At 39.8% G+C, this 288,358-nt stretch overlaps 1 protein-coding gene and 1 long non-coding RNA gene across 9 annotated transcripts; both read left to right on the top strand.

Annotated features, from left to right (window-relative positions):
* The first annotated feature begins 70,460 nt into the window (after window positions 1-70,460).
* On the top strand, window positions 70,461-119,598 carry ANKRD50 (ankyrin repeat domain 50). Of its 8 annotated transcripts, XM_073341083.2 has the most exons (7): window positions 72,907-72,992; window positions 73,751-73,802; window positions 74,392-74,518; window positions 76,211-76,405; window positions 94,925-95,154; window positions 110,812-114,359; window positions 117,187-119,598. In XM_073341083.2, the coding sequence occupies exons 5-6, from the start codon at window positions 94,950-94,952 to the stop codon at window positions 114,354-114,356; spliced, it is 3,750 nt and encodes a 1,249-aa protein (XP_073197184.1). In that variant the 5' UTR covers window positions 72,907-72,992; window positions 73,751-73,802; window positions 74,392-74,518; window positions 76,211-76,405; window positions 94,925-94,949; the 3' UTR covers window positions 114,357-114,359; window positions 117,187-119,598. The 8 variants fall into 8 exon arrangements, 7 of the variants coding, with proteins under 7 accessions (XP_073197178.1, XP_073197181.1, XP_073197180.1 ...); XR_012158551.2 differs by lacking the exons at window positions 73,751-73,802; window positions 74,392-74,518; window positions 76,211-76,405 and adding an exon at window positions 70,461-70,591 and having other exon boundaries at window positions 71,767-72,992; window positions 117,187-117,295; window positions 119,427-119,598; XM_073341082.2 differs by lacking the exon at window positions 73,751-73,802 and having other exon boundaries at window positions 72,912-72,992.
* An 807-nt stretch (window positions 119,599-120,405) lies between these two features.
* Window positions 120,406-251,742, top strand: LOC144930462 (uncharacterized). Its single transcript, XR_013635639.1, has 4 exons — window positions 120,406-120,552; window positions 121,187-121,279; window positions 151,003-151,106; window positions 251,657-251,742. It is a non-coding gene; the product is annotated as an uncharacterized LOC144930462 (long non-coding RNA).
* Window positions 251,743-288,358: the final 36,616 nt, after the last annotated feature.

The raw sequence follows: 288,358 nt of genomic DNA, 5'->3' as shown, positions 1-288,358 counted from the left end.
GGGATTTTCTGCCTGCTACTGTAATACAAATAATAGGAATAACGTGGATGGCAAACACTCTCTGAGGCTCTAGTGGTTAGCTGTGATTGTAAAGATGATTCATGGGGTACTTCTTTATTCCTTTATTGGATGAGTGTGCATTTCTGGTGCACCAAAAAAAAAATTATTGCAGGTTCAGGTTTGAAGTTCCATTTCTATGAATATTCAAGCATGCAACTTGGATATTTCCAAGAATATTGGTACTAGTAAAGCTCAATTGGTGAAATGTTTGAAGAAGGTAAAACCAATGAGCATTGTACCTGCTTGCATCAGGTTTGAACTTGACCCATCTTATTTTGGTGCTATAAGTACAGTAAGAGTCTTTTACTAGGGCGAAGAAATGGGGGAGGGAGGGAATTGCATTTAATGAATGTAAATTATTTCATGCACATACTGAGCTAGAACAATTGAGTTTACTTTATTTCAAACCGCAGAACATTCATTTTAATTCAGAACTATAGAAACTCTATATAAAATATTACACACCAAAAAAACTAACAAAACCAACTGGCCTCTAAAGATGGTTATGGAAAGGAAACTGAAAAAACAACACTTATTTAAGTCATTAATATTAAACAGAGTGTGATAGAGGGAAAAATTATTTTAAAATTCTGTATACTGTCCTCAACTCTAACAAAACATTATCTGACAAGATATGTCATATTAAGAATAGCATAGAAAGAAGACAAGAACAGACCTCTTAAAACAATCACAGCACTAATTATCCAAAAGATCACTGTGAGATTAGAAGATTAAATGCTGCCTTAGTAAAAACAGATGCTGCTCTTACTACATTTTAAAATGTTTTATTCTTAAAAAACTTTGACTCCTCTACATCATCAAAAATATAAATATTAGGGTAATATAGGAGATGTTCCTATATGAAAGCAGGATAAAAAACTGAGCACACCCTCCAGAACTGGGATCACCCAAGCACACTCCTCTCTTAATCTTATTGACAAAGGCACTAACAAACTGAAACCAGGTGATGAAATATGGAATGAGCCAGTGTTAGAATAGTACGAGGACAAGATTCACATAATCCCTTGCCAGAGATCTGGGAAAAAGATAATTAAAAACCAGAAAATTTTGATTTTATCTCTAGCACAAGTACAATTTTTTTGTGAATGGGGAGAAAATACACTGTCTGAGCCTAATGTTTCTAGGGATGATCCCTTCAGATACAGCTCCTCATCCAGCCAGGGAAAGTTTTATAGATAAATTAAGTTCCCTTACCTGTTTTGGTATGTTAAACAATGTAATGGTTGTTGGCTTTGGTATAATCTGTAAGCAGCAACTCTGTACCTAAGAAATGTATTCTAGTCAGGCGCCTGCAGCAGGCCATAAACTTTAGTGTTGATATGACCACTTTCTAAAAAGAATTTCACCTCAACTAACAAATGCATGCTTCTCTGAGATCTACAGGTGAGGATCCACCAAGGGACTTAAGCATGCCAATACTCGGAGTTCCACAATGCCTAACTTTTAGGTATGTAGAAAATTACAGGAAAACCGCTGTGCACAACAAAGCCTGAAAGGATGGAAATTCTTAGTAAATCCTAAATCATAAGAATCTTTTTAAATATTCTGAGGACCTTCTCTAGCAATTTTAGGGATCCTTAAAATTGTTTCAAAGAATATTCAAAACTATCATTTTTTTTCCTTCATGACTCAATATTGTCTGTTAGCACAAGCATACGCAACTAGCTGTTGCCTTTCCAGTTTATTCCAATGACTAGCAGCCACTTGTTTATACAAGCCCCTCAAAAGATTTCTGCAGGGCCCAAGCAACATTTCATTTTGTTAAATTAACTGAGAAAATCTACAAATTTCTTGAATAAACATGTCTTCAATCTTTAATTATATTACACTGGATTATTAGTGAGATGCCTCTATTGGTGACATGTTTCTGCTCTCATTTCTACTAATGAGACAATGCTGGAGACAATGATGGATTACAAGAATTGCCAGAAACTCCATCTGTTCCTACCGCCAGTACACTGGGAGGGACCTGGGAAATAGGCCAGGCAGTTGTGAGGTAATGATCCATAGGGTCCTCTGATGGCTGACCCTGTTTTAGTCTCTCTTCCTCTTATTTACCAAGATCCTTTTTGCCTTGCTGTTTTACTGTTAAGTTTGCCAAGCCCAGATAACATAATATGACTTCATGAGCTGATTTTCTGCCGTAATAATTTAAAGTGGCCCTTAGGGCCAAAAAGGCTAAGCAGAAAAAGGGCAGGGATTTAAGTGAGAAGCCTCTAAATCAGCCCCACAACTGGTCAGCACACAGTGCAGTGATAAGCAACAAATCAAATGTCTAATATCCTCTACCAACATGATCCTGTATTCCTGGCACACCTAAAAGTTTCCACAGCTTTACTGATGGGAGATTTGGATGCACAAAAGAGACAGTATTAGACTTCTAGAGTACATCTACACTGCCATTAAAAGTGGCACTGAGTCTGAGCCTGGGTCAGTTGGTTGGGCTGTGGGGCTATAAAATTGCAGGGTAGTCATTCAGGATTAGGTTGGAGCCTGGGCTTTGAGATCCTTACCCCTCAGGGCTCTCAGAGCCTGGGGTCTAGCCTGAGCCTGAATGTCTACACTGCAATTTTATAACCCCAAGAGCCTGAGCCAGCTGACCTAGGCCAGCCATGGCCATGCCACACGTCCTCTTACTGTAGTGTAGATATAATCCTAGAGGAAATGATAATCGTGTATGACTAGTCCTTGGAAGAATTAGATTTTTATTGGTAAACGACTTCACTGTATACACACAAGCTGATGAGAAATATTTCCATTGATGGTAACCAAAACATAGGCAAAATATTAAAAATGTTACTTGAACTTATCAGAGTTTGACTTTGTATATTTTAACACATGATGTTGCCAATTTGTGTTTAACAGCTTGAAGCCTTCACATCTTGAATCACAACACCTACCATTTTGATAACTATCACCTGACACCTCCATAATTTCCCACAACTGTAAAAATTTAAATAGACTGTCAATTATAAAAAATCAAATTCTATCAAGCCTATGTATGACAAATGATTAATTCATTTTGTTTGTTTGTTTGTTTTCTGTTTTTTGATGGAATGGATACATGTGTGTGGCAATGTAACATAGTTGAATTTTTAGTGAAACATTTGATATCCTATACCTCACAATGTTACAGAGGACTGGAAAAGACCTTCTGGGTTACAGAGTCTAGTACTCTATCACAGGCAACCCTGTCATAAAATCCCATTCATAAATATATCAAATTCAATCTTCAAATTAGTTATCTGCCCTCACTGCTCCTGTTGAAAGGCTGTTCCAGAACCTCACTCATCTGATGATCACAAACCTTCTAATTTCCAGCCTACATTTATCCATGGTCAGTTTATTTACTCATTTGTTCTTGTGCCAACATTGACCTTTAATTAAAATCGTTCTTCTCCCACCTGGATGTTTTACCCCTCTCCTCCCTCACTATCCTTGATCTATTTTATGGAGACCAATCCTCTTTCAGCCTTTGTGAAACAATAATCCAAACCACAGGGCTTTGTTGTGAAGGAGCATTTATGCACCATGAAAGCACTAATGTGCAAGGAAGACTTGTAGGTGATTAGTGCACAGTAAATTTGGCATGAGTTTGCTGTGTTGCAGGGCAGCTGAAAAGAGCAATGCAATTATCCTAGAGCTGGGAAGAAACAAAATCCTGCTGTAGACAGCTTTGTTGCAGTCTCACCTGTGACATCTTGTTAAACACTGATAAATTGGAGGAAGTTCAGAGAAGGGCAGCAAATGATCAGTGAGCTGGATTGACTTATGAAGAAAAATTAAAAGACCCAAGGCCAACATTTTCAACAGTGGCTTTCAACGTGGGTGCCTAGTTTGAGCACCTAAATTAGAGCTTTTCAGAAAATATCCTTGTTTCCCCTCCCCCCAATTTGGAACTTTTAGCTTTTAGTAAAGAAACCCCAATCAATTCTTTTGGGGGGAAGCACAAGACCCAACTGGAAAAAAAAATACTCAGCTGAAAATGGATGAAATCCAAAAATATTTGGCCAAAATTTGAAAACTTCAGTTTGAGATTTTGATTTTTTTCTAATGAAAAATTGACACTTTGCTTTTCCTTTTTTCCCCCTTAAATAATTTGTGTGACATTAACAGAGAGATGGATTGGATGATCTAGTAGGTCTCTTCCACCTCTGACTTCTATGATCATCCTATGATCATCCTTTCATCATAGCCAGTTAATTTCAAAACCTGGAGTACATCACAATTTACCATATAATTTTATCAAAACAAACACCACCCAAAGTCCCATGGAGCTAGCTTAATACATACTTAAACTTCAAGATGTTAGACTTGTACAGTAACAACAGGGAGAAGTTTTATTTCCAAAAATCTCTCTTAGCTTGAATTATAAATATATGAAATAGGCTCCTTGTTGTTTGAGTGCTACTGGTATGCTTTTACTGAAAAAACAAATATGAAGAATCCTTGCTTTCAGGAATTTTGTATAAATGAGTAGATATAAGGAATCACAAATGATGTTACCTTTTGAATATGTAAGTGATCTGTGCAGTCCCAGATCATCATACATGTAGTTCCACATATGCAAGATCTTGCCAAAAATGCAAGGACCTATTTGAGCTACAAGTCTAAAAAGTTAATGAATCATGTTGGAAAGCACTGGGAAGTCAATGAGGGAGCTTTATTTATCTACCATTACAGTACAGACCTCCAAGCCCAATATACCTCTACCCATTCTTCATGAACCTCCTGGAAAACCCACTCTACATACTCCATTAATACTCTAGGGAGAGGGCTGAGAATCCACAAGTTGTAGTCCAGAGATCAATGTTTACATGGACAATGTGGAGACTGGATAGAATAATCTAAACCTCTCAAGGCCTAACAGAGATGGGGAGTTTGCATATGTGTTGGCCTGCTTGTCCTGCATCTGACAACACACTGCTGATGGTTTTCATCTGTCCCGCTTCCTTTAGGTCAGTCCTCAAGTGAGGGGCACCCAGGTAATGGGAAGATGGAGGAATTCAGAGTTAGGGTTGATATGGACAAGTTAATTACAAGTTTCCTGAGTCTCTCTCATTCAGGTTTTATAAAATAAAACAAGATTATGATATTGATCTTGTTTTAAAGGGCAATGCATGCTCAGCCAGATGTGGATATTTTGGGTAGTTAGTGTGGTTCACTACAGTCTCTTTGCAGGACTCTGCTGGTAAAAAAGGACTATAAAACTATCTTGACCAGGATTTTGCTAGGGTGTGGGAGACTCTCAGTGAGTTAGAATTAGCTGTACCAACCCTGCACCCCTCTCTCTCCCCACATTATAGTACCCAGAATAGAAGGATAGCCAGACAAAATGGGACATGGTAAGAGTACCACCATGTCCTGGCAACTCCTGGTTGTCAGAACAGCCCCTTGAGGCAAGAGCAGACAGACATAACTTACAGCAGATGTGAGGCAACCCTTAGTTATTGCAGGGGCCAAGACAGTCCCAGGAGCAGGTTGAGTACAGCCACCTTTCCCCTCCTTTCCCCTGCAGGCCCTATATTGAGTGAATCTCAGCCAGAGCTGAGAATTGGGCTCCCAGAGCTGCCTTTCCTATGTAATTATGCTGTGTATTGATTAAATGATTATATAGACAGGAAAGATTAATGCAAAACTGAAAATAGAATTTAATATATTTTAATTAAAAAGTGCTTTCTAGCAAGGTCATAAATAAAGAACACAGAGACAATTTGTTACTTAGACAGAAATAAGTAGTGTAAAGAAGCTATTTCTTTAGAGAGAGAGCCAGAGATGGCTTGTCCTTTGACTTTTGTCAAAGCTAGGTTTAATAGAATTTAATTCTGGATATAAATAGTAATGAAGTCATAAATGATTTTGAAATGAACAAGAGGTTGAAGAAGGGTACTGATAAGGAGAGGCGTCAGTCTGATAAAGAAGTCAATAATTCCAAAATGCCAAAGATGAAGCAGACACTAATAAGCTCTTAAGAAGAAAAAAAAGAAAGGAAAAAGAAAGTCTACCACCTCAGAATCGGGTCATAAGCAGTATGTAGCTAGCAATTTCTGCCTCAGAAAATATCTGCTGAAAATAAAGCTTAGTACAATCTTTGCCAGCTCAAAACCATGCCAGAGACTAAAGAATAAAAATTGGAGACAGAAAAGAGCATATGCTTCATGCCCCAGGACAGCGAGAGAGAGAGAGAGTGCGTGTGCGCGCGTGCGAGAGAGAGAGTGACAGAGAGACTTTTAGTGCTTTATACAGTCCCATTTTAAATGACTCCTAAGCACTGGGGCTTCTATCACTTCCCTTAGATGTTAGTCCACAGTCAATTAGAGCTCACCCTTAAGACATGTTTATTGCTATTAAACCAAAAATTTTCTTTTGGTAAATTTAATCTGATTAGTCCTAATTATACTTCTGTGTAGTACCCTACATATTGCTGTCCTTCCATAGTGTTTACACTCTTTACATAATTATACACAGTTATTTTACCCTTCAATTGTCATTTGGCTCTCATATAGTTCATTTTCCTTTTCCTCGTTTGCCTCCAAGTCAAATCTTTTATGAGAATTTCCGATGAATATCATTTGTACCAGATTCCCTAGGAAAATTTTCAAAACACCTTTATGTGTGCTCTTACTCTTACTAAGGGCATGGCTACACTTGCGGATGTAGAGCGCCAGGAGTTAAACCAGCCCTTGGAGACTGCAGCAGGGAAAATGCTGCTGTGTGTTTATACTGTCAGCTGCAAGCACAGTGTCATCGCCACGTTAGCAGCTCTTGCAACGCCACAAAGAGCAGTGCATTGTGGTAGCTATCCCAGTGTGTAAGTGGCTGCAGAGTGCTTTTCAAATCGGGGAAGGGAGAGTGTGAAAGGGAGTGTGTGTGTGTATGTGGGGGGAGAAAGACTGTGTTTTGGGGGGCAGAGAGCGTATCAGCATGCGGTCTTGTAAGTTCAGACAGTGGCAGAGGTAATGGGGAAACTCCAACATCAGCCCCCACCCCACCTCTCTCTCACACACACACATGCACAAAAGCCTGCCTCTGCGGCAGGAGCATTCCACAGTTTGCTTTGTCCCAGAGCAGATAAGCATGCCGGCTGTCAGAAACGGAGCTTTGAAAGGGGATATCTGCATGCCTGCAGCCGAGTTCAAAACAATGACAAGAGTGGTCACTTGACTTCAAGGGATTATGGGATGTTTCCAGAGGCCAATCACAGTGCAGTAATGCAACATGTCATCCACATTGACACTCAGGGGTTTCAGCCGAGGCGCAGCAAGCTCAATGCTTCTCGTGGAGGTGGATTACCAGGAGCGCTCCAGCTGCAGAGTCCAGGTGCTCTATGTGCCTTGCCAGTCCGGACACCTCAGGAGTAAGGCACCCGGGGCTGATTTAATGAGCTCTAACTTGCAAGTGTAGTGAAGGCCTACACTTAGGTTGTAAATCTTTGATGATGCGCTGGAGAGGCTTTAGTTGGGGGCTGAAGGTGACAGCTAGTGGCGTTCTGTTATTTTCTTTGTTGGACCTGTCCTGTAGTAGGTGACTTCTGGGTACTCTTCTGTCTGTATCAATCTGTTTTTTCACTTCAGCAGGTGGGTAAGAACTGTAGCTGTAAGAACGCTTGATACAGATCTTGTAGGTGATTGTCTCTGTCTGAGGGATTGGAGCAAACGCGGTTGAATCTTGCTGTTAACATTGCATACACAGCACGTGTGCTTTCGTTCCAAGGTCGCATTTTGCCTCCCCCCACCACGTGGCTAGCCCCTCACCTCCCCCTCACCCCCACCCCCCGGCTAACAGCAGGGAACATTTCTGTTCAGCCACAGGCAAATAGCCCAGCAGGAATGGGCATCTCTGAATGTCCCTTAAAAAAAGCAACCAGGTGACCATGAATGATATCACTCTCCTGAGAATAACACAGAGAGATAAAGAATGGATGTTGTTTGAATGCCAGCAAACATACACTGCAGTGCTTTGTTCTACAATGATTCCCGAGTACGTGCTACTGGCCTGGTGTGATAAAGTGTCCTACCATGGTGGGTGGAATAAGGCTGCCCTCCCCAGAAACCTTTTGCAAAGGCTTTGGGAGTATATCCAGGAGAGCCGCAAATGCCAGGGCAAATTAATCATTAAACATGCTTGCTTTTAAACCATGTATAGTATTTTAAAAGGTACACTCACCAGAGGTCCCTTCTCTGCCTGGTGGGTCCAGTAGACAGCCTTGGGTGGGTCCGGAGGGGGCTGCCTCCAGGTCCAGGGTGAGAAACAGTTCCTGGCCATTGGGAAAACAGGTTTCTCCACTTGCTTGCTGTGAGCTATCTACAACTTCATCATCATCATCTTTCTCGTCCCCAAAACCTGCTTCCGTGTTGCCTCCATCTCCATTGAAGGAGTCAAACAACATGGCTGAGGTAGTGGTGGCAGAACCCCCTAAAATGGTATGCAGTTCATCATAGAAGTGGCATGTTTGGGGCTCTGACCCGGAGTGGCTGTTCGCCTCTCTGGTTTTCTGGTAGGCTTGCCTCAGCTCCTTAAGTTTCACGCGGCACTGCTTCGGGTCCCTGTTATGGCCTCTGTCCTTCATGCCCTGGGAGATTTGACAAATGTTTTGGCATTTCAAAAACTGGAACGGAGTTCTGATAGCGTGGATTCCTCTCCCCATACAGCGATCAGATCCTGTACCTCCCATTCGGTCCATGCTGGAGCTCTTTTGCGATTCTGGGACTCCATCATGGTCACCTCTGATGATAAGCTCTGCATGGTCACCTCTGCTGATGAGCTCTGCATGGTCACCTCTGCTGATGAACTCTGGCCAGCGTAGCAAACTGCAGGTGACCATGCAAACAGGAAATTGAAATTCAAAAGTTTGCGGGCCTTTTCCTGTCTACCTGGCCAGGGCATTTGAGTTGAGAGTGCTGTCCAGAGCGGTCACAATAGAGCACTCTGGGATAGCTCCTGGAGGCCAATACCATCTAATTGCATCCACAGTACCCCAAATTCGACCCAGCAAGGCCGATTTAAGCGCTAATCCACTTGTCAGAGGTGGATTAAGAAAATCGATTTTAAGAGCCCTTTAAGTCGAAAAAAGGGCTTCATCGTGTGGACGGGTGCAGGTTTACATCGATTTAACGCTGCTAAATTCGACCTAAACTCCTAGTGTAGACCAGAGCTTAGTCCTATCAATGTTAATGCGAACTTATTTAATGCTGCTAAGGTATCTGTCTGAGTTTTGCAAGTTTAAGTGATGCATTGTGTAAAGAAACATCTCCTTGTATCTTTTCTAAATTAACTGTTTTAATTAGTCTCTTCTCATTATATTAGAATTGGTGGAAAACAGGAGTGCATGACTGGCCTTCTCCCATACCATCCTTTATTTTATATATGTCTGTCTGTTATTTCCTCCCTCGCTTGTCGTCTTTCCAAACTTAATTAATATTAATGTTTTAAATTGCTCCTAATAGAAGACCCCCATGCCTTTAATCATGTTCATTACACATTTCTGGGTCTATTTAAAATTCTGCTCTTCCCTTTTTGACAGACGTGACTGAAATTTTAATGCAGTATTCAAAATGGGAATGTATCACTGATTTATCATATGTATTGACATTCCATTCTCTTCACTTTTTAAATATAGTTTAGTTACCTGTTTGACTATTGTTGCATATTGAGTGGATGTACTCATAGTTATCCACAATGGCTTAATCAAAAACATCATAGAAATTGGAACTGCAATTGAGGCTGGGCCTCTTCAGCAGAAAGAAACAGACACTAACCTGTTTTCTCACCCTGGAGGTGATCACTCAGCTCAAAGATGAGGCACAGTGGTGATACAACTTCCCAGGCTGTGCTTATTTTATGGATAAAGAAAGAATTTAATCTCTAGGGCTATCAGTGTAGCACCTTTCATAAAGATATTCATTCAAGGATTTTAAAGATATTATTCCAATACCCTTGAGGGAAAAAATGCTTTTTTGCACACTGGAGCCCCTAAGATCTGTGCCATTGTCTGCAGCTGAAATGAATGGTTGGTCTGTGTATTGTCATAAGAGATTTTTTGGCCACAAGAGAAAATTGTTGCTATAATTGATCATCGTGGAAGGAGGATGGCAATGTACTGAAAGATATGGACAAGAGATAGTCACAGAAGGAGCTGTACTCTTCAGAGCATATAAAAGTGATTTTAGAATTTCCTTAACTGCATTGGCTAAAGAATACATCTTGGGCTTCCGGTAAAATCTCAACTAAAAAAAAAAAAATTCAGCCCAGACAAATTTGGCAAAGCTTTGACCAGGGGAGGATTCCTTTTGGTTTATTTGGTAAGCACAGAATGAACGAATCAAGCCAACTCCTCTAATTTAGGATTCCTCTAATTTAAGGCCACTCTTGAGTTTGGTCACCAGATTAGAAAAATCAACCCACACCTGCCTATCTTCTAGTAAGACATCAAAGCAGTTAAAAAGCTAAACATGTAACATTGATTATGTTGTTGTTGTTCTCTTAGGCACTTTTCCTGCTATTTTTATGCACCATTTACAATTTAATTTGGGTGGCATTTAATTTTATTTATTGTGCCTATTGATTATTTCAACCTAGAAAATTACAGTCAGAAGTTCTATTTTTACTTTGTGTATTGGGTGTTTTTTTCCATGTGCATGTATTAGTGTTCTTATTTGATTCCTGGATTGTAAGCTCTTTAGGTTACAGGCTGCAATGTCTTCTGTGCAAAGACAGTACCGAGCACATTGTGGGGGCTACACTGCTAATGCATCTCTACCTGTCTCTTATATGCATTTTCTACCAGTAGTTGAACATCATAAGGACTTGGAAGGAGTCAGTCACATTGCAGAATTAGGTCCTTAGAAAGTAATTAGCAACAAAATTTGTTTCAAATCAGTCTTCTAAAAAATGAAAATCAGCTCAGAGATTCTAACATCACATTTGGAAATCTCTACTAACATGTAGGTTCCTGCAAACAAGTTTGGAAATCTGACCTAAAAAAATCTGTCTGTTAAGAAATACTTAATTACAGATTTTTGCCAGTTAGCTCCAGTTCAAGGAGGCATTCTGACCTAATTTTGCTAACGCTTTAACCCATGATGATGATTTACACATTTGTAAAAGCTCTGCCAATAGTGACCTCCTATTTCTGAGACCAATGGCACTCAGGTTCATTTAAATGCTATGTGACCTCATGGTGAGAATTACTGTAGTATAATAAATCACACAGATGCCTCAACATGCAGATTTTACATGTGTGACGTCAGACAATGGCTAGGTGACTTACCCAAGGTTATGCTGGCTCCCTGTGAAACAGCAAGAAATGGAATTTAGGTTTTCTGAATACTAAGCCTGTAGCTTAGCCACAAGCCATGCTACCTTCCAAAGATGTCTTGCTGCACCGAGCCCTACTCAGCATATTCTTACAGCTGCATGGGGTTTGCAACCTAAACAATGACTCCAGCAATAGAGTTTATTATGGCAGCTAGGGTGGTGGTGGGAGGGGGCTTTCCTTGAAAATGTACAGAGATTTTTGGCACTTGTCACTGGATATGACTGTTCTGGTATAAGGTTAAGTTGTTGAATGATTTATTGCTGGCAACTTCTCATAATTATGAGAAGCTGAACATTTTTCTCAGCCTCTCAAAGAATAAAAGCAGTGGAAGTAAGCTTGCATCACAGAAGTAGAGGAAATACAAACCCTGCAATGTCTGTCCAAGATCAAAGTCTAATATACAATCTCATGATCGTATAGGGAGGGGGGTCAAAATGCATGTAGGAGATGCCAGAAATTGATATTCAACTTCCAGATTCTGATTGGAAGCATTAGAAATAAAGTGTGATCCAATCACTAAAGGTTTCATGATTCCAGTCTTTGTTGCTAGGGCTGTATAAACAGGAAGTCCAGTCCATTCTATACAAGCTATCTTTATTCTCCAATTGCCAGCGCACTACAGAAGTTCCAAAAGTCACAGACTTCCTAAGATGAATAACATTCTACCCCCTTCATACTTCTTATGAAAGTGGTATGGTTGGAATGTACTCATAATTAATTAGTTTTCCCCTTTGGGATAAAAAAATAAATTATGCAGGCTTCACACCTCACTAGAGCCCCCAAACAAAACAAAACAAAAATCTGTTCTTGCTGTTCAGTTGAACATTGAGACTGTAATAAGTGTTCCTCAAGAGAAACTACTTTATTGTGTTGGAATAAACTAAATAAAATAATACATTTATTTGTTTTTGCTTTTTAAATAACATTCCATCATCAATTGCAGTATCATTGAATCAGTGACGAAAGTTAAAATCTTGACTTGGGCTTGAATAATTGAGCCCAATCACCTGATAACTGCACAATTTGTATTGGTTCAGGAGCATCTTTACTATTGACATATCTCACTCTAACGGGAGTAACAAAAAAGTTACTAATCTAGCTTTTTTTCCCCCGAATCCTGTTCCATTAACATTGCTGTACAAAAAAAAACCATAAGCTGTAGGAAATTAAGCCTGGTAAAGTCTATCCTTGTATCTTTTCCAAATCTGTTGTTTTCAGATCTACTTCAGAACATGGAAGATGCTAGTCTGGAGCATTTGGTTTCATGCCAGTTGTCACAGTTACTACACGTGGAGGTATCCAAATTGTCTTAAACTGAATTGGATGGAAAGTAGCAGGCGAGCCAACATTTTATGGTTTATATACTAAGGCTTGACTCAGCAAAGTGCTTAAGCAGATCTAGAACTTTAAGCATAAGTAGTCTTATTAACTTCAGTGGCATGACACCCTTAAAATTATACACTTTCTTCAGTACTTTGCTGAGTCAGGGCTAAAAAGCAGTGTGCACTTCAGTCTTCAGCCAAGGAATTGGATGCAGGCCATGTTTAGGACTATTTGATGATGGAGGGAGGTCATCAAAGGGGTTTATGATCATTTAATGACTGAGTCTAAGGTATATTTTAATCCAGCCATCGGTGACATTAGCACCTATTTTCTTCTCATTGGAATTTAAATGGATTTGCAAGTTTTTAGAGTCTTTTTAGAGCTAAAAATAAAAAACGATACTAAATATTTGGTATAGCTGGTGGTGTACAAGAACATGAATTGAATATTTAACTTGTCAAAAGAAGTGTATGCACCTATGTAGTACAGCTATCTTCATTGGGTACATTATACACTGCAATGATACATTTGTCTATGTAATTCTTTTAACTATGTGCTTAAACAATGACTATGATATGCACTCCATTTTACATTATCCTCCATTGTGTTTCATGTGCTATACCGATTCCAACTGGAATTCACAAGGCAGCCAGACAATTACCACAATTATTGGAAATTATTGTGATTTAAACGCAAATGTACTCCCCCTCTCTGCATACACATCCTTTGTATTAGAGAAATTAAAGGAATCTGCTGTTTCAGCACCCAGTAAGAAAAAAACGGGTTTTCTTTGGTTATTAACCATGCTGAGAGAATGGATTCTACTTATTACAATGCTGGTGGCAGAGCTACAGTAAATATTCATTTCGCACTTTATTCAGAATTGTGCTTTTCAAAATTGAACCCTTTGCCTGAGAGGTTTAAAGCAGTCCAATCTGATATACAAACATAGCATGCAGTTCTTTTTCCCCTGTTTTTAAACAAAAATATATTGTATGTCCAGCTATTGGTTTTCCAGTTTGGAGTAGTAGTTTTAGAATATCTTGCCCTCACCTTTTTTTTGTAAAGCAATATTTTTGTCTTCTGTGTTTTAAACGTTAAGGCCCAGATCTTTCAAACCCATGCTTAATTTCACCTTCATGAGTAGTCTCATTGGAACCAACGGGACTACTTCTTTGCATAAAGTTAAGCACGTATATGTTCATGGGAACAGGGCCTTGCTTTGCAGAGGCTTCCTTACATATGCAGCGCCATTGCTTTCTTTGTACTGGTTTAGGGGAAGGAATCATTCTGAAGTCTTTGAACAAGTGGATTAATGCATTTCATGGCATATATTAACTACAGAAACAATTTTCATCACATAAGCTTAACTACAAAGGAAAAATCTAAGGAAATGTCTGTACTATAGCATAACAAATTTGTATTCTGTGTGTTCCCATGAGTTTAAGTGAATTTGACATATTCTAACTTATTAAAATCACTTGTATTTACAATATCTTATGACCTAATAAATGAGTTATAATGGGTGTTTTGGGGATTCTATTGGGATTTTACATTTTAATATTTTAGCTTAGAAAAGCAGCCTTATGCAATATATGTATTGTGACAGGAAGGTATCCTAATCCAACTGTTGGAAAAACAAACCCATGAGAAAGCTAAATGGAAAAACGATGTTAAAATAACACTAAACTTCTCACATTAAACCACAAAAGAGGGAAATTCTGAGTTAGAACCTTACCTTGGCTGCACCTATGCACATATTTTTAAAGAGCCACCCAAAAAGTAAGAAAGAAAATGCTCTGATGTGGGATAACAGATTCAGCTATGTCCTGATATTCTAGAATTAAGGCCTTAAGTTAAATATGTGTCTCTCTTCTTTTGTGGTTTGTATTTGTGATTTTTTTTTTAAATTCAGCTTTAAACCTTCTAAAATGGGTAGGCAAGAAGAGAAATGCACCACATTCCGACTTCCAGCATCATTTGGAAGAGCCACGTATACTGGTGTTCTGCTTAATGTCCAGGAAGGCATTATCACTGCACCCAAACAGCCCATCCAGGAAATCTTGAGTAAGTAGCAACAAATGTGAGGGGGAGTTTAACAGTGAAAATGAGAGAAACAAACAAGTCATATATGTAATACATGCTGAATGCTACAATCTCTGCTAATTCCAGCTGATTATTGTTACAGTTTGCAGCACAAATTACACTAGTTTAATCATTATACTTACTCCCACACAATGTTTGTAGGGAAGGTATAGTTTTAGCATATACTTGACTATCTGTTATACACTGCTGTTGTGTGTAAGCATATAGTATGCTAAATACAATGCCAGTTGTTCCTTATTATAACAGTTAGAGGCTGCTTCAAGGTAACTTTTTATGATTACACTAAATATTCTCATTGTTTATAAATAGGGACAGACAAAGCTACTTCTAAAAATAAAAAAAGCTGGAACAAGCCTAAATTTACCTATCCTCCCTTCCCACTGAATTTAGCAAAGCATGTAAGCACTTCCATGTCTCTCATTGATTTCAGTATTAATACTGCCATGTCATGCTATAAAGGCTTTACATCAAGAATGTTTTTTATCTTCTAAAATGGTATGTGTTTAGGAACTTGCAATACATTTTTTAAGTATTTTGATTTCAGTGGGACTTTAAGAGCTAGAATCACAAAAATACTTAGGTGCCTAACCCCAGATCTAGGTACCTAAATCCCAATTTTAGGCTCAACAGTGATTCACAAAACTCCCACTGAACCCACAGGTACGTAACTCAGTCAGCATGTATGTTTTGGCTGTAAAAAGTACCTTGGCAAGCCTCTGGGCATGTGCACTGCAGGCTTAGTCTGGGCGTCCAGATGCATATCTCCTGCCTAAGCCCCAAAGCAATTCACAAACCAGGGAAAGACAAGCATTTGACTGCCTAAATCACATGCAGGGCCCAATCCAGTGGAACAGTTTAAACCGTCATTTGGGCAAGAAAGAGTACCTCAGATATGAAAATGACTTTCTAGCTTGATGACTAGAGCACTCACTGAGTGCTCACCCCTGCTCCAATGACTCCCTAATTATTTATACACAGTGGAACAGCTTCAGCAGGAAAGAATGAGGGAGCCCTACATAAAAATATCTGATGGCCTAGAGGTTAGGGCACTTGCCTGAATTGTCACAACTCTTTGTTCAAATCCCTTTTCTCTCTGAGGCTAACGGGGGGGGGGGGGGAGGGAGGGGCTTGAATTGGGGGTCTCCCACATCCCAGGTGAGTACCTTAGCCACTGGACTAAAAGCTACAATGGAGGTCCTTCTCTCTCTTTCGTGCCCCCCTCACCCCCCGGTTCCCTTTGCCTAACTGCAGAGAGGGTTCCTGGAAGTGAATCACTAGCAGAGATAGGTGGGGCTTAGAATATGCACTGTTCTGATTGGCATCGCCCACTGGCTAGCTTAGGTAGCTCCCTGCCTAAGGTGCTGGCTTTTGTCAATCCCATTGTGAGGCACCTATCTCTCCCCATTCATTGTATAGGGAAGCTAGGCACCTAACTCAGACTTTATGAATTGCAGTGTGTTCCTCTGATTTTTTTTTTTCCCTAGGCACCTACATGTTAGGTGCTGCGATACTCGACATCACAATACCTATCGCCTTTTGTGCATTCAGGCCTCCATGCTTTGCTGACTCAGGACCCTTTCAAGCCTTTTCAAAGCTGCACTGAATTTATTCTGTTGTATCAGCATGCAAGGCAATATTTGTGTGTTGCAGTCTCTGTCCTACTCAATCAAAAGTAGACAGAGCCAAATTCAGCTCTCAGTTACATGGATGAGATGCCTGTAACCAAGAGCAGAATTTGGCCTACAATTTACAATTTTGCTCTTACCAAACTAGGACATGCATTGCAGGTCTAATCCCAGATTTGATTCTCTATGTTGGCAGTTCAGTAATAAACTCCAGGCCACGTCTCTGGTCCAGATGAATGCTGCATTGTCTCTGTCGGTTCTGTAGTTATGCCAAGAGAACAGATGGATTCCATTTGTTCAGTTTGCAATTTTAGAAGAATATAAAGGCAATACTTCATTGCACCCCATTTATTACTCGTCTACAGCAGAATTAAAACATAGTCGCAAGGTGTTGACTATCAGTGTTCACTTTAACCATCTGAAGATCTGCCAATAGGAGCTGCTGAGTTAGAAATGAAGATCCTATGTGTGTAGGTATTAGCTGGCATAGTTAAGTATAAACAGTACTCCTTTTTTTTTCTCTTTAAGAGAATGTGCCTTTTATGTTAGGAAAAAATTGTGCTAAAATATTTATTTTTAGCAGAGTATTTTTCCTAAATTTAATTAAGAGTGAAATACTGTTGACAGGAAAAAAAAATTAATGTAAAAGCTCAGATGGCATATGCAAAATAAGGCAATGTGAGAAATTCTAAACAATATTAACTCACCAGCGTATGGCATCTATAATTCATAAGGGCCACTATATACAATGAGAAAATATTAGCATGTGTTAATATACGTATATAGAGTTTTAACTTGCTTTAGGCTAGTGCAGTAGCTGCAGAGTAGCTCCAATAGGTTAATGAAAAGAAAGCTAAAACATTTATAACCTAGCAGAAATGCTCTGATTCTACCTCCAAATGCACATGTAATGGATTCACTAACTTCTGGAAGTTGGCACACCACACACTACAAATGTAAAAAAATAGAAACATTGCCTATTATAACATAGCTGCAGCTCAGCTATGATCAAAGAAGATGACAGAAAAAGGGCAATTACAAAACCTACACTACTGTTCCCTTTCTTTAATAAACTCAACTGCCTTAATCCTACTATCAAAACCTTCTTTTATTATTCATTTGCCCTTGAACTGTGGTGGCATAGTAATTTTAAATAGCTCAAAAGTGTGAAATCTAATAATACAAAGACTTTATGGCATGCAAGGGATTCTGTTTTGGTTTCATGTGAATATTTTCACAATTTAGTGAAACTGCCTCATTACAAAGGTCATAAATATACCTCTTAACTGCATTTAATAGTACTCTAGAGCCCATTAGATGCTGGGGAACCATATTAAAGTACCTTCTAAAGAAAAAGGTTAAAAGTTCTGAATCATTCTTTATATGGAGCTAGACATTTTATATGGAAAACTAATCTCCAATTCACTTAACTACTTGAAGCACTATTAATTTGAAATGTAAAAGCAGGACTTTGTATCTAACCTCAGAGCACCACAGAATGGACAGGTTTCAGAGTAGCAGCCGTGTTAGTTTGTATTCGCAAAAAGAAAAGGAGTACTTGTGGCACCTTAGAGACTAACCAATTTATCTGAGCATAAGCTTATGCTCAGATAAATTGGTTAGTCTCTAAGGTGCCACAAGTACTCCTTTTCTTTTTATAGAATGGACAGAATCCACTTAAAATAATGTTGCTCAAGGGTTGCATTAGACACTTGCCAGAACAGAGGTGATGGGCTACTCCTAAGAATGCACAGAAATATTATTTAAAAGTAGTGCACACACTCAGATTTCCTTGCTCTTTAGTTGTCTACTGATTTAAATTAGGCTACTCACAGCATAAATTATTACTATTTGTGAATAAGAGAGGCGGAATCTAGCCCATACTTAAAATATAGAGCGGATTAGGAGTGCTAGTCTGTTGATGCTGGCCACAGACAATACAGAATAGACATCTGCAAATCATTAGATTTATTCCATACAAGTAAGAGGAATAGTAAGAGGGATATTCAGATAAGACACTTGTCTTTGTTAGTCAGCATATTTTATAAATTATTCTGACAATCTTCCCCCATTTTAGCATGCTTTCCACTCTGTCTCTGAACAGACAGATGCCATAAGAAGCACTTTAAATTGCACGGATCTGCTTTAACACTCTTCATTGAAATTAAAATCCAATAAGCTGAAATATGCGAAATTTAACAAATGAAGAAGGACTTGAGGAAAAATAAAATGTTATCTTAACTTTTTTACAGCTTCTGATTTGCAAAAACAAAGCAGCAAAACAGGGAATTAGGATTGACCTCTTTGAAGCACTGTCCTGTAGTTGTTCTTCTGCATAGGCAGTGAATGTGTCGGATAATAAGCCAGATGTAGAATAGTAAATTATTCTGAGTATTCTATTCACTGTGAACTCCACTATTCTAGACTAGCCTCATCTCATTAAACTCTTTTTATCTCTAAAAAGACAGTGCTACAGTCATACTCTCTCAGGGCTATAATCTGATCTCAGTGACACTGGTGTGAATGCAGAAAAAAATCCACTGAGGTCACTGGAGTTGCTATGGATTTTCACCGGTATCATTGACATCAGAATCTGGTGTAGTGTCTGGTAGTCAGCATGACAGAGTGTCTTGGGCATCAAGAAGAAATGCTTTACTCCTAGCCATACAGGTAATAAGTAGCTGGGGGTATGGTTAAAAGCTTCTGTCTAAGCTTTGGCTCCTCAAACTGATGACTATAACAATTGGTATTTCTCTGAAGTTCTCTTACATTTCCATCACAGGCCTCAAGGCCAGTTCAGAAATGGCTCACACAGGAAGTTTGCCCGGTGACCAGTTATGAAGTCATAAACAAGCTTCATTTTCATGAGGGAAAGGGTGTTGTTTTTTTCTTACGCCCTGAAAACAGCTTTCCACATTCAACAAAACCAAACCTATTTAAACTAGACTCAAAACAGCAGTGGCATAGGAGTAATCTGGAAGGCTGCATGCAGTGCTGGTCATCCCTTCTCAGTAAAGCTTTTGCAGAAATAGAGGGGGTTGTGTAAGGGTGATGAGAATGATCCAGGGGATGGAAAAAATTCTCAATTTGAAGAGAGATTAACAACACTGGGATGTTTTACCTTAGTAAGGCAATAAATAAGGTACACAATAAAAGTATATAAAGAATGGTGTAGAGAAAATTGAATAGGAATTTCAGTTCCCTCTGACTCATAACATAGGTACAAGTGGACATTCAATGAAAATGAAAAGTGGAAAATTCGAAACTGTTTAAAAAGGAAATACTTCATAGGGTGTAATTAGAGTGAGGAACTCTTTACCACAGGATGTTGCTGAGGCCAAAGACTTGACAAGATTCAAAGACAGACTGACATTTATATAGATAACAAAAAGTTATAATAGCTAATGCCAAAACATAAAAAATGGTTTGGGGGAGAATTATAAAATCATGCTTCTGGGTTCAAGCCAATCTCTAAATACTAGGGTGATATAGGATAAGACCTTAATTGGGGCAGATAACCTGACATCTCCCTACTGTGGTGTTTTATTGCACCTTCCTTTGAAGCACCAGGTGCTAACCACTGTCAGAGACAGGATGATACTGGACTAGATAGTCCTCAGTTCTGATCCAATATAGCATTCCTGTGATAGACAGTGTTTAAAAGGAAGACAAAAATGTCCTACTCTCATATGTTATGCATCAGCTTTAGCTCTGGTATTATAATAGAGTGATACCTGCTTAGCCCAGGACTATGGCCAACTGTCTCCATATACAGATTGCAAACTCACACTTTCACTCCCCAGCAGGCATAAAATAGTGTTTTTTTAACACATACGTTTACTTGTTTAGCTTTTGGCATTTTTTTTAATGTTATTTTTTTTACTCTAAGTGAGAACAAGATGAATAGTCAAGTCAGGCCTGACAGAGAAAGTAGCAATGTGAGGAGTTTGTGGGAGACACCCAACAATCTATAGATTGTTGATAGGGAGACCGGAAAGCAAAGTTGGTTTTATTAAGGTCAATACACTCTTTCTAGAATGGAATGGAAGATTTTATGCCATTGAATTGGCAATTGTTTTTCGTGTCACCAACACAAACCATGATCTATTGGCTAGGGCTTGGGGGAAGTGGGCAAAATAGAGTTCCTGTAGGATTTGGACAAGAAAAGGAATAATATGTTGAAAACAATGTATTCAGTATAGTCCTATTATATTACAAAGTCCATGACTAGCAATGTTTTTAAAAACCAGTTTTGCCTCTTGTTTGTTTGAAATATACCCAATTAACTGGGGCATTGACTATTTTAATAATGTTATCCATTCCCATAGAAGCCAGCAGCACACACAAGGAAAGAAAAGAAAAAGCTAAGCAAAGAAAAAATAATTTTTATATTTCATAGCAAAAATTCCCTTATAGAATTACATGTGTGAATCAATGTGAATGTGTGAATGTATTTTAAACTAACTAGTTTAACCCAGTTTTGGAAATAAGTAATAACAAGGAGAGCTAATGCACAGGTATTGATTTGGACGCACTTTGACAGATCCTCAGTTGCTGTAAATTGTCACGCTCCATTGACTTCAACAGAGATATGACAATTTACACCATCTGAGGAATTGTCCCTGTGTGTTTGAAACAGCACAGGTGTGCATATAAACAATTCTGTGTGCAGAAAAGGAAGTCCTGCCTTTAAACATGTAGAAAGGTGGGTGAGGCCTTATCTTTTTTTAGTGAACCTTGGTGAAAGAGACAAGCTTTCAAGCTCCACAGAGCTCACCTTCACCTTTTTGTTTTTGGTTAAAATTTCAACAGTTACGGTGACTAAGTCCTATTTACAAAAATGCTGTAGGCACTGTGAAGTCTAAGAGCAGGTTGACACTCAAAAGTTTTGCCAGCAGGGCTACATCAGTTGGGATGAGATTTTTTTTTTTTTTGCGCCAACATAACTATGATGGTAAAAGCTCTAGTTTAGATGGAGTTATCGGTCCAAAAATGCGTATGCTGATCTAGCACTATTTACTAGGGCTGTCGATTAAATGCAGTTAACTCACGCGATTAAATAAAAAAATTTAATCGCAAATAAAAAATTAATCATGATTAATCGCAGTTTTAATCACACTGTTAATAGAATACCAATTGAAATTTATTTAATATTTTGGATATTTTTCTACATTTTCATATATATTGTATTCTGTGTTGTAATTGAAATCAAAGTGTATATTTTTTCATTACAAATATTTGCACTGTAAAAATGATAAACAAAAGAAATAGAAGTTTTCAATTCACCTCATACAAGTACTACAGTGCAATCTCTTTGTCGTGAAACTTAAAAATGCAGATTTTTTGTTACATATCTGCACTCAAAAACAAAACAATGTAAAACTTCGGAGCCTACAAGTTCACTCAGTCCTACTTCTTGTTCATCCAACTGCTAAGACAAACAAATTTGTTTTGTTAAATGTTTACATTTACAGGAGATAATGCTGCCCTCTTCTTATTAACAATGTCACCAGAAAGTGAGACCAGGTATTTGCATGGCACTTTTGTATCTGGCATTACAATGTATTTACGAACCAGGTAAGCTAAACATTTGTATGCCTCTTCATGCTTTGGCCACCATTTCAGAGGACATGCTTCAGTGTTGATGACGCTTGTTAAAAAAATAATGTATTAATAAAATTTGTGACTGAACTCCTTGGGGGAGAATTGTATGTATCCTCTTCTGTTTTACCTGCATTCTGCCATATATTTCATGTTATAGCATTCTTGGATGATGGCACACCACATGTTGTTTATTTTAAGAACACTTTCATTGCAGATTTGACAAAAAGCAAAGAAGGTACCAATGTGAGATTTCTAAAGATAGCTACAGCACTCAACCCAAGGTTTAAGAATTTGAAGTGCTGTCCAAAATCTGAGATGGACGGGGTGTGGAGCATGCTTTCAGAAGTCTTAAAAGAGCTACACTCAGATGCGGAAGTTACAGAACCCGAACTACCAAAAAAGAAAATCGACCTTCTGCTGATGGCATCTGACTCAGAGGATATAAATGAATACGCGTCAGTCCGCACTGCTTTGGATTGTTATTGAGCAGAACCCGTCATCATCATGGACGTAGGTCCCCTGGAATGGTGGCTGAAGCATGAAGGGACATGTGAATCTTTAGTGCATCTGGCATGTAAAATTCTTGCGACACCAGCTACAACAGTGCCATGTGAATGCCTGTTCTCACTTTCAGGTGACATTATAAACAAGAAGCAGGCAGCAGTATCTCCTGCAAATTGTAACCAAACTTTTTTGTCTGAGTGATTGGCTGAACAAGAAGTAGGACTGAGTGGACTTGTAGGCTGTAAAGGTTTACATTGTTTTATTTTTGAATGCAGGGTCTTTTTGTACATAATTCTACATTTTTAAGTTCAACTTTCATGATAAAGAGATTGCACTACAGTACTTGTATTAGGTGAATTGAAAAATACTATTTCTTTTGTTTTTTTACAGTGCAAATACTTGTAATCCAAAATAAAGTGAGCACTGTACACTTTGTATTCTGTTTTGTAATTGAAATCAATATATTTGAAAATGTAGAAAACATCTAAAATATTTAAATAAATGGTATTCTATTATGTTTTTAATATTTTTAATCACTTGACAACCTATTATTTATACATTTATACCAATATACTGCATCTATAGCAGGAGGGTTAAACGAACAAACCCTCCTAGAGTACACTGGGCCTAACGCTCACTGAATGTCAGTGGGACTTGGGAGCCTAAGTGCTTAAGTCTCTTTTAAAAATGGGACTTGGGACTCTCACGTAAAGTGTCTGTGAAAATTTCATGTTGTGTTTGTAATTAAGACAGAATGGGTCAGGTCCTTGGGTATTGCTAAACTTCACACTGTGCATGCTGGGAGGGGGATGTGGGAAGTTGTGTATGGAGCCTTAAAGATTGATGTTCTACTCCCCTGTTCATGCTGCCAGTGTGACTTCCTACACTAAGTTTAGGATTCTAAAGGCTCCTTAACTTGCATCAGCTACTAACAACCTCAACGATCCAAAACTGCAGCCAGTATTGGTGTGGTGTAGGAGCATCTGGATCAAATAATTTTGTATCTGACCACCAACAGGGAAGAAGGTGATACAGGAGTCTTTATGCTACCATTATGCCACTAGCAGATCCTTCTGGGCTGAATGTACTGGCTCTATGACTAGGTTTGTTGGCAGTATGGCACAAAGGGGCTGAACCACACAGAAGAACCTGACACAAAACATTCTACAATGAGTAAACATTATTCTATCAAAATGCAGTGTTATATTTTAAGCATTCTTAAGGTAGGAAAATTATATGTGTAGACCTACCTGCTATAAGTAAATATGTATACGCGGATGGAAATCAAAACAGAGAAGGAAAAAATTAAAAGAAATAGACACTCTCTTATCCAAAATAAAGTTATTTATCTCTTGATCCAACATCAGACAATGTTTGTTTGAATTTTAGAAAGATTACAGTGATACATTGAGTCAGAATGGAAAATCTGTCCAAAGAATGGTAGAAATATTGTGATTAGCCTATAAAACAGGCGCAAGCTTTGCACTCATTGTATGGCTATGTGCTTTTGCTTTATAAAAAATGAAAGTTGATGTTGAATTTCTTGGGTAGAAAGGACTAATTTATATGGACCTAATTTATATGGACCAAAACTACGTATTGTCATCATTTGGCTTTTTTTCCTCTAACCACAGATGGGAGATTTTTTAAAAAAAATCAGTTCAGTAATTTCCATTTAGTTGTTGTATTCCAGTGGTTTATATTATACATTTAAATAAAGAGGATGAACAGGGCTTGATTTTTGTTTTTGTTTTCTATTTCATTTATTTTGGTTTCTATTTGATGTATTCTGCATTCTAAAACTTTCCACCTAAAGTGGTCTAAGAAATCACCAATAGTCATTTAAGCATTTTCATACCTTCTCAATAACCTTCTTTTATATTTGAAGAATTACATCAAGTAATGATTACATCTATACACTCAGAATATCTGGTCTACTAAAACTGTTTTGCACCATTTTGGGAGTTCAAATCTACCTTAAACTTGGCTTAATTTTCCTTACCTAGGGAATCTTAAGGTGGTGCTCTGACTTACTGAGTAGTTGAAGAAGAGTGAGGAAAAGGACTGGAACTACTGGAAAGGCTATATGATACTTGGGATCCTAGGAACATGGGAATTGCCATAATGGACCAAACTCATGGTCCATTTATTCCAGTATCCCAGTCTTCAACTGTGGCCAGCACAAGATGCTTCCAAAGAAGGTGCAAGAAACCCTACAGTAAGTGATGTGGAATAATCAGTCTCCTATGATAGTTTCATTCTAATCCTTGATAGTTTGGCTCTTAGACTAACTGAGATAGGCTAACATGTTTGTCCAATTTTGAAATCACTTGAATATTGTGAAAATCAGAGAAAGGATGAATTATCAACAATTAATCATTTCCCACAATAACTAGGCCATCAATTTGGCATACAAGATATTTTGAGGCATAGCAGATTCAAGATGTCATTTTTAACATACATTCCAAACAAATTCTTCCAGAGACTCTTGCCTACCAGAAAAACATACAAAAATTAAATGATCTGAAATGACCCCTACTAGAAGGAAAAAAACGTTAGTTTATAGCAGATCATCTGGTAATTTCCCATCAAATAATTCACTTTTAATATCTCTGGGAGAATCTTTGTTTTTTGGTGCCAGCCTATTCTGGCTATCTTTTTTTATTTATGTCACAGGAAACAAGAAACAAAGGAGATTTTTTGGTGACCTACGTACATAGTTCACTGCATATACAATGCTGGTGGATCAGAAATAATTTTGGATATACTATATAGCATTTCCCTATAAGACTTAACAATGCAGAATTTTTCCTTAAATTCTTTGGCCTCTAAATGACTATAAGGATTCAACAATTTGTCTTCCATAGAATATTTTCTGAGCACCCATGATGATACTACTAAAACATGTGAGTGCTGTCATTTCTGTGTAAATGTCTCTTTTCTCAAAGCATTATTACAAACCAATATCCAGACAGCCTCTCGTCTTGCACATTTCAACAGATCTAGACTAGATTCTCAATTTGTATAAGTTGGCATATCTCCACTGACCTATTGACTTCAATGGAGCTACGTTAATTGGCTAGCAGCGTTGTCTTTGGTGTAAGATCTAGAGTACCAATTGATCGGGGTTTAGTGACTGGTCTCTTGGGACTTGGAGCAACCTGATGTGGTGTGATTTTTGGTTTAAGTGACCATTAATCACATAGTCCAGTTTGTCTGATAAACTGGAGAGTCTAAGTAGACTGTCCGTGACTCCATGGTAAGACTGGTATAGTGATCCAGGAGTTCACATTTGCTATTAACTTGGTGAAATCTAATTATAGAACACACCACCAGCTTCCCTGTTTTCTGACAGTCTGCCCTGAGGTTTTCACTCAGATGAAAGATATAGTTCAAAATATAATTTTTGAAGATACCATTCAAAAACTCGTAATTTGCTGATCAATCATATCATGGCAAAATCCACGTAGCAGATTTATATGTGAAGTTATAAACATAAGCTGAGATCATGACTAAAAGTATGTTTTCCAGAGAAGTCTGGGGAGTGGCCAAACCAGTTCCTCAGAGACAAAGGGCAAGCTGACACCTCAGCCAGATGTAAACAAGGTTGATGGACCATTGCCTGCTAAGTGTCCGTTCTTTGGCAGGAAAGGGGGCAGGGGCAAAAATATACATCTTAGAAAAGAAATAGCATGGAGTACTCTTCCACACAGACTGCCTGTCACCTTGCTTCCAGCTGGAAATGCTTCTCAAAAGAGGGACAGGACTATCAAAAAGGGTGGGTAGACAACCCAAGTGACACCTCCCTCCCCACAATCGATTTACTGCACCATAAGGGACAACGGAAACAGCCATTGAGGTCCTGATCAAAGAAGTTTGGTCAGTTAGACCACTGAAAGAAAACATGTGGTAAGAAAACTTTGCTTTGAATTCAACATAATTTGTTAAGTTAAGCACCCGTTGCATCTTATCTTTTATTTGTAACCATTTCTGACTTTTATGCATCATTACTTACTCACTCAGAAATCTCTCTTTCTAGTTTAATAAACTTGTTTCATTGTTTTATCTAATCCAGTGTGTTTGAGTTGAAGTGTCTATGGAAACTCCAGTTGGGATGGCAAGCTATGTGCATATTACTTTCATTGAAGCAATAATGGACTTCATATCATTTGTATTATCCAAGAGAGGACTGCGCAGAACAGGACATACATTTTGGGGTGGGGGATATTTAGACTCCTTGACTCTTACCAGCCTTGGCGTGGCTGGAGGCTGTTTGTGAGCAGTCCTGACTGAAGGCTACAGCAACAAAACAGTGTAAAGGGCACCCCAGGTTAAAGGGCAGGGATGACTCAGCTACTTATGAGTCTGAATTGTACCCTGGGTATGTCACACACCCTTTCTTTCTTTTAGGTGATAACTTGTTTTTCTTTATCTTTTGCTTTGTAGGACACTCCCCAGACATTAAACAACAAAGATTACCTCAAAATTCATGAAGGCTGGCACTCATTTTCCTTTAGCTTCCTAGCTGCCCATTTTGCATCATCCAGCCTCCTCTGATTGAAGGAGCAAAATGAGTAGGAACCTCAAAGGCTACCAGTAGTCATGTTCCACCTGTTAATCCATAAAAAAGTGCATTAGAGTAGTACCTGACACCTTCTTCTCAGGAGAGAGGGTAGGTCTTGATGACTCTGTGCTTGTCCCGAGGAGGGCCCAAAACTTCAGCTGTGTTTGAACCACTAAGTCACTGGGCCAGCCCAGACAGTTCTGATGACAAAGCTTTGTGTTGATTCTAAGAACCAGTCACAGCAGTGGCTACACTGGTATGATTGTGTGTGGTTTTATTTCTCAGATTTGCTACATATAGACTAAGACTTCCACTGATGCTGAGGGGTAATTTTGAAGAACAAATAAAAATGCATTGAGAAGGATTTCCTTTTTTATATCATTTGAATGGTTTAAGGTGTTTGAGGCTTTTTTCATTTATCACATTGTTTTACACTACTTGTCTGGCAAGCTTTGAGACACTGCTTCAGTCATATTTCTCTGCCAAATGAAATGTGCAGCAATCCCCAACTGGTGACATTTCCCTACAGCTACCAGCTAAAATTGCCCATCTAAAATGGTATTTTAAGGATGTGGAGACAGAAGACAATTTTCCATCGCCAGTAGGATAATTAATTTTGAAATCAATCACACAGCATGCTGTTGGACAGTATCTTGAATCTAATTATTTTCCAGTTTAGAAGAAGGTGAGAAACAGGAGAAACATGCACTTACTTTTATAATGATATCTTCAGTTTACTATCGGGAATATAATTAGGCAAGGGGCCATTAGGTCATGGAGCTCAGTTAGTAATTGCTGGTTGCCTGGCTGACTGCCTCAAGTTAAAAATGGGGCTGATGTAGTCGAATTGTAGTTATTAGTGGGGAATATATGAAAATGATTGATGTTTGCTATTTCAGAAAATATTCCAACTCTTTGCTCATTGTGCTTAAAATAAGTCAGCTGTATTCTTCAAAAGGGGCCATAGGCTGGCAGCAGTGAATATGATTAAACAACTGCTTTATGGTAATAATTATTTCTGCTATGGCCTTCATAGTTTATTAATTTAAAAAAAACTTGCTTTTTAATAAGGAGGGAGGTTTATCACAATTTAGATTAACTGGTTGGCTTACTGGTCTCTTGAAACAGTTCCATGAATACACCACATGGATGAAATTCCAGCCACAGACTAGTTCGTTTTAGTTCATTCATCATGTGTACATATTTTGTGGTGGTTTGTTTAATTTTGGTTTGTTTTGTGTTATACAAGAAATGACTAAACAAACAAAATTCAGAGGGCCTGATTTTATAACCTTTACTGACTGAGTTGTGCTTACACAAGCAGTCGCACTTAATTCAGTGGGACTACTTGCAGCAATAAATTCTGTTCGTTAGGCCCAGATACTCTAATATATATAAAAAATAGCAGTACTTGTGGCACCTTAGAGACTAACAAATTTATTTGGACATAAGCCGATGAAGTGGGTTTTAGCCCACGAAAGCTTATGCCCAAATAAATTTGTTAGTTTCTAAGGTGCCACAAATACTCCTCGGGGTTTTTTTGCTAATACAGACTAACACGGCTACCACTCTGAAATCTAATATATATAATTGCTATACTCAAGATACAAATGTTAGAAATCACTTGGCCCTTACTTGCCTTTTTTCTTTGAACCAAAGTCAAAAGTGCATGCAACCACACATTTTGGCTGATGCTATACTTTCCAGATGGTGACTCACATTTCTTGAGTACAATTCAAAGCATTAGGTACCTTTGATCAATTTGTTGTACTATGTAGAACAGAGATTGTTGAACTCAAGTTAATTTAAGGTAATTTTAACCAACTTAATTTACACTTTCCTTTTTAATACCCTATTTATACCTACCTACCAGTGGACTATAACAGAGCAACTCTGATTCATTTTGTAGCATGGCAACAGCTATTTTAACCAGTGATAACTCTTAGCCAGAAATGGTATCTGAACACCCTAGATCTATGTGGAAGTTTGGATTCAGATCTGGATCCAGATTTCATGGCTACCCATATTCGGTATAATTAGCCAAACCCAAACCCTGGATCTGAACGCCAGCAAGGTTTTTGCAAGTTAATAAATGGTGCAATTGCAGAGAATGTTGATACTTCTGTTTAACTGATTGTATAGTTGCTAGGTCTTGGAGAAATACTTATTACCAGCTGTGATGCAATTCTTTCTAGAAACCAAATATATCATCAGCAAAAGGTTTACTGATTTAGTTTTTCTCTGTCTCATTTATTTTCCTAAATATAGCTGCTGCCTACGAATTATAACCACACAAGCAAATAAAAATATTACATGGTACCCGAAACATTACAATCCATAACATTTGAATATGGATCTTTTGTAAATGAGGCCCATTTTCAATTTTAACACTTTCAGCAGTAGATTCAGGTCTGCTTCCTCTGTAAGCCTTTGTAAAGAGTTTGTTTAGATCCTTATGAAGCAACAGGAAATTTTGACTCTAATCTAGTCTGCCCAAAAGTATATCCATATTTTGCAATCCTGCACTAGGCTTCATGTAGGGGATTTGGCCAATATTTGGGTTTAGCCTTTTAAAAAGCTGATTGAATTATCCATAATAAATAATTATCTGGCAAATTTAACCCTTTTTTCTGTATGTGAATTTTCCATAAACAGGTCATAAATTTAATTCATGTGTTCGTTATTCACAAATATTCAATTTTGAACAAATTTTAACTTGTTGAAGAACTTGACTGGTTGCTGTAAGTACTCAATCATTATTTGCATCGTATGACTGATTATTTTAGTCACAAAGTATTGTTTCTTTCTTTTTTCCTAATTGGTTGAACTAAACTGTGACGTGGAGTCCCTTTTTCCTTCTTGAAAATTATCCTATCTTTGTAATCATTTAAATCAATTGAGTAGATAATAAAGAGTTTTTCAAACTGGCCGTTATAACACTTCCAACATGAAAATCCATATAAATAAATCACAATTGTATTCACAATGGTTTTGTTTCCCACAAACATATTGGCAAATAAAATTTGATCACCTGAAGTTGCACAAATAAGGGAGTCAAAAGTACTAGCCAAGAAAATAGGTGGGTGGTATTCTAAAGAATTTTTTGTGAATACTTCTTTATAGAAGTTACCCGGCTCTAGTTTCAGGTCTAGCTGTCGTAAGTCCTGCTTTTTTACCATATAGTGAAACTGCAGAATTTATAACTGTTGCAATGAAAATGTAGAATGTTGATTCGCTACAGCTTCCACAAAGAGGTTATGTACATCAGCTACTAAAACTAATAGCTTGACAAATAGCTTTGACATGCATCTCAATAGAGGAAAATCTTACAAAAAGGGAGTGTGGAGAAATAGCCTGTGCTACGTTACTCTCTTGGGTGATTAATTTTAAGAATGATGTATCAGAAATAAAGCATAAATGGAAATTGGAATTTTCTTGCAAAATTCCCAATAACTACATATGTTTATGGGGATAGGGAGGAGTAAAGAGAAGACATGCATGCTTGGTGGGTGTGGGGGGAAAACATTTGTACTTAATATATTGGGGAAACAGTTCAAGAACAGGTCATCCATGTGAAGACATGACCCCGTAATGCTGTCAAGGTGAGGCAGACCTATGGTGATTTGCTTAGTAAGTGTACATTGCACCCTAATTAATCTATATGACTATTTTTCCAAGATTGCAAATACTTTTGAAGGTATTACAGTGCTGTCAACAGAAAAGCATTGGCCCTCCTTATGTGATGTGAATAATAATAGCAATAAGCCACACGGATTGTGAATTACTATGCTGTTGGTGCATGCTTCTGGTGCATTGTGAGATTCCTGCATGAATACAAAGTGCCCTCTGTGACTAGAGAAGAGCTGGCAAATATAGTGAAATAACTTTTCATCAAAATGTGCATGTTCTCACGTCTGTGAATCTGGAGCAATTTTATAATATATACAAAACTTTCAAACTGTCTTGAAAACCATATAAGACAATATAAAATAGGGCTGTTAGAAATGGGAGAGGAATTGTGTGGCACAGAGACCTTTATTTAGGTTCATCATTTGAGTATGGTGAGACTGGTTTATTCCCCTTTAAAATCATACAAAGCTGGCATAAGTTGGAACAGCCCGCTGCTCTAACTTATGCTTTGATTTGCTCCGGGGCTGGGGCCAGCACAGACTGATCCAAAGAATAAGGGATCCATAAGCAGATCCTCCATAGATCTTACCCACAACTGAGAGAACCTGGCCTATGCTGTGTAGCTCACAAGAGTGAGGCTTTAGTTGTAGAGTTGTATTTTTGGGGGTTGGACGAGAGCAAAATACGCTGGCTTACCTGATGACACGCCATAACAGCAGTAAATAAGAATGAATGTTATGGCTTCATCCTCTCTTGTTTTAGCTGGCAAAAATTTCCAATTCACACTATCTTGATTGACTCCCCTTTTGAGTCTGTCAGATCCCTATGTAGTAGAGCCTGAAGTATGGGGCCTAGTACAAAGCCTAAGATCTGAACTAAAGTGAGCATATGTCAGACCCTTCTGATATAAAGCAAAGCCAGCCAGAGTCAGACTATGAGCAAAAATCACTCTTAGGAACTAAGTATTCATGTAAACATGTTCCAAAAGGATAGTACCAGAACGTCATGATACAAACATTTGGGGTAAACACACTCTCTGACAATTATACAGGGGCACACTGACCTCTCCTGAAGATAAAGTCAGGATGACAGTATAATGAATAGAGATGTTTTGATTGGATCAACAGGTACAAGGCAAAGGATGGTAACTAACCACCTCAAAGGGGCAACATGTAACTTATTTGTAACCATGTAGACAGAGGAGCCACAAAGGGGGTGAGTCTATCTGGCAGAGAGGGGAGAAGAGTCCTGCAGCTCACTGAGATGAGTCCATTGTCACGGGAATACATGTATTAGTGGCCCCGTAGAGTCTGCTAGATGCTAGTACTGTGCTTTGTCTGCAATAGCCCTGTCCAAGTACATTCACTACTGAACCAAGTCTGTGGTCTTCTTGGTCAGTTCAACTGAGGTCTGCTGTGTCAGCTATCTATGCAGAGCTGGTCCACCACACAAAAAGAACACACGCAGCCAACAACTGACAAAACTGGGTGACCCCAACTGCTGATCTGGTAAGTAGGCGAGCTGTGCTCTGTAGGAATCATGATATAAACATGGCAGAAAACTACAAAGTAGGGAACCCCATTATCCCTTCCCTGAAAATCCCCAGAGAGTTTGATGAGGTATGGATGGTTCCCAAGAAAAGAGGTCCATATGAATTTTTAAAAAGATAGTGGGGAAGAAACATGGAACCCATAGGCCAAAGGGGGGAGGGAGGGAAGGGAAGAGGAACTCTCTATTGCAAGACCACAAGAAGTGTCACAGGAAGGGACCACTCATGAAAGTGCAGCAGAGTAAGTGCCAGTATATTCTACCTCTCTCCTTCGAACATTCAGGCCACATTAATTTCCAGCGGCAAGGTATCTGACTTCATCTGCTGCATAGCAGAAAGGGCCTATGACTTGTTAAGCAGCTAGACTTCTTAGTCTTTTTGTCTCTCTCTTCTTTCTAGTGCTTGGTTATGCTAAGCAATATGAAAGAGACAGTAGTCGTCTCTCATTTGGATGAGTTTCTACACAATGAAAATATTTGATGATTTTTGTTTTCCCTGTTAATTGCTGATGAGTGGTGTCTCAGTTTGGTCCTCCAAGGTGGCTAAAACAGGGTGGGGGAACTTCAGGAGCTCAGACTCCCGTACAGATCCCTATGCTACTTCTGAAAGTGGAACCAAAGCACATGTGTATACATCCCTGGCAACTTTCATCCTCTTCTGAACATCTTTATCTATGTTCTGTGGCTATCACAAGAAAAGTGGACAATTACCAATACACGATTTGTGATATTTCCCAAAGTAATTATCATGATGGAGTAATGGCATAATTTTAAAAGGTATTTAGCTTCTGAAACCCATATGCAGTCAGTGAGAGCCTCAGGTGTTCAACACATTTATATGTGACCACAAATGTCCACTTTTTAGTAACCTGGACACTTTTATAGTACAACTAAGTACTGTAACCAGGGAAGTGCCAGCTTCCCTATGAAGAACACACTTTAGTGTTCGTTTAAGCGGCAATTTCAAGTGGTTTGCCATTTCAGTGCAATTAAAGAGACAACCAGAACTTTAGATACACTAATTACTTTGGACACTGGTATGATATTCTGAGTTCAGTGTATTAAATAGAATAACACTCAAAAGACCTGGTAAAAATCTTGGGGGTCAGCCAAAGCAAAAGAGATTGGGATGAGAAGCAGTACTGGAAAGGGGAGGAAGCAGAGACTTCAGAGATTTAAGAACTGCCATCTTTTTAAACAAAATCTGAGCTGGTTAAACAAAATGTTATGGCATTTCAAGGTACTGATTGTTTGTTGTTGAAGTCCCAGGACTAGTTTAATGTAATTCTTTTGCAGGAGCATTTGCAAATGGTTTGGGTTTATAATAATTGTATGTTTTTATTGAATTGAATACTAAATGCCATTAATAAATTTGAATGGTTTATGGTAATAAGTAAAACAAAATGTGATATTTTGGCTAAAAGGAATAAAGCTTGCTTCCTAAATAAGTCAGTTATAACTGTTAAAACTTCATATGATTTGATCTGAAAGTACTTTTTAAAACATGGAAAGGGGACAATCAGCAGGTAGAATAAAAGAATCTGATAGAGCTACCTATCTTGGGCAGATGGTTGATGATAATTCATGCTTCACAAGTCTCTTGGTAATTAATGTTTTCATAACTTTGGAATAGTTATTAATTTTACCATTAAATTATGTGGGACTGTAATTGGCAATCAGTTCTATTGCCTGTTGGCCAGTGCCACAACCTTCAGTCCAATGAAACTTTCTGTAAAAGTAAGCATTTTCCTCAATGTCATTTGCCATTTTTTCCCTTCTTGCAGCTATGCAATGTACTATGTGCTGTGCTGTCTGTCTGCTTGGCTGCCAAGCTCCACTGGTAGCCACATTTCACCTTTGTGTATACAGTTAGTTCGTAAAAGAGTTTTGGGATCCTTTGGCATTGGAGACAGCATAATGTGAAATAACATTGCATGCCCAGTTAAGCACTTGTAAAATACCTACCAAAGTCATGTGGTGTTACATAATTACTTACCGGTAAATAAGAGGAACAATAGAAAGAAATAGAAAGGCAGAATAAAAACTACAGAGAATATATCAATTATTTTTCTTTATTTTTAACTTATGATTTTTAAGGGATGTAATTGCATAATTTCACCTCAAAGTGTGTGTTTGAGTGTTTAAAATTAGAAAAACTTTAAACTTTCTAATGATCTCAAGCAGGGTTTTTTGAACTTTGTGATCCTAATGCAGGGGTGGGCAAACTACCACAACCAGCCCTTCAGATGTTTTAATCCGGCCCTCAAGCTCCTGCCAGGGAGCAGGGTCTGGGGCTCGCCCTGCTCTGGCGCTCCAGCCAGGGAGTGGGGTTGGGGGCTTGCCCTGCTCTGCCTGTGGCGCCATGCGGCTCCCGGAAGCAGCATCATGTCCCCCCTCCGACTCTTTGTGTAGGGGCAGCCAGGGGGCGCCACACGCTGCCCCTGCCCCGAGCGCCGCCCCCACAGCTCCCATTGGCCTGGAACTGGGCGGCACGCAGAGCTGCATGGCTGCCCCTCTGCATAGGAGCTGGAGGAAAACATGCCTCTGATTCTGGGAGCTGTTTGAGGTAAGCACTGCCCAGAGCCTGTACCCCTGACACCCTCCTGCACCCCAACCCCCTGCACCAGCCCTGATCCCGCTCCCACCCTCCGAACGCCTCAGTCCCAGCCCAGAGCACCTTCCTGCACCCCCAACCCCTCATCCCCAGCCCCACCCCAGAGCCTGCACCCCCAGCCCTCACCCTCATACCCCAACCTCTTGCCCCAGCCTGGAGTCCCTTCCTGCAGCCTGAACTCTTCATTTTTGGCCCTACCCCAAAGCCCGCACCCCCAGCCGGAGCCATCACCCCTCTCGCACCCCAACCCCCAATTTTGTTAGCATTCATAGCCCACCATACAATTTCAATACAATTTCCAGATGTGGCCCTCAGGCCAAAATGTTTGCCCACCCCTGTCCTAATGTATTTCCAGTGCAGTTATAGCAGCATTGTACTAAGGTATGAAGAACAGAAAGTGCAACTGGCTAGTTCAAGCTAAGGAAAGTGCAAATTTAGGCTTTAATCCTGTAACTGGCTCCACATGGGCAGTTTAATGTCTAATAATATACATAGTGAACAGTACATTTGATTTCTAATTTTTTTTCTCATAATTGACTCAGAATGTATACGATTTTTATCAAAACAATGTGCTTTGAGTTACATTGTAGCTGTGATACACACTTCTTTTATGTTCTCAGCACAGTGGTAAGATTGTACAATATGCATTGCTCTTAAGGAACACAAAATATAGACAGAAACCACTGTGGTCCTGCAAAAGTTTACAATGAATGTAATGGGATATACTGAGTTAACATAGATGGTCAGTGAAGGTAATATACAATTCTGAAATATTTATTTTCATATTGCCATGTTGCCCAGAGTCCCCAGTCAATACTGGGGCTCAAGAAATGGTCCCTGTCCCCTAGAGAGCTCCCACTTCAATGGCCTGATTCAAAGCCCAGTGATATCAATGGAAAAACTCTCCAACTTCAGTGAGGTTTGGGCCAGGCTGTAAGAGAATCTGGATATACATATGTAAACTTACTGTTTTTAAAAAGGGGGAAATCAAGTAAGACAGCAGGAGACTAAAACTAAGATTTCCCCATTTAGTCTGCAATACTCATATGCTGCAACATAAGAATGAGCTCCTTGACCTTAACAAATATTTTCAGCCAATCAACATAAATTTAGTGGGTACATCCAGTGTTTATTAATGGGCCCCATCAAAAATAGAAGGATGATTTATTAGCTGGATTTTGAAGGGTTTTTTTCTGTTGAGGCAATAAAAACATTGTCACAAAATAGCTACACTGTTTTCCACTTCACAAAATTAAACAGATGCATGAACTCCAAGAACTTCACCATAATGAGGGCAGATGTATTTTTTCAAGCATTTGCCTGGCTAAATGTCTAGCATTTGTGGTCTGTATAAAACACATATGGGGGCGGGAGGGGAGGGGGGTGTTGGTGGAGCTAAGAGAACACTGCAAAATTATTCAAAAGCACTTGACCAAATACAAAGCACAAAATTGCTTTGGTGGTCATGACCATTTTTATTCATTTTCTACATACATTCATATGAATAATATTTCATCCAAAAGAGAGTTAATGGAAAGCAAAAATCTTGTTAAATATATACTCGCATTGGGAAAGTTCATATTGTTCTCTCAGAATCTCTTTATCACACTCAAGGAACAGATACAATACCATCTAACGTCATAATCATAGAGTTTAAAGCCAGAAGGGAACACCAGATCATCTAGTCCAGTGGTGGGCAACCGGCGGCCCACGGGCCATATGCAGCCCATCAGGGTAATCCGCTGGCGGGCCGTGAGACAGTTTGTTTACATTGACCATTTGCAGGCACAGCCGTCCGCAGCTCCCATTGGCTGCAGGTTCACCATTCCTGGCCAATGGGAACTGCGGGAAGCAAATTGCCCGCCACTGATCTTGTCTGACCTTCAGATCATCTAGTATGACCTCCGGTGTATCACAGGCCACCAACACCACTCTGCATCTGGACACTACACCTACCAACCAAAATTAGACCAAAGCAGTCCACAGGAAACTAACCAGAGGCAGAGAATAGAGGGGACTGGGTACACAAATGCCCAAGCCCCCTACAACAGCAGGGAATTGATTGTGAAACATATTCAGATAATCCCAGCCAGTGACCTGCACTCTATTCTATAGAGGAAGGTGAGAATCTCTCAAGGTCACTGCCAATCTGACCTGGAGGAAAATTCCTTCCCTACCCCACATATAGCAATCAGTTAAACCCTGGACCTGTAAGCAAGGAGGAGCCAGCTAAGTATCTGAGAGAGAATGCTTGTTGCTACCCCCGCCAGTGTCCCATCTCCAGTCATGGCTATCTCTGATGCTTCAGAGGAAGGAGGAAAAAACACTCTTCCAGAATACAATGGCAGAAGGGGAGGAATGTCCCTTCCTAACCCCTGCAAGTGACTGGCTGAACCCCTAAAGCATGAGCTTTAGGAAAATAAGACAAAGGCTTATTAAATAAGACCAGGGCTGCTGAGCCCCCTCTCCCAACACACACACCACCACCAACACAAGCAACCTGCTCCTACAATCCCCCTCATCAATGTGTCCAGCTCTCTCTCAAAACTAATTAAATTGTTTGCCCATACAGCTCCTAATGGGAGGCTGTTCCAGAACCTGATTCCTCTGATAGTTCGAAATCTCCTTCTAATTTCCAGCCTGAATATGTTTATGGCTGGTTTACACCCATTTGTTCTTCTGCCAACATTGTCCTTTAACTTAAGTAGCTCTTCACCCTCCCTGGTGTTTACTTTCCCCCAACCCCTGTCCCACAATGTATGTATAGAGAGCAATCGTATCCCCTCAGCCTTCTTTTTGCTAGACTAAACCCAGCCTAGCTCTTTTAGTCTCTTCTCATAAGATAGGCCCTCCATTCCCCTGATCATCCAAGTAGCTCTTCTCTGCACGTGTTCCAGTTTGAATTATTTTTTCTCTAACATGGGAGACCAGAATTGTACACAGTATTCCAAATGGGATTTGTGTCTTGTACAATGACATTAATGCATCTCTTCTGGAAATATCTCAACATATTTTAGGATCACATCTCTTTTTCATAGCTGTATCCCACTGGGGGCTTATAGTCTTCATGTGATTGACCCACACACACAGGTCTTTCGCCTCCTCTGTCACTTCCAACTGATGAGCCCCCACCCATCTCCTGCTTATAGCAGAAAATCTTATTATTAGTCCCAAAGTGTATGACTGTACATTTTGAATTATTGAATTTCCACCCCCTTTCTGTTGCTTGAGTACTCCAAGCTCATCCAGATCTTTCTGTATAATAGTTCGATCCTCCTGTGCATTGAAAATGCCATCCAACTTTGTATTGTCAGCAAATATCATGAACACATTCCTATTTTTTGTGCCAAAGCCGTTAATAAAAATGTTGAATAAGACCAGTCCTTGAGGAATTCCACTAGTAACCTCCCTCCAGTCCAATAATTCACCTTACAGCACAACCTATTGCTTCTCCCCTTTAGACAGTTCCTTAGCTTCCTTACAATGCTTGTAAATCCCCATCTTTTCGAATTTAAGTAATAATTTCCGACGTGGTACTGTATCATATGCTTTACTTAAGTTCAAGTATATTAGATCTAGTGCATTTCCTTTATCTATACAATCAGTTACTTTCTCAAAGAAGGAAATTATGTTAATTTGGCACAATCTACCTTCGGTAAGCCCATGTTGCATTATATCCCCTTCTCCATTTGCTGCCATTTTTAACATTTCACAAAGAAAGTTCTGGGAGATCAGTCAAATAGGTGGGTCATATTGTGTCTTAAAAAGGTGAAGGTACAGATCCTGATAAAATAGAGGCACACGCTTATACGGCCATGCCTGCAACATTATATAGACCTCAAAACCTTTCTATGATTTAGTGGCTACTACTGCAGATCTGTGAAGAATTATGCTATTAGTGTGAAGCCAATGAATGAATACCAGGGAATAACAGCCTAGTCTGTAATTGCCTGCATCATTTGTTTTCCATTTCTTAAATATAGGTATGACATTAGCTGTTCTCTAGTCATACATTACTACCCTCAAATAGGTAAATTTATAAAAAATCCTTGCTACTGGATTTATAATCTCATGTGCCAGTTCTTTCAGTATTCTCGGAAGGAAATTATCTTCCCCCATTTTGAGTGCATTAAACTGTTAGAGTTTTTCTTCCACCATAGATGTGGTAATTTCCATTTCTATACACCCATTTCCATCAGCTGTCCTGCCTTCATGCCCATGTTCACTATTATCCTTACTGAAAACTGAGGCAAAGTTTTTGTTTAGTTTTTGGGTCACTCCTAGATTACATTTAATCTCCTTCCCATCCACAATGCATAGTGGCCCAACCTCATCCTTCCTTATTCACTTTTTATTTATCTAAATAAAAAAATTCTTTTAATTTTCTTGGTAAATGTTAATTCAGATAGACTTTTAGCAATTCTCATTTTGTTCCAACATTTTCTAACCTTCATGAGGGTGCTTTTTTCATTTTTTTTCTTTTCATTGATAACCCCTTTTTCTAAAAAAAATTCCTATAGGCTTTTTGCTAATTTGTAATAACTGTTTCAACATGGTCATTCATCCAGCTGGATCTGGAGCCCGTCTCTACAAGTTTATTTCCCTTACTTGGAAAGCAAGATAGCTGTTGTATGGTGTATTTAGAGTTAAGGCCACATTTAAGTCCTTGAGCTCTTCAGTACAGTGAACTTCTTTAACTAATCCCTTAATTTCTCAGTTTTCCCTTTTGAAAGCAACCTGCTTTTGATAGTTTCCATTTAATTTAAACTGAATTAACTTGTGATCACTCAGTCCAAGCTTATTTCCAATAACCAGCTCTTCCGTGATGTTCTCACTGTTTACCAAAACCAAGTCTAAAATTGCATTGCCTCTTGTTGATTCAATAACGATTTGATGAAGAAATCTACTGTCTGTCACGTACAGGAATAACATTTTATTTCATTACAATTTACCGCTTCCTTGATATACAACATCACTCCACCATCTTTACCTTTCTCTTTCTTCTAAACAGCACATACCCTTTAATATCTGTATTCAAGTCATGAGTGCTATTCCACCATGTTTCTGTAATTCATACAATATCCAGTTTGACCTGTACCAGTAGTTCCAGTTCCTCCATTTCATTGCCCAGATTCCTTGCATTTCTGTGCAAGAATTTCAGTGCTTTCTCCCAGACCACACCTAGTTTTCTAGCTGGGTTAGGTGTACTCCTTTCACTAACTGTAACACCTACCTGTCCAATCAATATTTGTATTGTCTTTCTCCTTGCTGTCCACATTCTTACCTTCTAGTGTTCATTTACCCCTTTATATTTCTACATTTAGCTGATTTTCCTCCTCCTGTGTACTGAAGCCAGGCATGGAGATTTCACAAGTCTCTCCCAACCTTCTCCCCTCATCTTCTAGTTTAAAGCTCTTATCAGTCATGTCAACCTCGATCTCAAAGGTTAATACCTCAGGTACTCAAGTGGAATTCATCAGTCAAGAAGAGTCTTCTTTCTTTTTTCCTCATAGCACCAATCCTTGAGCCATCTAGTAGCTTAGGTGACAAATCACATACTAGTATAGGTGGATGTGAATAGTTCAAACAACCTGCAACCTGAAACATTTCCACAAATCGGTAAGCAATTTTGAATAAAGAATAAAGTTGTAAAAATAAAGAAGTGTTTTTAAAGTTAATTTGTGAGTGGTAACAAAGGCAAAACTCCATCAAATGAATTATCCTTTACAAATAGTCTAGATGTCTCTATTCTCTAACATCCATTTAAGACTATTACAAAAAGAATGATTCCAAGCTTTGAATGGGTACAATAAATTCATAGGCTGTGCATTTCAAAATGGACTGTCTTTAAATTATATTACTTTATAAATGTTTTCTTCAATCACAATATAATAATCCTGCACTTTTAAAGCTAAACTAAAAATCAAAGGAAGAGTTACATAGCTGCCTAGAAACATTGTCTTGGTTCTATGGCAGCAGCTTGCATTGTCATTTAGGAGGCCTCATTTTAGGACTATACTAGATTTTTATGCCCTGTGGTAGATAGTCCAGAAAGCAATGCATATGCAGTGAGTTCATTCTCATGGGAAGAAAGTTCAGAGCACATTACAAATGCAACATATTACACTACTAAAGGAGCTGAGCACCTTTCATTGAGTAGTGTTGAGGGTACAGAGCAATTTGCAGAATTGAGCACGTGTGCAGTCTATGCAGAAGCTGGTAATCTTGTGCTCTCACAACCAAAGATAAATTCAGTGGGTGTGTACCAGAATAGAGGTGGAAGAGATCAGAAACAGAAGAGGGGATTAGAGGAAGGACTATGTTGAAAAAAACTTTCCAGATATAGATATATGCTACAAAAATTATAATGCAGATCTATTTAAGATATAGATCACTACACATAAATTATTAGAGAATAGGTTAATAAACTGTGTCATACTCAGATCTTAGTCATTAATGAGGCATACTATGTGTAGACCTGAAGAAAATGTTATAAGTGTCTTGTTCATTCTGTTTAAATAAAAGACAGAAAAAAATGAAGCTGACAATTCTCCTCATTAAGTTGCAATTCTGCCCTTCAAGGTTAGGTGAGCTCCATTGTTATGGAGTTTAAAACCAGTTTTAAAGATCTATTTTTTTTTGCTACATTAGCTTCTTTTAAAAACCAAATACTAATAGATATGATGGAAAGCTCCTGAACTTACACCGTTCTAGCTCTACATATTTGACCTTAGTAGAACCCTAGCTGTGATGTTTTCATCAGGAGTAAAAAAACACTAAGAAGTGTATACAGTAAAGTTGTCTTCCAATGGCAACTTGGAATCCAAAACAAAAATATGTTAAGACTAATCAAAATCTGAAGAATGATCAAATCAGATAAAAGAAAAGTTATCAATTACTCACAACAACACCCCACTACCATCAAAAACCAACCAAACAAAAACAAACCCATAAAAACAATAAGCTTCCAGTTGAAAGAAGACTGGAAGTTCAGACTTAATGCTAAAACACTGTCCCTAATTCACTCCATTGTGTTTAGATTATGGGATTTATATTGTATGTTATCTTCCATTGTTTGGACATCCCCAACAGTAGGCACAATACAGCAATTGAAAGGCAGAATGAGAGCATTTCTACTGTTCAATTCAATGAGTTAATGTCAGTTTAAGGTAGGTTCTTAAAAATGTGAAAAAGGTTTTGGTGTGAATTTCCTTCTTTTTCTTTCTGAATTTGTTGTCCAAAGCTAACAATCTTCCTAGGAAATACCTGGGAATGTACAGAGAGCTTTTCCAGTAAAATAATATCTTGTACTTTAAAGTGCCGTTCACCTGAAGAGACTTCAAAGTGCTTTACTGCTAAAGGCCGGATGCCCCACTCTTGTTATACAGAAAATCAATGGAGCATAGAAAGGGACAGAAAGGTAGGGAACATTTCAGAAAGGACAGAGACAGCTTGTGTGCTAATTCTTTCCTCCTTTGAGTTTATGGTGCCCTCTCAGACCTTTAAGGACAGCTCTTTGGATGTGGGATTATGTCTGCCTGGGACTGAGATGGGAAGAAGCTGTTGTGCCACTTTTCTGTATCATGATCCCCTCAAACCTACAGATTTCTCAGCAAAAGTTCACCTGAAAGTTAATTCCCCCTCCATGGCTTCTCCCCAATTTGAAATTAGCAAGGTATATTGGGGCAGTCAGTGGAAGTGTAGCTTCTGGTTGAGCATGCTTCTATGAGGGGAATGGAAGAGGCAGAGAGTGCAGCAAGAATAGCTCTTTGTGTGGCTGCTCCAAGCGTTGTAAGGACGAAACTGGATTTCCTGGTTGAGCTCAGGGAATTTGTATAATTAGAAAACCACACAAGCTTATCCCATGGAGCCTTTGCCCTGAGGGGATAACTTGCTGGGATCCTTGTGTGGGTAACTGTGGCCTTTCCTCTTTCCACGATTCTTTTCTCTGGAAGAGAAACCTATATCCAGAGCTCTTCTATAACTGAAGTGCAACTACCTCTAGGATGGAATGCAGTAGCTATCTAACAGGGTACAGAAACAATATACAATGGTTTGGAACAGGAAATGAAGAAAAATATTAAAGCTAGTTGATATTGCAGTGGGTATTTTTAAAATGTATAGTATTTACTTTTGGAAAACTACAAGAGTTATTGACTAGACCAATCATGCCCCCATAAGTCTGCAAACAGAGGATTGTGTTGACATATGAATCTCTCTGGCTGCCTGGAGGTGGTGGGTGTTTCATCTCTTGGAGCTTTGTGGTCTAGTGATTGTTTGTAGGTACACATATGACATTCTGCTTCCCTTCCCCAATCCCTATAGGGAATCCTTTGGCTGCATTTATTTTTTCTGTGGACCCTTTTCCATTTTGGCTTCTTTGTGAATACGTTCCAGTGGCAGAAATTGATAGAGGAAGTCTTTGGCAGTGCACCTCCCTCCTCCCAGTTTAACCAGGAGGAGCAGGGAGACCTAATAGGTGTGCATAACTCTACAACAGGGTAAGACCCGAGATTTGCAACACTTCTGAAAGATGGCATGCCATCTAACACCATGCTCAGGTATTTTTTCAGTCACATGCTCAAAGGTAAGAATGCAACTTTCTAATAATACCCCCATGTTCTGCAGCCACACAGATTATTCCTGGAAGGTCTCCCATTCATGTTTGACTATGTACAACTATGCTTGACTTGTGAAACCTGACAAGATCAAAGCTGTAGGTGAGACAGTTGAAAATGCCAACAGAATTAAATTCTACTTAATTGAGGGTGCACTAGAACTGTTAAGGTCTAATGTGTAAATCAGTGTTATTCAGATTTTTTTAAATATGTTTTTATTTATGTGATACGCTGTACTTGTACCCTTCCAGCTATTGTAGTCTATTTTATAAAGGCTTGTGAAAAGCTACAGTTTGACCTGATAAATTGTAGTGGCTCCTTGAGAGACTTTTTGCATACTAAGTTTTTACTCAGAGCAAGGTATTTATGGATGAGTTATAATTTATAAACCCCTAACATTGGGTTTTACATGACAGATCCTTTAAAGACAGTGCTATGAATGGCCATTTGCCTTTTAGTTAAAATGATGTATTCACCAGTATGAAGAAAGGATTTCTGGAATTCATAAATTGTCCAAATTCCACAGTTTGTAAAAAAAGGGCTATCTGGAACTCATCTGAAAGTGGATGCTGAAGATAGAATCAGATGTACAGAAAAATGCTTCAAAATGAAAGATCAAATTATTATTGATATCATCACTTTTCTTACTCTAAAGTTTCAAAGGGAAAGTTATGTTTTTTATTATTTGATTTTTTTAAAACACCAGAGTGACTAATGAGAAAAATAATCCCAGAGACAAGTGGATGATGTAATATCTTTTATTGGACCAACTCCTGCTAGTGAGAGACACAAGCTTTCAAGCTCACACAGAGCTCTTCATCAGCTCTGGGAAATATACTCAGAATATATACAGCTAAATACAAGGTGGACAGACTGTTTAGCATAAGTAGTTAACACATATTTCAGATACTACTAACTATGGAAAGGAGAAAGTTAAGGGATATATACCTTAATGCACCTAAAACCGCCTTCTCCAAACAAGGACACTCCACCAGAGAAACGGGTCTTATCATGAAATGGGCCATCCAAATATCCTGAGAGAACCTACTTCAATACAGAAATAAAATCCCCTCTGACAATACACCCCTAGTTGTCACCTACAACCTCATACTGGAACCCATATGGGGTATGATCAAGTAAATACAACCCATATAACCCATCCTTAAAGAAATCTTCAGGACCCCCTCTTCTGGCCTTCAAACAACTCTCTCCCCACCACCCTCTCCAAACTCATCATAAGAAGCAAGCTCCCCACAGACCAGGATATCCCAACTCAAAGCTGCACCAGAGCCACCTGCCAGAACAACAGATGCAACTCCTGTAGACTCCATTGCTATTACGATCAACACCCCCCCACCACACAGCTTTCAAGATCCATGGATCCTACACATGCCTATCACAACATGAAGTATACTTCAACCAGTGCACTAAATGCCACAATAACTACTATGTGGGTGCGATGAGACAATCACTATGCTCTTGAATGAACTCACACAGAAAAATAAAAGATAAAAACACCATATCACCGATGGATGAACATTTTTCCCAAACTGATCACTCCAATCTGACCTCTCAGTCCTCACCCTCCAAGGAAACCTGTACAACACCTTCAGAGGATAAACCTGGGAGCTTAAATTCATAATCACACCATAAAAAAATCTTCATTTATCTTTACTCTACATGAAAGAAAGTATCTTTAGAGTTCCTTCCAAGGTCAGTCTCAAAGCTTCATTTAAAAAAATACTGACCCAAGTTGTGCAGGCTTGAACACTTTGAATTAAATCAAGATTCCACTGGAGATCTTCCAATCTTCTGTCTGGAAAATATGTAGGAAATAATAGTTTTGAGGTTTTTCTTGTTATATATTTTTGGCTACGCTGACTTTGTTCTCAAAACTGGAACAATATTACTGCAATGCCATAATGCTTAAAGAGCGGGGATGCACTGATGTCATGAATAGAATTGGAAAACTTGATTAAATGTAATGCAAAATTCTGCTTAAGTCAACTTCTGAACTAGATAACGTAGAGTAGAACTAAGGCTGATAGAGGACAAATGTTATCAACTTTGCTTAGTGAAGGCTATGCAGATACTATTACATGAATCCTGGGAACTGTGACAGGCTGGTGGGACATGATAAAAGAATTTGAGACACAAAACATTTAGATTGTGAACACAGATGGTTGATTGGTGCACCAAAGACATAACCATATGTACAAAGAACACTTCAAGCATAGTTCTCTGGCAATGAAACTTGTGATGATATTAACATCAGGCAGTAGCAATAGACCTTGATCAGGAATAACTTCTGAAAAAGAGTAATACAAATTTGCAAATTAAGCAAAATATTTTGATTGATTTATAAATGGGAGAATTAATAGTAAATATTAATAGTAAAATTTGATATTCTCTGGTTTTAAACCATGCCTGAATTCATTCATGCAACTACACTGAAATCTATGTGGTTTGTCCAGAATTATACACAACTAGAAGAATTTATAACAAAAATCCTAGGTCCTTTGAAAGGTACATTGTATGTGTCACATTTTATTTTTTTTAAATGTTATGCTCCCAAAATTTCAGCTTGAAGACCGACCAACCCAGCTTGAAATTTTAAGAGTAATGTGAACATTTGTCATAACATTTTGCCATCATCTCAATAGCGACATTTTAAATAAAAACTTTAATAATTATAAATAAAATGTCTCACAGTTTAGATTATTGTACATACTTGAAAAAAGGCAAAATATGACTCTCAGTAAACCTTGTTATCTATACTTCACCCTGCTCTACTCTGAACATAATGGGCAAAAATCATTCAAGTGAGCTAGGCACTTATATGGTTTAAGAGCTTACATAAATCTCTCTAGGCGCTTATCTGCATCTTTTGGCAACTAGTTACCACTGTAAATCTGACCCAATATCTTTTAGCATTGAAGCCTGGTATTTAAGAAAACAACATAAGAAATTACTTCTTTGTATTTGTGAGCTAGGTCACTATCAAGGCTTCATCATGTTTACATCAGTATACTGTACAGCAAGATAATGTAGTCAAATGCTTTAGCCCTCAAGAGATTATTTGAAGGAAGGAGCTTGAAAATGGAATGAGAAAGCAATTTTTCATGCAATTTCCCAGTAGGATGCTTGAATTCAGAGATGTTTTGATTCTTCCACAAATATTTAAGAACTCTTCTGAAGTTTCTATTCCCAAAAAAACCTAAAAAGAAATACACTTAAAACATCTACCCTGTTTTTACTGTTTACATTATAAGCCCGTACAAATTAACACAAAGTATTTAAAACAGCTCATGCTTCTTAGCTTTTTAATAGTGGCAAAATGCCAATATGTGAAGTGTTTCTTTTAAAAAAAAGTGTTAGAAATGTAAGCAGAATTTGGACTGACATGCTAAACAGCCAGAGACAAAGAGTATTAGACTAATAGGATGGTTGATGCTGCCCTCCTCACATGACCCATACCATATAACTACTAGCGTTTGAATCCATTCAGATGGGTATATTTCTTCCTGGTAATCCATTAAATAAATCTCTCTTTGAAATAAAGCTCTCATGGGAAAACAAATTAGTCAACATGTATTTTGTTGTTTTTCCTCCTTTAGGGCCATCCTTACTCATATTAAGAATATCCATATTCTCATTAAAAAGGATTTGAGCATAAGCTTTCGTGGGCTTAATTAATTAGCCTCTTACTCCACCTTTTCATATTCTGTGTTTGTGTGTATATATATATATATATATATATATATATATATATATATATATATATATCTTCTTACTATATGTTCCATTCTATGCATCCGATGAAGGGGACTGTAGCCTACGAAAGTTTATGCTCAAATAAATTTGTTAGTCTCTAAGGTGCCACAAGTACTCCTTTTTGCTGATACAGACTAACATGGCTGCTACTCAGAAACCAGTCATATTCTTATTGAAGTTAATAGGACTTTGGGTAAGAAAGCATTACCTGTACTGAGCAAAAGTGTTAGAATTTAGGTCTTCGAGTTTATAGAGTCTAAGGACTCACCTTGAGTAGCATTTTCATCCATGAATAGTTCTGTTCACTTCAATCGGACTACCTGGAGTAAGCTGCTACCCAGTGTGAGAGTATCAGGATCTGTCTCTTATGTATCACAGTAGCATGCAAGAATTGCCTCTGTTGGTAGCACAGAAAAAGGCACATTTTGGGATCTATTCTGACATTTGGAATTGTTTACAAACCTCCTTTTCTAGATTAATTTTCCAGCAGCTAATCAGTACACGTCTGCCATAATATTCACATTTCAAATACTGACCTTTCCATAGAAGAAGGTTTAATAATATGGTCCTAAATATGAAGTCTTTACTTCACTCAAGCACCTATAAATGACTGGCTTGAATGTAGCTACGTTGGCAAAGTCCAGTCTGATCCCATGTCAGATAATATGTTTAAACGATTTATCAACTTCATTTCATTACCACATTTGCCATAACATTGTTATAATCTATACTAATTTGAATTACATTTTGGACAGTACATTAAAAAGAGCTGGCATGTCTAATGATGATAAGTGTTTAGAATTGTCATAATTATAATAGACAATTCACATGCTATGTAATTGCAAATGGACTCAGTGCTTCAGGGAAAAAAGTAATTAAAAGATTACATTTGATCCTCAAATCTACCAAATCTAAAGATCCAAGAATATTTATTTTAAGAAGTCTTGACTTGCTAATTAAGTACATTAAAAACTGATTTTAAAGAAAATGTATTCTCTTACTATTTAATTTTACTGAAGTAGAAAAAACTGAAAGACTTCAATATTTTGAAATAGTATGTTCTTTTGAATGTTTCTGCTGTCTGATAAAAAATCTGACTATAGCTATATGTTAGAGAGCTTTGACAGGCTGACCTTTTGAAATTATATGATTACATATTTTTGTAATCAGAGCTTTAGGTATTTTATTTACATTGGAGTATATGCAGGCTACTATGTATATTATGTTCATCTTTTTCCTTGCCTTGAAAAGTGGAACTATAACATTTTAAATATGCCTAATCTCTTTTTTCATAAACAGTAATACATTCTGAGGGAAAATGAACCAAAAATAAGGCCCGCAAGCTTATGAAACAGATAGAGAAACAAAGGGACAAAAGGAAATGGAAAAAGTATATATCATCTTCTGGATACACAAATCAAAATACAATTTAGAGGCTGGGTCCTTGTAGTTCTTGTACACCCATATGTTGGGCACTAATGTATATAACAGAAAAAATAACTATTTTATCCTTTTCATTTTACACTTAAATTCACAGCACATTTTTGTTGAAGTAGATTTGTATATATGCAGTATTAAACAAAGAATACATGTGTAATGCACTTAATGTTGCACATTTCCCAGACACCGCCCTACTAATTTGCCTCAATTCTGACTAAGGGAGTGGCATCTCTATATGGCAGGGTTTCCCAAACTTGGGACGCCGCTTGTTCAGGGAAAGCCCCTGGTGGGCCGGGCTGGTTTGTTCAGCTGCCGTGTCCACAGGTTCGGCCAATCGCGGCTCCCACTGGCTGCGGTTCGAACCTGCGCACATGGCAGATAAACAAACCGGCCTGGCCTGCCAGGGGCTTTCCCTAAACAAGCGGCATCCCAAGTTTGGGAAATACTGCTATATGGGATTAGTAGTTCATTTCTAGACACATTAAAGTTCTAATGACAGGTTTCAGAGTAACAGCCGTGTTAGTCTGTATTCGCAAAAAGAAAAGGAGTATTTGTGGCACCTTAGAGACTAACCAATTTATTTGAGCATAAGCTTTCGTGAGCTACAGCCCACTTTGAAAGCTTATGCTCAAATAAATTGGTTAGTCTCTAAGGTGCACAACTAAAGTTCTAATGTAACTTTAGGCTCTGATCATGCAAGGAGAACCACATGAGCAGAATCCTATGTCTACATCATGCTTCATTCACTTCACTGGGGCTTCATACAGTCTGAGGGTTTCATCCACAGAGCTTTCTCTGCAGGATTGGCCCGTAAGTCTTTCCTGAAGACTGCCAAAAAGAATGTCAGTTGTCATAATGTTCTTGTGATGTGATCTTCTGCCCACTAGGAAGTTTAATAGTGATATAACAGATTCCTAAATCTTGCAAACTCTACTCAGGCTTCATGATTTCAGTGGAGTTTTATCTAAACAAGTTGGTAGGATTTGACTGAAAATTATCACAACTATTACTTTCGATATATTAGAAGAATTTAGACAGTAGAAGGGAGGTTTAAATAAATTGTACTACAATAGAAGTCTCATATTAAATGTAATCAGTTCTACAAATGCAATTAAAATCTTTACCATTTAATTTGAAACATACTGATTTTGTTTATATATACTATGCACAGTACATATGTGGTGCTAATAATCACGTGATAAACTCAATTTCTTCTTCAAGGAGGTCTACACTTATCCTTCCTTGGTAAGTACCGACACCACTGAGTTTCAGGGATCTTCTAGAAAGAGTCTTGAGATGCATACAAACACTAAGGACAGAATATCTTGTATAGGCTTAAGCGAGTAAGCCATTTTATTCAATTTTCTGGCTCAAATGATGCTAAAACCTTGGCATAGATGCATGTAGAATAGAGAACTTTGTCGAGAGCAAATGGAAAGACCCTGCATGACTGCTATGGGCTATCAATCAGCCCCTAACAGAACTGATTGATCTGGTACAATAGGAGTACTATTAATTTAACACCTTTTTTTGTTAGTGAATTGTTTATGAACCTATCTTGATTTTGTTCAAATGTATTCATTATTTGTAAAGATTTACTCAGAGCCTGAACAAATCATTTTCAGACAACTGCTTACTTTGAGCATTTGTTGTTTATGTTGAATGGAGAGTCATTATGGGTTATAAAAACCTTCTGCAGGAAAAAAATATTCCAATCAGCTCCAATGGGCATCTTATGGTAATTAAGATGGTATTGTTTTTATTCCTTATAACTGGAAGTCTTTAAACACTTTTAAACAGAAGAATACCAAATACCTCACTTCCAGTATGAAATGTCAGAAGAAAAATAATTTGCACTAATGGAAACTTTCAGAAATTTCAAAAAGGTGAATATTTTTTTAAACAAATATCCAGCATCTGATTGAAACCTGGCAAATAACAAATGGGACTTATGAATCCCAGTAAATTGAATTTGGCCCTCTTGTTTGTGAAAATAGTTTAAAATCAGTTTTTTAAAGTATTCAATCAGTTCTACTATTTAATCTCCTGCAAAAATCAAGATTGATATAATGAAATTATATTTTAGAAGTATCCTGGGAAGGCTCTGAGAAAGCATTTCATGAATTTATTTCGATCCTCTTTCAGTACCCATGTAAAAATGTAGCAAGGACATATTCCCCTGAATTCTAACTAAATAATTACTAAAATGCATAACAAAGATTCCAGCCTAAGGTCAGAGTTTATACAAGAAGATCTCATCATTCAATGTGATCAATTTTTCTGATTTAATTATAAGATGACATATTAGAAGAGGCGTCCAGTAATATAGTGGTTTTTTAAAATTAATTTTAAAAATTGGGTAAAAAAAACTTAACAGAATTTGTAAGGTCACTTAAAGAAATCACTTGGAGAAATAAATGAAAAATCAAGCCTAGTTTTTAAGGTTTTGCTACCACATGCTTTTTGTCATCTATCCATCCCACAAATGCAAAAATCTATAAATAGATTTTTTTTCCTCCCCTTCTTATTGATGACATGTCACAAAGCAGTCTAGGGCCCCCTTTCTCAGTTCTGTGAATTGGTAGGAAACTGGCCCATCAGAGAGCTTCAGCTTCATACATTTGCAACCAGCATCTTGTTTAAAGAATGCTTTTGTACTTTTGTTAATGCCTGTGATTTTTGGCCACTTTGGAATAATCTAATGCATAGTGGACTACTTCTGCGGTCTGTAAGCAGGATATCAGTTTAAATTCCCTCTCTTCCCCATATAGTGGTTTCCATTGTAAATGAGGACATTTGTCAAAAAGGGTAAGGGTATGGGTTTTCTGGAGGGATTAGTAACAGATAGCAGCTGTGTAGGGTTCAGGAAATCTAGAGCTACTAGAAATTAGAAGACATTACTCTAAACAAAGAACTGGAAAAAATGTAAATAATTAAGAAAGTTGTGTGACAATATAAAAAACTAGACAAATCATTTAAGTCATTAAGAGTATTAAGCATGTACATCAGAATTGAAATGAAGTGCAAACATAAATTAATAAACAACTGAAATTTACAGCAGTGAACCATTTGAAGGTACAAGCTACTGGGAGAAAAGGTAACAATAGCACTAATGGTACTTAGTTACCCTGGTGATAGGTGCAATATAAAATCTTAAGATTGATAGAGAGGTGATGATTTTGTTCTGAACACAATTATTTTCATGTATGAATGAGGCAAGAGTTATATCAGTTAGTTAGTGAGAAATAGAAGCCCCATCTCCACTAGGTATTTCTGGACTTTACAGAACTTGTCCAAGCTCAAAAATACTTCTTCATATCCATGCACAAAAGTGCTTGCGAATTTTTAAATACATTTACAGTATAACTACAATGTTACTAGCTTTGAATAGGTCATTATAGCTCATTCAGAGTGAACCATTTCACTTTCAACCATTTCAAAGCTAACTTAGAAGCATAAGAAAGTGCAGAAGGCTGTGCAGACTCACTGGTTCCACTTCTCCATTTAATGTAGGTCCACAATGCTGTGAATAAACATGGAAGTCATCTTTAGCGTCTAATTTTACAATGTGTATTGCTGTAAGCTGTTCTTTCAATTCAATGTTAAATTACTCCTTTTTAATTAATGTGTAATATCTCCTGTATTACTTATTCCTTTCTTGTTTTGAGCTTCTGTAGCCTCTATCCTTTTACTAGTATGTATAAAACTTTTAAAAATCTTCTTCTTTATCTTCACCTTGTCTCATTAGGCAGCTGTTATTCTTCATCTCCAGGTGTTCCCGCCGAATGCAACTTCAACTTTTCTTCATCATCTCAAAGCACATTTTTTCTGGTTCTTCCTCATACTCTTTGTCCCGTGACTACTAAATATTGCATTCTCTGGACAACATATCCTGTGTCTCATCGTCTCATATGATCCCACTCTTTCAGGGATACTGCTTCAGTTTTTCTGTAATGAGGCTACCTGCATCATGGCTTGTACTGTTTCATTGTTCAGCCTATCAGCATTCTCATTTCAGCAGTGCAAAGTAGTTGTTCTTCTCTTTTCCTCATTGGGCAGCATTCTGACCTTTATATCGTGGCTGGCCTAATCATGGTCTTATACATTTACAACTTTTTTTTCGTAAGGTAAAATATTTACGGTCATTGGAATGTTGAAGAGGCCAAATTTGACAAACATTCTAAAGCTGCAGTCCATACATTCTTTTGGCCTGTACTAAAGAATTGATGGAGAATACAACAGCCATATTCTACCTCAGCAAGCATAGGGGTGCTCACCCCCAGTAACTTTGTCAGGAACCAATGGCCTTCTGGCTTGGTGTCTAGTTCATGAGATACTCATATGGTTCATCATTGCTGGCAAGGAAAATGTATTGCCAGACAAGTTTAAGCTGCAATAATTAGCCTGAATAGTGTCTGGAGCAGTTAGTGGTAGACCTGCTATTCACAAGGTGACGCTTTCCTTTGATAGGTATCTTTGTCACAACTAGCAATATAAAGTGTGTTCATTTTTGCTCCAGAGCAGGGCCAGAGTGAAACATAATGACAGATGTGCTCTCTTTTATACACTCTTCCATCAATGTTGTTACTTCCGTTGATGCTCAGAACAGACAATGCTAAGGTCCTTTGGTTCCTCCAGCATGAAACATGCAACATCAGTACATGCATACCCTGGATCAATCACAAAAGCCTACCACTGTCACCAAAACTGCCAATACAAAAAAATGATCTCACTCTGCATCCCAATCCAGAATCATTTCACCTCATAGTTTGGATAACAGGTCATGGACTGCTTATGATCTAGCACATTCTGCAAAGGCCAGTGAATCTTGTTGCAGTTCATTAAACCTTTCATGCTAAAACATTACTCCTAGAAATGGAAAAAATATACTTATATGCTGCAGATAGCAAACTCTCTCTATGCTCTGCCCCCATTTCAGCTATTTTGGAATATTATTATTATTATCCCTGAAGTTTCTTAGCCTCTCCATATCATCAAAGAGCACCTCTCATGATTCTTAGTCACATAGCGCTTTTCCATCGTGTGCTCCATTTGGAGACTACACTGCCAAATCTGGGCCTTAAAGGATTACATAGCTGGGGCTACGCCTACATTTATAGGACCAGTACCCTGTTACAATGTCAAAAGGGAGTCCTAATGCATCCCAATAAAAAGACTTGAAACTAATTAATTTAGTTTCATTGTTCCATTTGAATAAAATGTTAAAAGTACCTAAACAGCACCTAAAAAGTACCTTTTTGATTTTTAAAAGTCTTTCAACTTCACTACTATAAGGTGCTATTAGTAATACAATAGTGACTTTTTAAACTATCGTATTTTTATCTTTGCACTGAAATCAATGGGATTATGCCCATCAATACACCCGTCAAGTTTTTGTCCACTGTTAAACTGTTATCATATTTATATAAGAGACACGGTGGGTCAGGTAATATCTTTTATCATACCAACTTCTGTTGGAGAAAGAGACTAGCTTTTGAGCTCCACAGGGCTCTTCTTCAGGTCGGGAAAAGTAATCAGAGTGTCACAGCTAAATACACGCTAAATAACATGTCCATTTTGTATTTAGCTGTGACCCTTGGATTACTTTTCCCGGACCTGAAGAAAATGTCTGCAGAGCTCAAAAGCTTCTCTCTTCACCCAAGAGAGATTGGTCCAATAAAAGATATTACCTCACCTATCTTGTCTCTCAGATCCTGGGACCAAGATGGCTACAACAACACTGCAAACCATCATTTTTATATTACAGAATGTTGATAAATTGAATCATGACATCACAGCACTATATTTAAAGACCAGTGCTCTTATATTTCGATTTATATGTCTGCTGTAGAAGAAAAAAATGGGTCATCATTGGCTATATGTCAGAATGTTTTATGACTATTTCTCAATGATAATGGCTAATATGATATTTTCTGCACAGATTAATTTGAAGGTAACAAACAACTATGAAGAATGTTATGGCCTGAGATTCCAGCTTCACAGGGATTTTGTTTCTGGAGCTACTGTAATTAATAATTATGTACTCATTAGTATGAAATGAAAATATCATGTTGGTGCTCATTTTAATCAGGTAGATTTTCATAAAGGTGACCATGTGCCCTACTTGCTGACTAGCATAATGACAGACATTATGTACTATGTACATGGTGTCTAGTATAGTCCAATTTTTCTTATGTTCCTTGGAGTAGCAGTATGCGTTCAATGCATTTTGATGTGTGCTTAGAACTCTGATATGAGTAACAGTAGATAATATACAAAAGGTTCCAAGCATTGCATGATTTTGCAGTCATGGAATCTGCTGCAGAATTCACCTTCTGTCACAGAAATGTGCAGGAGAATCTACGCTTTCTCCTTTTAAAACAATGGGGCTTCTAGCCTTTGACAGTAATGGGGGAAAAAACTTCCAAATGAGAACTGAATATAAATAGGTGAAGAGCTGTCCTATTTGATAGAAAGGATGGTCTTGTGACTTATATACTGGACTGAGCTTCAGGGTCTGTGTGGTCAGTTACTGGCTCTGCCACATGATGCTTGTATGACCTTGGCAAAACCACTTAATCTCTATGTAGCCTCTGCTGCCATCTCCGAAATGGGCATGATACTATTTCTTTGTCAGTCTTGGCTACTTATATTGTAATTTCTTTGGGGCAGGACTGTATCATACTATGTATTTGTACAATCTCTAACACAATGAGGCTCTGATCTCAACTAGTGCCTTTAGGTGCTACTGTAATATAAATAATAATCGGCAGTCTGCGAAAAGCCTTCCTGGAACCATAGCACTAAGCAATGTAAACTGTCCTATTCATCTCACAGTGGTTGTAAACTGGCCCTAAATATTTAAAATGTTTGACCATCTTTACTTGGGTCCATTTTGATTGATCTCCTCTTTGTCATACCAACTGCTGTACATAAAAGCAGGCATTAGCTGACTGTTCTTAGGAATCTGATTTCCTGGATTAATTCCTCAGTGAGCTACATTTTCCAATTAATGTAATAATAATTAATTTAATGCTTTACTGAAATGGGATTGTATATGCCAGTCAGTGCACAGAGCTGATGTATTTATTATCCCAAAAGTATCCACTTATTTTCTTTTATGTTCTTCCCAGTACATTGGTTGACTTAAATTTTATTTTATTTGCATAGTGTTTACAAGGCTATTTATCATTAAACGTAGATATCTAAATGCCTTTGCTTTCATTTGGCGACTGCTTTCAGAATTCTCCATTCATATATCACCATCAAAATTGGCTACCTCAGCTTCAGGCCACATGACTCCTAACAACCTTATTAACCTGTCTAATCTATGGTCTTCATAAAGTCCCTATCACCATGCTACGATTAAATTAAATTAAATTTAATTTAGTTAAAAAGGAATTACCTCCAGGAGTGAAGAGCAGATAATGAGAAAACTGTGTTTTAAATTGGGTCAGCACATAGTGAGTTTAGGTAACCCTCTCTGTTGTGGGTAGGGTTGCCAGGCATCTGGTTTTCGACTGGACCACCCAGTCGAAAAGGGACCGTGGCGGTTCTGGGTGGCACCACCGACCGGGCCATTAAAAGTCTGGTTGGCAGTGCAGCAGGGACCCAGGGCTAAGGCAAGCTCCCTGCCTGCCCTAGCTCTGCATGGCTCCTGGAAGCAGTTGCCAGGTCTCTGCAGCCCCTAGAAGTATGGGCAGCCAAGGAGGCTCCGCACACTGCCCCCACCCCAACTGGAGCTCCAGGGGCAACACCTGCAGGCATGAGGGCAGCGTGCGGAGCCTCCCTAGTTGCCCATGCATCTACGGGCTGCAGAGACCTGGTGGCTGCTTCCCGGGAGCCACGGTAAGCACAACTGGGACCCTGAACCTCCTCCCACATCTCAACCCCCTTCTCCAGCCTGGAATCCCCTCCCGCACCCAAACTCCCTCCTGGAACCCACCCCCCACAACACCCTGCCCCATCCCCCTCCTGCACTCCAAACCCGTCATCCCCAGCCCCATCCCAAAGCTCCCCCCTGCACCCTAACCCCCGACCCCAGCCCGGAGATCCCTCTTGCACCCCAAACCTCATCCCTGGCCCCACCCCAGAGCCCGCACCCCCAGCTGGAGCCCTCAACCCCATCCTGCACACCAACCCCTGCCCCAGCCCAGTGAAAGTCAGTGAGGTAGGGGAGAGCAAGCAATGGAGAGAGGGGCAAAGGAGCAGGCGGGGAGGGCAGGGCTCGGTGAAGGAACGGGACAGGGAGCGGGCCGGGGGGTGTTCGGTTTTGTGTTATTAGAAAGTTGGCAACCCTAGTTGTGGGCATATGGCTGAAGGCAGTAACCAATAAGTACAGATGAATAATAGTAGTTACAGTGAAGGGTTTAAAGCTTAGGCAGAAAAACTTCAGTGTACTATTAATTTAAAGATGTTTCATGCTAACTCAGTAATAACTAGACCCTATACTGATAAAAGGCCTAATCCTGCTTCCAGTGAAGGTAAAGCCAAAACTCCAATGGGTTTAAATGGCAGTAAGACTAGACCCATATTCCTTGGCCTTGCGGTTGAGAATTTATAGTGCTCAGAATATAGTTATTAATTCATAAAACCCCAAATACCTTTAAGTTATTATTTAATTAAACCTACAGTGGTAGAGCTTCATTTTCACCTTTCCTTCAGTATTATTTCTGGAGTTTGAGGCACTTGTTCAATGATAGAAAAATAAATCCCTACTTTACATAAAGGATGGCAACAATAGCTTTAAGGTAGAGGGATAATTCTTCATTTTAAATCAGAAAGACTTTGAGTCCCCTTTGCTTACTCTTTTCCTGTCAAAAAGCTGACAACACTTCCCATAAACATGCCTTTAAGCAGCCAAATGTTCATGTAAAGCTTAAGGGTGACAGTTTCTTGACTGGTAGGTCAACTGGGAAGAAAAGTAATGCTTCCTAAAAACTTTAGCACAAAACTTAGTGTATCCTAATGAAGTTACAGTCCACAAATAATTTCATAGAGTTTAAAATAATTTGAAAAGACATTGCAAAAGCATTTTAAAACCAGATGTATGGCAATTGATAAATTATTAGGATTTATTTTAAACAGGTCTGTAACCAGGGTGGGGTGAGTGAGGCAGCCACCCAGGGCACAAAGCCAGCTGGGCAGAAAAATGGGGCGACACATGGAGGGGCCATGTGGTGGTCAGATGCCTTGCTAGTTTGAAAACCTCTGTGCTAAATGGAAGGCAGAAATCTGGGGGGCACAAATATGCTTGTTCTCCCTGGGTGCTAAAATGCCTAGTTATGGCGCTGATTTTATATATATGTAAAATATAGCCTATAAATAAAATAACTGATTTACAGCAAAATTTGCTCCTTCTGCTCCCTAGATGGCCTTTTCAACCCTCTCCAATCCTCTATCCTCTCCATTGCTTCTATCCTCTCCATTGCAATGAAACTGCTCTCACCAATGTCACTAATGACCACTTGCTAGCTAAATCAGAGAAGCAGTCTGTCTTGATCTTTCTGCTGCTCTTCTCTCATTTTCCATATTTCTCTAGCTTACCTTTTACTGTCTCTTTCTAGATGCCACATATCTTGCTTCTCACTGTCCCAAACCTCAGAACCCTTGTAGAATCCTTCAGTATCTCTTGCCTTAATGATTGAAACAATATTCTCTTCAGCCTCCACACATCTCAGCTCTCCCCATTCTATTTTATCCAAAACACCATAGCTAAAATTATGTTCCTCCCCTGCTGTTCCAATCCCATCACCCACTAACCCCATTTGGACCCCTGCACTCCTTTTTTCTCTATTCCATCATATTAAAGCTACCAAGTCCTCACTGTCAGGGCCCTACATAATATCACCCCAATCTTTATCTAACCTATCCATCCTTCACTCATCACTGTGGTACTACACTATCTTCCAAACATTGAATAAAGCCAGCAAAGTCTAAAAACAACTTGTCTTTTGTTCTTTATCTCCCATCCCTGAGTGTGTAGTAAGAGGATTTTTTTCATCTCCTTTACTCTGATATTGTCTTGTCTTGGTTCAAGAACACAGGAACTGACCTAGTGGATCAAACCAACTGGGTCAGACCAGTAGTCCATCTAGATCAGTATCCTGTCTTTGACAGCGACAAGTGTGAGTTGCTTCAGAGGTACTGCTCTATCAAGTTAATATTTTTTCTTCTCCTACCCTCACCCCTTATTTTTATATATTTTATTTTCCTCTAATCTTTTCTCCTTGTCGTCATTCCTTGCTTGGGGAGACTGTTGTGAGGAAGCTAGAATGAAGAGGTGAGTTTTGCCTTCTATCCTGAAGATGGTCACATTGTTATCATTCTAATCTCTTGTAGCAGGGTGTTCAACAGCCGTGAGCCATCTGCCAGAAAATCTTCATCTCTTCTCTTGATTTTCAATCTCGTTGACATTTCCATTGGTCCTAATGATAGAATTTGTCAGGGTATTTCCTGATCAAGAGAGGGAATAATTACAGAGCTATTTTGGGTCCAAATCCTTTGGGCTTTAAAGATCAGGACCAGGATTTTGAATTTAATCTGGACTTCTATGTGGAACAAATGAAATGTGAGAAGCAATAGAATGATATATTGTTTAGCAGGTGTGGTGCCACACTTGAAACCCTCTAAAGCTTCTTCAAAGCCAGTACATTTGTTCCCATTGCACTGATCAAAACTGGGGTCATAAATGGCCAAGTACATCCCTCAATACAGGACAATAGCTTCTTGGCTCTCTGTAGGTAGAAGGAGGCATCTGTGGAAGCTGTTATTTTTTTATTATTTATTATTATTTATTTTAATTGTGATATTAACCAATATTGGGTTAACACTTTACAAACACAGAGGAAGATATTGTCACCGTCCTGCCTGAATTGCTTTTCAGAGCAGGGCACTGGTCTTTCTCTATCTTGAGCAGTGCTGTGTTCATTTGCAGTTTTATATAGAATCACAGAATTGTAGGACTGGAAGGGACCTCAAGAGATCATCTAGTCCAGTCCCCTGCACTCATGGCAGGACTAAGTATTATCTAGACCATCCCTGACAGGTGTTTGTCTAACCTGCCACCCCACCCTGGTTACAACCATGTGTAAAATAAATGCTAATAATTTATCAACTTTATTGCCATAAACCTGGTTTTAAAATGTTTTTTCAATGTATTTTCATATTTTTTAAACCCTATGAAATTATTTGTTCACTGTTACTCCATTAGGATACATGATAATTTTATGCTAACATTTTTAGGAAGCATTACTATCCTTCTAGTTATTATTACTGTTGCTTATTATTGTTATTATTTATACTTCTGCAGATATTTCCCTTTGTAAATCAATCTTTCCCTTGGACTTCCATTATAATACATATTTAACATCCTACCAATCTTCATATAATACATACTTATGAAATTCAAAACCAGTTTACTTTAAGCAGAGATCTTGTCAACAGCCAGCACTATCACTGGTTCAACTAAATCGTTTTAAAATCACATGTTCAGTTAAACCATTGAACTTTCATGGGTAGACAAGCACAGAGAAACTGCTGCTTCTATTATTACAGGTGGAATAGTTTTTAAATTGGCTGTCAGTTGAAAGGAGCTCTTGGAAATGTTAGTTGCTTAGTACAAGTTCCATCCTCAGACATGTGAATGAAGATCTGATTGATTTCACTGAGCGCTGCAAGCATGCACTGAAAGGCAGAATTTGGCCCTGTTCTTTTACACCTTTTAAAAATATATTTCTCTAATTATTCAAAATCAAATAGGATGCAGAATGGGGACTCTGAAAGACAGAGAATGAAGAAAGATGGCTATTGTTTAAAATCCGTTTTTTACTTTGGGATTTTGGAATTCTGCTATTCAGAGGAAGAACTGTGAAACATCTTTAAATAAGAAAAAGACCCATTCATAAAGTGTTTATGCACATAACTTAAGCATGTGACTAGTCTTACTGATTTTTATAGGTCTACTAACATACTTAACATTAGGCATAAGTTTATGTACCTTTTTGAATTGGGGCATAAATCCATGTGCTATTTGGGAATTAAACTTGAATTCTCCATATGGGAAGGGAGAAAGGATTTAGTTATTTTAAATAAACCAATTTGTAAATTCGGTTGGGACTCTACCACTGGTATAAATAGGTAACCATATTTTTGTAGACTGTACATTTTAAAATATACCCACTTTTTCTTCAATGCATTGTTAATTTATGTCTTTATTAATTTACTTGTACTGGCTAGTATAACACTTCTAAGTGGGTCACCGACTTCATGAATCTGTCTCTGCTGTCCATTACCAATCCAGAAGATTAGAAATTAATTTTAAAGCACATTAATTAACTGATGTCCAGATATCTCATCCTCTTCCTATATATTTTCTCTGTGTATGTAGACATGTATTAGAGAGGAGTGATGGAGATGATTAATGTTTTTTATGTTTTGCTATTAATAATTTCATCAAACTATGGTATATCTAAATTCTATCAAGGTTAAGTGAACTGTCAATTATCAATATTTTGATAATAGTAATTCAGTTTTTTAATAGTAGCACAATATTCAGTCTGGATTATATGAAATAACTGGCTAATATTGTAATTTCTTGGAATTGTCTCAGTTGTGTGTGGAGAAGGGGGGTTGTTTTGTTTTTGCCTCTACCATAAATATAACTGTACCAACAATGGGCTTGATTCTCAGGTGCAGCTCAACGTACATGATGGATACATAGGTAGTTGTATGCTGTCTTTTTGCATACCCAATCCTGGGGGAAGTCAAGGTCCAAAGTAACCTTATAATGGCCCCCTAAAGGATGTTACACAAGCAATAATCACAGGAGTATAGAGCACTCTGGCCATACTCCCTTCTGCTTCTGACATGCCATGTTTACCCAGTGGTTTGGGCTCAGGAATGGTTCGTGCAGAGCTGGCTATATTGTCTTTATGCCATGTGGGGATTTCCCTAAATAAGGAGGATAACCAGTTGCTAATTTAAGTTACCTTTAAGTCCCCTTTACAACACCAGAGTCGTGTAAAGGTGATTAGGTGTAGTACAGGATCTCACACAATATTATTAATGACCTTGGAAGATTAGATTAAAGATAAATTAAATTTTAATTTTATAGATCTAATATCTTGCACCTAGTAAAATTAATAATAAATGTCCTGTTAACGTCAAAAGGAGCAGATTGATCCCCATGTAAGTACATTCCGCATATAAAGCACAGTCCAAATTGAATATCAAATCTTGCAGTCATTTTGCATGACCTGTAGAACACCCACAATTCTCAAGAACTTCAGCGAAGAGTGGATGATCAGTATCTCTCGGGATTTGGTAGATTTGTCTGAGTAAGGATTGCAGGATTTGGATTTGGAATGTATGAATTCACAAATACCACAAAATGCACATGAGATAGAATGAATTACACTGATTCAGTATTGTATGTCAATGGGACTTCTCACATGAATGTACATGAGTATCTATAGAAGTAGAGCCACATTTGTAAGTTCAAATACTGTGTCTGGAGACCCTTATGTATTTTTGGCCCAACAGAATAAATGAAAAACTGACGGCCAGATTTACTGGTATACTCTGGCTTCTTTGCACTGTCTCCCGCCCTTCAGTGATACTCAGCAGCCATAAACCCTGTTTAACTATCCAGTTAGTCCAAATGTATGGCTGCTTTGTGCTACTGGAGTTGCGCAAAGCAGCTAGAGCATACTGATAAATCACTCTAGTTTTTAATTAACAAGTAAACAAACATGGTAGGCAGGAGGTGGGAAAAAAGAAAGAGAATTATCCCCATTTTACATATAGGTAAACTGAGGCACATAAAAGTTGCAGGACTTGCCCAAGGTCAAACAACAAGTCAGTGGCAGAATTGGGAATAGCACTCAGGTCTCTGAGTGTTGCTTTATAAACCCCAGAATACACACATTACAGTGAAACTAATGAGATTGTCAGCTGTTCATAGTACACATAGGCCAATTTAGGCACCAAAAAATATCTGGATGCACACAGTTTAAACAATCTTTTGTGTTAGATTTCCCTAAACTTACATAAGATTTTACATTAACAATTTCCTCTCTTATTGTAGTCATTTTCATCATTCACATAAGTATTATTCCTTATGCTTAAGCATCTGATTATCCTTGTCATATGCCATCTGTGAATTATATTGAATATATTTGTGGTCCAATTTACATGAAAGGTCACTTTCTTGATTTAGTTTTCTCTTATGGCTTACTGCTGACTGACCTTCTTTTCCACTCCATGTGTATTTTCATACCATCATTTAATGGCATTTAAATTCTTTGCAGTTCCTCGTACATTTCATTTAACAGAACTAGTTATCAACAGCAACACCTGGTTTCCAGAATATTACACTTTATTGTTAATTTTGATCTGCTTTGTGTATTGACAACTGTTATTAAATGAAACAAGTAATATTATAATTTATATCATACATATATTGAAGTGAGCTGTAGCTCACAAAAGCTTATGCTCAAATAAATTGATTAGTCTCTAAGGTGCCACAAGTACTCCTTTTCTTTTTGCGAATACAGACCAAGGGGGGACGGCTGCTACTCTGAAACCATATATTAGATATGTTACTCTGGGGCTGGAAGGGAAGATGAAATACACAAGCTTCTGGGTACACATCAATGTTTAAGGACATAGGCTGGATTGGACAGATAATGGATATCATGGGAGCTCTGTGTTAATATGAATTGCTGAAACTTTCATAGCTATGCTTTTTTTAATCTTTTGTTTCAGTGATATTTTATTTTATTCTTTTTGGTAGTGACAAATTACAAAATGATATACAGCTTAAAATAACAATTCATACAAAAATCAAATTACAGCCACACTGCTAAACCCACATGCAAAAAATAAAAAGTACCAGCTGGTCAATTATTAAAAATAAAATGTATCCCTTCCCAAAGACACTCAACACATATACCCTTCGCTCTTCACAAAGTCAGAGCAAGTAGATGGATTTTGCAGCAAATCCTCAAGGTCAATGGATTTTTCAATATTCAATTACACAATGGCAGGGGTCCTGGAACAATTTGTATAGTGGGGATGCTGAGAGCCATTGAACCAAACTGTAAACCATGTATATGTTGGAAACCCCTTGAAGCCAGGGGCTTGCAGCACCCCTAGTTCCAGCATTCCCATTATGGATAATGGGAATATTGTAAAAGCATGACATTTGAGTCAACACCTTGACTCAGTAAGGAATAGAACGTCATAATCTGACATGTCTAAAATAATTGTCAATGCAGGTGTGTATTTGCACAAGCAAATAAAATTGCGTACATACAGGTTTTTTGTTTGTCTGTTTTGGTTTTTTGCAGTTGTAAATCAGATGCCATATGCAATGCAGTGTAGAGAGCTTCTCCCTTGACTGGCAAGAAAGCAGCTAATCACCTTCCCATGTTTGTCTTTACTGCATAGATACTCAGGAGAGGGTGGAGACAACAGTGGAAAAGAAAAGGCCCTCCTCCTAGCACCCTACATAAGGGTTACATGGGGAAGGGGAAGTAAGTAAACTCTTAACAGAACTGAAAATAAGAAGCAGCCTTAAGGCACCTGTTTTTATTTTCTAGTGGAAAACTGGGCTATTTATTTCTGTAAGTCAACATCAGGCCTGCAACTGAGAAGTAGCATTATTAAGAATTATTTTCTTTTGGGGCTTGGCTAGGGTAAATCACATTTTGTCTGGAAGCATGGGCTGTGAAAAATTGAGAAAGCTTCCTCTTGTGTTCGGCCCTTAAAGAGACAGCACTCTTTAGACACCCTTTAGATTACCTGGCAATGAAACTACTTCTGTAAAACACTTATCTTGTCTCATTGTTATTTTTCCCTCCTCATGAACACCTTTACCTCACCAGTTGATGAAAACTTAGCTCAGAGTCTTACAGAATAATTCTGAAAAAAATAATTTTAAGCACATATATATATTGTATGACAGGAATTTTTTTCCTTACACAATTACCTGCCTAACTGAACATGCAATTGAGTGAAGAGTCTTTAAAAGCCTCTTGACAGCATGAACAAAACAATTTCTGACCGAGAAGAAATAATTCAGTTCAGGCAGTGCTTAATTTGTAATGAAAGAGGTGCTGGGATTCCAGCATTTTTTTTTTTTTTTTACTTTCATAATTGACGCAGCAAGCCTAGAGGTGCCAGAGTTATGAACTGCTAAGCCTAGAGGTGCTGAGGCTCAGCCGTGGCAAGCCCTGGCACAAATTAAGCACTTAGTTCAGGCCGCTGCTTCCCCCTTGTTCACTAATACCCCTGATTCAGTAAGGTTTTTAAGCATGTGCTTAAAATTAAGAACATGCATAGTCCCTTTGAAATTAGGGGAACTGTTCAGCCTTGCTGAACTGGGGCCTAGTATAAAGGAATCATGGAAAATAGATATTGAAAAGCACTACGAAGTCCATTCCTTTGCTGGGACATTGTTTGGTACAGTAAATATTTGAAATGATGTAGTTTCTATCACTTCCTTTGAGGAAACCATCACACAGTTTAAAAGATGTTTTTTGTTAATAGTCTCCTGATACTCAGATTACTTCGCTTTTCCCTGATTTCATCCTAATATTTTTAGTTATATATCCCCTTGTTTTTGCACCAGACCATTCATCTTCTTCCTCAAAAATCTGATCTGTCTGAGAAACAAGACAAAGCATGACAGCATTTTTTAACTAAGCTATAATTACCATGCAAAATCAATTATACTTGGAAAAGTAATAAAAAGGGCTAAATTGAAAATGTAACTATATACTTAAATAGATGACCCAGGCCCACTTTAGTATTTTTCATTAAGCATGTAATTTTGTATATTAATCACCACATACTGAAAGTTTTACAGTACATAGTAGAAACCTGTGAGACTCTTTATAAGAATATGAAGGGTTTGAATCTGCAGACTTTAATATGTAAAACCTGCATTGAATTAAATGGAATGTGTGCGCATAAAGGTTGCATAATCAAGCATCGGGAATACATATTTTAGAGTGTGAGTCATACAGTGTGCACAACACAATATGAAGGAAATAAAAAGGATAAACTACTACCATGTACTCCATTCTTTCCATAAAGAAAGTTTAAATATGTGAAAATGACTGAACTGGATTTTAGAGAGAAAAGGTGCGTGAGGTAATGGACCAACTTCTGTTGGTGAGGGAGAAAAGCTTTCAAGCTACACAGACCTCTTTTTCAGGTCTGGGAACGGAAATCAGCTAAAAACAAGATCATACATAGCTCTTATGTGGGTGAAACCAGACATTCACTACATCCTCTTGAATGAACTCATACAGGAAAATGATAAAAGACAAAACCACCACATCACCTGTGGGTGAACACTGTTCGTAAAGCAATCAGTATATATCTGACCTATCAGTCCTCACCCTCAGAAGAAAACATGTACAACACTTTCAAAATATGAGCATGGGAGCTTAAATTCATCACTTCGTTAGACATTAAAAAATCATGGTCTTAATAAAGACACTGGATTAATGGCTTACTACAACAATCTGTAACCCACTAATTTCCCTCCCTTTTTTCCTATGACTACAGGCGTGTTAATGGGCCACCTCTCGTTGAATGATCCCTTAGCATATGAGCTAACAACTTATGCTAAAGTATCTGTTCTATCTTGTATTTAGCTGTGACACTCTTAAGGCTAGTCTACACTGGCAATGGCTAAAGTGCTGTCAGAGCAGCACTTTAATGTGGCCGGTGTAGTCGCAGCAGAGTGCTGGGAGAGAGGTCTCCCAGCACTCTAAAAAAACCCACCTCCATGAGAGGGGTGGCTCCCAGCGCTGGTGCACTGTTTACACTAGCGCTTTACAGCGCTGAAACTTGCTGTGTGCAGGGGGGGGGGTTTTCACACCCCTGAGCGAGAAAGTTGCAGCGCTGTAAAGTGCCAGTGTAGACAAGCCCTTAGTACCTTTCCCAGACCTGAAGAAGAGCTCTGTGTAGCTCAAAAGCTTGTCTCTCTCACCAACAGAAGTTGGTCCAATAAAAAATACTACCTCAACCACCTTGTCTCTCTAGTGGGACCAACATGGCTACAACAACAATGCATAGACTGGATCTGACAACTTGTGATATTGATCCCATGGCATCTTTGGTAATGTTTTGCACTTATTGTATTATAGAAATCAACAACATTTGTTTGTCCACCACACTCGACCTACTTCTCTTAACTGCAGCTGACATTTTTACAATCAAGTAACTATCACTCACTGATAATTGAGAATTCTCAACTGCTATTGACAAATATTTGTTTTTTCTAAGCTCCTCAGTTATGGAATGCAAAACATCTTTTTGGACCAGATACACCAAGGGACTTCAGTACGTAAACCCCAATGCTAGGCACCTAAATCCCAGATTTAGGCCACCACATGTGGTCCACAAAATACCCTGCTCAGCTACAGCTGAACCCTAAATTCACTCAGCACTTAAATTTCTCCTGTAAAAGTTCCCTGGGTGCTTAAATGTCTGCCTTTGAACAAGCACACTGCTCTCTCCAGAGGCCTGTCTCATACCTAAATCCGAGCACAATCCACAAACTGGGGGTAGATAGGATTGCAACACCTGTCTTTCCCTACAGGGCCTGAGCCATTTGGTATGCTGTGCTCCATGCATGTCTAACTCCACACAAAATGGCCAGCGGTGGGCTGGAGGGCCTTCCTTATAATCTTTAGCCCAATGGTTAGGGTACTCACCCACAGAGACCCTAGTTCAATTCTCTGCTTGATGTAAAGAAGGGATTTGAGTGGGCGTGGCCCACTTTTTAGGTGAATGCTCTAATCACTGGACTACAGGATATTCTAATGTTAGTCTTTCTCTCTTGTTAAAGCCATCTGACTTTAATTTAATTAAATATTAATTGGGCCAGAATGAGTAAAAATCACTGTCCAGTGGTTAGGGCATTCACCGGCTAGGTGGAAACAAACCCCTGTTCAAATCTCTTCTCCATATTAAGAAGAGGGGATATTCAACTAGGGTCTCACATGCTGGGTGAGTACCCAAATCACTGGGCTAAAGTTTATAAGGGAGGTCCTCCTCCTCATTGCCATTTTGTGTGGTGTTAGGCAAGTGCCTAACTCATTCTTTCAAGAAACAGCTTAGGAGAAGGGTTCCAAACTGTGGATCACAAGCAGAAATAGGAGCCTCCCTATAGCCTAGACTTAGGCACCAAATTCCCTGAGGGGGTGGGCTTACAATGCTCCTTATCAGCATTTCTCAGAGGCTAGTTTAGACGGCTCCTCACTTGCTGTGCTGGCTTTTGTGAATCCCATTCTTAGGTGCCTCTCCCCATGCATTGAATAGGGAGCCCATCTGTCTAACTCAGGCTTTGTGGATACCAGTGTTATTCCAATGATTTTTCTAAGTGCCTACAAGTTAGATGGTGAGGTGCTGAGCATTGCAATGCCTAAGAGGATTTGGATGTCTGCATATACCACACTATCCTGACATGTGAAAAGTCACAGTTGCGTACTAGTACTATGTGGTGATTGTATAGGACTTGAGCCACAATCCACTGACATAGATGGAAAACCTCCCATAAACAATTCAACCAACTACAAGAGGTCAGAAAATCATGATGGAGCAAACATAACATGGCTTGTCTATTTTTGAACTTGGTGGTGAAATGCAGCCCCCTTCTCTCTCTATCCAAATTGTGTGTGCATCACGTTGAAAATTCAATCTGAAATCATACGCAAAAATGGGAGGCTGAGTTCCACACTCCCGTTCTTTCTGCTTTTGTGAGAGGCACTTCCTTTCTTTCCTGCATCCCACCTGTGCTCAACGGGGAGGAAAGAGCTCTTTCTCTCCTTCTCCCTTTTGTCACTCTACCACCTTCTTCTTTACTTCCTCTGCCCCCTGTAATCACTATCTCCTGTTCTCTCCATGGTTGATTTATTCCTTGTCACCCTATTCCCTCATTTTTCCTCTTTTTTGCCACTGTTCTGCTTGAAGCAGGGAAGCAATGTCCTTGCAAGTGTGTTGCACTGCCTTATCCTCACTCCCCAGAGTGACTCCAGATGGCAAGTCATCTTCTGCCCCATAGGAGACTGTCAGTAGTGCTTTTCCCTTGCTCTGACACTCCTTCCTGTGCTCTATGAATGGGACAGAGACTGTTCTAAGCTCTTTCACTCCCCATAAAGTGTGGGCTCTTTGGCTCTGCTGAACAACAGCATATCATCCCTCCTAGCAGCAGCAGACTGGGAAAAGCTATGATTTTAGCTTAAATGAATCATGAGCAGCAAGGGAAAACTGTCCAAAATCACATTACTGCAAGTAATTTGTGAGAGTTGGCTTGGCAAGGCTGCGCTGTCAGCGAAATGAAATTTGGTGTCTGAAATGGGACAACTCAGTGTAAAATGAGAAAAGGCAATGAAGTGCCAAGAGAGAGAGCTTATCAGGTTTGGGTTTAGTTAAACAAAAAAGAATTCAAGGGATATAGCAAATCTAAATGCATTATTTCTGCATCTGTACAGTCAGAATTGCTGTTTTGTGAGCTTTCTGTTTAATCTTAATCTTTTGTACTTTGCTGTGAACTATGTGTTTCTGGCAACTAACAGTTTTGGGTGGTGGTTTGTAGACCTATGTAAACAGACTGAGAACAGGCACGTGGAGCAGAGCCTCCAACCCTGGGCTGCTGCCACCTGCAGGGCTTCCCCAGCTGAACAAGAGAAGCTGCTCTAAGGAAAACTAGCGGTAGGAAGCTTTCTAGCCTGCCACACCTCCCCTGTGGGTAGGGATGCTGGAAAAATTTGTACAGCGGGGGTGCTGAGAGCCATTGAACCAAACTGTAAACCATGTATGTACTGGAAACCACTTCAAGCCAGGGGGTACAGCAACACCTCCAGCTCCTATGCCTGTGGGAGGCTGTGCAGGGGAGTAGGTGAGCTGGGGGTGGTGGTGGCTGGTGGAGCCTTTATTAAACGGTGTGCCACTACACAAAATCCTGGTGGTCGTGGTGCTGGCCGGGTCAGCAAGCCCAAATGTGGGGTGCACCTTGTGATTTAAAAATGCAGGACCCATTAAAGTGCTGCGGCTGCGGGCTTTCTCCATGCAGTGACCGCTTGTAACAATTCAGCATTAGCAGTGCCCGGGAGCCCACATTTGGGTATTTACTAAGGTTGTAAAATGAGGATGTGACCCTCCCCACAAACAATGGGCAGGCGGGACTCGGGAGGGGGCTCCCATGATCACCCCCCCCCAACTATTGCAGGAGCCCCCAGCGGCAGGTGCCAGCCACGCAATAGCTATGGGGCGGGAAGTACTGCTGAGGGGAAGGGGCTGCCCCCTGCGAACGGCTGCTGAGTGCGTGGAGAGATTGCTGCTACCCCTGCGACCGCGCTATAGGTGGCGGGGCTGAGATCCCCGGCTATTGCCGATAGTTGGGGGGGGGGGGGGGCAGGCGACGCACGCTGCAGGACAAAGCCCCAGGCGGGGGGGCAGGGTGGGTGATGAGGCGGTAGAAGGATACGAGCTACTCAACTCATCTCCCTCCGCCCCGAACTATTTCTTTCCCCAGATGTCACGCAGCATCTGTCCCACCACGCCCCCCCCCCCAACCGCCGTCGCACGCGCGAGGGGCAGGGGGCGGGGCCGCTGCCGAGAGGAGGGGGAAGAGGCAGGGCTGAGAGGGGAAGGGGCGCGGCCCGAGCGCAGGGGCTGGGGCGGGTCAGGGAGGAGCCGAGCGGACCAGACGGGCTGAGACAGTCACGGACGTCAGGGCTCGGCAGCGAGAACAAGGGAGGGGACGGGGCAGAGACGCGCCGTGCGGGAGCAGCGGCCGGCGGGGAGCGGAGGTGGCCGGGGAAGGTAACCGAGCAGCCGCGGAGGCCCCTTCCCGAGGAGCCGGGCTGGGGGAGCCGGGCGGCGGCGGCTCCTGGTGCAGTCGCCGCCGCTGCCGGAGCCGCCGCCGTTGCTTCCGTCCGACCCTGCGGCAGAGCGAGCGGGGGCTGAGCCTGTGTCTGTAGCTGCGGCTGCCGCTCGAGCCGGGGTAGGGCGAAACCCGGCGTGTGGCCGCGGGCGTGAGCCCGGGGCCGGGCGGGGAGCCGGGGAGGTTCAGAGGGCCCAGGGGCTTGGACAAGTCGAGCGCACCCGGGAAGGAGGAGGAGGAGGAGGAGGGGCGCGGGGCTGCTGCTGGCTGGGATCTTTGTGCCGGGCGCTGTGTGCTCACAGGCGGTTTCTGCTGCGTGGGGCCGGGGGGAGGGACAGGGCGTGTGTCTCTGGTGTGGTGTGTATGAGACGCAGACGGGGGGGGGGGGGGGGAGAGAGCTCACAGCTGCTCATTTCGACAGTCCTGGTGTAAAAATGTAGCTCGACCAGCCAGGACCTGGTGAAGTGACTCTTTAGCCCTGCCTGTGTATCAGCTGAAATGTAAAAACCTGCACTGGGGACCTAAAGCAAAGAACCAAAAAAGAAAGAATACTGAACCCAGCCAGAGGGAATAGTACCGATAACAGAAATGTGCTGCACAAGAATAAACCATAGGTTGTTAGCGGTGGATGTATTAAAATGGGACTCCAAGAGGCTGCTGTGTGCCCTAATGCATACAAATCATGAACAAAGAAGTGTGTAAAGAGAGCTGTGGACAGCACTGGTATGTAAAAATACACCTGGCAGTAGAGAAAGCAAGTAAAAGGATAATCAAATGAACAAATGTTGGTAGGGAAGGACGTTCAGGATAATAGGGTGCATGTGTCTCCTTAGGATCAGTGGGAGGCTTACTTTCCTTGGTGTGGTTTTGAGGTCACTTTAAAGCCAATCAAAGGATGTGAATGTGACTAATGGTAGCTGGTACCCACAGCAGAAGTAGGAGAACCTTGACTAAACTTATTTCTCCTCAGTAAGTTTGAGATTAACTTTAAGACTTTCAGAAATTGGTACAAATGGGGAATATGAGTTCTTGGTTTTAGCAGATGTATAGTAAAATCATGATGTGATTTCTTGCACCTGGAGTTAAAATCATTGTCTTGTTCTTTATTTCATAGGTCCAGAGAAGAACTTTTTGACATCTTGCAATTGAGATCTCTGAGAAAGAGTTGAGGAAGAATTCAAGATCTGGAAGGAAGCACTTGTCCTACATTAAGGAGGTGTTAACATTTTCAGCTCTGCTACATAAGAGACCATAATTTGAAGCACTTCCCTGGTACTTGCCCAGATGTATGAAGCCTGCAAGGTTTGGTATTTATATTGATCAATTCACAAGAAGTGGTACAGATCTACGTGTTTGCAATATAAATTTTACATTTTGAAGAAAAAAATCTTCTGTAGAGACTCCTCAGAAGCTGTATTTTACTGTGGACAGCTTTTTCTCAATGTGAATCCAGAAAGATTAATGTTTGGAATTGAGAGGCATCTAATACATACTGAAAAAAAGTCTTTCAGTTTCTTCAGATGCATTGTCTCCTGTACTCTGGGAACATGCACAACTGTATAAACTACAGGTGTAGTCATGGAATTGTTACCTTTTGAGCCATATGAGAAGTATTATTGAGCCTTTGGTACCAGGCATCGCTTCGCCACGTAAGCAGTTGAACAGCTACACTCTAATCATGATAAAGCATTTGAATGGAATGACTCTGATTGTCTTATAAAGAGGCTATTTTACAAGAAGGGTTAACTCATTGTCACCCTTTGGCTGGTTCCATGCAGAAGATGGATCCTTATATCCAGACTTTAAGATGTTGAAGATGTATTGCTGCTTATGACCAATCCCAGGGACAAAGGTCTACAAAATGGCTCAAACAAGCTTGCTACAAGGGAAGCAGTTTTACTGTAGGGAGTGGGTTTTCCACAAGCTTCAGCACTGCCTTCAGGAGAAAGCTAACTGCAGCAACACTGCTGCCAACAAACCATCTCTTGTAGCAAGTTCTGGGAATAATGCTAGTGTTGTCTCGGGGAAAGGAACTGCCTGGGGGGTGTTGTTGGTAGGAGGGCCTGGTAGTGGGAAGACAGCCCTCAGTACTGAATTATTGTGGCCAAGCTCACCTGCAAGCCTACAAAGAGGCTTGCATCGCCAAGCTCTAGCTTTCCACTTCTGCAGGGCCCAAGATTCTGATACACTGTGTGTAGGAGGGTTTATTAGAGGTTTAGTTACCCAAATCTGCCGCAGTGGACTCATCCAGGGATATGAAGACAAACTAAGAGATCCTGCAGTTCAAAGTCTCTTGCAACCTGGGGAATGTGAGAGGAATCCTGCTGAAGCATTTAAAAGGTAAAAATAAAACCATGTTGTGTTTATATAGTGCCTAGAGCCTAGAGCACTTAACAGACAGGAAAAATATGCTTGTTGATGTTTATGGATTGCTCTCCTAGCTTCCAAAATTGTCATGGGGGGAAAAAATCTAACTTCCTGTTCTCATAGCTCACATAAATCTTCTTTTCAAAATACAATTATGAATATAAAAAATATCCAGAGCTATAATATTTTTGGAGGGATAGGGCCTTAAAGAATAGCTACTGAAGCCCATGGGGGAGGGGGAAGGCAGATTATCCCACATCTCCATAGTTCAGAGGAATTGTAAGAATTCTGCAGTATTGGTACTTGCCACTGTCAGACAGGATAGTGGACAAGGTAGACCTTAAGAATTGCCATCCTGCATCAAACCCCGGCTTGTATCCCACAAGATCAGGTAGGAAAAAGATTAATTTTAATTTAACAATCTCACTTAAATATGCATAGATAGCACTAAATTCATATAACTACTTACAGAATTACCACTTTTTCACACTATAAGGTGGTACAGAATCATAACTATTCTTTCAGTTGATATTTAAAAAAAACTATGGAATCCATACTCTGTGTAGAAATAACTTTTAAGATGTGTGCATTAATTTTTTTAGCAAAATCATAGAAACTGAATAACTGAGTGCAATCACTAGCTCAACATTGCAGTATTCATTTTTGCCATCAGTGCTCCTTGCAATACAAAAATGTGTTCAGCATACTGTTTGAAAGCTTTTTATCCGCAGAAGGAACATTGATGATCATTGTTTGTAAAGCAACTTACAGAAAGATCTTCAGGTGTGTATAATTGATCACAGCACTAGACCCTCCTTTTTTTGGTATAGCTGCATAAGAGGTTAATTTAATGTAAACAATTAAAATGAAGGGAAAAAACAGTAAAGACAGTGACTCAATACAGTATTTGTAGTGGAATACTGGCATTTTTACCAGTAGGTCATTAGTATGAAACTTTCCCAAGTTAACAGTAGCTACGTCATGGCTTTCAAGTGGCCTGTGTGAACGTTTTAGTGGTCTCTGAAGTCTAAGTGGATTAATGTCCACATTACGAAAATCACTAAAAGAATTTTTCCTTTCAGTCTCAGCCGAAGGGTTAGCTAAATAGCCACTGAAACTGAAGAACAGTACCTGATCACACTGGCAAAGTGGAATGAGGGAAGCTTGCATTACAGTACCTGTTCTGTTTTTGCCCTGTGGATAAATAGGATTTTAAGTCTCCAGCGCTTTCAAACCAACATTTTTCACAAGCATTAAGTTGATCATACCTTCTTTTCCTTCCTCACCCCCCACAGCTCCCCCCAGTTAAAGTTTAAAATAGTTACTATTATAAGCTTGTTTAGATTTATAAACAAAATATTTTTCATTCTAGGCTATGAACTTGCAACAGGGTTTGCATGGGCAGAACCCTGCTTCTGCATGGGCAGAACCCTGCTTCTGCATGGAACCCACTGACTCTGCCCATCAGGGGCTAGTGCTGGTGCCTGATTTAAAGATAGGTATTGGTCACTTTCACTTCTGGTAGCTGTAAACAGAGAAATGGAATTATACTACTAGCACTGGGAGTACTAAACTGAAGTGTGGATGTGAGAATTTGAGATTGTAAAGGTACTGAAAAACAAAGTTAAAAAGGCGAGAGAGATTAGGAGCTGCAGATGCTTAAAACTATTTATGCATAGTGAACAATATAATTGTAACAGTATAATTGTGAAAAATGAGGCTTTTCAAATGTATTATTTTTTAATTCCTTTTCTTCAAAAAGGTAAAATCAAGTAAACTAATTCATTCAGTTTAATATATTAACCTTCTTTCTCCCACCCATTTATAATCTTTTGAAACTGTTCCTAAAACTGGATGCACAATTGAAAGAGAAATGAGATCAAGAGTGTGGGAAAACTTGAGCAGGCCTCCTGATAAATATCAGTCACTGGATGTAAAACTAAAAGAAGGAATTGCTGCTGGTAGTACTGCTTTTGGGCACTCCTCTTGATAAGCACATTTTTCTATCACAAAATAGTTCGGGAATGAACACATTTGCAGCTGAAGTTCTTTGCTTTAGATTATTGTTTGTCTTACCTTCACTCCTTGTTGCTGTTTCCTTTAGATGTTCTAGATTCAAAAGACTGCAAGGATCAAAGCTTTAAATTTAATTTAATTGCAGAAAATGTCAGATGAAGCTATGCTATCTGTACTTGTTAGAAGTCTAAAGTTAAAATAAGAGACTTCAACAGGGGCAAAGAGTTTTTTGGAATGAGTACCTGAAGTTAGGTTCATATGTTATTTTTAGACACTCCATTATGACTAAATTCTAGACGCTTGAAAATTGGACCACTTTATGTAACTTAGTTTGTCTACCTTGGATCACTCTGCTGGTTTAGTTAGTTGGCACTTATAAAGTGCTTCTAATATTGATGCAGCTATACTGGCAGACCTATGCTTTGTATTAGTATAGTAAACCTACCCCCAGGGGAGAGACATGCCGGCACAGCTGTGTCAGTCAGGGATGACACCTCTTCCCATCTCTGACTGAGCTAAATATGCCAGCAGAAGCTTATATTGTAGACCTGGCCTCAGTATGGATTTGAGCCTAACTTTAAGCATCCAGTGTTGAAAAACATGGGCAGTATTAATAAAAAATTACCCTTATGCTTCAAGCACTACATTACTGGTACAGTATTCATTTTCTTGAAAAATATATTGGTTATTTAAATGACTTGTAAAGTCCTAATTTGGAATAGCGGTTTTTCATATTAGGTTGATCCTGAGTATTTAAACTTTGAAACTATATAAACTTTCAAAACTATATAGACTGTTTGTGTTTTCAAAGTTTAAATGTGAAATGATTGAAAATAGTCCCTGTTGGCCAAGGGAATGAAGACTAAACATGGTCCTAAATCAGTGTTCCCTGCTGTTACACTTTCAGTTCTTGTATTGGATTCTCCCAGTCCTCTTTGTCTTTTTAATGTCTTCCTCCCAGGTCTGTGCTTTTTGCCTCCCTGTCCTCAGATCACACTTCTGTACATGGTGCTTCACTAGTGAGCTTGCTGTAGCACTAATAGTGAAGCAAATGCAGTTGCCCCTTTCTGCTGCTGAGGGCTCAGGATATAGACCCAGTAATGGAGGGAGGAAAGCAGGAAGGAAGAAGCAAGAGTCTGCCTCTCCTTTTTATCCTATTTCCTTATCCCTCACAGAACACCTCCAATCTCAGCAGAGTAACATGCCTATGCTCTTTCTGCACACACATCTTTTCCACTGGTGCCAGCAGGAGCATTATGACAGTGACAAGATTCTGCTCTGCTCTGCTGATACCACTAAGTGTTTTATACAAAGGAGCAACTCGGGTACAGATGTAATCTTCTGTGGGATTCCCTTGCTCCTGAAACAAGGTAAACCCCTTATTCTTTGTGGATTTAAAGGTGCAGAGCACAGTTTAAATGAAAAAAAAAATGGAGTAAAGGTTGAAGTAAAAGAGACCAGAAACTAATAAAATGAAAGGGAGGAGGGAAGGGGGGAACTAAAAATAAGATTGCATAATATAGGGAATTTAAAAAGGCCCGAGGGGTAAAAATTGAAGTCAGTGGGAACTTGAATCTGCTAGTATATCTTAATGAAATTTCCCCTCATGTTAAAATTCAAAGAGGTTTAGAATACTTTTACTACTTACTATACGGCGGCTGTTTGGATGGTCTGTGGCTGTGAGAGGGAAAGATTCAATGGTCTCAGTGCTCACATGTCCACATTATGCAGCCTTCTTCTTTAACTGGCATAAATTAGCTTATTTACTTGACCATCTCAGCCAGTGTTGGAAGAATAGTTGTTTCCCTAACCATTCAATATTGTCATTCTAGGTCAGGCAGTGAGGTACATTGTCAAGGTGGGGTAGTAGGCAAGTTTGTACTTCTCGTAATGCAGGTACAACAGTCACCAGTGTACGACCAGACTCCACTGCTGTTAATATAATACTTTTCTCAAGCACTACTGTGTAGGTATTTAAAATGCACCTATCACCATGCTATGTGGATAGTAAATAATACTTTCACTTCTAATTTCCATAAATTGAGTGGTTATTTATTGAATGTTACAGTGCAATGGTTAGCTGCAACATAAGTTAAAGTTGTGTTTAATGGGAGCTTATCTCTTTCAAAACAAAACATTGAAATGGCAAAAATCAAAACAAAATATAAACTTGGAGTGCTATTTGAATTGTGCGTGGTAGTTTGAAACTAATAGTTCATATATCACCACCTTTGGCAATTCTCCTGGCCCCTTACTTTCCTTTGTACCCCTTTTTAAAGAAATTTCAAATACTCTGGGATCTGTCCTTTGGCCATATTGCTCCTCATATGCTGATTTCTAGAATATCCATTATACAGAAGTAGTGTTTGCCTGTAGTATATTCTATAATATTTTTGCCAGAATGGAAAATAGCTGCATCAAAGCAAGCCTGCTGAATCTTCATTTAGGATGGAGTTGAAAGTGAGCTGGGGGAGAGAAATTCGTCGACTACACTTATAGCCCAGGAGAAATTTCCGGGAGCTGGGAAAGAGGACAAGAAGAATTCAAGTCTTCTAACTTTTTAAATTCCCAGGCAGTTAGCTACCTTTGTTATTGATTAAGGCCATGAATACCAAGATATGAGAAGATAAGGGAAGAGCTGCTCCAAGTCTGTGTTGCATGGAATTCTTCATGGAAGTTCCTGTAGCTGATAGGTTGTCATCTGTGCTAAACATAGAGGGTTCTTCTTCATACGCTTGCTTTTAAATAGGGATTAAACTTTCATGGAAGCATAACCTAGTGTGGCATGTCACAGCTCTTCAGGAGGGTTGTCACAGGAGCAATTTCAGCATCACAGGTTCTCCCTCTGATTCCTATGGAGGTTCAGCTCTTCTTGATTCTGGGGAGTTATCCACTGAGGTATAGCAAAAAAATGTGTTTTTTTTTTTAAGGCAAAACAAGGAAATTAATAAACAGAACTACATTTAGTGACAGTTAAGGTTGCAGCAAGATATACACCATCCACCCAAAAAATTCATAGGCATGAAAATGTTAAAGGGAGAGACATCCACATTCTTTGTCATCTTCCCATATTCTAGGGTTCCATAAGGCTTTCACTTCCATTTCCAATGGATATATAAAGACTATATATATTTCTGTTTTGTCAAACATGCATTCTAATGCAAAACCTTAACAGTGTCAGCAGTGTTAAAGCAGTAGAACTTCAAGTGCATGAAATGTGTGACCACGTATGCTGATCTGTTTTATACAAAAGCATAGGAGGTCACTGAACATTTTTTGTTAGGTGCAAGTTTGAAGTTGGGGTATATATTGCTTTTGGGTGTCGGAGTTGGAAACGAAAGCTTATGTAGTACTGGAGTACATCGCTTTGGGCAGCAGTAAATCATATGTCCAGAAGTTGCCATATAAAAGCTGTCATCCTGTACATTTACATGCACATAAGTAACTTCACCTACATTAGTAGCTGTGTTGTTCACTGGAATGACATGTGTTTGAAAAATGTGTAAAGGGCTAGAGCTTTTGTGTTTCATGGTCAGAAATTTGATTTAAAATCTTACTCAATCTGTGTATTCAGTCAGCTTTCTTTAGAGACAAAAGTTTACTGTATATTATTTTTCCTCCTGTTAGCAATATTGACTCTGCAGGGCTATCAGGGAATGAGCTGGATTTTTTTCTGGCTGCTGTATTGTCAACAAAGTTCCAATTTCAGGATGGCTTTTACCTCCCTTTTAAGTGATGAGAACATGCTTTGCTTTCAGATTGAGTTTTACAGGTCTTGCAGTTTGGGGAAAAAAAAATCTACTTATTTACTGAGCAAAAGTGGAGTGGAAGTCCACTGAGAGATCATAAATATACACTACCGCCACAGTCCCTTTTTTTACTGTTGCTTTTCTGAGCATAGTCCCATTTAAAAGCAAATGAGAAGAAATCTTTGGTTTTATTCTTTTATTTATTTATTTTATTGCTCAAGTGTATTAGTATTTTAGTATAACTAGTCAAATGAGAACTGTGAAGAAGCTGTTCTTTTTATAATAGTAATTTGAATGTTCAGGAATTACACAGACTTTATCAAGTAGTTAATTAGTATGTTTCATTGTTTGGACTGTAGTGTCTTAAATTTATTTATTTGAAGCACCTTGCTAGCATGGTGGAAATATATGAACTAGATTGTGCTTTAGATTGATGGTGCTTACTGTTCAATTTTTAAAATACTGATTGTGTAGATCTTCACCATTGAGGCAACAGCCAGTTCCCTTTTGAATGACTGCTGCCATTTCGGGTTCTTGCTGCTTGGACTTTGACGAGTGGGTGTCTGAAACTATGAAGCTCCACATCACTAGCTGCTGAGGCAAGAGTTTTGTCTAGAGATGATCCTGGCTGCTTTGAAGGGGAGTAGGATGGATCTTAGCTATTTTACCCCTCCCCAGTGTTTTGGGTCCATCTCCCTAATGCATAACTACAGTGCTGTCTACTTCATACTGTTTGCCTGCTCTGCTGTTCACAGCTGTCAGCAGTATGAAGTGGATGCTATCTTTGAGAGTTTCACTGATGCTCATAAGTTCAAAATCATAGCTGTGAGAAAGGTCTTACCTTTGAGAGTAAAAGGTGAGGGCATGGCACATTGGTGTTCCAGCTTTTCCTTTTTAATAGAGCTAAGTTTAGTGAAAGACCATACTACCATCAAGGCTGGAAAAAATGACTAGATGTGTATTAGCCAGAGGCCGATATGGAACCAGCTGGACTGTGGTAACCAGCTAGATCTAGTCTGTGGATAGTTGCAGTAGCCTAAAGTTAGGCTGCCGTGAAGTAGGAGGATGTTGATTTTTCTAACAGTGTGCTGTCTGCACTGTGCTCTGTCATCTTTTGTATTTTGCTCTGGAAAAGTCAGGTAACCTGACTCTTCATACCCTGTCCTCTCTTACTTGAGTCTCCTGACTGCTGCAGTGAGGGTCCACTACATCCTTCCCCCTCCTTCCAGGTCCTGGCTGCTGGAAGACACCACCACAATCCTCCCCGGCTTCTACGTGGGTGGTGCTTTTTTTTTGGGGGGGGGGGGGAGACCGTTATCCTCTTTCCCTGTGAATAGCTCCAGGCAGTGTCTGCTGTGATCATAGCTTTCCCAGGCAGCGGCAGAGTGAAATAGTCATGGTTCTTCTCAGCCTTGCTGAGTCCTTTGGGTTCTAAATAGCAGCAATGAAACTGACTTGACTAATTTCTTTCTGCTGCTGTTTGAGAAAGCTCTGAACACATAATAGGCAAATATAAAAGGCCACTCTTTAAAAAGAAAGTATAAAAGTCCACATATGCATGCATGTTTTGTATGTAACAATACTTAAAACAGATATTCTCTTTTCTATAACTCCAGTACCAAAGAGTCAACCATAAAAAAAGTGTTTTTTTTTTGAACTCTTGATCTCTGGTTCTGAAATGTTATGCCAAGAACGTCCACCTTCATCAAGTGGATATGATAGTTTATTTTTAAAATTCAAGTTTATCTACAATAAGACCTTCAGTCAAAAAAAATCTGCATTGTTTTGAAAAAGTGTAAACATAGCAAATATTTCATCTCTTCCTACATATTAAATAGTTTTTGAAGGCTCTGTCTACTGTTACAACACAGGACCTTCTTCTCTGTTTATGGTAAACTGTGCTATTACCTACAAGATCAAAAGATCTTTTGAGATCTAGCTAAAAACACAAAACTGACCAAGACTGTCTCGGTGAGAGAAATAAGGAACAAAGCAAAATAAAATAAGCCCATAAAACTAAACTGTAATTGTATCCACTGTGGATATATACTTTGAAGGCTACAGTATATAAATGCTAAATGTTGTTATAAATCACTAGCTGTCTTGTTAACTTATTACTCTCTGCAACAGTTCACATAGACTATCCTGAATACCGTTCTTCTCTGTGCTTAACCAACTGGACTAAATTAGAAATATGTAGTTACGTGATCTAGTAATTCACTTCCTGGGTTTTGCACTAAAGAACATAGCATTTGACCCCTAGCTTTAATTGTGCAGTAACTTTATTCTAAAGTAGATGTTATTGAAAGTCCAAAATAATGCAAGGACCAGGACACAGACTGAAGATAACTCCAACGCAGAGGTGAAGAAATAATTCTTTCATTGCAAGGAACCAGCACACAAGATTAAAGGGAAATTGACTACTCAAATGGTAGTTCTGACTGAGCCTTTTTTAACTTTCTGTTGTAAAATTGCATGTTTCATAAAGAAAATTCTTATTTTTTTAGTATACATCATTTCTCCACTTTAATGAAACCCTGCTTACTTTGCAATAGGTGGTATACTCCATTTTGAAAGGGTACAAACTAAAACGTGACTATTCTGGATTGCCTGTTACGTTTTTACTTATCACAATTAATAAAACAGTGTCTTGTGTGAAGAATACTGTACTTCCATGTTCTCACTCTCCAGCTTGATGCTCTAGAGTATTAGAAAGTTAAGTATTAAGTTTAAGTACTTGGTGACATTTCTCTAGAAGCTTTTCTGTTTTAGAACCTCTGGTGATGTAATAGTGTTTGTAAGAGTAAGTTGGATTCTTCTCTTTATGTATGGAATCATTGTGAACACATTGAACATAATACCATTTAACCTATTCAGTTTGAATTGCTCTAAGATAGTTTCCCTTAGGGAATTTTAATTATGACAAGTTAGAGACCTTTCTCATCTTGTATTTTAATAGACACTAATGTTTCGTCTTTCATCCACCTAGTGCAATCTTAAATCTTCCATCTTTTCCTGTGAAGTATTTCACAAGTCTAATAGCTCCTGCAGACTAGACTAGAACAGACTAGTATATATTTTAGTGTTTTGAAACCTCTTTCATGTAATCGTAAAAAACAAGACTAGTACTCTTATAATGAATTTCTGTCCACTTGCTTTAAGATGGTGCTACTTAACTAGTCCTGATTTATTTTTTCCCAACAGCCAGGACTTGTGCCAGTGTTTTGAGAGTTGTCAGACAGGTGACTCAGTGTTCAAATTCTTCTTTTAAAAAAAAAAAAAAAAACACACGAAAGATTTAGAACAGGCTTCTGTGAGCTAGCAGAAATTGAGTATGTCAACATAAGCTCCTAGAACTCTGGGAGAAACTAGCATTTAGAACAGGGGTTCTCAAACTGGGGTTTGTGATCCCTCGGGGTCATGAGGTTATTATGTGAGGGGTCACAAGCTGTCAGCCTCTCCCCCAACCCTGCTTCACCTCCAGCATTTATACTAGTGTTAAGTATTCTTAATTTATAAGGGGGGGTTGCACTTCGAGCTTTGCTATGTAAAAGGGGTCACCAATACAAGTTTGAGAACCACTGATTTATTGCTGAAAGCAGAAGTGGAGCAATACTCTGAAGGGGACCTAGCTCTTGTCCTGGAATGGATGTTAATGTGTGGAATGGCCATATATCAGGAAGACTGAGAAATCTGCCTGTGAGGTAGTAATAGCTATTAATTCATTTTAAATTAACGATGCTTCGTAATAGCCACATGTGTATTAGATATAAAGATATATTTCCTGCTTGAAGAATTTATTCTCTTTTCCATTTGTCTTTTAGATTAGGAGACCCAGAGGATGGTGATTATTTGTGTCTTTTTAAATAAAAAGTTGGAGTGGTGGTGGGGATGTTTGCATGGGAGGTGGCCTTTGAAGGTGGTGTAAAGGAAGTGGGTTTTCAAGAGAGTGGGATCCTGTCGCTACACTAAGATGATTCATGGTGTGGGTGGAACGGAAGAAAGCCATACGATACTATCCTTTGCTTTCAAGGTGTGGCAGGTAGGATGTGATCAAAAGATCAGAAAGACTTGCTGGCATGTAAGTGAGCCACACCTTGAAAGTAAGAACAGGAATCTGTTTGCTTTAATAGGTATTTGATGGGTCCAGTGGGGGCTACTAGGGATTTTCAGAAAGGGGGAGGGTAACTGTGGTCCATGTATGGGTCAAGCAAGAAGATTTTGACAGTTGCATTGTAGATGTACTAGAGGGAGAGCAAGAGAGGAAATAGTGGGACCACACAAGAAGAGTTACAGTCCAAAGATTGTTCTATTGATTTGTTCCTTATAAAACAATGAGGAAGGGATGTACATTTTTGGTATTTTATCAATGATGAGCATGGTATAAATACCTAGATACCACATCATTCTGCTGTGTAGCTTCACAAAGAAGTGTCCTAGGAGACAGCAGGAGAGGGTCTATTCATGGGTATATCAGATGTTGGATGCAGTTGGTGAAAGTTTGTATTCTCACCAAACTCAAGAATATACTAGCTATTCCTTTCACCTCCTCTGCTATATAATTTTTAATGATAAGAAACTTAACATGACTGGCATTTTAAACCCTGGTGAAGCAAGAAACTTTTTCCAGTGAATTGCCTTAAAATTTAGGGGACGTTATCTTGGGCATGAGGAGTGGCAGTGGTGGTACAGGTATATTTCATACTAGCTTTGTCCTTGGGATAGTTAGTATCAGGTAAACTATCCAAGCCATTTCATTAACCTATTGCATACCCAGCAGTATGCCGCAATTTCAAAATCAACTCCATTATAGTATCCTACTATGCTGCTGCTTCCTGTTTCAGCCTTCGATCTCACCCTTCATCCCACAAAAATGGAACTGTGATTATTTTCCAGAAAACACGAATTAAGGAATATTCTAACACCTGCATTAATTTGATTCCCAAATATTTTATGCTGACATTTTTCCTTATTTGTTTACTTCCTTTTCCTTTTTTTTGAAGGAAAAACATTCCTCTCTTTAGTGCCCTAAGGCACCCCGTTTATAACCTATTTGTTCCTGTATATGGTAAAGGGGGGAAAAAAGAAAGTGATAGTACAATAACAGCTATCAATTGCCCTGTTCTATTATAGATAATGCTAAAAATGGATCTTACTAAATAAACTATAGAATACATACCAAAGTTAAGTGTGCAGAGTGGACAGTAGATACTATACAAGGATGTATGGAAAGTTAATAAAACCTTTATGTAAGGAACTATCTGCTAGAAATAGAAGGGAGAGAAAGATAAACAAAATAACCACATAGAATGGAATATAAAGACTTCTCTGCCGCTAAGGGCTACTGAAATTAAAGATTGAAAGCAAGCATTTTGACTCAGTAAATGAGGGGAAAAGATATATGGTAAAGCAACAAAAAAGGGAATACTCTACCCCAAGTATACAACCAGGTATGAGATGAATTCCAGCAGAACTCTTTCATGTTAACCAGTATTTTTGGAATTGGACTTGTCAAAAGCTTCATTTTACTGTCCAGCCTGTACACTGAAAACCCCAGAAGATATGTAATTAGACATATGGTGGTCTAGACCCAGTCTGCTGTTCCAAGGTGGCTGAAGAATCCCATGTCACACAGAAATAGTCTCCATAGCTCCCTACCTCCTGAGATCAAATATATTGAAAAGACTAATCTAACATTAAACCCAGATTGTTAACCTGTTGTACCATTACTGAGTCACTTCGTGCATATGCCTTGTGGTAGTGCCTTTTATTACATGATTACAGAACAATCAGAAGTGTAATTACCTAGAATATAAACTCAAAATACATCTGTCAAGAGTCAGAGTGTAGAGTGTATTCTCCTCTAATAGTTCAGTGCCCCAGCTCCTCAGCCTTCCCTCTCCCCACCTTTTCTGTGGTTAATATTTGCTTTGAAAGTCAATATTTATGATATTCTATATAGAAGTCAGTCTCTGCTTATTGTCTGTCTGGGCAATATATAAATCCAGACTAGTCAGATTTGTCATTTGTTAGTTATGTTTCACAGTTTTGTAAAGTGACCAATCTAGAATGCATAAAGCTGTGGGAACTTGGATTCAGTTTAATGTTAGTATGTTCAACTAGATTCATAGATATTTAGGTCAGAAGGGACCATTATGATCATCTAGTCTGACCTCCTGCACAACACAGGCCACAGAATTTCACCCACTACTCCTACAAAAAAAACCTTGCACCTATATCTGTGCTATTGAAGTCCTCAAATCGTAGTTTAAAGACTCGAGAAGCAGAGAATCCTCCAGCAAGTGACCCGTGCCCCATGCTACAGAGGAAGGTGAAAAACCTCCAGGGCCTCTTCCAATCTGCCTGGAGGAAAATTCCTTCCCGACCCCAAATATGGCAATCAGCTAAACCCTGAGCATATGGGCAAGATTCATCAGCCAGATACTACAGAAAATTCTTTCCTGGGTAACTCGGATCTCACCCCATCTAATAGTCCATCCCAGGCCATTGGGCCTATTTACCATGAATATTTAATTACCAAAACCATGTTATCCCATCATATCATCTCCTCCATAAACTTATCGAGTTTAATCTTGAAGCCAGATAGATTTTTTTTTGCCCCCACTGCTTCCCTCGGAAGGCTATTCCAAAGCTTCACTCCTCTCATGGTTAAAAACCTTTGTCTAATTTCTAGTCTAAATTTCCTAGTGGCCAGTTTATATCCATTTGTTCTTGTGTCCACATTGGTACTGAGCTTAAATAATTCCTCTCCCTCTCCGGTATTTATCCCTCTGATATATTTATAGAGAGCAATCATATCTCCCCTCAACCTTCTTTTAGTTAGGCTAAACAAGCCAAGCTCCCTGAGTCTCCTTTCATAAGACAAGTTTTCCATTCCTTGGATCATCCTAATAGCCCTTCTCTGTACCTGTTCCAGTTTGATTTCATCCTTCTTAAACATGGGAGACCAGAACTGCACACAGTATTCCAGGTGAGGTCTCACCAGTGCCTTGTATAACGGTACTAAAACCTCCTTATCCCTACTGGAAATACCTCTCCTGATGCATCCCAAGACCGCATTAGCTTTTTTCACAGCCATATCATATTGGCGGTTCATAGTCATCCTATGATCAACCAATACTCCAAGGTCCTTTTCCTCCTCCGTTACTTCTAATTGATGCGTCCCTAGCTTATAACTAAAATTCTTGTTATTAATCCCTAAATGCATGACCTTACACTTTTCACTATTAAATTTCATCCTATGACTGTTACTCCAGTTTACAAGGTCATCCAGATCCTCCTGTAGGGTATCCCTATCCTTCTCTAAATTGACAATACTTCCCAGCTTTGTATCATCCGCAAACTTTATTAGCACACTCCCACTTTTTGTGCCAAGGTCAGTAATAAAAAGATTAAATAAGATTGGTCCCAAAACTGATCCTTGAAGAACTCCACTGGTAACCTCCCTCCAGCCTGACAGTTCACCTTTCAGTAGGACCCGCTGTAGTCTCCCCTTTAACCAATTCCTTATCCACCTTTCAATTTTCCTATTGGTCCCATCTTATCCAATTAACTAATAATTCCCCATGTGGCACGGTATCAAATGCCTTACTAAAATCTAGGTAAATTAGATCCACTGCGTTTCCTTTGTCTAAAAAAATCTGTTACTTTCTCAAAAAAGGTTAGGTTGGTTTGGCACAATCTACCTTTTGTAAAACCATGTCGTATTTTGTCCCATTTACCACTGACTTCAATGTCCTTAACTATCTTCTCCTTCAAAATTTTTTCCAAGACCTTGCATACTAGAGATGTCAAACTAACAGGCCTATAATTACCTGGATCACTTTTTTTCCCTTTCTTAAAAACAGGAACTATGTTAGCAATTCTCCAATCATACGGTACAACCCCTGAGTTTACAGATTCATTAAAAATTCTTGCTAATGGGCTTGCAATTTCCTGTGCCAATTCCTTTAATATTCTTGGATGAAGATTATCTGGGCCCCCCGATTTAGTCCCATTAAGCTGTTTGAGTTTCGCTTCTACCTCAAATATGGTAATATCTACCTCCATATCCTCATTCCCATTTGTCATGCTACCATTATTCCTAAGATCCTCTTTAGTCTTATTAAAGACTGAGGCAAAGTATTTGTTTAGATAACATTGGTTATTGAAGGAGCTCTATTGACTGGGAGTGAAGATTGATTCTGTATGGCTAAGGGAGCTGGCTGTTTACTGGAGGAGAATAAAAAGACCAAATTGCTTAATTTTGGAATGCATTTGGTTACAAAGTTGTTGTAAAACTAACTGCAGTTTTATACATTCTGTTGTATGTCAAAATGAGAGCACTGATTGGTCAACAACTTCTTTTTAATAGTTTCATTCTTTTTATAGTGCCTTTTATCAGTAATTTCAAAGTGTTTTCTAAAGGAGGTTGTTGTTTTTTTCAGTTTTACAGATTGGGAAACTGGGGGGAACACAGAGAACAGTGACTGTAACTAGTTTATGGGTTGGTTTCCAATCATATGATCTTCTAAAAATAAACTGATAGGGCATTTTTGTTCCATGGACTTAATCTATTATTTGTGTTTACTTCATTGCTTTTGAATAAACATTAAAATATTTTTTAACTGAGGTTTTTCAAAAATCTAGTTAATCCTAATTTCCCTGAGCCAACATGAGAGATTCAAGGGGATATTTAGAAGCTAGTTGAAAACAACCATGAAAGAAAAAGTAATGATAATTTAGTGTAAATTATTTTAGTCATCTGAGGTATAGATCTTAATTTGTGTGACAAAATCAGTGCCACTGTGGAAGATCCAGAAAAGAAGGAGCTGGAAATCAAAGTGACAGGTTATGTAAAGTGATCATATTACACATCCACCATAAAGCAAACATGTCCTGCTTGTAAATATAAGAAGATAAGCAACCTTCTCCAGCCCTCTAACGGGCATGAGGAAAGAATTTTCAGCTACGATGTGGTTACTATAGTCATATTTTAGTTGTCTTCTCTACATATTATAAGTAGGAAAAGGAAATCTGGTTACTTGCAAAATACTCCCAATGGCCCTACCACTACAAGAAAGCATATATTTCCCTAAGTTCTGCTTCCTGTGAGCTCCACTAAATTTTATGCTGTGCTTCTAGAAATCATCACTGGAAGTTCTCAGTCATTAATGGTGTTTAGGACAACTGAGAATGGGGCCTCATTTTGCGAGAAGCTAAATGAATTATTTGCATCAGTCTTCACTGCAGAGGATGTGGGGGAGAGATCTACACCTGAGCCATCCTTTTAGGTGACAGATCTGAGGAACTGTCCCAGATTGAGGTGTTGGTAAAGGAGGATTTGAAACAAATTGATAAACTAAACAGTAATAAGTCACCAGGACAAAATGGTATTCATCCAAGCGTTCTGAAGGAACTCGGATATGATGTTTCAGAATTACACACTCTGGTTTGTAAATTGGCCTCTGTGCTAGATCAGTGGAGGATACTAATTTAATGCCAATTTTTTAGAAAGGCTCCAGAGGCGATCTTGGCAATGACAGGCCCGTAAATCTGTCTTCAGTATCAGGCAGATTAGGTGAAACCATCAGGAAGAACAGAATTATCAGACAGATGGATGAACACAGCATGTTGTGGAAGAGTCAACACAGCTTTGAAAAGGGAAATCATGCTTCACCAATCTATTAGAATTCCTTGAGAGGGTTAACAAGCACATGGGAAGGATAATCCAATGGAAATAATGTACCTGGACTTTCAGAAAACCTTTAACCGTGTCTGACACCAAAGGCTTGTAAGCGGTCAGCTAAGACGGAAGGTCCTCATGGATCAGTAACTAGATAGGAAACAAATGGTAGAAATAAATGGTCAGTGGGGTTCTACAAGGATCTGTAATGGGACCAGTGCTCTTCAACATATTCATAAATGATCTGGAAAAGTGGGTAAACAGTGAGGTAGCAAAATTTGCAGATGATACAAAATTACTCGAGATAAGTCCAAAGATGACTGGGAAGAGTTACAGAGGAATCTCACAAATTGGGTGACTGGGCAGGTAAATGGCAGATGAAATTCAGTGTTGATACGTGAAAAGTAATGCATATTGGAAAATGTGCAAACTATACACACAAAATGGTGGATTCTAGATTCGCTGTTACCTCTCAAGAAAGAGATCTTGGAGTCATCATGGATAGTTCTCTGAAAACATCTGCTCGATGTGCAGCATCAGTCAAAAAAGCTAATAAAATGTTATGAACCATTAGGAAAGGGATAGATAATAAGACCAAAAATATCAATGCTGCTCTATGAATCCATGGCATGCCCATACCTTGAATACTATGTGCAGTACTGGTTGCCCCATCTCAAAAAAAGATATATTGGGAAATGGACAACAAAATTGATTAGGGGTATGGAACAACTTCCCTATGAAGAGAGATTAAAAGGATTAGGACAGTTCATCTTAGAAAAAGATGAGTAAAGGGGAGATAAAACTGAGGTCTATAAAATCATGAAGGGTGTGGAGAAAGTGAACTAGGAAGTGGTTTTTATCCCTTCACATAACACGACAAGGGGTCACCGAATGCAATAGGCAGCAGTTTAAAACAAACATGAGGAATTACTTCTTCAAACAACACACAGTGAAACTGTGGACCTAATTTCCAGGGGATGTTGTGAAGGCCAAAAGTATAACTGGGTTCAAAAAATAATTAGATAAATTCATGGAGGACAGGTCCATCAATGGCTATTAGGCAAGAAGGTCAGGGATGCAACATCATGCTTTGAGTGTCCCTAAACCTCTGATTGCCAGAAGCTGGGCTTGGATGACGGGATGGATCACTTAATAAATTGCCCTGTTCTGTTCATTCCCTCTGAAGCATCTGTCACTGTCCACTGTTGGAAGACAGGATACTGGGCTAGATGACCCATTGATTTGACCCAGTATGACCATTCTTGTGTTCTTATGTATTGTGCTTTCCTTTGGGCTAACTGGAAATTTGGCATATCGCTAAGTAAGTAAAATATTATCATTTAACTTAGTTGTAGTGTTTGCCTACAGCAGATGTAGCAAGGGGATTTTACCAGTGCAAAAACAAAATAATTGCTGAGAGAAACCTTAAAGCCACAACTATAACCATAGCCAAAATAAATGCACCCAGAGAGATTTCCTCCAAATGGCCTACAGTCCACAAGAAATTACAAACCTGGGTTTGTTTTATAGCTATATTGCATGCATTTGAGGGAATTGTATACCAGCGGCCAAACAGAAAAAGTTTTGCTCTGTAACTTTAGCTGGTATGTACTTAGTGATTTTGCAGGCTAGATCTACTGGGGGAATTTAGCTTAGCATTACAGTAGCCAAGTTTAGGCACCTTACTGCCTAGTGGAATCCTTAGTCCTAAATTAGCTTCTTCAGGTATGGAATGTTTTAGACACCTAAGAGTGGTATTCACAAAAGCCAGCAAGATGAGCAGGAAGCCATCTAAGTGAGCCAGTAGGAAATGGTGAGGAGAGCCAAAACTTGCTGAGTGCCTAACTCTTCTCAGGTTTCCCAGCTGTGAACCCTCTCCTGTGTTTATGCACCTAACCCAAATCCACTGTTCCATGTTGTATAAATAATTGGCTAGAGAGAGTGAGAATACCCTAACTGCTGGCTATAGAGTCATTCACCTAGAATGTGGGAGACCCAAGTTCGAGTCCCTGTTCCAGTGAATATTAATTTTTTGTACAAAGTGCAACAGTTTCAACAGGGGGGATTGAGAAAGACCCACCACCGAATACCCTATAACTAAATTTGTTGATTAGATTTTTATCTAAATGTTGATATCATTTTACACATACAAACTGATGGAAAAATATTTCCAGAGATGATCAAAATTTACAAATACCAAAGAAAGAAAAATGCTACTTGAGAACTTATTAAAGTTTGAATTAAGGCTACTTACTTTGTATATTTTGACATGGGATGTTGAAAATTTGTTTAAATGATTATACAGTTTTAACTTTTTGAATCTCAACATCTACTGTCATTAAATAATATTGTCTGACTCTCTGTAATTTTATGCCGCTAAGAAAATTTAAATAGTTAAATAAAAATTGGGGGGGTGGAACTTAAAAGCAGATATGATCAAATATTTTAAAAAATAAAAAATGAAACTTTGCCAAGCTTACCTATAACCCAGTTCTTTAGGGACTTTCCTGAGAGGTAGAAGACAGACAAAAATGGATTCGAACCTCTCATCCTCGGTGAGGTCTCTAACTGCTAGGTTAAAAGTTTTTTGGTGGTTCGAAACCTTGGGTCAAGTGCTGTAGCTATCTATAGATATCTCACATTGGTACCTTCTTTGCATTTTGTTAAATCTGCAGTGAAAGTGTTCTTAAAATAAACAACACATGCTGGGTCATCATCCGGGACTGTTATAACATGAAATATATGACAGAATGTGGGTAAAACAGAGCAGGGGACATACAGTTCTCCCCCAAGGAGTTCAGTCACAAATTTAATTAACACTTTTTTTTTAACGAGCATCATCCGCGTGGAAGCATGTCCTCTGGAATGGAGGCCGAAGCATGAAGGGGCACACGAATGTTTAGCATATTTGGCACTTGCAGTGCCAGCTACAAAAGGGCCGTGCAAATGCCTGTTCTCACTTTCAGGTGACATTGTAAATAAGAAAAGGGCAGCATTATCTCCTGTAAATGTAAACAAACTTCTTTGTCTTAGCAATTGGCTGAACAAGGAGTAGGACCGAGTGGACTTGTAGGCTTTGAAGTTTTACATTGTTTTGTTTTGAGTGCATTTACATAACAAAAAAATCTACATTTGTAAGTTGCACTTTCAGGATAAAGAGATTACACTACAGTACTTGTATGAGGTGAATTGAAAAATACTATTTTGTTTATCATTTTTACAATGCAGATGTTTGTAATAAAAAATAATATACATTTGGGTTTCAGTTACAACACAGAATACAATATATATGAAAATGTAGAAGAACATCCAAAATATTTAATAAATTACAATTGGTATTCTGTTGTTTAACAGTGCAATTAAAACTGTGATTAATTTTTTTTAGTTAATCACGTGAGTTAACTGCGATTAATTGACAGCCCTAGTAATTATATACATTTGCACACTAGGTTTTGAGAAGTTGTGTTAATTCTGCATTGAATTAATGAATTTTTAATATGCACTTGAAAAAAAATTAAGTGCATAAGTTATATAGAAGTAAAAATGAATAGTGTCTGAAATCTGAGTATTGCATTCATGAATGTTCTCTGAAAATTCAGCCACCATCTTACTGCATCTCTGTTTTGAAAGTGTGTGTAATGTCTAGGGATCATATTTTTCCCCTGCCAAAACTCTTCTTAGGTCACTTTAGTACAATTACATATTCTCTTTCTTCCAGACATATTACTGTGTCTGCATTGACCTGAAACAAGAAGGGATGAAGAATCACAGTTCATTCTTCTTGAAAAACAGAATAAATTGTTTTAAAAAAAAGCCTGTTTTTCAGGCATTATTTCACTCTGTGAACAGCTTTCTGATTGAAGAATCTGTTGCATAGGCCTGAGGTCATCACACTGGTAGAAGAGGAGGTTAGCAAGTGGTTTGTAAGCTCATTTTGAAAAGAGGGGGTAATAAATGGTTCCTTTACTACTTGCTCTTCTTCTGCTATGATCCTTTAACCTTGGAGGACTGGTTGCAACTCACACTGTAATTCATCACTTTTTTTTTTTTTCTGGTGGAATTTAAATTAGGTTAAGATTCAGAAATAAAATAATGTTTATCAAACAAAATAAGTGAAGACTTCTCCCCCCTCCCAAACATGAAACTTGATAATTCTATTTAGTTGTGTTCACAATAAGTGAATATTAAAAAGGAAACTATGAGAAACCCAGATACACTTGTACTGTGTCTTGAAAAGATCACTTGCATTTTTCTTTTTGTTTTTTTATGTTGCTTTGAATTAGAATGGGGTTTTTTATCATTTAAAAACTGGAGCCATTACTATCAATTAATTTCAGATATGACACATTACTTTGAAATGTAAAACTAACTTCACACAGAGAACTACATGAGAAGAAAAATTGTTTTGATAGAAAAAGATCCAGTGCAAAAATTTCATCCACCAATGAAACATACATAAATAACTGACAGGGAAGAGGCAGTATTTTGGGACAGAGGTAGTAGAATATGGGTATCTGTCTTCTTTCTCTGGGAGCTTGGCATCCCTTAAAGCAATAATTTTGATCCTCTAGCTACTTTAATTTCTTTTCTGTAAATTGGTAGCTGTTTTACGCTTCCAACGTATTTAAAAGTTACTTACTTTATTTGGAAGTAACATTTGGGCAACTAAATGCTTCTGAAAGGGCAGCTGAGTTTTTGGTGGATAGGAAGGGTTAGAGAAGTTGTTCCACGTAATCCCTGGGAACCTGATAAAAGGTAGGGGAGAATTAAAAGTTAATTTAATGTTAAATATACTGAAAGTATGAGAGAAAAAGGTGTATACTGTATAATCTTGTACTACTTGCTTTTCCGTAGGAGTATTTTTGGTAGTGTAGTGCACTAACACACATTGAAATCTGGTGGAACATGCTACCACGCTGTGCAGGAACTGATGCTTCTTTCACAGCCTCTCTTTTTACTCTTTTTCTCATCCATCTCCTCCCCCCGCCATACCTTCTCAAGAGGAAAACCACTTCAGTACTGCTAAGGGAGACTCTTCACATCTGAAAAGAGGGCAGTGTTTCCCCATTAGTGGGAAGGAGTTCGCTATATTTTAATTTGCATGGCAACTAATCATTAAATTTTAGTTAAAACGTTTACAAGTTAAATTCATTTAGTAAAACAAATGAAAGGATCTACCTTTTGAAACTGGACTTATAATAGTCATATGACTTATTTACCTAGGGGATGTACCAAAAGAGCAAACCTACAAAAGTATGTAAACATCTAATCGATCTCGGTACTTACATGATCCTAACCCATCACAGTGATATATCTCAGCATCCTGTTCAGAATTTTTTCACTGTAAAATTGAATTGTCAAAAGCAGTTTAGGCACTTAAGTGCTTCAGTTCCGTTGGTAATCTGTAGATCTTAAGCTCCTGCATCATTCAGGTGCTTGGAAATTTTTAACCTGTCTTTGTGATGTAGAATGGAAGTGCTGAATAAATAGTTACATTCTAGCAATTATGAAGTATAGTTTGTGTACTAGTGACTGTAAACAAATACACATAAATGCAAAGGTAGGCTGTATTTTAAAGTGGAGTATACATGGTTTTTTAATAATGCCATTCAGTATGAGAACAATGTTAAATACATTTAAATCTGGTTGCCTTAGATGTTTTTAGAGAATTTATTATTTACAATATATTTAGGCCTAAATCCTACAATTGGATCCACTAATGTGGACTCTTGCACGCTCAGGAATCATTGTTGCGAATTCAGTTCCACAGCCTTGGGATCTTTGCCACTTGAGTAGGAATGAAAAAACTACAATTTCATTATCCCAAGGAAATACACCACCAAAATGACTATAGCACACCTGGGTTAAATTATTTTTCGTCTTGACAGCATGAAATATAAATATAGGATCATGGTTCTTTATAAAACTAAACTTTTTGTAAAGTATATAACACTGACAACTTAGAAGGCTCAGGTATGCTTTTTTTCTTATTTGAGACTTTTCACCATCATCACTCACGCGTAGTTTGTGATAAAAAGTACTTAATATTAGTTGGTACACAATGTTAGTGAACTTTCTAAACTTTGAACAGAGAAACGTAGTTTGTAAGCTAAAATTCTTCTAAGGGCCCTTGAAAAATGTATATGCTTTTCATAAATTGTAATTTACTGATGTTGCCAGAACACTAGCATTGCTTAGTCAAGATGAACATCACTAATTGATCAGATTGCCTTTATTCAGAATACCTTTATTTAATAAAAACCTTAGTCTACGACAGTATATTCTCAATTAAAAGTAACCGTCTAAAATCCTTTCCTCAGATAGTTTTAAAAATGGTAGTGTACTTTTAAAAGGTTGTCACTTTGACATGAATGACTATTACAATAACTTGTGTGTTGCGCAATATATTTAGAATATTGATTTTTTTATTTTGTTTTGTTTAATAATTCTTACAGGTGCATTCTGCTTCCACTTTTGGGGATGAAGCCCCCCCAGCAGAGCCTCTTTCTGCTTGTAGATTCGATTGATGAGGGTTGTAATGTTGCAGAAGGTGAACAGACTTCTACGGGCATATCTGGAACTATTGCAGAGCTTTTAGCTGATCACTACGAGTTCTTCCCTCCTTGGTTGCTCCTCCTCTGCTCTGCTCGCAAGCAGAGTAAAACTGTGACAAAAATGTTTACAGGTGAGTACAAGCAATTATGAATTGTTAGCTACCTATGCACTGTAACAAACATAATTTTACAGGAACCTTACTGATGGTTGAAAGTGCAAAGTATACATTTTATTGCTCTAAATTTGTTGCCAAAGAGTTAAAAACCTTGACAATCCTAAACATATATTCCTGTGTTGGGGGTTTTCTCTAGTGCTGATCAGCAGGTAATATATAGTATCAAAGTACTTCATTGGTAAATTAGATCTGCCAGGTAAGGTTGGCACAAAGCTGTCTTTCTTCTTTTTCTGGTCTTAAAAAGCTATGTCATGATTTTGTAAGTGTAGCGGTGGTATGTATAGAGTATATGTTCCCCCCTCATATACCTTCCCCTATACACACAGACTGCAAGAGTCTCTGAGATTTTTTTCATCTAACATCAAGATGTCATCTTATTTGAGAAAGCAGGGGCTAAACTTTGCAAGCTAAGTGCATGGGTGTAACTGAGTGCAAAATTAGGTCTTGGGAGTATATTTCTTGGCAAAGGTTATACAGTAAAGAATCTCCTACAACTTGTTCATCCAGTCTTTGCTGTGTCATAAGATCATTTCATCAGTGTGATGCTATTGTTACTGGGAGTTTCTTGAAGTTTAATAAAGGGAAGCACCAAGACTGCATTCCAGGCCTGTGTATAAAGCCTGTGTGTTTTAAGGCAACAATTGGAACGAAAATGTGATTATGGAATATAGCCCCAAATCTTGGATAAGCTTATTAGTTTTCACAGTGGCCAAAGGATAATGTGATAACTGCATTTTGAAATCAGGTACTGTATTAATCAGTGGCAAGTATGAAAATAGTATTTGGGAGACTATGAGAACTAAAATTAAGAGAAGCTTTGGGTGGCTTCTTAGAGTTTCTTTGGGTGTATGTGTGGGAATAGTTTTTCAAACCTTGGCTGCTTAGAGATTTAGCCGTTGTCCAAAAAAGCAGAGAAAAACTACCTTCAGAGCAATTTTATTTCCATTCTTTTGAATCACACTGTGTTGCAGATTAGTCCTGAAAAATTGCTGTTCTGTTGTCTTCGAAGTATATTTCCAGATGGAGTTTCTAACAAGAAAAATCAGCAGAACTAATGTATAAGCTTTGAAATAAATGTCATTTGAATGAATTAGCTTCTCATTTCCTCAGAGGGTGGTTTGATGAATAACATAATAAGGAAGTTAGCTTGAAATGTTGCAACTCTGTGGAACCATTAAAATCTTTTCTTCTCTGGCATCTCTGGCTATTACATATAGCCAGAGAGAATGAAACCCAACATAATGACAAAACTTGAAATGAATGTGAGTATATTTGGAGAAGATTGTATCTCCACCAGAGAAGAATATTATAACTCTTAATAAATTGTCCAGTTTGTCACTAGCTAGAGTATTTATTATACTCGCTGTAGCGCTCAGTGTTCATGTAGGGTCTGGTGTGGGCAGAAGTCCTCAGCTTCTCTCATTCTCAGTAACGTCTTTACTTGCCTCTCCAATTCAAGAAACTTTTTTCTCCAGCACAACCACCAACTTGTACTTCATGAACAGGAAGTTCAAGATCTTACATGGGGAATAAATATTTTAATAGTGGGCTCTTCTTCAGGTGTTCAGAAGGGTACTCCGAGCATCACAGCAAAATGCCAGCTGGAACAGATTGTTTAGCTGAGAGTACCTTGTTTCCAGATCTGAAAAAGAGCTCTGTGTGGCTCAAAAGCTTGTCTCACTCACCAACTGAAGTTGGTCCAATAAAATGAGTAGTAAAACTAAGTAGTAAACACAAGTAGTAAAACTAAGATATCCTGCGACACGAGTAATACTTTCTGAGTAGTAAAACTAAGATATCCTGCGACATGATATGAAACATCAGCGATGGATGCATGCCTATCAACTCCAGAAGCATTGTCAGTCTTAGAGTGACGTCTTGTGTCTTGGCTTCAGGAAGGCAGCACACCTTCCTGTGGTCCACCTGTCCCTTTCGGAAAGTTCTTTCAATTCTTCTGAATATTGAATCCCTAACAAGTATAGTCTGTCTTTCTTGGATGTTGGAGATCTGTGTTCAAGCTTGATTTTCATACAGGTGTAGCCAAGCTGCCATCCACAGTTGTGTCCTGTACATCTCTCCATTCCCTTGAACCATCTGGCTCTTGAGAGGTTGTCTCTTCCACAGTTGTCATGTTGAGAACATGCTATTGATTGGAAACTTCTAGCTGTGTAAAATTCCTCCTGGTCCTCCTTTGGTGGCCACCGCCTTCCCTTTTTTGTCCATCTCCAGCCACATAGAATGCTGCCGTGACCTTTTGCCTCTGGTGATTACAAACTGCCAGGACTCCTCTGTGTGTGTGTCTGTCTCACCAGTTCCTTTTTTCCTTGAATCTGATATACTGATATTTCTCAACCCTGGCTGTTTAGGAAGTCCTCAGCTTCTCTCATTCTCAGTAACGTCTTTACTTGCCTCTCTAATCCAAGAAACTTTTTTCTCCAGCACAACCACCAACTTGTACTTCATGAACAGGAAGTTCAAGATCTTACATGGGGAATAAATATTTTAATAGTGGGCTCTTCTTCAGGTGTTCAGAAGGGTACTCCGAGCATCACAGCAAAATGCCAGCTGGAACAGATTGTTTAGCTGAGAGTACCTTGTTTCCAGATCTGAAAAAGAGCTCTGTGTGGCTCAAAAGCTTGTCTCACTCACCAACTGAAGTTGGTCCAATAAAATATATTACCACACCCACCTTGTTTCTCTGGCTCCTTAGATTATTTAAGCACACTCTCACCGAGTATCTAGGAAACTGAAATGTCACATGATATGTTTTCACTTTCTTACAGGCTTTCTGTCTTGGTAAACATTTTCTGAGGTGGTTTTTCTAATTGTTGTAGCACAGATTGAACCCTCTGCCTACCTTTGTAGCCCGAATTTATCTTTTGTCTCTAAAAGAAATAACCTAACCAGTGTTGTCACACTTGCTTGTATCTGTCTTTTGTCTGTTAAATTTTGTTTGGTAATTTGTTCAGTGCCCAGCTTAGTATGTTGTTTGAAATAAACAATTACCTAATGCTAATTCCTTCCCAATGGTATGATGATTTAGAACTTTGCGGAAGATACTGTTTATCTTTCTTAGTCTTGCTTAGTGTGCTTTAGCCTCTTGCAGCCTTCTCAACATTCAAGAGAAGTTGTCAAACTGTAGGTCATTTAGTTAATTAAAAAATCAGTTTTGAAGCTGAGTATTCTCTTGGACATTCTTCTACCACATGGTCTGTGTATTGGGAGTGTGTGTTTGTGCATATTCGGACAGAGAAAGGTGAAACAAAAAACAATGGAACCAACCCATTTTTAATTGTGTTGCAATGTGGTACAAGTACATTAGACTTATCCCTACATCACTTCGCTAAAAATTAAAGTGAATGTCCCCTGACACTTTTACACAATTGGCTATCCACAAAGTGCCTACATTGTGCATACAAACCCTTATGCTGAATATATGTCAGGGTTGTGTGCTCAAACCCCAACTTGTGCATGGTCATAACAGTATTTACATTTTAAATTGGGAATACAGAGTTTCTTGAGCAAGCACATTTGAAGTTTTTGCCCTTAGTCTCCAACTACTAGTATTTGTTCTTATTTTGTTTCACAATTCTCCCACCCATGTACATGTTCTGCTCTACTGTACCTCAGAGGTAGCCCCAAGTGATGGAGAGTTAGGCCTTAGGGCATTTTATCTACCTTCAGATCTACCAAGGTAGAGTGTTGGGTTTCAGTTTCCTCTTGAGTAATTGGAAGCAGCACCAGTGAGAATTGATGGAATTCAGAATTTTGAACAAAGGTATCTATCATGAACTTCACAGTAGTAATAGAAGATTAAGTGGTATTGCCAATGGGCTGGGGAGGCTGTGGGTGGGGACATCGTCAATAAGTGGACATGATGAATTCAAGGGTATTGGGGACACCAAAGTTTGGTGAGTAAAGGGGAGGCAGTAGATTGGTATACGGGGGATACTGGTGCAAAAAATTTCTGGAGAAGATATGTTTGGGTTGGGGACGTAGGAAGTGATCGTGGGCCTGGGGAAGTGAGGAGTGAGCAGATTTGTGGGCAAGAGGCTATAAGGATACATATGGTGGACATGACATGAGTGGAACTTTGAGGGGCATAAAGGTGTGGCAATAGCTATGCTGAGTCATATGGGGCAAGGGGAATTGAGGGAAAATGGACTGAAGTAGAGACTTGAGAAGTGAAAAAGACTGTGGGTCCTTGGAAGAGAGGGAACACCAGCAGTTCCTTATAACTGATCTGCCCTCACTTGGAGCAGTGACTCTCTTCCATGGGGAGCCAATGTCAGTTCACTGAGTGGAAAAGTCAGGGAAGAGGCAGTGTTCCCCTGCCTACTTTTCTTGTGCATGCCGCCAGTAGCTTTCCCCACATGGCTGCTCACCCTTCTCATGTACTCAACATTCCACTTGTCCCCATTCATTCTCCCTGCTCCCATAATGCTCATCACCTCTCAGGTGCACCTCCCCTATAGTCTAATTATGAATATATAACTACTGGGCAAGTGAATGGCAGTACTAAACATAGTCTTTTCACTATACTTACTGGGGTTGTTAGGAATTTTTAGCATTTCTTTTACAGATTCTGTAGTATGTTTTTAGGTCTTTCTAATGTGCTTGGTGCTGAAATTTGCATAGACCATAATAGGCTAAAAATGTTTTTGTGTATTTACTTTCCAAAGCAAAAAAAGGACTTCATCTGATAAGTGATAGAGGATTTTTTTTCCCTTTAAAATGAAGTTAACTGGTAAAAATATGGTGGCTGGCCTTCTAAAAATAAACTGCTTTGTTAAATGTGGCATTTGGCAGGTAATTAATCCATGATATCTATATAAGATTCCAGGACTGTCACTGTATGTCACTCTGAAATCTAAAATGTCTGAGTCAGTGTGAAGCAATGGAAACAGGCATACGCATGGTTGAAAGCTTTTTTTTGTTGAGAATATCACCAGCTTCAATCATCACTGGGATTTGTGGTCTGTTACCATCCAATTTTTAAGTTCTTAGCCATTTTTGGCTTTTTTTTACATGTGTGACTTTATTAATTACACCTATGCAATAGCATAGGTTTTCAGTTACTTAATAGACTTAATAACTATAGGTACTTTAAAACAAGGCAGTTTTATTTAAAGATACTTGGTATTGAGAAGCCAATACTTACTGTTACTTTTCAAAACCTTTTACTTTGCCATTTAATTATTTAATATTTCTGCTCACAGATAAGTTGCTAACTGTTGTTTCAAAGGGCCAGATTTCTAGGTATGTATTTACTTAATTTTTGTTTTTTAGACTTTAGGTAGAAAACAACTATCCCTACATTTAGATCACAATTGTGACAAAAGAACTAAGAGACGCAAGATAACTATAGCATAATTATTCAACAAGTTTTACTAAATGAAACATATTTTTTCCAGTATTGAGATCAACAGTTTTTTCAAATACAAATTGGCTTTTTGTTAACATTATTTGTTAGATAACAAACATGTATTATATTCAGAGTAGTGTAATGGTTTTCAGACCTTTCTGAGTTAGCAGCCAAAGAAAGAATAGCTTATTGTCACAGAGAGCAATTATATGAATTCAAAGCAATGTGGACCCTGTTTCTAGCTATATTTGAATAAAAAATGTTGAGATGGCTCAAATAATGACAGTCCTCCATTTCCACTCCTTCATCATGTCCAACCTCCATCCCCGTTTAGGTTCTGGGTTTTATAAATTAGAATACATAAAATCATTTAGAAATTATTAGAAAGCTTGGAATTTTAGAAAACTGACACAAGGAGAAATCTATGGGTAGCAGAGTTAAGAACAATAAGAAGGAGTATTTTAAATACATTAGGAACAAAAAATATCCTGTTTCAGAGTAACAGCCGTGTTAGTCTGTATTCGCAAAAAGAAAAGGAGTACTTGTGGCACCTTAGAGACTAACCAATTTATTTGAGCATGAGCTTTCGTGAGCTACAGCTCACTTCATCGGATGCATGCCGTGGAAACTGCAGCAGACTTTATTTATACACGGAGAATATGAAAAAATACCTCCTCCCACCCCACTGTCCTGCTGGTAATAGCTTATCTAAAGTGATCATCAGGTGGGCCATTTCCAGCACAAATCCAGGTTTTCTCACCCTCCACCCCCCCACACAAATTCACTCTCCTGCTGGTGATAGCCCATCCAAAGTGACAACTCTTTACACAATGTGCATGATAATCAAGTTGGGCCATTTCCTGCACAAATCCAGGTTCTCTCACCCCCTCACCCCCCTCCCAAAAACCACACACACAAACTCACTCTCCTGCTGGTAATAGCTCATCCAAAGTGACCATTCTCCCTACAAGGTGCATAATTAAGGTGGGCCATTTCCAGCACAAATCCAGGTTTTCTCACATCCCCCCCACCCCCATACACACACAAACTCACTCTCCTGCTGGTAATAGCTCATCCAAACTGACCACTCTCCAAGTTTAAATCCAAGTTAAACCAGAACATCTGGGGGGGGGGGGGTAGGAAAAAACAAGAGGAAATAGGCTACCTTGCATAATGACTTAGCCACTCCCAGTCTCTATTTAAGCCTAAATTAATAGTATCCAATTTGCAAATGAATTCCAATTCAGCAGTTTCTCGCTGGAGTCTGGATTTGAAGTTTTTTTGTTTTAAGATAGCGACCTTCATGTCTGTGATTGCGTGACCAGAGAGATTGAAGTGTTCTCCGACTGGTTTATGAATGTTATAATTCTTGACATCTGATTTGTGTCCATTTATTCTTTTACGTAGAGACTGTCCAGTTTGACCAATGTACATGGCAGAGGGGCATTGCTGGCACATATCCTAACCATGATATTGGCCCATAACTAGATGGAAATGGTAGAATTATTAATAATAATGCATAAGAGGCAGAAGTGTTTAATAAATGTGTCTGTTCTGTATTTGAGGGTGAAGGAACCGATTATGTATTCATATGATCTGACGATGATGAAACACTTTCCATCCCAGGATGTTAAACAGCAGCTACTAATGTTAGACATTTTTAAATCAGCTTGTTCGAATAACTTGAATTCAGAAGTTTCAAAAGAGTTAGCCAAGAAGCTCTCTAGACCATTAATGTTGCTTTTCAGTAACTTATGGAACAATGGGGAGGTTCCACAAGACTCGAAGAAAGCTAATGTTGTGCTAATATTTTAAAAGGTAAATGGGGTGACCCAGGTAGTGATAGGCCTGTTAGTCTGACATCGAGCCAGGGTGAGATAATGGAATGGCTGATATGAGACTCAATTAATAAAGAATTAAAGGAGTGTAATATAATTAATACCTATTAACATGGGCTTATGAAAAATAGATTGTGTCTAACTCGATATTTCTTTGATGAGATTACAAGTTTGGTTGATAATGATAATGGTGTTGATGTAATAGATTTCTGTATGGTATTTGACTTGGTACCACTTAATAGTTTGCTTAAAGAATGAAAATGAAACAACATTGACATGACACACAGTAAATTAATTAAACATTGGCTGACAGTTCTGAATATAATTCTAAATGGGGAATCGTCACTGAGCAGGTGTTTCTAGTTGGGTCCTGCTTAGATTGGTTCTTGGCCCTATACTGTTTAACATTTTTATTAATGACCTAAAAGAGAACATAAAATCATTACTGATAAAGTTTGCAGATGAGACAAAAATTGGTGGAGTGGTAAATAATGAGGATGTCTCACTGATACATAGTGATCTGGATCGCTTGGTAAGCTGAGCACAAGCAATCAATAATATATTCTAATATGGCTAAATATAAAGTTATACATCTAGAAAAAAATAATGTAAGACAGATTTACAGAATAGGGAGAGACTCTCTTGGGAAGCAGTGATCCTGAAAAAGATTTGGGGGTCATGGTGGTTAATTAGCTGAACATGAGCGCTTAGTGCAACACCGTGGCCAAAAAGGCCAGTGCAATCCTTGGATGCATAAACAGGGAAATCTCAAGCAGGAGTAGAGAGGGTTTTTTACATCTTTATGTGGCATTGATGTAACTGCTTCTGGAATAATGTGTCCAGTTCTGGTGTCCACAATTGAAGAAGGTTGCTGATAAATTGGAGAGGTTTCAGAGAAGAGATACAAGAAAGACTAGAAGATTGAAAAGCATGTTTTATAGCTAGGGCCCTTTGGGAATCATGATTTTTATTTTTTAGAAAATTCACACAAGTGTAAATGGCAAAGTATTAAATTTCATGGCGTTTGCATGGAATTAATTTTGCAAGTAATGTTAGTAACATGAAAGATCCAAGCAACAGAGGCTTCCCAAGATGACTCCTAGGGAAAAAAAGACCCTAAAAAGCTTGGTTTGTTTGGCAGGAAGATCTATTCCTCAGCTGGTCTCCAGATACATATTTACAATTACCAGGCAGTATTCTTAAACTACAGATATATGAACTGGGGCAAGGTGTTGCCATGCATTGAGAACCTTCCACAAGATCAGAGGGAGGAGCTAAGATCCCTGTTATTTAAGGCGCAGTTAGTGGCCAAAACATCTCTACAGGCTTCTCTTTCTAAAACATATCTGAATCCATCCCTTCCTCTGCACCGCTGTGGTTCATGCAAAGTTTCTGCCTCCCCTGGAATACTGCAAGATGGTTCGTTCTTCAATTTATCCAGCATTTTGGTTCAGATGTTTGGGTCATCATTAAAAAGTTCTGAAGTTTATCTGAACATCTTCTGGTCTAAAAATCTAGGGAGCATAAGCTTTGTAATACATTTTCTGCTACTTCCTGGTTCTGGTTGGGCAGGATGTTGAGAATACTGACTTCCAGTATTTTATTCCTTCCAGTTGTGATCCTGGCTAAAATTAGGAAGTGAAAAGGTGCTTAGCAATTGAGGAGAATTATGTAAAAATTATAATCAAGTTTTACTGAAGTTCAAAAGTTCAACTTGTTTGTCTGACTCTAACTACTTCGTCTATCCTACTCCTAAATTCCACTAATAAAATTGATTGTCCCTTGTGGAGCTGAGGTTTCCTCTTTCAGTCATCCAAAGAAAATTGATAAAAGCAGCAGAAAGCCCATGCTATTGCATGGATGTAACTCCTAAATCCCTGTGTTTTTAAAAAATGCTGAGAAGTAATAAATTAGATGGTAACAGGCCATGAATCTCAGTGGTGATTGAACCTGGTGCTATTCTGAACAGAAAGAGCTCTCAGACGTGCTTGTAGCTGTTTTCATTGCTTGCCACTGACTCAATGGCCGTTCTAGGCTTCTGAGTGATGTTTGGAGTTATTACGTGTGCTGATTGTGTTCTGTGGGTGGTTGTGTTGATTGGTGCTTGGGTTGTGTTGGGTGGGAGAGTTGTATGGATTTCTGCAGGTGAGCAAATGATGGGTAGATGCTGCAGTGAGGTGCTCTGTGTGTTTGAGTTATTGTGTATGCTGGTTGTGTTGTGTGCATTGTTTTGAAGAACTGTGGCAGTTGAGCCAAGTAATTCACCGTCTGTGCAGTCTTCCTCATACAACCAATAAAACTGTTGCATGCAAAGTTAGCTGTGGAATAAGTGTGGTAAATGGTTGAGTTATCTCTGACATCATGATGGTCTAGGACTTGTCATGGGCATAGATGCTTGCTATCTCCTTGCTGTCTCACTGGTGTAATTTATAAAGTCAAAATGGGTGAGAACTTAAAAATTGGATGGTAACAAATAGTGGATTTCACTGTGTGAAATTGTACAGTTTGATTATAAAACATCTTTTGTCTCATATATCTATGTAGATGTGAACTTTTTGTACTCTTATACTAAAATTTTTAAACTTTTACTTAAAGGCTTGGAAGCTAAAATTGGGGGAAGTGTTCGCCAGTGGGTAGGATTTTTAGTTCGCTATTTGATGTTTGCCTCCTCTTCTTGGACTTTTGCACAGGTTGATATAATGGAATATAATACATTAACTAACATGAAGTTCTGTATGCATTTGTAAAAACTCCCTAATATTGTTTTACGTATGCAATTAGTAATCAATAGTTCTTACAGGTTGGGAGGAGTAAGATGTTCTAAAGAGCCTGTGTTCTCTTTATAAAGTTTTAAGGAATAAATAAATATTTATGCAGTGACAGAGGGTGATAAAAGCAACAAAATTCAAAGTTGAGGCTTCTCTAACTCATTCTGTTATATTTGATATTGCAGGTGTGTCTGGTGAGTGTGATGGAATGTGGAATTTATAGTCTCCTGCACATGCTTTGGCAGAAACGTTAAATGCAGTGTTTGTTTTCAAGAGGATGATATTCTGTGAATCACACAGCTCCTTATGAGGAGGTTATGCATAAAAGTTCATATAAATACCTAATTGAATCCTTCTGAGATCAGCAGTGTAAATTATTCATAGCTAAAATATTGTATTTCTCTTCCATCATAAATATTTAAGATGCTTTGAGTTAAGTGAAGGAAGGATATGTGTATGTGTATGTAATATATATACACACAATATTTGGTTTAAATTTTTCTTTAATAAAATGCTTAAGTTAAATGTTTGAGAGGAAAAAATATGGTATTTAACACAATTTGTTTGTTCAGAATGTGTATTTGTTGTACTGAGCTTTGAAAGGGATCCTTTTACTCTTAAAGTATCTGTATAGCGAAGATACTCTTGTTTTGTTTTGAATGACCCAGGACCTCAGTGAGATGCCAAGAATTACATTTGTAACTGAACAAACATTTGTAACTGTTTATAGAGCTGCCAGGGAACTTAATAAATCAGGGAAATCCATATTGGACAGAAAATGATGTATTGTAAGAAAAATCTGAACAATGCAAAACTGGGGTCATGGGACTGTGAGTTGTGTCTGCTGCTCTCCTGTTTTGCTGAGCTCAAGAAGGTAATGGGAATGTATCTGAAACAAAAGTAACTTTTTCATAATGTTTTGATGCTTCTCATCCATGATAGCCTAATGGAAGTGGCTTATTTTGTCTGATGTGGTTGGAAAGCAAGTTTGCAGGATTTTTGTTTAGACACATAAAATGCCTTCCTTTTAGATAAATGTTTAGAAAATATCACAGCTTTGTCTAATTTAGTCCTTCAGTCTGAGCTAGCGATGGAAATTTTAGAACCTCAATTCTTGTAATTCTAACTTTTTGTGTATAAAGCTTATTACAAAGAGAAATGGAGAGCATGTAGTTTGAGACAAGACTAGAAGAGCTCAGCAAAAAGAAAGCTGAGAGTGGATATGACTGTGCTTTATAAAGACATTTGTCGGGGAATTGTAAACACCAGGGCAGGGAGGGTAAAGAGCTACATAAATTGAAGGATACTGTTGGCACAGAAACAAATGGATATAAATTGGCTGGGAGCAAATTCATGATGGAAATGACAAGAAATTGTCTGACCATCAGGAGGGGTCAGGTTCTGAAACAGCCTCCCAATAGAAGTTGTGGGGCAAGTAACATAATTAGTTTTGAAAGAGCTGAACAAATTTATGAATGGGATTGTACGATGGGGTGGCTCATGATGATGTGGGCAGGGCTCAGCAGCCCTGGTGGTCCCTTGTGATTTACATCTTATGTTCCAAAAAGCTCATACTTTAGGGCTTCAGTTGGTCGCCTGTAAGGATCAGGAAGGGATTTCCCTTGGCCCCTGATGTATTCTGGTGGGTGTTTTTCTTTTTCCTCTGAAGTATCAGAGATGCCCATGGCTGGACATGGGACACTGGATGGGGTGGGTCCGTGCTCTGAGGTGGGTCCAAGCTTGTTCTCTCAGCTGGATGGTTCTTGCTTACATACCGAGGTCTAACTGATTTCTATATGTAGAGTTGGGAAGGAATTGGTCAGATTGGCTGTGACCCTTAGGGTTTTTTCACCTTCCCCTGCATCATGGAGTGCTGGTCACTTGCTGAGATTATCTGGGCATATTTAATTTAATCATTTCGCTGCCATTGCAGGAGACTCTGGCACTGGTTGCACCCCTGTCCTTCCTGTTCTCTGCCTGTGACATATAATAGTCTAGTTTCCTGTTGGCTGTAATTCTTTGGTCTAATTTTGGTTGTTGGTTTTAGTGTGTGGGTGGTGTTGGTGTCCTGTGATGTTAGATGATCTGATGGTTCCTCCTGGCTTTAAACTCAAATGACTTTTTTCAGCCATTTTTCAGAATGGCATTTATATATGATAAAGAGGATGACATAGTCTGAGCTTCAATTTAAAATACCTAAATCTCTGTGGAAGTATGGGGTTAAGATCCTGACAGAGACAGCTCAGTCCATCATTCTTCCAAGGCCATTAATTTAAGTATTTTGCAGTCTGCTTCCTTATGACACTTCTAAAAAAAAAAATGGGGTGGAGTTGGGAGGATCCTTTCTGCTTTGTTTGGAGGTGAAAGATATTCCTGTTCCTTTATCGAGAATAAGGGTTTTAGTCTGATTATTTTGGCCAGAAATATCCCTCCCTCATTATAGGACTGTGATGATGCAGGCTGTGTGCTGGCTTGCTGCCACCCTCCACTCTAGAAATAGCTGCATTTCATGTCGGTGTGTGTAGTTACATCCAGTCCTAAGCTCCAAAAGGTATGAAACTGCATCCCTAAGCTATACTACATTCTTTCTTCAGCAATATTAACAGAATTGTTCACTAAACTCTAGTCAGTATTACTTACGCAACCCCAATGAAGGTAATTGGGGTTGCACAGGTACCACAGAGGGCCTAATATGGGATGCAGAACCTTTAGTGAGGGTGCTTGAAAAGTCTTAAGTCTTAGATTCCAGGTTGAATTTGCAGCTAGAACAAAATTTGTAAACGGAGTATTTAGATCTGGAAGTCATGTTAAACACAAACATAGATCCAAACAATGCCATTTTTCATAGTACCACTTCAAACTATTAGCTCTGTGGAATAATGGTCAAAACTGAATTGAACTGGTTACCACATGATTGCTTCTCCCTCAAGATAAATTGCAGTTTGATGACCACTTTTGGTTTCAAAAATAAAGTTTTTAAGGCAGATTAGCTGACTCTAAGAAAATGGTTGCAAGTTGTTACTGTGGATGGATGAGGTTACTGTCTCTCTCTGGAATGGTGAGGTACAATTGTGGCCTAGAATTATTATTTTTTTTTTTACTCAGCAACGTAAATTGCTGTTTTTATGACTTCTAGTGTTTCTTAGAGTTCTGTAGCTTCCAGAAAAATGGTATGGAAGCATTGTTATGTTTTATTGTTAAGAAAAAAAACTGGATCTGTGGCAAATACAAAACTTGGCACTCTCAAGGCTGATGTTTCAAATGACAGAGATCGGTTGTGTGCTACATGTAACTGATTTTTTTTATACACTACATTCTATGCATCTGCTACATTCTGGGAATAGGCAGGCTACTAAAACTTCCAAGAGTCCAATTTTGACATATTTCCAAGTGTAGTATTCTTGTATGTATAATAATTTCCCTTCTTCCTCTTAAGAACAGAGAGGAAGACAAAGGGACCACGTGACATTGAGGAAACCTGGTTCGTTGTACTGCTGAAGAAGTTGGAAATTGATCTACGTTACAACCTTCATTTGCAGAATCATATACTGTGCAATTTACAGGATTAAAAGGATATTTAAATAGCTCTCTGATAGTGTCTGCTTTCAATATTTTGAAGGCTGTTAAGGGAGATTAAGTTGATCACGCTATCAGCAGTAAATTGTATTTATTTTTAACTTGGAAATTCTCCATGATTATGCATTTGTTGTTAACCATAATTTCCTCTAATGTGAGTGAATTATCCTTTTCTACAGTATATAACTATAATATTGTTCCAAATCAAAATAGCTGCATTAATTTCAAACAAGAATTGAGTAAAATATTAAAATGGTATGGTTAATTCTTTCTGAAATGTAGAGTGTATTCAACTCTCGGCATTAGAGTATATTAAAATTTTAATTTTCAGAGGGCAATACTAGTAATTATAATTGTTCTTACCTGCCTGGATCATTTTTTTAAGATTCAGATTAGTCCATTTTAAAGAGGTTTTTAGTACTTGTGTTGAAATTTTATTTTTGCTAGATACAGAAATCAGTCAGCACTTTAAAGAACACAGTTATTTAGGTAATACAGAATAGTGGGGAAGTACTGAAATCCTCACCCCAGTGTTTAGTAACTTTTAAAAAGGCAAATAGCTTACTATGTTTTAATGAGGAAGATAAATAAGTAGTAATACTGTTATTCTGTTAGGTACTTTTTTAGATCCTACTTGTACTTTTACACTTACACAAGGTCATCATTCAGATATCCTGGGCCTGCAAAGATTTAAGCACAGGAATAGTCATAGGTTCATAGAGTTTTTAAGGCGTCATCTAGTCTGACATACTGTATATCATAGACTATTTAATTTCACCCAGTTACTCCTGTATGAGCTCAATAATTTGTTTTTCACTAAGCCATATCTTCCAAAAAGACACCATCTTGATCTGAAGATATCAAAAGGTGGGGAATCCCATAGTAGTTTGTTTCAATGGTTATCGCTGTCACTGTTTAAAAAAAAAAAAAAAAAAAAAGCCTGATTTCTAATTGAAATGTGTTTGGCTTCGGTTGATTGCCATTGATTCTTGTCATGCTTTCATCCACTAGATTTAAGAGCCTTTTAGAACTTGGTACTTTCTCCCTGGTATGTGTGGACTGTAATTGAGTCACCTCTCATTCTTTTTTTGATAAATTAAACAGATTTAAGTTTCTCAGGGCAAGTCTATACTACAATGCTACATCGGCACAGCTATAGTATGTGTGGTGAAGATGCATAATTACTCCACCTCTGAGAGAGGCGGAAGCTATGTCGGCAGGAGATGCTCTTCCACCAACATAGTGCTGGTGTGAACAGTGCTTAGGACAATGTAGCTTGTGTTGCTCAAGGGGTGTCTTTTTCACATGTATTTTCTTTGAATGTGCCCAAGTTACCAAGGGAGTCACATCACTCTGTATGACTGACATCATTATTTAATGCTCCACCAGTCTTTGTCATCTGCAAATTTTATCAACAGTGATGTTATGTTTACTTTCAGATCATTGATGAAAATGTTGAATAGGATTGGGCCTATTGAGTAGATGATTGTGAAGCCAAGATTAGATTTCAACTTTCAAATGAATTAAAGAGTATTCTTAAAAAGCGAGAAGTGGAGTCAAGATGAACCAAAGGCTGAGCTGTTGGGCTAGATGGTCCGTCAAACAAACAAACAAACAAAGACAACTTATGTTCCTAAGTTTCTCATATTCCTAATATAGAATGTGTTTTTATGTTAAGGGTGCAGATCAGTTTTTTTACTATTTCCGATTATTTATTTATTTATGTGCTGTCAGTGTGCTTGGCATTGTTAGACAGTGTCACAATCCCTGTCCCATGGTCCAGTTCAGTTTTGTTTACTAATGTACATTTCTCTTTTTGGTGGAATATGAAAAAATATGCTTCTTTATACATTATAGCACAGTTCTCAGCTACTGTTATTAGTTCAGATGTTTATCATTGAATTTCAGATATACTGTGTTAATACATACATCATTTCTCCTGTTTCCCAAACTTCCTGTCCAAAAGCCTTCTTTTTCTTTTGTAATATTGAACAACCAAAACCAGTAGAAAACTAAACCATAGAATTGTTCATTGACCTTTATCTTTCTTGTCTCTTTTTAATAGGTTTTCGAAAAATAAGTCTAGATGATCTCCGAAAGGCATATATTGTGAAAGATGTGCAGCAGTATATTCTCCATCGTTTAGATCAAGAAGAAGCACTGAGACAACATCTCACAAAAGAAACTGCAGAAATGCTGAACCAGCTTCACATCAAAAGCAGTGGTTGCTTTTTATATCTAGAACGTGTCCTAGATGGAGTTGTGGAAAATTTTATCATGCTAAGAGAGATCCGTGACATTCCTGGAACACTAAATGGCCTATATCTCTGGCTTTGTCAGAGGCTTTTTGTAAGAAAACAGTTTGCAAAGGTCCAGCCAATTCTGAATGTAATTCTTGCAGCTTGTAGGCCATTGACTACAATAGAATTGTATCATGCAGTGTGGACCAAAAACATGACATTGACTATGGAAGACTTTCAACGCAAACTAGATGTTCTGTCAAAAGTTCTTGTTGATGGGCTAGGAAATACTAAAATTTTGTTTCATTACAGTTTTGCAGAATGGCTGCTGGATGTAAAGCACTGTACACAGAAATATTTATGTAATGCAGCAGAGGGACACAGAATGTTAGCAATGAGTTACACCTGTCGAGCAAAGGATTTGACACCATTAGAGGCCCAAGAATTTGCATTGCATCTAATTAATTCAAATTTGCAGTTAGAGACTTCTGAGTTGGCTTTGTGGATGATATGGAATGGCACACCAGTCAAAGACTCTTTGTCCACTTTAATCCCGAAAGAACAGGAAGTACTACAGCTGCTAGTAAAAGCTGGTGCTCATGTCAACAGTGAAGATGACCGTACATCTTGCATTGTACGACAAGCTCTGGAAAGAGAAGATTCCATTCGTACCCTGTTAGATAATGGGGCATCAGTAAATCAGTGTGATTCAAATGGGAGAACATTGTTAGCTAATGCTGCATATAGTGGTAATCTTGATGTTGTTAACTTACTTGTTTCTAGAGGAGCAGATTTAGAAATAGAAGATACTCATGGGCAGACAGCACTTACTTTAGCTGCTCGACAAGGACATACCAAGGTTGTCAATTGTTTGATTGGATGTGGGGCTAATGTAAATCACACTGATCATGATGGCTGGACAGCACTACGATCTGCAGCTTGGGGTGGACACACCGAGGTGGTTTCTGCACTCCTTTACGCTGGAGTCAAAGTGGATTGTGCAGATGCTGACAGTAGAACAGCCTTGAGAGCAGCGGCATGGGGAGGACATGAAGATATAGTGCTGAATCTGCTACAACATGGAGCTGAAGTCAACAAAGCTGATAATGAAGGTAGAACGGCTTTGATTGCAGCAGCATACATGGGACATAAAGAGATTGTGGAGCACCTCCTTGACCATGGTGCAGAGGTAAATCATGAGGATGTGGATGGAAGGACTGCTCTGTCTGTTGCTGCACTTTGTGTACCTGCTAGTAAGGGGCATGCTTCAGTGGTTAGCCTTTTAATTGACCGTGGTGCTGAAGTAGATCATTGTGACAAAGATGGTATGACTCCACTGCTGGTAGCTGCCTACGAAGGACATGTAGATGTTGTTGACTTACTTCTAGAAGGAGGAGCTGATGTGGATCACACTGACAATAATGGTCGTACACCCCTTCTGGCAGCAGCCTCTATGGGCCATGCTTCAGTTGTAAATACTCTTTTATTTTGGGGTGCTGCTGTGGATAGCATTGATAGTGAAGGGCGAACAGTTCTTAGTATAGCCTCTGCCCAAGGTAATGTTGAAGTAGTACGGACTCTGCTGGACAGAGGACTAGATGAAAATCATAGAGATGATGCAGGATGGACACCTTTGCACATGGCAGCTTTTGAAGGTCACAGGTTGATATGTGAAGCACTTATAGAACAAGGTGCTAGAACAAATGAAATTGATAATGATGGACGTATACCTTTCATACTGGCTGCACAAGAAGGTCACTATGATTGTGTACAGATATTACTGGAAAATAAATCTAACATTGATCAGAGAGGCTACGATGGGAGAAATTCTCTCCGAGTTGCTGCTTTAGAAGGTCATAGAGATATAGTTGAACTACTTTTCAGCCATGGAGCAGATGTAAACTACAAAGATGCTGATGGCCGGCCAACACTTTACATCTTGGCATTAGAAAACCAGCTTACAATGGCTGAGTATTTTTTAGAAAATGGTGCAAATGTAGAAGCAAGCGATGCAGAAGGAAGGACAGCACTCCATGTTTCCTGCTGGCAGGGCCATTTGGAGATGGTGCAGATACTGATAACATACCATGCTGATGTGAATGCTGCAGACAATGAGAAGCGGTCTGCTTTGCAATCTGCTGCTTGGCAAGGCCATGTGAAAGTAGTTCGGCTTTTGATTGAGCATGGAGCCTTAGTTGACCACACCTGTAATCAAGGTGCTACTGCACTCTGCATTGCAGCACAAGAAGGACACATTGATGTTGTGCAGATATTACTGGAGCATGGTGCTGATCCGAATCATGCAGATCAATTTGGACGTACTGCTATGCGTGTTGCAGCAAAAAATGGACATTCTCAGATTATTAAATTACTGGAAAAATATGGTGCATCTAGTCTAAATGGCTGCACTCCATCACCAGTCCACACAATGGAGCAAAAACCCTTGCAGTCAGTCTCTTCAAAAATGCAGTCATTAACAATAAAATCAAATAGTTCAGGAAGCACTGGTGGAGGAGATATGCAGCCTACTATGCGTGGTTTGTCTAATGGGCCTGCTCATGCTTTCAGTTCTCCTTCAGAATCTCCAGATTCTACAGTGGACCGCCAGAAGTCGTCTTTATCAAATAATTCCCTGAAAAGTTCCAAAAACTCTTCTCTGCGTACTACATCATCTACAGCAACTGCTCAGACAGTGCCTATTGATAGTTTCCATAGTATGTCATTTACAGAACAAATACAGCAGCATTCACTGCCTCGTAGCAGAAGCAGGCAGTCAATTGTTTCTCCTTCTTCCACAACTCATTCCTTAAGTCAGAATCATAATTCACCAAGTAGTGAATTTGAATGGAGCCAAGTAAAACCCAGTTTGAAATCAACTAAAGCAAACAAAGGGGGGAAAACAGAAAACTCCAGCAAATCTGGATCTGCTGGGAAAAAAATCAAGCAGAGCAGCTCCTCCCAGCCAAAAGTTTTAGAATATGAAATGACTCAGTTTGATAAACGAATACCTGTTGCTAAATCTGGGACCAGTGTGCCACTTAAATCAATGCCAGCCGAGTCACAGTGCAAAATTTTGGTCCCTCCATCTCAGCAAGAAGTTTGTCGACCTCAGCAACAGTTCCTAATTCACCAACAGAGTGGGGAACAGAAGAAGCGAAATGGAATAATGACAAACCCAAATTATCACCTTCAAAGCAATCAGGTTTTTCTTGGTAGGGTTTCCGTCCCACGAACAGGACAGGAGAGAGGACTTCAAGAAGTTTTGGAAGGCTATCCTTCAGAGACCGAACTAAGCCTTAAGCAAGCCTTAAAACTTCAGCTTGAGGGAACTGACCCAAGCTTCAACTACAAGAAAGAAACACCACTGTAATAGGTAAACCACTTATCACATAGGACTTGTCTGCATGGTGCATTAGTGTGCACCAGCTGGGATGTAAGTGCTAGTGGACGCCATTGTATTGCACAGTCCATGTAGACCCTGCTGGCGTACACTAAAAATTCCTTAGTGCATGTTGACATAGTCCCAAATAGTATTAGGTCACTGCACACTGGGGAGCTTTTAATGCACGCCAGCAGGGTCCACATGCATAGCTTGCGACACACTGGTATTCACTAGAACTTGCATCTTAGCCGGTACACAATAATATACCATGTAGACAACCCATAGACAAAATATGTGCATTTTAAATAAATAAAATATAACTAGTGTAAATTTTTTTAAAGAATCACAAATTTTTAATAAAAATTGTGAAGTGTCAGATTTTTTTCACATGTGCTCATTGGATTTCTACATTATCAAATGTTTTTCAAAACATCAGCATAAAACAATTGGATGATCAGTACACTTTCTTGTAAATTGATATAAAGCTAAAGGCAAGGTGTTGCTTCAGTACTTTTGATAAGTAGCTGAATTAGTAGCATGCTTCATACAGACTTGATTCACGGCATTATTTTCAACTAAAAGGATAACATTAAAATACCTTGCTATATTTTCAGTGCTATGCTGAAATTCATTTGTTTACATATACACTCTTCAAGAAACTGTAAAATATTCTTTCAAGTTACTAGAATAAGTTATCTACAGCTTTAAATTGAAATATTTAATGTGGCTATATCCTGCAGTGAGAGAAATACAAAACAATGCCTCTTTAAAGGAGATGGGATTCTAAATGGCCTTCATGCATCTCATTCTAGATTATTGGGCTAGTTTTCTGAGTGTGGGAATTGTGTATTCATACAAAAGTTCTTAAGTATAATCTAAGACTCCAAATTAAATTAATTTTGGTTTCTCACTCTCTACGTAATACATTTTCAACCAGAAATTCTGCAGCTTTCAATAGCTTTTTTTCCCTACAGAAATTATCCAGGAGTTAGTTAAATAGTTAATTCACTCTCCTCCAACCCTCATACCTGCTACATCCTGATGAAGTTTGAGGTTTTTTTAAGGTATTTTGACTTTATTAATAATGATCCCAATAAACATTTGAGTTTCAGAGGAGCAGCATCTTTTTGAAATGGAAAAGCTTCATATACATTGCTTATTTCCCATAATATTTCTTTTGTTCATTTACATTAACATTAGAATGCTGACAGACCAGATTTGTTCCTTCTTAAAACAAAAATATTCTTGTTAGCTGGCTTAATCTTGCAGCAAGTCAACAAGGATTTTTTTTGTGAACAGTTGCTTATTAGTTTTGTGTCAGTTACCTGATGGTGAGACATTCATACATCTTGCTCTAGCAAAAGAAAGAAGAGGGTTTTTATCCCAGGCTGCCTTGGAATGTAGAAGTCATTTTCACCCACATGTCTGTCCCTTCCTACTATTCCTAGGCTACAAGTTTAGTTCCTGAGGTTTATTGTAAAGGGAAGAAAGCCAAAGTATTATACAAAATCCTAAGATGCTTCCCGAAATGTTTGATGCAACTCTAATGCTAACCAGTTAAAACAACTTGATGGCTCAGACAAAGGCCATTCAGAGTTTGCCTCTATATAAAACTTTAGTATTACTATCTATCTTCAATTATATAGCAACTATAGCTGCAACCTTGTTTCTAGTAGATGTCTTGGGGTAAAATTTTCAAAAGCACCTACGTTACTTAGGTTCCTAAATCTCATTAGAAGTCAACAGGACTTAGACTCCAAAGTATGCTAGTCATTTTTGAAAATGGGACTTAGGTTCCTAAGGCACTTTTGTGTGTTTGAAAATTTTACCCCTGATGCATATAATATTTTATAAGGTTAACATGCTGCATAATCAGTTCCTTTATTTCATAACTCTTCTATAATGTGAGCACCCCAAACACTGTCTTTAAATAATAACTAAGTGAAATGAAATTCAAACAACATGATGGAACTGTGGAAGCTGTGTCAAGGACTCCACCAAACTGAACCCACCAGAACAAAACTCTGCAGGAGTGTAGATACAATCATTCAATTTGCTAACTCTTTAGAATTGTGTGACTTAAATAGATTTAAAATATAAAAAAAGTTTGTGAAATAACCCCATATATAATATTATAACTGTATGTTGACTGTTCATTTAGCTCTTTTTCCATTTAACACCTGCCCACCTGCATAGTGTTAAAGTGAAATATGACTAAAGAGCAGCTTTTGCATTTTTAATCCTTTTTTACAACTATGTTTTTTAAATGTAAATTTGCATATCAGTTGTGGAGACAGCTGCATGGTGCAGCCTCAAAACTATCTTTTACTTCGAAGTCTTCTCTATTTCTTTGCCACATCCAAATTAAAAAAAAAAATCCACTAACCAGCAAAACAGAGATTGAATACTTCTTGAAATTCAGCTCAGTGCCTGCCCCAAAAAATATTTCACAGATTAATCTTGATAATTTTGAGTGAATTACCTATGGAACATCATGTTAGAAAATATTACTTCATCATGTAGAATCTCATTGCCAATCTAATATCCAAGGATTTCCAGGAATGGAACTCCAGCTGTCACCACTTGTTGCCTTTTTTTGGCAATATTTTCAAAAGTTTCCATAGGTATTCGAGCCATATGTGTGCCAGGATGGATGGTGAATGCAATTGTGTATTTTTGTTTTTAAAGAAAATCTTTGTTTCAAGACTCATATTTCTAAATATCTTTAGTTAGAAACTATGTGTGTAGTTGTTTTTCTGTATATACTGTATGTATATGTAGTATTCCCAAATTTAACTTTTTAATTTTGCACTTTTAGGCCAATTCCATGATGCTATGAACAGAAGAGTTTCTGCCTGGAATGGTTTAATCAGCTGCCTGGGATGAAAGCATATAATGCTTGGTAGTCCACCTAGAAAACTAAGAATGTGATTACCACAGTACAATTACCTTAATTACTGTAATGTGCCTAAATTTTAAGGCTGCCTTCTCAGTGTAACTCTCTGTGCTTCAGAAGTTTATTTTGTGTACTTTGTACGTAATACACAGAATAAGCACTTTTTTTTCTTAATTGCAGAATAATATATGCTGTGTTTCCCTGACAACACCTGAGAAATTGTAAGAGCAAGGATTTTTGATATCCTATTCCAGAAGGCTTGATAAATGTGCATGTGCCACAATGAACTATATATGGGAGGACAGTGCTTTTTGTATTTATTTTATTTTCCTGTGGCAAAAGAAACTAAACATACAGTTTATACCATATTTGTATTGCTATAATGTATGGTCATTTTCCTGTGTATTTCAAAAGTTCTCTCAAGAAAAACAAATCTGGTAACAGTATTTGATGAACTTACAGTACTTGTATGTTCTGTCTGTAAAATTACTTTGTTCAATGGTAGAGTTGCAAGATTATAACCATACACCACACCTCTGGGATTTTTTGTAATAAAATCTAATTTCTACAATTACAGCTTGATATCTGGATGTACAGACTGGCTACCACTGAAAACGATAGAGCTATGCATGTGTATCCAAGGGCAAAACTTAGTCCATACTAAATAGTCTAGTATGTTAAAAAAAAAAAACTGGATTAATTTCAATATTAGGTGCTTAAGTGTAATGTGCTAAAATTTAAGGCCTGATTCTGCTTTCACTTACACCTCCATAAGAACTCAGGAATAACTGCATTAAAGTAAGTGAATTTACACCTGTGTAATATTTGTGCAAGCAAGCAAAAACAGGTCCATTGTATGTAACAGTATACACTATGAAATTTTCTCCATTTACAAGGGATGAACATGCACAACTCTAACTCCATCGCTCATGAGTCATAAAAATGATTAACACCTGAAAATATAAAGTATATTGCACCATTCACTATTACATAGTCTGACTCTAGATAATAAAGGTTAACATTTTCTACATAAGTATTTCCTTTAAAGACTTGAATTCAACTTTTCTCATATTGTGATTCTGTGCATTCCCTGAATTGTGTGATCCAAAGTCATGATGATAATCTATTTATAAATTTAGATAAATGGCCCTTGGATGCATATACATTGTATATTCCGGGACACTGAAGATCTTGATAGGTTACTACTGTGGTGAACAGTCATCAGAACATAATTAAATTTGATTTTTTTAATTAATGAACCACCTTCTTATTCACTCATATTATCAAATGTAAAAAGAAAATCTTTCATAGGCATATGATGTGTAGTAAAATGTAATGTTAGAAGTTGACACCATAGCAATATTGATAATTCTGAAGTGAATGTTTTAAGTATTTAATTTTTTGTCCCTGTGGGATATTTATAAAATAAACACAATGGAACTCTTGCAGAATAGCCTTAAGAATGTTAATGGTTCAGTAAAGAGAGAGTATCAGAAAGTTTCAACAGACTTGTTATGAACCTTAAGTATAGTGCATTTGCAATACTGTGCAAGAACACAACTTTCTCTTTTCTATTGGGTGTATGTTTTGTTCTGTAGAAAGATATCCCAGAAGGCTTACCTTTTCTACTACTTGATTGTCATTGGGATTATATTTATTTAATTTTATTGTTTTGTTTTGTTTTATTTTTGTTACAAAGTGCGCATTGGGTCACAGGGTCCATTTCACAATGGGCTACAGTTTCCAGACAGCTTCAGGTTTTTGTATGAATAATATTTACATTTGAAACAGTTGGTGGGTAAACCCCACATATAAATCAACTGAAAGACCTGTTGAAAAGTTACTTTCAGAATCAAAATAACAGTTCCTGCAGCTTTTCAGTATTGCTTTGGAATAGAGCATGAATTACTCTGTTAAAATACTTTGATGAGGGTGTGAGACATTCCGCATTGCTTTTGTGTGTGATTTTAATATTATACCTTATGTGGTTTGTACCATGCTAAGAAAGTAAAACTAATATCCCCCAAATGTTAGCAATTCAGTTTGGACTTTTAAAATGTTGGGTGATGTCCTGCTGTCTGTACAATCACACAGAAGTCAGTGGGGTTGCACACTTGTAACTCAGACCAGAATTTAGCCTGTCAAATATTTCTCTGTTTCAGATCTTGTTTTCATAAGCCACTATGCGACTAGTCCTATCTCCTCCTCCTGACATTTCACGCAGTCTCTCCAACAACCATCTCCAGAAGTGATCACAAATCCATGATGGGAAAGCTAGAGAAAAGACTGTCTTGTGAACATTAACATCAATACCATATACTTGTGGAGAAAGTCTTCAAAAGAGAAAAGTATTTAAATTTGTCAGAACTAAAAAGGTATTGAGGTACAGTGATGCCCTTTTGTCTTTGTGATCAGTATTGAAAGTATTACCATTGATTAAAAAATAAAAGGCTGTTTCCCTCATTAATCAGCTATGCAAATGTGTGTTATGCTTAATATCCTCCATCTGATCTGTTCAGTTAACTTTGTTTGCAGATGGACTCTTTTTATTTTCCCCCTCCCTGGATTGGGTTGTATATAGCCTATAATGTACATTGAATGAATTTCACATTGTAAAATTTTTATTTTATTCCTTGTATTATATTAAGCAAAAAAACCCTATGTATATGAAAGTGCATAATAAATATATTTGCTTTTCAGCAGCTATCTGTTTTATTTTACAACCTCCTTTCTTGGGACATTTCAGGAAAAGGTTCTTAAAAATTAGGAAAACTTGACTAGCATTTGTTAAGCATCTAATAAAACCTAATGAAAATTAGAATATGATTTAGAAAGGTCGTAAGCATTTGAGGCAAGCATTTTCAAAACTGGATGCCCGAAGTTAGCTCCTAAGTCCATATTTAGACACCTGTTTGTTTCCTGATATTTCAAAAATGCTGAGTTCTCAGCAGCTTCCACTGACTTCAGATTTAGTATTTCACATTCTTACGAGGCCTTGAAACCAGTAGGAATAAAAAACTTCTCTTTCGAGATGTGTTGCCCATGTCCATTTTTGTTCCGGTGTGTGCATGCCCAGTGCACCAGAGTCAGAGATATTTTTTCTTAAGTGGTGCCCATAAGGGGAAACACATGCATCCTCAGCAGTCTTGTGCTGCTACACAATGCTATGGAGGGTGGAGCCACCTTTGATCACTCTCAGTTCCTTCTTACAGGACAGATCCCAACATAAAGGGGAAGAAGAATGGAATGGATATGTGCAACACATCTCAAACAACAGTTACAGAACAGGTTAGTAACCATTTTTTCTTCAAGTGATGGAACATCCATTTCACTTCAAGTCACCCCTGAGCAGTTAAGTCTGGAGACGTGTTTTGGAATCTATCTGAACAATGACTATAGATCCAAATTTGGCAAAGTCCTTTGAACATCCAAGGCATGGAGCCTTTCTTCAACCCCATGAGAGCAGGGTTAGGAAAGAATGTCAGTAAGTATATGGCTTGATTGAGGTGGAATTGTGAAACTACTTTAGTCAGGAATTTCAAATGCAGACATAAATATACCTTATCCTTATTAAAGCAAAAAAAAAAAAAGTGTAAAGAGGGTCATCTACCAACACTCGTAACTCCATTACCCTTCTTACAGATAAAATTGGTACCAAAAATGCTACTTTCATAGAGAGATGCAGTAAGGAGCAAGTAGCCATGGGTTTAAAGGGTGGACTTGTTAACTCTGCCAGCATCAGATTCAGGTTCCAGGGAGGAATGGGATTCTTGACATGGGGATATAACCTGTCTAGACCTGTTAAGAATCTGATTGACATAGGGTTGGAAAATACTGAGTGGTTCACAACTGATGATTGGAAAGTGGAGGTCGCTGCCAGATGAACTCTGATGGAACTAACCAATAGACCCTGCTGTTTCAGGTTAAACATATCCAAAACATGTTGGATAGAGGCCAGGACTGGTGAAACACCTCTCTGCTTTCACCTTATGAAGAATAGTGTTCACTTCATCAGGTAAGCATACTTAGTACATGGCTACCTGCTGTTCAGAAATGTTTTGCACATTTGGAGAACACTCTGTCTCTTGAGGAATTAACCATGGAGCAGACAGGCCATGAGATGGAATAGACGGATTGGGGTGTAACATCTGTGGCCCTGGGAGATCTTCTTGTGATCTTGAAGTAGTGTCATAGGAGCCCTAGACAGAGAGGCTCAGCAGACTGGATAACCAATGGTAGCGAGGCCAAACTGGTGCTAGCGTGATCCTGCTTGAGTTTGGATAACATCTTGGGTAGGATAAGAATAGAAGGGTAGGCATTCAGAAACTTGTCTCTCCAAGAGAGAGTAGGAAAGCATCCATCAGGGAGCCCAGAATGAGAACTGAAGTTTTATCCCGCCAATAAGATTTATTAGTTAAAGATACAAAATTTTAGCCCAGCTATGGAATAAATCTTCCTACCAAAACAGTCTAGTCTCTTTGCCTCTTTGTTCTTTGGGATAGGAGGTCATTCCTGTTGTGCTTTTTCATTCATGGTGAGACATCTAAGGAACCACTCTGAGGGGCACATCTGCCACTCTGCTTAGAGAAAAATCTCTGATGCATTGGGCATGCACACGCTTGAAGTAGAATGAACATGTGCAATCATTCAAAGAAGAACTTCATTGTACTTTCTTTCAAGATGACCTGTATACCATTACATCTGTCAGGAAGACTAGCAAACTAAACACCCCAATTACTATAATTCCCTTATATCTGAAAGAAGGTGGTTTTTTTTTTTTTTGGAAAATATATTTTTTCATATATCCTTTTCCCCAAGAGTGTTCCAGTTATTTCATATCTCTGTGCCAATGAAGTGATTGCATAGACATGATTTTACCCAAATCAGAATTCCCAGGAACAAAATCTGCATTTGTTGAGCACAAAAAGGGCTATGAATGTTTACTAGGGTAAGCTAAAATCTTTTGAAGAACAGTGTGTGGCTTGTTTAAAGGCCTAGCAAAGGGATCAAAACTTCAGAGTACTATGTCTAGGTGTATTTGTGATTTTCTTTGTTCTTTTTGTTATGTAAAAGCACATTTTCTCTTGAGGCTAAGTCATGTTGTTACATGAGCATATTTTTGCATCCCACTCGAACACAGGCTTTCTTCTTCCAGTGAGGCCACCAAAAGAGGAGTTCTTCAGGCTGTTGCTTAATGTAGGCCTGCCCTAGGGTAGTCCTTGCTACATCAACTCTTTGTACATTTACAATGGAAGAAGAGATGGTCAACAAAAAGGAATTTCCAATAATTGTCATAACCTCTTCTTCCACTCTAATTGTATTCTGCTCCCTTCTTTAGAATCAAAATTATGTATATTAGTGTGGGAAATTTCTGAGTGTCAAGGAAGAACTCTGCTATTTATCTGCCTTCTGTCATTGACAGTTTAGGTTTGCCTCCTTGTTTCCTGGTAAGCACTCATTCCAGTCCTTGTACTTATGACTTTGTTGGTTTGTAGGATTAGGAGGGAAAAAAGGGCAAACATAATTACTGTAAGTAGTTTTTCATTCACCTTTTGTATACTATTTCTGTGGTTTTTCTTCTCTAATCATTTGGGGGAGGGATAGCTCAGTGGTTTGAGCATTGGCCTGCTAAACCCAGGATTGTGAGTTCAATCCTTGAGGGGGCCATTTAGGGATGGGGGCAAAAAAATTTGGGGGGGAGGGATAGCTCAGTGGTTTGAGCATTGGCCTGCTAAACCCAGGGTTGTGAGTTCAATCCTTGAGGGGGCCATTTAGGGATCTGGGGCAAAAATTGAGGATTGGTACTGCTTTGAGCAGGGGGTTGGACTAGATGACCTCCTGAGGTCCCTTCCAACCTTGATATTCTATGATTCTATGACCCACTTTTGATATGCTCTTTATGCCAAGGAATAACAGCATATGCATTGGATTAGTTCACTATTTTTCACAAAGACAGCAAAGTATTTCCTGTGAATTAATCTCTAAAGACTTTGATGTTCCACAGTCACAATTTTTTCCCAATAATCATAATAATATTTAAACAAAAGTATTGAACACCTGTTTTTAATCTTTGATCCTGAGGAATATGTAAAGTCATATTAAATTAATGCTTCAAATCTTCTATACAATCTTTAGGACAGTTTTGCTTGTGGGTTGTGTGTATTTTCCAAAAGGCATTTGGGACTAGTTGGCAGAGTAAACTAATGCAAAGCTTTTCAACTGAAGGCCCTGTGAGAGAATCATAGACGATTAGAGTTGGAAGAAACCTCAGGAGGTCATCTAGTTCAACCCCCTGCTCAAAGCAGGACCAACCCCAACTTAAATCATCCCAGCCAGGGCTTTGTCAAGCCTGACCTTAAAAATATCTAAGGAAGGAGATTCCACCACCTCCCTAGGTAACGCATTCCAGTGTTTCACCACCCTCCTAGTGAAAAAGTTTTTCCTAACATCCAACCTAAACCTCCCCCACTGCAACTTGAGACCATTACTCCTTGTTCTGTCATCAGCTACCACTGAGAACAGTCTCGATCCATCCTCTTTGGAACCCCCTTTCAGGTAGTTGAAAGCAGCTATCAAATCCCCCCTCACTCTTCTCTTCTGCAGACTAAATAAGCCCAGTTCTTTCAGCCTCTCCTCATGTGCCCCAGCCCCCTAATAATTTTGTTGCCCTCTGCTGGACTTTCTCCAATTTGTCCACATTCTTTCTGTAGTAGGGGCCCCAAAACTGGATGCAATACTCCAGATGTGGCCTCACCAGTGCCAAATAGACAGCAGTAAGAAGTTGGCATTGATCTAAACTGTAACTTTTCTACACTGGAGAGAGTTCCAGTGTCAGAAATAGAGTAGACTGAAAAATCCTACGATTGTGCCAATAGTTTTATTAAAGGATTCTCAGAAATTCTGTGCAGATCATATCAACCAATTGACCGTTATCATGAAGATTTCATTTATTTAGGTCCCAGAAAGACCTTTCCCTTTTATTATTGTAGGTTTACAATAGACAAGTTAAATCTTGAAATTGAGGTACATTTTATGCTACAGAAATTAAACTTTAAAAAATTCTTGCACTATACTTTTTTGTCTTCTGTACTTCTATTAAGCTTTGTGTCCTGCAATTGGAGCTCTGCAAGTTAAAAGGGCGCGGAGTGCTTCTGAAGTTACTTCCTGTCTGTGCTATTGGTTGTACCTTCCCTCCCTTCTCTACTAGAGATGTGGGGGAAACCATTTTGCTGATTTTCTGCACATTGTGTGTCTGCGCTCTCCTGAGGGCTGCTCTAAACTCCTCCAGCTGCTCCAACCATGCCACTACAATGTGCCTCCACAATGTGCTCCAGTCGTGCTATACTCCTCGTCTCCACCTGCAATGCCCCCTAGCCTGGTGTAGGAGCTGGCTATGCCATCTCTATGCCTGAATGGGACTCCTCAGCTGGGGAGATGGGCCTATGTTCTGCTTCTTTTGTGCTGCCAAAGCAGGACGCTTTCTTTCAAAACAAAAGGTTTCAGAGTAACAGCTGTGTTAGTCTGTATTCGCAAAAAGAAAAGGAGTAGTTGTGGCACCTTAGAGACTAACCAATTTATTTGAGCATAAGCTTTCATGAGCTACAGCTCACTTCATCGGATGCATACACATCCGATGAAGTGAGCTGTAGCTCACGAAAGCTTATGCTCAAATAAATTGGTTAGTCCCTAAGGTGCCACAAGTCCTCCTTTTCTTTTTTCAAAACAAAGCAACAGTAGTATGAAATTTTTCAAACTTTGGCACAATCTTATCTTCTGAAATGCCATGGGCTCCCTTGCCAAAAATACAGTGGTGACATACTGTTGTATAACTTATTTTCTACAGTCTCAATAAATACATCCCTAAGATGTCTACATAAACAAACGCTTGGATGAAAAAGGGCAGTCTCAAACTAAAAATGAGAAAGACTTTAGGGTATTCCTAAACTGCCATCAGGGAGATGTGATTGCAGTTGATGTAGGCATACCCAAGCTATCTTTAATCAAAATGAGCTCGAGTAGCAATACAGTGTAGCAGTAGCAGCACGGTTCAGCCTCTCCAGTGTGTACCCAGGGTCCTTGTACTTAGGAGGCTAGCCTGTGCTGCTGCTCATGCTGCCGTGGCTAGACTGCTGTTGTTATGTGAGCTAGCTTTGATCTCTCCAGATCAAAGCTAGCTCTGGTATGTCTACAGGAGCTGCAGCCACCTTTAGACATAACCTAAAGTGATGCTGGTTAGAGGGGGGAAATATTTTGAAGAACTAACCAGGACATTGACCTCCTTTCGACTACAGCACCAGGGGGAGGAAGGAATACCTCAGTAAACTCACCTTCAGAAAGTACTGTATCTGCTTTTTGTGTCAAGAGTGTCATGGCTAATACATCAGAGTTTCATTTATTATCACAAACTGGAGACTGTCCCTCAAAGCAGCACGCTTATGAAGAAGTGCTATGCTATGTCTGAGGAAATTACTGGCAAAGGTATGTTATTACATGATTGTCCATTATGGAGATTCCTCTGCTGCAGCTACAACTGGCCTCTGTTAGACAGGAAACTAGTCTAGATGGACCATTAGTTAGATCTGACATACTACTCCTTTATTTGCAAATGGTGTCAATTCATAGATTTTTTTTTTTTAAGGCAAGAAGTCTGACTTCTCACATAACACAGGCCATAGAACTTCAGCCAATAATTTGTGCTTACTTTAAACCTACAGGTAAATTCTGACTGGATTATGTAAAGGTTTAGGGAATAGGACTTTCAAGTTCCTATGGATGATCACAGTAAGGCAAAATAAGACTGTTACCCTGATATATTACCATTTTTAAAGGAAACTGCTATTCCAAGCATTTGTCATAGCTTCATTGAAACCTTTCTAGTTTGAATTGCTATTTGATTTAAAAATTAAAATTGTATTTCTAATTGCACATTGACTGGCATAACTAGCAAAGCATAAGTACTTTCAGTTGAGGAGTACCACTAATGTATTCAGAAATATAATCATTCTGCATGCAAGACATGAATTTATTCCAAAGGCAAGCACATAAAGCATAGGGAGGACTTACATTCCTTACAAGTTTCAGGACTTAAAAGTTACTGAAGATGACATATATCATTCATTTTCTACGTCAGAATCCTTCACAGAAAGTGAAAGTCTTTCTCTGACTACTCAAAAAGTAGTGACTACTTGTGGCACCTTGGAGACTAACCAATTTATTTGAGCATAAGCTTTCGTGAGCTATAGCTCACTTCATCTGACTACTATGTCTAATGGCAGCAACCACATATGTCACACCCTCTGAGAGACTAAAGATGAGGCCTCTTCAACACGTGGTAGCAAGAAATTTTCAAACTTGCAGTTTATGGCATGAACCTGGTAATAATTCCAAACAAGATTATGAAAACTCTTTTGTGGTAGAAGGATCGGTTACATGGTGAGGGGAATTCGAATCAGTCCATCCTCTCCTTCCATGATGATTACCACAGATGCCTCAAAAACAGTCTGGAGTGCACATCTCAACAATCTGGTAACATGACGTCTCTGGAACCAGCAAGAGTGTAATCTGTATATCAGTGTTCTTGTGTTAAGGGCAATATAATTATCACTAAAATCTTTCCTACCTCAGTCAAGGGGCAGCTGAGTCAGGTGACCAAAAGCAATATGACAGCAATGTATTATGTAAACAAGAAAGGAGGAGCATGCTCTTCCCAGCTATGCAATGAGGCAAGGAGACTTTGCAAGTGGTGTATTATTCACAAGGTTGATGTGATAATTCATGTATCAGGAGCCCTTAATCAGCAGACCAATTCTTCCCACATGAATGGCCCTTGAACATGTAATCAGGGAAATTTTTGCTCTGAAGCACACTCCAAATATTGATCTTTTTGCTACAAGGTTCAGTGCAAAATGCCCTCTTTTTTTGTTCAACAGGTTCAGCCCCGTACCCTCTCTCAGATGGTTTCCTCCTCAATCAGAATATGAATCTGATGTACACCTTCTCATCTTTTCCGTTAATATTGAAGGTCATAAGGAATTTCAGCCAGGATAATTCTGCTCACTTTTGCTTGGCTGAGTTACACGGACTTGCTCCTTCTTTCAAAGAGAAACTTCAAAGTACTGCCTCTGTCATCAGACCTACTCTGACAGCAGCATCGGAGGGTGTATGAGCCAGATCCATCTTTGCTACATCTAGCAGCAATAGATCCTTGACAGAATTAGAGAAATCTTTCTCTGAAGATGTACAGCATGTATTACTAAATGTGAAAAGACTGACTACTAGAAAATGTTATGAGTTGAAATGGAAAAGATTTTTCTATGGGATGCTAATAAGGATATTGATCTTGTGCCAGGTCCTATACAATTCATTTTAGAGTACTTGTTGCTTCTGAAGGACCAAGATTTTTATATTAAGTCACTCAGGTACATTTAGCCACAATTGCACCTGTTGATGGTAAATCAGTATTCTCTCATCTGATTGTTAAGAGATTTATGAAAGGTTTACTAAATCTGTATTCTCCAAAAACAAAGCCTGTTCCAACCTTGAAATTAAACTTAGTGCTTTCACAAATTATATCACCTCCATTTCATAGATACGAAGGTCAGAAGGGACCATTATGATCATCTAGTCCAACCTCCTGCACAATGCAGGCCACAGAATCTCACCCACCCACTCCTGCAAAAAACCTCACACCTATGTCTGAGCTATTAAATCATGGTTTAAAGACTTCAAGGAGCAGAGAATCCTCCAGCAAGTGACCCATGCCCCATGTTATAGAGGAAGGCGAAAAACCTCCAGGGCCTCTTCCAATCTGCCCTGGAGGAAAATTCCTTCCCGACCCCAAATATGGCGATCAGCTAAACCCTGAGCATATGGGCAAGATTCACCAGCCAGATACCCAGGAAAGAATTTTCTGTAGTAACTCAGATCCCACCCCATCTAACATCCCATCACAGGCCACTGGGCCTATTTACCATGAATATTTAAAGATCAATTAATTACCAAAAGCATGTTATCCCATCATACCGTCTCCCTCATAAACTTATCAAGTTTAATCTTAAAGATAGGTCTTTTGCTCCCTTTGCTTCCCTTAGAAGGCTATTTCAAAACTTCACTCCTCTGATGGTTAGAAACCTTCATCTAATTTCAAGTCTAAACTTCCCAATGACCAGTTTATATCCATTTGTTCTTGTGTCCACATTGGTATTGAGCTTAAATAATTCCTCTCCCTCTCCGGTATTTATCCGTCTGATATATTTATAGAGAGCAATCATATCTCCCCTCAACCTTCTTTTAGTTAGGCTAAACAAGCCAAGCTGACTACATAAGACAGGTTTTCCATTCCTCAGATCATCATAGTAGCCCTTCTCTGTACCTGTTCCAGTTTGAATTCTTCCTTCTTAAACATGGGAAACCAGAACTGCACACACTATTCCACAAGAGGTGTCACCAGTGCCTTGTATAACGGTACTAACACCTCCTTATCTCTACTGGAAATACCTCACCTGATGCATCCCAAGACCGCATTACCTTTCTACACGGCCATATCACATTGGCGGCTCATAGTCATCCTGTGGTCAACCAGTACTCCAAGGTCCTTCTCCTCCTCCGTTACTTCTAATTGATGCAACCCCAGCTTATAACTAAAATTCTTGTTATTAATCCTGAAATGCATAACCTTACACTTCTCACTATTAAATTTTATCCTATTACTATTACTCCAGTTTACAAGGTCATCCAAATCTTTCTGTATGATTTCCCAGTCTCTCTCTAAATTGGCAATACCTCCCAGCTTTGTATCATCCGCAAACTTTATTAGCACACTCCCACTTTTTGTGCCAAGGTCAGTAATAAAAAGATTAAATAAGATTGGTCCCAAAACTGATCCCTGAGGAACTCCACTGGTAACCTCTCTCCAGCCTGACAGTTCACCTTTCAGTAGGACCCGCTGTAGTCTGCCTGTTAACAAATTCCTAATGCACCTTTCAATTTTCATATTGATCCCCATCTTTTACAATTTAACTAATAATTCCCCATGTGGCACGGTATCAAACGCCTTACTGAGATCTAGGTAAATTAGATCCACTGTGTTTCCTTTGTCTAAAAAATCTGTTACCTTCTCAAAGGAGATCATGTTGCTTTCGCACGATCTACCTTTTGTAAAACCATGTTGTATTTTGTCCCATTTACCATTGACCTCAATGTCCTTAACTACTTTCTCTTTCAAAAATTTTTCCAAGACCTTGCTTACTACAGATGTCAAACTAACAGGCTTGTAGTTACCCGGATCACTTTTTTTTCCTTTCTTAAAAATAGGAACTCTGTTAGCAATTCTCCAATCATACTGTACAACCCCTGAGTTTACAGATTCATTAAAAATTCTTGCTAATGGGCTTGCAATTTCCTGTGGCAATTCCGTTAATATTCTTGGATGAAGATTATCTGGGCCCCCCGATTTAGTCCCATTAAGCTGTTCGAGTTTCGCTTCTACCTCAGATATGGTAATATCTACCTCCATATCCTCATTCCCATTTGTCATGCTACCATTATTCCTAAGATCCTCATTAGCCTTATTAAAGACTGAGGCACAGTATTTGTTTAGATATTGAGCCATGCCTAGATTATCCTTGACCTCCACTCCAACCTCAGTGTTTAGCGGTCCCACTTCTTCTTTCTTTGTTTTCTTCTTATTTATATGGCTATAGAAGCTTTTACTATTGGTTTTAATTCCCTTTGCAAGGTCCAACTCTACTTGACTTTTAGCCTGTCTCACTTTATCCCCACATGTTCTGACCTCAATAAGGTAGCTTTCCTTGCTGATCCCTCCCATCTTCCACTCCCTGTATGCTTTCTGCTTTTTCTTAATCACCTCTCTGAGATGCTTGCTCATCCAGCTTGGTCTGCAACTCCTGCCTATGAATTTTTTTCCCCTTTCTTGGGATGCAGGCTTCCAATAGCTTCAGCAGCTTTGATTTGAAGTAATCCCAGGCCTCATCTGCCTTTAGATCCTTAAGTTCTTCAATCCAATCCACTACCCTAACTAATTTCCTTAATTTTTGAAAGTCAGCTCTTTTGAAATCAAAAACCCTAGTTGCAGATTTATTTTTGTTAATCCTTCCTTTCAGTTTGAACTGAATTAGCTCATGATCACTTGAACCAAGGTTGTCCCCTTCAACCATTTCCTCTATGAGGTCCTCACTACTCACCAAAACCAAATCTAAAATGGCATCCCCTCTAGTCAGTTCAGCAACTACTTGGTGAAGGAATCCATCAGCTATCGCATCTAGGAAAATCTGAGCCCTATTATTATTACTAACACTCGTCCTCCAGTCTATATCTGGGAAGTTAAAGTCCCCCATGATCACACAATTCCCATTAGTATTTACTTCATTAAAAACATTAAAGAGGGCTCTATCCATATCCAGATTGGATCCCGGCGATCTATAGCACACCCCAAGTACTATCCCAGGGGAGGCTCTAGTAGTTTTCTTCCCCAGTGTAATTTTTGCCCAGACGGACTCTCTTGTCCATTCCATCGCTTCTTATTTCTTTAGAGTCTACCTCATCATTGATATACAATGCTACTCCACCATCTTTATCTTTATTTCTGTCTTTCCTAAACAGCACATACCCCTCAATACCTGTAGTCCAGTCATGACTACTATTCCACCATGTTTCTGTTATCCCTATAATATCTGGTTTCACTTCCTGCACCAGAAGCTCTAGTTTCTCCATTTTGTTACCTAGGCTCCTCGCATTGGTGTACAAACATCTTAATTTTTGCTGTTTGGCCTCGCTCACATTCTGTACCCTATTAGGCACAGTCATTCTACAGCCAGTATAACCTATTAGACTGGAATCCACACTACCCTTCCTCCTTACATACATTCTCCTACCCATGGCTGTATACTTTCTTACTTCGTTTTCTTCCCACTCAATGCTAAAATCCAGCGTGGAGATTACCTGGACATCTCCCAACCATCTCCCTCAAATTCCTAGTTTAAAGCTCTCTTAATCAGTTGTGCCAGCCTCCATCCTAGAAGTCTATTTCCTTCCCTACTCATCCCGAGAAAACTGTCCTCTGTCCATGAATGATTCCCAGTGGCCATACATCCCAAAGCCCTCCTTATAGCACCACTGCCTAAGTCATCTGTTGATAATCATAATCTTGTCACACCTTTGTTGCCCTTCTCTAGGAACAGGCAGAATCTCACTAAAGATCACCTGAGCCTCGATTTCCTTAAGTGTCTTCCCCAGCCTAGCATAGTCTCCCTTGATACATTCCAGCGAGAATCTAGCTGTATCATTTGTTCCCACATAAAGGATAATTAGGGGATTCTTTCCTGCAATTAGGGGATTCTTTCATTTGAGCCATTATCTAATTGTTCTGTTTCACCTTTCAATTAAGACTGCTTTTATCATAGCAATAACATAAGCGAGGGGGGCTAGTGAACTTCATGTGTGGATGGCTGATTTCCACCCCCTCCCCCTATTTACAGTTCTTCGTAAAGACCAAGTAGTTCTTCATCCTCACCCAAATTTTATATTAAAAGTAATTTCAGACTTTTATGTTAACCAATCCATTACTTTAACAGTGTTCTTTCTCAAATGGCATTCAAATAAGAATGAAGCAAAATTACATTGTTTGGACTTTAAAATTGAGTGTTATCATTCAATTTAGTTAGGACTAAGGATTTTAGATTATCACTCAGATTGTTTGTCTCATGTGTGGATAACTTTAAAGGGAATCCCATTTCAGTGCAAAAGTTATTTAGGTGGATCAAACTATGTATAATAGAAGCTTATGAAAATCCCTCGCATTCCCCTCTGCTAGGTTGAGAGCACACTCCATGAGAGTAGTGGCCACAAGTATGTCTAAAACAGGTTCCATTCAGTGAGATTTTTAAAGTGGCCACATGGAATTCATGTTTTACTAAACATTATGTGTTAAATACTACAGCTAAGTCTGATGCTACGTTTGGCACATTGGCTCTTCAGTCTTTGTTCAGTTTGGATGGAGGGTAAGGAGTCCTATCTCCTTATATATTACTGACTAAACTACCCCAAGATTGGGAATATGCTGAGGACACTCGAAGAAATGAAGGTTACTTACCTCTAACCAAGGTTTTTTGAAATGGACTTGGCATATTCATATTTCCTGCCCTCCTTTCCCTCGTCTACGAAGTCCTATGTACTCATGGTTCTGCATTAGCGATGGAAGGAACTGACGCAGCAACTGCTGCTGCACCCTCTTTTATAGCTATACCCTCAAAATGTGCTTGGACACAGAGGGCAAGGGCAGAGAGGGGTGCTTGAGTGATTGATCAGGCACTGCTAGTAGAAGACTGTGCTGTTCAACAACGGCACCTGTTGCCACATATTCTGAATGTGTGGAGTCCAACTTGAAGAACATTGGTTACAAGTAAGTAACCTTCATTATACATAATAGGGCCTGATTCTCAGTTACATAAAGACCTCTTTAAATCCATTTTAATGCACCAAGTTTTATAATGTAACTGAGAATTGGCCCCGCCAATGTTTGGGTTTTTCAAAATTATATGGCAAATGTAATCAACTGTGCATCTCAACCTTCATTTTTGTGCCATTTCTTTCTTATATTCTGTTATGAATATAATAGAAATCAAAATAATATGTGGAGTTTCCTGACCTGGTGATTTTTAATGGTTCCCTCATCTTGATTAGGTGTCTAATTTTGTGTAGATTTAATGATCTGCATTTAATGTTTGATTCTTTCAATTAAGAGAGATTTACAATATGGGAGACATGATTTTATACAGGATAATGAATCTTGAGATCTGAAATTTTTCAGACATAGGACAGGGCAAGAGTATCTGCAGGGAGATTTGTATGTCCTTCCACTTATTCTTATCTATAAACAGTAGAGCAGAAAAGAGCGTGTTGAACCATTAAAGAACAGGCATGATTAAAGGGAAGAAGTAGTTATTATTTATTTTATTTTATTCAATTCACTATCTGCCCTTTCCAGAAGTGATTATCATAAAAATGAATGTTAATGCCAGAGATAGATACATAATTGATAGCAAAGGTAAATAAAGTCCTCATTTTGTCCACAGAATATGTTCAATGAAGACAAGAGTGAAAACCTCCCACTCTGTCCTGTTACTCTTTTCTGGATGGGTGAGATATAGTTCAGTCCCCGTGGCCTCTGTGAAGATTGAGACCTGTTTGAAATAGTTTTTTAAATAATTCATCTAATAATTTTTTAAATGTGTGAAATTAAATTATTCAGGGCTATTCTTATTTACCTTAGATAGTATCTTGCTCCTCAAATAGTCACATGGATTTCAATAGGGCTACTGACAGTAAGGTTCTATTTGCAGTAAGGGTGGCAGAATCTGACCCCCAGTGAATATTAAAAACAGCGAGGAGTCCTTGTGGCACCTTAGAGACTAACACATTTATTTGGGCATAAGCTTTTGTGGGCTATAGCCCACTTCATCAGATGCATGGATGAAGTGGGTTATAGCTCATGAAAGCTTATGCCCAAATAAATGTGTTAGTCTCTAAGGTGCCACAAAGACTCCTCGTGGTTTTTACTGATACAGACTAACCTGTCTCAATGAATATTGTTCAGCTAGGTCTCGTGATAGTTATGGTGGTTTTTATTATGTCTGTTCATAGGAATTGACTTGAAACTGCCAGCTCATTATATAAAGGCTGCTGAACAGCTGTCAGATGATGATGATGATGATGACAACAACTGCTACTTTTGGTCACCACTGACCTGCGTCAGATCAGAAAAGTGACTTAGCCATAAAAGGCTTTTTATTATCATTAATGAGTGTTTTGATATCAAGATCCTATAGCAAATAAGTCCCAACTGCATTTGTTTAAGCAATCATGTTTGCCATGGCATGCATTTAGGGTAATTTGTGTTAATATTATATCTAGAGTGACCAGACAGCAAATGTGAAAAATCAGGACAAGGGGTGGGGGGTAATAGGAGCCTATATAAAAAAAAGACCCCAAACTTGGGACTGTCCGTATAAAATCGGGACATATGTGCACCCTAATTATACAGTATAGAATGGAAAAAAATATTCCTTGAAACAAAAGAACTTCCAAACATGTTTGGTGAAAAAAACACATGACTACTCGAGAGTCTTATTGTACCCAGAAAGTTAGGAACAACTGAGTCTTTTTAGCAAAGAGACAAAAGACACTCCTAAGACAAAGAAATGCATAATTAATTAAAGCTTGCCAGACATCAGGGGACAATGACTTCAAATCAGAGCCAGACAACCCAACAAACTGAACCAGTGGAGAGCAATTTATACATCAAAACCTAATTTGTGTATTAGCCACTAAATTTTCAAATGCTGGTGAGCACAAACACAGGAGAGAGGTAACACAAGTGCACACTCTGGCAAAGCTAGATGTTTCCAAAGGGAAAAATGAGTGCAAATATTACAAAATAAAAGAGGTTAAGAAACTGAAGACTTATTTGAAATTGTGCCTGGTAGCAAAAATGCAGATAACTCTATCCAACCTAGTCAGCCCCAAAAAACCTATGTTAGAAAATTGTCTGCAATTCAGTATTCAGATACACTTTCAAATTCGCCAAACCATTAGGCAGGGTTGGCAGAAGGAAGAAGATTGCCAAACTTCAGCCAGGTGAAAAGAATGCATCTGATCTCAAGCAATCATTAAGAAAAAGCTAAAGATGTCTCTCTAGCATTTCTAAAGTTTGCCTTATTGAAATAATCTATTGTACAGTTCCTGAGTTTATATAAAATACTCTCATTTTGTATATATAGACATCTTATATCCCATATCAGAAGTTTTATTAGAACAATAGATCTATTAAGCTACTAGGTTTTATTAGTTCCTGGGCAGTTACTTAAGACAAGTTTCACTATCTTTTACAGAAGACTGGTTTGAGCAGTATGATCCAATTTAAAGCTGAGCCACAACCCATTCTCTGGGGGAGATACCAAATGTACTTCAAAAGCACAGTTGCAGCGGCACAGGAGTCAGCAACCAGAGCTGTAAACAGGGGAGTTGAGTGGGAGTTCTGTTGGAGGAGAAGGTATTTGTATTTGTATTGGTATTTATAGAGGCTGGTAGGGGCAGTGTGCTGGGAGAGAGGCTGAGCCCTGATTAGGGGGCGGGGCTTCTCTGACTAGGGGTCCTCTAAAGGTAGCCAGCCAGTCAGGCAGTGGAACAGGAGCCAGCAAACAGAGCTGTAAACAGGCTAGTTTGAGTGGGAGTTTGTAAGGGGAGTTCGGGGGGAAGACTAAGAGAGCCCGGCAAAGGAATAGACAGGCTACTGAGGGGACTGTGTGGTGGTCTGGTAGCGTTTTCGTGCTCGCTGGCAGTTTGTTTTGCTGTGGGAGATTTGGTTTGTGTTTCCCAGACTAACAGGACTTAGGTGGGAAGGCGATGACAGATACAGTGGTAGCAGTGGTAGTGACCCAAGTAGTGGAAGACACAATGAAGATGACTGGATGTAGAAGCTGAGGCATGTACATGATCCTGCAGGGGGTACCTGAAAAGAGTTTCGTCTGCATGAAGTGCCACCTGATAGAGATGATGGAAGAAAAGATCCAAGGATTGGAGATGCAGGTGGAAACTCTGGTTGAATTTAGAAGGGGGTTCGAGCGGATGATGGAGCAAAGACATGAGGAGGCTGAAGAGAAAAGCTCAGACTTGCAGATGGAAGCAGGACCAAAGAACTCTGAGGGGAGACTGCTGGGTGAGGAAAGTGGACAGTGGAAGAATGTGACTAAGAGAACCAGGCAGAGGAAAAGATGGGCTAGTGACAGAGAAACAGAGTTCAGGAACAGGTTTACGGAATAGGAAAATGAAGAAGGGGCACAGCAGGTGGTCACCGAAGGTGAGAGGGCAAGGAAGAAGAGAAGAGCAGCTAGTCCTATAGGAAGAGGGCAAGAGTCAATGGAGATAACACCAAATATGAGCCCCAGGAGGATATGGGATGGGTTGCAGAGGATTGCAAGGGACAATAGGAATCGAGAGGACTTGCAGCCAGAGGGAACAGGGGATAGACTGGAGAATCGCACCATCACCAGGAAAAGGCAGGTCTATGTGATTGGGGACTTCCTTACTGAAAAGAATAGACAGGCTGGTAACAAGAGCTGATCCAGAGAACAGAACGGTGTGTTGTCTGCAGGGTGCTAAGATATGGGATGTGGACCTGAGGCTGAAGAGGATCCTAATTGGAGCATGAAAGAATCCACTGATTGTCCTTCATGTGGGAACAAATGATACAGCTAGATTCTCGCTGGAATGTATCAAGGGAGACTATGCCAGGCTGGGGAAGACGCTTAAGGAAATCGAGGTTCAGGTGATCTTCAGTGGGATTCTACCTGTTCCTAGAGAAGGGCAACAAAGCTGTGACAAGATTATGATGCTCAACAGATGGCTCAGGCAGTGGTGCTATAAGGAGGGCTTTGGGATGTATGGCCCCTGGGAATCATTCATGGACAGAGGACTGTTCTCTCGGGATGAATGTCACATGAGTAAGGAGCGAAATAGATTTCTAGGATGGAGGCTGGCACAACTGATCAAGAGAGTTTTAAAATAGGAATCTGGAGGAGATGGTTGGGAGATGTCCAGGTAATCTCTACGCCGGATTTTAACATTGAGAGGAAAGAAAACAAAGTAAGAAAGGATACAGCCGTGGGTAGGAGAATGGACATAAGGAGGAATGGTAGTGTACATACCAGTCTAATAGGTGATAGTGGCGGTAGAATGTCTGTGCCTAATCAGGTAAAGAATGTGAGTGAGGCCAAGCAGCAAAAATTAAGACATTTTTACACTAATGCGAGGAGCCTAGGTAAAAAAATGGAGGAACTAGAGCTACTGGTGCAGGAAGTGAAACCAGATATTCTAGGGATAACAGAAACATGGTGGAACAGTAGTCGTGACTGGACTACAGGTATTGAAGGGTATGTGCTGTTTAGGAGAGACAGAAATAAAGGCAAAGATGGTGGAGTAGCATTTTATATCAATGATGAGGTAGACTCTAAAGAAATAAGAAGCGATGGAATGGATAAGACAGAGTCTGTCTGGGCAAAAATCACATTGGGGAAGAAAGCTACAAGAGCCTCCTCTGGGATGGTGCTTGGGGTGTGCTATAGACTGCCGGGATCCAATCTGGATATGGATAGAGCCCTCTTTAATGTTTTTAATGAAGTAAATACTAATGGGAATTGTGTGATCATGGGGGACTTTAACTTCCCAGATATAGACTGGAGGACGAGTGCTAGTAATAATAATAGGGCTCAGATTTTCCTGCATGTGATAGCTGATGGATTCCTTCACCAAGTACTTGCTGAACCGACAAGAGGGGATGCCATTTTAGATTTGGTTTTGGTGAGTAGTGAGGACCTCATAGAAGAAATGGTTGTAGGGGACAACCTTGGTTCGAACGATCATGAGCTAATTCAGTTCAAACTAAATGGAAGGATTAAAACAAATAAATCTGCAACTAGGGTTTTTGATTTCAAAAGAGCTAACTTTAATAACTTGAGGAAATTAGTTCGGGAAGTGGATTGGACTGAAGAACTTGTGGATCTAAAGGCGGAGGAGGCCTGGAATTACTTCAAGTCAAAGTTGCAGAAACTATCAGAAGCCTGCATCCCAAGAAAGGGGAAAAATTTATACGCAGGAGTTGTAGGCCAAGCTGGATAAGCAAGCACCTTCGAGAGGTGATTAAGAAAAAGCAGAAAGCCTACAAGGAGTGGAAGCTGGGAGGGATTAGCAAGGAAAGCTACCTTATTGAGGTCAGAACATGTAGGAATAAAGTGAGAAAGGCCAAAAGCCATATAGAGTTGGACCTTGCAAAGGGAATTAAAACCAATAGTAAAAGGTTCTATAGCCATATAAATAAGAAGAAAACAAAGAAAGAAGAAGTGGGACCGCTAAACACTGAGGATGGAGTGGTGGTTAAGGATAACCTAGGCATGGCCCAATATATAAACAAATACTTTGCCTCAGTCTTTAATGAGGCTAATGAGGAGCTTTGGGATAATGGTAGGACAACAAATGGGAATGAGGATATGGAGGTAGATATTACCTCAATGCTTTTTTTGCCTCTGTTTTCACTAACAAGGTCAGCTCCCAGACTGCTGCGCTGGGCATCACAAAATGGGGAAGAGATGGCCAGCCCTCTGTGGAGATAGAGGTGGTTAGGGACTATTTAGAAAAGCTGGACGTGCACAAGTCCATGGGGCCGGACGAGTTGCATCCGAGAGTGCTGAAGGAATTAGCGGCTGTGATTGCAGAGCCATTGGCCATTATCTTTGAAAACTCGTGGCGAACCGGGGAAGTCCCGGATGACTGGAAAAAGGCTAATGTAGTGCCAATCTTTAAAAAAGGGAAGAAGGAGGATCCTGGGAACTACAGGCCAGTCAGCCTCACCTCAGTCCCCGGAAAAATCATGGAGCAGGTCCTCAAAGAATCAATCCTGAAGCACTTGCATGAGAGGAAAGTGATCAGGAACAGCCAGTATGGATTCACCAAGGGTAGGTCATGCCTGACTAATCTAATCGCCTTTTATGATGAGATTACTGGTTCTGTGGATGAAGGGAAAGCAGTGCATGTATTGTTTCTTGACTTTAGCAAAGCTTTTGACACGGTCTCCCACAGTATTCTTGTCAGCAAGTTAAGGAAGTATGGGCTGGATGAATGCACTATAAGGTGGGTAGAAAGCTGGCTAGATTGTCGGGCTCAACGGGTAGTGATCAATGGCTCCATGTCTAGTTGGCAGCCGGTATCAAGTGGAGTGCCCCAAGGGTCGGTCCTGGGGCCAGTTTTGTTCAATATCTTCATAAATGATCTGGAGGATGGTGTGGATTGCACTCTCAGCAAATTTGCGGATGATACTAAACTGGGAGGAGTGGTAGATACGCTGGAGGGGAGGGATAGGATACAGAAGGACCTAGACAAATTGGAGGATTGGGCCAAAAGAAATCTGATGAGGTTCAATAAGGATAAGTGCAGGGTCCTGCACTTAGGACGGAAGAACCCAATGCACAGCTACAGACTAGGGACCGAATGGCTAGGCAGCAGTTCTGCAGAAAAGGACCTAGGGGTGACAGTGGACGAGAAGCTGGATATGAGTCAGCAGTGTGCCCTTGTTGCCAAGAAGCCCAATGGCATTTTGGGATGTATAAGTAGGGGCATAGCGAGCAGATCGAGGGACGTGATCGTTCCCCTCTATTCGACATTGGTGAGGCCTCATCTGGAGTACTGTGTCCAGTTTTGGGCCCCACACTTCAAGAAGGATGTGGATAAATTGGAGAGAGTCCAGCGAAGAGCAACAAAAATGATTAGGGGACTGGAACAAATGAGTTATGAGGAGAGGCTGAGGGAGCTGGGATTGTTTAGCCTGCAGAAGAGAAGAATGAGGGGGGATTTGATAGCTGCTTTCAACTACCTGAAAGGGGGTTCCAAAGAGGATGGCTCTAGACTGTTCTCAATGGTAGCAGATGACAGAACGAGGAGTAATGGTCTCAAGTTGCAGTGGGGGAGGTTTAGATTGGATATTAGGAAAAACTTTTTCACTAAGAGGGTGGTGAAACAGTGGAATGCATTACCTAGGGAGGTGGTAGAATCTCCTTCCTTAGAGGTTTTTAAGGTCAGGCTTGACAAAGCCCTGGCTGGGATGATTTAACTGGGAATTGGTCCTGCTTCGAGCAGGGGGTTGGACTAGATGACCTTCTGGGGTCCCTTCCAACCCTGATATTCTGTGATTCTATGATTACCACATCTGAGGTAGAAGCCAAACTTGAACAGCTTAATGGGACTAAATCGGGGGGGTAGGAGGCAACAGATAATCTTCATCCAAGAATATTAAAGGAACTGGCACATGAAATTGCAAGCCCATTAGCAAGAATTTTTAATGAATCTGTAAACTCAGGGGTTGTACCGTATGGTTGGAGAATTGCTAACATAGTTCCTATTTTTAAGAAAGGGGAATAAAAGTGATCCAGGTAACTACTGTAGTATGCAAGGTCTTGGAAAAAATTTTGAAGGAGAAAGTAGTTAAGGACATTGAGGTCAATGGTAATTGGGACAAAATACAACACAGTCTTACAAAAGGTAGATTATGTCAAACCAACTGATCTCCTTCTTTGAGAAGATAACACATTTTTTAGACAAAGGAAACGCAGTGGATCTAATTTACCTTGATTTCAGTAAGGTACAGTTCCACATGGAGAATTAGCAGCTAAACTGGAAAAGATGGGGATCAATATGAAAATTGAAAGGTGGATAAGGAACTGATTAAAGGGGAGACTACAACAGGTCACACTAAAAGGTGAACTGTCAGGCTGGAAGGAGGTCACTAGTGGAGTTCCTCAGGGATCCATTTTGGGACCAATCTTATTTAATCTTTTTATTACTGACCTTGGCACAAAAAGCGGGAATGTGCTAATAAAGTTTGCAGATGACTCAAAGCTGGGAGGTATTGCCAATACAGAGAAGAACAGGGATATCATATAGGAAGGTCTGGATGACCTTGTAAACTGGAGTAATAGTAATAGGATGAAATTAAATAGTGAAAAGTGCAAGGTTATGAATTTACAGATTAATAACAAGAATTTTTGTTTTAAACTGGGGATGCATCATTTGGAATAATAGAGGAGGAGAAGGACCTCAGAGTATTGGTTGATCACAGGATGACTATGAGCCGCCAATGTGATATGGCCATGAAAAAAGCTAATGCGGTCTTGGGATGCATTAGGCGAGGTATTTCCAGTAGAGATAAGGAGGTGTTAGTACCGTTCTACAAGGCACTGATGAGACCTCATCTGGAATATTGTGTGCAGTTCTGGTCTCCCATGTTTAAGAAAGATGAATTCAAACTGGAACAGGTACAGAGAAGGGCTACTAGGATGATCCAAGGAATGGAAAACCTGTCTTATGAAGGGAGACTCAAAGAGCTTGGCTTGTTTAGCCTAACCAAAAGAAGGCTGAGGGGAGATATGATTGCTCTCTATAAATATATCAGAGGGATAAATACCACGGAGGGAGATGAATTATTTAAGCTCAGTACCAATGCAGACACAAGAAGAAATGGATATAAACTGGCCATCAGGAAGTTTATACTTGAAATTAGACAAAGGTTTCTAACCATCAGAGGAGTGAAGTTCTGGAACAGCCTTCCAAGGGAAGCAGTGGGGTAAAAGACATATCTGGCTTCAAGACTAAGCTTGATAAGTTTATGGAAGGAATGATATGGTGGGATAGCCTAGTTTTGGCAATTAATTGATCTTCAACTATTAGTGGTAGATATGGCCAATGGCCTGTGATGGGATGTTAGATGGGGTGGGATCTGAGTTACTACAGAGAATTCTTTCCTGGGTGTCTGGCTGGTGAGTCTTGCCCACATGCTCAGGGTTTAGTTGAGCTCCATATTTGGGGTTGGGAAGGAATTTTCCTCCAGGGCAGATTGGCAGAGGCCTTGGGGTTTTTTCGCCTTCCTCTGCAGCGTGGGGCATGAGTCACTTGCTGGAGGATTCTCTGCACCTTGAAGTCTTTAAACCACGATTTTAAGACTTCGATAGCTCAGACATAGGTTAGAGGTTTGTTACAGGAGTGGGTGGGTGAGATTCTGTGGCCTGCGTTGTGCAGAAGGTCAGACTAGGTGATCATAATGGTCCCTTCTGACCTTAAAGTCTATGATTCTATGATCATGAGATCATTTGGAGCTTGTGGGCACCCTGCTCTTACACAGAATAAAGAGTTTGTGCATGGGGGTTGAGCTTATTCACAGTGTCACAGTATTTACATGAAATGAAACATGGCAATTCTATTAAGGAACAGAGATAGTTGCCAGTTCTGTTCAATTCACTTTTTATTCACCAGTAAACAGAAAGTAAGGAACAATGTGAAATATTAAAACCACTACAGCAATCCTAAAAGAGAAGTGGTTCACAGATGCAAATAGAGAAGGGCTATTTCACTCAATAAAATATGTACAAATATATTAGCAGCTGGATTAAGAGGAAAATGAGTCTGACAGATTCATGCTGTTCTTCATTTCCTGTGCCTTAGATTTGCCAAGCCACGTTTTTGAAAGCAAATATCTACTCTATGTAAACAATGTCATTGGTTTTTTTCAATATGTTTCCATTTTACTCTAAGCTGTTTAATTTTTTTGTAAAGGAGTTAAATGACGATTGGCAGTTGCCAGCTAGTGTCAAAATTTTAAGCTTGATGTTCCCAGTAGTCTATTTATTCCTTTAAAGATAAGACTTTATCCCCAGATCTGAAATATTGCCAAATTCAAACCATTCCTCACTCTTCCAGCTGTCCAATTCAAGAAGAATAATTTTGTCTGATAACTGTTCATCATATGGCCAAATTCTGCTCTCATTTATTCCAGTTCTATCCATTGACTTCAATAGAGAGGAACCACTGTAATTGGGAGCAAACTTTGTCCCAGAATTTTTTTCCTGTCAAAGTTTCAATCATGCCCAACAACTGGCTATTGGGAGAACTCAGTGCCTAACCCAAAACAGAGGATACTTTAAGCACACACACATTATTAATCCGTTTTCAAAGGACTGCATGTAATTTCACATGTAAACTCTCATTACTTATAATGAAAGTCACGTAACTAAAATTCTGCACATCATATTGAATATGTATTGGTAAATTATTAGCATGTGGCTTTGATATTTTAAATTATTTATACTATGTGGCATCCAGTAAAATAAATATCGAAGACCAGATTTTCAAAGTAGTTGCTTAATGTGTGAGTGCTCTTCCTTCTTGCCCCCTCTAGTTCAATGTGTATATGGTGCTATTTGGAATGCTGAGGTGCCTTAATATGTTGGTGACACTCAGTTTCAGGCCTCCATCTTGGCTGACCCACCCAGAGAGGTCAGTTACTTCATTTAGTGTCTGTGTGAGACTGAGGCATGGATAAGAGCTAGCTGGCTGAGTATCAGGGTAATGGATATTGTCTCTTCATTTCAGGGTAGATGTGCACCATTTGTTGTTCAGAGTTATAATCTACGCGATCTGATATGATTCCCAGCTACTACTGTAAGATCAGGTAGCAGTAATGGTCAGATAGTTGCAACTATTCCTTTGGAATGTGGACTGTCATCCATGCTTTTCAGAGTAGCAGCCGTGTTAGTCTGTATTCGCAAAAAGAAAAGGAGTACTTGTGGCACCTTAGAGACTAACAAATTTATTACCCATTATTAAAACCTATTGTTTCATGTTTTCTATGTATATAAATCTCCCCTCTGTATTTTCCACTGAATGCATCCGATGACGTGAGCTGTAGCTCACGAAAGCTTATGCTCAAATAAATTTGTTAGTCTCTAAGGTGCCACAAGTACTCCTTTTCTTTATCCATGCTTTTGTTAGTTTAAGATTACACATTGTGCTTCCTTGGGCGGGCTGGTTAGACCCTCAGTACAGATTAGAGCAGCCACTTGCTTGCTCTAAGCCACATTCAGCTGCAGCAACACTAAAGTAACTCTGTATCTAAAAATAGCTGCTGTGCCTTAGCACTCCAGCCACACACCTCTTCCCTAGTTATGCTCCCAGTATACCACCTATACTCAGGACTGCAGCGAGGAGGGGGTGCAGCTGAGAGTTATTCCAGCAGCTCTTAGAGTGATAGCCGTGTTAGTCTGTATCAGCAAAAACAACGAGGAGTCCTTGTGGCACCTTAGAGACTAACAAATTTATTGTTAGTGTTTCCTAAGGAAGTCCTGTAAATCAGAGGCATTCCTGAGGTATGAGATATATGCAGCCAGTTTACAACCCATGAACACCATCAGAGGTGTAAAGGGCCTGGAGCTGGGCCATGAATCAGGACCTCTCAGTTATGCTATGTTTTGTGCCATTGCTACAGTTGATGTAAAAAGCAGCAGCCTAAAGTTACTTACAAATAAACACTGAATATATTCTATATAGACTTTGAGCCAACTTTTTAGTTTGTCTAGATCTGATCCATGTATCTGTGGCTCACAAGAAAGGTTAGTTTCCAGCAAGAGGTATGTACTGTGATTAACATGGTGCCTGTCTCTGCTTTCTTTTTGAGGTACCTAGTTATCAACTTTTTGGCAGAATTCTCCCTCTGTGATTATGTTGTTTAGGAGAAAGCTAACAATACATCTACTCATTTTGTATGCCATTTAATCCTGAAATATCTGTTCAAAGTCATGTTTACTGTGAAGTCAGAGATTAGTTTACTTTAAGACACTCCAAATGTAGAATGACTGAAGACTCTTAGCTAACTGTTGCTAAATAATCCTATCAATGATTGGCGAAGGATGAAACAGTGGCGGGGGGGAGGAAATAAACATGGGAAAATAGTTTTACTTTGTGTAATGACCCATCCACTCCCAGTCTCTATTCAAGCCTAAGTTAATTGTATCCAGTTTGCAAATTAATTCCAATTCAGCAGTCTCTCACTGGAGTCTGTTTTTGAAGTTTTTTTGTTGAAGAATTGCAACTTCTAGGTCTGTAATCGAGTGACCAAAGGGATTGAAGTGTTCTCCAACCGGTTTTTGAATGTTATAATTCTTGACGTCTGATTTGTGTCCATTTATTCTTTTATGTAGAGACTGTCCAGTATGACTAATGTACATGGCAGAGGGGCATTGCTGGCACATGATGACATATATCACATTGGTAGATGTGCAGGTGAACGAGCCTCTGATAGTGTGGCTGATGTGATTAGGCCCTATGATGGTGTCCTCTGAATAGATATGTGGACACAGTTGGCAATGGGCTTTGTTGCAAGGATAGGTTCCTGGGTTAGTGTTTTTGTTGTGTGGTGTGTGGTTGCTGGAGAGTATTTGCTTCAGGTTGGGGGCTGTCTGTAAGCAAGGACTGGCCTGTCTCCCAAGATCTGTGAGAGTGATGGGTCGTCTTTCAGGATAGGTTGTAGATCCTTGATGATGCACTGGAGAGGTTTTAGTTGGGGGCAGAAGGTGATGGCTAGTGGCGTTCTGTTATTTTCTTTGTTGGGCCTGTCCTGTAGTGGGTGACTTCTGGGTACTCTTCTGGCTCTGTCAATCTGTTTCTTCACTTCAGCAAGTGGGTATTGTAGTTGTAAGAATGCTTGATAGAGATCTTATAGGTGTTTGTCTCTGTCTGAGGGGTTGGAGCAAATGCGGCTGTATCGTAGAGCTTGGCTGTAGACAACGGATCATGTGGTGTGGTTTGGATAAAAGCTGGAGGCATGTAGGTAAGTATAGCAGTCAGTAGGTTTCCGGTATAGGGTGGTGGTTTTGTGACCATTGCTTATTAGCACTGTAGTGTCCAGGAAGTGGATCTCTTGTGTGGGCTGGTCCAGGCTGAGGTTGATGGTGGGCTGAAAATTGTTGAAATCATGGTGGAATTCCTCAAGGGCTTCTTTTCCATGGGTCCAGATGATGAGGATGTCATCAATGCAAGTAGAGGAGGGGTATTAGGGGACGAGAGCTGAGGAAGCGTTAAGTTACAAAACTGGAACTCTACTATAACTGCAATATTTTACTCCCCAGTTCAGAAACAATTATAATAACTCAAAAATATTTAAAATAATCTGTTAGTTATGTGACAGATAACGTTGGAATGCTTTCTGTGTTTGGATAATCATTCTGTTTGACATTGTACAAACTGCTTTAGCATTCATGCTTCTCTATCATGAAAGTAAATGATTCACATATTCAGTGACAGATGAGAAGCTGATTTCAATCTCCTTAAATTTTTTCCCTCTATTTTATGCTGACCAACGTATACTTTAACCAGGTTTAAAGAGAACAAAATATGATTGTTCATAAAGAAGAAATATACTCAGGCTGTAATCATTAGTTAGTCCCTGCTGTGGCACTGCATTAAATTTGTGTTGTATTTTGATCTTGCAACATAATTATAGGGTAAAACCCTGCAGTTCTTGCTCAGTCAGTATTCACAGTGTGTTCCCCACTGGTTCCACCCTCCTGGTAGGATTTCTTAACCACATGAAATAAGAGTCCTCTCTGGCAGATTGCTACCACTTTGACCTAGACTCCAGGTCAAAGCTGAATAAGTTCTGTTTTTATTTGGCAATTCAGCCCTATTAGGCTTGGTCTACACTACAGTAATTTGCCATAGCTGAAAGCTGTTGTGAATATTCATGTTAACTGACGCAATGCTGAATGTGGCTTGGCAGTTGGTGAAAACCAGGACATAAGAATAGCAGTACTGGAACAAAAAGAAAAGGAGTACTTGTGGCACCTTAGAGACTAACCAATTTATCTGAGCATGAGCTTTCGTGAGCTACAGCTCACTTCATCGGATGCATACCGTGGAAACTGCAGCAGACTTTATATACACACAGAGATCATGAAACAATACCTCCTCCCACCCCACTGTCCTGCTGCTAATAGCTTATCTAAAGTGATCATCATGTTGGGCCATTTCCAGCACAAATCCAGGTTTTCTCACCCTCCACCCCCCCCACACACACACAAACTCACTCTCCTGCTGGTAATAGTACTGGAACAGACCAATAATCCACCTAGCCCAATATCCTGTCTTCCAACATTGGCAGGTGCCAGATGCATGAGAGGGAATGTACAGAACAGGGCAATTATCAAGTGATCCATCCCCTATCATCAGGTCCAAGACAGAGCTGCTGGAACAATTTGTATAGTGGGGGTGCTGAGAGCCATTCAACCAAACTGTAAACCCTGTATATAATGGAAACCACTTCAAGCCAGGGTGTGTGGCTTAGGACACCCAGAGCATGGGATTGTGTGCTTGACCATCCTGGCTACCAGCCATCGATGGACCTATCCTCCATGAATTTATCTAATTCTGTTTTTTAATCCAGTTATACTTTTGGCCTGTACAACATCCCCTGAAAATGAGTTCCACAGGTTGACACAGTTAGTAGTTCTGAAATTTCATATTAGAGTTCCTTCAGAACTCTTGGGTGAATACTGTTTGGTCCTCATGACATTACTTTTTAATTTATCAGTTTGTTTGAAAATGTCTTCTATTGACACCTCAGTCTGGAGAAGTTCCTCTGATTTATCACCTCAAAAGAACGGCTCAGATGTGGGAATCTCTCTCATATCCACTTCAGTGAAGACCAATGCAAATAATTCATTTAGCTTGTCCACAGTGGTCTTATCTTCTTTGAGTACTCTTTAGTCCCTCGATTGTCCAGTGATCACAGTGATTGTTTGTCATGTTTCCTGCTTCTGATGTACTTTGAAAAAAGTTATGGTTAGTTTTTGTGTCTTTTGCTAGTTGCTCGTCAAATTCTTTTTTGGCCTGCCTAATGATACTTTTCCATTTGACTTGCCTGAGTTTGTGCTCCTTTCTATATTCCTCATTACAGTTTCACTTCCAATTCTTAAAGGACATCTAACTGCTTCTTTTACTCTGCTGTTTAATTATAGTGGTATTTTTTGTCCTCTTACTTTTTTTTTAATTTTGGGTATTCGTTTAGTTTGAGCCTTTAGTGTAGTGTTTTAAAATTGGTTCCATGCAGTTTTCAGGCATTTCACTCTCATGACAGTTCCTTTTAATTTCAGTTTAACTAACTTCCTCATTTTTGTGTAGTTCCCCTTTTTGAAGTTAAATGCTAACGTGGTAGGACAAATCATGTTCACCATTGTGTCAGCTAATTGTGATTAAACTGAAATCTCTTTATCAAGGTCTATGCTGACTGCTGCACCATGTTTAACATTGTGCCAGTCAACACATTCTTTAACAACCGTCTTCAGTCACAATAATATTTTAAAGTGTAAACCTTGCCCTACGTTTGTTGCAATATTTAAAGAGTGGAGAGTCTAGCAAATACAAAATTGAACAAAGCTTCCTTCACTGTCCCCCAGCATCTAAGCTACAAAGCAGTTTCTCAGGTGATTCTGGACCAATGGACTACAATGTTATTTGGACTGTGTATGGTTCCAACTAATTATAGTGATGTGGCTGCTTATAACAACTGCTTACATGACTTATAAGTTGTCTAGGGATAAAGATGTTTAGTTGCTCAGATGATATGCTCAGTGCAGAGTCAGAAAGGCTTCTAAAGCTATGTATTTCAGCCACATTTGGTTACTGAAAGCACTAGAGTTTCTGGGAAATGTAAAAGAATGACTTTTGATTTTAACAATAGATAATTCTGTTTGAGAAAAACAAAATACAATGGACCAAATTTTACTCTCACTTCTGCAAAATATCTTAACTGAAATCAATGGGGGTGCTCTAGATTTACACTAATTTATATTTCCTCTCCCATTTAATACGTACAGTTGTGAATAGGTTTGTGCAAATAAGTCACTTTCTCCTGCATTTAAGCAAATGCACTAATTGTATTGCTTGTCTATGTGAAGCTAAGCTATGCATTCATATTTTATAATGATGTTCCATGCTGTGGATATTAAACTGTTCTACATGTACCTTGTTGAAAATCAGCTTAAAGGGAAAGGTAATCCCAATTTACAAGAGAAAGCTACAATATTATTTCAAACAGTGGTTCATTTATATCAATTAAAGGGCGCAAAATGATTGCCATTATTTACCAATATATGAAAAATGTCCTTATTCCCCTAAAATAAACAGAATTACCTGTTCTTATAAACATATAAAATCTTTTGGAAGCCAGCTGCAGATGGAGATATAATAATAAATATTGGTCTTGGTATGCATGTTTCAAGAGTTATAGATATTCTTTTCACCTAAAGACTCTGCAAATAAATACAAATTTCCAAACAGTTAAAGTGACTCAGAACAAGACCCATGGGAGTTTTGAACCTAATGTAGCTTGAAACTGACTGAAAGATATGCTGCAAATAGCTTTTAGAAGCTGGTATTTATTGCACCATGTTCATCTTTCCCTTACTTAAAATTATGCCACTTGACCTGTAGCCATATGTTCTTGTGCTATGATCAGATTTCAAGAGTCAAGCCAGATCAGTGTTTGGATGGGAGAATTTAAGGAATACCTCAAGTATTGCAGACAATGGCATCTAAGATTCAGTATGTATCACTCTTCCTTCTGACTCCTCACTAAACCAAAGCCCGATGCTAAGGGGTACTGTGCTGTTACAATTTCTGTTCTTTGGAAAAAACGGAGGTTCTCTGAGCAGTTCTCCACATGTATTCCACTTCTGGTATACATGAACCCTATGTGTGCAAAACTGGATTCTTTTGAATAGCAGTGTATAATGTAGACATAAATGTAGCAATTTTATAGCTGTAGTGCAAGACACAAGAGGGGAGTCACATGGATAATGGAGACAATTTTAAAAGCATGTGGGGATGTTTTTCAAAGGTGACAGGTGCCTTGAAGGAAAACTTCAACTAGAAGTAGGTCACAAAATAGAACCTGTCTGCTTCCACAAAGGAAAATTCCAGTGGCACTACATAATCCAGTATGCAAGGAGCTCAAAAATCTGCAGAGCAGGGGTATCATAGCACCTGTAGAAGCCAGTACAGCCTGAACAGAAAGCGTAGTGATGGTAAAGAAGCCATCAAGCAATTTACGTGTCTGAATACACCCAAAGCCACTGAACCTGACATTGAAAAGATGCCACTCTCCACTGCCCACAATGGCTGACATCTTACCAGAACTTTCCAAAGGCAGAATCTTGATAGTCTGAAGTGAGGAATGGGTTTTGGCACATAAGCCTGGATATAGAGTCCAGTATACTGATAACCTTTGCAACACCATTTAGTTGCTAGAGATGGTTGTGGATGCTGATGGGCATAAGCCTAACGTCAGAGGTATTCCAGAGAAGATTCACCCAAGCACTGGAAGGACTGCAGTTGTGAATGATATCCTCAGTGGTGACGGGAGCAATGATACAGAAACTGAAAGAGATCCTGACCAAAAAACCTACAAGCTTTGCTACAATCATGTCAGGTCAAGAACATAAAACTCAACCCATTAAAAATATGAATCAAAGAGCATGGCATACAATGGACCTCACAGCAGAGGGACTGAAAGCAGAGCCCAACAAGACCAAGGAAGTCAGAACCATGCCAGCTTCAGTGGATGTGAAAGGGGTACAGAGTTTCATGGGAACGATAAATTTTTCAAGTTCTGCCTACACGTGGTTGTAGTTTCTGGCTGGGCCTGTTGTCCCCCCTCTCAAGTTGCTGGTCAGTCGCTTGTTGGTCAGTTGGTAGGTTGCTCATCACTCTTTGGCCGGAACACATACATCAGCTCACAAGGCAGGATGCTTGGTGGGACTCGGCAGGTCCCCAACAGCAAGCATCTGACATGTTGAAACAAATGATAACAGATGCTTCTGTCCTGAAGGGCTACCAGCCAGGGAAGCCCCTGACACTCAGTGTGAAGCACTGGAGAAAGAATTGGGTGTAGCTCTTTTGCAGAACCAGCCAATTGCTTATGCCAGCTGAGCCCTATCAGAATGTGAATAGGGGTATGGACAAATAGAAAAAAAGCTTCTGGCTTTGGTATTTGGAGTGTAGTAATTCCACCAATACATCAATGGCCACCCAGTAATAAGTATAATCAGACTGCAAACCCCTAAAGACTATCATGGCAAAGCTCCTTTTTAGTGCTCCAAAAAGATTGCAGCACGTGTTGATGTGCCTCCAGATCTATCAGGTAGAGATCAAATATTGTCCTAGCCATTTGCCAGTCTTAGCTGACACCCTAAGCAAGTCATATATACCCATTATTAGCGGGTTGTGGGGAGAGGCTCAAGATATTGAATCCATTAACTATCCATTAGCTTCACTATCTCCCTGTTTCCACAGTGAAACTGATGGAAATCAAAGAGACTACAGAAAAGGACATCCAGCAACAGGCAGTCAAGAGAGCGATACTAGCAGGATGTCCAGAAGACAAAAGCCAAGCACTGGTAGGAGCAGAACTATATTTTCAAATTAAAGATGAGCTGAATGTGGAGGATGGAGTCATATTTCAACAACAGAGAGCTGTTGTCCCCACTTCATTATGTAAGGATGTAATGGAAAAAAACCACCTCACACCTGGGCATTGGCAGCTATCGGATGGGCTTGAGAGTGTGTTTCCTGGCTGGAAATAAATACACAACTCTGCTCCTTGATGGAAGGCCACGATGCTTTCTAGTGGTGTAATAACCACCAGCCAGGGCTGGCCTTAGGTATGGGCAAACTGGGCAAAAGCCCAGGGTGCCGTTATAAATGGGGTGCCTCTGGAGCAGGGGTGCCCCTCCCTCTGCTGGCATCTGCAACCCCTCGGCTCCTGCCCTCTGCCTTGGAGCTGCCCCTGGACAGCTGCTCCCGGGAGCTTCCTGTCCACTATACAGAGCGGGCAGAGGTGCGGGAAGGATGGGTGCTGATGTCAGGGTGCCCCTGCTCCCCTGCCCATGTACCCCGTCTCCACAGAGTGGGGTGAGTGGACAGGGCTCAAGAGTGGGATGGAGCTGCTGGTGGCTTCTGCTGCGTCTGAATAAGCTTTTCTTCAGACTGGTGAGTGCTGCTCTCTTAAAGGGACAGCGCATGGTCTCTCATATACTCCCCAGCTCACACTCTCGGTCTCTTTCACAGTCACCCCCCAACACATACTTATGTTGTTGTTGTTGTTGCTGTTACTTGTTGGTACTTCCTGAAATGCACATATGTTCTCTGTAATTTTATTCTAAGTGCTGTTATTTTAGTTTTCTGATGGGTCTGTGCATTTCAAAATTTTATTTCTCTCTGCTGCTTAAATTTAATTCTTTGAGTGGTGAGTTCTAAAATGCCCAATCTGCCTGGACTAATTATCATTATTACTTTTATTACCACATTTTGCTTCGTCATTCATTATTTAAAGTGCTACAATCAAATAATAGTATCATCCTAGAATGTAACTTTAGCTTGTACTAACCTTAGTAGTGCCTTAGTTTAAAAAAAAAAGTCAGCTAAACACATTGCTTTAGACACTGGGCAGATGAAGGTTGCCTATTTTCAAACTGTATTTTTAGGTCTGTATATTTATTCTGTAAAATAACTTAAAATGTGCATGAAAATAAATGCATTTCCAACTATTTTATCAAAAGTAATGATGGAGTCTAACGTTAGTGAGTCACATACATGATTGTGATTGGTAAACATAAATTCCAAAATAATTAGAAAAATAAATTCCCTTTCTTAATAAAAGAGAAAAAAAAACTAATCACAGATGTAAAAATTATGGTTTTAGTGAAAAACAATTGACTAAAATAGAGCCAATAATGGCAGTAACACAGAGTGTGTCTGTTAGAGAAAGTAAACAGATTTTATATATTTTTATTTATCTCTACTAAAGATAATGTACAAAGTATCAAACGTGTGTTTCTAATATCTGTGTTAAAACTCCAGAACAGATACCTCAAGGTTTGGGATTGGGAGTATCTTGCTGCATTATTTCCTGATTGTTATATAAAGAAAGAAAAAATATATACAAACTCCAATTAAATGTTTAAAGTTTATTTGTAAATTTAGAACAATTAGAGTGCTCCTGTCAGCTAGTTCCTAAGTTATTATCTGCAAAAACCCTAGAATTTTCAGGTGCCTAGGTAGTCCCTGGAATCATGGTTAAAGTTTCCTACGACCCCCCAAAAACTGAAATGGTGCCCAGGTGAGCCATGAGTGGCTAGAGGGCTGCAGGTGGGCTGTGGGCTCTGGCAAGATGCAGCCACTGTGATAGAGCAAAGCCCACCTTGAGCCACAACAGCAGCGCAGAAGTAAGGGTGCCAATACACCATATGTCATGCCCCCCCTTACTTCTGTGCTGCTGCTGGCAGTGGCGTTGCCTTCAGAGCTGGGTGCCCTGCCAGCCCCTGCCAGTATCAGGCTGCCCTACCAGTGCTTAATTTGTGCCGGGGCTGAGCTCTGGCATCTCTTTCAACACAAATTGAACACTGGGGGGAGGCAGTGGGGTCCAGAGGTGCGGGGGGAGAGGAAGCCCAGGGAGCCCCGGAGTGATGGGGGAGATGGGAAAGGGGCACCAAAATATGAGTTCGCCTAGGGTGCCATTTTCCCTAAGGCTGGCCCTGCCACTAGCAGAAAGAGATCTGTTTACCAGATGAGCTGCCCACCCAACCAAAGGGGGAGCGGGCTTCTTTATCTTCAAGGAAAAGCAGTACTTGATTAGAGTGGACTACTATGTACATTTTGGGAAGTCAAGGCCTAGCCTGACTAATACAAGAAGCAAGTCAGTTTTTGGAAAACTGAGGGCCCACTTTGTGAAATATGGCATTCCACATGCTATATTCACTGATAAGGGACCCCAGTTTGCCTCAGAAGAATTCAAGAAATTTGTATGCAAATGAGAGTTTGATGACCATCTCCCTAGCATATCCATAAAGTAATGGTAAGGTGGAATCCGTTATAAAAACAGCGAAGAGACTGTTACACAAGCCTGTTTCTTCTGGTTCAGTCCCCTAGTTAGCATTTTTGACACATGAGAATATCCAATCACACAGGTTCCAAAACAGTCCAGCACAATCACTGATGGGGTGAAAGACCAAAGCCCTGCCACCAGTGAAGGGAAACATTTGCAGCCAGAAGGATGGAGACACTGCTGAGATGAGATGTCCTACAATCAGAGAAAGCAGGAACTAGAGTACGAATGGTCAGCCATGGAAACCGGCTACCAGATCCTGTGAGGATCAAGCTATTAGAGAAACACCAGAAGAAGTGGACTAAAGGAGTTATGAGGGGTGCAGAGGCACCCAGGTTGTATGAGGTGACTACGCAGAGGAACAGGTGATCTGAAGGAACAGGACACACAAACAGCAGATACGACACCCAGAGAGAGTCTACAGAGATACAGAAACCATCACAGAACAAAGAAGCAGAGAACCATTGGGAGGCCAGCCCCATAGCAAGGGAGGAGACTCCAAAGAGAGAGTTTGCTAGACTCAGAGACAGAGATTGTTAGCACATAGCTGAGTTGGTGTCTTGTCTTTACCACAGACTTAGTCTTTGAGATAGCTTGATCTCAACAACAAGGAGTCTGGTGTCACCTTAAAGATTAACAGATGTATTTGGGCATAAGCTTTTGTGGGTTAAAAACCACAGATGCAGGCATTATTCTTCAGATGCATGGAGTGAAAATTACAGATTCAGGCATTCTTCAGATGCATGGAGTGAAAATTACAGATGCAGGCATTATTATACTGACACATGAAGAGAAGGGAGTTACCTCACAAGTGGAGAACCAGTGTTGACAGGGCCAATTCAATCAGGGTGGATGTAGTCCACTCCCAATAATTGATGAGGAGGTGTCAATTCCAGGAGAGGGAAAATTGCTTTTGTAGTGAGCCAGTACCTATTCAAGCCCAAATTAATGGTGTTAAATTTGCAAATGAATTTTAGCTCTTCAGTTTCTCTTTGAAGTCTGTTTCTGAAGTGTTTTTGTTCAAGTATGGCTACTTTTAAATCTGTTATAGAATGTCCAGGAAGATTGAAGTTGTCAAGGTTCCTTCCCCACTCTGAACTCTAGGGTACAGATGTGGGGATTTGCATGAAAGACCCCCTAAGCTTATTCTTACCAGCTTAGGTTAAAACTTCATCAAGGTACAAACTTTGCCTTGTCCTTGAACCCTATGCTGCCACCACCAAGCGTGTTAAACAAAGAAAGAGCCCACTTGGAGACGTCTTCCCCCCAAAATATCTCCCCAAACCCTACACCCCCTTTCCTAAAAATCCTCACCAATTTGCATAGGTGAACACAGACCGAAACCCTTGGATCTTAAGAACAATGAAAAAGCAATCAGATTCTTAAAAGAAGAATTTTAATTAAAGAAAAGGTAAAAGAATCACCTCTGTAAAATCAGGAAGGTAAATACCTTACAGGGTAATCAGATTCAAAACATAGAGAATCCCTCTAGGGAAAACCTTAAGTTACAAAAAGACACAAAAACAGGAATATATATTCCATTCAGCACAACCTATTTTACCAGCCATTTAACAAAAGGAAATCTAATGCATTTCTATCTAGATTACTTACTAATTGAACAGAAGTTATGAAGAGCATTCCTGATCTGTTCCCGGCAAAAGCATGACACAGACAGACAGACCCTTTGTCCCGTCCCCCACCCCCCATCCAGCTTTGAAAGTATTTTGCCTCCTCATTGATTATTTTGGTCAGATGCCAGTGAGATTATATTAGCTTCTTAACCCTTTATAGATTAAAGGGTTTTGCCTCTGGCCAGGAGGGATTTTATAGTTCTGTATACAGAAAGGTGGTTACCCTTCCCTTTATATTTATGACAGAGGTGTTCTCCTACTGGCTTTTGTATGTTACCATCCCTGATGTCCGATTTGTGTCCATTTATTCTTTTACGTAGATACTGTCCGGTTTGGCCAATGTGCATGGCAGAGGGCATTGCTGGCACATGTGGCATATATAACATTAGTAGATGTGCAGATGAATGAATCCCTGATGGTGTGGCTGATGTGGTTGGGTCCTCTGATGGTGTCGCTAGAGTAGATATGGGGACAGAGTAGGCAACGAGGTTTGTTACAGGGATTGGTTCCTGGGTTAGTGTTTCTGTGGCGTGGTGTGTAGTTGCTGGTTAGTATTTCCTTCAGGTTGGGCGGGGTGTCTGTAAGCAAGGATTGGCCTGCCTTCCAAGGTCTGTGAGAGTGAGGGATCATTTTCCAGGATAGGTCGTAGATTATTGATGATGAGCTGGAGAGATTTTAGCTGGAGCTTGTATGTGATGGCCAGTGGTGTTCTGTTATTTTCCTTGTTGGGCCTGTCCTGTAGTAGGTAACTTCTGGGTACTTGTCTTGCTCTGCCAATCTGTTTTCTCACTTCCCCAGGTGGGTACTGTAGTTTTTTTTACTGTAGTGTCTTTTTATTTGGAAAGTGCCTAATACATTCTGTGTCATAAATAAATCATAATAATCATCAGGAAGCTGGCTCACATGATGTGTTCACTGATCTTTGGCATGAGTGTTTCCTGCAAAAGGAAGGCAGCATAAACTTACAACAGGTAGGAGTCCTGACCTACCAGATCTTCTAGTATCTTTAAAACTTCCCTGATCACTGGCATAGTGCCTCATATCTGGCCTCTTAGGAAATCCTGCAAGTTTCCTACAGTTAACATTATCACTTGTATGTACCATCATGAGCACACAGGAGTTTGCTGACATGTTTGTCAACCTTTTCAGATTTACCTGTATGGGAAGATACTATATAAGTTGTTGGTCGGTCTCTCTCAAACTTTTCTATCTTATGAGTTTTTTGTGCAGTAATGGGTAGAACTCAAACAATGTAGAAGCTCAGAATAGACTTGGAGAAATAAAATGCTGCTTTAAATAGTGAAGTATGTCTGAAACTTACAGGTCTGCAAAAATTAGTCCTGATCCTGAGTCTACTAAAACAGACCACTGCTCTGGCACTCTGTCATGCTAGCAGATCCAACATCAGAATCAGGGACTTGTCTGAAAATATCAGAAGGACAGATTTTTTTTGTGAGATTTATGCTGTTTCTGATTCAGCTGAAAATAGCATAAGAATAGCTGTTTTCACAATGTCTTGACAGTTCTGCTTCTGATCCCAGATACAAGTGGGAAGGGCTGAGCAGGGTGAAATTGAAAAGTAGTATAAAAATGTTAACTGGACTTTTTAAAAAAAATACTAATGTTTAACCTGAATTTTTGAAAACTTTTGGGTGAAAGATAGGGCTTTGTCTAATCTAGTTCACCAGATGTGTGTTTCACAGGAATTTTCTCTTTAACTTTGTAAAACATCTAAAAACCGAAGTTTTAACTCCTCATCGGAATCTAGCCCTTAGTAATTGAACTATAGGAAACGAAGAGCTCGTTACAAGAACAGGGTGAATGAGCTGGAATTAATCATATTTAATTACATGTGCAAATGCATCGACTAGTTTAGGGTTCAAAATAAGACTGCTAATTATGTTGAAAATGCAATTGCACTGTACCCAGGCTTGCTTGATTGTTTTGTGCTCCTATTAGGTTTTCACTATTGTCTGTTATACACTACTGGTTAAGAATGTCAAACACAGCAAGTACAATTATGTACCCATTTAGAAGCGCAACCCGAGCAGCCTGTGAAAAACATTGCAGGTGTCCATCACAAAATTGCTAAACCTTGTCAGCACATGAATGTAGCTTCTGTCAATGCTCAGATCACAACACATGACTACTTATATTTAATGCATACTTTATATTCCTTTTTAGGCTTGGAAGGATAACATTTTAAGTGATGTTGGTAATTGTTGAAAACCCAATGAAAAACAAATTTTCTGTTATGTCCCTATTTACTGGGGGCTGTTTAAATCAAGACATTGAAAGGTATAAACTTTATTGTCATAGGTAGCCACACATCATTAACAAAATTCCTATATTTCAGGGTAAAATCTAAAGTTTAACGGTAACAGTCCCTTCATTGCTTAGGAACCTGGCAGGGACATCCTTGGGATATTTCAATTATTTTATTAGTAATAGAAATTTGTCCCTTATGTTTTCATTTCCAGCTAGTGTATACTCTTCTGAAAAAAACATATATTTGAAAATAAGTCCTTGGAATCAATATATCTATTGAAACAGCTGAACCCTAAACACTATGATTTTTTTAGGTCATGTTGCCCTTCTGTAGTATACTGTGTTATCAGGGCTCCCTGCCAATCATCACTGTTCATTAATAGCCAAAAACAAAAAAAAAAAATATTTCTCCATTGCACCCCATACACACTTGCACATAAGGAGAGGATTCCCAAAGCATATTGATTTTGTAAATAGGGGACGCTCAGTTTACAGATCTAATCTAGCTTAGCCTTATTTAATAAATGCATTATTACACCAGGCTATGGTTTAAATATTGATTTCTTCATGGTTCAGAAAACACACTCAAATCAGCTGTGACATTTGGACAAGGTCAGTGTAGCTAAAATTTAGAGTCAGACTGCAAAACTGTAATTGGTCACAAAATTCTCAAGTGCAACAGTATAGGGAACACATATCTATATCAAAGCATACTTGGGATCAAACTGTAAATGTAAATTCTTCCCCATTCCCTTCATATGAAACTGCAAAAGTAACCATAATTGCTATTATGAGATAAATGTCATACAAGTTAAAGAAATGTTATAGCTCTTAGTGCCAAAATGTTCCATAACATAGTCTCTATGGACTTACTCAGCCCTAAATAGGTCAACCTTTAGAAGAAATGTCAAAACTATAAAGTAACCTTGTATCAATTTCAGTCCCTTCTGAATAATCAGTTTGACCTATAGATTTGGCCATTGAAAATAAATTGGAGTCTAAAACACGGAGATTATTTAGAGTTAGATAAAAATGACGTATTGTTAATACCTGCTGCTAACTTTTTTGTAACATTATGGACCTAATGTGTTCTCCTCTGAGTAAGTCAGTTGACTGGCATTTAATAAACACCTGCAATTTTCAAAGCAAACCACAACAGTCAACTCTGTTAGGATTTGTTGGCTCTATAATGTTGTCTCCATGGATATTTCATTACATTCCATTTAAAAAAAAAACCCGTGGAACTATAGTGGAATTGGAAGACACTGATCACTTTTATCCTCTCAGTATGTACTCATCACCTGGCCCCAGATAAAGCGCTGCATCAGTAATAGTTCATAGGAGGTTTAGCCCTCTCTTTCCCAGGTAATGTAACAATGTAGAACAAAGGCTTTGGAATGAGCAAGGAAAAGTAACAAGTGCATAATCTATCTAAGCACTTGCAATTTTTCCAGGCTAAAGTTAGAAAGAAGCGACATTCTTGTTTCAAAATGAGATCTCATCTCCTTTCAGTCCGGCAGAATTTAACTTTGTAATGACATAAAAACCCAGCAGTATTTTGTTTTGTTAGTATGTCTGTGGGTATTTTGTTTGATGTAAGCCAATGCAACCTTTCACCCTGTGAAATTGTATGTATTCCAATGAGGGGGGAAAGCCTACTAATTACTTTTTAAGCATACCTTTTGTAATAGAGACTGTTTTCTCATAAATTGTTAGTGTCAATGAACAGGAAATATGTCAGCCAAACCTATAAAACAGTTTTGTTTCATTGCGTCTTAATCCATATTAGCCAGGAAATACTGAGAAATAGAAAGTTAGCCAATATTGTATTTGTTGAAAAAATGCTTTTGTGTCTTAAGAGTTCCTGTCTCTGAAACTGAAATTCCTTTGCAGGACACAAGGTGAAAAACTGTATTGTATGAAAGGATAGGGGCTTACATTAGTTCAACTGATATCCTAGTCATTAAATCACTCACCATTTTTGTAATAAAAATACATACTGGAAAATCTAAGCAGCCTATTTAACTACTAAATGTACACACTGTCAAGTAAGAACTGTTTACTTTGAATTTATAAGAACTTATGGGTTTAAGAATGGCAGCAATACAGTACCGGACCTAGACAATCCCAGAATAGTAAACTGGTCACATGTGTAATTAAAGTTATAAATAAAACATCACACCAACAAAACTAAGTAGAAATTAAAATCACATTTAAAGTGTAAAAATTGACAGTTTTACTTCAGCACCAAGTCTTAGTTTTATCACTGAATTTAATGCAGTCTGTTCTGCCCGAAGCACATAGGCAGACAAGCAAACAAATCTATTTTCCTGTACTCTGATTCTGCAAGCATTTTAAAGATTTTTCTTTTTAGATTCTATTTTAACATTTAGGCTACATCACATTGCAGTTGCGCTTTACAAAGCACTGCAGGGAGTACATACTTTACAATGAACTACAGTAGACAGGAAGAGTTAATCCAGCTTCGTTGTGATAGATTCTGTCACAGAGTATATCAGGAATATAACTGGAACCATTCCTTAAGAAGGCTGGATTCCAATACATACTTGGACAGAGTGAAAATACACTGAGGGTTTGTCTACACACTGCATTAGTCCGCACTAGAGGGGTGCGAGTTCTAATGAGCACTAACGTGTTGCACACTAACTGTGGACCCTGCTGGCACGCACTATAAGTTCTCTAGTGCTCATTAATGTAGTATTATTTGAAACCGTTAACATGGATTAGGAAATGTACAGTGCGTACCAGCAGGATCCACATGGGCCAATTAGTTTGCACAAGAATTTATACCTGGGCAGTGTGGACTAATGCACTTTATAGACAAACCCTCAGTAGCATCTCTTAAAATATGTCTACATGAGTCAATGGGCCAAATATTGCCCTGAATAAGTAACAATAATATGTAGGTCTCATCTAGCCCTTTTCATCAGGTCTCAAAGTGCTTTACTAAGGAGGTCAGTATCATTATCCGTGTTTTACTGATGGGAAACTGAGGCAGAGAGTGATGAAGTGATTTGCCTAAGGTCACCCAACAGGCCATTGCATCCATTCAACCTCCTAGGGGCAACATGTGGGCCATTAGTCACTGTCAAGACAAGTGCTGTTCCTAATTTCTGGAGCAGCACTTTAAAATACAGGTTTATGATTATGACTCCAATAGTATACAGACATCTCCTCTAAGACACCCCCAAGTTAAAGGGAAAATCAAGGACTGGCTTTTGCTCTACTAACAAGCTATTTTGACAGAGATTAGTAAAGTGTAATAATTACTTCCAAATCTCACCACTGTACAAAATAACTGAAAGTACAAAGGGTTTCTCTGCCCATTTAGACCCATCTTTTCTACACCATTAAAATTAACAAGCAGCAGTATGCAAACCTTCAGGCTCTTCACAGTAAATCACAACAGTCGACTCTGAGGTTTATCCATTCCCAAGAAATGTGTCTGTCATCTCAGCATTTGTGCACATAAAAACATGTGGTTACAGTGATAGTTGCCACATTTTCAGTACCATCAAGAACACTCTGCTTTACTGCAGTACATAATACTCAGCAAGATCTGATAAAGGCAACCACTTAACTATAGTAATATCACTCCAACAGAAAACCGTTAGCAACGCAAGATAAATTCAGCCCTGGCTTAAATGGACACAGCTCCCATTGATTCCTCCTTTCTATGTCTGTTTCCTCTGGGAAGAAATTAGAGGCCTGTCTGCTTTGACTTTATGTAGACACTCCGTTTAATTTTGGTGATTACAGGAGAGACAGTGTTTCTCAGATTGATGGGCTGATGTACTTTGGGGGAGGGGAAAAGAAAGCATTGTGTTTTGCTTTTTTATTCAGAATATTTCTGGTGCCAGGATTTTCCTGGCAAGGTCAGATATGAAATGTGACAAAAATGTTCTGTGATTAATGGATTTCAGTTGTTTTTGATATACTGTGTTTGTAAATAAATCAGTGACCATAAAAGATTCAGAAGAAAGAGAAGACGATGCCATATTTGGAGACTGGGAAGAAGGTAGGAGTTCCTACCAGTATTAAAGTCAGTGGCCAAAAGTTTGCAGCACTTCAGTGGGATTTGTATCCTCTAATGCAATACTGAATTTGACCTGCAGCCTTTAATCTACTCCCTCTTCTCCTGCCCTCAAAGAAACCATACGCATTTCTGTATGCTGAGTTTTTATATGGCAACAGCTTTATTTACATATAAAAAGTAACAAAGGCATTTGTAAATCAACAAGCAATCTTGTGCTATGGTGAGGAAAACAATATAATGGCATAGATGTAGATTTAATGTGGAAGGAGTAGAACTCTGCTCTCAGCTGTCAAAACCATTTTATTCCACTTTCTCAAAGGAAGGAGTTTCATTTTGTGTGCTCTTAGGCAGTCAGAGAAAAATCTTTCAAAGGCACTATTTTTCTTCTGCTGAAATGGGAGCGAAGAGGGCCAGATGTCTCCAACTTCCATGTCCCCTGGTCATACAAGGAAAGTATTGTCACCCCACTGTTTCTGGGTTAAAAGAAATTAGGAACCTGTACTGGAAAGAGCTGCCTCAAAGTCAGTCCAGGGTAGAGTAAGTGATGCTGGTAAGCAAGTGAATGTAACTTGAAGAGCTAGCAGACCTCAGTCTCGCCATCAGTGAGGTGTATCTGGTTTCCAACTGTCAGCACAGTTAAAAGCTTAGAGTTGACCAGCTACTGCAAAAATAGGGTTTTTACACCTTCATTTGAGCCTGGCTGGCTATTTAATTCTTTCATGTTCAAAAATAGAGTAATGGGTTTGAACATTTACACCAACAGGTTTTTGATTGCATTAATGTTTCTCTAATAACTATTCTTCAAGCCAATACACAATTGCATGAAAACATTTGTATTCATGTGCAGGCAAGAGTAGATGCTATTCATTGGTTATTTGCTATTTGATGCAAATAGCTATTCATCATTGGCTATTGTTTTAAAAGCTTGTCATCCAATCAGAGTGCAAAAATACCATGTGAATTAAGTAACCAAACACCACAATGAATAAATGAATAGTCAAAGCAAGCAGTTCATGTACAATCTATAAACTGTTTTTCTACAGTATTCAGTTACTGCTTTAGGCTAATGTATTCATTTGCTGAAACTGGATCAATTTGTAATTGCTTTGTGAAGAGGAAACAGGTTACATGTGTCATAATTTATACTTCTTATTTACATAAATATTTATTGAATCTGTTATCCTGTGTCCAAACCCCACAAGCCCTAGAGAGGTTATGGTGACTAGCTGGGTCAATTAACTGCCCAGGTTGCAACTGGAGGAGGAGCCAGGGAGCATGGGTTAATTAGATGATGTTCAGCTGAACAGGAATAGGAGTGGTCTGAATAAAGCCCAGGAACCGAGAGGGAAGAAGTCTGCAGTCACTCCCTGAGATAAGGGAGGTGTGTTTAGGACCACAAAGGAGGGTGTTTGGGGTATCAAACCCAGAGAGAGGTGGAGAGCCAGAAAGGTAGGAAAGACTCAGGGAAAAACACCAATATATGAGACAGGGTAGACCTTGACCGCTCATGAGGGCATCTGGGTTGGAACTCAGAGTAGAGGGTGCACCCAGGTTCCCCTACCAGCCACTGGGGAAGTGGCTCAGACCAGGTGGTGGAGAGCAGACTGCCTGGTACAGTTTGCCTTGAAGGACTTTGATATTACAGAAGGGGTTTACATGTACAGTGACCTGGCTGCATGGCCAAGTCATGAAGAAGGAGCACCTGGAGTTGCAGAGATGGCTGGAGAGACTGCCTGAGGAGAGCAAAGCATCTGGAAGAGCTAATCCCCAGAGCAGCCAGGAAGAGGCGCTCTAGCAATGAGTGAAGCCCATTACAGTGTCCTTGTAATTTTTTAAATTTATTTTACCTTGAATACTGCCTGCAGTTCTTGTCACCCTATATCAAAAAAGATATTTGAAATGGAAAGGGTACAGAGAAGGGCAACAAAAATTATTAGGAGTATAGAACAGCTTCCCTGTGAGCAGAGCGTAAAAAGACTGGGACTGTTCATCTTTGGAAAAGATATGACTATGGGGGGATAAGAGAGAGGTCTATAAAATCATGAATGGTGTGGAGGAAGTGAATAAGGAAGTGTTATTTACCCCTTCACATAACACATGAACCAGGGGTCACATAATTTAATTAATAGGCAGCAGGCTGAAACAAATAAAAGGAAATACTTCTTCACACAACACTCAGTCAACTTGTGGAACTTATTGCCAGGTGACGTTGTGAAGGCCAAAAGTATAACTAGGTTTAAAAAAAGGTAAATTTTGTAGTAAATAGGTACATCAATGGCTATTAGCCAAGATGGTCAGGAATGCAACCCCTTGCTCTGACTGCCAGATGTTGGGACTGGACAACTAGAGATGGATCACTGATGTTTGCCCTGTTCTGTACATTCCCTTGGAATCTTAGAATAGAATATCAGGGTTGGAAGGGACCTCAGGAGGTCTTCTAGTCCAACTAGGGGTGATTAAGGCAACGGGACTCCGGACACCAGCCTTCAATTTCTGGTTCTGCTAGAGACTCCCTATGGGATCCTAGGCACCACACTTACAGCTTGATTCTGCCACCTCACTCATAGAATATCAGGGTTGGGAGGGACCTCAGGAGGTCATCTAGTCCAACCCCCTGCTCAAAGCAGGACCAAGCCCCAATTTTTGCCCCAGATCCCCCAATGGCCCCCTCAAGGATTGAACTCATAACCTTGGGTTTAGCAGGCCAAAGCTCAAACCACTGAACTATCCCTCCCCCCTTGACATCTGGCACTAGCCACGGTCAGACAGAATACCATCTGGGTTGACCACTGGTTTGACCCAGGATGGCTGTGCTTATTAAAACACTTGTATGGTGGCTGGATAACCACTCTCCAACAATGCTTGGATATAACATGACAGATATAATCCACACTGGTGTTATTTGAAGTTGCCAGGAAGTAGTTTGGGAAGATACAGAACTTTAGCGGTTTGTCAGTGTGGAATAATATTTTATTTCAATAGCTAAAAGATTAAACTCTTTATAAATCTGACAGAGTTTTATCTTGATTTTCTAATATTTCACTTGTCTATAATGCTTAAATTCAGCTGGAGTCAACTGGAGCAGAGCTCTGGTAAGTATTTTTAAACCCATGGGGAAGCCCCAGCACCATGGGGTTCTGGGATATACTCAGGGAGAACTTAAGTCTGGCTTGTCTATTTTATTCACTTAAGTCATGAGGTAAAATCCTGGCCTGACTGAAGTCAATTGGAGTTTTATCATTGACTTCAGTCATGTTCTGCAGTGGTTGTGTTGCTTGTCAACATGTTAGGGAGGCAGTTCAGTTAGTCTGCGCCTGATTCAATCCGCATTTAAGTCAGTGCAAAAACTCCCACTGACTTCAGTAGGCTTTGCATCTGGCTCCATGTGGCCAGTTCCTAAACACAAAAGGTACTTTTGACATGTACTCTGCTGAAGGTGTTAATGTGATGTAAATTCCTATTGACTTCTTTGAAACAGAATAAATCTTTTAGTGGCTCAGTTCCAGACTTGTCTGCCTTAACTGTCATCACATGTAGATGTGAAAGCTTCACAATGAATCTGCTCTGCTATTGAAAATTGAATCCAGCTGTAGAAAGAAAAGGCTGCTCTATATTTATTATTGCTCAAGATTCAATTTTTTCCATTGAATTTAAAAATATTGGCCTCGTTAGAGGTATGTTCATTTCTATAATGTAGTGTAAATATTATTAACATTAATGGATGTTACTGTCTAGGAGCAAGAAATGTAGAATAGGGATATGTACCAAGGTGCTAGGATTAATTTTAACATATGCTTCTTAATCTCTCACAATAATACAGTACTCTGAAGTTAAGCGGCTTTTGCTTTTCCAGAATTTTGTAACAAACAATTGCGTTGCTCACCAAATTGGTGTCATAAACTGTGGTGAACTTGGACCAGTTTTCAGTAGTGAAAAAAAAACCAATAGATTACAGAATGAGCTGGAATATAAATTATTCTTGCTGTTACCAAAGCAATAGTAAGCAACTATGTATACTGTGTTGTGAGTGTGCAAAACAAATATCTCAGCTGTATAAAGATTATATTTCCCCCCCACCACCCCCGAAAGGAGGCTAACCGTGAGGAAATAGTTTGAATGTTTTCTAAGTCATTCTTCATCACATTGTAAGGCTTTATCTCCTTTATAATGGCATAAGACATGTATTCAGCATGGTTTTCCTAATGAAGCATGAAATTTTCCAAGCTTCACCATGTAGCTTATAGCTTCTCCTTCCTTTTTTTATGTACCCCTGTTTATCTTCCATATGACATGGCAGAAGGTACAGAACAAATCTTCTGGATGGGCAAACTGGCTTGCCAAATCAAAACCTCTGATGCTCAAGGCTTACCAATTAGTGAGAAAGTTGTGGGGGTTGTTTGTTTCTTTTACTGGGCAAAGGTAGAGAATAATTTAATTATATTGTTCTAACTTCTAAGAAATTTGAACTATCCAGCTTTGATTCTTCTCTTATATTATGTTTCAAGCCAAGAAGCTATCAGTTGTCTTAGGTAAATGTAACTTCTCAGGTAGACAAGACCCTGAAATAGATACACAAGTCCCATAGATTTCCAATGAGATCTGTGCTTCTAAAATCCCCATCCTCACTTCCAAGTCCATACTGAAGTACTTGTTTTTCAAAAGTGCTGAGCACCCAACCATAGGCCTGTCTCAAAAACAAGAATGCCTGTTGCATGAGAAATTGAGGTTTTGATATTTTTCATTCTGATGTGGAATGAAAAGATCTTCAGAAATTTTTCACCAAAAGAAAAGAGAGACTCCAAAATAGTCAATGACCCAGCGGATAGGGCTCTCACCTGGTTTGTGGGAGACCAAGGATTAGGGCTTGGCCTTGCTTGATTCAGAGCAGGAGCCTGATCCTGGATCTGCAACCATTGGGTGCTCTCTCAATCTCTGTTCCACTTTATATAAACATTCATTGGATTAGGGAGAGAGACTCTATAACCTAGTGGGTTATAGTGGACTCTATAACCTAGTTAGGCAGAGCAAGGGCTTGACCCTGGATCTCTCACTTTGCAGATAAGTGAGTGCCTTAACTAACAGGTTCTCTTGTTTTGACCAGAAACTCCATCCTGGGCCCGAGAAACTGTTTTTGACAAATTGTCATTCTCTGATTAAAATTCCCTAACACCTCTTCCATCAGCTCCTATTTCACTTTTAGACCACCCTTTCCCCCACCCACACACACACTTTTTAAATCTTGGCCAAGTTTCCTATCTCTATATTTTAGTCATTTATATAGTGAACATCACAGTATTATTTAACCACTGTGATATTAGGTTTGCCTATTAAACCCAGATACATGGTATTTTTATCATGAGAGATCTCAGTTCTGCAACTATGATCTGTTAATGGTAGAATTCTTGTGGTTCAGAAAACATACTTGTAACAAATCTATTGCTAACTTATATCAAAACATACTAAAAATGGTTGCTTGCTTTGTGATGTGAGCGCATAGCCTGAGCCCTCTACAATAATTATACTTCATTATGACCAGTACAAAGTGTTTCAGTTGTGAAGTAACCCACAGTGCCAACTAACATCTGAGCTTTTGTTGGCACTGGAGACGCATCTCTCTTGTGGCAGCACTAGGGTAATTATGTAGTACCTATTCCTATATTTATAGTGCTTCCAATTTTTTATTTTTATTTTTTCTGTGTGTCCATATCTATAATTCACTTCAAACAGTAACTGAGATGTTGTCCTATGCAGAATAAATTAGAGCAGAATTTAAACTGGTGATCATGTGAAAATAAACTATGATGCATATGAGTAACAAATGACAGGCTTTTCTGCCTTATCTTCATTACATGATTGTACAATAGCTAATTTCCACTAAAGATAACACTGGAAGAATAGAATATCATAATAGGTTGTCATAAATATAAAGGGAAGGGTAACAACCTTCCTGTATACAGTACTATAAAATCCCTCCTGGCCAGAGGCAAAATATCCTTTTACCTGTAAAGGGTTAAGAAGCTCAGGTAACCTGCCTGGCACCTGACCAAAAGGACCAATAAGGGGACAAGATACTTTCAAATCTAGGGAGGGGGAAAGGCTTTTGTCTGTCTGTCCTGTGTGCTTGCTGGAAAGAGATCAAGAAAGCAAGCAATCCAACTCCATTAGAATTAGTAAGTACTAGCAAGGAAATGTGTTAGTTTACTTTTGTTTTGGCTTGCGATTTTCTCTGTGCTGAGAGGAATGTGTATTCCTGGTTTTCTTTTGGTAACTTTAAAGTTTTTGCCCAGAGAGAAATCCTCTGTGTTTTAAATCTGATTGCCCTGTAAGATTGGCTTCCCTTCTAATTTTAAAGAGGTGCTTCTTTTACCTTTTTTCTTTCTAAAAAAGTTCTGTTTCTTTTAAGAGCCTGACTGATTTCTCTACAGTCCTAAGACCCAGGGGTTTGGGTCTGTGATCACTTTGTAACCAATTGGTTAGGATATTATTCTCAAGCCTCCTCAGGAAAGGGGGTGTAAGGGTTTGGGGGGATATTTTGGGGGAATAGGAACTCCAAGTGGTACTTTCTCTAATTCTTTGTTAAATCACTTGCTGGTGGCAGTGTACCCTCCAAGGGCAAAGAGTTTGTGCCTTGGGGAAGTTTTACCCTAAGCTGGTAGAAATAAGCTTGGGGGGTCTTTCATGTGGGTCCCCACATCTGTACCTAGAGTTCAGAGTGGGGCGGTAACCCTGACATAGGTAAAAATGCCACTGAACCTACAGACTTCTTTTTCTGTATAATGCTAAAACTGGGGGGTGAGGGAGGGGGAGAATAGAATAGAAGGGTGTATGAGAGAGGAAGCATGTAGTTGCATAACAAGGAAAAACAAAAGAACTATGCCATAAGAAAATCTAAGTATAAATAAGAGGGGATAGTGACAAGATGGCAAGACCGCAGAAACGTTGAATCTGTAAAAATTCCTCCCCATTACCATTAATCTCCTCCTTGTTATATTTTCCTTACTAGCCAATGCACTAACTTGGCTCATGGATTCTGTTTTTCTCCTTCTCTTTGAAATGACTGCTGTTCAGCTTTTCATATTTACCGGTGACCAGATAGGTCACAGAATGAAGTCTGAAGCACAAACAATTAAGTTGGTGACTGGTGTCAGTAGAGAACCCTGTTACTCTCTGTGGTGGACCAGTATGATGTTGTCTAAAGTATTCTTTCTGGATTTCTCATATTGCTCCTGGACCAATGCTTCATTGCTTCCTCCGGGGTCAGCTGCTTCTTTGGGCCATCAATTCATCTCTGGCCCCGTTTCTCTCTAAGGCTACCTGAGGCTGTCCCTATTCTCCCACTTCTTACAACTGAATCTCCATGCTTCTGTTTCGTCCCATGTGTTCCAAACTGTCAAGGTTCCTCCCCCACTCTGAACTCTAGGGTACAGATGTGGGGACCTGCATGAAAAACCTCCTAAGCTTATCTTTACCAGCTTAGGTCAAAACTTCCCCAAGGTACAAAATATTACACCCGTTATCCTTGGACTGGCCGCTACCACCACCAAACTAATACTGGTTACTGGGGAAGAGCTGTTTGGACGCGTCCTTCCCCCCAAAATACTTCCCAAAACCTTGCACCCCACTTCCTGGACAAGGTTTGGTAAAAAGCCTCACCAATTTGCCTAGGTGACTACAGACCCAGACCCTTGGATCTTAAGAACAATGAACAATCCTCCCAACACTTGCACCCCCCCTTTCCTGGGAAATGTTGGATAAAAAGCCTCACCAATTTGCATAGGTGACCACAGACCCAAACCCTTGGATCTGAGAACAATGAAAAAGCATTCAGTGTTTTACAAGAAGACTTTTAATAAAAAATAGAAGTAAATAGAAATAAAGAAATCCCCCCTGTAAAATCAGGATGGTAGATATCTTACAGGGTAATTAGATTCAAAAACATAGAGAACCCCTCTAGGCAAAACCTTAAGTTACAAAAAAGATACACAGACAGAAATAGTTATTCTATTCAGCACAATCCTTTTCTCAGCCATTTAAAGAAATCATAATCTAACACATACCTAGCTAGATTACTTACTAAAAGTTCTAAGACTCCATTCCTGTTCTGTCCCTGGCCAAGACGACTACAGACAGACACAGACCCTTTGTTTCTCTCCCTCCTCCCAGCTTTTGAAAGTATCTTGTCTCCTCATTGGTCATTTTGGTCAGGTGCCAGCGAGGTTACCTTTAGCTTCTTAACCCTTTACAGGTGAGAGGAGCTTTCCCCTGGCCAGGAGGGATTTCAAAGGGGTTTACCCTTCCCTTTATATTTATGACACAAACCATGGCCTTAGTTGCAGCTACAATGCTTCCGTCTTTGGAATGAAGTCTTCAAACTTGGTCCCTGCCCTGGGTTCGTTACTGTCTCTCTTCCTTTTAATCTACAATTAAACATAGAAAAACCCTTAGAAACACCCAGTTGGCTGTAGAGTTGGGCAGAATACCACACCCAGCTTTGTGGTTGGTAACAGTCTTGGCTCAAATCCAGGAAAACACTGGAAGGCCAACTCTTGGGTTGGCAGTAGTTGGCAGAAATGTGTAAAATGACAGAGCAATCAGGACATGGGAAGCCAGATATGAGAGATTCGTGCCAGAGAGTAGTCTGTTTTCTGAGCACATATATTGGCAATTTTCTGCAGGACATTCAGAGAAGAAAGAGTCACATTGTCACAATCACTTGGTCACACTTGCAAATCATGTAGTTAAAAGCAACATGTTCTGCATGAAGCTTGAAAAGTTTAGAGTTACCGGCTGCTCTGCTGCAGCTAGGGCAAACAATAAACACAATAACGTTTGTGGTTAGTATGAGAGAGAAACTTGTGTGCCTGCCAGTGTTGAGTAAGAGAGGATTGTAACTGAAGGGGGAAAAACTCTTAAGAGTAAGTTTACTTAGAGAGTGAAGAGGAGAATTAGAGGGAGAACACACAGATGGGAGCAAACCATAACATATTTTTAATGTTTCAAAAAGGAGACCAAGTCTGTCCAAATCAGAAACCAGACTTGGAACCAGATCAGTGCTTGGCCTTGCCGTTCATCCTTAATTAGCCTCTGGAAGAAACCGCTGCTCTTGGCTAGTGTGTTTATGTGTGTGTTACATTCCGATAAGTGTGTGTTATGTAAAGAACCTTATAAACTAGTATGACTACATTCTGCACTAACAATCTAAAACATTACAGTTTACAATAGTGATACTGCAGTACTTTGGGTGGAGTACAATGGAGAATATTGATCTTTTTGGCAAGAGTACAAACATCTGAAATTTTTTAAAATAAAAATCACATGACCAAAAAGACATGCTAGTATGCATTAGGAAACAGTCCATGTGAGAACAAATTGATTCTGAATATCATTACTGATCGGTGTTCTGTATGTTGTGGGTAGAGAGAGCAACAGGTCTATCCCTGTTGTTCCCCAAGGCACCTTGTTTAAAATGTGGGAAACTTCAGTTTCCTGTTTCCCACAAGAAGTTCATGCAAATAGCGGGAGAGGAGGGAGGGGCACTGGAAGGGTGAACATGTGGAGAAGAACCTTGGGTGGAGTAGTATGAGATGCTCTTTGCTGCCTTTCTTCCTCTGAAGAATAGCCCTGCCATGGAGTCCTCCTTGAACACTGCTCCAGCTAGGTGGAGAAAAGATACAATTGCTCAGAGGAAAAAATACCTCCTTCAGCTGTGGAAACTACCCCAGCCTTCTGCTTCAGAAAATATTTGTTCTGTAGGGCAATATTTTTTGTTACCCACTGAGCCTGTCAATATTTTCTTAACAGATAAAGAGAATGTGCTCTTACTGTATTATTTACAGAATGTTATAGCCACAGTCAACTGTTTAAATTTCTTTGGTGACTTTTATATTAAAAAACAAAAAACCCTTTCATTACATTTAGACTATAGCATAAACATATTCAAACATAAGAACAGCCTTACTGGGTCATACCAGCAGTCCATCTAGTGCAGTATCCCATCTTGTGACAGTGGCCGTTGCCAGATGCTTCAGAAGGAATGAGCAGAATAATCCATCCCCTGTTGTCCAGTCCCAGCTTCTGGAAGTCAGAGGTTGAGTGACACCTGGAGCATGGGGTGGCATCCCTGAAAATGCTGGCTAATAGCCATTGATTGACCTGTTCTCCCTGAACTTATCTAATTCTTTTTTGAGCCCAATTGTACTCTTGGCCTTCACAACATCCCTTGGCATGAGTTCCTCAGTTTCACTGTGTGTTGTGTGACGAAGTACTTCTTTATGTCTTTTGTTTTTAAACCTTCTGTCCGTTAATTGCTAAAAAATGTAAGACAGCTGCTATTTAATATGTTTATCACATGAGAAATGGGTCATGTTTTTATTCATCATAGGCTAGGATGAGAGGGCAGGAATGGATTGCATAGGCAAGAATTTTTTTTTTAGACACATCTTGGCAGTGCTTTTCAACATGAAATGATCCTGTTAAACTGCTAGACCTTATATGATGGGACATAGTTTCTTTTCACAAATCTTTAAAGTTTCCTGCTGACTATACTGACCACAGAAAGATATGTATACCATCAAGAGCAATCTATTTCAGAATCCTTGATATGGAAACACTTAAGCAGTACTGAGAAGGTGAGTTCTGCCTAAAAATACTTGCTGTACATTTTGATAAAAGTCCTGCAGCAAGAAAATATTTTTAAAAGTTATTTGGCTGGAAAAATCAGTCGTAATATTTCTGTGAAAAGTTATGCAGTACAGATGGACCTAAGACACTACAGTTACATCTTGATCTTAAATTTTCAATCATCCACTGTTCAGAATTGTTTCGGGGTGTGGGGTTGGCCCATTATAATGCTAGTAGCCAGACAAAAATCTGATTGCAAATGTGGATTAAGATTTCAACTGCTTCATTTCCCCAAAGTCCATCTGGGGTTTTGGTTTGGGCCTGTCTTTAGTGTATATATAGGTATTGTACTGTTTGAATTAAAGTGATCAAGCAGATTAAAATCCTTTACGTTCTGCCTTCAGTGATTAAATGTTGCAAACATCAATCACCTTATCATGGTTTTTAAGTGACACTTATGAGATGTAGTAAAAACTCTACATTTTGTAGACTGCTGAGGATCACACCACTGGCCCACCAGGGAGTGAGATCTCCAAAACGGCAAGACAGAACTAGGGACAGCCACCTCATGGACTTCTGATCCTAGAGAAAGTTTGTTTGTACCCAGGGTTTCACAAACTTTTCGGGGAGGGGAAGGAAGAGAGGGGTGCTGCTCTAGTCAGAGTGGATGGGTATATGCTATCTAATATATTTTATAGCCCTCTGTTTATTTAGCCCCTGTCCACTTGCTGTAATATCTATGTGCATCCCAAGTTTTTAAAAATAGAAGGAACAATCTCTCACCCTTCCTTCCCAGATTACATGAAAGTCATTAACTTAGTTTAAAAGGGTTGTTGGGTTTTTTTTTGTTTTGTTTTGTTTTATCATTACTGATCGGTGTTCTGTATGTTGTGGGTAGAGAGAGCAACAGGTCTATCCCTGTTGTTCCCCAAGGCACCTTGTTTAAAATGTGGGAAACTTCAGTTTCCTGTTTCCCACAAGAAGTTCATGCAAATAGCGGGAGAGGAGGGAGGGGCACTGGAAGGGTGAACATGTGGAGAAGAACCTTGGGTGGAGTAGTATGAGATGCTCTTTGCTGCCTTTCTTCCTCTGAAGAATAGCCCTGCCATGGAGTCCTCCTTGAACACTGCTCCAGCTAGGTGGAGAAAAGATACAATTGCTCAGAGGAAAAAATACCTCCTTCAGCTGTGGAAACTACCCCAGCCTTCTGCTTCAGAAAATATTTGTTCTGTAGGGCAATATTTTTTGTTACCCACTGAGCCTGTCAATATTTTCTTAACAGATAAAGAGAATGTGCTCTTACTGTATTATTTACAGAATGTTATAGCCACAGTCAACTGTTTAAATTTCTTTGGTGACTTTTATATTAAAAAACAAAAAACCCTTTCATTACATTTAGACTATAGCATAAACATATTCAAACATAAGAACAGCCTTACTGGGTCATACCAGCAGTCCATCTAGTGCAGTATCCCATCTTGTGACAGTGGCCGTTGCCAGATGCTTCAGAAGGAATGAGCAGAATAATCCATCCCCTGTTGTCCAGTCCCAGCTTCTGGAAGTCAGAGGTTGAGTGACACCTGGAGCATGGGGTGGCATCCCTGAAAATGCTGGCTAATAGCCATTGATTGACCTGTTCTCCCTGAACTTATCTAATTCTTTTTTGAGCCCAATTGTACTCTTGGCCTTCACAACATCCCTTGGCATGAGTTCCTCAGTTTCACTGTGTGTTGTGTGACGAAGTACTTCTTTATGTCTTTTGTTTTTAAACCTTCTGTCCGTTAATTGCTAAAAAATGTAAGACAGCTGCTATTTAATATGTTTATCACATGAGAAATGGGTCATGTTTTTATTCATCATAGGCTAGGATGAGAGGGCAGGAATGGATTGCATAGGCAAGAATTTTTTTTTTTTTTAATCTCTCACCCTTCCTTCCCAGATTACATGAAAGTCATTAACTTAGTTTAAAAGGGTTGTTGGGTTTTTTTTTGTTTTGTTTTTTTTTAAGCACGAGAGAGGAGCCTATATGGGAAAGCTAAGTAAACAAAATCAGTTTTGTGTTCCATAGCTTAGCTCCAGTTCATGTGAAAGTTCTGTGTTGTGGATATATTTAAAAATAAAATTCTTCTGTAAGATTTATGTTATGAACGAGCACAGTGGGCATGAGTCTTAGACAGAAAATTCTTCTCTTTGTATTAAGTATTTCCTCAGTTAGTATTTTGCAATTGTTCACTATTGATAACACGAATATTCTTATACTGCCAACTGAAAATTATAAAGGTTTGTGAAAATAAATTATCCTGGCACCTAAGGTTGTGGATGTGCTCTCTCTAGTAGAGGAGAGTGAATAATTACTTAAGTCTCTTGGTACGAGCATAATGCATTCCAAAAGATTATAACTTTTCTGAATGCATTGATTGTTTGGATTCACACAGCAAATTTGTGTGTGTTTTTCTTTTAATTTATACTCTGAGGATGGATCACTTTGCTGAGGGTATTCAATGCTTGATATGTGAGCTGTATTGTTTAGCTGGGATTGGTCACACAAGTCACATGGTGGTGTTTGTTTTCTGATTGGATGAGCATAACTCTTAAAATCAGGAGAAGGGTTTGAAGAAGTGACTGTGTCTTTAATTCACTAAGGAAGCAGTAACAGGTAAGCAGAACTAGGGAACTTCAGAAAATTTCAAACCTTTTTCCTTTATAAGCCATCCAGACTTTCCCCAGTGAATCATTCCTTTCAAGAAAAAAACACTAAATCTTACAGCTTTTAAGAGGAAGAATTTAAAATTAAACAGCAACAGCTAATCTTTGACAGTGGGGATGGGTGGGAAAAACTGTAATTCCATTTTGAGAGGATTTCAATGTTTCATTCCAATTTGGAACTAAAATAAAAACTTTCAAAATTCTCCATGAATGAGAATGGAGCCCTGACTCCAAGGCAGTCCACCGCACAGGTTGTCCCAGAGCTACAGACTCTGAAGGACCTGGGGTACCCAACTCCAAAGCAGTCCACCTGGTGGGCAACTGGGGAGCCTGAACCGCTGAGGAGCTTCCAGCTTGGGAGCTGGGCAGTTGAGTTAACAAGAAAACTGGTGGTGGGAGGGAGGACTTTGTTAATGCAGTTGTTAAAAGAGAGTTTTATGTGAAGGAATTTTTCTTTCACCACAGTATCAAGGCACCATATACATAAGTGACAGCTACTTTGTGGTGTGTCTGGAAAAATAAGAGCAAGCCTCTCTATCCCTTCCTTGAGTGTGTCACTTTCCTGAGGGCAATCATTTTTCTCTTCTGGCAAAGATTAGCTGAGTTATGCAGTAACATCACTTTGGTAAGCAGTCAGGTATTGTAGGTTGGTAATTAAACAATAAGGCAGTTTAACAGGCCAAAAAACTGTTCCTTTTTATTTATATGCCACAGGATTAACAGCAAAGATTCATTTACACACTAAAGGCAGTGTACACCACAGTGAGTGTGATTTTTTTTTTTTTAAGCACGCTAACAGGTCCACGTAGACCCTGCTGGTGTGCATTTAAAGTTCTTGTGCACTTTAACATTGCAATGTTTCAAATAGGGAAATTTTCAATGCATACCAGCAGGATCTAAACAGACTAATAGTCTGTCTGTTAGAAATCACACAGGCTGTAGTGTGTATTGTTGCTCTATGTAGACCTTCCCTAAGAGAATGGAAAGAAAACTGGAATATAGATAAGAAATATAAATCACAAATTCCCAAAGGTTTCCAGAGCATCCTGTTCTCAGTATATTTTTACCATCAAAGCTGCAGAGCTCCTCCACTTTGCACCCTGTAGCATAAGGCCTATTCGCATGGGTGACTTACTGAGCCCCTTTCCCTGTTGCCTTTAAACTCTCAGCTTCTTATAACTAAACTCCAAGATGTAGCCCAGTTTCCCTGGGGACTCAGAACTTGGGGCATCTCAGCGTGTCTGCAATCACTTCCTATTCTTCTGGGATATAGCTTGATAGGCATATTCTTTACCTGGGTAAGTTAGGTATTTTTAAAACCTTACCTCTTTGTCTCTAACACAAGGGTTCTATTGATGAAACATCTTTGACATGTCCATGTTTCACCACAAACCTATCTTACTGAATTATTGCCCAATTCTTCTTGACTGCTTGAAGGGCTCTGTTCCTTTTGTCAGTGACTTTATTATCCTTCCCAGGGTCACCAGTGCACAACACCTGTAGCTCTGCTAGGCATTTTAGAAATCACCATCCCTCTGAAAAATCTCCCAGGCTTAATTTAGTCAAGAATATTTAAACTTTTCCATAGACATGAAGTCACCAACTGGCACTACTCTCGTTTATAGAAATAAAACCTACTGCTTTAACTAGTTATTAATTGTTCTTCTGCTGGTTGAGGCTTGAAATTACTTTAAGTCAAAGTTGCAGAAGCTATCTGAAGCCAGAATCCCAAACAGGGGAAAAAGTTTGTAGGGAAGGATTGCAGACCAAGCTAGATGAGCAGGCATCTCAAACAGGTGATTAAGAGAAAGCAGAAGGGCTACGAGGAATGGAAGATGGGAGGGATCAGCAAGGAAAGCTACCTCTTGGAGCTCAGAAAGCGTAGGGATAAAGTGAAAAATGCCAAAAGCCAAGCAGCATTGAACCTTGCGAAGAGAATTAAAACCAATAGTAGAAGGTTATATAGCCATATAAATAAGAAAACAAGGAAAGAAGAAGTGGGACCACTAGGCACAGAGGATGGGGTGGAGATTAAAGATTATACAGGCATGGCTGAACCTAAACAAATAATTTGCCTCACTTTTTAATGAGGCTAATGAAGAGCTTGGGGGTAGTGGCAGGGTGGCTAATGACAACAAGGATATGGAAGTAGAAATTGCCACATCCAAGGTGGAAGTCAAACTCAAACAGCTTAATGGAACTAAATCAGGGGCCAGGATAATCTCAGTTGAAAAATATTAAAGGAACTGGTACATGAAATTGCAAGCCCAATAGCAAGGATTTGTAATGAATCTGTAAACTTGGGGCTCGTACCCTCTGACTAGAGAATTGTTAATATAGTTTCTATTTTTATGAAAGTGAGGAAAAAGGGGATCCAGGAAACTACAGGCCTGTTAGTTTGATCTCAATTGTATGCAAAGTCTTGGAACAAATTTTGAAAGAGGAAGCAGTTAAGGACATAGAGGTGCGTGGTAATTGGGATAAAATACAACATAGTTTTACAAAAGGTAGATCATGCCAGACCAATCTGATCTCCTTCTTTGAGAAGATAACTGACTTTTTTAAACAAAGGAAATGCAGTAGACCTAATCTACCTGGATTTCAGTAAGGCATTTGATACAATTCCACATGGGAAATTATTAGTTACATTAAAGAAGATGAGAATTAATATGAAAATTGAAAGATGGATAAGGAACTGTTTAAAGGGATGACTACAACAGGTTGTACTAAAAGGTGAACTTTCAGGCTGGAGGGAGGTTACTAGTGGAGTTCCTCTGGTCCCAAGACCAATTCCTATCTTATTTAACATTTTATTACTGACCTTGGCACAAAAAGTGAGTGTGTACTAATAAAATTTGAGGATGACAAAAGGTTGGTAGATATAGCCATTGAGGAGGAGGACCGGAATATTGTACAAGAAGATCTGGGTTACCTTGCAAACTGGAGTAATAGAAATGGGATGAAATTTAATAGTGCACAGTGGAAGGTCATGCACTTAGGGTCTAACAAGAAGAATTTTTGCTGTAAACTGGGGATTTATCAGTTGGAGGCAACAGAGGGGGAGAGAGACCTGGGTGTATTGGCTGATCACAAGATGACTGAGCCAACAATGTGATGTGGCTGTGAAAAAGGCTAATGCAGTCCTAGGATGCATCAAGCGATGTATTTCCAGTAGAGCTAGGGAAGTCTTAGTACCATTATACAAGACATGGTGAGACCTCATCCAGAATACTGTGCACAATTCAGGTCCCCCATGTTTAAGAAAGATTAATTCCAAACTGGAACAGGAGCAGAGAAGGTCTATTAAGATGATCAGAGGAATGGAAAACCTATCTTACAAGAGGAGACTTAAAGATCTTGCCTTGTTTAGCCTAACAAAACGAAGGCTGAGGGGAGATATGATTGCTCTCTATAAATACATCAGTGGGATAAATACCAGGTAGGGAGAGAAGTTATTTAAGTTAAGCGAGCAATGTGGACACAAGAACAAATGGATATAAACTGGCCATCAATAAGTTTAGGCTAGAAATTAGACAAAAGTTTCTAACCATCAGAGGAGTGAAGTTCTGGAATGGCCTTTTAAGGGCTGCAGTGGGTGCAACCAACCTAACTGGCTTCAAGATTGAGCGTGATATGTTAATGGAAGGGGATGGTATGATGGGACTGCCTATGATGGCATGTGGCCCATTGATAACTGCCAGTAGCAAAAATCCCCAACTGCTGGGTATGGGACATTAGATGAGGAGGCTCTGAGTTACTACAGAGAATTGTTTGCCACATGCTTAGGATCTAACTTATTGCCATATTTGGGGTCAGGAAGGAAATTTTCTCCAGGTCAGAGTGTCTGAAACCTTGGGAACGCAGGGGGGAAGGTTTCGCCTTTCTCAGCAGCACGGGGCACGGATCACTTGTAGGCTTAAACTAAGGTAAATGGTGAATTCTCTGTACTGTGAAGTCCTCAAACCATGGTTTAAAGACTTCAGTAACTCAGCCAGAGATCAGGGGTCATAGAATCATAAAAGATTAGGGTTGGAAGAGACCTCAGGAGGTCATCTAGGCTAATTCCTTCCTCAAAGCAGGATCAGCCCCAACTAAAGCATCCTGGCCTTAAAAACCTCTAAGGATGGAGATTCCACCACCTCCCTAGGTAACCCATTCCTGCTTCACCACCCTCTTAGTGAAATAATGTTTCTTAATATCCAATCTAGACCTCCCCCACTGCAACTTGAGACCATTGCTCCTTGTTCTGTCATCTGCCATCACTGAGAACAGCCGAGCTCCATCCTGTTTGGAACCCCCTTCAGGTAGTTGAAGGCTGCTATCAAATCCCCCCTCACTCTTCTCTTCTGCAGTGTAAATAAGCCCAATTCCCTCAGCCTCTCCTTGTAAGTCATGTGCCTCAGCCCCCTGATAATTTTTGTTGTCCTCAGCTGAACTCTCTTCAATTTGTCCACATTCTTTCTGTAGTGGGGGACCCAAATTCTATTTCAGGAGTGAGTGGGCGAGGTTCCTTGGCCTGCAATGTGCAGGAGGTCAAACTATATTATCACAATGATCCCTTCTGACCTTAAAGTCTGAGTCTATAACCCATTCTGTGCTCCACATGAATCTTGCTTTAGAGCTAAACTGACAGGACGTGAATTCTTTAGATCAATCAGTGCATGGACACTGACAAAGTTATTAAAATAAATAACCTGGAGAGTATTGAAGATATATATGAAAACAGATCTGGTTGCATACTTGAAAATAAATTTTGCATTGGACTTTCAAATTGATCAACTCTGGCTGTGTTGGAATCACTCCTACATTGGCTTTCCACAAATATTATAGCAAATGAGATTAATTACTGAAGCTTTAAGCAAATATTGCAGAATATTTATTTATTTATTTAGTATTCATAATGAGTATTTGTATTAGAAACCTGACTTGAAAGTTACAGTAACCAATAAGGGAACAGAAACATACCATGAAACTGCCAGTCTAATCAGAAGTGCTTGAATTTCAGGCCTTAATACGCAACAATCTGGTCATAAAGAAACCGTAGATGAATAATTTGTTGAAACTACATGGTGGATAATTGCAAATAATAAACATATTCTAGAAAATCAATATATTTGGTCGGTAATTCATATCCCAAAAAAGAGAATCTTTGAGTAAATTATTCACTTTGTATTTCTCATCCAGTTCTGATGGATTTCTAGATTCTAATGACAATGATGATATTGTTAGTAGTAAAGAATGAAAAATTACAAGATGATGAAAATGTAATAATTAGTGCATTCTGCTTTTGAGATTGTGATCGTGAAAACTAACAGAAGAACATAATTAAAAGCAAGGAAGCTCACTTGAATGATTATCTTAAATTGCATTTTGTCTCTCAGATTATCTGGGTAGTAGAAACTGACTTTCAAAAAACATCAACATCAACATGTACTTTTAACCCATCTCTGAGGCAGAGTGAAAGGATTTTATTAATGTTTATGGTGGTTAATGACTCTAAGCATTAAATAGAAGTCTGTAGTGTTTATATTGGATTAAGATCCAAAGCAGCTCTTGAAGTTGTTTTGTCAGGTGCTAAATTGCACATAAAGACATCAGATTACCTACTATTCTAATTTGGCCATAAATTATAAAACCAAAGAGGACAATGCAATGTTATTGTAACAAACAGCTATAAGCTAAATGTACCCTCTACTGATATTGATAACATCATGACAATCACTAGACTAAGGTTTGTGTTTTTATGTCATCAGATCTTTGTGTACATTTAGCCTAATTCAGTGTTCTGTTGTAAATTGATGAATCATACTAGAGTTTACAGGAAAACACCTGTGACTGGACATAGGGCCTGGCTCAAAGATCATTGGAGTTGGTAGAAATCTTTACCTTTCTTTGTTTACCCACAGGTTTATAAGAGTTTGTCTGTTAAATTCTCTTTGTTACAAATTTGCCATTTCATAGAAACACATCTCAGGGTGTTTTACTCTTAAAAAGCTAAATTTGGCCGTAATTATTCAGGAGTCTTCAACAAATCTTCTTTCTGCATTAAGACCACAAGTATTAACTTACTGTTTAATTTCAAAACAAAGATCAAGGGATTGTGACATCAGAGCTGACTAAATCAATTGCCATATAGTTGACTTTTATTTTATTTGCCTACAGAAATTGTATTGGTTAAGTCATGAAAATTATTAGGGGAGTAACAAGTGCCTTCCCCCTACCACCTTCTAAAAAGAAGAGAGAAAGATATTGTCAGGTTCTAACTTTGAAGGAGCACTTCTTGTAGCCTTCATTTACTTTAGTTTTAATCTAATTTTATTGTCTGATCATTAAATGCCTTTAAGATTAAGCAAATTTTCTTCTCCCATAAATGGATGGCTTTTTTGTTTGGGTTTTTTGTTGTTGTTGTGTTGCCCTGGAAACCTAAATCGTGGTTTGCACTCACAAGAACATATAAAAATTATCTACAAGTGGATTTTTATTGGCTCAGAATACACCAATATTTCAAGTGGCAGAAACCAGCTTCAATCCTTGTAAATTGACAGTGGTGCAAACTCCAAAGAAATTATGTCCAGAGTAAAAACGTTATTTCTAATCCCAATAATTTCATTGAAATTGCCACATGTCATCGTGTTACTAATCTCTTTTGAAATGTTTATCTTTAATTTAGCTTTAGTCCTTGTAGGCCCAACTGACCTAGGCTTCTACAGAACTTAAAAACGGCATTGAAGTGTATTCATTTCAACTCTGATCCTGCAACTCACTTACCCATGTGCCTGCAGAAAGCCTCTTGCTCCATTCCCATGCAGTGAATTGCAGGATCTGGGCCTCACTTATTTCTTCTTTTGATTTACCCATATAAAGCAATCCCTGTCCCAGGCTCACTGTGTTAAAATTCTTAGCAGCATTGTACTGACTGGGTAAAAATGTAATGGATTTGTTCTCTATCATCAGAAAAACAATGAACTCATGTTTTCTAAAAATGACTCACTACACTACAAAGTTACAGCATGTGGCCAGTGCCCATATTGGGTTGTGTGCTTGCTACATCATGTCTGATCTATGGGGCATTAAACTTTCATGATTTTGAAGTGTTTTGGTTTTCTGTCATAGAATTAGTTGGACTCTAATCTTGTTAACATTGTTAATACACTTGTGTGATCCTAACCTTAAACTCTCACTGACTCCTGTGGGAGCTGAAGGGGCTTGGTATCTTACAACAGACCTACTCTTGAATTAATTTTGATTGAAGTAAATGGGGATCAAAGGTGCAAGCGTGACTCTGAAACGTACAACATTAAATCGTTTTAAAGAAGCTTCAGGATTTGGTCTACAGAGACTTCAGCCTGCTTAGTACTATGGCAAGCCTATAGTTAAGAACACGTTTAACTTTGTATTGAAGATACAGTAAAAAAAGGACACAGTTAAAGCATTTGAAATGAAGTGTTAAGACTTTCATTTTTAACATCCCTTGTTCCCTTTCCCTTTAGCTGGAGAGAGTTTTTAGAAGGACGCCCCCTTTAAGTCTTTTAGATGGCACTGAAGAGAGTAATAATTGTCTTTTGGGGGGGAAAGGGGACAGTTAGTGATGGGCTAGAGTTGCCATGGTTACTTTTGTTAAAATCCAGTCCCATTTCCTAAAAAGACAAAATGACACTGACACACACACGAGGGGAGAGAAAAGATGCAGCCTCTATCTCTGCTTTTAGCTCTCAATTGCAAACTCACTGCTGGAGAGGAGAAACGCGGGCACAACACCTGGTTTTAGTCACTCAGATCTGGTAAACTTGTGTCAGCCTCAGGCTGTTCAGAGCATTGCTTTTTATTGTCTGTCTCATCACAGACTTACAGCAGTGTAAGAGTCTGAGATGGCTCAACTAGACTTCTTAAACAGAAGGAAAAAGGGGAGAGAGGAAAGAGAAAACTCTTATCCCCAAATGGTGGTCAGGATTTAGCCAGTTAGTTGAGGCGGTGTCGTCATCTGTGTCTCCCTCTCTGGTCAGGACATTTTTCCTGATCCTGAAAGCAACGGCCCAATGATGGCATGGTAGATCCTGGGGTCCCAGCAGATGATGGGACAGTAAGGCTGGGATTTTAAAGAGCACCTAAAAGAGTTAGGCATCCAAATCTCTGAATTCCAGCAGGAGTTGGTTGCCTAATTCCCATAAATCCCAGCCTCAATTCTGAGTGAACTGGCAGTGGACTGGCCTTAGGAGAGCTGGGGTCAGTTCAGTTCCCAGACTTCCTTCACTCACGCTCTCTGTATATCAGTTCCCATCTGTAAACGAGGAATTCTGATACTTCCTTTGTCTCACCATCTCTTGTCTAGTTTGACTGGAAATGTTTCATGGTCCGGATTGTCTATGTGCTATGTGTCTGTACAGTGCATAGCACACTGGGCCCTTTTGGCATTACTGTGAGAGAGAGATAAAAAAGGAGAAATATTTTTAACAAGCATGATTTGTTCTCTGCAAATGCACTTTTTATTGATTGTCGGTTAATTATGCAATATTCTCCACAAGGAGAACGCTAATCATTAGGGCTTGTATTTAATTACCTAATTAAATTATAATCAGACACAAAAATGAATATAAATTATACTAAAGTGAAATTGTCAGCCAATCAGAGCACGGTGATACTGTGCTGGTATACTGATGTACAGTTTTTTTCCACTTTCTCTTATGCAATTCCTTCACTTTGAGTTTCCTGGGCAGACTTACGTAATTGTGCTAATTTGAAAATAACTGGCTGTTCTGATCTCTCAGCTGATAGGCTCCTGTCTGACGAATCCCTCCAGAGAATCATCTGATCCCATTAATGCTGTGAATGTGCAGAGGTTATTAAGGAAGAGTTACCACTGTTACATGTAAAGGACTAGCTGTGTAATCAATGCCCAGCCATAAGGGAACACATGATTTATTTTTTCCTACTGTGACCCAGGTCGTCTGGATAGGGAAATATCAGCCAGTTTTGTGTTCGCCCAGTATGGACTTGTGATAGCTGAGATGCTGATTTAAGATCTCTAGAATGAGTATGACTTTTGGATTATCTCAAAAAGCAATTACCACACAGCAGTAATTTATAAGGAGAATAAATTCTGCTCTTTTTCAGTTGGGCAAAAGTAAATCTAGAATAAATTATTGGGCCCAATTTACTTTACGTTTAAACTACTATGTGCTATATCCATTTATTATACTGTGCATCTGCTTTTGTTGTTGACGCACCATTATTTGTGTTTCAAAAGGATAGTATGTAAAGAAGTAAGCAATGAATACACAACATTGTGCAGGCAAACAATGTAAACAGGAAGTAACATAAGGCTAATAAGAGACCATTGCTACCCTGATAATTGGGAATCCGAGTATTTGGTGCATTAAATCTATTGGCAAACAAATTATGCCTGAGAGGCAATCTATATACAGACCTTTGGCATCATTAGGCATGATAGGATGCTTAAAACATTAAGGGTTAAATCCTGGCCCTAATCAACTTGATGGCAGTCTTGCCATTTTTTTCGACATGGTGAGAATTAAAACGTTGGTGCTGAGGTCTTTTAAAATAGACTCCACTGATTTGTTTTTAACGGGGGAATGATTTGTCTAAAATTCAGTGGGATGCTATGGCCCTATATAATTAACTCTCTGTAATAAAATAAGATATTGGCTTTACTTTTATGCTCCACTCCATAAATTTTCTACAGTTATATTTCAGGTACAAAAGGAGCAGTTAAACATACAATGACAATACAATAATAATTAATAATCTATTCTTGTACTTAGTTTCTCTGTGGGAGTACCAGTGTCTCAGAAAACAATTCTTTGAGTAGACTGATCTCAATTACACTCATGTATATGGCAAATAATTAAATTGACATCTATAGATATGATTTTGAGAACACCTGTAAGTTTACACTGCAATGACGTCAAGCTGACGTACATGGACAAGAATATTTTTAAAAGCCTCCATTTTACGGCATTCACCACCAAATTCCATAAATACAGAAACAAATTTGATTTAAAATACATTTCAGTTTTAAATTCAGTGGCGTGGCAGATATGTATTTTAAGGCAGAGTGTGGTTCAGTTAGCTGTTAGCCAAAAAGCTAAAACAAACAAAAATGTGTTTTTAAATGTTTAAACCATGGAAGTTCCTTTCAGGTATACACACCGTCTGAAAATATGACTTTATCTCTTCAAAATATAAAGATCCCATCTGTTTTTGGAAAAAAAAATGTATAAAAATATGTCTATAATTGGCCTGTATAGCCCAAACATTAGCCTAATATGAATCTGTATGGACAGGCTCTATATCCCTGTTTTCAGGGGTGATATAATAATCAACCTTAGCAGAGCATACTGTACTTTTATAATGCTGTATTGTGACATGACATACCTACCTTATAATCTGTAATTTATATGGCCATATCTTATCAGAATCTATTTCAATGACCTGATCTGGTTTAGATGATCCTGTTTTCTCATTTGTCTGTGGGATTTCCTGGTCTTTAAATCTTCAGACCACCTGGGGCCGTTTAACCCACTTTATTAAATAGGTCTATCACATCTCCCTGGTGTTCAAAAATGTCACAGCTGCTTCCAATATGTTATGCAAGGATCATAAAAATAAGTACAGTATAAAACACTATTACAGCCCTGCTTCCAATTGTCCTGATGGTTCATTTCAAGATATTTGCCATTCTGCAAATTCTCTTCTGTTTATGCCTTTCTAACCAATTTACTCAAAAAGATGACAGTAAGATCTTAGCCCCTATGCTTTTGAGCGCTGTATAAGAGCCCAGACTGAAATGTAATGCTTGAAAAAGGTACACTCTAGCTTAATCCAGATTTTTTTTTTCATGTAATTAAGCATCTGTTTCTTTTCTGCTACCTTTACTATCTGGTGTCCTAGAATTCCCTGGTTAAAATACATTTTTATAGTTTATATGCTATTGCAGGTCATAAAAAGCTTCTGCATGTATAGTGGCTGGACCAGCAAATCCTGCAGAGAAAGTCTCTTCTGCACAATAGTCTCATCAACTAATGGGTCTTAGGATAAATATTGCTTTTCTGCTAAAGGTTCTTAAGGTTCAGAATAAATGTTGGTAACTTGCATGTATCCTTCAAGAACTCTGTGGTCAGAAAAATCTTTAAAAATTCAGAGTTATCCTTAATCTCAAAAGAAACCAATAGATTGAAAGTACCTTAACTTTGTTCCCATCTCCCTCCTTTCTTCCTTTCTATGACAGCTTTGTAAGACTTGGTATTTTGGGATCAAGAATATTAAGAAAGTTGCAGTGTGTGGCTTAAATTTTGAACAGCCACTGCATATGTACAACTTGCAGATGGAGTAGCAAGATGCCCTTCACAGAGCACTGATTTCAGATTGGATTCATGTCTCCATCATAGATATGCTACCTCTGTGCCTAATAATTTTGTGATTGTTGGTTGACACACAATGACCGGGGCCATTCTTGTGAGATGTTGAGCACTGCACAAGCCCTTTATAGTGGAAGCAGGGAAACACTTGCCTTTAGTATTTGTCAAATCAAGAGTCTGAAAGTTGGTGTTTCTATGGACCTTGTAGGAAGTAAAGAAATCTATGATTTCCACCCTACTGTTCTAGTAGAAATAAGGCTTTTAAATTTTCATGATCCCTTATAAGATGTTCATTTTTAAATGGCTGGATAAGACAATATAACGGTAACATTTGGTTACTTTAAAGCAATGTGACAATATTCTTAAAAGTGACTACTGCAATTGAAAATGTTATAAAAACACCCTCGCTCGCCTCCCCCCAACCCGCACCCCCGCAAAAAATCCTACCTAAATATATGGATTCCCTTGTAAAAAGTTAATTAAGGTGATGAGAAAATATCTATGCATTGGCAAGTGAGTCCCTTTAAGAAATATGAAAATGAGGCTGTAGACAAAATCAAGGCAACTCAGAGTGCATAGAATAATTCAGCAGTGGCCCTGTGCTCAGAGCAACAACATGGCAGGGGACCAGAATTCCTGAAACACTGAAAGAAATTGTAAATAGCGGAAGTACTGTATTTCCTTTGTTCTTTACGTGCTCTATAAATATTTCATGTGTTTGTTAAAGCTATGTTAGTTCTGGAAGGCTGCCTGCCTCTTGTTTAGTTTTTCCCTGATCCTTGAGGGCTATAGATAGCTTGAAATATACAGAGATTTAACATTCCATATTTATGCTCCATTAATAGGCACCATATGAAGTTTAGGAATGTAAACCAGTTATGGGGAACAGACATTTTTAGTACATCTGTCTAAAAAAGAGTAAACGGAGAAATTCAGCTGAAATGGTCCACATCTATTGAGGTTCTATGAAATGGAAACACAAGTATAGATCTGGAGAGCTTTCTGCCTTCACATACAGCATTCCCTCCTTTCTTCAGAGAGAAGGGTATACATGCAGGGCCACAAAAATATCCTAAACATGGTCACGCTGGCCCTAAGCCAAAGAATGGGCCAGTTGGCAGTTTTGATAAGTCACTACTGATGACAAATTCTTCACTTTTTCCATCTCCGATATCTTCATTCATAGAAACTGCAGTTTGGATAGCCAGTGTGGCTATTGGCTGCCAACCATTTCTCCCAATCACAGCTAGTATGTGCACTGTTCCTTTAGCTTTGAACAAGCAGCGGAACTACAGGGAACTTAACATCCCATGGACGGTAGTTCCAAAGTGTCTACGTCATTTTTGAAAATGAGACTTAAGCATCTAAGTAATTTAGGTTCTTATGAAAATTTTACCCATAATGCATTTATTCCGTTCCTTTCTGTTTTTATTTTTAAGTCTGTACTGAGGAATTTTAGAACACGCATACCTGTAACGTGGGAAACAATGGAATAATTTCCAATAATAGCATACTCTCAATAGAAATTTAATCATGAATTCCTCAAGTCTTTCATCCTTTAAGAACAATAAAATTGTTACTCTCCCACTACTTGAACAACATCCAACTCTTTAATACTCCCCAAAACTATATGTACTGCTTTCATACTGCTCTGTGAGCTCAGTAATCCACATTCTTGCCTGGAAGTTCTGTGGAGGCACTGCACTCAACAGAAATGTATGTATGGTAGCTCCCAGGGGGAGTCACCAGAAAGCAGAGAAAATCTTGGAATGTATAGCTTTTTCCATGTCATTTGAAAGGAATGATTTAACCCCATGCCAGATAAAGGAGCAAGAAATATTGTTTAAATGTATTCTGAAATCTGAAAGCACTGTACAGTTCAACAGAACATTTACCTGCACTATCAGCTTTTACTAGCTGGATCAACATAGTGCATGGACTCTGTAATACGATACTGTTTGCACGTAGGGCCTTACAATGTTGAGAAATACCTTATTCATGAGGAGTCTCTTTAAAACCAGTGAGATTCCTCACAGAGTAAGAAGCAATTCTACTCTGACCTGGACCGCTGCATATGACAAGCTCATCCTGCTGGGAAACATCAACACTAGAGTTGGTAGAGACGACAGTGGCTGGAGAGGTGTGATAGGATGGCATGGAGTAGGAAAGATAAACAGCAAGAGGACTCCTCCTCTTGGGTGAATGTGTAAAACATAGTCTGCTCATCACAAACACCATCTTTAGGCAAAATGGACTGTGGATGCATCCATGTCATTTTATATTTATCAATCAATGGCACCTGATCAACTATGTTATCACCAGCCAACAAGACATCTACAATTTCAGAATTACCAGAGCCATGCATGGCACAGAACGCTGAATAGACCACGGATAGGTAAGAGCCATGCTCAACCTGCAAATAGTCCCCCCCACACACACAGCACAAGCACCCCAAGCTCAACAGAATAGCCTTCCATATAGGAAAGCTCAAGAACATTGACTATCAGGCGCAGTTTCAGCAGTAACTTGACAACAAGCTTTTTTCATGCCCACCATTCACTGGCAACCCAACAGAAAAATGGAACCAGTTCAAAGATGTGATTATTGACACAGCTAAATCAGTGTTGGGCCCAAAAGAAAAGGGTTCACCAGGACTGGTTTGATGAGAACAAGGACGTTTCCAAAATCCTAAGTCACAAGCAGAAAGTGTTTGTTGAATGGCAAAATAATCTCACTTCAGTCTCAAAGAAAGAGAAGTTTAAGTGCCTACTGAGCAAGGCCCAGTTTGAACTGAGGAGACTGCAGGATGAGTTGTGGAAGAGGAAAGCTGCAGAAGTTCAGCATTATATGAATATAAACAACGCCAAGCTGTTCTTTGACTCTCTCAAAGCAGTCTACGGACCACCTAAATCTGGCACAGCTCCCCTGAAGTCTGCAGATGGTATAACTCTCATCAAATACAAGGAGGAAATCCTACAGATATGGGCTGAACACTTCAGTAGTCTACTCAATAGACTACTCAACAGTCAATTGGCATGTCCTTGATCGATTACCCAAGAAACCCATCAAAGAGGATCTTGACCTTCCTCCATCAGTTGAAGAGGTCACAAAAACCATCAAACAATTGAACTTTAGCAAGGCATCTGGAACGGATGGTATTCCAGCAGTATTGTACAAAGGCTATTGAGGTGTTTCAGGACATCTTGAGTAACATTTGGGAGGAAGAAGAAATGCCACTTCAAAGATGTTGTTGTTGTTGTATCACTGTTCAAAAACAAACACAGCAAAGCTGACTGCAGAAACTACAGAGACATTTCCCTCCTCTGTGCAGCAGGGAAAATACTAGCTCACATTTTACTGAACAGACTCGTTGAAAACATATCTGAGGAGAACCTGAGAATCACAGTGTGGTTTCAGACCAGGTCATAGTACTGGGGATATTTTGTCATCAGGCAAGTCCAAGAAAAATGTTTAGAGCAGAACATGGACCTGTATGCAGTCTTCATTGACTTGACCAAAGCCTTTGATATGGTCAACAGAGAGGGTCTATGCAAAACTGGGGAGCCCAAGAAGGTTCATACAAATCATCTGTCTGTTCCATGACCACATGACAATGTAAGTGCTCTCCAATGGTAACTTTACTGACGCATTCAAAATCTCAAATGGAATGAAGCAAGTCTGCATGCTTGCTCTAGTGCCGTTCAACTTGTTCTTTGCCTGTGTCCTCAGCCATGCCGCAAGGGACTTGGATCAGGGGATATACATCCACTACCAACTCAATAGCTCCCTCTTTGACCTTTGAAGACTCAGTGTTAAGACCAAGATGCTGAAGACACTTCTCACTGAAGCACTTTTTGCAGATGACTGCGCTTTGATGACCCATAGACCACGACCTTCAGGACATCGTTGATAGATTCTCTAAAGCATCCCAGCTCTTTGGCCTCACCATCAGTCTCGGTAAGACAGAGGTCTTGTTTCAACCAGCACTTCATTCCGATATCCCAGCCATCTTCATCCAAGACACACAACTGAAAAAATGTGGATCAGTTCAAGTATTTGAATAGCACCATCTCGAGTTCTCTTGATAAGGAAATTGCCTCCAGAATTAGTAAAACCATCCAAACACTTGTCCAACTCTGAACAAAATCCTTAACCAACACAACATTCATGTCTCCATCAAATTGAAGATCCACAGTGAGTTCTAACATCTCTCCTGTATGGATATGAGACATGGACACTTTATAGACAGCACATTACACAACTTGAGCAATTTCACATGTGCTCCCTCTGCTCAAGAATGAACATTTGCTGGCAGGACAGTGACCAATATTAAAGTCCTTAGGAGAGCAAACACAACCAGAATTGAGGAAACATTTGATAGCATCTCAAAGAACTCAAGCAAAAACCTTCGAACAGGACTCACTGGTGGTCTCTGACAAGATCACCATGTAACAAGTTTGAGTAGGATTGACAAAATAGTCTCCAGGCTGCATGTGAAAGATGCCACAGAGCTGCATCATCAAACATCAGAGATGTGGACTTCCCATGACCTCAGTGCGGCCAAGTCTGTGTATCAGGGTTCAGACTTCAGAGTCATATGCATAGATGAGAATTGTCATCTATTGTCATCAGCAGCAGAGGACTAACAACAGATTCCTCACAAGTAAAACACTATACAGCACAAGTAAAGTGATCAGAATCTGAGCCCCATTGTTTGTTTGAATTCCTTCTAGTGGTAGTTGGCATTTATTCTAATAGTTAGGAAACACCACTTGGATTTCACTACCCCAAATTCATAAAAGGAAGGGGGAGAAGTAAGTGTGTGTGTGTGTGTGTGTGTATCGGGGGGAAAAGCATTGCAGCAAAGTTCAGGGTCACTTGTTTAAGGGGAAAAAAACCAATCCTACGTATGTACTAAAGAAAAATCCAGATTAGAGACTGAAATATTTGATTTCCATAAGGGTTTCTTCATATTACTTAAAGTGCAGATAGCTACACAAAAGCAAAACTGCAGCTGATTCACAAATCACAAGCAGAGCTTCAAGTGGGTTTGTACTGAGAGCTAAATCTGCAGATCGTGACTTACAAGGCATGGCAGCTGTTCATTGATTTTTATTATGGTTTTAAAATTAGAATGTTTTGTTTTATTTCCCATTTGAAAAATAACGCCCCCCTCCCGCTTCTTGTATTCTATTTGCATTCTTCCACTGGTGGTTCCAGTGGTGTGGGGGGTCCCACATCCCAGCATGGAAACCCTAAATAGAAGTTTTGAACTGTTAGTAGGAAGATTCCTTTTCAAATGCTCATTGCTTTCTGAGACAGATTTTTAAAAAAGCTTTACTACAGTGAACAAAAATTCATTTTAATTCTTAGGGCATCCATGCCCAAAGGCCAGTAGACAACTTTTAACAGAACATAACTGTAAGCTTCTTTTCTGGGAACGTGGCAGCATGAATCAGAGAAAGGAGCAACAACTTCCCAGTCAGCCCCATTTCAGCACCTCTAAACCATTGTACTTAAAGCCTCCTGTGACTCCCTTTGACATCCATGAAAGTGTTGACGTTGACATAAATGGGAGGAGGATCAAGTGCCAAAAAAATAATTCAAAGCCTTGGCCTGAAGGATGTCATTGAGATTCCCAGAGTCACAGGCCTACCTCCCATCCCTTCATGGTTAAACTGCTTGTCAGTGAAGATAGCATTACCAATACTGCCATGGCTATGCTGGCAACCGCCTTTGTGACAGCCTGTAAATACAGTGTGCCACAGAAGCACAAGTATTTTAGCTGCATCTCCTGCCTGTCTATCCTGTAGGGACTCTTTCCTCCTTTTAAGTGGCACGTGCATCTTCCAGCTCTCTCCCTCATCCCATTTCCATAAATCCTTAAATGAGTTCAATTATTTTGGCCTTTCTGTTGTCATTTTCATGGAGCATCTCCAGGGAGAGGAGGCTTTTCCATTGACATTTATGGGTTTTCTATCAGGTTCAAAATTGTCCTGATCAATATTCTTTCTGCATCAACAGTTTAAAACTGATTAAATACAAACATTTTTAAAAGGACTCACTTTAAAGGGTTGAAAGAGTAAGTCTTTGTCATTTCACCCCCCTGCACATGCTTTTTAATTTCACATGGAATTTCAAACACTCTTCAGAAAACAGATATTTTTTCTCCTGTAAAATCTAAACTGTTTATCATATTAATATATGGTGTCTTATATAGGAGCCCTTGATTGAGAATTTCTGGCAGATTTGTACTGAACAGTGTCACTAATCCCTTTTAGGACATACTTTATAGGCTGAGAGAATGGGATTTTTCAACGTAGGCAAAATAAAAAGGGCTTTAACCAAAAGATTTTCCCCTAACCCAATCCTCTTTAAAACATGAAATCCTACACTAGATAGACACTAATTCCAATCTGTAACACAACCAGGAGAAACGGGGGAGTTCTAGTGGTTATGCATAAGTCTCAGTATGAGCCAGACAGCTTAATAATACCACTTATTAGAACAGTCTTAAAGGTAATCCCATTAAAGCTATCCAGCAGAACACTGATACTTTTCAGAAATCTTCTTGGAAGTAGACAGGATTACTAAAATGAAATGTGAGTGGCTTTATAATAAACCTCATCCCTTTCGTTTGCTCCTGAATTCCGTATGCTGTGATACTTCACTATCCTCCCAGGTGACGGATGAGGCAGAATTACCACTTAGAAATATAGCGTGGTGTGGGGGTGATTGTATAATCTTTTTTTTTGGGGGGGGTATAAACTGAAGCACAGCAAAGGAGCCCTGGATCACACTGTTAATGTTGGCACAAATTCCTTTGTCCCCATAAAAAGATGATTCAGGTAAACTGACTGCCCTGATACCTCCACACTTGTCACAACATATGGTAGATAATTTTGCCCTTACTCAAATATTTGTGAGCAGTAATTTAAGATATGGAAGACTACTGATTGCTATACAGATTTCTCTGTAATAATATACAGTTGCGCCTGTCCTTCTCTCCCTTTATTTCAGCTATACCTGTCTTCCCATGTTAGGACTGACTACATACTAGATGTGTATATGACAGAGTGTATTTATCCTGTGAGGCAGCTAAATCCTCTTTGTTTTTCTTTTATCTTTGCTCGAATGTGGAAGCAGACAGAGTTAAAAGGTGTGAGGCACCTGCAGCTATTCTCCTTAATCTATCAGGGCCAGCTGCTGGGTAGAAAAGGGTGAAGCTAGTCTTGGCAGGTTCAGAGGGGAGAAATCAGGTTAAGGTATCAGAGAAAGCTGTGCTGTTACTTAAGCCACAAAAGGAAGAACTTTTATTTGAAAACTTTGAATGTGGCCTCGGAAAGGAGAGGACATTTTGTTGGACTGCTTGTTATACCCCACACAAAGGAAGACTTGGTCTGTTTTCTCTTTGTTGCTTTGGTTTCTTTTGCTTTGTTAGGTTGTGAGATGCATGTATCCCTTATAGAGTAGGAGGGCAGAATCCATTTGGTGGGTGGGAGAGACAGCCACCCACCTACACCTCTCTGTCTGATTTTGCTTAGGGATAGCTTTTGCTAATGCATCACTGTATGTGATGTCGCGACTAATCTACTAGCCTTCCCCATCTGGAATTGAGTGGTCAGTATTTACTGTCCATTTGTTACAGGCTAATACCAATCTCCTAAGGACAAAATCCAACACAAAATAAATGACTTTTCTTCGCTAAAGTAAAAACAGTCTGTAAGTATTAAGTAGGACTTTGAAATGGCAGTCTTTCTACATATGACCTAGTCTCAGGGAAAGTCTGCTCCTTTTTCAGTTCAAGTCCTAAAGCAAGAGGTTTCCTAAATTCTCTGCTGCCTTATGTGCTTTCCTTCTTCAAAAGGGAAATAGTCAGTGGTTGAAACAGCGGTTTCTTTATGACACAAGATTTCTCTGTAAAACTTGTAGCAAAGGTAGACGCTTCCCCTATTACTCCCTTACTTTTGTTAAAGGGTTTTCTCACTGTCTCCACCAAACCTGGAAAGAGATCTATACACCTAGCATAATATATGACATTTACATTTTAAGATTGCTATGTGAAAAAAAGACATGTTTTAAAAAATATAACGCAGCTGTGCTGATTTACAGCAGCTAATATGGCCCCAAGTGTAAACTACCTGTATTGCTTAAACATATTTATCATTGTAGGAGTGAGTCAAACCAAGCACTACAGCTATCTAGACTAGACAAAGCAAGAATCTGGGGTGCAGCCCTAACAACTTGAATAATTTTAATTTTTGCCCAGACCAAATACATCTAACACATGCTAAGACATTTAAACAGATGCTGTAAAAACATATAGCTAAAATTTAGAAATATTCATCTCATCTCTTTCTTGAACAAAACAGTCTGAGATGCATGCCCCTGTTATGAACAAGATGAATAGACTTTATCTGCACTTTATTTAATTCTTCCTTTGTAATTCTCTATATTCCTGTTGTATTCTTGGGAACAATAGTAGAGCCCTGTGAAGCTAATTCAGAGCTAGAGTTGTCTTTTGTACACCATTTGTTGATTTGGATTTCGAAAGACACCTATACCACAGCTCTAGGAACCCTGAAAGTAAATGGACTTAAATCCACCCTGCAGTTTAATTCAATATAGGATACCAGCCAACAAATACAGGAGATGTAAACACAGCAACCCATGCTTGGGCTATGCTGTATGTGCCACACCTCCTGAGAGGGCACTGCCCTGAATCTGAGACTATAATTTTAAGGGCCAACTCCTGCAGTCCTTCTACACAAAGAATTTTCAGTGACTTTGATGGGAATTCCAAGTGAAGATCAGTTCCAGTCTCATGACCTAAATTAGAAGGAGAGGAAACAGTTAGGGTGCTGGTCTGGGACTCTGAAGACCCAGCTTCATTTTCTTATTTTGCCTTAGACTTCCTGTGTAGCCTTGGGGAAGTCAGATAGTCTCTCTCTGCCTGTGTTCCCCATTTGGTAATGATGGCAATAGCACTTCCCTACTTCATAGGTGTGTTGTAAGGATAAATACATTCATGATTCATGAGGCTCTGATATTATGGTTAAGAGGGACATATAAGCACCTTAGACTGATAAATTACCATAAATTACCATAGTGACTGTGTGGCTTTCCAGGTGAAGTGGCTAATCCTTGCTTTAAAGGCCATGCTCTGTATGGAGATACTCTTATTAACATTTATATTAACCTTTTTTATCAGTGTGAATGTAGTTTAATGTCAGGATAAATGAGAGAGAGAGAGAGAGAGAGAACTCCAGATTTGTTGGAAACAATTGAGTTAGCTGTTAATACTGCTATGAAAAGAGACCACGTTACCTGGTAATCCATTTCTTCAGACAATCATTTCTACTTGAAACAAAGTATTCCATGTTCATGCCGACTTGTTTTTGTGGGAGACAACCCAAACCTTCCCCAACAACTTTGAAAATGTGATTGAATATCTCACACTCCTCCTCAGTTTAAGCTCAATTCACATAAAAAAATTATATGTATTAGTAGCAGCTCACAAATTTCTCCGAAGACTTCAGTATTTCATAGAGTAAATCATTAAACAATGTAAATAAATAATTCATATTAGAGATTGTCTGGGCTCAGATAGCATTGACGTTCTTATCTGTATTAAGTTTAAGATGGGATGGTGCTGAGTCAGAGGCTCTTTAGGATGACAGTTGCTTTGGTTCTCACATAGTTAATTAAGATGTCAATTAGGTGCAATTAATTCCTCAAAGTCAAGCCACTGACACATTGAAGCCTTTCCGAAAATGATCAGTTTATGTCTGGCTTTGGGAATTTAAAAGGCTCTGCAGGATGTAATGGAATGCGGAAGTAGTATCTGGCTGAGTCCTCATACTTGCTTTTCCTGATCTGTTGTTTTCTGGAGTGGCTGAATTATTGCTGGCAGTGGAAGTTTCGTCTCAGACTGTTGTTGGCCAAAATAGCTAAAGGGTATTGAACAGTGTTTCCTAGGATAACTCTGACGCAGATGTTTTCTGGATGACAACCTCCTTCTATAAACATGTAGAGGAAACTCTCTGCTTTAACAAGATGATGGTGGGATGACTTCCTCTCTCTCTTTATGGTTGTATGGAGTGTGGAAATGAGCAAGGGATTATAAGGATGAGAAAATTTTGTTTTTTAGACACAGGTGTGCAATACATAAGAACAGTAATCTTCATTCTAAAGTAAAAATGTACAAATGGTTACCCACATCACAGTGTCTGAAATACTCCTGCTGTTTTCTAGGTCATGGTCTCTCTTTTGTGTAGCTTCCTAATAATTGCTGCATATCATTCATACGTACAGACTGAGGCATGGCATGAAGGCAGTGAGGAACCATGGGCATTACCCTCCAAGTTCCCCTTCACAATCAGACTCTTTTGTGCTGTATTTCTGCTGCCCTTAACATATCTAGCCTTTTTCCTATTGCCATTGTACTAGTAATAACTATCCTGATGCTGTTTGGAGTTCCATGTGGATCATTTTTTGGTTTTTGCACGTAAACGCTGCCTTTCCACTTCCTTCGTGGTCATGACTTGTGATGGTTCTTACTTATCTGCCTTCACAGGATTCATGTGTCAGAATATGCCATTCTTAGGTTTTGCTTGCAGACTGTTCAGTGGTCCAGCTGCTACTGCTGCAATACACGTTTTTATGTCTGATGGTATTTAAGATAAGGTAGGGAAAAATATATACCCAAACATGGTGTAGGGGAGAAGGTCATTAGTTTGTTTTGAAACATGTGAACTATTCACTATCACGTCTCTCCATACTTCTCCTAGCCAAATCCAGTATATTGATTCGCTTAAAGTCGCATTTTTCAGGAACATAACTACAAGGTTAAGCGAGGAGTTACTGTATCTCTCAATTTTAGGAGGTGCACGTTGTTCTATATTTCAACTTATTTTGATTCCAGATACTTAGTCTTTAGAGTCTGATCGTTAGGGCTCTGACTTACCAGTCCATTCCTACAGATGGCATTAACCACAGCCTTAAATATTTTGCTGAATTAAGGCCTAGCTGACTGCTTTGTGAAAATAAAACAAGGAAATCTCCCTGGTTTTCCAGCAGGTCACACTATTGTTAAAGAGACCAAAACAAACCTTTTGAAGAGCTAGTAAAACCTGATGTCATAGTGTTTCCTTCCCAGGAGAATTGAAGGGAGATTAGAAGAAGTGGGCAGTTACTTCCTTTCCTTCCTTTGCAAGACATGCTACATGAAAAGGAAAGCCTATAGAACTGTGAAGTAGCTATTCCTAGATAGCCTGTTGTTCATAACATATACATTTAACAACCTGATTCTCATCCGGAATGCTGCATTAACTGAAGATTTACCTCGAAGTAGCGTATCAGCATTAAAAATAACACACAGACTAGGAGCTATGGAAGAACTGTAAAATCTGAATGCGGTTTCATTTCCTACAATGGTTATTTGGCTTGTATTTATTGAAAATTCCAATGTTTTCCTCCTTCAACACAGTATTTTCTATTGCATTCTTTCTAAAGAATGTCTGAACACTGAGCACCACATATTTTGATTAATCTGATTGTCGGATTTTATAGACCTCTGCAGGGCATGAAGAAATATAGAGACTACCATACGAATTAAACCGTACTGCTGGAAAGTGAGAAAATATTAATGTTACATAGCTCTCACTTTCCAACCATCAAGCAGCTGGATGAACTGAAATCAAGAACTGTCCCTGAAATCAAGATCTAGCATTCCTGTCCCTCTTTTGAGGACAAATAAGTGTGTGGATTTCCAGTAAAGTTTATTTTGCATACTTGTCACACATGACTCCTTTGATTAATATAACTACAATAATTACTACTTTGAGATGGTTTTTCTTCTCTCTCCTATGCACTTTTGATTAGAGTTGACTGAATTATTTATGGCAAATCACTTATTTGGAAAGATTTATTTTTTCTATTCACAATTTTCTTAAATGTATCCATTATTCAAAGTTATTCACTGAATAATTCTTAGTCTATAGCTTGTTTGAAAGGAGAGATTTGGTACAAAAGTGGAAGTCACTGAAGATCATTTTAATATTCATGAGGTGTTAGATGACTTGGAATGGATTCATAGGTCACATGATGGTTTTTTGTTCCTTGATTGGATAAGCTGGCTCTCCCGTGCATAGTACAATGTGAATTTTGAATTTAAAAATGCTTTTCATTAATATTCTGTACTAGTCATACAATTTACTGTTTCTGCAAACCTTCCTGCTAATAATTCATTTGGTATAATATTCATGTCAAGTAAATACAAATGGCACAAACACCACTGAGGCAAACGTGCTTGGAAAAAATTGTGTGTGTACTGAAGTTTTGATACACGTACAAATCAAAGAACTATACACGTACATTTTCAAAGAACTGTACAAACTCTAGTTAGTTAATTCTTGCAAGACCCCTATCAGGTATGCATTAATATCCCCATTTCAGAAATGTGGACTTTCAGATGCAGAGAATTTAAAGAATATGCTGATAGTGTAATTTTGGACTCAAAATATAGAGGCTGGCTTCTACACAGAAGCTGCCTGACAAGGGAAACAGGTATGTAGAGTTTGGGCACATGTGCATCACCTAGTTTGTTTTAAAAAAAGCAGTGTACATTTAACCAAGTGCTGTACTTGTTCTTTCTCTCCTTGATAATGGAAAGACACGAGATAACAGAGATTTCATAGTCTTCTTAAATGGAAGTGTTGTCTCCAGCAAATTACCTGGGTGTGCAGTGAAAATCAAACCCATTTAATCAAGAACAGTGGGGGGGAATTTACTACATGCCATTTCATGGCCATGTTTAGCACTCTTCATTTTCTAGTGATTCTTACAATAAAAAGAGCACAATAGTGTTTCTGAATCAGGAATACTTAGTAGAAAAAAATGAACAATTTAATATGCAATTGCTACTTCAGATGTAAGCAAAACTTAGTTTTGGAACTGCCCATGCCCCTTATAACTCAAGTGCTTACACTCAGGTTCAAGCCAGTGGAAATATAATTTAATGAACATTTTATAATATCCTCTGGTGCCCTTTGGAGATCTGTGTCTCCCTTTTCCTCTCCTCTCCAACTTGGCTGTTTGCTTCATTTTTCTGTGATCTTATGTCTGTAGGGCCACCCTAGCATGTCCTTCATGTGCTTGATGTTCTTGTCTCTCTCATTCACCCTCTGGAATTATTCTTATCACAACAAGTACTCCAGGTGCCTACAGTTGCACTGTTTTTGTCTGCACTGTCAGGAGGCCAGAAATAGGTTTGTCATACTCCTAGACTTTAAGGTCAGAAGGGGCCATCGTAATCATCTAGTCTGACCTCCTGCGCATTGCAGGCCACAGACATCACCCACCCACTCCTGAAACAGACCCCTAACCTCTGGCTGAGTTACTGAATTTCTCATATTGTGGTTTAAAGACATCAAGTTACAGAGAATTCATATAACTGCTAGTGGATTGGCCTGCATACTTAAATGTGCATGTTGTGAGTTTCAGTGGGCCTTTCACCCTTGACAAACTATCCCGCAGACTTTGCTAGTAGCCATTCTTTGCCTCATTTAATATTTATGTTCTGGAAAGGATTTACTTTGAAGGAGTCTACTAAGCAAATATTGCATTGAGCTCGAATGTTAGTTTTTGTGTACAGGTTCAGTATGCCCTCTACCAGGAGATCCTGTTTAGGAAGATGAGCAGAAATTTAGAAAGTCTGGGATTAGTCAGCTTGGAAAAGACACAGATAAGGGGGGTGGAGGGGTAATGATAGAGGTTTATAAAATCGTGCATGGTGTGGAGAAAGTGAATACATGAAAGGGTAAATAACACTTAATGCCACCGGGTGACCCCTGGTTCTTGTGTTAATAGGCAGGTTTAAAACAAACATAAGGAAGTACTTCTTCACACAATGCACAGTCAACCTGTGGAACTTGTTGCCAGGGACTGTTGTGAAGGCCAAAACTATACCTGGATTTAAAAAAAGAATTAGATAAGTTCATGAAGGATAGGTCCATCAATGGTTATTGGCCGAGATGGTCAGGGATGGAATCCCATGCTCTGGGTGTCCCTAAGCCTTTGGCTGCCAGATGCTAGGACTGTATGATGGGATGGATCACTTGATAATTGTCCTGTTCTGTTCATTCCCTCTGAAACATCTGGCAGTGGCCACTGTCAGAAGACAGGATACTCAGGGGCGGCGAGTTATATGGGCCCGTGGTGCCTGGGCTCCAGCAAATTCAGAGCCCAGGGGCCTGGTTCCACCAAAGTTCAGGGCCAGGTCTCTCCCTCGGCCCCGCCTGCCGCCCCCAGGCGCCTCCCCCAAGCGTCTCTGCTGGCCCTGGGCAGCGGGCCGCTGCCCCCTGCAGCTCCACCCTGAGCTCCCTCACCAGCCACTGCTGCAGCCAACTACAAGGGAGCGGCACCAGGGGCAGGCTGAGGTGGCTGCTGCACCTGCGGAGGGGAGGAAGCACATGGCGGTCCCCCTGCCAGCAGGTGACCCTGAGGGGGTGGCTTATCCTGGCTGGACCTCCTGAGCAGCAGCCTGGGGGGCTTGGGTGAGTGTCATGCCAGGGGGGCCAAGGAGGGCTACACCTGTAGTTTTTCACAAGAACTCACCCAGAGCTCACTGCTGCTGGTGGGGAGGGCTGGGGGGAGTCCTCAGCTCTGGTCCCCAGCCCTGGGGCAGCCTGCCTGCTGCACCCCAAACTCCTCATCCCCGGCCCAACCACATGTCCCACACCGAGCACCCCAAACCCCCTCCTGCACTGATTCCTGCATCCCAACCCCCTATCCCAGCCCAGAGTGTGCACCCAGCACCCAAACTCCCTCCCAAAGCCGGCACCTAAACCCCTCCCACACCCAGCACCCCAAACCCCTTCCCGCACCCCCTCCTGTACCCCAGCCCCTTGTCCCAGCCTAGAGCCCACACCCAGCACCCAAACTCCCTCCCAGAGCCCACACCCCTCCTACACCCAAACTATCTCTCAGAGCCTGCACCCCAAACCCCATCCCGCAACCAAACGTCCTCCCTTAGGCAGGTGGGGGAAGGGAGCAGGACTTGGACCCATTCTGGGCACCATCAAAAATTATACAAACCTGCAGCCCCGAGGATACTAGGCTAGATGGATCATTAATCTGACCCCATATGGCCATTCTTATTGTCCTAAGATCAGATGGTGCCCCTGTTTCATCTCCACTAGCTGTATCCATGACATCAGCTGATTTCATATAACTGCCTTTTGGGTCCTCAAATCAGGAAACAAGTCCTCTATAGCTCAGTTACCTGCAGCACTCTTTTCTGCATTCCGCAAGTCCTCCTTGCTCATCTCAGGACTTGCTCTGTCTTGAGAAGATGAACCATGAGGTTCATGTGGACGATCACCAGTCACATCAATTGCATCCTCCTGCCCCCTGCCCTTCTTTTACCTACAGATGCCTCATGATATCAGACTGAAGGATAGAAGTTGCCCTGAGGTCAGGTGTAGCAGATCATGTCGGACTAGAAACATTTGCCTGGCTATTGGTTGGCATGTTGCCTTCAGGGTGATATCTATCAACCCCCTTGTCTTTGTAGTCTGAGAGAAAAGAATAAAAAGGCACAACTAAAAATAGATAAATAAAGCCAGGCCCAATTGCTTTGCTTGAATTTCTTGGAGCACAAAGACTGCGCCCGCTGGGTTCCCAGTGGGTCATAAGATATTCAAGCAGAGGAGAAACCAATGGCCCCAGGTCAGTGGAGGAGGACGGCTGTTAATGGGAGATTTCAGAGTAACAGCCGTGTTAGTCTGTATTCGCAAAAAGAAAAGGAGTACTTGTGGCACCTTAGAGACTAACCAATTTATTTGAGCATGAGCTTTCGTGAGCTACAGCTCACTTCATCGGATGCATACCGTGGAAACTGCAGCAGACTTTATATACACACAGAGAATATGAAACAATACCTCCTCCCACCCCACTGTCCTGCTGGTAATAGCTTATCTAAAGTGATCATCAAGTTGGGCCATTTCCAGCACAAATCCAGGTTTTCTCACCCTCCACCCCCCCACACAAATTCACTCTCCTGCTGGTGATAGCCCATCCAAAGTGACAACTCTCTACACAATGTGCATGATAATCAAGTTGGGCCATTTCCTGCACAAATCCAGGTTCTCTCACCCCCTCACCCCACTCCCAAAAACCACACACACAAACTCACTATCCTGCTGGTAATAGCTCATCCAAAGTGACCACTCTCCCTACAATGTGCATGATAATCAAGGTGGGCCATTTCCAGCACAAATTCAGGTTTTCTCACCCCTCCACCCCCATACACACACAAACTCACTCTCCTGCTGGTAATAGCTCATCCAAAGTGACCACTCTCCCTACAATGTGCATGGTAATCAAGGTGGGCCATGTCCAGCACAAATCCAGGTTTTCTCACCCCCACCCCCACCCGCATACACACACAAACTCACTCTCCTGCTGGTAATAGCTCATCCAAACTGACCACTGCATCTTGAAGGACTGTAGCAGTTTGGATTTGCTTCTGGCATGACATGAAGCTCCAGGAAAAAATCTGCCTTCTTGAGGTTTAACTCTTCCCAAGCTGCAGAGCAGCTCCTCGCCATCCCCGGTGCTGTGCTGTGCTGAAGTGGCACAATTGAGCCTAGAAGGAGCACTTAGTTGGAGTTTGGTTTCCTGATTTATATGTCTCAGGTCAATGTGTTTACTTGAAATGAGAATACCTTCCAGCATTTGCCAGAGAAGTAGTTGCAGAAGTGTTCAGACTATGACAATCCTGGACTAACATTTTAAAACAGATTATGTAATGGCTGACTGTTGTTTTTCCTTGTCATGACCGACAGGATTGAGGAAGTTGGCAGTTCCTTTTGCACTGTGAATCAGTACAAAGCCCATTGAGTTCAGTAGGAGCCTTTCTACTTACTTCAATGGTTAATGGAAAGGTCTTCTATGACTATTATGTTTTAGAATCTACAACAGGCCTACCCCAAAGAAACCATACTACACTGATCACTACTAACAAGTTAACAATAATCCTAGGTTTCACCTTCCTCAAATATATCACATGCTAACTCTGAAGTACACCATACAGGGATAGCTTTATTCTTTAATAATGATCTTCACTCCATTTAAATCATTGTGAGTTTAGCCATTGATTTCAGTGTGAGCAGGCCAAGCATGAAGTTTAACACAGTAAACCTGACACATTTTGAGCTTTTTTCATGGCTTTTGAAATAAAGATACACACCCCAGAAGGGGGAGGGGACTCATGTTTTAATGTTTACATTTCAGATGATTTTGCTACAAGTAAAAGACAGTTTTGCTAAAGTTGCTTTGTTTTCAGACTTGTTATTTCCCCACCTTTTGGCAAAATGGATGGTGACACAAGTGGAAATTATGTCAAATTCTTGATATTTGAGGAAACGTGGAAACATTTCTCCCTGCAAATCCTTTGCAAAATGTTCCTGGCAGAAATGTACAAAATCAAAGAACAGAGGTTTTTCACACCTTTACACTCATGATGGAATTACTTACAAGCATCAATGCTCTAGCATGGTCTCCTGGCATTAAGCTGGGACATTCGAAGGAGTCTAGGAACTTAAACCCCAATTTCCCATTGAAAAGCCTAACCTTGAGGCATACCTTTTTAAGAACAATCATTGTTTTCTAATAATTACAATATGCCTCATTTTTATAGTAATTCTACAAAACTTCTTTGTTTCTCCAGGTTTTTTGTCCACACAAATTAGATTTCTTTCTTTTGTTCTCTTCCTCTCCCTGCCCCCACCTTTCAAACTAACATACCTCTGTTTAAAAAAATGAAAATAGATAAGAGGACACTGAGAGAGTGCATAGTGTGATGGCTTTAGGTCAGCTGGATTGTGCTTCGTGGGTCATGGCTTTTTTGTACTGCCATGTACAGTATGTTTCTAATTTTAACTGCTAAGACACTTTGCTCCTCTATACCAGGCCTAAAAGGGAGTGTGAAGCAAAACTAAGATTTCCTTCTGTGCACATTTGCTTTGCTCCTGTTTGCTTTGTTTAATGTAACTCTTCACTGACCTTTCTCCTCTATTTGCCTGACTCTGCCATCACTAACCTTGTTCCCTGCTTTCCTCACCCATTAACCTGTCTCTCCTTGCCAGCTTTCACCAGTCTGGCTCATTTGCCATCTTCCACCCACACTTCACCTGCTTCACCCCCTACCTATTTCATACATCCTTCATAAATGTATTTCCTCTGAGCACCTCACCAACCTACGCCTGTTCTTCTCCCCTCCCCAAACCTGCACATACTTTTAGCCTTCCCAAACCTTAAATCAAAAATATGTAAGTTTCAGTTTGTTTGTTTTGGGCCTCAAGAGGACACAAGAAATCAGAGCTTTACCCTTCTTGGGCCAAACTGTCTTCTCTTTATACCATTCCTTGCTATACAGCTATTTGATGTATGCAGTGTACAAGCAGGCTATTAGCTAGCTGTGCACTCATGCACAGTATATGTATGTTTAAGGACTTTTTTCTACGTACACCTAGTACACAATTTTCCAAAGGTCCTATCTTTGTAAAAATATTTTTTTTTTGATCCAACAAAGGCACTAGAACTGAATGAGCACTCTACACAAGCCAATTTTCAAACTTAATTATTTTTTGGTGTAGCCTGATCTAAAAAAAGAATGTAATTTGAATATTTTAATGGCAAGTGTGCATTTTTTTTAACTTGCCAAACTCAAATAGCTGAAATGATTTTGCTTCAACTTTCCAAAAATTTAATCTTGAGGCGTAGATCAACCATGCACAGCTTCAGTTCAAAGGCTGAAGGTTTCAGAAAATTATGACCATTTGAAAAAAAAAAAGAAAAAAAAAAAGGATTTTAACTGAATCTGTTTAGCAACCTGAATTCTTAAAAGCACCCTGCTCCAATGACTCCAGATTTGCTCTTACAAGAGTAACAAAAGCTCTGTGAAGCAATTCATGAGCTACTAGCATTCCACACACTTCTCTGGGGATCTTATCTTCTTAACAGTGTAGAGTTTGGGGAATTTTGAGTGGCTAGATGAGGAGATTAGCTTTTCTTTTGGTAGTGTATATATCCAAAGTTTTCAAGGTTCAGTGTCTGTCTTAATTTAGGTACCTAAATGAAGGTGACCTGATTTTTTTTATGGGAACTGTAGGTGCTCAGGAACGTTAACATTCAGACCACTTTCATTTAGGTGTCTAAGGCCATGAGCTAGGGGTGTGATTCCCCTGATTGGGTAACATACTCCATGCTATCACCAGTATATATAGTAGTGTAGCTGCCATAATATAGGTAGGTTTCAGAGTAGCAGTCGTGTTAGTCTGTATTCGCAAAAAGAAAAGGAGTACTTGTGACACCTTAGAGACTAACCAATTTATTTGAGCATAAGCTTTCGTGAGCTACAGCTCACTTCATCGGATGCATTCAGTGGAAAATACAGTGGGGAGATTTATATACATAGAGAACATGAAACAGTGGGTGTTACCATACACACTGTGACAAGAGTGATCATTTAAGGTGAGCTATTACCAGCAGGAGAGGGGGGGGGGGGAGAAGGTGGGAACCTTTTGTAGTGGTAATCAAGGTGGGCCATTTCCAGCAGTTGACAAGAACTTCTGAGGAACAGTGGGGGGTGGGGAATAAACATGGGGAAATAGTTTTACTTTGTGTAGTGACCCATCCACTCCCAGTCTCTATTCAAGCCTAAGTTAATTGTATCCAGTTTGCAAATTAATTCCAATTCAGCAGTCTCTCATTGGAGTCTGTTTTTGAAGTTTTTTTGTTGAAGAATTGCAACTTTTAGGTCTGTAATTGAGTGACCAAAGAGATTGAAGTGTTCTCCAACTGGTTTTTGAATGTTATAATTCTTGACGTCTGATTTGTGTCCATTTATTCTTTTATGTAGAGACTGACCAATGTACATGGCAGAGGGGCATTGCTGGCACATGATGGCATATATCACATTGGTGGATGTGCAGGTGAACGAGCCTCTGATAGTGTGGCTGATGTGATTAGGCCCTATGATGGTGTCCTCTGAATAGATATGTGGACACAGTTGGCAACGGGCTTTGTTGCAAGGATAGGTTCCTGGGTCAGTGGTTCTGTTGTGTGGTGTGCGGTTGCTGGTGAATATTTGCTTCAGGTTGGGGGGGCTGTCTGTAAGCAAGGACTGGCCTGTCTCCCAAGATCTGTGAGAGTGATGGGGGTCGTCCTTCAGGATAGGTTGTAGATCCTTGATGATGTGTTGGAGAGGTTTTAGTTGGGGGCTGAAGGCTTGTGGCGTTCTGTTATTTTCTTTGTTGGGCCTGTCCTGTAGTGGGTGACTTCTGGGTACTCTTCTGGCTCTGTCAGTCTGTTTCTTCTCTTCAGCAGGTGGGTATTGTAGTTGTAAGAATGCTTGATAGAGATCTTGTAGGTGTTTGTCTCTGTCTGGGGGATTGGAGCAATGCGGTTGTATCGTAGAGCTTGGCTGTAGACAATGGATCGTGTGGTGTGGTCTGGATGAAAGATGGAGGCATGCAGGTAGGAATCGCGGTCAGTAGGTTTCCAGTATAGGGTCGTGTAAATCTTCCCACTGTATTTTCCACTGAATGCATCCGATGAAGTGAGCTGTAGCTCACGAAAGCTTATGCTCAAATAAATTTGTTAGTCTCTAAGGTGCCACAAGTACTCCTTTTCTTTTTGCATAATATAGGTCGTGGTGGCAGAGGCACAGGCCAGCTTATCTGTGCTGAGTACAAACCTGCTTGAACCCCATGTGTACATATCTGCCATGGCTAAGCCATGCTGTCACTGCTGCTAGCCACGCTATCGCAGCTACGCTGCTATTTATATTCACGCTAGTTCAATGAGAATTGGCATGAGTACGTGTATGCGAGCAGGGGAATCACACTCTTACAATTCTATTCTGTATAAGTTTTTATACCATACTCATCACTATAGTATCTGAGTGATGGTAGTGGGTGCTACAAAAAGCCCTTGGATGAATAAGCTGCCACATTTGAACATTTTGGCCATAATACATAAGTAGCTTTGTAATACACAAACACCACAAAAACAGGTAGGCACAGCTCCAGTTTCAGGTTTTTATTGCTGCATTTCTTACATTATAGGGTCAGATTGAGTGACTGTTCCCCAGTGTAAAGAAAGGGTTCACAAACAAGCAACCCCTGTTGATTTCCCTGGGACTACTTGAGGTACTACTCAATGTGAATAGTGGTGGCAGACTCTGGCTCTTGATGCAGTTTTTCCTTTTTACAATGGAGATGATCAGCATAACCACACTTAATTATTTTTTAAAATAAAATATAAGAAAAGAATAAAGTTTCCAAGCACAAAATTGTTGTTCTCTGAAAAGCGGATTGCCTAGTGTGATATTGCTCAGCCTTGTAAACAATGAATACCCCATGAAAAGGCAACCTGTTGTCACCCTACTGTGAGAATTTATATGTAGCAGATAATAGTAATTCTGGATCTTATCTGGAATTCACCAGCTGTGGTTATCCCTTTGACCTAATTCTCGTTCAGCTTGTCAATGGGATGCTAGCTTTGCTGATGGCTCTTAGCAGCACTGTAGGATCCTGGGTAACATTTACAACTAATCCAGATAGGTTCAATTTTAGGTCCTAATTTTTTTTAAAAAAAGATTAAATATTATCCTAACATGTATTTGTTGATGACATGTTATGTCCCAAAATATGCATTGCCAAAAATCAACTGCAGGTGCCTGACTCCCATTTGAAATTCAATGGGACTTAGGCACATTGCTTCTTTGAAAATCCCAACCTATGTGATTCTAAATACCTAACTTTTGCTGACAGTTAGGTACTTGGAGATGCTCTGATAGTATCTGCAGTTGATTTTTGCAGATGCCTATTTTGGGAGCAAAAATTACATCAACAAATAGGAAATCTGCGTGTTTTGATAATATTGGCCTATCTGTACTGACTTACCCACATGCTCTTATTTGCACCTGCAATTCATGCTTGCAGATGCAAAAACACTGGTGTAAACTCTGCCCATATACTGGGAGAAAGTTTTCGCCCTTTGAAAATGAAGCCATTAAGTGACATTGTCTAGTTCACACTGGCTGCTCATGGAATGAAGGCAGCACATGTCTAATTCAGCTTTTGAAATATCTGAATGTGAATACAACTATAACTGATTTGTTTGCACACGTTAACTATTTGAACGCAAATGTACTTTGCAAATCTTGCCCAAGATCTCCTGACTCTTGACATATGCTTATTTTAACCACAAGACTTTCCTTCCTGCCTGTGTATTAGACCATTTGGTATAAAATGGTTTTATGTCTTCCATCCGTGTGTATTTAAATATAATGATGCCTGATGAATTATTTTATGGGAATGACTATGAGTGTCTGTTTCGTGAGGGAAGGGGCTGAAATTCCACTCCCTTTATTATTTATTTTTATTCTTTCAAGAGTCAGTCTCTCTCTCTCTCTCTCTCTCTCTCTCTCTCACTCTCACCCACTAAAATGCACAAACCAGCTGTTACAGCACAATAATTTATTTAACCCCCACTGATAAGAGTAATTGTGGCACCTTAGAGACTAACAAATTTATTTGAGCATAAGCTTTCGTGAGCTACAGCTCACTTCATCAGATGCTGCTCAGATAAATTTGTTAGTCTCTAAGGTGCCACAAGTCCTCCTTTTCTTTTTACGAATACAGACTAACACTGCTGCTACTCTGAAAACTGATAAGAGTGAGACCTTTCGCAAATGAATGACAACATGACAAGCATTCTGTGAAACATTACAGGCATTTGATTTCAGGCCATTGTTAGCCTGAAGCTTTTGTTGGGTTTTGATACCTTTTAAACCTTGGGTTTTGATACCTTTTAAACCGCCGGGGAGATCTTTATACACTGAGTATGGCAAACAAATTCCCATTGCTTATTTCAGGATGCATGTGGGATTTTGAGATGGGGCTGGGCACATGGAAAGCATGTACGTGCTGAAGGATGAACACTCAAATTGGGTAGGTGTATACATGGGTATACACACCCACAATGTATTTTGAGAATTACCTAGGCCAGCTAAGTGTGTGCAAACTAGTCATGAATCAAGTAAGGGTAAGCCAGGAGGTATAAGTGAAAGTGGTCTCATGTCCATTCTCTGTTGGCTGCAGGAATATCCACTATCACAGAAAGAAGCAGTAGATAGGGCAGGGAAGCCACACATGCATCTGAGGAAGAGACAAAGACAGAACTACAGAGCGTTAGGATTTTTTCTAGTGCAGGGCGTGGTAAAACATACAAGGTTTGGGAGGAGGATGAGGCAGGGTTTGGGGGAGTTTTGGTTCCAAGAAAGGGGGAGAGACAGGGTGTTGAAGAAAGAGGTCCAGGTGAGGTGGTAGCAGGGAGGAGTGGGAAGAGAGAGAGCCAACAACAGTAAAGTGAGCATGTTCATTCAAAAGATATAAAAAGAGAGGGGGTAAGAAACGCAGATGACAAGATGCCCTTAACTCTGCAGCCTGCACAACAGCTGCAGAGATGCCAGAGTGCTCCAGAGATACAGGTTGATTATGGAAAGCCATCTAGCACATCTGTGATAAGATGGAGGACCTGATGAGGATGACCTTGGAATTGTGCCCTGGCAGTGCCTGGGACAGTCACTGTGGCTTCTGCTCATCCCTTTCATGAGTAAGGTTATGTTTTAGTCACAGGTATTTTTAGTAAAAGCCATGGACAGATCACGGGCAGTAAAGAAAAATTCATGCCCCATGGCCTGTCCATGACTTACTATATACCCCTAACTAAAACTTGGGTGAGGGGCACTGTGGGTGCTAGAGGAGGTGGCCCAGGACCCTGCTGGTGCTGGGGAGGGCACACAGCCCGGGACCCCTGCTGGTGGGAGAGGGAAGGTGCGGGCAGTGGCCCGTGGCCTGGGACCCCTCCTTGTGCTGGGGGGATGGTTGGTGGGGCTGGCAGGAGCTCCCTACCTGGCTCCACGTGTCCCTGCAGCTCCTAGGCAGCGGAAGGGCCAGGGGGCTCCGCACACTGCTCCCACCACAAGCACTGGCTGTGCAGCTCCCATTGGCTGGAACCCCAGCCAATGGGACTTGTGGGGGTGGGTCTACAGGTGTGGGCAGCGCATGGAGTCCCCTGATCCCTCCTCCGCCTAGGAGCTGTAGGGCCATGCCAGTGGAAGCTGGGGAGCCCCTCACCCCGAGGTATGTGCCCCTCCGCAACCCCGAATCCCCTAGCCCTGAGCCCCTTCCCATGCACCCAAACTATTGCTGCTGCTGGCCAGCACTGGCTGCTGCTGAAGTCACGGAGGTCATGGAAAGTCACAGAATCTGTGACCTTGGTGACAGATTTGCAGCCTTATCCATGAGGTCATTCCAGAGCTCCACTGGAAATATGACAGTCATCAGCCAGTCCTCTGCAGCCAAGAGTATTAATAAGGGCCCTCTCATGCTACTCAGCAAGACCTGCAACCATACTCATTTCTGCATGGACAGAGAGGCACAGCAGCAAACTCTTCAGGAATTCTATATAATGGCACAGTTACCGTATGACCTAATACTGACGGAGCATAAGAAACAGAAAATAAACTTACCCCATGAACATGCTGCCTGTCCACAATTCCATAAAGATCTGCCCTGCTGTGGGGGGGCCAATATGCATGAATCAGTTGTGACTCCTCTGTCTAAAGGCACTCAGGAGTATTCAGAGCTAAATGCAGGTTGCGTGCCAGGTGAGTATTGCTGCTAAAAGTACTTTACATGAAAACATACATTTAGTTGTATAATGACCTAAAGTCTTTGTGGACTATTCAATCTTTTACTGTTTGGAGACCCGCTGGTGCTCTCAAGATGTGGTTCAGGTGTCTTGATTCATTTGGTGGGAAACTGTTACCAGTGCATAACCTTGAAAAGGTCAATAAGATATTCCTGGCATGTTGTGTTTACTTCATTATTTCCATGGAATTTGAAGTACGTTTGTCAGGCAGGGTTGATATGGGTGGGTTTAACTCAGCCAGCATACAGGAACCAGAGCTGTGGGGCAGTCAAAGATTGCAGGTCACAGTGCGAAAGGGTTGGATTGTAGTAGGGTGAGACAGAGGCTCAATGGAGACTTCTGAGGTGAGTGTTTAAAGAAATAATGTTACTGGAATAACATCATAAAACTCTTTCTGAAGTAAAACAATTATTTAAACATAATAATAAAGAGGAATATGATTTGCTTCTGAAGAGGTATGTGCTAAATCGATACAAAGAAATTGTATTGAGCCTTCCAAGAAAAAACTGTCTTGGAAGGCTCTGAGGCCAGTAGAAAATATGTCCCCAGCTGGACATTGCAATGAGAGTTAGTGTCATTTGGAGACTTCTGGCCAGGGAGACTTCTGGCCATTCACATGACTGGTGATGGTGACCATGCAGTTTAGCAAGGAGGAAGGGCCATTCCCACAAATCCATAAGGAGATTTCTCCCATGGCAACATGGCATATATAAATATTTGTGTTTATATCTAAAAAGGGACTAATTTCTTGTGTAGGCAATGCTTTTAAAATCTATTGAAGAATGCCAGCACAACCATTTGATCTTTAATTGCCTATTTTAATACAGAGTTTGTTAAACCTGTATTATTTTTGACATATTCCTACTAATTCACAGGGAAAAAATTTGTTCGTTTTAAATGTAACAGTTTTTCCTACTGATAAATGGTCTGCACTAGACCATGATTCTTAAATGTGTTCTCTATTTGAAATTGTCAAATGATATTTTGTGCAAACAAATATCTGCCTGTGGACTGATGGCAAACTTGTTGTGTGTCTTCCTTTCAGTATTCAGTTTTTTCAGCTCAATATTTTGGGAGTGTGTTTGGTTTCTTCTTTTGCTAGTGTTTGTTTCTCTTCCATGGTGGACATTTCAAGATGGCCATGTAAGGCTTCTGGCACAAATCTTCACCCAATTCAAAACCTTCCTAAGTATTAGATTTTTATTTGTCATGAATAGTCTTTCAAGTAAAAATTCACTCACATTAATAAACAAATCAGAATCACACATATCAATAAAACAAATTCAGATAGCTTTCACGAAAATATGTGACATTTTTGCAGTATTTGTTCCTCTCTGTTAAATTTGATTCTGATTAGTATAATTCAATTATTATAAAATGTTCATACTTTAGCTACAGAGCTCCTGATCATGCACTAACTACACTTTATAAACTGTTGATGAAGAACTGTTGCACTTAAATTTATGACTTGCAGAAGATTAATGATAACTGGTTACCACCTCATTTGTTTGTAACTGCAGCTTAAAAGGAGAACTGGTTTCATCAAAGTTATTGGCACCAGTTTATATACTATAGATGATCTCTACCAGCTGCAAATGCAGCTATCTGATATCTTGTATGTCAGTTACACAATTATATCTATTTGTCTTCTCATTTTAGTGGTTTCCTTAGATAGTAATGTTTCTAGGCAATTTTCTCTAAAATGCATTTTTCCCCACTTCCTTGTGTGTATACCAGAGGTTGCTTATTTCTCTTTTAGCTGTTACATTCTGGTTTCTTTGTATAATCCTCCCACTTATCCACTACTGCAATTTGATAAGAGAGTCATTTTCAGACTGCAGCTTTCCAAATGCTGTACTTTCATGGCTAGAAGTTAATCTCTGAGTTTGTTTTGCTGTTTAACTCCTGAAGTGTGAAATATACCATCCTCCTCCTTTGCCTGTCAGTGTAGTCACCACTGGGGTTCATCAGGGTTTTAAACAGGGAGGTAGAATCTCTGTGTCTTGTACTGGTCTGAACCAATTTGTTTCCTTTGCTGAATTATGTATATAGGAGTTGAAAGGGGCAAGTGGGTTTCCTGCTAGCACATTCTGCTGGCAGGTCAAATACTGTCAGGCCCAACCCTGTGGTACCCTAAGTGGGAGTGGGCAGCCAACAAAGCCACAAATGCCAAGTCCCACTCCAACCCTTTTTGTGGTACAAACTGGATACCCCCAATGGGTAGAGAATAGGAGGGGGCAGCCTAGACTTGAGGTGGCTGTCTGTCTAGGTAGGTACTTAAGCCATTAAACAGAGAAGATGAATTGGCTCAACATTTTGGCCCTACCCAACGTTGGTGTTAGAAAAAGGAGATGAAGACTATTGATATAATTTAAATTTAAAACAAATACATAACATTTTGTCTTTCACATTGTTAGTGATGTTATTTGGGTTTCCCTTTCCTCAACAACTAGCAGCTTTAGTTCCAAGAGTGCTGCATCACAGGCTTCGTTTCTGAAAACCTGAGTATTTAATAGTTGGATCTTACAGTAGTTAGGGATTTATTCCAAGGATCAGCTCTTATTTTAAAAGGTGGTATTGGAAGCTGGAATTAGGAAAGGTTGTTTGGAGCTCAGTGCATGGCTGGATTTAAAAAATAATACATGTACGTGAATTTCTGTAAGGTTATTGTTACTCTAAAATAAGGTAATTGGAAAGCATAATAGAGAGCAATGCCCATGGCTCATCACAGGAAGTGAGGGTGCTCACATGTTCCATGTATCCAAGCAATCTGTGGAGTTATCCTCCCATGTCACACGAAGTCTGGGTTTGCTTTGGATGGACAAAGGTTCAGGCTGTTTCTCATTTTATTCAGTCCATTTCAGCCATCATCAAGGAGATTTTAAATCCTCCTCTGAAACATCCATTATTGGCCACTGTGGAAACAGGCTGCTAGGCCAGATGACCCAGTGATTTGTTCTGGGATGGAATTCTTATATTTGTTACAAAAATCTAAATTTTGTTACGGTGTTTTTCACTAAATATTACTCTCTAGCTCATTAGCTGGATTGCAAGCAGCACAGTAATTTTCAAAATGCCTGACCAATGCCATCCCTAAATCGTAATTGCATTGTAATTTTACAGAAGAATACTCTCTTGATTCTCCTGGCCATAATCTATTCAGTACCACGCTTTGAATTCTACAGTGGAAATATCCACTTGACTAATGCAGTGCTGAGAGAGTCTGCACAATTTCAACTTGAAATCGCCTAGAAAGACATTTCCAGCAGATAGACAGCAGGTATCCAATTGCTCCAGATTATTCGAACATAATAAGAGCAAATAGGGGTCCAGTGTCAGAAAGACGTAGTTGCCTTAGGGCAACAACCAAATGCATGAGCCTCCATAGTAAATGCTAAAACAGTATGATTTAAAACCAGAACTGAGTGAATACTTCAAAATAAATAATTTGATTAATTTAACTTTCATTTCTCCTTGCAGAATATTGCAGTCAGAAAACAACTTCCTTGAGTTTATTCGTGAAGGATGAAATTCTGTCCTGTGCAGAGAGCTAACACAAAACCTATGTACCACATATGCACCCTCAAAATAGGGCTTAAGTGGTGTATAATCCTTATGCACAGGAACAAATTTCACCTTCTTTGAAATTATTAAATGATTTTCGTTAATATTTTTAACTCTGTGGATTAAATGTGGACATCTGTGAATTTGGGTAATCACTAGCAGCCAACATGGATTTACCAAGAACAAATCATGCCAAACCAGCTTGATTTCCTTTGACAGGGTAACTGATTTGGCATATAGGGGAATGTGGTGGAAATAATATACCTGGATTTCAGCAAGGCTTTTGACACAGTCCCACATGGCATTCTGAAAAGTAAGCTGGAGAAATGCAGACTTGACAGAACTACCACTAAGTGGATACATAATTGGCTAAACAACTGCAAACAAAGAAAAGGAGTACTTGTGGCACCTTAGAGACTAACCAATTTATTTGAGCATGAGCTTTCATGAGCTACAGCTCACTTCATGCTGTAGCTCACGAAAGCTCATGCTCAAATAAATTGGTTAGTCTCTAAGGTGCCACAAGTACTCCTTTTCCTTTTGCGAATACAGACTAACACGGCTGTTACTCTGAAACCTGCAAACAAAGAGTAACTATTAATGAAATGATGTCAGATTTGGAGGGAGGTCTCAAGTGGTGTTCCATAGGGATCTGTTCTGGGTTTGGTGATGTTTAACATCTTTATTAATGAACTTGATGTAGGTATTGAGAGCATACTGATCAAGTTTGCAGATGACACAAAGCTAGGGAGGGTTGCCAGTACTTTGAAGGATAGAGCTAAAATTCAGAGTGATCTTGATAAATTGGAGAACTAGGCTATAGACAGCAAAATGAAATTAAACAAAGACAAATGTAAGGTGCTACACTTCGGGAAGAAAATCCAAATACACAAATACAGAATGGGGGAAAACTGGCTTTGCAGCAGCACTGCTGAAAAGGATCTGGGAATAAGTCAGCAACCTCAATATGAGTCAGCCATGTGACATTGTTGCAAAAAAAGCAAATGCAATTTTATTTTGCATTAATAGAGGCATATCATTCAAGTCACGAGAGGTGATGATACTGCTCAAGTCAGTGCTGGTTAGGCCTCAGCTGGACTACTGTGTTCAGTTTTGGTCACCAGTATATAGAAAGGATGCAGAGAAACGGGAAAGAATCCAGAGGCGAGCAGCAAAGATGTTCAAAGGGATGGCATGCAAGCCATATGAGCAAAGGCTTAAGGAATGGAAGCTTGGAAAAGAGGAGATTAAGGGGGGATATGATAGTGGTCTTCAGATACCATAAAAGGTTGCCATAAAAAAGATGGAGAAAAGTTGTTCTCTTTTGCCACAGAGGGCAGGACAAGAGACAATGGGTTCAAACTACAGGATAGCAGATTTACAGTAAATCACAGGAAAAACTTCCTAACTGTAAGAACAGTAGGACAATGGAACAGACTGCCTCAGGAGATTGTAGAAGCTTCTTCACTGGAGGTTTTCAAAGAAGGCTGGATAGCCATCTGTCTTGGCTGGTTGAGCCACAACAAATCCTGCATCTTGGCAGGGGGTTAGAATAGATGACCCTTACAGTCCCTTCTAACCCTATGATTCTATGAATATTTGATATTCAGGGTGTGTTGATTAGCAGTTGGTGATCAAACAATTCACAGGGTATTGTTTGACTAGTTGACCAAGAAAGAACTACTGGTGTGAATATTTGCATATGTAAATCTAAAGTATATCTAAAAGATACACATGCAGTTTTGAAATTCATATTGAGCCTGATCCAAAGCCCACTAATTCAGTGACAGTTTTCCATTAGTTTCAGTGGGCTTTGGATCAGGCCTTTGCTGTAAATATTCATGCCAAAGAAACTCAATACAGCAAATGATCTCAAAATGCAGACACAGACAGGACATGAGCACAGCTAAAGGAAAATTCAGAAAATATTCACAAACTTTTTTTAATGTATAGTATTTGTGCACCTCTGTTCAAAACTATTGTCACAGCTTTTTGGCCTGAGTTGTTAGCCAATATTTAGGGTTTTGCAGGTTGTTTCCATTAGGGGAAGATATTTATGAAGAAGTCAGTTGTTTCTTTGGCTCAATCCTGTATATTTATAAAAATGTGGCTAATGTCCTGTTTCTCCAAACCCAGGAGGAATCAACCCGTAGGAGAAAGTTTCTTTGCTCACAGCATCAAGCCTCTTTCCAGCCATCTCCACATGCTTACCAAAAACTCAGCTGAAAAGCTCTTTCTTAGCTTTTTCTCATGGTCAACTGACTTTCTAGCTGTGCTTCCTCGCTGCCTTTTCTGCAGTGTTTCCTCCCATACTTTTACACAGCTCCTTCAAATGACACCTCACCTTTGCATTTAGACCCCAGGAAAAACCCTTCAGACTGCATGGCTTAACACCTACTCCAGCCTTGCATGTGACCTGTGTTTTGGGCAGTGGCTCATATTGGTTAGCTATCTATTCCATAACGAGAGCTTAATTGCCTTTTACATTTATCCTGAATGAGGGTGGCTGCTAGGCCCACCAGCTTCAACAAGGTTTCACCCAACTCCCAGCATATTACTATTAAAACTTTTTTTAACCATTGAAGGCTGTCCAGCTCTGAGGAGAGAAATTATTTAGTCAGTGTAAAAGCATTTTTGTTTGAAGTAGTGGACACACTGGCATGTCTGCAATTTCCCCACTGACTTTTCCCTGCAAAATGCACTGCTAATCCACTCTAAGTTACAGCTACAAATCTAAATATATGACAAGGCAGTTCTTTTTTTATTTTCATTTTCAAACAGTTGGAAGGAAACAAAGAAGCCAAGTGCAAGGAACATAATAATCAACAAAACAATGATACAATATTGAAAAGAAAGTGGAAGTAATCTCCTATATTTTAGTCGCATTTAACTATTCTCCTTGTGAGTCTGTGCATAGCACATTTTAAGTCATTTACCATATCTCTTTTATGGTTATTTATTGAATATGTCCCAACAGTCTTCTTTTCTTCTGCAACATGTTTTGCCAGTTACCGAGTGAGTGTTGTGTCTGGTTGTAATTATTTGCTTTCTATGTTACATTAGGGAATGTGAATGTTTTCTTGCTCTTGTCTAATGCTGATGTGCAAATTATGAATGTTGATGCTTCTTATTGAAATAATAAATCTCCATAGACTTTCAAAGGAAGCCTTGGGCCCTATACTGAGAAATGGGAGGATGTGGGAGTAATAGACTAAGCACAGAATGAAACTATCCATAATTGTTAAAGTTACAAGCGCAACAGTTTGTTTCTCTTATCACCAAAAAGCGAAGTTCTTTTTAGTTATTGCTTTTCAGAAATAACAAAACTTGACAACAGGAAGGGAGAGACAAAACAGTACAATTTGAGGGCTTTTTTACACAGAAATTAAAGTCACAAAAGCCCGGGTGTGAAGCTACAGCACATTGGCCTGGTGCACAGTAACTGGGCATGTAGGGCCAGCTACCACACAGCAATATGTCAAAGCACACTACAGAACTTTAGTGAGTGGTAGCAGGGTCCACACAGCCAGTTAGTGTGTGGTAGGCTAGTGTGTTGTAGATTCACACCATGGCTTGTCTCACACTTAGTCTCCATGTAGCCAAGCCCTAAGATGGTTGGATGGCACAAAATTCTAGATAACTAACACAACCAAAAAGTTGAGCAGCCTGTGGGAAATGTATTATTCCATAGAAAATTAAACACATTCTAATTCAGTAAAAGAAAAATAAAAGAGAAAAGTATATATGGGTGAGAAAAAAAGTAAAAAAAAAAAGGGGCGGGGCGTTACTCCACTCCTCCTTCCGCCCCCACCCCTTTGTCCAGTAGAAAGTGGGGGCGGGGAGCAGAATGGACAAAAAAACAAAACCAAAAAAGAACTGAAACAACATTTTAATTTTCGGATCACTACATTGAAGCAAAATGAAGTTTTTCATTTTCTGTTGGCTTAAAATGTTGGTTCATTTTGGCTTGATTTGCTCTGAAAGAGGCAAAGGCTAGTTTCATTCACTGAAATTATTGTCTATGATTTCATGCACTGTCTGGCATATGCAGAGTACTAAGTGATATTATATATGTTGTCTGATAAAGCTGGTCAACATTTGATTGGAAAATGTGATTTCATCTAAATAGAAATTTTCCATGGGAGAGTGTTAGTTTTGCTTACATTTGTAAATTTTTCCTATCCGCAAACGTGCTGTTTAATATAACACACATTAATGCAGTTTGGATAAAGAGCTTACTTTATAGTCATGTTGTGATTGTCCAGAATTTACATCCAAGTTGGAAGGATTGTGATATAACACATTGCAAATGTGGCAGAGGCTGAGAGATTGTTCTTACAAGTGACCCTAAGCAGTATATTAAAAATATAGGGCTAGATCCTTCAGCTGTATCCATCCGAGCATACCCTTGCACCTTCGTGGAGCCCCACTGACGTAATGGAGATTATGGTAAGCAACATACTGAACCTTGAATTGCATAAGCATTCACATGGCAGTTTGTTCTGCCAGAGTGGTGGTACATAAATAACTTTGCCAAACTCATTTGGTGTAAATCTGAAGCAAAGGAGAGCAGAAATAGCCCCAACATCTCCAATCCCAATCAGTCATTGTTCTCACTCAACTAGGCTCTTGAGAACTAAAATATCATTTTCATATGGGTCGCAGGGAGGATCTGCCTTTCAGTCAAACACATACAACTGCAATTATTAAATACCTCTCTGCAAATAAGGTGCATTTTGGCATGGTGCAAATGCATACCCACTGGTTGGAATCTCAAAGGGCTTTAAATGCTAATTATACCTCACTTTGTGAGTTGTCTTATGGATTTCACTGGGGAATATCTGCAGAGTAAGGTACTGCTCAACATGAGGGGGGAGGGATAGCTCAGTGGCTTGAGCATTGGCCTGCTAAACCCAGGGTTGTGAGTTCAATCCTTGAGGGGGCCATTTAGGGATCTGGGGCAAAAATTGGGAATTGGTCCTGCTTTGAGCAGGGGGTTGGACTAGATGACCTCCTGAGGTCCCTCCCAACCCTGATATTCTATGATTCTATGAGTGAGGTGGCAGAATCAAGCTGTAAGTGTGGTGCCTAGGAGTCTCTAGCAGAACCAGAAATTGAAGGCTGGTGTCCTGAGTCCCGTTGCCTTAATCACCTCTTTGCACATCCATATTAGATCCACTCACAATCTACTCTTTAGAAATGTTAAAGATACATTGAACTGTTGTTCTATGGTATCCTCTTTATTCCCTTCCCGGGGGACTGCACCTTGACATGACGGGAAAGCTTGTGTGTTCTAATGACCCTGAGAGCTATGCCGGCAGGAGTTTTAACTCCTGGTAGGGCCACCCAAGAGGGACAAGTCAAAGGTTTGGTGGAGCCTTGTTTCTGTCATAAGCAATGACTGATGGCATGCGAAGGATTCAGATTGAGATTTCAGATCTTCCCTATTCAGCTGCAACAAATATTGAAACACAGTTGGGTTTTTTTGCCAGGAGATATCTAATTCTTATCTTTTGACAACTACACCGAGCCTTTTGGTATCATTAAAATGCAATAGCACAATAGGAAATTTCACAGTTTTAATTTGATTTAAAGGAGGATATATTACTAACAGGGCAGCCTTTGATTCCTATTAGGATCTTACTGCTATACCACTGAGGCCTGGTCTACACTTACAATGTAGGTTGGCATAGCTATGGCACTCGTGTGTGAATCTGAGTGCTGTAGTTATGCGGACTTAACCTTGTATAGAGACACAGCTAGGTTGATGGAAGAATGATTTAGTTGATCTAGTTACTATCGCTTGGGGAGGTAGAGTTCCTACAGTGATGGAAAAACCCCTTCCATCACTGTCAGCTGTGTCTACATTCCAGGGTTACAGGGACATAGCTACAGCATTGCAGCTATTGTGCTGTAGTGGCCATAGTGTAGATGTGGCCTGAGTTTTTTTACAGAACTTACTGTTGGTTTTAGCATACATGTAAACTGGGTTCTCTCACACACACCTGTTTCCTATCAATCCTGTTCACATTTTCTAATTTGGTTTTGGTTTTCATTTCTTGTACTGTTGACATTACAGTACAGCCACCTCCCACAGTCTAGTCCTTCCTATGCCATATTTTTTTCCCAAGATAGGTTATTGGAGGAACCTCTATGTGTGTTTGTGTGCTTTCATTCTGCAGTTTGTTATGCTTCTAAAATATCTGCAAACTGACCAGGAAACTTGTCTCCTATTCATGCTGCTTCCATCCTTTATAGTAAATTCACTGGAGGCACTACCAAATTATCACAATCCAAACAGTAAGTGACTTTCTGATGCAAATTAAAGCCTTGAGTTAATTGATGAGGTTTATGTTGTGTCCTGACCCATTTCACAGCACCATTTTAAGTTACATTTTGTCACATCAAAAGAGAACATGACAGGATGAAAGCAATTACCATGATGAACAATGACACTACATGACATGAGAAATAAACAAAGACTTCATTGGCCTCATCAGGATTTAGCTGTCTTTCACTGGTCTGGGTAGCTGTCTGAATTGGCCATAATAATTTCGAACAGTAGAAGCTTGTTTTCTAGTAGTCCAAGTTAAACAGAGATAGCTCTGAGGGTGAAAGACATTCTAAAGGAATTAAGAGAGGGGCAGTCTTTTGGAAAATGGGTTGTTCTAGGATGTTTTTATGCAGACTGAAAAGGAGTACTTGTGGCACCTTAGAGACTAACCAATTTATTTGAGCATAAGCTTTCGTGAGCTACAGCTCACTTCATCGGATGCATACCGTGGAAACTGCAGCAGACTTTATATACACACAGAGATCATAAAACAATACCTCCTCCCACCCCACTGTCCTGCTGGTAATAGCTTATCTAAAGTGATCATCAAGTTGGGCCATTTCCAGCACAAATCCAGGTTTTCTCACCCTCCACCCCCCCCCACACACAAACTCACTCTCCTGCTGGTAATAGCCCATCCAAAGTGACAACTCTCTACACAATGTGCATGATAATCAAGGTGGGCCATTTCCTGCACAAATCCAGGTTCTCTCACCCCCTCACCCCCCTCCATGCATCCAATGAAGTGAGCTGTAGCTCATGAAAGCTTATGCTCAAATAAATTTGTTAGCCTCTAAGGTGCCACAAGTACTCCTTTTCTTTATGTAGACTGGGTCTGATCCAGAGCCCACTGAAGTAATTGGAAAGATTCTCATGGTCTTCAGTTAGCTGGGGATCACACCCTGGTTCTACTTTTGGAAAGGCTTATGTCAGAGGCAGTCTGTCTTGCAGAAAGATAGTTATCTTGGGAGTGAGGCAAGAAAGAAGACTTGAGATTTTCTTTCAGGTTCCATTCCTTGCTCAAGTCTAGAACACAAGTACAGAAAGACTCCAGGGAATTTTAAGGGATACTCGTCATACTCCATTTTTATTTAACCACTGAATTCTTCCTTACTCTCCTCCCCCCCCCGCCCCCCTCCCCAGCAAAAAAGTCTTTCACAAACTCTTTGATCATACTCAAGCTCATTCCCTTCAGTTTTAACTGGATTTAAATTAAGAACAGATTTTTCAATTACAGAAGATTACTGCACATTGTTTCACTAAGAAACTGAGTAGACTGAAACGTCATTAGATCTTATTAAAAAGCTCTTCCCTTTTTATCACTTAGGACCCTGTAAACAAAATTTTAGTGCAAACTTAGAGTCCTAATAAATTATCTTACCAATATCATAAAGAGAAAACAAAATATTTCAGAAGTGAAAGTACTGTAAATATAAAATCATACACACACACATAGTGACAGCCTCTCTTCCTTTACTCAGTTGAGCTCCTAGGAGGCATTATTTTGTGAACAAGGCCTTACGTTAATAAAACACTTGACTCACTGGATTTTACTGCATAGATATTTCTCCCCCTCAGATATGAACAATGGCCAGTTAAAAATGGAAATTATTTCAACACTTTTTATCTGTAAAAATCAAACTGCACCGAAGGCAGCTGTGAAATACAATAGAAAAAAAGAAATTTCTGTGACTTATAGGTTTCCTTTGCTACTTACACAGTCACCAACCTTTTGTTAGTGTTTACAGTACAATGAAGTAGGAAAAGAAAGGCATGTAGATGTATGGTGTTAATATAAACACCACCAGTTAAAGACAATTAGGAGAGCAACCCACACAGAAAGAAAGGAATTCAAATAAATTGCTTCAGGCCGGGCTGGTTTGCAACTTGGGAGTTTATGTAATTGTTTCTTGTTAACACTTGCAGTTTAGCGATTTGACTAACCCTCCATGACATTTCAAATGTCCACAGTCTGAGAAATGTTAGTTAACCCTATTCACTACTGCAGAGTTTAATGCATATGGGTCATGAATGTAGCTGTTCATAAACCAGTCGGAGAACACTTCAATCTCTCTGGTCACGCAATCACAGACATGAAGGTCGCTATCTTAAAACAAAAAAACTTCAAATCCAGACTCCAGCGAGAAACTGCTGAATTGGAATTCATTTGCAAATTGGATACTATTAATTTAGGCTTATATAGAGACTTGGAGTGGCTAAGTCATTATGCAATTATGCATTATGTTTCCTCTTGTTTTTTCCTACCCCTGCCCCCCAGATGTTCTGGTTTAACTTGGATTTAAACTTGAAGAGTGGTCAGTTTGGATGAGCTATTACCAGCAGGAGAGTGAGTTTGTGTGCGTATGGGGGTGGGGGGGATGTGAGAAAACCTGGATTTGTGCAGGAAATAGCCCAACTTGATTGTCATGCACATTGTGTAAAGAGTTGTCACTTTGGATGGGCTATCACCAGCAGGAGAGTGAATTTGTGTGGGGGGGTGGAGGGTGAGAAAACCTGGATTTGTGCTGGAAATGGCCCATCTGATGATCACTTTAGATAAGCCATTACCAGCAGGACAGTGGGGTGGGAGGAGGTATTTTTTCATATTCTCTGTGTATATATAAAGTCTGCTGCAGTTTCCACGATATGCATCTGATGAAGTGAGCTGTAGCTCACGAAAGCTTATGCTCTAATAAATTGGTTAGTCTCTAAGGTGCCACAAGTACTCCTTTTCTTATTGTGACGCTGAATCTGTCGACAATTAGAGGTATTGGCACTGAAAAGTACTGAGGCCATATTAAACATTTCATGAATAATCTAGCCTCTGGCAAATTAGTGTTTATAGTGTTTCAGGCGATGTGAATTGTCCATCAAACCCTAAAGTAGAAATTGTAGGAATAACTAGACAAAGTAAGAATTCTCTGCAAGTAGCTTAGTCACTGACAGTAATAATAGCACCTGACCTTCTGTGCATTCATATTACTGATCTATTTGGGAGGTGAAACTAAGGAAATTTTACTTTCTAAATTCCTGAAATTATGCACATGCTTAACTTTATGCACAGGGAGTATCTCCACTGAAGTCAGTGGAACTACTTGAAGTGCACAAAATTAAATATGTGTAAATCTTTGGGTCAGGACCTACATTTGTTGATATCTTCTTCTAAATGTTCAATAATTTCCCAGCTACTGAATGTATGTGCCCCTAATGTGCACTATACATTTTTTTCCATGCTGTTAGCATTACCACCTGCTAAAGCTATTATAATACATTGTATTGAACTAGTTTCACAGCTTCATGAATTTGAGTGGCTTTTCCTACCTAGGAATTTCACCAATAATGACCTGCAGCCTCAAATCGATCACATTTTCAAACAGAACCTAATTTGAAAACCTGCAATTTGTCACAACACACAAGACAAGAAAGCTTATTTAAAAAAAAAAAAACTGTTAACCTAGAATGTCATCATGTGTGTGTATTCGGGCAGTTGAATATAAGGTTTCCCCTAGAGCAGTGCTTCTCAAGCTATCTGATGTGGGGGACCGGCAATTTTGTTTTCCAATTTGCGCTCGGACTGGCAGCCGATGGCTCGCGGACCGGCACTGGTCCGCGGACGACCACTTTGAGTAGCACTGATCTAGAGGATCCACACAGGCATGTGGGGACAAATAATGATGTCACTCTGCCTTGTGTGATCTGTTATGTAGTTTAAATCTTTGATTTGCCTTTTTAGTTATTAAGTTTCAATTGAACAAGAGGAAGGAGGGTATTTAACAGAGAAACAGCACTTTCAGGAATGAATGATGTCCTCATGTGCTGCTATAACCTTTGAAAAAATAGATAAAAACACTTACACACAAATGAAGCAGACTCACCACTTTTAAAGCACTTGCAACAGAACAAATAGTTTTGAAAATACAGAATGAATGACTAGGGAAGTCATTCAAGTACACACAATTCAGATTAAACAATATCTTGAAGAATTTATGGAAATATTTAGCTTTATCTTCATAGGGGAGAATTAAAAGGATCCTCAAAAGGTAAAATCCATTTGGTTTAGTCTTAGAGATGGAAAATGTGGATACATAATTTGATTTCAATCATAACCCATCCCTCCTACCAAGTCTCAGTTTTCAGAACTAGATTTTGGTTTGGTCCACTATAATAATAGGGTTCGGCTATATATTTGAATGCAGATTTGGAATCTGATTCAAACATTCTCCACAGTTTGAGGGTGCAGATGTTCAGCTGATATAAATTGTCATAGCTCTGTAGACTTTAACTGAGCTATGAGAATTTATACCAACTGAGGATCTGTCCTGAGGTATTTGTGTTCTGGGTATTCATCAAATAACTGAAGTCCTCTGTGTATGAAATTTCTGCAAAGTCAGTTGCACAAGCACATGTTAAACAAGCAATGTGATGAGACATAATATATATGATGCTGGGTCTCTACAACAATCTCTTTTAAAGGGGGCATTCTGAAAAAGAAGAAATGACTTCAAGTGCATTGAGTTTGGGTGAAATGCAGCAAGACTTACTCAAGCAAAACTCTGAATGAGTTTAGTGGGTTTGATGTAATATTGGGATACCACCGTTGAGAGACAGCTCTTGTAGTTTTCAAATGCATTAATTTAAGCTGAAGGATGGAGGTCAGTGAATAATTTTCCCCATCATACTTGGTATTTGGATTGTTAAAGGAAGAAAAATTAGAGACCACAGTTTTTTTTCCAAACTGGATATTTAAGTACTGTTTTTCAGCTGTTACAGTTTCTAGAGTCCTGTCCCATCTCTCTCTTTCCCCATAAGAAAGAAATCCCTCTTCACAATGTTACTCCCTTAGCTAATAATTTAAAGTAATTTTGTGAGTATGTGGTTTAAATACGAGGTTGCTTAGTGTATTTTTCAAGGTATGGTAGCAGAGAGGATGGCTAATGGAATTTGCAGTATGGACAGGAAAGGAGAGGATGTCATTAAATCACCATTTTAAAGCAATGGGTAACTGCAAATGGGAGGTAGGAGAATGTCCAGAAAGGAATCTGTATCTAAGGGAATTGTGTCTGTGAAAATGGCTGCCATTTCATACAAGGAGGTTTTAAACATAATAAATAGCTTATCATTAGTCTTCAAAAGGAATATTATTTTGGGAACCAAATTTCTGAAAACGGTATTACATGTGCTTTATTTTAGTAGACATGGATTATATATCCCGTAGACTTCATCTAAGGGTCAACATTCTCTACTAATAAGGTACACACAGCATTTCTTTCATTTACAAGAAAAGTCTTGCTTATGTGCAATAGCATGAGTGAGAGGAATGTACATTTGGGTCTAAATTTAGACAAGCACAAAATCCACTCTTGTAGGAGATGACAAATAAACAGAATGTGCCTGAGAGCCCCAAACACTATATCCCAATTTCACAATTAAGGAGAGGGAGTTGGAAATGTCAAATAGTACAGTAGCTGAAAATTAACCCCAGAGCCTTCTCTTTTCTTTTAAAAGAATTTGAATACAGTGACCCATTCATTGAAATACAGGATTAGCAGCAAATTTTGTTTTAGAATAACCTATTTAGTGTCATACACACAGTTTGTGTTCAGAGTGATTATCAGAAAACAAATGTTACCTTGAGTTCAGATACCATAGTGATGGAGTTGCAGAAGAATCTAGAAGAATTTAATAGATAATCTTCTAAAACTCTGTGGTTCGGTCGACTGTTGGCAGCATGGATGAGCAAATCATCACATGAAATTGGTAACTCAGTACAGCCGTCAATCAAGTGCCAATTCCAGTTTCCATGAATTCATGATCAAATCAAGCTGCAATCTTTGCCCCAAACTGTGCCTAACTTGCTTTAGTAGTTGACACAGACGATACTTTTGATTACTGTCCATGAGAGGATCTCAAAGCACTTTTTAAAACCTGTATTAACCTGTTTAGTGAATCTGTTTGTGGGTGGCTCTGATTCTTAAGGAATTATTTTACTGCATATCTGGTATATTGATACTATATTTAATTGCAGTTATATTTTCGTGTGTGTGTGTGTTTGTATGTGTATATATATGTGTATATGTCTCTATCTATATGCACATATCAGTCTCATGATATTCTTAAAGCTCCAGCTCCTGGACTCATGTGACTATGTTAGAATCTCAGCTTTCATTTAAAAAAGCAAATATGTTTTTAGTGCTTATAATTGTGGAGAAACGCTTGAAAAGGTGACCTGAATGTACCCCAAATATTCAAAAAACAGAAAGTAAATAAAGAGTGCTTTTTGGTCTAAAAATGTTGAGATTAATTACATGATTTTGGGTGTCCTGACTTGTGATTTTTGCCAACACATAGAGTTGGCAATATTGATACATACATACATTTAACACCACATATTACGTGCATAGAAGACATGTCTTCAACAATATGTTTAAGTACACTCTGCCTTCAGTGGGTCTGGTTTTGTGATGTGCTGGGTATTCCCTATGTGATATAGATGGGAATTGGAAGCCCACAGCCTATAACAGAAGTGTTCAGTATCTTACAGGATACGATCCACTATGCAAATGTATGCTCTTACAGGCAATCTACAATATTACAAGAGCTGTGGCAGGTGGCATTAAAGGGTGAGTTGACACAACACAGGAAGGAGATCTAGTCTCCTTTTCCAACTAAAGAGAGTTGGAAGGGGAAAGCAACCAAATTTCTGTGTGAATGTTTTTGATTTCCTGACATTGTACATGGCATTAAGGGTTAAAACATGCACAGGCATTTAGACAGGAGATGCTGGCTTGTCAAGTCTCACTAATTATATATTTATATAGGATTAGTTAGAAGCAAAGGTGTACACAGGGTGGGGGTGGCAGACCTATTCTCGGCACATGGCATGTGGTCTCGGGATTGCAAGAGGAATTATCTCTGGTATCATGACCATCAATGTGGAGGTCTAAAATAGCACTCTGTGCTATTTTAAATATGAAATATTTTTAATATGCTGCACTATTGTTAAAGCTTTTTAATGATGGAAATGTGTAGTATTAGTGTTAGAGAAATAGCATACAGTTAAATGTACTCAGAACTCTAAGTGGTTTGAATTCTTAAAGTTCTTGTTTCTACTAAAGAGAGCTAGAGTCCTGTGTGCAATTGTCTTGTCTGTATGCTACTTTAAAGTTGCTTTATTGTCACTGGGCCTAAGTTTGGTGGTTTTTTGTATAGTCTGTATGGTACTCTATATACAGACAATATCCTCTTCCAGCTTTGGTTACTAAGCAGTTCCTGGGAAGGGTAAATTTCAATAAAAGCTTGAAAGTCAAGGAAAATGATGAATACATTAATAGACAGCCTATTGCTGCCTTTATTCAACCTTGAGCTGGGTTTGCTTGAAATGTCAGCACCAGAAGAAATATATGTACTTGCTGAGGTATGCTGGGCTTTTCTTTAAAATGTAATTTTAATTTTTTTTTCTGACATTTTCATATAAGAATGGCCATACAGGGTCAGACCGATGGTCGATCAAGCCTATTATCTTGTCTTCAGGGTACAGCACTCTCCCATTTAACAGCCATCCTCCTCTACTAACCTGGGTCTGTTGGTCTCTCCTCCTTTGAATGTCTTATGATCCATTGGGCACCCAGAGGGAGCAGTCTTGTGGTTCAAAGAGTACAATTGGGCCTGGCTCTCTGCCCCCTCCTCCCCCCCGCCCCCGGGGTAGCTGCATCTTTTTTACTGTTTTCTCTCAGACTACAAAGGAGTTGATAGATATCCCCCCCTGAAGGCAACATGCCAACCAATAGCCAGGCAAATGCTTCCAGTCCAACATGATCTGCTACTCTTGCCCCTGGGACACAATTAGGTAAAAGAAGGGCAGGAGTATGCAATTGATGATGTGACTGATGATTGTTCACATGAACCTCATGGTTCACCTTCTCAGGACAAAACAAGTCCTGAGACAAGAAAGGAGGACGTAGGGAATGCAGAAAAGAGTGCTGCAGGTAACTGGGCTGTTGAAGACTAGTTTCCTGATAACCAATTTGAGGACACAAAAGACAGTGATATGGGGTCAGCTAATGACATGGATACTGATAGTGGAGATGAAACGGGCACCATCTGATCTTAAGGCAATAAGAATCTCCAAATGGGGTCATACCAATGATCCATCTAGCCACTGTTTTCCAACAGTGGTCAATGACAGATGCTTCAAAGGAAATGAACAGAACATGGAAATTATCAAATAATCCATCCCTTGTTGTCTAGTCCAGGCATCTGTAGTCAGAGGTTTAGGGATACCCAAAGAGTGGGATTTCATCCCTGTCCATCTTGGACAATAGCCATTGCTGGAACTACCCTCTGTGAATTTATCAGATTCTTTTTTTGAACCCACATTTAATCATGCAACACAAATCCAGTAGTGCAATCACCTCTGTGACTTTTACAGAAGCTTCACAAATACTGAAGTGTGGGAATCACTGGCCTAAGTGAATTATGGAGCTATAATTCCAGCAACAGTTTCAGGTGATGTCATAAACCTTGAGCATGAAGCTGAAGTCATCAAAATCCCGAGATCATCTCACACTTCAAATGGGGGATTTTTCTGAAAAAAAGTATTTAATACACGAACGTGAAATTGATCATTTTAATTAGAAAATGACACCTCAGCAGCATCTCTTAAAAAAGTGTGGCAGACTTCTTTTCCTCTAGCCATTGCTCGACAAGCTCTTTTTCAAATGGAAGTGCCATGCTTTTCCTTTCCCAATCAATGAAGCAGCTTCAGTAGATCAGAGCTCACAGGTGTGATGTCATACTTGTAAGTTAACAGCAGGTGAGTGATGTGACACTTCTGATATACAGTGATCTGTCTAGAAATTGTATATACCATAGGGTGACCAGACAGCAAGTGTGAAAAATCAGGACAGGGGATGGGGGTTAATAGGAGCCCATATAAGACAAAGCCCCAAATATCGGGACTGTCCCTATAAAATCAGGACATCTGGTCACCCTAGTATAGCACCTCAATCCGTATACTACAAACAAGCTAAAGCTGGGCTACATTCAAACCTGCAGTCATAAGACATGGACTGTTGGTATTTGTAAGAACAGAAGAATAAGGTTATTTTGGCCCTTACGGTGGGATTTTCAAAAAAGTTCAGTAATACTACTACTACTAATAATAATTAATAATAACCACCCCTCATTGATTTCAAAGGGAGTAGAGTTAGGCCAAAACTGATCACTTTTAAAAATCTCACCCTATATCAAACTTGCACAAGCAAAAGAGGTGAGAAACCAGCCTAAAACAGAAATTATGACATTTAAGCACTGGGGGTGTCGAGGAGCCACATCATTCCAGTGGGAGACATATGCTCTACCTCCCTTAAGCATGATGCAGCCTGGGGCTTCCCTCTATGCCCAGCAAGCTGAGGGGGTTGGTGTGGAGAGGAGTAGGGTAATGGCTCAGTCTCTTTCTGCTCCCTTGGCACCGGCTAGCACAGACAGTCAGGACCTATTATGGATCTATTATGATTTCCTTTCCTTGCACACCCTTGTAGGGGCCAACTGTAGCGTGTCACAAAGCATGACAAATGCTAATCTGTATTAGTGGATAAGAAGAGTTTGTCCTCTTTAAAAATAAATCCCGTCTAAAGTGAAGAACTGGCTGGCAATTTGCTTGTGTGTGATATAAACCAAAGGGGCAAATAAAGGTAACTTGCCTCTTTGAAGATGAAATGAACTTTTTATCCATTAGCATGATATATTACAAGTGACATCCGTTTCTTATATTAGCTTTTGTAGACTATAGTTATCTATCTAATCTAATCACTGGGGGAGTGTTTTTGTGATACTTTTGGCAGAAAGGAAACTAAACAGTGCCTACTAATAATAGAAACTCAAAGAAGTTACACAGGTTTCTTAGTTTAAAAAAAACTGTTTTCCATTTCCACATGAACTGAAGGATGGGCACTGAGAAGCCATTGTTTAGCCATCAGTGACTCTCATTCTTCTCTCTATTCTTTGCAAGGCTAGTGCGCATAGATCTTACAGTCTCCCAGTTAATCAATTTGCCTGCTGCACTCTGTTTTTTCTTGGTGAGCCCTTTTTCTATTCCTGTTGTGAAGGGCACCCCATTTAGCTCCATTGCAATTTCTGCTATTTGCCCTGTAATGTGGAGAGAATAATGGGAGGTGTGAAAGGCTTGGGGAAAAGAAATCAGACTTCAACCTGTAGTGTAAGAAATAGTTAGTTTTTCCCCCTTCAAGGAGAGGGGCTCCTAACAAAGAGAAGGGGATTTGTCAGGCCCCTGCCTGAGATCTCAAGGGGCTGAATGCTTCATGGATTTAGTTTATTTTACCCATTAATTGCCAAGGGTAGCTTGTGCATAATGGCAGTGACAAAAGAGAAGTTTTGAGGTCCACAGGCTTATTATCCTGCCCTAAATCTTCTTTCCTTGTCAAATGTTTACAAACACTCCACACTGCCACTGAGACAAGGGTTGCACTGAATTCAAGGCTTTCTCTTGTGCATGCAATGTTAAAAAGAGGAGAAATTACCATTTAAAAGCCCATGCTGTCACAGTAGGGATGATGCAGGAAGCAAGGGTGTTAGTTACTGAGCAGCTATTCAGCACCTTTGCATGCAGAAGTTTTAACCCTTTGAACATTTTCCATCTATCAAGCCCAGAGGCACAACTTGTCAGTGTTTTTCTATATGGTTTATTGGAGCTTGTGAGGTATGATGTATATCCATTGATTGCATGATAGATTGGAGGGGATTTAAGGAGACTTATGAATGGCAGTGATAGGCTGAGATAAAAAAATAATGTATTTTGTATAGATTCTGTTGACAGAAATATTTATCACACTGAATTGGAGACCTGGGGTGCTCACTGTATTCAATCTGTGCCTACAGCCACAATTCTGTTTCTTTGGGATTTAGATCTAATTAATTCCTGTCCACACAGGGCTGCCTTTCCAGCAGATACAGACCCAGAACATCATGTCAGGACTTCCTGCAAAGACAGAGCTATATTGGTAGATATAAGTCTGCACAGAATGAAAAGTAGAGATCGTCATGATAATAGGCTCTTATATAGCTCTTTTAAGCTATAGATTTCAAAGGGCTTTACCGAAGAATGTAAATAATGGGGAAACTGAAGTGCAGCCAGTTGAAGTGTCTTTCCCTTGGTCATGCAGCAGCTTCATGTTTGAGTCAGGAATAGAACAGGAATAGACTCCCAATCCTGTACCCTATCCACTGCCTCAAAAATGTGACAATCTTTTGCCCTTTTATAGCACTATATTAATATTGAGGGCCAAATCCTGCTCTATGGTCTTCTCTGTACAGGGAATTAGTCCTTATTTCAGCAGTCAATGGTTAGCAACCAATATAGCTGCACTGAAGTAAGCCCCCTACTGTAGATAAGCTATCATGATTTGCATGGATGGAGCTATACAGACTGATAGCCACTGAATGCTGAAATCGGGACTAATTCCCAATATAATCAAGGCCTTGTTTAGGTGGCAATAAGGGAGGTGGAGATGGCAGCCCCTTATCATCTCATAACTGGCTTCAAACTAGGCCAACTGATCCTGACAACACTTAGCTCAGTGTGTGAGGTGTGGTGGTAGAAGGGCCACACTGCTACTTTACAGAGTGGCAACACAAAACTGATCAGTGGCTGAGATGGAGGAAGAACATAGTGCTCATGCAAATGAGAATCTCATTCCCCAAAGTAGCCCTATCTGGATTCTGGTTCCATTTCTCCCTTCAGCTATGGTCATATTACACTGGTCTAGAAGGGGAAAATTGGACCTGTGCACAGACTCCCAATGGGTGTTTTTTTGGCATGGGGTTTAAAAATTCTGTCCTTTTTTTCCAATTTGCCAAGCAGGGTACAGATCTTCAGCCAAATGGGCCTCTTCCATTTTGGAACTGTCAGCCAAGGGAGCTCTCCCTCTGAAACCTAGTGGTCCATTCAGTCTCCCTAGCTGTTGGCTAGCTAGGAAGGAACCTATGCACCAGTTTTCCCTACCCCAAAGTCATGTATCAGCGAGGCACTGCCTATCTCTGATGTCATATCCCAGAAATCCTGCCATGTACTCTAGTTTACAGCTGGGTCACAGATTCAACCCCTGGAGAGACTGATGGAGAATGGTGGATGGCCATATACCAGGGCTGGCCAAACTCTGGACTGCGAGCCACATGTGGGTCTTTAACTGTTAAAGTACAGCTTTACAGCAGATACACCCTGCGCCCCCACCTTCTCCACCTACCAGACTTGAGGGGAGGGAGAACTCGGGACCTCTGACTTTCAGCAGGGTGGTGGGCTAGGGGCTTCTGCCCTGTGGGGTGGGGTCTCGGGCTTCAACCCCATGGGGCGCACCTGCCAGGGCTCATGCTTCAGCAGGAATCATAGAATCATAGACTATCAGGGTTGGAAAGGACCTCAGGAGGTCATCTAGTCCAACCCCCTGCTCAAAGCAGGACCTAATCCCCAACTAAAATCATCCCAGCCAGGGCTTTGTCAAGACTGACCTTAAAAACCTCTAAGGAAGGAGATTCCACCACCTCCCTAGGTAACCCATTGCAATGCTTCACCACCCTCCTAGTGAAAAAGTTTTTCCTAATATCCAACCTAAACCTCCCCCACTGCAACTTGAGACCATTATTCCTTGTTCTGTCATCAGGTACTACTGAGGACAGTCTAGATTCATCCTCTTTGGAACCCCCTTTCAGGCAGTTGAAAGCAGCTATCAAATCCCCCCTCATTCTTCTCTTCTGCAGACTAAACAATCCCAGTTCCCTCAGCCTTTCCTTATAAGTCATGTGCTCCAGCCCCCAATCATTTTTGTTGCCCTCTGCTGGACATTTTCCAATTTTTCCAGATCCTTCTTGTAGTGTGGGGCCCAAAACTGGACACAGTACTCCAGATGGGGCCTCACCAATGCCACATAGAGGGGAATGATCACATCCCTTGATCTGTTGGCAGTGTTCCTACTTATACAGCCCAAAATGCCATTAGCCTTCTTGGCAACAAGGGCACACTGTTGACTCATATCCAGCTTCTCGTCCACTGTAACCCCTAGGTCCTTTTCTGCAGAACTGCTGCCTTGCCATTCGGTCCCTAGTCTGTAGCAATGCATGAGATTCTTCCGTCCTAAGTGCAGGTCTCTGCATTTGTCCTTGTTGAACCTCAACAGATTTCTTTTGGCCTGTCAAGGTTCCTCCCCCACTCTGAACTCTAGGGTACAGATGTGGGGACCTGCATGAAAAACCTCCTAAGCTTATCTTTACCAGCTTAGGTCAAAACTTCCCCAAGGTACAAAATATTCCACCCGTTGTCCTTGGACTGGCCGCTACCACCACCAAACTAATACTGGTTACTGGGGAAGAGCTGTTTGGACGCGTCCTTCCCCCCAAAATACTTCCCAAAACCTTGCACCCCACTTCCTGGACAAGGTTTGGTAAAAAGCCTCACCAATTTGCCTAGGTGACTACAGACCCAAACCCTTGGATTTGAGAACAATGAAAAAGCATTCAGTTTCTTACAAGAAGACTTTTAATAAAAATAGAAGTAAATAGAAATGAAGAAATCCCCCCTGTAAAATCAGGATGGTAGATATCTTACAGGGTAATTAGATTCAAAAACATAGAGAACCCCTCTAGGCAAAACCTTAAGTTACAAAAAAGATACACAGACAGAAATAGTTATTCTATTCAGCACAATTCTTTTCTCAGCCATTTAAAGAAATCATAATCTAACACATACCTAGCTAGATTACTTACTAAAAGTTCTAAGACTCCATTCCTGGTCTATCCCCGACAAAGACAGACTATAGACAGACACACAGACCCTTTGTTTCTCTCCCTCCTCCCAGCTTTTGAAAGTATCTTGTCTCCTCATTGGTCATTTTGGTCAGGTGCCAGCGAGGTTACCTTTAGCTTCTTAACCCTTTACAGGTGAGAGGAGCTTTCCCCTGGCCAGGAGGGATTTCAAAGGGGTTTACCCTTCCCTTTATATTTATGACATGGCCCAATCCTCTAATTTGTCTAGGTCCCTCTGTATCTTATCCCTACCCTCCAGGGTATCTACCACTCCTCCCAGCTTAGTGTCATCTACAAACTTGCTGAGTGTGCAACCCACTCCATCCTCCAGATCATTAATAAAGATATTGAACAAAACCGGCCCCAGGACCAACCCTTGGGGCACTCTGCTTGATACCGGCTGCCAACTAGAAGCCCCAAGCCCTGGCCGGTACCTCCTACAGGTCAGAAACCCCGAGCTCTTGAACTTCTGAAGATTGTAGTATGCAACTCAGAGAGTCAGTACGTTTGGCCACCCCTGTCATATACACACTGTGTCTGCCTAGGAGGAGAGTCCTTCCACTTCAGTAGGAATAGAGGCCATCTATGCTTTAGGCATGTCAGGGCACAAGATTTAGATTGAATAATTTAGATCAACATCGTTTAAAAAACAGATAGCGACACTGAGTTGTTCGTCACACAATCATACTGATAGGCAGTGATAGAGTCCTAAGAGTCTTGACACCCAGTCCCCTGATCATACTTAAGAGTAATCACACAGGATTCGGGATGGGATGGGGGCAACATGAAACCTGGGAAACAATGTGCAGTTTCTGTAACTGCCAAATTTTACTCTCCCAGGATTACAAACTGAAACCTTAAAGAAAGACGTGAGGATTAAAACTTAGCTAAACACAGGACTAAATTAACATCTCCCCTCAGCTCCTACACATGCCAAGCTCTAAGACCTTTCACCAAGAAAACATGAACCAGAGCACATAAATATTTTCCAGCTAGATTTTTAATCTGAACTAAAGAAACCCAAAATCAAATCTGTAGGGAAAATTAAGAGGAAAGGAAAATTGGCCACACTTTCCCACTTGCGGAACAACTCTGTTAACAGAATGATTTCTGCAAGGAAATGAAACATCTGTACATAGCTTTTAATATCACAGAAGGTTGTCAAATGTTTTCCCATAGATTGAGTAAAAACAGAATATAGAGTAACTTTTGGTAAAATATTTTTTAAAAAATATGCAAAGCAGGAAGGATTTGAAAAAAAAAATGACAATGACAGGAAACCCATGGAAGTAGAATAATTCACAGGAATAAATACATAGGTGAGATTTGTAATAAGATAGTAGTTATAATCATGTGGTTTTGCCTCAACTGCACACTTTTCCTGTGCATATTGTTTTCTAGCTTGAGGTTAGTGGCTCCTTCAAAAATTTCCAGTGCACATATCACTTCAGGCTGCTCATGGGTATGGAAATCATCTCAAAACACCAACTGAAGGAGGCTGTCCTCAACATTTTCCCTAGGTGAGTATAAATTTGTATTTTAGAAAGATCTGATCAACCAACTATAGGGAAATGATGGGCTTGACTGTTTCAGTTTTCCCTAGGGGAATACTCTATCCAGCTGAATCAAGCTGTCATTGTGTTTCACTAATGTGCGTTTGATGTTTAATGAATTGGAGTGTTATTACCATTGGGTAAAGGTGGATTAAAATTGAATCCAAAGCCTTTTCACTCGTTTCCTTCATTAATCAGTGCACACAGATGAAATGATGAAAGGCTCCCTGTTGTGCTAGAGCTGGGCATGTCACACTTGGAACAGAAATTGGAGTGATTACCTTTACAGTGTTACTGTCACACTTCTAAAAAAAGTTAAATTACCAGGAAGCAATAAGACATTAGCTGCCATATTTTGCATCCGGCAAATGCATGAAAAGGGGAGAAAAATTCTTTGTATGTAATTCTTATTTTCATACATATTTTGACCATTTTGCTGTAATAACACTCTGGGCCTACTGTTGAAAACAAGGATGCTTAGACATCCAGATTTGCACGTGCAAATAAGGAAATTGCATAAGCAAATAGGTAGTTAGTGGCATAACTACCTGTTTTTTGAATACACAAATGTGGAGGATTTCGGGCACATCTCCTGCACCAAATTTGTAAAATTGTGCCTTCTATGGAACATAGCATTGTCTTTTATTAGATTTCAAAGCATCACACTATTGTCAAGACTAGCAGTCATTTTCATTATTTTCCCCTAGCGCTGGTTGAAAAATGGGAATTTATTTGTGGAAAAAATTTCCATCTTTCCATCAAAACCTGAAAAAATTAGGAGCTGATAAAGTCATTTTGAATTTCAGGAAGTTAGTGAATGTCCTAGAATGAGGAGGCTTATCGACGAACAGGGATCCCCTCCCGTAACAACGAATCCAAATCATACTTAAGTCATTGGGAGTATTTCTGTTGACTTCAGTGTGTGTTGAATTAGGTCCATTGACACTAACTTTCACATTTTAACCAGAATCAGAAGTCAACTTTAAGAAGAATTAAAAATGAGTTATAAACCCATAAGTTATACCAAAACATAAAGAGACTACACTGTACCTTTTAAGAATCTTACCTGTGAGAGGCAAAATTAATTGTGATATTCATGGTGTGAAACTGCAGATTTTACGAGAAGTCACTTATAGTAAATAAATAAGAAACCAGAATATTTAATTCTCCCTTCTCCACAGAACAGCTGCACATTTCACCAAGTGCTGGAGATTGGAATTTCATCAGTTTGCAGTAATACCAACAGTTTTCAAGGTGGATCGCACAAGTCTCATGGTTAAATGATGGGAATTGACATCACTAGTCTCATTTAGTACTTTCAGCCCCTAATACAATAAGTGTGGATCACTGACCTGGATGAAAGGAAACATCAACCATCTGGAACTAGGCTCAGCTTTTGTGCATTTATTCACTGAAGTTAAAAATCATCTTGGAGTGACCAAGCTTAGCAAAAATAGCTTGACAAGGACTCCTCGCTCTCGTTCTAATACCCTGGTTAAACCAACAGAACATCAAAACACTAAACAGAAGAAGAATCAAGATATTGAAAAGGCAAGCTGCTTTTGAAAATGCATTGGACTTCCTGAATTCTCTTCTACAAATAGTTTATTGCTATGGTCAGTTGGGGAGCACTGGTGTGGATTGGACTGATCACTCAGCAGGAATTACCTGGGCGAAAGCAATACTGAGAGGAGTGTTCTGGTCAGAAGAAACCTATGAAGCAAATCTAAAACACTTGAAGGAAAGCGGGAGCAAAATAGATCAGTCAGAAGGAGAAAAAAATCAGATAGTTTTACCAGCCTTGTGCACGTCTCTCTATAAAGTACGTATGTATTTTATTTACCCAGTAAAGTTCAACTCAGATGCAGCATCTTTTCTTTTATAAGAACTGACCCAAATATCCCCACCCCCCAAAGTTTGAAATGAACCATCACTGAAGCATCCCCTGAAGTTCAAACGCATTCAGATCGTGTTTCTAAAAATTGGTATTAAGTTTCATATTCCCACACTTATTGGTCCCAGACAGAAGAGGAAGTACTGAAATAGCATAAAAGTAAAATCCCGTTAGGGAATGGATGCAGGAAACCTCTTGAAAGAAATTATTCCCCACACAGTTTGCAGCTCAGTTTAGTAGCCTCCAGGCACCCAAGTTTTTAAGTGCTTATCCAGATCGAAACTCTGAGTCCTTTGACGTTCACCCATCGCTAACCATGATGAGTTACTTGCCCTTCGTCACAGTTTTGGTAAACCCCCCGTCTACAGTAGAGGAATATTGTAGTTACACTTGAGCAAACCCCTTATATAAATTTGCTGCAATGAAGAAAAGTATCATGGGGCTTATGGAGCAGCTTGCTTGGGTTATATCAATGTAGTTACGTCAGTGAACATTTCTCTAATGGTCCTTTGTAAGGGTTAGATCTTGGAAATGCCTATGCTGTACCAGACTCAAGGTAGAGCAACCTCAGCACTGCCCTATCCTGTACAGAGCCGCATACTGTTACAAGAATGGTTTATATCTGTATATACACACATAAATATTAAGATGCCAGTCAATGACACTCGAGAATATGTGGCATCATTCCTTGGATGCTGTAGGACCAACAGAACTTGTTTGATTCTGAAATTTGGTTTCATTGTGATTTGTAATGAAAACAAAGCTATTTCAAATTTGTCCACAAAATGGATCCCAGCTCTACTGGAAAACTGGCTCTAGGACTGTCTGCATGGTGGGCTGCCCTGGAGCAGGGGACCCTGGAAGCTTGATAGCCAGAACTCCCAGTTTTACAGGCTCCTGGCTGCTTGTCAGCCTGCCAGGTGTGCTGTCAAAGAGCTGCAAGCCTGGAAGCTCTGGAAGCCTGGATTGCTGAGCAGCTGAGAGCAAGGAGCATCCAGGCTCTCAGCTTCCTGTCAGGCTGCCAGGTGGGCTGCTAAGGAGGCAAATGGGTAAGATGACAGGAAACCAAACAGAGTTCCAGTGCAATTTCATCAAACTTGAACCATCTTCTCAAAATGAATCAGCAATTTTTTACAAACAAATGTTTAGTACACATTTTTCTGAGCAGCTCTAGCCATAAGAGAAAGTAATAGGGGAAGGTAAGTCTTGCATAAAACTGAACAAATCAGAAGCAATTCATTCTTAACTATGGGTTCTGATTTATTCATTTTCAGTGGATGTATGCAGGAAGCCAACAGGCTTCTTAATCAAATGTCTTGTCTGGATGACGGCTGCAGGGCTAGTATGAAGGACAAACATATGAAACGGGGAACTAAAAATACCCTTCAGCAGTACTCAGATAATTCTGAAAACAGCAATATTTTTATGTAGGATAGTGACAGTACAAAAATGACTATTTACACATTTCAAAAACCTGGAAAAAACTAAGGACAGATTATATGACTATACTTCACATTCTCATCTGCCATCATTTAATCATATTCCTACCAGGAATAAATTATTTATCACACTGTAATAAATTCCATCGCTTCTCAGAATGTCATAGCCTTTGTCTACATCACACATGGACTCAGGATGTACTAAGCAAGAAAACCCAGGTCTTTGATCTCTCAAGCTGAAGAATTCCCTTTAGCAGTGGCTGTTGCTGTGGAGGTATAGATTACTTAGCCATTAGAATGTAAGACTCTGATTCAGCTAGGTACTTAAACATGTGCCTAACTTTTAACATGTGAGTTGTCTTGTTGACTTCAATGTACAACTCACATCCTTAAAGTTAAGCATGTGCTGAAGTACCTTGTTGAATTGGGACCTGAGCTTTTTGGTATCATCAAACTGTTAGTTGCATGCCTTTCGCACTCTTGCTACTAAACAAATAATAATATTGCATTTCTCACATTCAGAGCACATGATATCTTCTTGGGCCGGACGCTAACAGGAAACTTGATCATATACATTTATCATGTCTGATATGGCATCAACTGATCTCATGCAGCGCTCATGAGCTGCATGTTCATGCTACATGTTTTGCCCAGTTACGCTCACTTTCTCATTGCGATTCAGTGGTTCACAGGAAGTCAAATGAGTTGGTGATGGCACAACGCTTCACTCTTCTCAATTATTCCATGCACTGGCTGCACGGCACTTGACATTCAAACTGGGTGAGAGCTCAACATCTTAAAAAAAACCCAGAGGCTCTGATTGAGCTAAAAGAAAATCTCCTTTAACTAATTTGAAATAATATTAGGAGACCTATCTTCTATGGGCCAGCTGCTGGAGGGCAATGTGCTCCCCTGCCCTTGTTGAGGGATGACGTTCCATGCAACTGGGGAGCACATTATACATAGATCCAAACCAGTACAGTGCATCATAGTATGATGTGACCTGTGATTATTTTTAATTAATTAATCTTGAGTTTATTACACATTGGGTGCTAAATGCCTAGTAGAATATAAACATTGCCAAACTTATACGAAAATACAAAATAACAAAAACTAAGTAAAACAAAAGAACTGCCGTACTGGGTCAGACCAATGGTCCAACTAGCTCAGTATTCTGTCTCCAACAGTGGCCAGTACCAGAGATTCAAGTGAATTGTACAGAAAAGGTCAGTTGGAGCAATCCACTTCTGTCATCCCCTCCCAGCTTCAGGTCATCAGAGGTTTAGGGTCGCCCCGATCGTAAAGTTGCATCCTTGACCACCTTGGCTAATAGCCATTGATGGAACTATCTCTACCATGAACTTATCTAGATCTTTTTTGTGAACTGAGTTATGCTTTTGGCCTTCACAGGATCCTATAGGTAGTGAGTTCCACATGTCAACTGCATTGTCTGAAAACTTCCTCTTCCTTGTATTAAACCTGCCGACTGTTAATTTTATCGGGTAACCCCTGGTTTCTGAATTGTGGGAAAGGGTAAGTAACACTTCTCTATCCACATTTTCCATGCCATTCATGATTTTATAGACCTCTCTCATATCACCCCTTACTCATCTCTTTTGTCTAAGCTGATTTCTAAGCTGTTTTTAGTCTCTCCTCATATGGAAGCCATTCCATATCCTTGATCATCTTTGTTACCCTTCTCTGAAGCTTTTCCAGTTTAGTTCTGCTATATATGTTTTGAGATGGGGTGACTAGAACTGAACACAGTATTCCATATGTGGGTGCACCATGGATTTATACAGTGGCATTATGAGATTTTCTTTCCCTTTCCTAGTAGTTCCTAACATTCTGTTAGCTTTTTTGATCGCTGTTGCGCATTCAGCTGAAAGTTTCTGAGAACTATCCATGGTGACTCCAAGATTTCTTTCTTGAGTGGTAACAGCAAATTTAGAACCCACCATTATATGTGTAGTTGGGATTATTTTTTTCCACTGTACATTACTTTGCACTTGTCAGCATTGAATTTCATCTGCCATTTTGTTGTCTAGTCACCCACTGTTGTGAAATCCTCTTGTAACTCTTTGCAATCAGCTTTGGACTTAAATATCTTGAATAATGTTGTATCATCTGCAAAATTTGTCACTTCACTCTTCACTCCATTTTCCATATCATTAATGAATATATTGAACAGCATAGGTCCCAGTACAGATCTTTAGGGCACCCTGCTGTTCACCTCTCTCCATGTAATCTATCAGAAGACCTTCTCTGTTATCCCATGTCTACTTACTTTCCTTAAGAGACTGGTGTGGGACCTTGTCGAAGGCTTTCTGAAAATCCAAGTACACTATATGGACTGAATTACCCTTACCTTTACAAAAGCCATGTTGACTCTTCTCCAACATATTATGTTTATCTATGTATCTTATCATTCTGTTCTCTATTATAGTTTCTATCAATTTGCCTGGTACTGAAGTTAGGCATCAGCCTGTAATTGCTGTGATCGCCTCTGGATCCCTTTTTAAAAATCAGCTTATGTTAGCTACCTTCCAGTCATCTGGTACAGAAGTTTGTTTCAGTGATAGTTACGTAACACAGCTAATAGTTCCGCAATTTCATATTTGAGTTCATTCAGAACTCTTGGGTGAATACCCTCTGGTCTTGGTGACTTATTACTGTTTAATTTATTATTTTTCCCCTAAAACTTCTATTGACACATCAGTGGGAGTTCAGATTTGTCACCCAAATAGGATAGCTCTGAAATGAAAACCAATGCAAAGAATTCATTTCATTTCTCTGCAATGGCCTTGGCTTCCTTGAGTGCTCCTTTAAAACCTTGGTTATCTAGTGGGCCCACTGCCTGTTTATGCAGGCTTCCTGCTTCTGATGTACTAAAAAAGAAATTCTTACTGTTAGTTTTTGTGTCTTGGCTGCAACATGATAACTTATGCAGGTAAATAGTCAATTACCCATCCACACACCTGCCACCTGTTGCCTAAAACAACAACCTTTGAAAACATCCAAAGTTTATCTGATCCTGAGAGCTGCTTCACTTGCGCTGACTTTAATGGGAGTCGAGGGGTGCTCAGCACCTCTTGTTCTCATTACCTTTCAAGATCAAGTCTTAACTGACTAACATGCTCTTGGATACGTCTGTTAGTCTATAAGGTGCCACAGGACTCTTTGCCGCTTTTAAAGATCCAGACTAACACAGCTACCCCTCTGATACATGCTCTTGGATGTAATACATTTAATGTAAATATGGTATTTTATGTAAGATTTTGAACTGTTTAGTTACAAATAATGAGCCATCTGTTTGACTTAGCTCCTAGTGGTGATCTGTAAACAAAAGTAGTAAAGTAGTCTATTTCTGTCATGCTCCTAATTAAGATTTTACAGTAGAATGAGAGATTCTTATGTATTCTCCTGCTATATTGACTGTTTTAAAACTCTTTGTTTCTTTGAATATTGAATGTGGCATAAAAACATATTCTGTTCTTCAGAACAAAGAAGTGACAGTAATGCACACATTACACAGAGGTTGCACATGTCAATTTTCAAAAAGAAAGCCAAAGATTCATCAGTAGTGGACTAAAACATACGCGATATCAAATCGCCTGCAGTGTTTAAAGGAGGAATCCTAACTTTAAACAAATGTTTGCTAGTTCACTCACCCTTAATTAGTTTTTATCCACTAAAGCCATAAAACACAGTCACTCATTGACAGAATGTGAAAAGAAACAAATTGGTTAATTGAGGAGTGCAATGTGCTGCATATTTCCTCTGCAAGAGCCACAACCACTACTCCCTAGACAAAAACACAATCATTGTGAATTGCACGCAGAACGATTGCTGGGTAATCTGCAAGTAAATTTTGTGTGCTTCTCTAGCAAGGGTTACAGCAAACAGCCTATTGTTCAGGGGAGGCTTCCAATATATGTTTCTTTCATGTACTTCCTCCCCACCCCCTACACACACCAATTTCCACAGTCTATGTGCTTGAAAGCCTCTGGATTTAGGTGACAGATGTTCTTGTTCCCTCGCTAATATCCCCCTCCCCCAAAGCTCTTTTTAGGCCCTAACTCTTCATCTCTCTCTGTCATTTCCAGGATTTTAAAAGCGAAAAATGAGGCTATCTGAAGGAATTACTTCACAAATTCCACTAGGCTGCAACAGCTGTCTTTTATCCCAGACTAGGAGGATTCATCCAGATACCCAGTCTCCAGCTGCTTAGTTGTTACTTTATTCTGCTAAATTCCCACTGTCTTTTGAGTTTCCATGGGATTACCAGCTCACCACAACTTGCTCTTCCCAATAGTAGACTCAAGCAGCCTGAAGTTCAGAAAGCTCTACTTGGTGTTTCTCATTCCCCTTGTTTGTGAACCCAGTCAGACAGCAGAGATGTAGCCTTGCTGTATGGAAACTGAGCTTTTTCCCTAACACTCACCTTGTCTGTCGATGTGGGGAGAGAGTTTATGATAGTGCAGTCAAACTACAATGCAAAACCATTAAAAGGACAACCGTTTCCAATCGTCACTATGCAGCACTATCTGTCTCCTAAAATAAATATAGGAAAATATATTATTATTTTATTTGATTAATATCAGCTACCACTCTTTGGTATCTGTTGACAAAAGTTAACTGTGTAATGGTGACTAGAGCTGGTCAAAAATTTTCTGCTGAAGCATTTTTGATGGAAAATTTGTTGCTGCTTTGCAGGTACATCAGGGGAAAAAAACAAGCTTGTTTATACCTGTGCTTTTTGCCAACCTGTCATGATGGTATATACTATCACTGCTTATTATTAATGGCATAAATACTTACAGCACTTTGTATCTTCAGAGCTCTTTACAAATGTTTAAGGTTGAATGAATGGGGCACTTAAGTAGCTTATTGTCCCATGAATGCAGTGTTTTCACACAGATAAATGCATGCATGCACAAATTTAGAAGAAAACTTATCTTTAAGTGTCATAAGTCTGCCTTCATGTATACAAAATACATTTTAATAGCCTCAGTATTGGTTATATCCACATATGTTCCCCAGCTGCCTATGAAAAACTCAAAAGTTCAAGTTGTACAGTAAAGTCATGAGGGGCCCCCTGCTGAATGTTACCTTAAAATAACCCAACGTGAATAAACTAAAACAGACCTGGAAACTGCATTCATACTAATGTGCACCCCTATCTCCCTACCCCAGAAAACCCTTATCAGCCTTTAAGAATTGACTGGGTACCTCTACTGTACTCTACTCTTTTGCCCCTGATTGGGGCTAGGTGGGATAGCTGGGGTCTGCTGCATCATGACAGACTTTAGTCATTTTACAGTGAGTGTAATGTACTCTACTGTAGTCTGAAGGGAGTCAAAATGAAATTATATTAAAAATGCTCTGTCCAGATGTACAGAAGATTTTTTTCCCTCTGAATTGAGACTGCCAAAGTTCAAGCATGGGAAAGTATATCAACCTTGCAAAGGGGCCTCATTTGCTTTTTTCCTTCTGGAATGCATGGGCAAACGTCCTAACTGACACAGAAATGTATTCCATTAAATTCCATTAAAAAGGCACACTCAAGCAAAGTTAGAGACACTAGAGTATGGGATTGAAGTAACTTTAAAATATGGGTCTAATCTGAAAAATGACTACATATAACTGTGACTAGGTACAACTTTGTTATTCCGCAGATTTGTCCCTTCTGTGTATTCAGAGCCATATCTGCTCACTTTTGTAATTAAAACAAGTATGTACTACTTTAGTCCTATTAAAGTAGTAGGCCCAACCTAGGAGAGAAATAATCAAATCCATTTATTTCCTTTTATACCATCACTGGAATTGTTCATTAAGACTATATGCTCTATGGGGGCAGGGATTGTCTCTTTTTATTACAGGTGTACATTATGTACAGCACCTAGTACAACAGGGCCTGGATCCCTTATTGGGACAACACCTAGAGTCACTAAACACCCTCAGTTCCTGTTGAAGAGTCAATGGGAGTGAACTCTTTGGGAATGGGGGTTGAGACTGCTGAGAAACTCCAGCAGCTTGCAGGAGTGAGTCCCAAACAGTTACCCCTGTGCAATCTCATTGATATTACCATAGTTGCACAAGTGTAACTAGAGAAAGAATTTGGTCTGCAAAGCTTTGGCTGCTGGTGATGATGCGTGAGAAGGAAAGAATGCTACACAACTGTCAGATGGGAGGTAGAGTTTGTAGGTGTACTTGGAAAAAAAACATCTCCTTTACTTTTTGATTGAGTCCACATTTTCAGGAAGACAATGATTTACAATAATCAAGGAACTCCCCCATCATGGCCTTTTTTGAGATTTGCTGTTTAAGGACATTTTAAATTTAGCAAGAGCTCTGGGATAATCCACAAGACCTAAGTAAACCAGAATTAATAAACCAACAAAAGATTCTTACTGGGTTTTTTAAGATCAAAGGATGAAATAGAAGGTTAATGTAAATATGATCTTAAAAAAAAGAGAGAGAGGTAAATAAAAAAAGAACAGTTAATCTAGGGGCTGGTCACACCTGTTCTGCAGGGCTCACTCCTACTTCTTGGGCTTTGCCTGTTCAGTTCAGATTTGCATTGCCGTAATACATAATTCCCTCACTTTGGAATGTTCAGTAATTGTTTTATTGCCTTAAAGTTTCTTATTGTGGAATTTCAGTGTCTCACAAGGATTAAGATCAGCAGAAGAATTTAAAGGGACTTTCAGATGGTCATTTTTATGCCCATGTTTAGTTAATTTAAAAAGTGTCTTTATAAAACATTACTTTGTTCCATATAAAATGTTTTTGTTAACAACCTAACACTTTTTTAAAAGGTATAACATTAAAACACGCACGCAATAGTAGAAAAAATGACTCATGTTGGTTATGAAGGGTTTACTATGTGGCCCTTTCATAGTTAAGGTTGCAGCTGTTTGTTTCTACCCTGATTTCAACTTCCTGTAATATCCACACACAAAAGTTAGAGCAACCTCATCGTTGTTACCTCTGGGATAGAATGAGTCTGGGAAATTTGAAGTCAGTTGGACAAGTGCTTCCTGATTTACAGCTACAGGCAAGAATTTGATTGGTTAAAACTAGAGTCCATATTATGTGCTTCTAATGTATGGAAATGATGACAGACCCATAACTTCATTGTGGCTGCTGGATGCCGCTATGTGTGTGTAGAAGCACCGAGAGCCAGGTCAATTGATTTTTGAATACTTTTAACTTCCAGATGAAAGCTTGAGCAGGTTTTTCTGATGCATTTTCTGTTTTCCACACTGATCTTTGCAACCCAAACAGCAGCATGTAGTTTGCACTAGTTGTCACATCCCAGCAGGCTAGAGCATGATGATGTCAACTTGCTAGTCCATACAAACCAGCAAATATCTTAATGAAACTAACCTAATGCTTGAAAAATTGCAAAATACCTTCAAAAGCTACTTGCAATAGAGAAGAAAAGCCCTAAGGAGATTTGAAAGTGGAGGCCAGGTTTCTAAGGTTAAAAAACAGCTACTAAAAAGGCTTTTATAAAATGTGAGTTTTTAAAAACGCTAAATTGCAAAGCAAAAATCAAAACTGAGCTCAGTGTAAATTTCTCTTTCAATGCACTCCAAGCTACTGAGAAATAAGGAGTTATTCAGCAAGGAAATCCTGAACTCGTTGTATAAAGTATCTTTTTTTTCTTTGCAAAATGCACAAGTAATGTCCTGGTTTATATTCTAAAAGTTTAGTAAGTCCCACCACTCACTGCTTTAAGCCCAGTGCTTAGCAGTCATGAGGGATAGCTCCTTACCTGTTACTCATACAGTTCACCTTTCCCCTCCATCTCCCCCAGCACAGCTCCGCCTCATAAAAGTCATAATGTTGCCCTCTGTGTTGTAGCTTTTGCAGTAATATTGTAGATTGGCAACTAGTGCCTGTGGTAGGGTGACCAAATGTCCCGATTTTATAGGGACAGTCCCAATTTTTGGGTCTTTTTCTTGTATAGGCTCCTATTACCCCCATACCCTGTCCCGATTTTTCACATTTGCTGTCTGGTCACCCCAGCCTGCAGGCCAAAACAAAAAACCCCACACAGGGGAGCAAGATTCCTTTTCACCTTTATAGTAATGTGTCCAGTTTTTTATTTTAAAACAGACAGGCTTCTGGTGAGCTCTTAATTCAATGGCTTGTGTTTTTCCTGTTAGTAAGCACCCAACTGATAAACGGACATTGCTTCTTTAGGAAATTATGTTGTTGGGGGGAGCCTGCATGTGTGTGTTAATATGCGGGGTTCTTGCAAAGCTGATTGATAGCCTCTCTCTCAACAAACATCACATGAGCTTTTATAAGAGAAGCTGCAGTTCAGAAACAGGCTTTACTGTACAGTTAAATGTCCTCTGCGGGTGGGGGCAGGACCCAGGACGCCAATTGCAATCATTTGAAATAGCAGAACTACCCCGATTTCTTCACTGTTTATAATTCTTAAAACTTTAAAGGTTTTCTTCGTATTAAGGTTTTTGTCTCCCTCCTCCACACAAAATATTTGTTTGCTTGCAAGAGAAAAAACAGTCCAATTCACAATCAGTAATTTACACTAGGGAACTGATTGGGGAAATGTGTATTTGAACAGGACACATTAAGCTTGCTAACATGGGTGTAAATCCTGAATAGGGTTGCCAATTTTCTACTTGCACAAAACCAAACACCCTTGCCCCGCCCCTCCTCAGAGGCCCTGCCCATGCCCCACCCATCCCCGCTAACTCCATCATCCTCGCCCTCTATCACTCACTCTCCCCACCCTCACTCCCTCGCTCATTTTCAACAGGCTAGCCCAGGGGGCTGTTGTGTGGGAGGGGTTGAGGGCTCCAGCTTGGGGCTCTGGGATTGGGCCAGAAATGAGGAATTTGGAGTGCGGGAGGGGGCTCCAGGCTGAGGCAGTGGGTTGGGGTGTGAGAGGGGGTGAGTCCCGGCTGGGGGTGCGGGGTTTAGAAGGATGCTCCAAGCTGGGATCAAGGGGTTTGGAGGGTGGGAGGGGGATCAAGGCTGCGGCAGGGGGTTGAGATGCAGGGGGGGCGGGGTGAGAACTCCAGTTGGGGATGCAGGCTCTTGGGTGGGGCTGGGGATGAGGGGTTTGGGGTGCAGGAGGATGCTCTGGGCTGAGATCAAGGGGTTTGGAGTGCAGGAGGGGGCTCCGTGCTGGGGCAGGGGATTAGTGTGTGTGGTGGGGTAAGGGCTCCGGCTGGGGGTTCAGACTGGGGATGAGGATTTGGGATGTAGGAGGGTGCTCCAGGATGGAACCGAGGGGTTCAGAGGGTGGGAGACGGATCAGGGCTGGGGCAGGGGGTTAGGGTGTGGGGGGGAATCTCAGGGGTGCAGGCTCCCTCAAGCAGCTCCCAGAAGCAGCAGAAAGTCCCACTTCCAGCTCCTACGCGGAGTCACGGCTAGGTGGCTCTGTGCACTGCCCCATCTGCAGCTCCCATTGGCTGTGGTTCCTGGGAGCCACACAGCGTAGTAGCTAACAGGGAGCCTGGCAGCCCTGCTGCGCGGAGCCGCCAACCAGGCAGTCAATGGCCAGGATCCCTTTTTTGAGCAGGTGTTTCAGTCAAAAACCGGACACCTAGTCACCCTAATCCTGAATCAGTGGAGTTACGCTAGTGAGATCAAAAGCAGGTCAATCCAGATTTGCCAACACTAGGGGCTTTTCAGTTCTTCCTATGGTCTGTGGGGGGAAGAACCCTTGTCTATGGGTAAATCCTTGTCTAATAGGTGGCCCCTTCCTATTACCCTGCTTCTTGGGAAAGGCAGCCAATCAGAACCAGTTGCAGTCCTATTGTTTAAATTATTACATTTGAAGGTAATGCTTGTGTGAGGTGGGGTCTACGTGGGCAGGGCCTGGCTGTCAGTGGTTAGGCTCCTTGATCCCTACTGTGGTGCACACTAGTACAAACCAAGAGTACAGCATTTTATGTCACTCTAAGTGACCCTGCCCTCATACTGCTCCTAGAGAATATTGCATAGGTCCAAGTAGAAATGTCTGAAGAAATATATAATCACAGAGAGTCTGTGATTCCTTTGCAATCTTTTCCCAGTCAAAGTGAAAATGGCTGTCCATGGATTGCACTAGTAATAGCTGCTATAGACTGGTTTCAGAGTAACAGCCGTGTTAGTCTGTATTCGCAAAAAGAAAAGGAGTACTTGTGGCACCTTAGAGACTAACCAATTTATTTGAGCATGAGCTTTCGTGAGCTACAGCTCACTTCATCGGATGCATACTGTGGAAAGTGTGGAAGATCTTATATACACACAAAGCATGAAAAAATACCTCCTCCCACCCCACTCTCCTGCTGGTAATAGCTTATCTAAAGTGATCACTCTCCTTACAATGACAGGTTTCAGAGTAACAGCCGTGTTAGTCTGTATTTGCAAAAAGAAAAGGAGGACTTGTGGCACCTTAGAGACTAACCAATTTATTAGTCTCTAAGGTGCCACAAGTACTCCTTTTCTCTCCTTACAATGTGTTTGATAATCAAGTTGGGCCATTTCCAGCACAAATCCAGGTTTTCTCATCCCCCCCCCCCCCCCCCCACACACACACAGACTCACTCTCCTCTGGAAATTTACAGTTTGAAATAAGCAATGACAGCCAAATTCATTTTTAAGCCTCTCTTAGGGGAGCCTTTGTGTGTTTTTTAGAGGAGTTGTTGGAATCCCTCTGTGAAGTAATAAACAAAACGTTAGTGCAACAACTACACAATCATTCGCTATCTTCCTTTCTCTGTAGTGAAGTATTACTGGACTGAATATTTCCGTTTCCTTTTCCCCAGAAAAGAAATGATACACGTGTGCTACTTTCTGTGTTTTAATGGAAGAAGGCTAAACTGGAATTTGTTCCACCTTCAGTTGCAGCAGCAGACAATGGCAAGGAGACAAAAGGATCAAATGACAAATAATTGAGTAGTAGCGGGGGGTAGGGAGTGAGGGTAAAGAGGCCTTGAAAGACAGTGAGGGTTTTGATAAGCCTGCTTGAAGAGTTTTGTCTTTTACATTACTGAACAACTGAGATTGTGTTTGGAGGGCATCAAGCAGTTCCAGGCCATTTAGATGGCCTTGATGCACTCTCACTCAGCAGGAGGTAAATACACAGCTCTTTACATCCAAACACCCTTGATTCAGACACCCTTTATCCACTGAGTGTGCTGGCTGTCACTGCTGGCTTTCTGAAAGCTAAGAGGAGTGTAAAGTCTCATGCTATTAACCCGCTTGAGAAAATATGTCTGAATGGATGTTCTTTCCCTCATTAATAAGACCACTTAGGCACTGCTTCTACACTTCAGTTATATTTATGCTTTGGATGAATAGAGGACATCATTTTGAATAGGCAGCCTGACTTATTTTGCAAGCTCAAACAAATGCACCGAGAAGTCTGACTTTCTTAGTTCTGACCTTGGGATTTAAAAGCACCACATATTTGTCGAGTGGCTGTAATATTTTAAAAATGCTGTATCACTGCAGCGGCAAAGAAAGGCTGGTGTGTTTTTAAGTTGCTATGGTATCTGAAAGCTGCAGACCATTAGTCAGGTGACAGTTTGCACCTAGATACCAGTGTGATCGATACTCTATAAATACCTGAGAGAGGGGGAGAGGAAAGATGGATTGATGGAAATAGCCTGATCCCAAGTGGCACTGAACATCTATTATGCCCATTAAAATCAAGAAGAGTAAATATTAAAGCAATTTCATTACAGCTGAGTAATCAACACAATAACAGAAGACTCGAATAACGTACATGCTGCTTATTTTTTCATTTTCAATTTATTTGCTAATATATTAGGCAACTGATATCCAGTGCAGTAGGGGCACAGGTACTTTGTGCTGCAATGTACTGAATTACCACAGAGGAATAATGGTCCAATGGTCAAGGTGCTAGCCTGGATCTGAGAAGTCTTGCAGGAACTTTGGAGGATAGGATAGAATTCAAAATGACCTTGTCAAACTGTAGAATTGGTCTGAATTCAACAAAATGAAAGGCTAATATTCTGGGGTGTATTAACAGGTATGTCTTTTGTAAGACACGGGAGGTAACTGTCCCTACTCTACTCGGCACTTGGAAGGCAACATCTGGGGCTGTTGAGGGCACCACACTTTAGGTAAGATGTGGACAAATTGGAGAAAATCTAAAGGGAAAAAAATAAAATGTTTAGAAAAGCTGACCTATAAGGAATGGTTAAAAAAGTTGGCATGTTTAGTCTTGAGAAAAGAAGACCGAGGGGGAGACCTGATAAGTCTTCAAAATATGTTAAGGGATGCTGTAAAGACAGCTGTGATCAATTGTCCGCCATATCCCCTGAAGGTAGGACAAATAGTAATGGGCTTACTCTTCATCAAGGGAGATTTAGGTTAGATATTAAAAAATATTTCTAACTATAAGGATAGTTAAGCTCTGGAATAGGCCTCCAAGGGAGGTTGTGGGATCCTCATCACTGGAGGTTTCTAAGAACAGGTTGGACAAACATCTTTCAGTGATGGTCTAGGTTTACTTGGTCCAACCTCAGAGCAAGGGTCTGGACTTTGTGACTTCCACCCCTACATATATATGATTAACTAGCTAATACACTAGGTCATAGGCAACCTGTACCATAATAAGGAAGCTGTATGCAAATCAACACTATAAAGTAAGCAACAGAAGACACTTTCAAAGGGTGATTATCAGAAGAGTCTGTTCTTTCTTCATTTCCCCACTGGAAGAAAAGTTGGCACCCAAAATATTTATCATTAAAGGAAAAAAAAACCAAAAAAACTAATTCAGATATTTCAAGATTCCCAGAAACACATGCATATTAATGATGTCAACAAATGGGAAAAATAATGCCTATGTCATGGTTAAAAATGTAAAAGTCAGTTTTTTTAAAAAAAAATGTACCACATCCCTGAAGAGGAAAATCTTTAATAAAAGGCTCTTTTCCCACAAATTGTGAATTATACTTGCTATGTACAAATCATTAATTTACTATTATACACCTGCTTTTTATGCATCAAAGGGAATGCTGAGCCCACATCACCAGAAATGGGCTCAGTACTCTGGAACCTATGCCAATCCAGTGTTACTGACCATTTTCTTGCTGTTGTCATTTTAAATATATTGCTTTACTAAACAGCTGGAAGAACTGTTAAGCTAAATTATTCACCTTCTAGCAACAGAGGGCAAAATTCTGCTCTGCTCTTAGTTGCATTGGTCAGTGCAATTATGTCATATTTATATTGGGGAAATAGCCTGATCTTTTTTCATGTACGGCATGAGCAGGGTGACCATATTTCCGAAAGGGAAAATGGGACACTGCACAGGGCTGGCCCAAGCCACTTGCCTGAGACCTGCCAGCCCCCTGAGTGAGGCTGTTGCTGCTCACCCAAACCTTGCCTGTCCCCCAACTGAGCCTGCCTCCCCACCAGGAGGGAATGGCATCGCTGTTCACCCCCTTTCATGTTCCTCCACACTGCACTCCACTTTTTTGACATATGCCCACTTTTGCCAAAAAAGTTGGGGTGGCTAGGACAGGGCTTAAAAAAGAGACTGTCCCAGCCAAAACAGGACGTATGGTCACCCTAGGCATGAGGGTTAATAGCATGAAACAACTCCATATTTATAGAACTAAAACTTGCTATTTATTAAGAATACTATTTGCACAGATGCTGCAATTGCAACTAGGTTTCTAGCCATGTGCGCACAGACAGCCTTCCTGGTGCCTCTTTCAAACTCTTCCCTCCCACACATTTTGCTCCTCCCTCAGAGTTCCATCCAGATTGGTACATCTTTCCTTTTAAGAATTTTTGTTATTGTCATTTTTTGTGCAAACATTTGCTGAGTGGCTGAGGCCAGAGATTACTAATACATATCTCACACTAGTGACATGGCCTGGACTGTCAACCCATTGCAGACCATCAGGCCTTGTAGTACTTCATGTATATTGTTTTTTGTACCAGTCTCTCACTTCTTGTTTGTGTTATTGCTGTTGGTGTGGGAATTGCTTCCATCCTTTTGGTGCCTTCATTTTGTTGGGGGTTTCCTGTTAGTCCTCTGTATTACTCAGATATCTTGTTCCGTCTGACTCTCCTATGTCAGGCCATCTGATGGCTGAGGTGCTTTCTATGTCCTCCTAGTCCTGGACTTGACTCTACCTCTTTGGGTGTGCTGGTTGTCTGCTGCTACTCTGCAGTTGTCTTTGGTTTCATCTCCCCTACTGTCCTGAGTCTGTAGCTATCTGATATGGCTTGTGTCCCAATTCAGCTTGGTCTCTTGCCTTTGCCATTGCCTTTTGTGGCTATTTGATGGTTGGAACCAGATCTGCCACCTGTGTATAGTGGCCTCAGGACCTTGGCTCCTTTGTTGTAGTGGACTGCCTCCTGACCATGACACTTTCTCTGGGCTTGTCCACACAAACATTTAGTTCACAAGAAGCTGGTATATGACTCTACTCTGAAGTAGCATAGTGTGTCAAGTAAGTCATACCACACAAAATGTGCCTCCAGTTTCTTGATCACAGTTCCCATCTGTGATCCTCCACATTGTCCATCTCCAAGAAACTGGAGTAGAAATCTACTGTGATCCTGTAATTCCTGTCATTAAAAGTCAACAGCTCTGTTATGACCTTCTCACAGGGGTCGGCTGGGATTTCACAAGGGTGTAGCATCTCTGTTGGCAAACACTATACTCTTTACATACCTGTGGCAAATTGCCAGCACTACTATGATGGGGTTTCTCTTCTGGGGGGCAGGGGTGGCTCAGGGCACCATTTCTTGCCCCTAAACTGGGTATTAACTGCTCCACTAGTGTCCTTGAGGAGGGGAGGGACCCCGGCCTGCCCTCTACTCCAGGTTCCAGCCCAGGGGCCCTAGGGATAGTGGTAAACCACTTGAGCTAGCAGTTCCTTCCCCTGGGCTACTTCCCTTTCCTGCCCTTCTGCTTGTGGGGCTTCCTGCCCTCCCTCTGCACAAACCAGGTGTCCCTTTACCTAGGGTCTTGGTCTTCTTAGCCCACCACAGCACTTCTCCAAACTCTCCTCTGCTCCCCTCCAAACTACTCTCTGCTCCAACACCAAACCACTCTGCTTCAACTTCTCCTCTTATCTGATTGAAGCGGGGGGGGGGTTATAAGGAGACTGGCTTCAGGTGCTCTAACTGGCCTCAGGTGCTTTAATTAATCTATAGCAAACTTTCTTCCCTCTACAGGGAATAAGGCTCCGTTCTAACATTCTCCTGCTGCCCTCTGGCCATGCTGTATCACAATACCTCACACTGTTCCATGTTCTCAGTGGGGAATTCATGCCTGACCAGTGGATACACTCCCTGTCTTTTCTCAGGCATGCTTCTATCCTCAGGTGTAATGCACGTAATGCCAGCTTTTACATCTGCTGGGATCACTGCTCAGTCCTTAAAAAAACACTGTCTTGCACACACACAACTCATCTCTTACAGGATAGAGAGGGGGTAACCTCCTATGGCACATACACCTTTCTGGCCAGCCCAGGAGTAGGAATTGTTTTACTGCTTGTAGCACCCCCTCTTTTCTGTGTTTTGTTAGATTGTCTGGATCCTTCCATCAGAGGTGCAAAGGTATTGTAACTTGTTGACTTTATCTCCCGTTCTACAGAGCCATTTGTGTTGTATTCTGGAAGGGATGCTCTGCTCAGTGTATCTGCCACCAGTAATGACTGTCCTGGGAAGTACTTTATGTTCACCTCACAGCACTGGAATCTTCATAAAAATGTGTTGTAATTATTTGGGGGCACTCAGCAGTGGCTTTGTCACAATATTTTCTAATGGTTTGTGATCAGACTGCGTGTCTACCTTGTACCCAGAGGTGACCTGATGGAATCATTCAGTTCCAAATTGTTCAGCTCCTTTACTATCCAACCATATCTGCTTTCTGCATCTGCCAGGGCTCTACTAGCAAATGCTATGGGCTGCTGGCTTTGCATGAGCGTTGCTCCGAGGCCTTCTTTGAAGACATCACGCTTAAGCTTCACCAGCTCCACAGGTTAGTAATACTTTACAAAGGGTGCCTTGAAGATGGTTTTCTTTACTTTTTAAAATGCCTGGTCTTGAGTCTCTGACTATTTCCATGCTGCATCATTGTGTGTTAACTGTCTCAAGAGTTCACATACTGCTGATAGGGTGGTGCGGAATCTCGAAAGATAGTTGGCCATCCCTATTAATTGCTCAGCTCCCTTCACATTCTTTGGTCTGGGCATTTCCTTAATGGGTCTCAGTTTCTCGGGGTCCAGCTGGGGTCCCTCAGAAGTCAACAGATATCTGACGAAGGAGAGTTTAGTTCTCTTCAGCTCCAGCGTGTCTGCATTCAGCCTAATAGTCCACTCCTGGCACCTGTCCAGGAGTTGTCACAACTTGGTCTCATGGTCCAGGATTGCCTGTTTGTTGACATTTCCTTCTTCTTCAATAAGAATGTCATCAGCTACTATCTTGATGCCTAGGAGTCCCTCTAGTGACTGGTTCAGTTTACAGAGGAAGACCTCTGGGCCCCAGCTGATGCCCAGAGGCATTCATACCTAGCAGTTCCTGCCAAAAGGTGTGGCAAAGGTGGTCAGGTGGCTGGATGGCTCCTCTAGCTCAGTATCCCAAACCTGATCTTAGCACTCTACTTAAGAGTTTGCTATTTATTAAGTACACTAACTAGTCATAAAGGGTGAGCAGTAGAGAGGGGGTTTGCATGACTCGAGACACAGAAATGTACATTTACTAATATCACAATCAGAAAACAAAGACTTGAAAGCAATTCAGAGGCAACTCTTTCACAACACCCCAGGAAGACATCTAGTTGTGTTTTACATTAAAATTATCCTGAATTATCTTTATGACATTCTGAAAATGTTTGTAAAACAACAAAAGGTTAATTTAATGTATATAAATTGTAAACTATGGGTAATATTGAGCCCCACAGACCCTGACCCAAAATTTCTCTGTCAACAGCCAAATCAATCTTTTTATTTCACTTCAGCTCCTGCTCATAATAAAGAATGTTGGAAATGAAATGGAGGGGGAAGATCGGTAGTGTTCCCTATAATATTACTATTTTTAATATATAGAAAATTAATAGACAAATAAACCATCACGAACAAATGAACCACAACAAATTTGCCTGAACAATGTCCCTGCTCTATGAAGATATAGAAGACTGTTTTACACTGTAAAATGCTGTAAGATAAAGCAGATGAAACCCCAACACTATTGTATAAAGGTCAGAGCAGCATAAATGCCAATGGAACTGTAAACTGCAATTTATTTCTACATTTAACGTAAACTGAATACTGTCTTGCTTCCTCACAGTATTGTCAGAATGTTCACAGGCTTATTTTCTGTTTATCTCAAACGCAGCAGCCACAACCTAGGCCTGCATCTATTCTCATGAAAAGAAAAATGCTATTGGTCATAGGGAGGATTTGAATGTCATTACTTTCTCCTTGTGATTTACTGGTGCATATTGTTTAAGATGCAGTTAAGGCCAAACCAGCAACCAAAGTGCATCTGAATTCATTTCCAGCTCCTTTAAGCAGTGACTTGCATTTGCTTTTAATAGTATTGCCACATATGCCTCATTTAGCCTCCAGTTAAAGAGGCCATGTCACCGTATAACAGTACAGTGCAAGTGTACATTTTTTCTTTATAAATGTGCAGGGAAAGGAACGTTTATGGGGGCCAAATCTCTGGGTTCAGTCCTGCAAGTTGCTGAGCAGTGGGTGTTCAGAACACTCATCTTATCCACAAGAAGGTGTTCAGCTCCTTCTAGCACTGTGCCAAATCCTCAGCTGGTTTAAACTGGTGACTGAACTAGAGGTCATCTTTGACACTTCTGAAGGGTGGCAAGTGGTGACTTCAGTGGAGCTATGCTAATTTACACCAGCTGAGAATCTGGCCCTATGGCATTACATTGGTGGCTTGTTCTACAAGTCAACAGAAAGTCAATGGGAGCTAGATCAGACATTTAAAGAATTTGTTTTAGACACAACTTGTCACTTGTTAGATGTGCCATACCTGGTTCAGCTCCCAGTGGTTCTCAAACTTCATTGCACCACGACCCCCTTCTAACAACAAAAATTACTACATGACCCCAGGAGGGAAGACTGAAACCTGAACCTGCCTGAGTCCCACTGCCCCAGCCATTGTGGGTGGGTGGGGGGGGGTTTGAGCTGAAACCTGAGCCCTGCCGTCCCGGCAAGGGGGCCAAAGCCAAAGCCCAAAGGCTTCAGCAGTGAGTGGGGGGCCTGTAACCTGAGCCCTGCCACCCAGGGATGAAGCTCTCAGACTTCGGCTTCAGTCCTGGACAATGGGGTTCAAGCTTCAGCTTTGGCCCTGAGTGGTCGGCCTTGGGCCTGAGCAAGTCTAATGCCAGCCCTGGTGACCCCATTAAAACAGGGTTGCGACGTACTTTGGGGTCCTAACCCACAATCTGAGAACCACTGAGCTAGGGCAATCACAGCAACATACATACAAGTCACTGTCAACATCACAGCAACATACATACAAGTCACTGTCAACAGAAAACTGTTTACTCAGACTCTTAACAGAAGTCATTCTTTCCCACCCCACATTTTAGGTCCCCCTATCCTGCTGCCACTGAAGTCAATGGCAAAATTTCCAATTACTGCGATGAAGCAGGACTGGGCCCACAGTGCCATCTGCCCCTACTTTTTATTATTATTATTATTTCCACCCATCTATTCTACACTCCTTTCTCTTCCTTTATTATCAGATGTTCTTATCTACTCTAACCACTAGGTGTTGTCATGATTATTCATATCAATAATACAGATGCATCAATGCCATATTTCTCATTTCTGATCTACAGTGGCTCTGCACCCTCAGAGGTGTGACAAATAATCACACTTTCACATTTCACTGTGAATTCAGAAGAGACCTCATTTTTGTGAACAAATGTGTCTATTTTTAACTGAAAACATTTTTTCCGTGAAGACTTGAAATTTTTTTCAGTATCTCATAGGTTAGCAACCTAATTATTTTTAATGCTTTTTTTTAAAGGGGAAATTTTAGAGGCATAAAAATATAGGAACAAAATTTCTCAAAGAATGCTCTGCAGTTTTACAGAGAATACAGTGATTATGCTATTGATGCAACATGTTATATCAAGTCACACTGGTCTATCCTATAGAGTAGTTTAACATGACATGAAGTGATATAGCTTAAACAATCAATATGGCACAAACATAGCTTAAATGTATATCTGCTGCTCTCCCAGATCTCCGAAGGAAACTTCCCAGAGACTACCTGTCTCAATTTCATTACTAGGAAATCTGAACACACTAGGTAAATTGGTATATAACCATAATATCTTCAAACTGTCTAATACAACCCCACAGTTGGACAATTATCTGTGTTTTATTTGGGGGAAATCCAATGAGCTTCTTAGTTCTAGATTAAAGTGCATTTTTAAGATGTGAATGCAGGGTGTTCAGTTTGGCACTGCCAATAGGTCCGGAAGCCACTAACTTGCAGTATTCAGAGTAGCAGCCATGTTAGTCTGTATTCGTAATGTTGAGGTTCATAAGCGGTACAGTGGTCCTGTAAAAAGGTTCCTCTCATCTTGTAAATTGAATTAGTCCCTATGTCTCTGTAGGCCATAATGATATCAATGTGTTTTTTGCTGTCCTCTGTGTATATTGCTGTTTTACATCTCAGAAAAGATAACTTTATTATGAGACTGCATGAGCATGGCATTTCCCACACTTACAGTGTTTTGCCAACTTGCAGGAAAGATCTGTAAACCTGCCAGGATAACACATCACACAAGGACATTAGCCTACATAAGCACAGATTGGATCAATCTTTCTTAAAAAGAAACACACACAAGTCCACCCACACTCACACCCACAAACTCACTTTCTTTTTAGTAGATCTCTTAGTCATGTAACATTGAAATTCGCTGCCTGATTGTTGCTATCATTTCTGCTTTGCTGCTGAGGACTGGTTACTGTTTGATCTAACCAGGCTAATTTGTATTTTTTGCAACAATAAGGGCAGTAGAACCCTGAGTAATGGGAATTGCAGATATTTCCCCCCAGTGCTTATCACCCATTAGGTTTACTATTCTAATGTGTGCATCAGTAGCATGTATGAAGAAGCGACACATTACCCCTTTTGATTCTTTTTATTACAGAAGTCATAAGTGAGGCTGAGAGTCAGATGATGCCATTTAACTTGTGAAGTAATGGATGCTGCCACCTTTCTCCACAGTGCGTAATAGGACTCCTGATGGAATAAGGTATTTAAATCAGTGGGGCTATTCACAAAGTAAGATACTAAACAGCATGAGTAAGAGTGGCAAAATATGGTCCCAAATGAAACCACATTCATGGCCAGGTTCTGCCATCTTTCCTCTTGTTGAATAGCACCATCCTCCACTAGGGGTCCCATTAGAATATCCTCAGAGAAGGGTACTGCTCAGTGTGGGTAAGGATGCAGAATGTGACCCTTTTCTTGTATACTGTGTTGCTTAAAGCTTTTAAGCCTGAATCTCCAATCTCAATCCAGATAGATTTTATCCTTTCCTGTAAAATAGTAATGCCAAAATACCAACAATAGTCCCAACTGTTTGTTGTTTTGGAAAGCCTACTGTGAGCACAGCTGTGTCAAACCAACTGCAATATTTAACAAAATGTGTGACAGACCTGAAACCATTAATATTTTAAATTGCAGTACAAGGTGAACTTTGTGGCAGAAGATCCCAGTGACACTGAAAAGGTTTAGCTATCCTCTTAATTTAACAACTATGTGGGATTTCCAGATTTTTAGGTGAAACAATCTATTTTATTGCTGTACAAGAACATTTTCATAGTCAGCACAATGGTGCAAAATCCTATCCTGGTGGTTTAACAATTTTGCAGGCTTTGCTAAAGTTTTGTGTAGAACCACAATAGACAGTTTCTTACAACAAAAACTGCCGGTCTGATCAAGTGAAAATGTAACCTTGCTTTGGTCCTGCTTAGTCACATTGGACTAACATCCAAAGAAAAGAGGGCAAATTATACCCTATAGGAGGCCTTGTACCCCATTCCACCATCACTGCTACTTTGGGGCCTATTTTTGTCTTTTTGGAGGCCCCAATTAGCTAGAAGTAAGTCTGGGAATTGTTTGAACAATACTCCTAGCAATAATTATATTGGAATTCGAAAAGGTTCAGAAAAGGGCAACAAAAATTATTAGGGCTATGAAACGGCTTCCATATGAGGAGAGATTAATAAGACTGGGACATTTCAGCTTGGAAAAGAGACAACTAAGGTGGGGAGAGGTCTATAATATCATGACTGGTGTGGAAAAGTAAATTAGGAAGTGTTATTTATTCCTTCTCATAACACAAAAACTAGGGGTCACCAAACAAAATGTAAAGGCAGAAGGCTTTAAAACAAACAAAAGGAAGTATTTTTTTCACACAATGCACAGTCAACCCGTGGAACTCCTTGCCAGAGGATGTTGTGAAGGCCAAGACTATAACAGGGTTCAAAAAAGAACTAGATACATTCATGGAGGATAGGTCCATCAATGGCTATTAGCCAGCATGGGCAGGAATAGTGTCCTTAGTCTCTGTTTGCCAGAAGCTGGGCATGGGCGACGGGGTGGATCACTTGATGACTACTTGTTCTGTTCATTCCCTCTAGCACTTGGTATTGCCCACTGTCAGAAGACAGGATACTGGGCCTTTGGTCTGACCCAGTATGGCCATTCTTATGTTCTTAATTACAGGATTGCTGCAATAAAGCTTAGATTGAAGTTTTCCCACCTCTTCAGGTCTTAAACCATATCTTCTAATGTATTTGTACAGCACCTAGCACAATGGAATCTCAATCCTGATTAGGACCTTATGTTCCCACTGCAATACCACTAATTATTAATTAAGTGGCTTCCAGAAACTTTAGTGTGGTGTATTGAAAACTGTGTTAAAATGAGAAACTATGATTTTAATTTGTGAAGGCTTTCTTGGTTCTGCTTGTAGGCTAGGGGGCTCTGTAGTAAAGTGTTATGCCTCTCTGTTTTAGGGAACAGCCTGCTTTGACTCACTAAAAGTTTTTGGGTTCTTGTGTGTTGTTGTTCTGAATCTAAGGAATAAAGTAGTGATACATTTCAACCCCTCAGCAGAGTATTTTATGTTTTTATCTATCTTCTGTGTGTGTGTGTGTGCTGTGAACATACCATTATAGTACAGTTAATTTCTAGATAGGTCACTTGCCAAAATATTGCTGTGGCCATGAATCCACAAGGGATTTTCAGCTTCTGAGAGAACAAGATAGGGCCTAGGAAGGTGGCATAAGACTACTGCAAGGACTGTTTTATTTCTCTGTTGCTGGAGTGGCCTGGTCCTCACACAACCTCTCAACTTGGCCATTGTTGGTGAGAAATTCCTTTTGCAAAATTGTACCACAACTTCTGCAAAAACAGTGAAGCATTCCTTTGTTGCCTACATCACAAACATTTTCAAATGAGCCAATGGGCTAAATTCTTCTGTGAAATCCAGGCAGGCAATATCAGTTGCAGAAGTATCCCATGTATTGACCAGTTCCCAAGTATTATAGCTTGTATGCTGACTGCCACTTCAGAAGACTGTGTGGTGCACCATTCCAGATGTTCCCACAGGCGAGAGGGTCTTACCTCATCTGGCAGATTTTTTTTCACACCACTCTAGTGCTTCCACACTGCCCCTTAAGTAATCCTCATTCTTTCAAGGGCTCTCTTCAATCTCCTGGAACTTCAAACCTGCCTATCCTAGTATAGGGATGCTCTTTTACGCAATATGGTAATGCCATTTCTTTACTCTCTCCTAGGTCAGGCTAATTAGTCCTTCTCTGGCATTGGGGTAAGTGGAGGATGAGCATTACAGCCCCAATGGTCATTCCCAACCAGTGTTTTTTCAGAAGGAACTTAATAAGGACATAAGCTATGATTCTAACTGTGCTCCAGATTCTCTTCCAATTTCTACTATAGCAGTTTTGTGAAAAGAGTGACCATTTATTTAAAAGATAAAATTTTAAATAAATAAAAGCAAAGGTCAGCTGAAGAATTTTGGCTAAACCTTAAGCCACCACTTCAGGGAATAAAGAGAAAATGACCTCCTTTACTGCAAAGAGACTGCTGAAATCTTGCCAAGACTCAAAACATTCCAATGATTGGTTAACTGCCAAAAAATTGTTATTCATCAAATGCCTAGTGTGTACAAGCTTGTAGACCTATTACAGGTCTTAATGAAGTATAATAAAGACCTTTACATTGCAGAATGCAGAGGAAGAGGCTTGCCCCACCAAATCCTTTTGTTTTAGCTGAATTGGACAAGATAAGAGAATCAACTGGCTTCTTTTGGACTGAGTGACTGACTAACACTGTTCATGCACCTAGAAGGTATTTGCCATTCAGGCAAGGTATTTATCGCATTAGAGTTGAGTGTGTTGTCACTGTAGACTCCACTACAGTGTTTTGGAGGTGGAATTTAGTGGAAGCTCAAAAAGTGTTTTGTCCAGTGACAACACACCCCACCTTTGAAACGCCAAGTTGAAAACATTAAATCAACAGGAAAAATGCTCATTGGCTAACATCCTGAGGTCATGCTTCTAAAAGTGGCATCTTTCAATTAATCCTTTCATGGGTTTCATATGCAGCACACTTACTGAATAATGCCCAATTTAATAACCGCAGACATGTCAGGCTAAATTCTGATCTGAATTATACTGATATAAATCCTCTTAAATCAGTTCAATTACTATGGATTTTCACCAAGGCAAGAGGAAATCAGAATATGAAGTACAATGAAAGTTTGCTGAACTATTGTGTCTTTAGCATTTGCGTGGTGGCTGGGCAATATCCTAACCCCATTGAAGTCAATGGCAAAGTGGCTATTGACTTCAGTGAGGCCAGGATTCCAGGAGTGTATGTAACAATGCATTATTTCTAGTGCCTTTCCATCTACCAGGGAAGCCATTGCCTGTTTAGTGTTGCCCCTCAGCCAGTATTTAATCAGCACAGTCAGTATTTGTACTGCAAATCTAGTACAGAGATTCCCCTACAAACAAGAGGGAATACTTTGTAGCCCACATATTTTATTGCTACTGTCTGGTATTTTTCAGTACTTCTCCTTTGAAAAGCGGCAACCCTACTTATCAAATTGGATAATTTTTTGAGACACATGTTCAGCTTTCTGGCCTAGTTTTAAGTTTATAGTAGATTAGCCTGGCAGGTCAGGAAGTCCAATGCAAATACTTGAACCGGCAAAATGTGAATCTTTTATTTCCCTTGTTGGGATTTAGCAGACTGAGACTGACCCCTAGTGATGTGTTGTGAATCTGGGTAATCAGAGTAATTTTTGTTCTTCTCTAGTGATTTTAGTTTGTTGTCAGATCTCCAAATAAACCAAAAAGGGAGTTTCATGACATGCCTCATTAATATGCCTAGCTTCTACAGTTAGGGTAGAAAGCGAATTGTTACAAGAAAGAAAATTCTATTAATTGTACACTTCTTGGACTATTGTAGCCACATGTTTGCAGCTGCTGGGTTCTTTCTCTGCCTCTTCTCTGCATGCCAGCCACCAGCAAAATTTAAAAGATTGTATCCTGTTTAACATCTGAAATAGATCCTACAGAGAGAGAGAGTGAGAGAGCAGCAGAAGTTTAAAAAGATGAACTTCTTTCATGAAGTAAGGAAATCTTGAGGAAATCTTTCTTCTAAAGAGGATTTGCTCACCAAAACATAATGCAAGAGCCAGTTAAGGAAGTTGGTAATTTAGGCTTAAATGTTAATGTTATTCTTCATCCTTTTATAGTAGGAAATCTACCCCTTTCTTACCCAGAGGAAGGGCCTCTGCAGCTTTAAGAGAAACAAAATATTGTATGAGAGGTGGTTCGGGTTTGGGAAGAGAGGAGAAGACATGGCGAATAAACATTAATTCTGACTTTTTTCTGCCACGTGTAATTCAGTAAATACCCTACTATAGCAAACATTTTTGAAATGCAACATTTTTATCTTCAAGGGGAGTTAGTGTTTGCTCTAAAATTGTCTGTTACTGAGAAAATAGCTATTTATAGTTATACTCAGATGAGGGGAATATAAATTAGTTAGGAGCCTGTTAATATAATTTTAATTAATAGGTGTCTGTGAAAAATATGCAGCCACAAAATGAATGGTATAAAATATCTGAGGGTTCTGTGCACAATGTGGATACTTGGCTTCGTATTGTCCTGGGACCAGTATAAGATGGTCACAAAATCAAATTTCAGATCCAAGTAAAACTGAAAATGTAGAACTTCTGTCTGGCAGCTGGAACGTATTATGAAGTCAGTTGGATTTAATTGCACACTAGTTATCTGCAACCATGACAACTATCCGCAAAAACAATAAATGGTTCCATTTAGGATTTTGAGCCAACTAAGCCTTTCGGTCGAAGAAAAAGTACTGTAAGTGCTTCCATGGGAAAAAAGTTTCAGATGCCAAAAGCTGCAGAGAAAGCTGCCACCTTCTGTCATTCGGGGGGAACTACTCTGAAACTCAGATTTCTCATTGGGAGAGATTAAAACCGTCAAATGTACAGTCTAGTCCTGCCACACACACAGCTCCTTAGGATTTCATTAGGATTTACCTGCACATGAAGAAGTGTGATTACATGGGGGGAGAATTCAAATATTTAAATCTCATTAACATAAGCTCTGTTAATTGCATGGGCTTAAGGAATTTTTAGTCTATTCATACCATCTAATTTGCTACCTGGTGGATATAAAAAGAATTGTTTTATATGTGCAGATGTCTCTGGGCTGTTAGAAAATTGAGGAATTATGATAAGAATTCTGTGCGTAAGCTTTGTTTATTAGCCCTCTTTAATAAAAGTGTGCGTTAATCAACAGAAGGGAACTAGGAAAAATACCTGCACCAGGTTCACAAATTTTACTGACTGTACAAATGACTGTCACTTGAATAAGATACAGGAAAGGTGAGGAACATGGCTGCGGGAAGGCCAGCACTATGTCCTATAAAACAGGAGCAACCTTCCATAGCAAAGAAGCAATTTAAAGGAGAAAAAATGCAACTAGTTACATTCATTTTACATTTACATTTTACATTCATTTCTTCATTTTAGTTATATTCATTTTGTAGATACTGCGCATCGATGACTGTTTTCTCTGCCAGCCTGTAGCTGCTCTGAATTATGTTGATTACAATCTAAGCAGTAAATTGATCAACAAGTTTTGATAATCTCTAAAACAGCTGGACTGGTTTCCTTCTCTTATCTTCCTGATTTCTATTAATTCATATTTTTCTTATTTAATCATTTAACGTAATCATTATCTGCTTTAATTATACCGTTTATGATTTGGGTCCTGACCTTTAGGTCAAGCTGAGCTGCACCTAGACCAGTGAGGAAAAGTGACTGTCTGCCACCTTCACCCAAGTTCTGGAGCTGCCAGGGGCTGATTCCATCTCTGGCCAAAGTTTAAGCAGTCTCAGGGCTACTCTAATTTATGTCAGCAGTAACAACCCCCAAAATACTGTTCTGCTGATCAGGGATCACTGGAAAGTAGCTCCTCCATCAGTGTCCCCAACACACTCTGACAAGCCCCCACCATGCCCACTATGCTGTATGGGGGCTGTGAAGTGGTGCTGTAGAGCCAACTATGCCAGTTTTATGCCACTCAAAGATTTCTCTAGACAAGAGGAATCCCCAGCTGGCCTTTTACAACAGCTGTATGGGCCCTTTGTACCACTGAATCAGTGAACAGAGTCAATGAAGTTTATTTTTTGTCATGACTGTAGGCAATATTAAGGACCTAAGTGGCAGGTAACTATAACTGAGTTTTACATTGGATTCTCCCCCTCTCCCAATTAGTTAGCTGTTTTTCGTGCAATTTACACTGTATTTGATCATCAAAACTCATTCTGGCCCTAAACTGCTGTTTATTGAAGCAAAATTCATATGTCAGAGAGTTTAAAGCCGGAAGAGACCACTAAATCATCTGGTCTCAGGTCACCAGCCAGCATCCACACACTAAACTGAACAATGGAAAGGATACCAGAGTAAATGAAACCCACAGGAGACTAGACTATTATGTGCCACAGGGAGAGAATAGGAGGGCACAAGTTTCATCAATGAGTGGAACCCCTGCAATGTCAGGGAAATTATTAAACTAAATATACCCAGATAATCCTGGTAAGTAATCCACACCCACACACTGCAAATTAAGGTGAAAAAATCTCAAGGTCACTGCCAATCTGACCTGGGGCATAATTCCTTCCTTTGACCCCACATATGGTGATCAGTCAGACCCTGAACATGTGAGCAAGAACCAGTCTCAGAGCCCTGGCTAACCCCACCCTGTGTCCCATCCCCAGCTGTGGCAGTCCCTGATGTTTCAGAAGGAGATTAAAAAAAAAAAAACAACCCTCCAAGAATACATGGGAGGGAGGAGGAATCCCTGACTCTTGCCAGTGGCCAGCTGGAACCCTGAAGCATGAGCTTTAAGAACATAAGACATAAACTGGAAGTGAGTCCCTGGGCTGCTGAGCCCCACCCCTACAAAATGATCATACAACTGCACTCATAAATTTGTCCATCTCTCCCTTAAAACTAATTAAGTTGTTTGCCCTTCCCTACCTGCACAGCTCTGAATGGGAGGCTATTCCAGAACCTCCCCCCTCTGGTAGTTAGAATCCTTCTTCTAATTTTCAGGATAAATTTGTTCATGGCTAGTTCATATCCATTTGTGCCAACATTATTCTTTAGCTTAAATAGTGCACTTTACCTAGTATTAACCTCCCCCATCCCAATGTATTTACAGAGAGCAATCGTATTCTCTCTCAGCCTTCCTTTTGCAAGACTCCAGCTCATAAGATAAGCCCTCTATTCCCCTGATTATCCTACTAGCTCTTCTCTGCACCTGTTCTAGTTTAAATGCATCTTTCTTGCACATGGGTGACTGGAATTATACACAGTTTAAGGTCTTATCAGTGCCTTGTACAATGACATTAATATTTCTCTATCTTTACTGGAAATGCCCCACCTAATACATCCTAGGACTGCATTTGGCTTTTTTATAGCCACATGGCTCATAGTTATCCTGTGATCGACCCATACTCACCCAGGTCTCTCTTCTCTTCTGTCTTATCTTATCTGCCTCCTGTCCTATTGATACTGAGTGAAATTCACTCCAGTACAGAGGGCTGGCACAGATCTATATAGCACTTAAGTCCTGCTTTGAGAGCTTAATTGAGACTTAAGTGGTGCATAGGTCTTGAGCTAACACCCTGCATGGGAGTGAATTTCACTGATTAACAAGTCTTTTTTTTCATAATCCCGTATTTGTGGTCATTTCCTTGGCAAGGGCAGGTAAACCACACTGCATCAGACATACAGACACGGTGCATGAGGTTCTAGTGTGACAAGTACATGACATGAAGCATAATAAAAAATAAGTGTTTTTTATTTATTTTTTTGGCTGGCTAGTACTCCCCAAGCTGTTCAAGACAGAGATGACTGCTATGTATGTGCTGTTTGCCACTCTCATAGCAGCTTGCAAATAGTCCATTTGCCAATGGGACTCTGAATGATTGTGTAAGCAGAGTCAGGATGAGCTCCACCCTGACATCTGGTGGTGAGGTGTGGCAAGTTGTAGAAAAGAACTTCAGGGGCTGATCTCATTTGCATAGGCACACCCACCCCGCCTAGAATGAGCCCATAGCTGCCCAAATGGTCACTTTGGCTGCTGTGGGATCCCCAGTGTCTCTGTTATTGGGGCAGGAAGAATAAATTGTTATTACCCTGATTATGGGAATCAAAAACAGTGGAACTGTACTTGGTCTTTTGTTATGATGGAGGGACTCACTATCAACTAAGTAGCACTCGCTAGGCAAGGGACATGGGTTCCAAAACTCTGTGAATAGAGAGGCTGGGAACAGGTATTAATACCTGGTGGCATGGGCCCCCTGGTGAGGGTCTTACATGCTAATTATACTTCCTCCTCTCTCCACTGTGGAATATCAGAGCTAATTTTGATTCCATTAGGAGTCTAGTTACAGGCTGCTGAACTGAATTCACTCTGGGCTAATGGTGCACCAGCACTGTGGCTCCTCTACTACAAGCTGAAATCACTGAGTGTTGTGTTAAGTAGTAGGGGAGCCTGAAGCTATATGGTAGAGCCGTTTGCAGCACGGTGAGCGGAGCGGCTGGCGGAGCAGTTTGCGGGACGGTGAGCGGAGCGGCTGGCAGAGCAGTTTGCAGGACAGCAAGCGGAGCAGAGCGGCTGGCGGAGCGGGGCAGTTCAGTTTGCGGGACGGCGAGCAGAGCGGCTGGTGGAGCGGAGCTCCATGGAGAGGCGGGGCCATCAGTGTTGGACCACGTAAGGTGCCCCTTAATACCACCCCCATCTCCACCCAGGTTGGGAAGTCAAAAGTCTGCAGATAAACTTTTGAACTCTGGGGCTGCCCTGACCAAGGACAGAGACTTTTGGGTTGTTGGACTTTTGGGACTTTGGGTGATTTTGGGTTGCTAGACTCAAGAACCAAAGGGAAAGGACATGCCCCAATTTGCATGGGGGGAGTTTTGCTTGTGGGTTGTGTTATGAATCCTGTTGGTGGTGTTTCCCCAACATAATGCCACATTGTTTCTCTCTATTATTAAAAGACTTTTTGCTACACTCAGACTATGTGCTTGCGAGAGGGGAAGTATTGCTTCTTGGAGGCGCCCAGCAGGGGTGGTATATATTTGTCCCAGGTCACTGGGTGGGGGCTTGAGCCGGTTTTGCATTGTGTTATTGGAATGGAACCCCTAGATACTGAACCCGGCCCTTGTTGCTGACAACTCTGACAGGCAGAAGGGTTACAATTGTATTCTCCAGGAAAGCTAATTACATTTCTGAGATAACAGCTGCAGTTAAGTTATAAGGATTTTAGAGTTTCTCTTCATCTGAAGTGCAATTAGAATGGATACAGTTAAGACTCTTTCATATGATTTGTCAGGAAGGTGTTAGAAAAACATCCAGCTCCAGGAAATACAAATAAAGGGTTTGGCACTAAAATGCATTGATGGTCAGAAATCAGTCCTTAAAAGTGAGTGTCGGACTAATGAAAAGCATGGGTAAGCATCCAACAATTCTGGTGTGTACCCAAATTCTTCAAGACCTCCCTTTCTAGGAACCTTCAGGAATTCCCCTGCCTCATAGAATGCCATCTACTCAGCCTGATGTTTGAGACACAACAAATCCTGCATCTTGGCAGGGGGGTAGAGTAGATGACATTTGTGGTCCCTTCTAACCCTACAGTTCTATGATTCTGTGCTTCTAACTTCTGTTCACAGATGGAACAAATTTTCAAGCTAAGAGTTCTGCGTAAGCTCGAAAGTTTGTACCATCCACCAACAGAAGTTGGTCCAATAGAAGGTATTACCTCACCCACCTTGTCTTTAAAATATTCTAGTGAGTAACAGGTATTTATTTATTTATTTTGGAAGCAGGCGTTCTTAATCCATCAGCACAGATCCAGTAACAACAGTGATATAGAAGTGGCATTTTAAAGTCACTTAATCTCAGAGCAATTAGAATTTTTCTCACTGGAACTCAAGAGTCTCTGTGATATGCTATTATGCATACTTATGCATGTTTACGTACAAAATAAAGTCTTCCCAGTAGCTCCCAGTACCAGAGGAGCATATGAATGATAGAAGCATTTAGGTTAATTTTCTAGTGGATATTGCCTCTACTTGGCATTCAGCAGTTCCCATTTAAGTCAATGAAAGCCGTTAAGTGTTCAGTACTTTTGAAAATCAGGCCATTTAGTTAGGAGCCTAAGTCTAGGCACATAATTTTGAAAATCTTGGCCTATCAGTCTCAAAACTTGGTCTGCAAATCTCCCACGTACAAACTTCTGCATTGGTATCTGCAGTGAAGATATGTCCCTTTAAAGGTCTGTAGCCAGCCTAGCTGAATAGCTAAATTAGGGGGAGCTTTAAGCAGTTTGGATATAGCCACCTAAGCAATTACACTAGACTCTGAGTTGCTGAGCTGAATCTATAATAAAAGAGATATTCTTGATCTTCCTAGAGCCCTGATTGACTTTCCTTATCCAGAACCCACAAACACTTCAGGGGTTGAGATCCTGGCTCAGTTGTCCTTAATGGGAATTTGCCATTGACTTCAATGGGGCCAAAATTTCACTCTAGATGAGATGTGCAGAACAATTTTTGAGACTGGAGGAAGAAGAAAACACCCACCAAACTTCTGGACTTCAGAAAGTTTTGGTTCAGGTTTCTAGTGAGTATAGGATCAAGGAGTCAATTCTTATTTTATCCAAACCATTTCACTCCCCCCATACCTTATCATGGAATGATGTCAGACTGTTACAAAAAGCAAAATATTTCATTTCGTGTAATAATAGGCTGTGAGGCAGCATTTTTCCCCCTAAGCTATTTTTTTCTGCTGGATACATTTTCTTATGCTGGTCCTGCTATTTGAAGGTAATGACCGACAGGGCTTTTCCCCCCTCTTGTTTGAAGACTTAGTTGCACTAAAAACCATAAAATTAACCAACAAATATACAAGCTTCAATTCTGTCATTTATACCTTGAAAACCACTGCAAGCCATTAATTATATCAGCACATGTGGAAAACAACAGCACACTCATAAAGCAATCTGAAAACTCTCTTTATTTGTTTTTTCAATCAATACAGACAATAATGTTTTATTTTTCATATTCTTTCTCTTTTCAGTAGATTTTACCTCTGGCCATAAAAGGCTTAAATAACCAAGAAAATCTTCATTCTCTTTGACTGCACAGCACAGCAGCCAATTTAAAATTTAATAGGCATAATATTATTAAGGCTGTTCTTTATCAAGTGCTAGGAAATGAGCCAATTTGATAAATGAAGTTGAAATTGGAGCTGGGGGTGTATGTTAAACATGTAGCCAAGGCTTAATCAATCCAGAATTCATGCTGTTCAAGTATCAATTCTGAGAACTGTGACCACTTGATACTATTGTGCCCCTCTATTACCAATTGAGTAGTCTCTTCCAGTTCTTACTGAAGCACAAGAAGAATCAAATATCGTTAAGTAGAATATTATACATGCATATCCATTGCTCTGGCCCATAAAGCGCAACATCATGCCATTTTGCAACAGATCAGAGAAGGCACAAAAAAGAAACGATACACTCTATCCCTTTGGCTAGTGGGATGTGGTACACTTGGGTGATGTATATCTCTCCACCTGCCAAGGCCCAGATATGGGAGTCAAAGTGAGAAAAACCCAAAATAAGGGACCCAAAAGTAAATTTATGTAGGAAACTTAAAATGCTGTGGGATTAATTCCTTCAGTGTACATCAATCTTTCCATAACCTCAGCTTCTTTATTTATGGTTTGAAAATGAGGGGACAACAAATATATATGGTGCATTGGTAACTTTGGGTTGATAATGAGCGGCAACTCTTGGAATGAGAGCTATTTAAGCGATATGGGGTAGGGCAAATGTTAAGGTGTATTAGTAGTTGGCAAACAAAGAAAAAGCAGTATATAAAATAAAAAGATAGAGAAAACCTAACAAATATATGCTAAACTTTGTAGGCTTGATTTGCATAGCACGACAGTGCTTTGTACGTTTCTTCTTGGAGTGTAGTGTGAGGGAGAGGTGATCAGGAAAAGAAGCAAAATACATTTAAAAGAAATCATATACATCTGAATGAGATTGTATTTTGAAGAAAACAAATGAAATTGTTCGCTGGAGTCTGGAGGTTGCTTTTTTGTGTGTTTGCTTTCTGGCGGTGGTGGTGGTGGGGGGGGGTCCGATAGTGCTAGTCACTGTTCCTCAAAGCCTGCAAGGAAGGAGATAAAACTAAAAACATAGAAAATTCTGAAATGAATGCTAGAATAGCTCATCTGGAAAATTCAGTACAAATAACAGAATATAATTCTGTGTGTGTTTCCTTTATGTAAGTGCTCAGGTCTTGGAAAATAAGTGTGTGGGTGCTCTGCTCTGTGAACATACTGTACGATTTATCTGTATCCTTTTTTAATCTAAAAATAAAGTTATTTCCACTGGCAGGTGTGATGAGGTGTACAGACTCCTGCACTAGGCAGGAAGGGTTAAAGAACTGCTATGGTTTGAGTAGTTCCACCATGCCACACCTGTGTCAGGTACAGATAAGGGCCTTAAAAGGGAGGAGTGCAGTTCTATTAACTGGTAGCCCTGGGAGAGGAACATGCCTTTAAGTCCTGGCTCTCTGGGCTGCTCATGTGAGGCATTTCAGTGGCATTTCAGAGGCACTGGTAGGTGGGCCAGACTCCAAGTGGAAGTGGTCATTTATAAATGATTTGCTGGCACGTGTTATATTAAACTACAGTGTGTCAGCAATGAAGGAAGGGAGACTGCTGCTGACTCCTGCTGGTTTTTTCTGCCCCCGCCCTTTCCTTGTGGGGACTTTTAATAGTCCTGGAAGAGTTAGACCTCTACAAGAATCAGCTGGAGTCTCCCAAAGGTCCCTGGAAGGCAGGGAATCTTGCCTCTGACTGTTAATAATTATTCTGTATACTGCTTTCTTCTTTTTCTGTTGGGAACTTTGGTAGCCCTGGAAGGGGTTGAGTCCTGCTGGAGGGATGAGTCACCCACTTCTGGATCTGTGCTGGTGACCACCTGGGTGTGGAGGACTGATAACTGTGTGAGTACAGGACCTTGTCACACACCCTGTGGGAGACTAAGCCCATGACAGGAGGCACAAGTTTAATTCTCAAATATTGTATACAAATGTTGATGGAACTTAAAACTGATAGCAAAGCACAGCTGCAGTCAATAAGTATGCCTTTTAAAGAAGAGCTTGATGCAGGAATCACTGGGTGAAATTCCATGGCCTGTGTTATGCAGGAGCTCAGATGAGATGGTCATACTGGCCCCTTCTGACTTAAATATTGTGACTCCATAAGCAGCAGTGACAATGACTGGGAGTGGGTGGAGATTCACTGAGGTCAAGCAATACTTGGACTGACCTAGTTTGATTCTTCTTAGTATTCTGAGATTATTATGAAAATTTTAGGAAGAAAGGAATTTTTAATGTTTTAAACACAATATTGTTCTTTCAGATACAGAATTCTCCCTGACTTCAGTAAAAGCTATACCAGGGGTTGACAACCTTTCAGAAGTGGTGTCTTCATTTATTCACTGTAAATTAAGGTTTCGCATGCCAGTAATACATTTTAATGTTTTTAGAAGGTCTCTCTCTTTAATATATAACAAAATTATTATTGTATGTAAAATAAATAAGGTTTTTAAAATGTTTAAGAAGCTTCATTTAAAATTAAATTAAAATGCTGATCTTATCAGTTTAGTGTGATCCTTGCCCTTGCTTTTCCTTGCTGAGTTTTCCAATGTCTGGCACGTATTTGGATACTTTAAGCTGCACAGGTTTCAGAGTAACAGCCGTGTTAGTCTGTCTTTGCAAAAAGAAAAGGAGGACTTGTGGCACCTTAGAGACTAACCAATTTATTTGAGCATGAGCTTTCGTGAGCTACAGCTCACTTCATCGGATGCATACCGTGGAAACTGCAGTAGACATTATATACACATGCTTTTGAGTGATAAGTTGTTAACTGGCTCTGAGAGGGACAGAGGACAGATTTCATGTGTGAAAATACCTGTTCACACAGGTATGTGGATCCAAATGCTGAAAGCATTGCAAACGCAATTTTCTTCAAACAGTTAAATTTCACTGGCAGGGATGTCCAGCAGGTCAGAATAGAGGTCCCATGATCTCTCTCTCGTTGGCTTCAAGTGCACTCCACAGATTTCCAAACTTTGATGTCCACCATTCTGAGCTTTTTAACTGAATAAGCTGCATTTCGAAATATTCAACACCCATCCACTGAAATACAGACAAATCCAAGTCTCTTTCATTGAACTTTTCAGGTTTAATTAGAAAAGGAAGCATTGGGCCAAATCGCTGGAAATCATGAAATCTGTCAGAAAATTCTGATTCCAGTTCTTGCATGTAAATTCCAATCCCATCGACACTGACAGTGCAACGTATCGATAGCTCTTTTATGCGTTGGAAGTAGGGGAAAGTCGAAGTTGGAATATCCCGAGAAAAAACTACTAGTTTTACAACAAATGCCTTCCAGGCTTCATAAAGATCCAGAACCATTTGCCCTGCACCCTGGAGACGGAGGTTGAGTTCGTTTAGGTGAGTGGTGATGTCAGTTAGAAACATGAGCTTCTACAGCCATTTGTCATCATCCAGTTCGGGGTAATTTTGTGCTTTTTCCAACAAAAAGGCCTTGATTGCATCAAAACAGTTTATAAAGCGCACCAAAACCTTGCCACGACTTAGCTACCAAATTTTGCTATGAAGTGGAATGTCGTTATAAGCACTGTCCATCTCTTCTAGCAGTGCTTGAAACAGTCTGTGTGTCAAAGCCGATCGAGCAACAAGGAAATTCACAATTCACACCACTGTATTCATCACATTATTAAGCTCTGAATTAGAAATTTTAGCACACAGGTTTTCTTGATGGATGATACAGTGAAATTTAACAGTCGGGCGGCCAATTTGATCTTCAAGTAACTTTACAAATCCCTTCTCTTTTCTGACCATGGCAAGAGCACCATTTATTCAAACACAAAATATTTTTCTGATGGCAACTCCTTGTTCTTCAAAATGGTTTACAAAACTTTTCACTATATCTTCCCCCTTTGTTGTGCCATGCAGGGGTTTTAGGCAACAAAGTTCCTCTTGGATTTCATTGGAAGCACAATATCTTGCAACAACTGCCAAACGTGGAATGTCGTTTATATCCACGCTCTCATCAACTGCAATGCTAAACACTGCTGTGCCTTTTAATGTAGTCGTCTGCTTTTCGTTAATGTTTTCTGCCATTTCGCTTATGTGTCTCTCAGCTGTTCTGGCAGAGAGAGGCAGTTCTTTTATTCTAGATACGATCGTACCTTTATTTGGCAAATCACTGAACAAAACCTCTGAACTGCTGAGAAAAACTTCTTTTATATATTCTTCATCTCTAAACGGCTTTCCATTTTTTGCAATGCACTGTGCAATCTTGTAACTTCCTTCTGTAACTTGATTTTTACTTACACTTAAGCATTTAAAAACATTGTTGCTTCTCATATCCTCCTACTACCTTTTTGATCAATTCAGTCTTATCTGCTTCATCAAGAAAGGTGGTTTTTTGTGTTTTGTTTCAAAATGTCATCAAACACTTGATGTGCAACAAACAACACTTTCACAACAGAAAGCACAAACAGCACAGTCCTTCTTTTGAATAAATCCAGATGAGTCTGTCCAAGAAGGCTGAAATGAACGGACGTCTAACTTTGCTTTCTTAGGAGCTGACATTTTGTCAAATGTACCCCTCCAGCTCACAGAGGGGGAAAAAAATTGCGACGGACAGCACGCACAACGTCAAACGCAGTGCGCTGTTCCACGTGGTGTGGTATAAGCAGCAAATCAGGACTTAAAAATATCCCAGTGGTGCTAGAACAATTTTTAAGGTGGGGGAGATGAGCTGCGCCCCCCTCTCTGCACCTCTCACTGCCCCAGGCTGCGGCCAGTGGGTCACAGGTGCGGGAGGCTGCAGAGCGCCAGGCTGAGGCCAGGAGCAGAGCCCTGGGCTGGTGGCCAGAACCGCAAGCCAGCAGTGGGCTGAGCGGGGCCGGCAGCCAGGACCCCAGCTGGCAGGGGGCCGGCGGCCGGGACCCCAAGCCGGCAGCGGGCTGAGCGGGGCCAGCGGCCGGGACCCCAAGCCGGCAGCGGGCTGAGCGGGGCCAGCGGCCGGGACCCCAAGCCGGCAGCAGAGTGCCATTGAAAATCAGCTTGTGTGCCGCCTTTGGCACGCGTGCCATAGGTTGCTGACCCCTGAGCTATACCAATGAAAGGACTTCAGGTTAAGTTACTTATTCTTAATTTTGTGTACATTCTTTTGTATCAATATTCTCTGTTATCTTCAGAGTTTTGTCTACACACCTCTGGCTTGGCCTCTTTTCTTTTTTCAAATATAGACTTGTTTTTCCAACTCCACTGCATGACTTTACTCTGTATCATTTTGGTTGTCATCTGTTGGACTTCTATCCCTAAAGGCTCCTTATTTCTAACATTACATGGTCTGCTGAAGTCTCATAGTTGTGAATAGTGCTGCAGCCAGTAGTCAGTTGCGCCAATATTTTTCATTCAACAAGAATTGCAGGTGCACAGCATCTCTGAAAATCGAGTTAATTATTTAGTTGCCTAACTATAGATTCTAGTGTCCAACTTCAGGTATCCAAGTTTAAAATAATTGATCTAACAGCCTTCATTTTTGGGAGGCAGCTTCTACATTTCTGCTCACAATTATTCCAAGAGCATTTTGATCTGTTGGTATAATTGATGTGAATTAGTAGTGGTAATGGGATATTCAGGTGTTCAGTGTTGGCCTAACTCTGTTCCTACTAAATACAGTGGAGGGTTTTTACATTGGCCAGACTTGTTGCATGGAAGTCAATTCTAAGTGCTTTTGAAAATTTCAGCCTGTCTAATTATCTGAATACAGTTGCAAACTGGATACTAATGCAAGTGACATCAGTTGATCCTACAAGTAACTGTGGGTGAAAAATTCAGCCACAGTTATTTATGTCTGCAAAATGGCAGGGACATGATAGGCTGTTTCCAAATCTGGCCCCAAAGGCTCAGAGACCAATTGAGAATGCTGTAGACTCTGTGCCTATTCATCTTTGCAATGCAGATTGGGCTACATCATCCAGCTTCCCCCATTTCACTCATGTTTTGTCTTGAGGATGAATTAAGTGTCCCTCTCTGGCACTCTGATTTATAAATCCTATTCTCCCAGAATTACAACTTAACCACTAAAATGTTAACTTCTGTCTGAAACTTGACGAAGAATTTCTAAATTCCAGGGAAACTTACTTAATGCAAACTTTCAAGACTACAATTAATTGGTAGTTCCTAACCTTCTGACTGTCCAAGAAATGAAAGCTTAGCAGTTTCAGATGTTTGTTTATACTCAGCAAAGCCTTTTTTTAGCTGCTTTGCATGACATGTGGAAGGAAATTCCTTTTTGAAAGTGTGGGAGGCACTTAACTAAAAAATAAAGTTACCAAGTTATTAAGGTTTGAAACTCAGTCACTGCAGTGCCCATGGAAGTAATATTTCCTAAATGTTTTGGTACATGGATCTGAATTCACTTTGTAACTAGAGCAGCATGGAACCACACATGAAAGCATTTTGCAGCGAGGTTTCACTGAAGCCAGGTGCACAAACCAAGGCTGCATTTTGAGTGATTCTAGGTCAGGCTATGATTTTTGGTGGAAACCATGAGAAACAGTGACATGGTTTCTCTCAGAGCTGTAATAGCAACGTGTGGGGGCGGGGGGGTGGATGGAGGGGACGCAGAGAAGAGACTCTTGTACAGAATAATCTATCTCTCAAGGCTTCTATCCCAAGCATCACATCTTTTCACCCTGGTGTCACAATCAGCCCCTCATTTCTGCTCCCCACATCTTGAAACACAATAATTGTAGAAATATCAGTACGCTACACTGAATTTCTTACCTTAAGAAGACATATTAATCAATGTCAACTTTTCAGATAATTGTGACATGGTCCATTAATAGAAAAAGTTATACAAGAATGATCTTAGGATAACTATAAGTTAACTTTACTTAGTGTTGACTTTGACTCATGTATAAAATACTTAACAGTCAAGTGCAGCCCAAAACATCTTTTATTCAACTAAAAACTGAGTACTAGAGTCAAATCTGGCCGTAAGTGTCACTAAGAAATCTGCTGAGAGCTGAGCAATCTTGAAAATCTGACTTTGAGCTCTTTCAGAAATCTGGCCCTATGTATGTAACAGATATTTAATAAAGTTACTTTGCAAAATGTAATACAAAATAATGTGAAGATCGTATTTGCATTAAACCAGCAGGCACAGTATGTAAAGATCCCAAAACTCTATTGGGCTGCTTAACTTCTAAAACAGCTAGTGGATATGTGGACTGGATAAAAGACACTTATGGACTGCCTAAGTTGAATGACTTTTTGGAAATATTTTGGCAGACAGACACCATCTAGTGGTGTGTTGTCCCTAATTAAAAGAGAATTTAAAAGCAGAAAGCAATATATAATTTTAAATGTAATAATACTGAATGCCTTATTTCTTTACATGTTCAAAGCATTTTTCAAGAATTAATTAGAAGGTTTACAGTTCAATGATATAAAATTGACTACATTCTTGAGTTTAAGACATTGGGCTTCGCTGTACTTTTTGAAAAAAAAAAATATTCTACAAATGGTCCAAATGGTCCAAAATGCTACAGTTTCACTATTGTATAATACTGTCTTGGACCATCATTATAGAATACTGCAGTATTTATTTGATAAAGGCAATCTTAAAGCCACTATGAAGTCCTTTTATTCAGGAATTTTTTTAAAGGAAAGCAATAACTTTTGCTTCCGTGAGGACTATGGGAAGGGGTCTGTGGAGTTTATTTTAAAATAAACTCAAATTAAATACGGGACTTGTTTGGTTTTGGCTCATTTTTCATGCTACATTAAGTACCAACATCCCTGTGTTGTTACTAGAATGACATTACTGATGCAATAGACAGCAGAGAGCAGAATGCCATTGCTAGAATGCTGTTGTAGTGACTTGGGGAATCTAAGTACAGTTCATGAATTCGACATGGAGATTGACCTTTCTGAATATATCTTTATCAAACTACGAACTCCATTTTGATTATGTGGCTAGTCTGTCTTTTTGCTGTTTTTTACATCTGTTTGGGGATAAAATTCCAAGAGGTAATGGTAACACAGGGCTAGCAATGAAGGCTCATTAAACCTTGGTAATCTTCTTCTCAAATGGAAGCCCCATTTGGACAAAAAATGACCAGACCAAGAAAACCAGTCTACCAGGTAGGCTGATAACTAATGAACGGATCACCTGGTTAGGCTGATCATGAGTCATCTGACAAAGTCCTCCTTCTATGAAATTGAAGACCCCTATCTTGCCAGCCATTTTGGGGAGAAGGAGAATAGGCTGGAAGTAGAAGAAAAAGCAGTGCATGAGAAGGGGGAGGATCCTACACGCTCTAAGGACTTTGACTTAAATCCCAAAGAATGCTCCAGAGTGTTGGAGAAACTGAAGCCAGGAAGGATGTGTCAGTTTTGTCTGCATCTGTATATCTCTTGTGCTGTCTAAAGAGTGATTGTTTTGGGAATCTTTGCAAAGTCTGCGCTATGTGGTTCCGCTACCATGCGTCCTGGGAGAGGTAAACCAGAGTGCCCACAAGGCTGAAGCTCTGGGAGATCTTGTACTTAAGTGGGTGGGGTGGGGCTGGTCAATACTGGTCCTGAGGGCCTAGGGCAGGTGAACTGCAAGGTCCCACTTCCGTGAATGGGTAGCAGACAGGCTAAGGAAAGAGACAGTGCTGCAGTGTACTCAGACCAAGGGAGGCTTAAGAGCACACTGGTCAAGCATGGTGGGATCCAAACAAGCAGCCCAGTGAGTGTACAGAAGAGGAAGCTTTACCAGGGCTGTGATAACTGACCTTTTGGGAAGGATCTTGAGACAAGGAGGGTTCCCTATCCTACAGTGCAATGTGTGGTGCAAGCTCCAGAAAACATAAGGGGACCCAGCAGAAGAATTACTGGGCTCTGCTGATGAATGGGAAGGCAGATTGGCCAATTGCTATCAGAAGACTGCCTAAAGACCCTTAAGTGGTTACATGGGGATGAAGGGAGAGAGTGCAAGGAGTTTCTCTCTCCAGTCTGGGGTAGCCCATGCCGGGGGCAGGCTGGTATATGCCATAACGGAACCTCACTGAGCTGCCATCGCTGCCCCCCCCCCACACACACACACCACCACCCTGTTAGCACTCCTGGCTGATCAGGGCCTCTGGTGCACAATTTCAAACGTATGGCTGCCTGAGGAAAGCCCCAGCTAAGTCAGCTGCAAGCAGAGAGAGCATCGCCAGAACCACAGCAGCTGAAGTTGCAGCCACCGTCACTGAAGTCCCTTCCCTGACAGTGCAGCAGGAGAAGCCTCACAATGTGGAGTCAAGAGGAGCATGTCTGAGTATCGGTGCTGTGACAGTGGTGGAGGAGCTTGTACTGTCCATCTGCTGCAGCAACACCCTGCCCTCTGAAGGCAGCAAGAGTAGCAGTAGCTGAGAAGGAGGAAAGGCCAGGCTAGCAAGGGACGCAACGGCCCTCTGCAGCATAATGGGGACGTCAGAAGCTCAAGTCCTTGTGCACGCTAATGAGGAGCTCCAGGGGGAAAAACCTGATTCTATGTGACCTGTGTAGGGATGCAGAGAGCTGCTAGAATTTTGATTCAGAATAATCTAAATGGTAATTTAACATTGCTTCTCCACCTGCCTTGGAAATTATGGGCTCTTGGCTTGGAAATTGAACTTTATGACTCAGCTGTGTGCATTATGAGCTGAACCACCTGCCAAATTCATCCAGACCTAAGCTATGGGGATGTCTGGATTCTAATCCACTTCTACATGTGATGTTTGCCATGCAGGCTCCGCTCTAACAAATACCAATGTTTCTAAGGTTGTGTCCTTCTGACTGTGATATGCCAAGGCAAAAGTACTAAATACATTGTCAGAAAACACTTCATGACATACCAAGCTGCAGTTCATTTCAGTTTGTTTACAGTAATAAAGCAATGAATATTTTTCTTTGTCTCTAGATTAACTCCACTAGATGGCATAGAAGTACTCCTGCTTGGATATTTCCAATATCCACCCTGTAACAAAAAGCAGAAATACTGCCATCATGAAAACAGTACATGATCTTTATTTTTTAATGCATGCATTATTGCAAAATGTGAATATAGCACTTATATAGGATATAAACAGAGCTGTGTGAAAGTTTCATCTTGCTGCAGACAATTAAATACTTCCAGAACTAACCTCTTAGAAGAATGAGGCAAAAGTTCAGGTAATGTACCAAATAAAAAAGTATGCAAGAAAGCAAATGGATCAATACATGAAAAATGGGGAAAGGAGAGTGAATTCAGGAAAGTCATCAAATACCCACCACTCCTAGTGGCTTGAGAGACATGGTCACAATGAAAATTAGGGGAGAGAGTAACACTTGGAATTGTATAAATCTATCATCTGTAGAAAACCACCAGTCAACAAAGCTCAATTAATAAGGAATGGGAATAGATCAACGTCTTTGAGATGTGAGGAAGCAGGGGGGAGTGATCACCAGCATTAAACACATTGGGCAGCATTACCTTTACAAGTAGTTAGGTGAGTTAATGTAGGTCCCTGTCATCTTTTGAAGCCTGAGTTAAAATCATGAGTTTGTGCCACTTATTGCTTTAGTTAACCTTGCTTTATTACAAATAAAACCAAAACATGCTCAGACATGAAGGCTGGGATTCCTTTAAATTGAAGTCTGCCTGGCAAATAGAGATTTCTAATGACCAAATTGTATTGAAAATGTGTAACTCTGGTGGGAAAAGAGGGAAAGATATATGCATCCTGGCAGAGCAATCTTTCTAACTGTGTAAGCGGAGTCTGTGTAGGGAGAGGGGCATAGCCTGTGGGGCACACAGAAGTAGTGTGGGAAATGCAGTCTTCTCAGGAGAGCAAGCATGGGGACAGCCAATGAGGGAGTAAGATACAAAAATTGTGTGTCATATCATATATCTGTTTTTTCAGAGAGCTTCTAATCAAGTTTCCAATGGTGGATTATTTTGTAAAAGTCTCTAAGTATGAGGCCAATGGGGCTAACACCCACAGAACACACCCAACCCAGTTATCTGAAGACTGAGAACTGGCTTCAGATCATACTAAATTGTGTTTCAGCTCCAACCTGTGTGTTGCAACAAACTTTAGCAATCTTCCTCTAAATGCCAGTTAATATTAGTATTTCCTAAGGGACATAGAAATACACATGGAGTTGTTTTTTGCCATGTATCCCATATTAGGGCTGGTCAAAAAATGTCCGTTAACTTTTTCCCTGTATAAAATTTGGTTTTCAACTAAATGAGATTTGTCTCAAAAAATGGCTGATTTCCTCAAAAAATGTTGATTTGTTGAAAATTCAAAAACTGAAATGTTGACTGAAAATGGAAACATTTTGGGGGGTTTGATGAAAAGTCAAATTGTCTGTGGGGGGTGAGGGGGAATTCAACCACTCTTCCTAGCACATTAGGCTTTAATGTCTAAAATGCTCTCCCTATAAGTTGGTTTAGTGTTTTATATGCCAGCAAGGGAATAAACACTTCACAAATAAATCTGTTTACTTCTCAGATTTCTTAATGCTTTTGAATTCTTACCAATCTTAAGTTTGCATCTGCTTCTACCCAAATTTTCATGGTCTCTTGATTTCATCTACTTTTGTTTGAACTGATATCTTTGTTGAACAGAGGTCAATTTTCTACTAAAAACTTTAAACCATTGTTAATTAGCAGTCATTTGCACTGATTCTCATGCTTAGAGAGTAAAGATCTAGGCAAAATAGGCTTGAATCAAATCCACTGATTCAGGGCTGTTGATGATCTGTCATTGAATTTTACCACTGGAACAGAATAAGAGTTTGTTAGTTATCTGCACTGTCTCCTGTTGCAGAATGAATGAAAAGAGTTCTTAAATCCCAGCAATAAGAAGGATTAGCGGTTACCATAAAATCAGTAGCTTTACCCTACTGTTATTTATACTTTAAAGTACAACAAGATATGTGACCTAATATGTAAAGGGTGTAAATTGAGTGTTAGATACAGAACCTGTTTGTCAACACATGGTCTTCCACAAATATGCCACTATTTTAACCCATTGTGGTGTTTCATTGGTGATTCCATGTAAGTAAAATTATATACTGATTTATTTTGGCTAGCATCTTATGTACAAACCAAATTCCAAAACACTTTACAAAGTTGAACAGTAAACCTTGTAATGGTACATGGTATCATTTATGGAAAAACATGTTAGAAAGACATTGAGCTGTATGCTTTAGTGATTTGCATATCATGAAGTAAAGAGAATCCTAGAAATGTAGGGCTGGAAGGGACCACAAGAGGTCATCTTGTCCATGCCTCTGTGCTGAGGCAGGTTAAGTATACTTACACTAACCCTGACCGTTATTTATCTAACCTGTTCTTAAAACCCTTCCAGTGATGGGGATTCCATACTCTCCCTAGGTAACCTGTTCCAGGGCTTACCTATCCTTACGATTTTCCTAATAGCCAACCTAACTCTCCCTTCCTGCAAACCAAGCTGATTACTTTTTCTTGAGTCCTCGGTCAACTTGGGGAACAATTAATCACCAGTCTCTTTATGACAGTGTAGGGCTTTTCAAGCATGATTTGTAATATATCACAAGTGCAAAGCATTACCTATTTTATGGTATTTCTTAACATGCTGGAAGATTCCACAAAGTCCAAAAAAGGTGTACTTGTGGTGTCAAATAATGCTGGGGAAGTAAGGGCAATGCCTAACACTGTTTGATTCATCCCTGCTGGTGCCCTGGAATCAAAGGAGAAAATAAAACTAAAGTAAAATAATTAGTATCTTCATCCCAATTGCGTGTGACCATTTTTCTCTCTTAATTTAACAATTTACCACTTCCATCTTCTAGACCTCAAACTGTGTGGTGCACACTTCAGGAGGAAGCTACCGAGTAGCAGGATCAGGCACCTGCATGTTGTTATAGATCCAGCACTTACAGCACAGGAACCAGGGGCATTTTCAGAAGGGCTCTTTAGTTATGAATGTCTGAGATACTATGAAGAGTTATAGTCTTCCACCTTAAATGAGATCTAGAGGTGTCGCTGTGACCAATTTGTGCATCCCATTCATATAGCAGATGTCTACAGTTCTTGTCTTTGCACATTTTTACCACAGAAATAAGCATCTGACCCTAAGTATAGTGATTATATTTAAAGCTAGTTCCAAGAAATAAATATTGAAAAAGTTTCGATATTTTAATTATGTGGCTCCCTTTGAAGTCATGTGGCTTGTGCAATTTTTGAGTGCCCAGTTATCAATACTGCACAGTTGCATGATATAATGCACTACTTGTATTTAGTTATACAATAGTAAAATAATAATTGTTTATAAATATGGAAATGCTTTTACATGAGAGAATCCTTATCTAGTCAGAACCCTTTCCACCCAAAAATATCTTTCCCCTCAGATATTTCTGGTTATTATATTCTAGTTCTTTTCCTGTTGTATTTCCAGATATTTCAATTTCTGCAATAAATTTTCTTTATTCGTCAGCATTAAGCTTTATAGAAATTGTGTGGTGGCATGCTCAAATAGATGAACCTACAGATGCTGCTATTTTACTGCTTCATTCGAATTATTATACTTTGCATGCTTTGCAAAGCAGTTGAAAAAACCTACTGCCAAACCTGCATATTTACAAACAAGAGGCCTGGTCCTGTTCCCACTCAGGTCAATGGCAAGCTTGCCAGGGACTTGAATTAAAGTAAAAAAAATTCCCAAGCACCAAGGCCATGCAAGCATTTTGGGAGGATATGTGCTGGCCTCAGGTCTAGACCTTTCCCTGGTATTTCAGGGGAAGGTGGTTTTTTTTGTTTTGTTTTTTTGGTTTCGTTTTGCTTTGTTTTTTTAAATGGAGCTGGTAGTATGAGTTAATGTGAATCCCACAGATGACAGGTTAGTGGTTTGTGGAGGCACTGGCTTTCCCTGGAGGTGGAATTGCTTGATTAATTGTGATGGCAGATTTAAGGCAGACTGGTTGCCAATGGGAGGCAACTGATTGCACAGTGTTTGATTACAGGCTTTCCACTTTACAGGGTAACCTAGTGTCACACATAAATCTGTCAAAATTCCTCCAAGATATGATGAAAAATCATGCAGACCATCACAAAGGTAAGTCACTTTAACTGCTTTAGTAAGATCTGTGGAAATTCTGTGGCTGTCTTTTGAGGCTCATAGACAGCACATTCATTTTCCCATTTTCCTGTACTTACTTTGCTCTGTCCATTTCTCAATTAAAATTTTAGTAGGAAGTTGTGCAATGCTGTGGGTATGAAAAAAACAAAACAAAACAAACACACACAACCAGCCAAACACATGACACCACAGATTACAACAAAGGAAAAGTATTTCATATGTTATGGCTGTGTAGCTCACTACACAGAGCAAAAGTAGGAGACTTTGAAGGACTGTTAGAATTAGACTTTTTGCAGTTAGATTTCAGGAGACTTATAAAATCGTGGATAATTAAGCAGGCGTGAAGAGTTTAGGCCTTTGGCTCTCTAGCTCTGTAGATACAGCTAATCAAAATAAAGCCCAAGGGCCTTCTTCAGCAAGAAGAAACAACAGGCAGAGAGAGCACAGGGGAATTTTCAGTGAGGGAAAGTAGGCTCTTAATTTAATGGCTACAATCTGGTAGACAGAGAAACCTCGGTAATAACGAAAACCTTTTTCTGTAAATAATTAACACACCACAAAAAAGTTAAATCTTTATCTGTTGATGGTTACAACAACCAATCTAACTCGGGAGATAAATGATCAACAGCAGCCTAGCCAGCATGGGTACGACCCAGTTTACTTCACAAAGTGAAGAAAGGACAATAACAACTTGCCTTGCATCCAAGTGGCACATGCATATACCCAGTGCAAGTAGTTTATGGCTCTCAGAGTCCAGGTACAGAATGCTGAGGCCAAAATTGCTGAATTGGAGGAACAGAGAGAGAGAATATTGACATAGGTATGTACATCATGTAGTGGGTTTGCCTCAAAACTGATCCTCCAGTTGAGAAGCCAATCTTAGGATAGGTTTCAGAGTAACAGCCGTGTTAGTCTGTATTCGCAAAAAGAAAAGGAGGACTTGTGGCACCTTAGAGACTAACCAATTTATTTGAGCATAAGCTTTCGTGAGCTACAGCTCACTTCCTCAGATGCATATCGTGGAAACTGCAGCAGGCTTTATATATACACAGAGAATATGAAACAATACCTATTCCCACCCCACTGTCCTGCTGGTGTATGGGGGTGGGGGGGATGTGAGAACCTGGATTTGTGCAGGAAATAGCCCAGCTTGATTGTCATGCACATTGTGTAAAGAGTTGTCACTTTGGATGGGCTATCACCAGCAGGAGAGTGAATTTGTGTGGGGGGGTGGAGGGTGAGAAAACCTGGATTTGTGCTGGAAATCACTTTAGATAAGCTATTACCAGCAGGACAGTGGGGTGGGAATAGGTATTGTTTCATATTCTCTGTGTATATATAAAGCCTGCTGCAGTTTCCACGATATGCATCTGAGGAAGTGAGCTGTAGCTCACGAAAGCTTATGCTCTAATAAATTGGTTAGTCTCTAAGGTGCCACAAGTCCTCCTTTTCTTTTTGCGAATCTTAGGATAGAATAGCAGCTAGGTACAAGGAGGGACCCTGTCCTGCCCATCCCCCCCGTCCCTCCCCCCACCCCTTGAGATGGGACATCCTTCTGACTGAGTTAGTGAAGGCTGACAAGTCCTCATGCACCAAGGAGGTTGCTCCAGTGGATGGAAATACAATGATGAGACAAAGACAAGCTATGGTGAGTGGGGATTTGATCAGCAGGAATATAGACAGTTAGTATGTGATGAATGAGAATCGCTTGGTGACATGCCTGCTGGGTACAAGGGTGGTGGATGTCACAAGACATAGTGACTTCTGATGTGTGCTAGTAGGAGCATGCTGGTACCAGTGATGTAGAGACATGTAGGAGACGGGTTCTGGAAGGTAAATTAGGCTACTAGGTAGAAGGTCCAAGGCTTCAGCTGTAGCTTTTCTCTGAAATTCTTCTAGTCTGACATGGAGGTCTAGCTATGCAGAAGGAATTTCAGGGTCTTAATGCATGATTAAGAAGATGAAACAAAGAAGCATGATTTAAATTTGTTACATGCAGAGGCACTTCTTGGAAAAGGGGGTGGGGGAAACTCCACTTTAAATAAAATAGAACCAGTTTGTTGGCATGTAAAATAAAGTTTTGGAGAAGTGTTTAAACAAAAAGCTGGAAGGGAGCTGAGGAGTACCTAAGACAGACAGATATCTGTTAAATACATTGTGATGGGGTATATAAACCTGCACTAGAAATGAATGGGTTAAAAAGCAACGCTGGGCCCAGATGACCCTCTGCTCTGACACACCTGCAGAGCATGCTTCAGAGGGAGGTGGAGCATAAAAGGGAAGCCAGACAGCTCAGAAGGGGACTGATAAAGCAGGGAAAAGGACTTGCCTTGGGAGCATCTGAGATGGGATCCTGCAGAGCCCTGTCTTAGTGAAGAGAAGCTTACCTGGTGGGCCCGGACATACTGAAGGTGCAGCTAGTACCTTTTTCTATGACCTTTCTGCTACAGAATGCAAATCATGGACCAAAGAGTAGGTGGTAGGAAGTGGCCCAAGGAGGGCAGCCTTAAGATGCTCCTGAGCACCAGACCTTTGGTAACCCTTGTAGGTCCCTGGGCTGGAGCCCTGGGGAGAATAGGCTCCCCTACCAACCCCTCTTTGTACTACGAAAGGACAGACCCCCTCCTGGCCCCGCTCTGTGATGATTCCAGCAAGTGCCAACCATTATAAACATCTATAATACAACAGTATCTGTGTATCCTGTAATGGGGACGATTTAAATAGCAAATAACTGGGACAGGATAAAAACACAGTGATAAAATCAGCAGCATGTCAGATTAAGGAGTCAAATAGAAACATGCACGCAGTCAAGAGTAAAAACCCATAAGGGTTATGT

This window comes from Lepidochelys kempii, chromosome 4 (assembly GCF_965140285.1).
Source record: "Lepidochelys kempii isolate rLepKem1 chromosome 4, rLepKem1.hap1, whole genome shotgun sequence".
Taxonomy (NCBI): Eukaryota; Metazoa; Chordata; order Testudines; family Cheloniidae; genus Lepidochelys; species Lepidochelys kempii.
The sequence above is the reverse complement of the archived record's forward strand: the minus strand, read 5'-3'. Positions and strand labels throughout refer to the sequence as shown.

Coding starts and splice junctions, on each gene's coding strand:
- ANKRD50 (XM_073341077.2), top strand. CDS start 72,514: ATGGCTCAAACAAGCTTGCTACAAGGGAAGCAGTTTTACTGTAGGGAG. Junction 72,993..94,924: donor CCTGCTGAAGCATTTAAAAG/GTAAAAATAAAA, acceptor TAATTCTTACAG/GTGCATTCTGCTTCCACTTT. Junction 95,155..110,811: donor TGTGACAAAAATGTTTACAG/GTGAGTACAAGC, acceptor TCTTTTTAATAG/GTTTTCGAAAAATAAGTCTA.